Source organism: Gambusia affinis, linkage group LG24 (genome assembly GCF_019740435.1).
Source record: "Gambusia affinis linkage group LG24, SWU_Gaff_1.0, whole genome shotgun sequence".
Classification (NCBI taxonomy): domain Eukaryota; kingdom Metazoa; phylum Chordata; class Actinopteri; order Cyprinodontiformes; family Poeciliidae; genus Gambusia; species Gambusia affinis.
The window spans coordinates 732,153-966,112 of record NC_057891.1 but is presented as its reverse complement, the minus strand read 5'-3'; the positions used below and the strand labels follow the sequence as shown (position 1 = coordinate 966,112).

The following is a 233,960-nucleotide window of genomic DNA, read 5'->3' as shown; positions in this document are numbered from 1 at the left end:
GTAAATTTATAAAGTTAGCATGCAGAAGCTTAAGGTTGCTAATATTAACTCTTTGAGAAGTCTGCTGAAGAAACCAGGTCCATCAGTGGAGTGAGACGTTTAGTAACATGTCAGAATATTCCAGTCACTCATCAATCTGAGATACAAGTTTATGTCGTTTGTGCAGCTCATTGAACGTCTTACTGTAATGTTTCTCTCTCAGTGCGCTAAGATACCAGTCGGCTCAGTGGAAACAGTGGTATGCAAGTCTTTATAAGAGTTTATTTTTATTTTAGGTGTTGTTGTGTATCATGTCTTTGTGGACCATGAGTCTGTTCAATCAATCAATCAATCAATCAATCAATCAATCAATCAATCAATCGATCGATCCTGAAATTGAAAGTTGTCTTTAACTCCCATGTTGAATCAACGTTTCAACCAGAACTGACATTTTATCAATGTTGATTCAACATCATCTGAATGTGGATCTAAATGAACGTTTGGGTTGATTTTATATGGAACAATAAGGAATCAATGCTGGTTCATTTTTTATCTGATAGTTTTAAATCATAACATTAAAGTTTCTTCATTGGTGTTAAACACACAATTTTATTGGCAGATGATGGATATCATGTAATCCATAATTATCTTACATTAATATATTTCCATAAATGTGTAGAAGCTTAAAAATGACAAGATGTCATTAATATAACATTTTATTTAATAAAAGATCTTTAAACCTATTGGATCCTTTTGACAGTCAGATCATCAGTCTGTTGTCCATGAAGATCAGCATCATGAGGTCCAGTCTGGTTCTGTAGGAACCAGGACCAGTTGGGCTGACCCAGGTCCGACTCTGGTTCCTTGATGCCTTCCTCCCGTTGTGGCGCCTAATGAAGCCACTTCCTGACCGTTTCCCTGCAGTCGGTCGGCTCTGGGTGGAAAACAGAGATCAGAGTGAGGAAAGCCCCGGATAGAAAGAGGATAAACTTTAGAAAAGTTCTGAAACATTTAGAAATATGAAGTAGTGAACTGGTTATAGGTCTGACAACAAACACACAGTGTCCGGTTCCCCATGTACATTCACCACTACATTAAAATATTCATGGATATTTATCTTAATGCTAGTTGACACATGCAGTTACATTTAGCCATCAAGCTGCAGCATCGTGTCGCATTTATGATGCTGCAACTTGTGGTAAAATGAGGGAATCAATATTTAAAATAAAGTTCTGTTTATCAGAAAAGCTAAAGATAAAACTCAGGGAGGATCAGGAGGATTTAACTCACCAGAGACAGAAAAATAGAGCAAAAGGTTGATTTGTTCTGTAGTTGGAACAAAGATTTACAATATATACAGGAGTTGGGATCCATCTAATAACTGGTTCAATCTTCCATTAACCACAAAGAAATAACTTCATTCAATTCATTCAAAAATGTCCAGAAGCTGATAGTAGTAATAGTTCAGTTTAACCAGTTACCAGTTTCAACATTGATCAGATATTGATCAGATATTGATCAGACATTGATCAGATATTGATCAGACATTGATCAGAAGTTGATCAGAAGTTTATTAGACGTCGATCAGACATTGATCAGACATTGATCAGATATTGATCAGACATTGATCAGATATTGATCAGACATTGATCAGACGTTGATCAGACATTGATCAGACATTGATCAGACATTGATCAGATATTGATCAGATATTGATCAGACGTTGATCAGAAGTTGATCAGATATTGATCAGATATTGATCAGATATTGATCAGATATTGATCAGACATTGATCAGAAGTTGATCAGATATTGATCAGACATTGATCAGACATTGATCAGAAGTTGATCAGATCTTGATCAGAAGTTGATCAGATGTTGATCAGATATCGATCAGACATCGATCAGACAACGATCAGATATTGATCAGATATTGATCAGATGTTTCTTTCATCAGATTTCAACATCAAATGATTCATTGATACATTTTCAATATTGGTTATTTGACTAGAACTGGATGATTGTTTGCTGGTTGATCAGTTGTCGACCTCAACCAATAATCAATCATTCTGACTATAATCCAACGTTGACGTAGCATCATGTGCTATCAGGGTCGGTCGGCTGACTCCGGGTCAGTTAAGCTAGCAGCTCATCGCCTTGTTCCTTTAATGGTTCCACCTGTAATGTTCTTGTTCTCTGATGGATCAATAAAACAGCAAAGTAGTCAGCCTGGGCCACTGACCATTTCCTGTTGTATCTGATAATCCACATTAATCTTAATCCTGGCAGAAGGAGATTCATACAGACTGAATCAACCTATAATCTGTTATTAAAGCCAAATAAAGATATTAAGGTCATTATTATTTTCTATCTGTTGTATTTGTAGAGATTTTAGTTTTCTAATGAATCTTTTAAACTTTTCTCTCTTTCTTTTTAGAGGCCCAGATAATTAAAGTCTTTGCTTCGTCCCATAAAGTACAGGGAGAAAAATCCTCTGTGTTGTTCTGGTTCATATAATCTCTGAGCTGTTAAATTTAATGTCATTTAATAAACTATTGTTGTTGTTATTGTTGAGCCTCCACAGGGTTTCTTTGGGCTCACGACCCAAATGGAGAGTCAGAAACACTCTGCATGATCAGATGTCTCTCCTCTGTCACGTTTTATTATTCTGAGTTTATCAACATTTCATATAAAGAAATATTCTAATCTGAACTGATGAGAATAAAAAATGTGTATTTCTGTCCTGAGGGTTCGATTCCCTCCTTACATCCACCAACCTGATTCATTAAACTTTAATTTAATGTCAGCTGTTTCTGTCTGAGACGTTTTAATCTGCTGGAGGAAACCAGAACATGATTTTAGTGAATGATCCAGTTTCCTCTTCATATCAACATCTGATACTTTGAGTCCAAAATGTTCCTAATAATCGTTTCTTACTGTCGACATTCAATAAGGAACTTCTCTATGATCCATGCAGCAGATAATGGATCCAGACTCTTCTAGTTACTGGAGAACTTTCACTGCTTCACCATGAGAAATGGACCCAAACGCTCTGGTTCTGGTTCTGGTTCTGGTTCTGGTTCTGTCCACCATGATCCATATCACCACTATAGTAGATCAACTGACTGATGGACTGAGAGTTTATCAGTCTGTCTGATCTGAATGTAAGCAGAGATATTAATGAGGATCATCTGCAGAGATCATGTCTGACCAATCACGGGCCACCTGGACCAGGTTCTGACCCGGTCCAGACGGTTCTGACCTGAAGGAGCAGCAGGACCGGAGACAGAACTGGGAGCATCATGTGTTTGGTTTGTGCTCCCAGTTTCCTCTGTGGCAGCATTTAATAACCTGCTGCTGGGAACTTTGTTTCTATAGAATATCCTACTATTATTAATGATGATGATGATTCTAGATGCTGCAGCAGATATTGGCTAAACAAACCCAGAGAGGCCAGAGGTCCACAGCAGGCTGGACTTCCTGCTCTGCTCACTTCATTTCTAACTCACTTCCTGCCTGGTGGAAGATCTCAAGGAGCCAAAGGGTCTAGTCCAAGTCCGAGCTGTGAGCAGTTCCTCCTCCTCTCCATCATCTCCAGTAGTTTCCTTCATTCAGCTCAGTCAGCCTCTTCATCAGCTGCTGCAGCTCCTTTGAGGCTCTGATGCTGCAGCTCCATCAGATGCTGCAGAGAAAACTGAACTTTCCTTCACAGATGATAGAAGATCTTCAACATCTGACTGCAGCTGAAGGTCTGAGGACATGAAGCCTGGACCAGAACCAGAACCAGAACCTGGACTTTAACCAGGAACTCAACTGATTCTCTGTGGGGTCAAACTCAGTAAATTGAAGATCAGATGTTGATCAGATGATGACATCACTGTTATCATATTTTATTCTGTTATTGATCCAGATTGATTTCATTAGAACTGATTTTATTTCTTCTCTAATCACAGACTTGGTGGCTTGAGGCTCCAAGAGGATGAATGTAAAGTTTTGGCCTCAGCGCTGAAGTCCAACCCACATCTGACTGAACTGGAAATAAATCAGATCGACATACTGGGAGGAAAAGACTCTGATCTGAAGTCTGTGGTTGAGATCCTGGAGAATTCAGTCAGTAAAGTGAAGAAACTGAGGTTTGTTTGAATTATTTATCCAATAAAATCATTCATTGATTCTTTAATCATTAGTTTAATTAATAAGTTAATTTAATATATTTTATTTTAAAACAATGTTTAAAATCTGTAAACATTTTACTTTATCAATGAATTATTTTCATATTTCAGACTTTGAGATTGTTGAAGTTTGTTTTTCAGTTTTTCAGATTTGAAAATGTTTTTGATGAACAAACAGCTGATGATCAGGAAGCAGCAGAAATATCTGAACTCATCCAGGCTGATAGAAACTTTGAGTTTCTGTTTGGATCAAATGTTCTGGTTCTGCTGGTTTGGACTCTTTAAACCAGTTTGACTGGATCAGATGTTGGAATCAGTTCATCAAGTTTATTTTACATTCAGGGAAATTAATTTATACATTTTTATTATTTATTTGTTCATATTTCAGTTTTAACTTTTATCAATACTGTATGCAGTTTGAAACTTTTCCCTCAAATTACCAGCAGAATCACGTCTAACAGCTTCATTAATAGAAAATATATTTACACATTTAATACATAACAATACAATCAGTGGATTATTAGTTATTGATTTCAGTTCTTTCACTGCCACATGAAAGAAAAGAGTAATATAATTTCTAACAGATTAAGGATTAAAGAATCCATAAAATCATTTAAAGATCAATTATCTAAATAAAACTGGGAGTCAGTAATGAAAGAAAATGACATGAATAAATCATATGATAATTTTCTGAATATTTTTAAATCATTATATGATCAAAACTGTCCCAATACAAAGTTTATTCCTAAAAATAAATATTCATAAACTGCATGGATCATTAAGGGACTGAAAATGTTTGTAAAAAATAACAAATTAAACAGAAACTTCATAAAGCAAAGATTAATGGAGGCAGAAAATAAAACTAAGAACAAATTAAATGTAATTTTATGGATACAAAACAAGATTATTATAGCAAACAGTTGGCTAGAAATAAAACTAATATTAAAGTATCTATAAACAGTGTTATTAGGAAAACCTCCATTTACTGGCTTTCATCAACACTTTACAAATATTGATAAAAACCTTAAAGCTCACAAGAGAGAGTTGATCATTTGAATAAATATTTTGGGGCCTAAACTGGAAATCCTGCAGCCAGTTTATGAAACTAAATTAGTTATTAGAAATCCAGATTCCATGTTTGTCACAGCAGAGGAAGGAAAAGAAATGATAGAAATAATAAATAAATGTAGAAATAAAAGGTCAGCTGACTGCCATGGTTTTGACATGATAATAATAATAAAGAAGGTGATTGTGGAAATTATTCAGCCGCTAACAGATTATCTGTAATCTGTCAGTTCAGTTCAATTTATGGAAGTTGAAAAGTGTTTTTATATGAATAAATTATCAGTAAATTTAGATAAAACCAAGTTTATGTTATTTGTGAATTGTAAAAGGCATAGTGATTTATAAATAATAACTGATAATGTGACTGAAATCAGTTTTTTGTATTATTGATTCCTAATAATTTCAGTTAGAAACCTGATTAAATAAATTCAATCTAAAATAACTAGAAGTATTGCAGTTCTCTCTAATGCTAGAACATTTCTAAACTCCTTCTTTTTCTTTACTCTTCACTTATTTTGCCATATCTAAGTTACTGTGAGGGCTGCACAGTGGTGCAGTGGGTAGAGCTGCTGCCTTGCAGCAAGAAGGTCCTGGGTTCGATTCCCGGCCCGGGGTCTTTCTGCATGGAGTTTGCATGTTCTCCCTGTGCATGGTGGGTTCTCTCCGGGTTCTCCGGGTTCCTCCCACAGTCCAAAAACATGACTGTCAGGTTAATTGGTTTCTCTAAATTCTCCCTGTGTGTGTGTGTGTGTGTGTGTGTGTGTGTGTGTGTGTGTGTGTGTGTGTGTGTGTGTGTGTGTGTGTGTGTGTGTGTGTGTGTGTGTGTGTGTGTGTGTGTGTGTGTGTGTGTGTGTGTGTGTGAATAGTTAAATATTATTTAAGTTTATATGCATGTAAATGTATATATGGGTGAACATTACAGATCAGAAGTTTGGACACATTTCTGATCTGAACTGTATGTATTACTTTCATCTGGAATTATTATTATTATTATTATTATTATTATTTGTTATTATTATTATTATTATTATTATTATTATTATTATTATTATTATTATTGTTGGTGAAACGTCTGATAAATATTATTATCATTAACCTGCATCCTGTTGGTTCAGTTCATCTTTTATTCTTTATTCAGATTGTGGAACTGCAGGTGGTCAGAGACCAGCTGGACTTCTCTGTTCTCAACTCTGAAGTCCAACCCGACCGTTCTGACAAAACTGTGGCTGATCGGAACCAACCTGGAAGATTCTGTACTGAAGGATCTCTGTGGTTTTCTACAGACTGAAGGCTGCAGACTGGAGAAATTGATGTATTTTAATAATATAATTATTGATATTTCTGTGAATAATTATATATAATTGATTATAAATCAAAGTTCATTTGATAAAGTTCCCATTTCTCTGATGAAGGATTCAGAACTGGAACTAAATGACCCTCATCAATCTGACAGAGAAAAGATTCAATATTTTCTAGTTGATATTTCAGAAACTGAATCAACACAAAATGAGAAAATGATCAACTTTCAGAATGTGAGCTGTAATGATTTTATAAAACACTGAATTAGACGGATTGAAATCAACAGTTTACATCTGTCATAATTATCAATGAGCTGCAGTTAAAATACAACCAGCAAGAAAACATCATTAATAGATTAATGAACAAAAACTGGAGAGATAAAATATCTGTAGATAAATGATGGAACAGAGCAGTCAGATAATACAGAGTCTGGAAGGAAACATGGAGAGAAAAAACCATCGACTGACTTTAAAATCCTGAGAAACTTTTAGAAAAACTTCCAGTTTCTGTTTTGATCAAATGTTCTGGTTCTGCTGGTTTGGACTCTTTAAACCAGTTTGACTGGATCAGATGTTGGAATCAGTTCATCAAGTTTCTTTTATATTCAGGGAAATTAATTTTCTACATTTTTATTATTTATTTGTTCATATTTCAGTTTTAACCTGCATCCTGTTGGTTCAGTTCATCTTTTATTTTTTATTCAGATTGAGCTGCAGGTTGTCAGAGACCAGATGGACGTCTCTGTTCTCAGCTCTGAAGTCCAAACCGACCCATCTGACAAAACTGGACCTGAGCTTCACCAACCTGGAAGATTCTGGAGTGAAGGATCTCTGTGGTTTTCTACAGACTGAAGGCTGCAGACTGGAGAGATTGAGGTATTTTAATTCTATAATTATTGATATTTCAGTGAATAATTATTTATAATTGATCATAAATCAAAGTTCATTTCTTCTGTTCTAATCAATATTTTCTGAGTTTGTTCCTGGACTTGGATCCAGAGTTTAATTTAGTCCCTCTGTGTAACTGAGTTGGACCCGCTGACCTGAGGTCAGAACAGGACAGCATTCGGACCCCCAGTGTGTAGAAATCCCCCTCATGTGAAGCAGGTCAAAGGTCATTCAACCCAGTCTAGAAAAGTGAATCCTGGAATCTGACAGGAACTAATCAATAATCAATGATTGATGCTTCAACACTTTGATCAGAACCTGGAATGATTTTACTGACTAAAATCCTCCAACACAACACGACCCAGTACCAGGTTCTGGTTCTGGTTCTGGTTCTGGTTCTGGTTCTGAAGTCAGCAGGTCTTTATTGAAGCAGCAGCTTGTTGGCATTAATATTCATGAGAATCTTTAACTGGTTCTGTTGGACTGGTTAACCTGCATCCTGTTGGTTCAGCTCATCTTTTATTCTTTATTCAGATTGTGGAACTGCAGGTTGTCAAAGATCAGTTGTGATTATTTGGCTTCAGCTCTGAAGTCCAACAGACTCCATCTGACAGAACTGAACCTGAGAGGAAACAACCTGAAGGATTCAGATGTTCAGCAGCTGAAGGATCTTGTAGATGATCTAAAGTAAGTAAATGTTTGTAGTGATTTCATCTCCTGTCAGCATGTTGAACTAAACCCAGTTAGCATCAAAGCAAAGATCCAGTGTTCCCAGTAAAGCTGCAGCTTCTCAGTGGGAGGAGAATGGTTCAGGCTTCCTGATTGGACACAGAGACAGCAATCAGCCAATCAGAGGAGCAGCAGCTTGCTGTGTTCCTGTGTTTGTGTGGGTGTGAAGATGAGTGTTGTTGCTGTGTCCATGTCTCCAGGAAGTCCAGCTGGACTCCAGCGTCCAGCCGTCCAACATGTCTAGAGACAGTCAGTGGTCCTCATTCATCAAACTGTGGCAGCAGCAGATCTGATCTCAGATCTGATTGTTCTCTCAGTTCAACAGGAAACAACTGATCAGGTTCATCTTGGTCACAGCTCTGAGATCAGTCTGACTGCAGCCTGGAAACCATCGACTGGATGTGCTGCGTCACTGACTGCTGCTGGAGAGAGTCTGGAAACACTCACTGATCTGATCTCTCCTTCCTTCTTCTCTCTGCAGGTTCTGATCTCTGTAAAGTAGAGAATGATCTCTGTGTCCTGCTGATCCTCAGAGGTTGAAGCTGCAGCAGTTTGAGTCTAAAGAGACTTTGACTGGACCATGATGATGACCTCTGACCTCCAAGATTTTCCTCCTGTTTATTTTCTCTTGTCTGTCATTTAGTGTCTGATATTGTTTGTCTCTTTGGATCAATAAAGATCCAATTCAAACTGGGATCCATTTAGAGGCTTCATGGAGTTTTGATCTGAACTGGATTCAACTGGAAAGTTGATCTTTTTTCTCTCTGGTTCGTTTTCATCCTGGAACCAGAACTGGTCTGAGAATGGAAACATGGGAATCATTTCCAGTTCAGCTTTGAAGCCATGAAAGACACTTCAACCCTCTTTTCTCTGCTGCTTCTTCCTTCTGTTGACATGAAAATGTTCCTCAAAGCTCCTCAGAGAAAAAGATGCTTTACTGGAAACTGCAGAGAAACTTCAGCTTCCATCACAGAAACCAGTTGAACCAGTTTAGAACTGGATGTCCCACAGAATCTGATCTTAGAGCAGTTTTCAGGAACATCTGGAACCTGGAAAAAAAGATTTTATATATTTTTATGTTCGTTCTAAAAAGTAAATCTTGAAGTTTTGCATCATCATTGATTCTCAGTTTGTTTTGGTTTTTACTTTTTTAACTCCATATTTCATGTTTTGAGTTTTCTAGAGAACTTTAGGACTCGATGTGTCACATCAGGCTCTTTACTGTGATTTTACTGATTTATTCAAACCTCAGAGAATCACTGGGATAATGTGGTGATTGGGTCATGATTTATATATATATTTCTGATGCAATGTGGGTCCTTGGGTTTTTAATGATGAGTCAATAAAGTTTTTAATAATGTTCTTTGTGGGTTTCTGATTGTGTACAATTATAGTACATGGCATTTGCCATCCCACTGGAAATGGTCGTTTTAAAATATAATACTTATGAGATCGGCAAAGATTTCCCAGGAAAATTGTAATTTCCGGCTGTCCCTGAAGGCATCCCGATGCAGTAGCAGCTCACTGCCGCTGTTCATTGGTTAAGCTGACATGTGGTGTCCCCCCCCCCCCCCCTTTGTTCTCCCTTTGGTCACCCCTTGAACAAAAGTCTAGCTCCGCCACTGCATGCAACACTGGTTTTCCTCCAAGTTTCTTAGTTTACATAAACTATTATTCTTTGAGCATGTGGACATTAGAGATAATAAATGCAACAAGTTTTTGAATCAGTATTCTATAAATAATATGTACCCAGGAAGAACAAAAGGTTCTCTTACAAAAATGTAAGAAATCTATGATAGTCAAAATTAGGACAAATTATTTGAAATTCCCAATTCCTCCTAAATATAAAGAATTACAATTTAAAATAATAAATAACATATATCCTTCAAATGAGTTCTTAAGAGAGAGATTTAAGTTTAATGTTGAGAATTGTGGCTTTTGTACAACTCAATTGGAAACAATTAAACATTTGTTTTATGAATGTAAAGAAGTATTAAACTTATGGTTTCAACTTCGCAACTTTCTGTTTTATAAAACAATAAATGTGGATTTTATTTCCTTACAAAACATTCAATTCGGTTTATCCATTAAAGAAAATTTTTTTAAATTTTTAGTCAATATTCTAATAATTGTAACAAAGTATTATATCCATAAATGTCGCTATGCAAAATGCTCCCTCTCAATCTCTGCTCTCAAAAATGAACTTTCCCTTTTTAAAAGATGTCTGACAAAGATGCAGAATTTAAATGCAATTAAATTGTTTGAGTTAATTGAAGATTTTCAGTTGGTAGTCCCCGCTGATTATTTTACCTTTTATTTTTTTTTATTTATTTTATTTTTATTTATTTTATACTTTGTTCCAGCCTTTGTATTTAATTGTATTTTTGTACAGCAGGAGTTGTGATATTTCTTCTTGTATTGTAATATTTGTTATTGACTTGTTATTTGAGATTGTTATTGTTTTCTTATATAGTCAATTAAAAAAAACTAAAAAAAAGTTACAACTTTTAGCCACCAGAGGGCATAAATTCGCTGTTCTAAATGGTACCAGTCTGTAGCGCTGTAGCTAACTGGTTTCCAGCTTCAGACCAGCGGGCTAACTGGTTCCCAGTGAAATAAATGAAGGCAGATTCTTCTCCTGGGTTCACTTCAATGTTTTCTCTGTCGGTGTGAACTAGAAGCAGCTACACAGAGATGAAAAAACCCGCAGAGACTCTGAGCGGAGCTAGCGATGCTAACAATGCTAAGAGGCTCCAACCGCAGATTCAGAGGAGCTGTGGCTCTTAAACTGGAGCTTCAGCTCCAACAGAGATGAAACAAAGCTCTACAACTCTGGTTTAGACGATAAGATGCTGAGCTTCTGGTCTGAAGGTAGGAAAATATTTATGAAAAGTTAAATTATCCTGAAAACAGTCAGAATGATGTTGATGTTTTGGCTTCAGAGCCGCGAACTGAACTATTATTGATATCAGAGCAGGACGGTTTCTGCCCTAGTGGACCCAGATCGTATCTACAGCTACTTGATAAAGTTTGAGCGTTTACAAACCACATTCACTTCCGGTGAGTACTTTCACATTAAGACCGATTGAAACGGGTTATTTTACTGTTAGCTTTTATATAAAATAATATATTTAAAGTTTTTTGAAACAAAGAAAGTTTACACAAAATCTGCAAATTAAACTCTGCTGAGGTTTTCCCCACCCACACAATTTTCCTATTTCTTCAATCAATACAGTTTCAAATATTACAAGTGAAGGGATTCAATTAAAAATGTAGTTAGTTGCTGAGTCTGCAATTTATCAAAAACAAACATGAATCAAGTATTTAAATAACATTAACAGCAGCAGCATAACATTAATGTGTGTGTGATACATTTATTCACATTTTGATTAATTTTGGTTTTGATAAATTGCAGACTCAGCAACTAACAACATTTTTAATTGAATCCCTTAACTTGTAATATTTTAAACTGTATTAATTTTCACATTTAATTTTTCTCCATTAGGTGTTTTCATCCTATTAAATTCTCTGATTTCAGCTGTTTGGATTTGAACAAAAATATATTTTTATGATTATATTTTTTCAGTCCTTGATTCTCAAACTTTACGGGAGTTTTTTTTACTGAAGTAAGTTTAGTTTTCTTTTCACTTATAGTGACTCTTATTTAACAACGTTAATGGAAGATAATTTTTTGACCAAAGTGAAAATTCGAACAAAGATAAATCAATTTTCTGATATGAAGGAAATCTGTAGTGACGATAGTTCTCCACCAGGTGGCAGTAAGAACTAACGAAACATTAAACTTCATAGTTTTCTCTAAATAATTTTTTATGAAAATATGTATGAATCTGTGAGTAATGTGTGGAACTAGAATAATAACTGAACCTTCAGGCTTTTCTTCACTTTTCCGTTTTCCTCGCCTCTAAGCAGTGAATTTAAATCAGCTGGAATCTCATTAATCAAACATCACTGGCTGAGCGGCGCAGCTCTGGTTTTCAAAATAAAAGCAATCAAATCAAAGTACCATTAGTCTATTAATTTTCTAAGGAGCTTCTAATGCAGGCTGAATTTAAATACTAGATAAATATGGAAATCATAATTTCTAATTACAAATACACTAAGAATAATTAATATCTACCTATTTTGATGTTTTTTATTCAGTTTTATTTACATATTTGTGGCCATTAATGATGATGTAGTTGCAGATATTGACCACTAGATGTCAGACATAACTCGATTTTATTTTCCTGTTTTTGTTTCTAATGTTAAATTCAAACATAAATAATCAGATGTAATATTTATTCTACAGAATAAAATGTTTATATGAAATTTGTGACCATCAGTTTATACAATAACCTGCTTCCTGTTTTCATTGTTGATTTCACTGCTGAACGAGCTTTTGGTGTGAAGTATCGCGAGATTTCGGAGGTATCGTGAGACCTGACGGGCTTGTGCCTCAGTGTGTGTCGCTGCTGATCTGTTCGTGGGTTTGTTGTGTAAATTTCCTGCGTGATGTTCGGCTGTCCTCCACGGGAGGACCGGGATTAGTCCACACGTCCAGCAGAGGAGAGGACAACATGGCGGCTGCAGAAGGTAAGGCCCGTTGTTATGGCAACACGGTACCGAGCGCAGGTTGCTGATGTCCTCCGTGGACAGGTGTCAGCCTTCCCACTCCCACGGAGGAGATGAACGGGGCCGGGACGCTCATGGACTTCCTGGACGAGCCGTTCCCCGACGTGGGGACCTACGAGGACTTCCACACCATCGACTGGCTGAGGGAGAAGTCCAGGGACACGGACCGGCACCGAAAGGTTCTGGAGGGCTGGGTTCGGTGCGTGGGGGCGATGCTGACCCGCTCACTGTGTGCGTGTTTGTCCCGCAGATCACCAGTAAGAGCAAAGAGTCCATCTGGGAGCTGATCAAGAGCCTCCTGGACGCCTGGTCCGGATGGGTGGTGATGCTGCTCATCGGCCTGCTCTCTGGTACCGACCGACCCGGTTCCGGCTCTGACCCGGTTCTCTCTCTTTAACTCTCTGATCAGTGAGGAGAACCAGGTCCAAAGTTTCTGGTCCCAGCTCATGGCCTGGTTCTGTTGTGGTTCCGGTCCGGTCCGGTTCTAGTTCTGCTCATAATGTGGATTTCTGCAGTCAGATGATTATTTTATTCACACACCTGCTAGAAACTTATTGCATCTCTGACAGTGATGGTTCCATTATTATCCTTTATCACCTGAGAATGTGGACCGGGACCGGTACCGGGTTGGTTCCGAGCCTTAAATGATTTGAACAGAAGTTTCTCAGAACTTCTAAGTTGATGTAAAATAAAGATCAACAACAAACAGCTGCAGCTCCGAGCAGCTCTTGATGTTTTAAAGATGGAAACATTTTGACAAATTCAAACATGAACAAGTTTAAATTATGATTATAAATGTCATTAAAACTCCGTTTGGAAGCCAAAACACAGAAATGATCAAAGGAAACCATGGCAACTCATTTAAAGGTAAAACTCCCCTCAGCCACCAGGGGGAACCCAAGAGCTGCTTTTGTTTTCTTTTAGTCCATAGAAAGAAAAACTTCTACATACATTATCAGATATATTCTAGTAAAAATAAAACTTTACAATGTTTTTGATAATATAATCACATAGAAATTATTACTAAAATAAAACATTCTATGTAGGGCCCCCTAGTGGCTCTGAGGCCCCCTAGTGGCTCTGGGGCCCCCTAGTGGCTCTGGGGCCCTAAGCGACTACCTAGTTTGTTTATGCCGTGGGCTGGTCTTGGTTCCGACTGGCCGGGCCGTCCCCTCTGGTCTTGGTTCTGTTCTGACTGACCGGGCCGTCCCCTCTGGTCCTGGTTCCGACTGACCGGGTCGTCCCCTCTGGTCTTGGTTCTGACTGACCGGGTCGTCCCGTCTGGTCCTGGTTCCGACTGACCGGGTCGTCCCCTCTGGTCTTGGTTCCGACTGGCCGGGCCGTCCCCTCTGGTCTTGGTTCTGTTCTGACTGACCGGGCCGTCCCCTCTGGTCTTGGTTCTGACTGACCGGGTCGTCCCGTCTGGTCTTGGTTCTGACTGACCGGGTCGTCCCGTCTGGTCTTGGTTCCGACTGACCGGGTCGTCCCCTCTGGTCTTGGTTCTGACTGACCGGGTCGTCCCGTCTGGTCTTGGTTCCGACTGACCGGGTCGTCCCCTCTGGTCTTGGTTCTGACATCTTGGTTCTGACTGACCGGGCCGTCCCCTCTGGTCTTGGTTCCGACTGACCGGGTCGTCCCCTCTGGTCTTGGTTCTGACTGACCGGGTCGTCCCGTCTGGTCTTAGTTCCGACTGACCGGGTCGTCCCCTCTGGTCTTGGTTCTGACATCTTGGTTCTGACTGACCGGGTCGTCCCGTCTGGTCTTAGTTCTGACTGACCGGGCCGTCCCCTCTGGTCTTGGTTCTGACATCTTGGTTCTGACTGACTGGGTCGTCCCCTCAGGCTCGCTGGCCGGGGTCATCGACCTGGCGGTGGACTGGATGACGGACCTGAAGGAGGGCGTGTGCCTGTCGGCGTTCTGGTACAGCCATGAGCAGTGCTGCTGGACCTCCAACCAGACCACCTTCGCCGACCGGGACAAGTGTCCGCAGTGGCAGAAGTGGGCCGAGCTGATGACGGGCCACGCCGAGGTGAGACGGGTCCGGGCGGGAGGGAGGTTCTGGCCCGCGGTCCGGTCCTTGACGGCGTGTGTTTCTTCAGGGTGCCGGGGCGTACCTGCTGAACTACTTCCTGTACATCCTGTGGGCCCTGCTGTTCTCCTTCCTGGCCGTGTCGCTGGTCCGAGTCTTCGCCCCGTACGCCTGCGGGTCGGGAATCCCGGAGGTACCGCACGCCCTGAGGTCAGCAGGCGGTTCTGGTCGGCGCTGTAACGTTTTGTTCTGGTCCGCTGCAGATCAAAACCATCCTGAGCGGGTTCATCATCCGGGGCTACCTGGGGAAGTGGACCCTGCTGATAAAGACCGTCACGCTGGTTCTGGCCGTGTCGTCGGGCCTCAGCCTGGGGAAGGAGGGCCCGCTGGTCCATGTGGCCTGTTGCTGTGGAAACCTCTTCTGCAGCCTCTTCTCCAAGTACAGCAAGAACGAGGGCAAGAGGCGCGAGGTGAGCCGCCTGGTTCTGGTGTCCTCGACCCGCCAGAGTCCAAATAACACCAGAAATAATCCAATTTGATTTGATTATATTTTTGATGCCAAAATGGGATAAAAACCTGAACTTCCTGCTGATAAATGATTTTAAAAAATGCATTTCTTGCTGTAAATCAACAGGAAAGTTAACTGCAGAAGATCTGCAGGGATGTAAGAAGCAGCAGAGCAAAACAAAATCCTCCAGAGAAACTGAAAAGGTTCAATAATGCAGAAATCAAAGAGGAATTGGTGTAGAAAAGTGACAACAAAGCTAAACTAAGTTCACAGCAGTTTGTTTGGTAAAATTAGCTAAATGGCTAAAACTGGCTAAAACTAATCATGGGAAGGCAACATGCTAGGCTAGCGCTACCATGTCGTCCAACAATAACATAATCTGTACGATTCAAAAAAACATGTAAAGCAAAAAAAAACCTAAGAATCTAAAACTAGCTATTAAAGTAATGATACCATTTAGGCTAGCACTAGCATGTTGACCTCCAGTAACATTAAAAGTATTAGCTTTTTATCCTGCTAAAGCTAAAACTAGCTAAAGTTCTAATGATAGCATTGATTCAAAACTGTTTTATATATAAATTCTAAATATAAGGTTTCATAAATACTTAGTGGATGAAACGTTTCCTGTTCAGGTGAGAATATACAGCATCTCATGGCAGAAATGAATTCTGATGGTTTGATATGAATAAACCAAGTTTATTGTTTGTGTTAAAGTTATTTCTCATTAAACATGTATAATCTAAAATAGCTAAAAGTCTCTCCATTCTCAGCAAAGCCAGACAAAAGAAGAAACAGGAAGATTATTGATGTGAAGAACCACAGAATGGTAAACAGTAGAGTTATGAAAGGTCTATTTCTTTTCAGACATATTCACTGAACAATGCGGCGTGTTTCATAAAAAGTAGCATCTTTTGGGATCTCACATTAGATCTGCTTTATTCATTATAAATGGTGTTCAGCTGACGGTCCAGTTCACTACGTATCCAAGATGGTTTATTGAGTCTTTGGGTAAAATAACGGCTGCCTCCTGCTGTGGTCAGGTGTTATCGGCGGCGGCAGCAGCTGGAGTGTCGGTGGCCTTTGGAGCCCCGATCGGAGGAGTTCTGTTCAGCCTAGAGGAGGTCAGACATTCACCGTTTTTACCAGATCAGACTCATCTTTGCTTCGTTCTTAGACCTCCCTGTGGTAACCGTCTGCTGTCTCCTGCAGGTGAGTTATTATTTCCCCCTGAAGACTCTGTGGCGTTCCTTCTTTGCCGCTCTGGTCGCCGCCTTTACGCTGCGCTCCATCAACCCGTTTGGAAACAGTCGCCTGGTTCTGTTCTACGTGGAGTACCACACTCCCTGGTACATGGCCGAGCTGGTCCCCTTCATCCTGTTGGGGGTGTTCGGCGGCCTCTGGGGGACGCTCTTCATCCGGGCCAACATCGCCTGGTGCCGGCGCAGGAAGACCACCCAGCTGGGGAAGTATCCGGTCCTGGAGGTGATCATCGTGACAGGAATCACCGCCCTGCTGGCGTACCCCAACCCCTACACCCGCCGCAGCACCAGCGAGCTCATCTCTGAGCTCTTCAACGACTGCGGCGCTCTGGAGTCGTCGCAGCTCTGCGACTACTATAACAACCCCAACATGAGTCGGCCGGTGGACGACATTCCTGACCGTCCGGCGGGACCCGGGGTCTACAACGCCATGTGGCAGCTGACCCTCGCCCTCATCTTCAAGATCGTCATCACCATCTTCACCTTCGGCATGAAGGTATCCTCCTCCTCCTCACACTTGTTCATTGTCCTACCCAGTCGGAGTAGAGACAGAGCTTCCTTTGTCCTTCACAGATCCCGTCGGGACTCTTCATTCCCAGCATGGCGGTGGGAGCCATCGCTGGTCGGATCGTTGGGATCGCCGTGGAGCAGATGGCGTATCACCACCATGACTGGATTATCTTCAAGAACTGGTGCCGGCCCGGCGCTGACTGCGTCACACCGGGACTCTACGCCATGGTGGGGGCTGCTGCCTGTCTGGGTGAGTCACCAAGGACAGAAGACCCACATGTCCAGTTCTCGTCTTACCTGTCTGTTGGTCTGTTCAGGTGGGGTGACCAGAATGACCGTCTCCCTGGTGGTCATCATGTTCGAACTGACCGGTGGGTTGGAGTACATCGTCCCTCTGATGGCTGCCGCCGTCACCAGTAAATGGGTGGCCGACGCCTTTGGGAAGGAGGGCATCTACGAGTCTCACATCCAGCTCAACGGCTACCCCTACCTGGACGTCAGGGACGAGTTTACCCACCGCACCCTGGCCACTGACGTGATGCGACCCCGCCGGAACGACCCTCCGCTGGCCGTCCTCACACAGGACAGCACTACAGTGGAGGACGTGGAGACGCTCATCAAGGATACCGACTACAACGGCTTTCCTGTGGTTGTGTCCAGGGAGTCGGAGAGGCTGATTGGATTCGTCCAACGCAGGGACCTCACCCTGGCCATCAGTGAGTCTCTTACAACAACTGGAGCAGAACTTCTCTTTCTAGATACTGAGATCATGGTTTCTGTCCTCAGAAAACGCCCGTCAGAAGCAGGACGGCGTGGTCAGCAGCTCCGTGGTTTATTTCACAGAGGACGCACCGCAGCTGCCGGCCAGCAACCCTCAGCCGCTGAAGCTGCGACGCATCCTGAACCTTAGTCCCTTCACCGTCACCGACCACACGCCCATGGAGACGGTGGTGGACATCTTCCGCAAACTGGGCCTCCGGCAGTGCCTGGTCACCAGGAGCGGGTCAGTCTGCCTCCAGCTGTTATGTAATGTCCTGCTGTGGCCAGCAGATGGCAGCCTATAGTAATTTTATTAAGCATCTATTAAAAGGTTTTGATTGTTAAAAGGCATAAAAACACAAAATATTTTAAAGAAATGAATTCTGTTTTTCATGGTTTTAGTGGAGATCAATGTATTAATCCTCTAGAATCAGAATTAACTGATCAGTATTTGGGTTTTTGGCTCCCAAGCCTCAAATTGCTGTAAAAGTTTTTTCTTTCTCAAATCCACAAACAGGCAAAAGTATTACCTTATGTTTAAAATCTTTGAAACAGGGAAGTTGACACATAACTGCTCACTTAAAGGTCCCCAAAATGTTTCATATGAAATGTACAGAGATAATAAATGTAAATGAGAGCGTTAGCTAACTTTACCTTGTCTCTGCAGGCGTCTCCTGGGCATCATCACCAAGAAGGACGTCCTTCGCCACATGGCCCAGATGATGAACCAGGATCCAGAGTCCATCATGTTCAACTGACTGCTCACCTGAGCTCTAACCAATCAACTGTTTCACTGGAGTTTAGGAACCAGTTCTGACGTTTTAATTACAGCAGAATGAAACAGGGATGGATTATTTAACATGTGGGATGATTATGGTTGTAATGGGTTTCCGTACACTAACTCTAAGCTGATTTTATTGCACTTTTTGGTGTTGCCATATATAGCTGTGCGTTGCCATGTGTTTTTCTTCCTCTGAAGGATTTATGGGGAGTTCAGACCTCTGTGGATCCTGAAGTGACTCCAAGCTACAATCAGAGACGCTCCTGTTAGCTCCTGTTAGCACCTGTTAGCGTCTGTTAGCGTCTGTTGCACTCCGCCGTCCCTGTGGAGCCCCACCTCCACTCTGACGTATTATTTCTGTATAAAGGTAAAATACTCATCCTCAGTGTTTGTTTTGGTTCTTCTCGTGATTTTTTTGTTTGTATTTTTATTGTAAAGCTGCTGATGCTTCACAGAAACGGTGTGAAATGATGCTAACCTTCAGATCTGGTTCTTTTATCAGAAACTATTCCTTCTGTTGCAGTTTTGTTTTATCAAAGTTGTAAGAATAAATGTTTGAAGAAACTGAAGGGACCACCTGCTGTGGGTTTATTTAGGGGTATCAGAACATTTTCTACCATTTGGTTTTTAATCTTCATACCTCTTAAATTTGCTGTGTTTTCTATAAAACTGTGAAACTCTGTGAACATCCTGGCCTGGAAGGGGTTAAAATATATGACCTATATTCAAAAAACATGAGAGGCTGAAGTAAAAACTAACAAACCTAAATTAGAAACATTATTTTATATTATTTTTATATCAAATGTTAGGAATATAGCATTATTCTTTCTATAGTTCCATCAGTTTTCAATCTGATAATGAAATGAAGTAAAATAATACGTTAAAACAATGTTGCTAGCCATCGACCCATCTCAGGACCTTAATAATAATGTTAATATGTATTTAATAATTATTTTAAACTCCACTAAATATAATTTATATTGTGGAAAATTGACAAATTTGTCTAATTTTACAGCCGTTTTAGGGATTTGGATATTTTTTTCTCATCTGGAAGAGAATGTTTGGACTGTAACGGATCTCAGAAGTTTTACTCTGTCGTTAAAGAAATAATAAAAATTCCACAAGAAATCATAATTACGAGTTTTAAAGTCAGAAATACAATAATAAAACTCATATTAGGACTTTTATTCTCGTAATATAACTTTAAAACTCAAACTTATGACTTAGAATAAATTACGACGAGCAGAAAAGTGACAACAAAGACATAAAAACAGTTTCTGTCTGGGTTTGGTTCCTGTTTTAACAGCTGTTGGGTCAGAATTTGTCCTTTCGAGTGGACTTTTCCACAAATGGATCAGAACTAGCAGTGAAAATATACTATAACATTAAACTACATGTGAGATTTATGAATTTTAGTCGTTTTCATGAGCCATAATTTATGATAACACTGATTAAGTTTAACCGCTTCATTTAGAGTGCAGTGTACCAGTTGAACCACCAGGCGTCGTCGTTCTGCGGCTCCTTTCACTGCAGGCTAAAATGTTTAAAGTTTTATAAAAAATCTCGTTATCCTCCGGGTATTTACCCTAAGCTGACGGTAATGATTAAGTTCAAATTCTTCCGGAGTGAAATAGACAGATTTGTCAGTATTTGGACTTTAACAGGAACTGCTAGTCATAAAGTGAAGTAACGGTAGATTGTGGCCAGAGGCAGCATCGCCTTTCCTGGCTGCTTTTTTCCAGGGAACGGGTCGGTCCATCCGGTGAGACACTCGGGAACCGGTTACCGGGTCAATAACGAAATAACTAACCCACTCAGAGAGGTAGGTACCGCTAACAGAACCGCTGTGGACCCCAGGTGAGGTTCGGTATCCCGGTTAGCTCTGGGTCTTAGCAGCAGTGTTTCATACCGAAGCTGTTAGCCGCTCAGTTAGCAGCCACAGCTAGCTGTTCTGTGGTTAACCTGCTGATTGAGCTGCTAACCAGCGGTTAGTATCAAACCACAGACCGCAGCATATATGTTAGATCCTGCCTGTGAGTCCAGATTCAGGGTAAAACCCGTGAAGCTGCTGGTTAACCTGCTAACCAGTTTAGTTAGTGTTAAACCAGATAAAGATTGTTAGCTAGAACCTGTAAGTCATTACCCAGGGTGAAATGTGTTTACCTGGCAGGTTACTTGGCAACCAGCTGTTAATGAGTGTTTAACTCCAGCCTGTGAGTCCAGATTCAGGGGGAAATGTTTCTGTTTCAGGGTGGAGGGAGAATGAAGAGCACCCTCATCTCACCTTGTTAACCAGAACCAGAACCGGACCAGAACCAGAACCAGAGGAGACAGCCAGACATGGAGGAGGACGAGGAGGAGAAGATGAGCAGCATGGAGGACCTGCTGGACCTGGTTCTGCAGAAAGACTTGGGCCGGCGGCTGCAGGTGGGGCCGGAGATCACTGAACTGCTGCTCCACCCGGACCGCTGTCCCGGGCTGGACCAGGACCAGAACCTGCTGGACAGGATGGTGGACGCCCTGGCCAGCTCCTGGGTCAACTCCAGCAACTACAAGGTGAGTTTGGGACTCGGGTCGAACCGGGTCAGCAGGGAGGAAACGTGCCATCGTCTAGTTAAACACTGAAAAGTGCGGCAGGCCTTTCTTTTCACCCACTTTACTCTGATTGGGTAAAGTGGTTCTGGGAGGTTCTGGGAGGACTGCAGCAGAAACTAAGGAGCTGGATTAGCAGAGGGTTTGATGGATTATTGAATTAAATGAATCAGAATCTGAGGAGCTTCAGGTTAGATTACAGCTGGTTGGAGGATTAATGTAAAGCAGCTCCAGAACCAGTTCAGTGAATCAGAGTCCAGATCTGAACCCAGATCTAACTGTGGGTGAGCAGCTGGGTCAGAACCGGGTCTGATGGGCCGGTAGAACCCAGCGGCTCCCCAGAGCTTATTTTACATCGACCCAGTTTTAGTTTCCTTCCCTCTGATTCACAGGAGGAACCGTCAGAACGGGCTCATCCTCCGGCCTGCAGCGCCACCTACTGACGCCTGTGGTTTATTTAATCATTTTAAATAAATGCTGAATAGATCTAAAAATTAGAAGAAAACATTTAGTTTTCCATTTCTTCTGGGCTCAATCAAACCAATTTATCCTGAGTTGAAAGAGCAGGATTTGGATCAAAGTTCAATAAATTAAATTTAGGTCAATTATTCAGTAAAAGTCTCTGGATAAACATGTTTCTACTGAATATTGAACTGGTTATAAAAAGACAAACACTTTGTGTTGTCAATATTCTCCATTGTAAGAAAATTAAGAAACTTTTCCCTGATTAATAGTAAAAAGTCTCCATCAGCATCATTCTTGGACTCCTGTTGATATCGCTAATATTCACCACTCCGTCAACACGCCTCCTCTAGATGAAAGAAACTCAAATTATTGGTCACTGAGGATTACATTTGTTCCGAAAATATTCAGAAATTCTCAGTTAATTTCACATATTTTCTAGAAAAATACCCTGATGTTCAAAAGTTGTAAATTTACAATTTAAAATAATTAGTTTTCTGAGAATAAAGCCTCGAATTTCTAACAACATTTTACAAATTCATGACTTTGTAGGAAAAAAACTGACTGTAATTTTTCCCACAGCAAATTTACAACATAATAAAATACATGGGGTTTTTAAATTAATTTTAATGTCTGAGATTTTGTGGTGCCACAGGTTGACGGTTCGATTCCCGGCCTTATGCTTTTCTCGTCCTGTCCAGCTTCTGTTGAATGAAATCTTTTTTAGTAACTTCTGGATATTTTGTGAAGAAATGTGCTGAATTTCATTAACAGTACATTGTAGCTGCTCTTTGCACAGCAAACGTCAATTTCTAAATTAATTTCCAGAATTTTATTACAGTTTTATTTCTGAAATCAATATATTGTGGCAAAAATGTAAATTTTTATACAGTATAGATGTGTGATGTAACACCGCTGTTGACCACATGGGGCAGTGTTCACGGCATTGTTCGGTAAAATCTCTTGAATTTTGAGCCATTGCTCCAAAAATTGCACCTTTCCCCGAGCGCATGCGCTCAGGTGATGCGGATGTGTTGATACGGTGTCAGCAGGGAGACTCTCACTAGTCGTTCATTGAGACTCCCGGTCCACCCCAAGACAAGGAAAGCTGGTGGGGCGGTTCCGGTGGCGGTTCTAGTGCGGAGCGAGCTTCCTCCTCAGTCACGGTTCCGACCCAGATCTCCTGTTTCAGCCACAGTCCGCCTCGTCTCTCCTTCTTCTGTTGAATCCGCTGATTTAAAGCAGGTTGTTCGGTTGCGTTTGTAGTTTCTTGCCGTTTCTCCCAGTTAACTGCTGAGTACCCAGGATCCTTAGCGGCTGAGCTGCATTCTGATTGGCTGTGGTGGGATGTGGGTGTTTCCTGCTTTATGTCGGCGTGTTTTCCTCTCAGGTGGTTCTGCTGGGGATGGAGGTTCTGTCGGCTCTGGTGGACCGGCTGCAGGAGAGGTTCAGGACTCAGGTGGGAACAGGTGAGGATAATATTGTCACTGGACCGAAAGTATAAATACAGAGTAGAATTATATTAAAATAAGAAGTAGAAAATAAGAGCTAAGATATGACAGAATATAAGTTAAACTGAAATCAGTTTAGTAAAATAACATTTAGAGTAAAAATGTGAGAATGACGATGTGAATTAAATAAGGTCAATACAATTAATAAAAAAACAATATATTATTGTTGAATAAAATAATATAAATAGCTAGTTTGAAATAATATACAGCAAATAAAAACAGAAAAATAAATTAATTCAATATTTAGCATTAATTATAATCAATAAAAATAATACAGAAATTAGAAAATACAAGGCATGAAATATAATAAAATATATATTTAATAAAGGAAACATGAATAAAATTTTTTTTTTCAATATACACCATTAATTATAATATATATATAAATAAAAAGAAAAGTAATGAATTAAATAAATGTGCCACATAAACAACATATTAAAATGTAATCAATCATTTTTAAAAAGTCAGTAATGCCACATTTAAAACACTGAAACTTAGATTCATGTGGAATTTGGACAAAAATAATCCAAGATAATATTTATCAATAAAAAGCATGAGAAAATATTCCAAATGTTGTCTCTTATCCTTCATACATCTCTCCCAGTCCTGCCCAGCCTGATGGACCGGCTGGGCGACTCGAAGGACCAGGTGCGGGAGCAGGACCAGGCGCTGCTGCTGAAGGTCATGGACCAGTCGGCCAACCCTCAGGTAGCTGCAGCGGCTGGACGCCACTTCCTGTCCAGGTGAGGCTCTGACCCTCTGCTGTGTCTGCAGTACGTCTGGGAGCGCATGATGGGAGGGTTCAAGCACAAGAACACCCGGACCAGAGAGGGACTCTGCCTCTGCCTCATCTCCACCCTCAACGTGTGAGTGTGCGACCCCTGACCTCTGACCTGTAAAGCGGTCTGTGTGTGTTAGAGCCCTGCGCTGTGTCTTCCAGGTTTGGCTCTCAGAGTCTGACGCTGAATAAAATCGTTCCTCACATCTGCAACCTGCTGGGAGACCCGACCAGTCAGGTACGACCCAGTCCTCTGAGGCCACTGGTTCCAGTTCCTCCAGTGCTGAACTGGTTTCATTTGGTCTGGAGCTCCAGTTTAACTCCAGAGGAGCTAATGGGGCTAATTTAAACTGCATGTTTAGAGCTGGGTTCATTTAAAATATCCACATTGTTTTGCTATTTTCCTCTGTGTGTTTCTATTATAATTTTCTATTTTATATTATTATGGTTTGTTTTTGATTTAGCTATTGATTTTATGATTATTATTTAATTTTAAAAAATTGCTTTATATTTTTGACCTCTTTTGATATTTTTTTCAAAAAGTTATTTTTTCTATTCATTAAAAATATATATATTTTACACATTTTATTTTCCTCAGTTTTGTCATATCTATCAGTTCTTATTGTTATGTGTTTTACCAAATATTATTTTTCTGTATGAATTTGTAGAATTTAACATTTAAATTTTATTTTCAAAGGGCTAATATTATTATTTACATATCTTATTTATTTTTCTTTAAAGAATAATAAATCAGGTTTTATTCGTAGTGGAGCGCCCTCTGCTGGTGAAACAAAAACACTGCAGTGATGAAACGTTTGTTTTCCTGCTGGGTCAGGCCCCTGGTGTCCTCTTGGACCGTCAGGTTGGTCTCAGAGTTTCTGCGTCCTGATTGGCTGCAGATATCTGTCATCACCAGAGTCTGACTTCCTGTTCTGGACAGGAAGCCGAGCCCACCCGCCTCACTTCCTGAATCTCTCAGCAACAAAACCCTGAACTTACAGTTCAGAGGCCTCTGAGTTAGACTTTGATTTAGCTGAACCATAAACACTGAAAACACATTTTAGTTTGAATAAATTTCTCCTGTATGGAGTTAAATTCCTGCTGTGTGTCTCCATGTTGGTGTGAAGGTCCGTGATGCTGCCATGTTCTGCCTGGTGGAGATCTACCGCCACGTAGGAGAGCGAGTGAGAATCGACCTGGGGAAGAAAGGGCTGCCTCAATCACGGTGCGTTCAGGGACTCATGGTGCATTCAGGGACTCCTCACCCTGTGGTTTTAGCTGTGCCTCAGTCACGGTGCGTTCAGGGACTGTCAGATTGTTGTTCTCCATCCTCAGATAACGGACCAATTGTCCCGTGTTTCTGTCTCAGGCTCAGATCAGAATCAGTCTTCCTCTTCCTGTCTGACCCTTGACCCCGTGTCTTTTATTGTCTACTGTTTCGTCCGTCTCAGAGTTCCCGCTCCGAGACTTTGACCCGTTTAGATTCTGTCCCAGGTTCTGAGGTCAGCCTGCAGGCCTCAGCGTGTTGCTGCTGATTATTCTGTTTGTGGCTCTGCAGGCTCAACATGATCTTCAGTAAGTTCGATGAGGTCCAGAGGTCAGGGGTCATGGTGCCGTCTCCTCTGTCAGGTAAGAACTGCTGATCAGCCACTGGAGGTTCTGGGTTCTGGGTTCTGGGTCGGCTGCTTGGTGGAACCCAATCTGAGTCAAAGTGTCCCAGGTGTGATCCTCTTCTCTGAAATATGATACGAAATATGAATTTATGTAATATGATTTGTTGCAATATAATACAATATGATACAATATGATACAATATAATACAATATAATACAATATGATACAATATGATACAATATAATACAATGTGATACAATGTGGTAGATACATAATATAATTAGAGATAATTAAAATATGAGCTCTAATACATAGAGAACATGATAGAAAATAAAATGATAAGATGTGATTCTATACAGTAAGATACAGTACGACCTGATAAAATATGATACAACCAGTGTTATAGATTATGATGCTGTGTAATATAATACAGTGTGATTAAATATATAAAGTTACAGTTTGTCTTCCTGGTCTGAATCCTGGAGAACGTCGTCCTTCTTCCTCCAGCTCAATGGGAACAGTCCAAGTTCTTGTCCTGTTGTCTGGGACACACACACACACACACACACACACACACACATCTGCTAACAGGAAGTTCAAACTGGGCCAAGCCCACAGCGCAGCTGAGGCTTTTATTTTGTAGGAGTGGTGTCAGCTGTCGTCCTCACAGTCACAAGACAGGGAGGCAGCAGAGGAGGAAGAGGACGGAGCGAAGAGGAGCTTTCCTCCACAGGTAAATCCTCCTATTCATGTCAAGCCAACTGATCATCAGGATCTCTCCTTTGGACTCCTCGTTCATCCGAGCCGGTCCAGATTCTGACCCGCTTCCTGTGGGATCAGAAGGTTCAGAGGTGAACGAGCTGCTGGTGGAACAGGAAGAGCTTTTGTCTGGTTCCTCCTGGAGGATCTCTGGGAGTCACAAGCCGCCTCTCATCCAGACAGGAACAGAACCTGCAGCTGTTCTCTGTGTGGAGCCGCGGGCCGGTACCGCCTGCTGGATAACGGAGAGATCCAGTTGGTCCTGGTTCTCCTGGTTCTGAGCCTGACCCGGCTGAGTGAATCAGAGGAATGTCTGAGACGGAGGAGGATTAAAGGCAGCTGTCAGGCTCCATCAGAACCGGAGCTGCTGAACGGGACCGCACAGTTCAGCTGGGAACCGGAGTTCTGAAATGACCCGATTGTGTTTGGTTCTGACTGTGCATTCAGAGGGCTGCAGCTGCTGCGCGTCGTCCCGCTGCGCGTCGTCTGTGTTTTTTCTTTTAAACCCAGACATAAAATGTTCTGAATGATAATATTTATATTCTAACTCTGCTCCAGTACAGCTCAATAAAATATATCAATAGCTTCACAAACTTGGCCAAACATGTAAATACAATTTTGATTTTTTTTAATCAGCACAATTAGGAGTTTAATAACCAGCATAAAATAAATAATAAAGAAACCAAAAGTGACCAAAACAACAGGTGAACTGACCTGATCTAACATTTACAAATAAACTGGAACTTTATTATCTTTTTCTAGATTAGAATGTGGCTTCATTTAGTTTTACTTTGTCAGTTGATTAAATGGCAGAATCTCAGTTTTAGTAAAAGCCACAGGATGTTTTTAGTCAATATTACTAATAAATTAAATTAAATTGAAGCTTTGTGTTGCACCTTACATTTACCATGTTAATATTTGTATTATATCTTGTTTTGAACGGCCTGGCATCAGTGAAAACTTCACATTTAGATGATTCTTTAAATGTTCTCAGGGACCGCCCAGAATCATTCTGAGGGCCACAAATGGCCCCGGAGCCACACTTTGAACCCCCCTGATTAATACCAAACATTTAGCTACATTAAAGCACCTGTGTGAATGTTTCCCTTCAAGACTCACTGTGACTCGATTTATGACTGTTTTTATTTAATGTTAGTTTTATTTAACATTTTATTATCTTATTGTGTCATTTATTATATTATAACAATCAATCAACTTTATCTATACTCTTAGGTAGAATTGGTTACAGTGAATCAGCTTTATTGCCAAACTGGAAACTTTACATAGAAACACAATAAATATAAGTATAACATACTTTAAAATATTTAAACTTTTATTATTTTTAGTTTAATTAAATGCTTTTAATAGTTAAAATATTTAAAATCAACTTTTATTTCAGATGTTCTATTTTTAGCCTAGTTAAATATTTTAAGGTCATTAATTTAATTCTTTAATGGCAGTAAATATAATCAGTTGCAAAGAAATATTTTGAATCATTTTTCTGCTGACTCATCACTTTGCTGCTCCGTCCTCTCTGACTCCGCCCCCTCCTCTGATTGGCCCCTCCTCTTCCTGCTCTCCTCCATCCTCCGTCGTCTTCCTCCATCCTGTGTGGAGAGAATCGGAGGACGAGGAGGAAGAGGAGGAAGAGGAGGAGTGTTTGTGGTCTGGTTGGAGCCATCAGGCTGCGGCTCCCTCCTCCGGGTTTCTGTGCTGCAGCGGCCCAGATGTGAGACGGAGCGGACGGCGCCGGCATGCTGAGGAAGCTGGTCTGCAGGAGGATCTGCTCCTGTAAGCTGCTCCTCTTCCTCTGCATCAGAACCAGGCAGGAAGCCGGGCTGAGGGGGCGGAGCCTGATTGTTGGGAGGATGATTCAGGGTGTGAGGAGGAAGCTGCTCCCAGATCAGCTGGAGCCAACAGGATTCTAATGGACCGGACTGGGTCTGGTTCTGGGTCTGCGTCTGGAACTGGTTCTGGTTCTGGGTCTGGTTTTGGGTCTGGTTCTGGTTCTGGGTCTAGTTTTGGATCTGGGTCTGGGTCTGGGTCTGGTTCTGGTTCTGGTTCTGGTTCTGGGTGGTTGGTGAGCTCATCCTGTGTTGACCTGCAGGATCATTTCTCTGTTTTTCGTCTAACAACCTGATCCGTGTTGTCGGTTCTGGTTCTGTAGAACTTCTGTCGGCTTCATGCTGAAAGTTGTGAGCTTTAATCTACAGGAGGAAACTCTAAAATATGGAAACTCAAAGGGGACATTTTTGTGCTTCCATTTGGTTTCCACTGTTTCTAAAAGCAGCTGAAAAACCAACCAGATGTTTTCTGGATGAAGTTCATGGTGTCTGGAAAATGAGCCATTTAAAAAACTCCTGAATGTAAAGCCTCAAATCAGAAGGCACTGCCCGTTACCTAGCAACCCCAGTGAAGCCCAGCTTGCTACCTAGCAACATACAGCTGGCTTCCCAATGTATGCAATGTGCAATGGCTGCTGGAAGAGATTAGAGTTTTGTTGTTGACTGGAAACCACTTCTGATTGGCTGTGCAGGAGGCTCTACTTCTGCTTTTCAAAGATGTCTGGTTGTATAATTGTGGATCTGTTTGCAGCCATTTTCACGTGTGAGTGTAAAGTTGAGTTGGGGGCGTGGCCAGCAGCTGCTTGTTTGGATTTAAAGTGACAGAGGCCCTAAAACAGCTCAGCCTAGTCAGAACTGATCAGACTGAAATGGAGCGGTTCTGGTTTGACAGCAGACTCAGTGGAAGGTTCTGTCTGGACAGAACCGATGTTCTCCTGGTGACGCTCGGTGGCTTTGACCTGCTGATGTGTTGTCTCAGTCTGGCTGTGTGAATAATGGAACAGGATCGATTTCTTGCAGGCAGGTTCTGCTCTGGGCGGTAAAGTGGCTCGTGTTCAGAGCCTGATGTGTTTATGTCCTGATGACCAGAGAACATGCTCTGCTGCCCCCAGCTGACCCTCCATCAGTTCAGGAATCCCATCCTGTCCAGCTTCACTGCATGCATCAGAACCGTCCTGGGCAGTAGTTCTGGTTCTTCAACACTGGACTAATTGTTCTGCAGGAATCTCAGGAATCTGCTGGAGCTCAGCAGAGAGGCCTCGGCCCGCCTGCTGGGACCCACACAGCTACAGGGTTCATTCACACCAGGCCTGTTCAGTTCACTTCAACACAACTCCAGTTCGTTTGAAACCAGTTCAGTTGATGAGGTGTGAATGCTAAGCTAATTCTGGTCCTACAAACCTCAGTCTGGGTCCAGTTGAAGTGAACTCTGGTTTGGTTTGAACACCGAGGCTCCAAAATCAGGATGTGGACTACAGCGCAGGGCATTCTGGGTAAATCCAGCCAAAGCTAACGTGCTAGCCTAGCGCTAGCAGCAGAAATGTCTCCTGGTCTTCAGCCAAAGACTAAAGAGAAATCCTCCAATACTAAAATCTGACGCCTCCATCTTGTTTCCATCTGGTGAAGAAGGAAGTTGCTCTCAGTGTCTTCAGAGGTTTTTGTGTGGTTTCCTTCAGTGGTTGTTGGTGCAGCGCCCCCACAGGCCAGGAGGGGAACAGGCTGGTTTGACTCAGAACCACAGCAGCTGGAGGTGGAGCAGATGTTCTGGTTCCAGTAGAACCGGGTCGACCGGATCATCTGGTGTTAAAACGCTCCTTGTTGTTTGTCTTCCAGATAAAACCTTTGAGGACGATGAGTCGGTGGACGGCGGCCGTTCCTCGTCCAGAGCAGCCTCTGTGTCTGGGAGGAAGGCGGTGAGCATGGGCTCGTTCCGACGGCCATCCTCAGCCTCCAGCAGCAAGTCTGCAGGTCAGAACCGGAACCGGTTCCGCCCCACTTGTTCACGTGTCGGCCGTGTTTTACGAGGCTCTCTGTCCTGCAGGGCGGGACGGGTCGAGTGCAGGAGCTGTGGATGAGGAGGATTTCATCCAAGCCTTTGAGGACGTTCCCACAGTTCAGGTAAGACTTCTTCTGCTCCCTGAAGCCTCGCTCCGTTAAATCTCAGCTGTGGCGTTTCCTCCGCCAGATCCACTCCAACCGGGAGGTGGAGGAGGCCATGACGAAGATCCGGGACGTTTTGTCGGATGATAAGAAGGACTGGGAGCTGAGAGTGGCCGCCGTAAGCCGTCTTCACCTCGTCTCTGTGTGGAGGGTGTGTTGTTCCTCTGACCTCTGACCTCCGCCTCGTCTCTCCTCAGCTGAAGAAGCTTCGCTCGCTGCTGCTGGCTGGAGCGCTGGAGTTCGACTGCTTTCTGCAGCAGCTGCGGCTCCTGGAGGCGTCCTTCAAGCTGTCTGCCAAAGACCTGCGGTCTCAGGTGGTCCGGGAGGCCTGCATCACGCTGGGGTGAGGCCGCGACCTTTCACCTCTAGAGCTCCTCCGTCCCCTGATTAGTAACACCTCCTGTCGCCTGCAGCCACCTGTCGGCGGTGCTGGGCAGCCGCTTCGACCACGCCGCCGAGGCCATCATGCCTCCCCTCCTCAACCTGGTGCCCAACAGTGCCAAAGTCATGGCCACGTCGGGCGTGGCCGCCATCCGCCTCATCCTCAGAGTACGACCCACACTTCCTGTTTCTGGTCATCGCGTCTTAAAGTGGCCTTGCTGCGCAAAATTCACTTTTTACATGTTTCTGTCTCTGACGCTTCTAGAAACAGAACAAGATCTAAAAAACACCAGATGTACTTTGGTAATAAGTTCATGTTTTTTAGTGTCTGGAAAATGAACCACTTCAAAAACCTCCTCAATATTGTCGCGCTGCACCGTTACCTAGCAACCTAAGCTGATCTCCAGCAGGTTTGGTCAGCTGGTTTTTCTGCTGTATTTGCTGTACAATGGCTGCTGGAAAAGACAAGAGTTTTGTTGTTGAATTACCATCCAGAAAGCAGTCTGTGCTTCCTGGTTGGCTATGCAGGAGGCTCCTCTTCTGCTTTTCAAAGCTGTAAAGCAGAACAAAAGTAATTAGGATTTAAAGTGACGGAGACCCTAAAACAGCTCAGAATGGGATGGATCAGCCTGGAATCTTATGATAGTTTAAAGAAGCAGCACCGCTCTCTGTGAGGCTCCAGAACCTTCATGAACAGGAACCTCCTTTCCACTGCAGCCTGGTTCTGATCCATGAAACCTGCTGCAGCTTTTCTTTCTGCTCTGGTCCTGCAGCACACACACTGTCCTCGCCTCGTCCCCATCATCAGCAGCAGCTGCTCCTCCAAGTCTGTGGCTGTCAGAAGGTCAGACTGGATTCCCCTCTACATTTATCTGTTCTTACACAGAAACACTTTGATTTCTGTCTTCAATTATTATATTCCAAGTATTGTTAAATTAATATATATCTGGATTTTTTTGCTGCTTAATTTTCTATCTATATATAAAATGTATTTTATTGAATTACTTATGATTTTGTTTCATGTATAAAAAAATGTACTTTTTTGGTTTAAAATACATTTTAAAACATTTGTTTATGTTTTTAATTCTGTTCATGTACAATATTTAATATTAATTAGTAATATTTGATTGTTACAATAATTTAATAATAATAATTCTCTTACCAATTTTTATCATTTTGTTTTGATAATAATTTGTTTTGAAATGATAAAAATAAATAAATGTCCTATTTATTTTTAGTTTTCTGAAGCTGTTTTCCTTCCACAAACTTTTCCTGTCTTGTTTTCCAGACGCTGCTTTGAGTTTGTGGACCTGATTCTGCAGGAGTGGCAGACCAGCAGCCTGGACAGGTACACACACACACACACACACACATGCGCACACACACACACACACATACACACACACACATCTCCACCTCCCCCTGAGGAAACCTGACACTCGGCCCAGACGGGCTCCACCTCAGCCGTTTCCATGGCGATGGGAACCACCGGGGGAAACCTGAGCTGAACCTGAGCGGCTCTCTGTCGCCATCGACCCGTCAGAGTCCAATCAGAACCAGAGAGTCAAACTCAGAGTCTGGTTGGGTTCATTAGAGATAGATGGTGGTGAAGCTCGGTGGAGGCAGAGTCATGATGTTCGGAGGCCTGAAGGCCTCATCATGTCATTTCACTGGGATTTCACTGTCTGTGAATTCATTTACATATTTTAAAGGAGATTACTTAACATCTGTCATTTCTCTCTCTTTCTCTCTCTCTCTCTCTCTCTCAGACATGGAGCGTTGCTGATGGAGACGATAAAGAAGGGGATCCATGATGCTGATGCTGAAGCTCGATCTGTGGCCAGGAAGTAAGGCAGCTTCCACAAACACAGCAGCTCCAATAAGAACAAGCCTCGCTCTGACCTCTGACCTCTCAGGTGCTACTGGAGCTACCAGGGTCACTTCAGCCGGGAGGCGGAGCTTCTGTTCCAGGGCCTGGAGTCGGCCTATCAGAGAGCTCTGCAGGCCCACCTGCGCAGCGGAGACGCCCTGGTGTCGCTGCCGGCCTCCGACCGTTCCTCGTCCTCGTCTCAGGAGAGCCTGAAGTGAGTTCAAAGGTCACCTGGGGTCTGCATGTTGGAGCCTTCTGCCTCTAACCCTCTGGACTCCTTCCTCCTCAGTCGGCCGCTGGCGATGAAGAGCTCAGCAGGAAGCAGCAGCAGCAGAGGTCAGCACCAAGGTCAGCACCAAGGTCAACACCAAGGTCAACATCATCACACCTCAAACATTTAAACCTGCTTTTTTCATCCTATTTAATTATTTTATTGCATAATACTTCCTATATAATCATAAAATACTTATTTATTTCAGTTTTTATTTTGGTAATATGCATTTTAATTTATCACAATTAAATGTAATATAGTACTATATTGAAGTATAATATAAAATTTTTTAATTCAGAGGAACAAACATTACAGACCAGCATTCAGAAATATTGATCTTTAAATAATCAATTAGAGAAGAAAAGAGAAAAACAACAAAAAGTACAAATTAAAATTATTAAAAATGATTCTTAAGCATCTTTCAGTAGTGATAAAAACTCACTGATCTGATGTTAGAGATAAAGTTAATCAGTTTAACTGCAATAAAAACAAACCAAATCTAAACAAAAATGTAAATAAACTTTGTTGAAATCATGTTATCATATTTAAATAAAGACAGGAATATTGTAAAAGTGCAGAACAGTAACTAACTGGAAGCTGTTGGACCTGCAGGTGGCGCCCCCCACAGGCCGGGAGCCGCCTCGTCTCCAGCCACTCTGCAGCGATCCCGCAGCGACGTCGACGTCAACGCCAGCGCCAGCGCCCGCAGCAGGATGCCCGCCGTCAGCGCCGCCGCCGCCGCTCTTCCTCCTGGATCCTACGCTTCGCTGGGTCAGAACCAGAACGTCCCGCTGGCTCCGCCCACCTCTCAGGGGTCACGGGTCGTCTTTCATCATCTTGTCTTCATCCTCAGGGCGAGTTCGGACCAGGAGGACGAACGGCGGAACCGGTGCCACGGCGACAGACGGCCGGAGCCGAGGGAAGGTCGTCTCTCAGTCCCAGCGTGAGTGAAGAGACCCGACGTCTCGGCTCGTGGTTCCGGTCCACTCTGACCCGGTTCTGTTGGTTTTAGCCGGCAGCCGGTCCGGTTCTCCGGGCCGCCTGCTCAGCTCCACGTACGGCCGGATCCTGAGGCCCGCCGCAGGCGGCAACGGCGCCCCCTGCAGCGTGAGCGACAAGACGCGACACCGAGGTCACCGCAGCCAGGGCTGCAGCCGAGAGACCAGTCCGTCCAGAACCGCAGCCGGTAAGAACCGTTGCTAGGCAACAGGCCCAGAGCTTATAATATTTTATTATTTTTAGATCTATTTCCAGTGATTCTAATATTTTTTAACATTTATGTTTTTATTTAAAATTAAATTTTTAAGTTAAAGAAATAATTTTTAAAAATTTGATTGTATTTTACTTTTATTATTTCTTTTTCTTTTAAGTTTTCTGTCATTGATATTTACATTTTGATTTTGATTTTATTTTTTTATTTATTGTTTTGTTTCATTTTATGTTTGTTCTATTATTTTATTTTTTTTAATTTGTTTTATTAAAATCAAATTCCTTTATTTTACCTTGAATCAGTTTTTTATTTAATCAGATTTTGTTTTTGTTCTTTTACTGTTTAGTTTTATGTTTTTATGCGTTTAATAAAATTCATAAATTCATTAGAACCTTTTCCCCCAAAACATCTAAAAACTAAAACATTCAGGTTGATACAATGAGAAAGTTTTACTTTTTAAACTATCTTGTCTCATTTCAGAAAGTAAAACTTATTTATTTTATAGATCCATCACACAGAGAACGACAGATTCTTTATTTATTATTTTGATCAATTATTTTTAATTTTGGCTGCAGATAATATTCAGAAAGTTTTAATCAATGACACAAATAAAAAAGCATCTTTAATGTCTAGATGTTATATTTCAGTAAATATTTTATGAAAACCAGAATATCATCTGCAAACTGTTGCAGTTTTTTTGTTTTTCTTGGTAAAATGAAGCCAGAAGTGATGAAAGCTGACAGGAAGGAGAACGCAGCCCTGCGGAGCTCCTCCTGACGCTTGGCCATGTTGCCATGTTTCCTGGTTTCTCCACCAGTTTAGAACCAATCCTGCATGCTCCTCCTCCATCTTGTCCTCCTGCTGTCTAACCCAGCCTCTGTAACTCACTGCATGAACGCTGTCCTCTTCTCTTGTTCTCTCCTGTTCTCTCCCTCCTCTTCGTTCTCTCTTGTTCTCTCCGTCCGGACTCTGCAGCCCGGAGTCGGATCCCTCGGCCCAGCATGAGTCAGGGCTGCAGCCGGGAGACCAGTCGCGAGAGCAGCCGCGACACCAGCCCCGCCAGGGGCTTCTCCCCGCTGGGTGAGTACCTGACTGCGGCCCCCCGCCGTGTGGCCCCCCACGGCCCTCTGTCCTGCCAGCTTTAGACGCCTCCTGCCTCAGAGTGAGGGACCTGCTGTGGTTTTTGTTTCCTCCTGCAGCCAGCCGGCCTCATTCCCGTTCCACCAGCGCCCTGTCCTCTGCAGAGGGCTGCTCAGGTGACCTCTGACCTCCTCATTCATTCATGCTCCTTTACCTGCATGGCTGAGTCAACAGCCCCATGCTGTGGGGTCAAAGGTTAAAAGTAGCAGGAGCCATGCCTGGGCTTGTTGCTGGTTTCAGGATGCGTCTCGTGTTGCATCTCTACTGATGGTTGAGTTGCTCCTGGTTCCTGGTTGCTTTGGGTCGAAGGCTGTAAAATCACAAAGTCTCACCAAGTGGTTTGTCTGGTTTCTAGTGCAAAGATCTTAAAAAAATACTTTATTGACCCCAAATGGAAAATAAATAACAATTCAACCCGATTACACATGAAATAAGACAAAACTGATTGTAAAAGTAACTTTCCATCAAGATACAGCAGCTTGTTTTAGGTCAATAATTCCTTAGTGTTGATGAAAATCTTTTACTTTTTCTGGCACTTATAATATTTTTGTTATCAGTATTAAAGCGGCAGTATTTTGTCAAATCAGCTTTTTAAGTTTTCCAACTTGTTTAATTGTTTTTCCTGCATTGTTGCTCTGATTCTTTCTTTATGTTTGAGAAATCCTGTAATCTCCATGGCAACCAATCAGCTGCTAATCACCTGGGTGGACCTAGCCCCGCCTTCAAGGTGTAGCTCCTCCCCCACTGTGCTCCTTCAGACTAGCCAAGTGAATTAGCAAAGAGCTGCTGCTCAGCCACACTGGTAAAGAAAGGGTTAATAGAGGAGCCATGTTGGGATGACTTCCTGGAGGCGGAGCTTTAGAAAGAGCAGGAGCTTCTTAAAGAGACAGAGACCCATTTTAAGAAGTCAAATTTCTTTGAAGTCATATATATTTAGAATTTTGATAAAAACTGGAGGAATCATAGTTACTTACAAACAGAGTTCTGCCTCTTTAAGACATTATTGACTGAAAACAAACTTCTGTGTTTTCCTGTCTTATTTCTAGATGTTTGCAGTAGAAACTAGACAATAATAGTTGGTAAGATTCTGTTTTTGCAGTGATGATGATGATGCTGCTGCTGTCCAGTCTGACCCTGGGGTCTCTTCCTCCTCAGACCGGCTGGCCCATCAGGCCCGGATCTCGGCCTCCGTCAACGCCATGCGGGTCCTGAACACGGGCACCGAGGTGGAGGCGGCCGTGGCCGACGCTCTGGTAGGAAGCAGCTGCAGTTTTCCTCTTCCTGTCTGATCTGAGCTCCTGTGGCGCTGATGTCAGGTTTCTTATGACTTCCAGCTGTTGGGAGACTCCAGGAGTAGTAAGGTAGTAGATCCTGTGTGCCTGCATGCAGCGTGTTTTACAGACCGTTTCATCACATCACCAAACTCTCCGTCCGTCCGTCAGCATGTCCGTCTGTCCGGCCGTCGTCAGGCTTCCTGCTCACTCTGGTTCTCCTCCTGCAGCGGCGGCCCGTCCGGCGGCGCTTCGAGTCTCCCGGTATCTACTCTGACGACGACGCCAACAGCGACGCCTCCAGCGCCTGCTCCGAGCGCTCCTTCAGCTCCAGGAACGGCGCCGGGCCCCACTTCCTGCGGCAGACGGAGGATGTGGCGGAGGTCCTGAACCACTGCGCCAGCTCCAACTGGTCGGAGAGGAAGGAGGGCCTGCTGGGCCTGCAGAACTTGCTGAAGGGCCAGAGGACGCTCAGGTGGGCTCTGCAGCTGGGAGTCAGCAAAGAAAAAGCTTTAACTGCAGACGACCCTAATTTACATTTAAATACTAATTAATACGTAATGTTGCTTTTTAAAAACATGAATATGAAACAATCAGCAACAACAAACATTGTACTGTAAAACAACCTGGAGTGTAGAAAACATTAGTAGAGTCTGAGATGAAGCCTCTGATTGGCAGCTGTGGTGGGCGGGGCCTGGCAGGCCGGCCAATCAGAGAGCTTGTTGTTTCTGTGTGAACCTGAACAGACTCTGTTTGCTTCCAGCCGTGTGGAGCTGAAGAGACTCTGTGAGATCTTCACCAGGATGTTTGCAGACCCTCACAGCAAGGTGAGGACCTCCTGACAGGAAGCAGAACTATGTCACTTCCTGTCGGACTGGAGACAGGAAGCATCTTGAACTAACCCGCTGTTCTCTGTTGCATGTTGCTCTCTGCTGTGGACTCTAACAAACCCAGAGAGTAAGTGGTTCCTCCCTGCAGCTGCTCATGGTCACCTTCATCCCAGGCCTGACCCTCCTCTTCCTCACCTGCCAGGTGTTCAGCATGTTCCTGGAGACGCTGGTGGACTTCATCGTCCTGCACCGGGACGACCTGCAGGACTGGCTCTTCGTCCTGCTCACTCAGCTGCTGAAGAAGATGGGCGCCGACCTGCTGGGCTCGGTCCAGGCCAAGGTCCAGAAGGCTCTGGACGTCACCAGGTCGGAACCAGAACCAGCTTCCTGACGGTGGTTGTGTTATAGCCCAACTGGGGCTTTTATTTTGAAAGAGGCAACCTTCTGCTGATTGCTTGTTTAGACTTTTATTAAAGTAGCATAAATAAATGATGAAAATGAATTTATTCTGAACCAGTCAATATGAAGAACTGAATGTGTGTAAAGTTTTGTTTCTGCTTCAGGGATTCGTTCCCCCTGGAGCTGCAGTTCAACATCCTGATGCGTTTCATCGTGGACCAGACCCAGACGCCCAACCTGAAGGTCAAGGTGGCCATCCTGCGCTACATCGAGGCTCTGGCCCGACAGATGGACCCGGCCGACTTCGTCAACTCCAGCGAGACGCGCCTGGCCGTCTCACGCATCATCACCTGGACCACCGAGCCCAAGAGCGCCGACGTCCGCAAGGTACCGCACTGCATCATGGGAATCCTCCTGGACCGGGCCAGGAGGATTCAGAACCTTACAACTCATTGGGATAAAAATAAAGATTCTGGTAAAAAGACAGAAACAGATTTTATTATTTTATCCAGCAGCAAAAATATTAAAATGTTAAAAACAAAACATGAAGAATTAAGATTAATAAGGAAATGTAGTAAACTAACAGAAACAGTTTATAGAAACAGAAAACAGATTATTTTATCAACAATGTGCATAAAAACTATTGCTGTTGAAAAACATTTTTATTATTTACCTCATTTAATCATTTGATAAATTATGTATTTATTGATCCTCTGGAGAAAACAGCAGCAATAACCATTCAGATAATCAATAACTGATGGTGACAACGAGACGATGAATGTTTCTCCGCCCTCAGACGCTCCACACCTGGGCAGGTGAGGACCGAAGCTCCACCGCCTCTCTGCCCCGGGAGGGGCATCAGGAGGAGAGGTGCAAGCAGGTAGAGCCGGCATGAGCGGGGCAAATGACCCGCTTATGAATGGGGCATTAACCGGGCCTGGACGGGGCAATAACTGGCTCTGGATGGAGCATTAACTGGGGCAAATAACCAGGGCGTTAACCGGGTCAGAACCAGACTCTGCCACTAACCAGGCTCCTGTTTCTCTGCAGCTGCTGCATGCGTCTGAGGAAGCTGCTTTCCTTTCTGGCTGCATGTCTAACTCGCTCTGACCCGTTCTCCAGGCCCGGCCGGCGGCGGCGCCCCCCGGTGGAGGCACAGGGAACCGGTGAAGTCAGCCGGTCCGGTTTGTGTCTTGCAGGCGGCCCAGGTGGTTCTGATCGCCCTGTTTGAGCTCAACACCCCAGAGTTCACCATGCTGCTGGGAGCGCTGCCCAAAACCTTCCAGGACGGAACCACCAAGCTGCTGCACAGCCACCTGAGGAGCGCCAGCGCCGGCATCGCCATGGTAACGGTCTTCACCCCCCACAGGGAGGGCTCCTTCAAATCTAACTAAACCAGGGTCAGTCTGAAGATAGTGCTGGTGACCTCTGAGGACCTCTGATGACCTCTGGAAACGTCTTTATTCAGATCTTTAAAATGAGAGCAGCAGAAAAATTAACTGGATTTGAAGTTAATTAAATTTTGATTAATTAACTAAAGAAACGTCCCTCAGCTGTGATGCAGGTTTCCTCCATAACCTTTGACCTTCTGCTTGCTTCAGGCGGCTCCAGGCGACTCAGCCGGCCGGACGCCTCCCCGCCCCCCCGGCAGCCGCAGCAGCCCTCTGACCTCGCCCACCAACCACGGCGGCCTCTCCCCCAGGTGAGAACGGGACGTCCTGACCGGCCGGCCTCCGGTCAGGACCCAGACGCTAACCTTCCTGGTGTGTCTCCTCCCTCCCCCGCCTGCAGTCGGCTGTGGGGCTGGAGCGCCGACGGCCTCTCCAAATACCCTCCTCTTCCTCCCTTCCCCTCCCCTCTTCCTCCCTCTGCCTCCCTCAAGGCCTTACGGCGAGCGTACTCTCCCAGGTAACCCCGCCCCCTCCAACCATCGTCTGTTTGACTCACCTGTTTGTGTCTCAGGTGTCTGTGACCTCATCATCGTCCATCCAGGTTCCTGGACTTTCCTAGGCATGGACCAACCCAGTGGTGGCGCTAAGCGGCTAATGCGCTAAGAGCAGAGCTCAGTTTTAAGCTAACGTTTTAGAGGTGACCAGGGTTCAACATCTGTTAAGACAAATGTGATCCACTAGAGGGCGACAGATGTTTGACATGGTTTAATTTAGCGCTGTAGCATTAGCATCTGTTACATACTATAATGATTATGACTGATATTATATCTAATATTGATGATTAACCCTTTAGGGTTAGCAATGCTTCTGATTAGCAACTTAGCGTTAGCGCTGCTAGCTTTTCAGTGGTGCCATCACTGTTGGACCTGGAGCAGAATGAAGAGTTGGTGGTCCAGTTTGAATGAAAACAGGTCCAGTGGTTAGGAGGACAGTCCAGCACTGATCCATGTCTAAGAACGTGTCCATGTCCATTCAGTGTCTCCTGCAGTAGCAGCAGCAGCAGCTGCGGCGCCTTCAGCCCGTGTTCCTCTGTTTCAGCATGCTGGAGTACGACAGTGAGAACCTGAACACTGAGGATCTGTACGGATCCCTGCGCGGCGTCTCTGAGGCCATCCAGAACTTCAGCTTCCGCAGCCAGGAGGAGCTGGTGGAGCCGCTGCGGCGGGACGTGAAGCGGGACGGAACGGTCAGTGTGTTGACGCCGCCTCATCCCGTCAGGCTGGATCTAGACGTCACATGTCTGTTCTGATGCAGGTCGGCGTGGCGGCAGCATCGGACCCAGAGCGCCGGTACTGTGGCGACATGACGGAGGGCGGCCGGACGGCTCTGGACAACAAGACGTCCCTGCTGAACATGCCTTCGCCTCGGTCGTTCTCCGGGCCGCGCTTCAGGGACTACAACCCCTACAACTACACAGACGGCTCGCCGGAAAAGCCCGGCCCGGAGGACGGCGCCGAGCCACAGAGAGACGGTGAGCCAGACGTCCTGTAGCGGCTCGCCGGGTCTGTCTCTGTCTCACTCTGGCTCCCTCTGCAGGCCGGCGGCAGGAGAGCGGAGAAAACAAGACACAGAACGCCAAGAGCTTTCCAGGTAACAAACCCAACCCAGAGCTTCAGCACAACCGCCGCTTTCCGTCCTAACGCGGTTCTGTGTGGCCGCAGCCGGGTCGGCGGAGCAGCTGGAGCTGGTGGGGGAGCTGCTGAAGGAGCTGTCCCAGACCGGGGAGCAGGAGGACAGGCGGGGGGCGCTGCTGGAGCTGCTGAAGGTGGCCCGCCAGGACAGCCTGCTGGTGTGGGACGAACACTTCAAGACCCTGCTGCTGCTGCTGCTGGAGACGCTGGGCGACAAAGACGTGAGTCCAACCGGACCGGACCGGTTCCGACTCGCAATGAGCAATTTAATTAACATAAGATTATTAGTATTTATCATAATCTGTTTGATGTTAGGACTTTGGTTGGTGCGTTTTATTTTGTAAACTTAAAATCTTCCACTTCCTGTGTGAAACACAAAATTACAGTTTTTGAGGGTCAAAGTCCAAAATGTCTGGACTGTTTGCCGTAAAGAGATCAGTGATCCGTCAGTTGGTCGTGAACCGCTCCGTCTCTCGCAGCACTCGGTCCGGGCGCTGGCGCTCCGGGTTCTGAAGGAGATCCTGCGGAACCAGCCGGCCCGGTTCAAGAACTACGCAGAGCTGACCATCATGAAGACGCTGGAGGCTCACAAGGACTCTCACAAAGAGGTGAGAAAGAGGTGACTGCAGCAGCTGCTGCAGCTGCTGCAGTTTAAATGATGATGATGTCATCATTTGCTGCTACTCAGACTGCAGAAAAACCTGAAGTTTAAAGTACTTAAGGTCACTTTTGATCAGTTTGTAACGAAGATGCTCCTCCTCGTCCTCCTCTTCCTCCTCCTCCTCGTTCTCCTCCTCCTCCTCCTCCTCCTCCTCCTCCTCCAGGTGGTGCGTGCGGCTGAGGAGGCGGCCTCCGCCCTGGCCGGCTCCATCCACCCGGAGCAGTGCATCAAGGTGCTGTGCCCCATCGTCCAGACCACCGACTACCCCGTCAACCTGGCGGCCATCAAGATGCAGACTCGCGCGGTGGAGCGCGTCTGCAGGGAGCCGCTGCTGCAGCTGCTGCCGGACGTCGTTCCCGGCCTGCTGCAGGGCTACGACAACACGGAGAGCAGCGTCCGCAAGGCCAGCGTCTTCTGCCTGGTGGCCGTCTACGCCGTCATCGGAGAGGAGCTCAAGCCCTACCTGTCCCAGCTGACCGGCAGCAAGGTACGCCGCTACCCACAATGCATCTGTCTACCTGAGGGACAAACCACTGAGCGGTTTCATCAAGAGATACACCGTTACCCACAATCCTCTTGTTTACATTTTAGAGCTGTTATCATTACAGCATGACTCAGCAAATCTATAATATATTATTATTAAAGTTTTGCCGCGTCATCATTTAATTCCATCTTCTGTTCTGCAGATGAAGCTGCTGAATCTTTACATCAAGAGAGCTCAGACCTCCACCAGCAACAGCAGCAGCTCCTCCGACATCTCCTCCTACTGAACCTCCACCTACTAAACCTCCTCCTACTGAACCTCCACCTACTGAACCTCCACCTCCTACTGAACCTCCTCCACCTACTGAACCTCCTCCTCCTACTGAACCTCCTCCTCCTACTGAACCTACTGAACCTCCTCCTACTGAACCTCCTCCTACTGAACCTCCTCCACCTACTGTACCTCCTCCACCTACTGAACCTCCTCCTCCTACTGAACCTACTGAACCTCCTCCTACTGAACCTCCTCCTACTGAACCTCCTCCTACTGAACCTCCACCTACTGAACCTCCTCCACCCACTGAACCTCCACCTACTGAACCTACTGAACCTCCTCCTACTGAACCTACTGAACCTCCTCCTACTGAACCTCCTCCACCCACTGAACCTCCACCTACTGAACCTCCTCCACCTACTGAACCTCCACCTACTGAACCTCCTCCACCTACTGAACCTCCTCCTCCTACTGAACCTCCACCTACTGAACCTCCTCCTACTGAACCTCCTCCTACTGAACCTCCTCCACCCACTGAACCTCCTCCTACTGAACCTCCTCCTACTGAACCTACTGAACCTCCTCCTACTGAACCTCCTCCTACTGAACCTCCTCCTACTGAACCTACTGAACCTCCTCCTACTGAACCTCCTCCTACTGAACCTCCTCCTACTGAACCTCCTCCACCTACTGTACCTCCTCCACCTACTGAACCTCCTCCTCCTACTGAACCTACTGAACCTCCTCCTACTGAACCTACTGAACCTCCTCCTACTGAACCTCCTCCACCTACTGAACCTCCTCCTCCTACTCAACCTCCACCTACTGAACCTCCTCCACCTACTGAACCTCCTCCTCCTACTCAACCTCCACCTACTAAACCTCCTCCTACTGAACCTCCTCCTACTGAACCTACTGAACCTCCTCCTACTGAACCTCCTCCTACTGAACCTCCTCCTACTGAACCTCCTCCTACTGAACCTCCTCCTACTGAACCTCCTCCTACTGAACCTCCTCCTACTGAACCTCCTCCTACTGAACCTCCTCCTCCTCCACCTCCATCAGCCTCCAGCCTGAGGAACAGGAGGAGCTTTAAGGATGAATGTAGAGATCTTCACTGCTGATCATCTGGCTTGCCGATGACGGGAGAAACCTGCAGGATGTCACTTCCTGTGGGACTTTTTTCACTTCCTGTCATTGTTCTGTTCAGAACTTCCTGCTGCAGGTTTTAGGTTTTAGATCAGAATCTGTCGTTGTATTTTAACGATTAAATGTCAGGGTCAGGGGTCATAGACCTTGAAGACTTTAAGTTAGTGGGCGTAGCCAATCACAGCAGGAGGCGGAGTCTCTATGGCAACCAGAAATGCTTCAGTTTTGATCTTTTTAGTGCGATTTTTACCAAATAATTAATGATTAATGATTCCATACCTGTAAATATTGTTTCCATGGAGACGCAGCTGATGGCTGATCCACAGCTGTTCAACTATGCATGAGCTGGATGAAGGTCCTGAGGAAGACTATGCTGGTCCCTCAGCGTAACACTGAACTACAGCTGCCAATAATCAGTATTAGGATTTAAATATTGATCATCAGCAGAGGAGCCGCTTTACAGAATGTGAAGAGTTTGATCAGTTTGATCGATCGACCAGCAGCCAATCAGACTCAGCCTGAGAGATGGACCGACCAATCAGCTGAGCTTCACCCTGATTGGCCAATCGTTGTGAAGTCTGGACTTTAGCAATAATCAGAAACTCTGTGGGTTTCCTCATCAGCACACTGGATGGTTTAACTGCTGCTTCCACCGGGGGGCGCCACTGTTTACCTTAGTATTATTATTATTATTATTATTATTATTGTTTTAACTCTGCTGTTTATTGACGGGACGGCAGCAGCACCACAGTAAATCTGTCACAGAATATAAACAGCTCAGAAGAAAAGGAACTAGTTCACTGATCTGATGTAGTTCATTCATTCGAGTTCAGGGGAAGAACTGAAGTTTTAAATTAATTTTTACATTTCAAAATTCTCAAACTTAAAGTAAGTTTCTTTTTGGGAATATTTCTTGTTTTTCTTCATCACTACATTCAATTATTTAAAGATTTTATTTTTATTTTTGGTTTTCTATATTTTCCAGGTTTTCCACTGACACAGCGCCACCTGCTGGCAGCAAATCATCTTTTAATCTTAAACAAAATAAGTTAGAAAAATGGAGAAGCAGCTCAGTAAGTTAGAAATGTGGAAAAGTTTTCCATGGACTTAATATAAGTTTTTGTTTTTTGATGGTTTATCGTATTTCCAACCGGTGCTGAACTCTGCCGGGGTGGCCTAGTCAAAGTGCAGTCGCTGCAGCTGTTTTTCATTTGTTTCACTCTCAGTTGACTCATAAGGTTTAGTTCTGAATCGGACCTGGATCAGGACGGACTCTAGATGCCGAGCAGCGGGCTGCTTCCTGCTTTCCTTCCAGAACCGTTTGGACCTTTCAGAACCTTCGGTCTGATCTCAGTTCCTGGTTCTCCATCCAGAACCGGGCTGTTGTTGTTAGCGTGTGCCTTTGGGTCGACTCTCCTGAACAGAACAAACATGTCCGAACCGTTGCTAATGCTAACGCTGCGCTGCTGCTTTAAGGTGGACTGAAAGTCAGAGCTGCTGTAAATAAGCTGCAGATGCATGGCGCCCGACGCTTTGGGTTGGATCCACCTTATATTTAAGTTCTGCTGGACATATTTATCCCCAACAATAAACAATCACTCTTCTTCTTCTTCTTCTTCTTCTTCTTCTCCTCTTGTTGCATCTTCATTAAGTCCTGTACTGACCCGGGCTGAAGAGCTGCTCAGACAGGAAGAAGCCATCCGCACACATCAGACTGCTTACATCAGGCTACTGTAGGTTTGCAATGCATGCTGGGAAAAACAGAACATCAAAGGCTGTTCATTATTTGTGAACTACAGCAGAAAATCCGTTTTTTGGTTCAGAAAGGTTTTATAAAAGTGTTAATCTGTAAATAAATGATAAAGTATTTCAGGTTTCTACTCTAAAACAAGCAGCAGCTCTGATTTACAGAACATTAAATGTGTTCATCTGGTCCAGGCGCCATGAAAATAAATTAGATTTATTATTTTCAGTCAACCAGCAGCCGTCCAATCAGATGAAAGCTTGAGTCAAACCCACCAATCAGGGAGAAGCTGCCTAAAGGCTGCAGCTCCATTCAAAACAAAAATATTTTTAAAAGTTTTTTCTAGTAAAAATATCTCAGTAAAGTTTTCTACAACATATAGGAGTTTTTTACCGATCAATAATTAATATTGATGAAAAATCAGTAGTTCGACTTTATTATTTTATTTACATGGGGAAATGTGTGTGTTTTTCCAGTGAACTTTTTAAAAAACTGATATTATCTGAAACATATTTTATCTTTCTATTTTTATTTGTTCTTATCTAGACGTTTTGTTCTGGTTTTAGTCGCTGCTGTTTCTTAAGTTTAACTTTTGCTACTTAAAGATGAGAAATCTGTTTGATCACTATTATAACCACAGACAAACAGCGCCACCTGCTGGCTGACTTTTATCCATCTCTATCACAATTAGAACAAAGAATATAAAGTTCCTATGACCAAAATCACATAAAAACAATAAAGAGTATCGAAATTCACTTAAAAAGATATTCCGCACATAATTTCTTTATTTCGTGATTTTTATATAAATGTATTTATTTACTGACAGATTTATTTTCCATGTGGAAACCTGGACGCCACCAGGGGGCGCTCTAACAGTCCAAATCTTATTGCAGCCTTTTACGAATAATGTTTCCTTCCCACAGACGAAAGTGCTCAATAATAATAATAATAATTAATAATAATAATAACAAACCCAGTTTAAAATGACCAGTCACATCTTCTTCTGCCTATTTCAATAAAACTGGATCAAATTTAAATTTGGTTGAATTTTGTCATATTTTATGAGACAAAATTAACTTTTTAAAATTTCTTCTGTTTTTAAATGCAGCTAAAACATTAATATAAACATTAAAATGAGTCTGAATTCACTGGAAACAGGTGGTGAACAAATCAAAAGGGAAATAAACATTTAATCTGTTTTAAAATCTGAGTTTTTCAGTGAAATGATTCCAGCCGTTCAGTTTTAGTTTCTTGTTTCACGCGCCGGACTGCATTTCCCATGAGGCAGTGGGGCTGGTTAGCTGTCCTGTTGGATCCAGCAGGGGGCGCTCTCATCTCGCTGTTCGCTGCTGCGGCTCAGCTCGGCCTCGTCTTTCCTCACCTGCAGGCAAGCAAACCGAACCGGAACCCGAACCGGAACCAGCGGGATTTAAACTCATTTATTCGTAAAATATTTAAAACCGAAGGAGGTTTGATAAAGAACTGGGATACAAACTTCTGTTTTTAATCGGTTTGATTTGGTTTGGAGGACAGAAAAGTCCTGAATTTAAAGCAAACTTCACATGATCACTGATCATTGATCATTGATCAGTGACCATTGATCACTAATCAGACGTGAAATCAATTAAATCGGTTTAAATTGTTTCATTTAAACCCGGATTGAATGAAATGCTGCTTTAAAATCAGTTTTCTGTTCTGGAGGTTTTCCAGAATAAAAATCTCAGCAGGTTGTGACTGAAATATTTGAAGTTTAACTGCATGCTTATTCTGTAGTGTCTTCCACCCTTTGACTAGGCCGTTCCTGTGCCTCCTGTGCCTGTAGGACTCCTCCGGTCCCAGGGCGGTTCTGAGTGCTAACCGGACCCGGATGGTTCAGCTCCATCAGTATTCTGGCCCCGTGGAGCCCTAATTTCATTAAGGGGCCCCGTTCGCCGCATGATTAGCACCGGCCGGGCTGGCGGGTCGGGAGGTCGCTGCGATGAGAGAGAACAACTTCATCAGGCGCTGACTGGCCCATAAATCATCGGCTGTTTTCTATAAATCACGGCAGATGGCAGGGAGGGGGGCGGAGGGGCTCCTGGGAGCCCGCCGAGCATGATGGGAAGGGGCCGAGGCGGGAGAGGAGCGGGGTCACTTCCAGTTCTGGTGTTGGAGGCGGCTGCCCTCCGTTTAACGCTCTAATGTGGCTGTTTAATATGGAGGACCCCCCCGACCCCCTGATGACGTCATGAGAGGGGGCGATGCCGCACTGCAGCATCTCTCCTCATCGCTTTAATCTTCCTGGTGAACGCCACACTGTCCACCTGCAGGAGCTGCTTCTGTCCACTAGAGGGCGCGCGACCTTTTAACGTCTTTATTTTCCTAAAGGGAACGTAAATTCATTTTGCTCGTTTTTATTCTTCCACAACAGCAGACAGACGGTTTTGGGCGATAAATTAGTGTTTTTTGGTATTTGTATCATTACCTAGCAACCCCAGCAAAGCCCGTTACCTAGCAACCCCAGCTGATCTCCAGCCTGTTTAGTCAGCTGGTCTGTCCGATGTCTGGCCTATACAATGGCTGCTGGAAAACACAAGAGTCTTATTGTTGACTCACCATCCGGAGACCACTTGCTGCATTCTGGTTGGTTGTGCAGGAGCCTCCACTTCTGCTTTTCAAAGATGTACAGTTGTATAATTGCTTGAATGTGATTGTAAATGTTGGGTTATTTGGATTTGAAGTGACAAAGACCCTAAAATTGCTCAGGCTATTTTTATTGTTTTTCTGAGTAATATTTACATGTTAAAGAGTTTTTACCAAAAACAACTAGGTGTTAATAAAATAGACATCACTTAAAACCCAAAGCGCATCTTGACACAAAGAAAAGTCTAATTGTTTCTGTGATGCTGAATGTTATTTATTTATTTGTTTATTTATTTAGAGAAAGCATCTTTGTTTACAAAGAAAAAACAAGAAGCAGGTTTACAAAGGTTTAGGCTTCTAGAATATATACATAGGTATAAAAACAAAAAGCAGAAATTATGACAAATTAAAAATATTCAATGATCTACATTCATTTGTTAAAAGCTTTTTAGTTTGTAGTCTTGAAAATATTACAAACATGTCACCAGGAGTTTTTGTCCAACAGCGATGGCTACTGTATCTGTTAGCTTAGCTACAGACGAATGTTAGCCTCCAACTCACTATCCATTTAATCTCTGAAAACAAATATTTATAAAGATATTCATAACTTTAACTTGTCACTGACTTTAATCACATTTACCAACAGATGGAGTTAACCGTGACGTCAGCCTGTAGTTCGTTTTCAAAAACACTAGATGGCGCCGCTCTTCGCACTGACTTATAGCCAAATAAAAAAATCATGTCGAAGTAGAAAGCGCAGCAGTGTTTCGTGTGCAAATGATTCTTCCGGTTAGAAGTCGCAGCTAATGTTAAAAATTATTTTATAAATTTATTTGGAGAAATACAATAGGAACATAAAGTTGTACAACTGCAAAAATGAACAAAAAATATCCGTGGGCTAGTCTGACCTGTCAGTGATTAAAGCTTTTGTGATTATGTCGACTTGAACATGTTAGCTTAGCTAGGTTAGCCCCGACTCCTCCTGTGAAGCAGGTGAGCAGCACTGTTCAGTGACATGCTAGTTAGCTTAGCTACAGATGAGTGTTAGCGTCCACTTCACCAGTATTTAGCCAGTGAATTAAAAGCTTTATAACGATATTCATATATTTATCTTGTCTCCGTACGTTTGACCACATTTACCAACAGATGAGTCAAAGTCAGCAGCAGCCATGACCTCTGACCCCGCAGACCAGCCTTCCTCCTCCTCGTGAAGCAGGTGAGCAACACTGTTCATCGTTAGCTATGCTAACTAGCATGCTTTTCTAGCATGGCTGCAAGTAATGTGAGGGGATTTCTCTGCTTGTCTGCTGTTTTTACCTTCACACAACGAAAAGAAAGTATTTTTACTGAGAGAAATTCAAAGAATTTTTATAAATTAATGTAATAAATGTATTAAATATAGGCTATTTAATATCACTAATAATGAAGAGACTGGATGGTTGAAGCAGTGAGTATCCTAACTTAGCTGGTTTGGAGAAGCCTCCATTGTTTTAAATATATTTTGAGAAAAAGAATCAGAGCAGCTGAAAATATAACAAATGTTTCAGTTTTGGTCCCAAATCAAAGTGATTCTATCGACTGAAAACAGTTTTGGATTAAAGTGGACTAAACAGTGCTGGTGTGAACACGGCCTCAGCTCTGGACCGGTTCTCCTGAATGCTTCCTCCATGTTGCTACATGTTTAGTCTCAGTGAAACATGGTGGTGGCGGTATGATGGTGTGTCCCTCCTGCCTCATACTGACAGTCTGCTGGATGGGTCCGTTCTGTCCATCATGACGGAGTCAGGCTGGAGATCCGTGGGGGTCCAAGGACGGGCGGAGCAGCTCAAGGTGGAGCCTGTAGCCATCCGATCGGCTGTCAGCCCCCTCCAGCCGCCTCGGCCCATCCTGGTCCCTGCAGCCAGAGTTAATGCAAATTATGCTGTGATAACACCATCCATCATCCTCGCTGCCATTAGCCGCTGACAGGCCGCACCGCCGCCGCCTGCATAATGTGGAGCCTCCTCCTGCTTCCTGTTTGCTCCACGCCGCGCCGGCCGGGCCGGAGGAGAACCGGGCCGCAGCAGAACCTGCTGAATAACGGGCCTGACGCTGCAAAAACTCAAATGTTAGCAAGTCGTTTGGTTCTTATTGCAAATATCTTAATACTTTTAAAATGAGACAATCTAACTTACAGGGAACTTTTCAGCAACACAGAGGAACTTGATTCAGGAAATCTCTTTAATATTTATAAAAAATATAATAAAAATAATCTGCCAGTCACACTTAAATATTTGAAATCAATAAAAATCCTCTAACAAACCGCACTGTAAAAATAATCTAGTTTGTCCAACATAAACATCTCAGTTCAGTTCAGATGAAACTAAAGTAACTTTTCAGCAAAATGTTACAGTTTATGATAATTCCCTAATATTGAAAACGTTGAAGTTCCACCAGGAGTTTATTTCACTTCTAAAATCACATTTTCTGTTACTAGTGAAATAATTTACCAGCCAACTAAATATTTTCATCAATATTAAGGAATTATTGACGTAAAGCTTTTATTTCTCTCTGTCTTATAAAAAGTTATTTTTAATATTTTTTTCTGTAACAGTTTAGCTCTAGAAACTAGATGAAAAATGTTACATAAAGTTTATTAATCTTTGAGATTTCAGCTCTGATTTTAGTTTGTTAGTTTAGTTTCTGATCATCTGGAGAAAATTATGTTGAAATTCTTTCCTTCATTCATTCAGTTGAGTCGCATTTCAGGGGAACCAGACGACTTTCAGTGTTTTTAGTTTCTGATCTGCAGCTGAATCTTCCTGTAACTCCAACCGAACATCAACTTTCCTGGTTCTGACTCCTGATCGGGTCCAGACCCGCTCACACGTGACCAGCTGTTCCATGACACCTGGACGGGTCCAGCATACGTTCAGGCGCCGCCCCGCTCCTCAGAGGGGCCGGGGCCAGAGCGGGGGGAGCTTTAATGAGGACCTCCATCCCGAATCCCTCCAGAGAGCCGGGACCTGCCGGGCCCGGCGAGCGGCGAGGCGCCGGCTCTGACCCCGCTCAGCTGCCGCTGGGATCCACCGCCTCAACCCGACCTGTCCTTAAACCCAGAGAGCAGCGGCTCGGCGCCGCACAGAAACCTAAATTACTGCTAAACCATCAGAACCACCCTGGAAACAGTCAGAACTCTAAAAACCAGGAAATGAAACTAAAATGAGACAAAAACCTAACAAGCAAATCGACACCAGAGAGCAGAGACAAAGATTTAAAGAGGAAAATGTTTTAAAATCCAATAATTAACTGAAATTAATACGACGGAGATGAAAAGAACAAAGACAGCAGGCATGAATATAAAGATTAATATTTCAACTGACATGAGAAGAAAAAGAAACCAAAAGAGATGCAGCAATAAAAATATGAATATAAAGAAAAAACTACTATTATTATTATTATTATCAATAATGTTGATTATTACTGATAATAATGGACACAATTTCTACTATTGTGTTTTCTCTACGTCTCATAATCAGATGTTATTCTTCCTTGTCAATAATAATTATAATAATTAAATTAATTTTTATTAATAATTGTAACAATATTATTTAACAATAATGGAATTTTAAAAAAAAAAAAGCAATAATAAAAGTAAAAAGAAAAACATCAACAATAATAATAATAGTAAAATAACAATCCAGTAAAATAATAATGATAAAAATAGAAATGAAATAAAAATTTAATATTTAGAAATGTTAAAAAGAATCAAATAAAAACACCTGAATGATAAATTAAATCTTAGAAACACAGACAGGATGAAGATGAGGATGATGGTGATGATGATGACGATGATGATGATGATGATGATGACAGTGACGATGATGATGGTGGAACCATTGAATCTCTGGGCAGACTGGCGGTCGTCATGGCGACCAGGTGGAGTGTCTGCAGGTGAACTGGTTGAAGGTTGCTGGTTCCAGTCCAACCAGCAGACCTTCATGTTTCCACTCCGCCCCTGCGGGTCTGGGTCAGAAACCCCTCCAGCAGATGGAGGCTGTTGGAAAACAGATGTTATTCTGCAGCTGGACAAACTATGAATATGGATGATCGATTGGTTCAGGACGCCAAAGGCCTCGCTGCTGATTGGCTCTCTGGTTTCCTGCTGAAGCTCAAATTAAAAACTCAAATATTGCTCTTGATTCTCTGTTCCTATTATTGTGTCAAATATTTCATTGCTGCTTAAATTTACTGCATTAAACTGAACTGGTTAATATTTGATAAACCAGTAACAAACAAGTTTCCCTCCTGTGGCATCACACTTCCTGGAACTTTTTAACTGACGGCCATCTTGGTAGGCAGTTGCTATGACAACAATAAACAAGTCGCGAGCTTAGAACAAGAACAACCAGATGTTTTGAAGGAAAATTTTTGTGTTGCGTGTGTTCAAGTTTGAGTGTTGATGTTTGAATCTGTTGGGTAAATTGTCCGCCGGTGTTCTGGATCTGCTGTTGTTCTGGATCGGCCGTTGTTCTGGATCTGCTGTTGTTCTGGATCGGCCGTTGTTCTGGATCTGCTGTTGTTCTGGATCGGCCGTTGTTCTGGATCTGCTGTTGTTCTGGATCGGTCATGGTTCTGGATTGGCGGTTTGTGGATCGAAGGCGTCTCTCTTTGGTCCAACATTTCTCCTCTGTAGAGCTCCGTTTCCCAGGATTATTCATTCGACCCGAGTTAATACGAAGCAGCCGATGACCCACAGGGCTCCTCTCCGTCTGCAGGAAGGTGGCCGTATTGAGATGAGGAGTCCGGCCTTAATAATGCATTCGTCCCTCAGGGGCCACCCAGGCAAGGAGAAGTCTTCCCTTCTGGAGGAAATCAGAGTTTCACTTTAGTTTGAATCACCTTAAAATGTCTGCAGCCTTTGACTCACTGCTGTTTTCGGTCTGAGATGATGGGATGATGCCGGAGTCGTCAGACGTGTCATGGTTATCGTCTCTGCATCTGGACGGCGTGCTGGGCCTCCTGACAGGCCATCATCCAGCAGCAGACCCAAATGGAGACAGACAGACTCCTCAGCTGCCAGTTTGACCACAGATTCCCAGATTAATGCGTTGGTGCAGCGGTGGGGGAATTTACATACCAGTCTAATAGAAACGAATGAGACATCAGTGAGCGGCCGGCGTTATCCATCATCGGCGCTGACACCGGCTCTCTGCCTTGTTAGACCGTCACATGTGTGATAATAAGGCAATAAGGAGAGCAGAGAGCAGGAAGGAGGAGGTCAGAGGAGGAGGAGAGACTCCTTCAGCTCTGCTGGTCCCATTAGCTTTGCTCCTAATTAGGTCCACTTCAGTCCTCACTGCTTCTCTGATTCAGAGAGTTAGGAGGTTAAATACCAGTAAAGAACCTTGAAACCAGTTCTAAAATAGACTGGGAGCCACTGCAGACACTCTGAAACCAGCTTGTTACTGCAGATGGAACATAAATCTCAGTAGCTGCGTTTCCATTAACCACAGAACAAATTACAATTACAAAAATTAATTTTTTATATGAAAACATGAGTTTTGATAAAGCTCAAGTATTTTGATAAATAGTTTTTAAACTGGGATGTGGTGGTTTTTCAGCCGTATCTAAGTAGATGTACTTTTATTCACATCACACAAACCAACAGCTGGATGTTACTACTGCAGAAACCATGAAGAAGACGACAGGAAGTGGTCTTCTTTGTGGTTTGTTTTTTATGGACGTTCTCACACAGTTCATTATAAGTTTCCAATTGTGTTTTTATTAGAGAATATAGACACAAATTTGTAACAGATAGTGATTTAGTCTGTAAGTTATAAAAGTTTGAACTAAAGGGATTATGGGAGAATTGTTCTGGTTCTCCAGAGGTTTTCTGATCTGATCCGATTCTTTGGTTCCTTGTTTAGAGTTTCTCTCTCTGAGGTTTGTCCTGATTCTGACCCGTTCATCGTTGGCAGACTGGAACATAGAGACACGTGTCATCAGCATAGCGCTGAATATTAATAATGATCTGATTACTATCAGAAATCAAATAGTTTATAGTTTGATTCTGTCATTTCTCTGTGGAAGTTCAGTTTAACGCCAGGGTGGGCAACTCCAGGCCTGGAGGGGCTCACTGCTTCTCTGGAGGGTCCTGGAGGGCCTATGTCCTGGAGGGCCGGTCTATTGGAGGGCCGGTCTAACGGAGGGCCGGTCTAACGGAGGGCCGGTCTAGTGGAGGGCCGGTCTAGTGGAGGGCCGGTCTAATGGAGGGCCGGTCTAATGGAGGGCCGGTCTCCTGTTACTGTTAAATGTTTCTCTACTTCAACACACCAGAGTCCAATAATGAGGTCGTTAGCAGGATTCTGGAGAACCCGACTGCACTGAGGAGGAGGTTCAGCTGTTGGGTTCAGGTTGTTGGACCAGAGAGACTCTAAGAGCTGCAGGACACTGGGATTGACCAGCCCTGGTTTAATGGATCCAATTTATTTTCAGTTATTTTCAGTAGAGACGTGGATCTGCTGCTTCAGATTCACTTTATGCTTTCAGTTTACTGAAGACCAGATCTGCTTCGCTGCTGTTGGAGTTTCTCATTTCCTCACATCCAGAACTTTAAACCTGGTTTACAGTTTGTTTTATGTTGGAGGGATCTAGCAGGATGAGCAGAAACCCTGTAGAGGTGTCGCCCCCTGCTGGCAGGTCAGCTGGAGGTCAAAGCCACTTGATTCCAGCGGTAATGGAAACCTGTGGTACATCTTCCTCAGCCAGTTATCCCCTCCATGAAGCATGGTGCTGCTGATGCATGATCCCTGCTAGCTTCCTGCTCTTGTTGGCTGCTGCAGCCTGAGGCGATCCCCCCTCCTCCACATCTCTGACAGAATAAGGAAATCCAGTGGCAGGAGCAATCACAGCCTGCAGATCAAACGTATCCTCGGCTGAATTAACTGACACAGTGAAATCATTTGTTCCTGTGAGCGCTCGGCGCCTGCTCGCTCCTCTCAGCTGGTTTGTTTTATGTGGTTTCAGCAGCCGAGTCCTCTGGGCCGCTCTGTCAGAGCTAATATCGGACAGCGGTGAGGCGGAGTGCAGCTCTGCACACGTCGAGCCTTTTCCTCTCCGGTTAGCCTCCTTTTTCATCAGCGGAGGAGGCAGCGTTCACATTCTGCCGGCCCAGGGAAGGCGAGGTCAGGGGAAGTTATTTCAAAGAGGTCGCAGACTGATGTTGGACAAGAAAGGAGAGAGGAAAGAGAGGAAAGTGCGTTGTCTGCACAGGCTGCAGGAGCGGCGCTTCAAAGACAAAAGTTTTCGTCCTGAATTATTGAAGCCAGCAACACTTTCTTCTCTGCAGGAAACAATCAGGGGATGAACTGGTGAGGAATATTTAGTCAGAGCCGGAACGGAGCACATGTAGCGTTATCAGAGCCGAGATTCAAGACCAGAACATCTAAACGGGTTGGAAACGCTGCGCCCCGACAGACTCAGAGACGAAGAGGAGAGTTGAGTCAAGTCCAGATGTCCTCAACCAAATGATGCTGCTCAGGAATCTGGAAGGTTTTCCAAGGTCCTTCCACCAGATCCTGGTGTGAAGCCTTTATTCTGGAAGAGGCTGGAGTTCAGTCATTGCTCTGAAGTCGTGGATGTGAAGGAAAGAACCAGGAAGACAGTTTAAAAAATCCATAATTCTTGTTTATTAAAAATGTACAAATTGTATTTACACAGGAAACAGGAAGAATGTACAACAGGAAGAGCTGCAGTCTAATGATAGATTTACGTTCTGGTGAAGTCCTCTGCTGTTCCTGCTTCCAGCTGCAGGTTGGTCACAGTTAATCTGTCATAAAATGATTCGGGAACATAACCGCTGACCTCTGAACCCGTCGTCTTGCAGTCCAGGCTCATTTTTCCACCAGCAGGCACTTCAGTAAGATCACCTCTGTTCAACGGCTAATTTTTACATCATACTCACATCCTAAGGCAAGAACAGAAGTATGGCTTTTGGTGAAAAGTAGAAAATAATTTACAGCTGGATGAACAAGGGAGACGGATGAATACAAAGCAGTTTTTAGCTAATCAGGTTGAGGAACTTGTTCTCCTCAGCCAGGGCGCTCAACAGTGAGCTCATGTCCCCGACGGCCATGTTCCCGGTTCCCATGGGGACTGAGGGCAGCGTCACCGAGCTCCGGGGCGTCGTGAGGCGAGACGAACTGTGGGAAAAACTCTGGAGAAGTCCTGGACTCAGGGTTCCTGACATGAGGCTGGAGTGATCCCCATCGTCCAGCATGCTATCAAAGTCTATCTGAGGGTGCTCAGGTGCAGTCCTGCTCCCCTGGCTGTCGGCTGGAGCAGCTGAAGGAGAGCTCACCAGAAGGGAAACCTGACAGTCCAGGTTCCCGTTGGGCTCCAGGACTCGGATCTGACCCGTGTAGAATAGAGCGCTGTCCTCAGAGATGTAAGAGAGTTCAGAAACTCTGCTAGAGGAGAGCTGGGAATCGTCTGGTGGCGTCAACACCTTCGATATTGAGACATTCGGAGAGTTAGGTTCTGTTGGTGGTCTCTGCTGGGGATGGTTCTGATTCCCAGTCAGGAAACCAGTCATGTTACAGTTCTGCTGGTCTAAAGTCATGGTGGATGAATCACAACTCTCAGTTTTTATCTGTGCAGGCTGGAGTTGACCAAAGTCCATGTCAACTGGCTCCTGCTTACAGTGCAGGATGTTCCCACAGGGTGGATGCGCAGCGTTGCCATTCCTGTCATAGGAACTTTGACTGAACCTGTACTGAGGGCTAGAAGCTTCATTGAGGTTTGAGGACTGCTGGAAGCAGTGCTGTCCAGGTGGCCTGCATCTGTTGTTGAGGTGTTGGACTATCTGCTGGTGGGAGGTCCCACTGAAAGACCCAGAGTTCTGGTTCTGTTGGACAACAATCAGATTCCCACGTGGATCTAGTGTGGAATACTGCTGGGTGGTGTCCATGTTCCACGGTCCACTAGCAGCACCGCCGTGTGGTGAGGATGGACTCATGAGTGGACTCTTGTTCGCCCCATCCATCCGTCTCTGGTGGTACAGCTGCTGCTGGCCGCCGCCAGCTCCGTGGAAATCTCCTTGACCAGAGGGATTTCCATTGCACCTTCTGGTCTGCATGGTGACGTCCTTCGAAATGCTTGCTGGTTGAAGGCTGTGAGGGAATCCACGGGTACCGACGTTCGGTTGTGCACACACTTGCTGGGAAAAACATCTGTGATCTTTTGCAGGAGGGGGATGAGGCTGCAAGGAGACCCTTCGGTTGAGTGAGACCATGCTGTTGAACCGATGTAGAGGAGGCTGGCTGAGAGGAGCTAAAGGTCTCACAGGGTCACTGGCTCGACGGGGAATGTTGGAAGGAACTTCATGGGGCATCAAGCTCCGTTCCTGGCTGACATGCAAGGATTGGAGGCTGTTTTTGGATGAATACTCATTGAAATCCTTCAGACATGATTGATCCGGGTATGGAAGAGGTGTAGGAGGTGCACCACCAGTTGCAGCAGCATACTTTGCCTTCAGTCGGTAGTGCTGGGCTGGGGTCAGGGTGAGAGGACTGGCAAGCCCAGGCCCACTATTATTCCCCCCAAACTGACTGGCCTGACTGGAGCGCCGAGAAATATCAGCAGAGATGGGGTCGTAGGAGTCAGCTGAGCTCATGTTCGTCAGGCGGTTGGCAGCAAACTGGGACGTTTGGCTTGAGCGTCGACTGGAGAAACCAGGGGAGATGCCTGAGGAGCGGCGGCTGAGCGTGTAGACCGAGCTGAAGGTGCTGGAAGTGCTGTCTCGGCGCTCAGAAAGGTTTCCCAGCAGAGTCATTTTGCCAGAGCCGGGGAAAGAGGCTGGGTCTCCACTCAGACTTGAATTTTCCAGGAGGGACCCTGAGAACAAACAGAAATATTACCCATGATGCACAGTGTCAGCACATCTAGAAGGAGGGAAGGAGTCAGAGAGGTTTTGCTCTTTGCATTTTGATTATTTTGGCTTTTATCTTATTTTCTTCGGATCATTCCCAGCGTGATCCAGACTCACCGCTTGTCGGTACAGGCGGCAGCGTGGTGCCTTGATGAGCAGGGGGTGTTGGGTTGTTGGCCCACCGACACGAGTCCCGTACCGCCTTCAGCTTCTCCTTCTTCAGGTTCTCCAGGCACTGGCTGCTGCTCAGCTGCTTTCTGAGATGGAGGCCGACCGCTGCGACCCCGCCGGAGAAATCCACAGAGTCCAGGAACGGCAGGTCGTCCAGCGCGCTGAGGTCCCCCAGGCTCCCCCCGCTGTGCGCCGCTGTTTCTACTCCACTGTCATTGTTGGTGCCAAGTGGTGACGGCTCGCTGCTACATGATGACTGACCGCCAGGACTGGACTGATGCATCTACCAGGAGAGACGGGAGCGACGCATTAGAGAGGCTGGGATAAACAGAAACATCTTGTCCTAAAAACTGTTTTCCTTCTGCAAAACAAAAGTGGAGCAGTGGGGAAACCGGCATGTTGAGCGGCCTTTTATCCTCCCCCGCCTTAATTGTAAATAATGAGTGTTTTCTGGGGGAGGGGAGGTGGGGCTCCACAGATTACAGGCTCTGTGAGTCTGTCTGTGAATTTAAAATGTGCAGGATGAAAGGCTGAGTGGAGCAGCGATCATCATGAGATGGTTCAACCAAACAGTCCACCATGCAGCTGGAGGTTTCACTGCCTCTCCTCCATTTCTCTGGTTTCACCAGAACAGGAAGTGGACCCTGGGTCACATGGGTCCTGATGCAAAACCAAGAGGTTCTAAGGAAGAAGGAACACTAATAAAGCAAAACTAATTAACATATCAAAAATACATAAAGTTAATGCAGTGTTGTGTAAATCAGTGAACATGCCCCCTGCTGCCCTAAAACACTGGAAAAGCTCATTAAAAGAGGAAAAAAGCTTCATTTAAATAGAATTTCTGAGTGAAACAGAAACTCTGATCAGTTCAGATTAAAGGCCTCCAACAAAACAAGCTTTTATTCTTTCATCTATTCGTTCTTTCATTTGTTTTCTACATATTATTTCCTCATTCTGCTATCAAACCTGCAGTTGCTCCTGATTTAACATCCCAAAATGATGGAAAAAGACTTTGCAGAAGTGAAACCTTCTCTTCCAGGCCACCTGGAGCCTTCAGGCCTGGAAACCTGTAAATTCATCTGCAGCGTTTTTCCTCCTCTACATACGATCAGATGATCGACGGTGGCAACGTTTACGTTCTTCTTCTGCGCCTGCGGCTCGTTTTAGGAGCTTTGACTGCGTTCACATCACTCAGCAGGATGAACGATGATTAATAGAGCTGATCATCAACACCTGATGTGTGAAAGTAGCCCAACAGGTTTTTCATGAATGAATGAGGATCTTCTGAGTGAGGAAAGGCTGAACCATTCCTGTCCTGTTGATGAGCGATGGAGAGGCGGTTGGGCCTTTTCTGCAGTAATGCAGCTGGTCCAGGTGGTTAGTTCCTGCTTAGCAATCAGTCAATGTAAAATATTGATTCATCAATGGTTTGCAACAAATTTTTCCAATTGAATATCGATTTGGAAAAGCCTGTGAATCGAATTGAACTCCTGTCCCTGTGTCATATTAAACAGTTCTTCTTCTTCTTGGGTTTATTTGTGGTTAGAGAACAACTGTTGGTGGGTTAAGTTGTACCCATTAATAACCTAAATCAGCCGATCACAAACTAAACCTGCTTTCTGTTTGTCTGGAACTAAAATGGCCGCAGTACACGGCTCTAGATTTAGCAGTTTGTGTCTTTGGGGTGACTGGACCTGACTTTGGTGTAGATCAGCTGCTCCACCTGAAGTGGTTCAGTCACCAAGGAACCGCCTGGTGGAAACTCCAGGAGGAACCCAGAACCTTCTGGAGGATCCTCTTCTGCTTTTTGTTCTAGGAACAGCGTTCCTGCTTTGAGAAGCAGAGAATGTGACTGGAGGAAAGAAACCTCTGGGTTTTCCATCCAGTCTCAGAAAACTACCAGAGCTCCTGGTTATAAATTGTAGATAAAATGCTAGATGTCCTTGAAGAATGGGGTGAAATGGTGATGGTGGCAGTAATCCAAGGTTAGCTCACCTTAGTAAAGTCTGTCCGTTAGGGAAGTAAAAGCAGAAAGACATAGAAAGCATCAAGCGTTTTGGTTTAGTTAACTCCGTGGTTCACTGTGCAGCTCTGGCATCAAGACGACGTTTCATCAGACTGTGTGTCGTTCTCACCACAGGGTTTTCTGTCTTGATGGATTTCATGTGCAGGTACTCCTCCGTGACTCTGGGGGAGCTGTTCTCCAACAGCTTGTCCTCCCCCTGGAGCCTGCCGGCTCTCTCGTTCTCTCCGTTCTCCCTGGGGGGTCTGGGCGGCAGGTCGCTGCGCTGCCTCTTGGTGACGTGGGCCTCCGGGCCGTGAACCGTCTTCACGTGCTTCCTGAGAGAGCTGGGGTCCGTGTAGCGCTTGGTGCAGCCCGGGATTTTACACACGTACGGTTTCTATGGGAACAAATGATATTCAGTTTATTTATACAGCACCAGTTCACAACAAATATTGTCTTGAGGCAATTTTCAAAGAAAATCATTTTAAATTAAATCATATATACATTCCAACTGATCAGTACAGAAAAGTCAGTTAATTATTTAAAGTAGTTAATAAAGGATGAAAACAAGAGACTGTACGTTTTTTAAGAGTCTTAAGGTTGTGTTAAAGCTGCAGTATATAACTTTAGTAAAAAATCATTTTTTTACAGTGAATCTGTGAAATAATCCATTTCCTCTGTCTTCTCCCAGTGCTATTTAGAAACAACCAATCAGAGGCAGGAGGCGGGTCTTAGCGCTGTCAATCACCACTCTGTATGTGCTCTGCTACGCTGCAGCTAGCATAGCCTTTCATGAATGCTAAGGCTAGTTAGCATAGCCACTGAGATGGTGGATAATCGGTTTTCCTGTAACAGTAAATTGCTTCTCTGTCATTAGCACATTTAGCAGCAAGTTCACCTGGATGATTGACAGCACTCTTTTTGTGGGCTCTAGTGTCCCCTATATGACAGCAGGCTTACAGGAAAGGGGGAAGGAGGGGGGAGAAGACATGCGGCAAACGTCGGCCGGGTCTGGGAATCGAACCCGCGACGGCCGCGTGGAGGACTGAAGGCCTTCAAACGTGGGTCGTGCTGTCCCCCACGGCACCACAGCACTTCACTGTACTGTAGGCTACATTCAGGCTGTCATCCTCAGACCAATAATCTGATTTAAAGAAAACCATTCAGTTTCTGGAAACACTTTCTAGTGTTTTCGTTTCCTGACACTCGGCGCCAGCTGCAGCGGTTCTGATCCGATCCTCCAAGTCTTCACAAATGAATTCCTGTCAGTTTTTCAACTACTTCAATGGGTTCACACATCCAGCAGTGAGAGCAGACCCATAATGCATTCTGTGTGAAGTCTCAGCCTTCTGTACCTCGTTGGAGTGCGTCCGGTTCTGGTGCTTGGCCCGGTCCGAGGCGTTGGAGAAGGCCTTGTTGCAGCCTTCGTGCTCGCAGACGTAGGGTTTCTCCCCGGTGTGAGAGCGCAGGTGGGTCTTCAGGTTCTCCAGGCGGGAGTAGGCCTTGGAGCAGCCCTCGAACTGCAGCGGAGGTCGTTAGAGAGAAAATTCATGACAGGAAAATCCTTCGCTTGTCTGATTGTTGTTGACTTTCTCTGTTTTCCTCTGGAAACAACAAGCAGCTGAGATAACCAGAGGAAACATCAAACTGCTCACCAATTTGTTCACCAACATGCTCCCTTTTCATCAGACAACTACCTGTTGAATTATTTAGATTATTTTCCAGCAGAGCTGTTAAATATTCTGTTTTCCAGAATATCTGAGGGAGATTCAGCCTTTATTTACCTCGTTAGGATCCTAAACAATCATTCTGGAGCCCAGATACGTCTCCGCTCATAACTTTCTCTGATTTTCTCCTTTTAAAAGTGGATCAGATTCAGAAAGGCAGGAAATATAAACACCAGATTGTCTCCTGGTCAACATTTCTGAGTAAATCTGCTTCGTTCTTTACTGAACCTGGACTGATGAGGCGTCTTCAGACAGTCTGATCCTTAAAGAAACTCTGGAAAACATTTTACAACTGAAGCAGTTCTGTTGTAAACAGAATTATTTTCTAATGTCAGAATTATTTTCCTCCCTCTGATGAAAAATGTTTGATGTTTCTATAGAAACGACCAAACTAGAAACTGTTCATACTTGTTTTGCTTCTAAAAGATAAAATCCATCTATTTTAAGTTTTATTTAAACAAAGTTTTTGACATATTTGTTGAAACTCTCACTGTGTTATGACGGTTTGTTTGGAGACAGATGATCAATTTCCTTTTCTTTCTCTCAGTGCTAACTAGAAACAACCAATCAGAGCCAGGAGGCGGGGCTTAATGCTGGCAATCACCACTTTGGTCTCTGGTTTGCTGCAGCTAGCAGTCTGTCCTGGATGCTAAGGCTAGTTAGCATAGCCACCGATGATGGTGGATAAACAGTTAAGTTGTTTCTCCACCGTTAAAACATTTAACAGGGAGTGCATGGGGATGATTGGCAGCGCTAAGCCCCGCCTCCTGGCTCTGATTGGCTGCTTTTGGTGCATTTTTTCAGACGCAGTAGTTGCTCAGGGAGGAGGTGGAGGAGATCGATCTGTTCACAGATTATCACAGATTATCACAGATTATCTATCTCAACATGCTGACAGTTTAACAGAAACATTTTTCTAAAAGTTACAAACTGCAGCTTTGTGATTTCATGAGGGAGAGAATAATCCTGACCTTCACACTGCTGGCAGCGTGTTTACAAAGCCTCCATTAAGGACAGACATTAATCTGATGTTAATAATCTGATGTTAGTAATCTCAGTGAGCAGGATCATGGATGATCTCCATCCTGAGCCTCGGTCTGCTCAGCTGCAGCATCAGTTCCCCTGTGAATGTTTGCCGTTGTTTAGGGCGGTGCTGCCCCCCAGGGGCCCGTTGGGGGCTTGTCCGGGAGCCATCCGTTACCCACCGTGCATTTGTGTGGTTTCTCCCCGGTGTGCCGGCGCATGTGAACCACCAGCATGTACTGCGCTTTGAAGGGCTTCTGCTCCCGCGAACAGTCGTCCCAGCGGCACACGAACTCCTTCTTCTCTCCATGGATGTGGTCATTATTGATGTGCTGGGGGACACAGAGCAGGAAGAGATGAGGGCGTTCTGCAGAGGGGGTCCGCTCTGGACCGTCAGCCTGCATGTTTCTGGAGAGATCAATCTTATCAGAGCAAATCCCTCCAGAGCGCTGCGGCACATGCTGCTAATGAGTCCTGACGCTCAAATCTTTGGGAACCAGAGAGCCGATCTGACAGCGTGGAGGAAAATGTGGGGTTTTATTTCTCACTTCAATCAGCGCTGAAGGAATCAGCAGCAATAAGATGCTGCGTTAGAATCCAGGTCAAACGGATCCTAAACCAACTTCCTGCTTCCTTTCAGAAAACAACAAGCTGCTGCTTCACTTTGGACCAATCAGAGCAGGAGGCGGAGCCTAAATGACCTGCAGGTACCAAGAGAATGGATCACCTGAAGCAAGGAGACAAAACTAAAATAAACAGGAAATAGATTATCATCAGAATGCTAATGATAATCTCATAATTCTGACTTTAAGCTCAGAATTATAACGTTAAATCTGAGGTCAGATTAGGAGGTGAAGTGATGAGGAATGCTCTAAACCGGAGCAGATCTTCAATCTTTAATCAGTAACTGATGTTTAAAGCTGGAAGCAGAGAGATGACAGAATAAAGTGGGTTTTTTAGCTGAAACGGTGAAGCTGAAGAGCTTCGTAAAGAAAAGTGTCGCCTGTGGATTCTGCTCTGGTTAGTGAATGACTGCAGCCGTAATCCGTCTCTCTGCCTGACTGGAGGCCAGGAATGCTGCAGAGCGGCTGGCTGCCATGGGAAACTGGACCCAGGAGGGCGTGTCCTGAAGCCCCTCCACCCGATCTGCTGAGACCTGAGCGGTTTGTGTGCTACGTACATGAACCAGCTGCTCCTGCGTGTCGTACTCCTGGCTGCAGCCGTCCCAGTGACAGTTGGTCTCGTAAACGGCCTCGGCCTCCTGCTTGCACTCGTCTCGCTCCAAGTCCTCCTTCAGGTCCTGAGCGCCGCTGAACTGGTTCTGCAGAAAGTCCAGGTTTTAAACATGTTGAGATTTCTCCTGACGTTTCCTGGCGTTTCGTTTAGCATCCAGAGTCGGTTAATTACAGTTTCATCTGGAAACGTCTCCATGATGCTGCAGGAAAGTTAAAGAGGCAGGAATCCCACGTGTTTGGATTTCGTTCACCACAAACTAACACACGAGACGTTTGTTTAGGACTCTTTATAATTTAGCAACATTACAGAGTTTCTGCAAGTCAGCAAGATGGAAACAGGCTGCAGACATTTCAACAACAGAAATGAAGCCGAGACGTTTTAGGTGTGCAGAGGAACCTCAGGTGTTTAGACTAGACCTCATGTTTTCACATATGTAGAAGAAAAATTAGAAAATGGGTTAAAACTCTGAATAAACATCCAGAATAAAACAAATGATTTCATTTCAGGAGTTTCACAATTTCTTTAAATATAAAATTAAAATATTTTAAGGGATTTTTTTCATTATTGTAGAGACATTTCTCATGATTTAAACAGTTTATTTTCTGTTTTTTTTCTTTATTAAAAGTGTCTTAGTGTCATTTTTTGCTGACATCTTTTTGTAGCACAATAATCTCCAAACTATATTAAATAAAATAAATGTTTTCAGTGTTTCTTTAAAATAAGGAGTCTAGAAATGTTTTCTCTCTAAAATGGGCGTCACACATAATTTATTCAATTATTCTTAAATTTCCAACTGAAAAAGTTCTTTTGTTTCTAAATTTTCTCTCCTTGGTTCCTGAGTTCTGGCGGCGCCACGGTGTGTCCCCTTCGGGTTCCCGTACGCCTCCACCGACACAAAGAGCCGTAGCTACACACCAAAACACAATGTGCTGACGGCAGCATGCTTCTGTCTGCGCCCCCCTTACACACACACACACCTGCACACGCACACACACACGCACACACACACACACACACACACACACTCTCTCTCTCTCTCTCTTCATCAATTCTGGTGGCCCCAAGACGACTGCGCTCGGCGCCGTCCCCATGCATCACAACCAAAGCTGCCTCGCGACCGGAGAGCAGCCGCAAATTTGTCAAAAGAAGAAGAAAAAGGCTCCTCACATGACAATAAAGCCGGGCCAATATTTCATGAAAATGAAGTGCTCTGGCACAGTTTACTGTGGCCAGGCGGTGGCGGGGGGGCCAAACAAATGGATGCAAAGCTGTTATCATGTGGAGTTTTTCTTTATCTGGACCGGTTTTACATAGAGGTCACCAGAGGCTGCGGCTCCCGGGGGCCCGGATGCCACAGTTCTGGAGGATCACAGGCCGTCTAAACGGCATCCGCCGCTTATCAAGACGCTCTATATCAAAATAAATGTTCCACAATCAGAAAGTCCTCCTCTCATCCCCTAATTTCTGGTGAAACCCGTCCTATGGACCCCGCTGTGGCCCCAACATACTTCAGACTCAGAGTGGATGTGCGATGAACATTTCCTCACTTGTCGTCGCGCAGCGGAAAGCAGTGATCACATCAAAGTGTTTGCATCATGTGACACCGAGCTGATAAGGTTGAGAGTCGGCGCACCGACTCAAGAGGACTCACAGCAGGACTGAGACTCTCTGCCTCACTCAGTGTAGCAGCTGCACTGAAGAGGAAAACCAAGGCCAGGAACCCAACTAGCTCTAACTCGCTAGTATCCTTTAGAATTGTGGGAAATAAAAAAATATAGGCAGTCTGTACATAGCCTACATTGTACCGACATTGGTAATGGATGTACGCTTTGCTGTAGTAGCAATAGGTAGACTTCACTATGAAGCCATGTGGTTCCCAGAAACACACAGTAAGGCCTGAGTACATGGGAACCTTAAGGCTGCATTCAGTCCAACTCCCCACAGGGCCAATCAGGAAGGGCCGTCGCCCCATCGTACCGCTGACAGAGGAGATCCCGGCTTCATGCCATCCAGCTCCGCCTTCACTTTGGACCGTTTGTTGATGGGATCCACCGAGCTGCTGACAGCAGAGTCTCCTCCGTGGTTCTGAGGACAGAATGAAGGACTGATCAATGACTTGGGATCTGCTGGCAGACGACCACACCAGATTATCGATTTTCAGTTCAACATCGACTAACGTCTCATCATGGGTTGAAAATGGTTGAGATGCTGCTATTCTAGGAGTTTGCTAGAACCGCCTTCACTCATCCAGTGACATAAAGCCTTGAGCCAATGAACGAATCCAATCAAATCGTTTGCATCCAATGCCCGGCTTGTTCCACCCGTGAAGTTTACCAAAAACCAGGAATGATCTGCAAATGGAGAGGCTCTGATGGGGCCAAAGGCAAATGCCTCTGGGTTCCCTCTGTCCAATCAGTCTCAGTGACGTTGGTGTGAGTTTCTGATCATTGTTTTTGTGTTTGGAGCGTTCGGTGGTCTGTAGCCTGACAGGAACATCACCTGGGATGATGTCATTTTTCTGTTTATGTTTGACAAAGAGCAACATAAACTCAAGTCAACAGTGACTCCATTCACATTACGGTGCTTTTACTCTGTAAGATGTTTAGAAAAGAGAAATGATTCTTTTCCACGATGTTCTCCCAGTCAGACCATACAGGATCTCCACACTGATAAATCGGCTATAATCCATAAACTCAGCTGTTCATAGGCTAAAGTGTTGTGTAATCCTCTTTAATCTGCTCCTGAAAGTGACCAGTGATCACAGAATGACCCTTAAACTCCTGATCAAAAGGTTCTTGTTGATTCAATGTTTTTCTGTATCAATATGAGGAACCAGGCATCGGTTTGTACCTGCCAGGGAAACTCTCATCCTCCGACTGATGGAGAGAAAAGCTGCAGTGTTGATCTCCTCCAGCAGGAGGTCACATACGGTCGTTCTGGTTCGGTCACTTTATCATAGCCCAAACATGTTCTATATACTTTTGACCACTTGACGCTTAAAGTCATGAAATCCCAAGTAAAGTTTTACTTCATAGTTTCAGACGACTGGGACGGAGAATGGAAGCAGAGAGGGTCCAGAAGTGACATATTCTGACATTGGCTCTCTGAAAACCTGATTTACCTTCAGTCCCTCCTCCCCTCACATCGTATTGAGACTGAATCAGAGGTTGGAATATGAAAACCAGCCGCGTGGGAGCAGAGGAGTCCTGGGTCTCCCCCACGGAGAGACTGCCTCCGAGGTGGGTGGGTGGGTGATTTTTTTTATTTCTTTAGCCACAAATCAAAACACAGAGACAGAGTGTGGGACGGACATCAAAAGAGACAATGACAAACAGAATCAGCAGAGAGAACAAACATTTGGTAACAGGAGCTGCAAGATTCAAGGCTTGGATAAACGGTTGTTTTAGGAGTTTGTAGCATGACGTTGCTGGAGGACGGGCGGTAATCAGAGAGCTGTATACTAAATTACACCAACATTCCTTCAAGTCCAAACGGAGATCATTTCATGTAAAACGGGCTCTTACCTTGGATGACACGTCGTTGTGGGTGGAGGTGGGCAGGCAGGAGAGGCCGAGGCCCGGCTGGCGACTGGAGAAAGTGGGTGGAGGGTGGATGAGGGGCGGGTTGTGCCCGAAGGCGCTGAGGCCGCGCTGCTGGGACAGGAGCTGCTGGTAGGCCATGGGGTGAGGGAAGGGAAACGACGGGCTGCGGAGGAAACCGTCATATTCATCGGCTTTACAAGGAATTTGAGTCAACAGCAGTACAGAAACATCCTTTCAGTAAGCTGATGGAAATATGAAAGGCCTGAGAAATATTAAAGAAGATAGGTCAGGGGATAAAACAAAGGAATGGTGAAGATAAACACGGAAAAAGGAAGAAGTTCTTGATTTGATCAGAAGAATAATCAAAATATGAAGCTAAGCTACAAGAAACCAACACTGAAACAGATTTCTGTCTCGTCTTTTTCAGGTGACTTGTACCTGAGTCCCCCGACCGACAGGTGTCCGTAGGAGCTGCTGGCGGCTGAACTGGACCGGGAGTTGTTGATGTACGCCACCAAGGAGTTGGGCGAAGTTCTGATCATGGTCTGGAGGTCGATGCTGGCGTCGGACAGTGGCGAGATGGACAGCGCCCTCTTCCTGCTGAGTCTGGGCGTCAGTCTGGGGCTGGAGAACCGGGACACTGGACACACAGGTAGGAGGTTGGAGGTGAGCAAGTGGCCAACTGATGGATCAACAGACTCAGCCATTTGATGAAACCTGTAACCTTTGACATCATTCATGCTACCCAGACTTTTTTCCTTTTGTGGTACTCTGTGATTTCTTCAGGTATAAATGAGGTAAATTTTTAATCAAAGTCCCTGAGGTCGCTCTGGTGCTTCCCTTTGAGTCGTCTCACCATCTCTGCTGCAGTCAGACTTTATTTCAGCTGAAATCTGAAAAGGTTTCTGAAGCAGCTCAGCTTCCCTCTCAGCAGCAGACATGAGTAAATGTTTTCTTTTGTGTAACTTTTTAAGGCGTTGTGTGGAACAGTTAGGTTAGATATTTTAACGTCATTAAAATGTTCTGACATTTTTCCATTACAATAAGAAAAGTGGAAACTTGGTCGCCTGTATGTGTTTTAAACCAAATTGTTAAAATTGTGAACTTTAAATATGTTCATGCTAACATGCTATAGCTAGGTTAGCTTAGCATATTGACATAGAGTACCTGAAGAGTTAAATGTTATTAGACATGATTTGACTTTCAATCTTATTTAAACCAGCCCAGCTTTAAGCAAAACAAATAAAAACATTTTGCTAAACTTAGCTAAGCTCAGTACTTCGACTAGCTTAGGCTAAGCTAATAGAACCTGAGCTAAGTGGCTAGAGAAGCTCATTAATATGCCGGATGTTTGTCTAAAAAGAGAATAATCTTTGGTCCTGCTGGTGGCTTCATGCTGATGATAAGTTGATTTGTTAGTAGACTTTATGTGGTGGTAAAATATACATAAAGGAACCATTTAAGTTTCTAACCAGTGGAAGACGCTGCTGTTTGGTTTTAATAGAAGCCAGTTTGATAAAATAGTATTTATAAATAAACCTTTGATGGAGAAAATCTAGAGAAATTCAACTTTAGTCAAATGAATCATCGTGTGCTGAGCCCATTAAGATTCAGGCATAACTAATCAATCTGTCCACAATAATCCTCCTAATCACCTCAGATAAACATCAACCGGCCTGGTTGGACTTCACCATGTTAAATGAGGGCAATTTACTGAGAATTGATTTGGTTCTGCATGGAGATGTATTCAGAGCAATCTGATCGATTTCAGCTCTAAAATGTTAATTCAGACAAGGACTTTAAACGGAAACACTGAGGAGGCATGGTGGAGTTTATCAGTGCGTTTGGAGGAAAACGCGTCCAAAAACAGCGACTTTCTGGTGACTTTGGAGCTTCAAGGCATCCAGAACTTCATCTGGATTTTACTGGAGAAATGAAGGAGCTGCAATCCTTTGTCTTTAGCTCAGCCACGCTAGAAGATTTTCCTGCATAAAGGAAGAACTTGGGGTGAATCCATCTCCAAACTCTGAAATTATATTCACTTTAATAAGATAATAAAGCGGACAGAAGAGGTCGTGACCTTTCATCCGTCACGCCGGACTGAACGTGAAAAATGGACGTGGCATGCTAATACCACTTAGCATTCGTCAGCAACTCATCGGTGTTGTGCAACACAAATAATCACCCTGCCGGAGCGCGGAGTGCTAACTGGTAAAACTGGGAGGAACTGGAACGATTCCATGAATTCTGGTCCAAAGCCTTTCAGGCGGTTCTGGATCCATCCTGAGACGGTTCCAGCTCTGGTGCTGAGTTTCTTTAGACGGCCTCTGTCAGCCTGCTTCATGCTGTCAGTCAGCTGCTTTCTGGAAATTATGATGCCGTTTGGAGAACATCCTCCTTGTCAGGTGATGATGCTCAGTAACTGGAATTAAGCCCAGTTTGGCTGAACGCCGTCCTGATGATGGATCCTCTGAGGTCGTTTCCATGAAAACCTGCAACATGTCGCCTGTTTGGCAGCGTTGATGAGGAGGAGGGCGTCTTCATCACACACAGTTTAACTGATGATGGAACCAAACGGAGACGAGGACGTGGTCTCCAGGGACTCAGCTTCATTACGGCGGCGCCTCGTCGTGGGACTCTAATGGTTCATTTAGGCGGCGGAGGCCTGGTGCAGGTACACATCAGGTGTTGTCCATCCGCAGCAGGCGGCCGCATTCACTCTCTCACCTCTGGGGAGAAGTTTATTAATGTCCCACTTCCACTGATGAACGGACCAATGGGAGGGCTGGATGCCCCACTCGTCTGCCGTCATTCATCAGCGCCGCCATCGGGACGGTCGGATGGAGAGACTCCGACTCCATGGACGTGTTTTTGTTTTAGTGGAAACAGGAAGTTCAGACATTCCTTCTGTTCCTCGTCTGACTCTCTACCTGAACTTTCTCTGGAGAAACACCTGAACCTCTGCATTTGAAAGAAAGAAAAACACTTGATGTTGGTGGGAAACCAGTAAATATTTATAATTCTTAGATAAATCTAAACTTTTTACCGCCTGACTTTAAAAGGAAATAAAGGAGATTCAATGTTCTGGTTGATTTAATCTCTAAAGGACCGAAGCGTCGTGTTGAACCTGATAACTTCTCATGTCCTCAGTGAATTTAATCTGGAGTTCCTCAGGGAGCCATTTTGGGTCCCCTTCCTAACAAACCTCCAGATGTTTCCTGATGTTGCTGGAAAACCTGACGTTTCTGAAAAGTTCAACTGGGGTTGAGCAACATCTCCATATTTTGAGGTATGGAGAAATAGAAAATGACTATTTCTATCGTTGTGACATCATGACAGCTCTAGAAAACATTCTTATTTCTAATATGCTTCTTTATCGACTGATATGAAACGCCTGTAGCAAGATAAGTTTCTCTACCTATTGGGAAATGGCCTAGTCAAAGGTTAGAGGCACCATGACATGTCAGGACTGTTGCAGATAGAAAAAAAGGAAAATCTCAGAACATTTCCTAGAAAAAGTGAAAATTTCCAAGTTTAACCAGTTAAATTTTAATTTGAAAAGTTTAATTTTTAATTTGAAAAGTTGCTTATTGGAATTTCTTTTTTGAAATTTCTGAGTTTTAAAAGTTCCAAAAAATTTATTTATTCACCAATGACTGTTAGCAAAATAAACATTACAGACAAAAATAAAAAACCCAACAAAGATAAGAGAATAAATATGAATAAAATCAAACGGGTAACTAAAGAAACGTTTTTGACTTTTGAAACTCAAACATTTCTGAGATTTTCTTTTTTAATCAAATTTGCAACATTCCAAACTAGTTTAGATTGAGCAAAAACTTCCTGTTTGCCGTTGTGGATCTGCTCTCAGCAGCCGGTAAACCCGTTCTACTCGTGGCAGCTCTCTGATCTGCAGAGTGCGGCTGGAAGCTGCTCTTTGTCTCAGAGGAAACGGTCTGGAGTTCATCAGCCCCCGACGCATGGCGTGTTTACAGAACAACGCAGAGCGGCGTCCATCAACCCACCGTCAACAGGAGAGAGGTAGTCGGCCAGTGGGGCCCCGGGCCCCGGCAGCAGCAGCTCGCCGTAGGGGCTGCGGTGGCTGGCCATCAGGTGGTAGTACTCCGCCGCGCCGGCCCCCGGGGGGGGAGGAGGAGGAGGAGGAAGGCCAAACAGGCCGCGCTCCTTCAGATGTTCATGAGCCACTGAGAAACAAGACGGGGAGGGGCAACGTCACAGACAGGCAGGGAGCCTGGAAACACCTGGAAAACCTTTTAACAGTCATTAATAACCTGGAGGAGCCTGGAAAAGCCTGGAAAATCCATTTTAATGTGAATTAAAGAATAAAAGTTTTAAAAGTCCAGAAAACTTCAACAGTTTAATTTTCACATTTAAAATGTTGGAGACCTAAAAGCACTCATAGGTTTTAGCGCTAGCACAGGAGCTAACAGTCCTCAGCCAATCAGCTCCTTCGCTTTCTGACTGGTCACCAGTAAGCTGAACTGGGGAACCTGTGTGAGCCCCTACTGGTCTGACTGGTCTGACTCACGGTCTGCCGGGCTGAGGCCTCTGGCGGCTGAGATCATGGACAGGGTGGGGCTGCCGTGCACCTGGCGCAGGTAGTGCTCCATGTGGGGAGAGACGTACGGGTGAGGCGGGCCGAACGGCGACTCGCCGGTCGCCATGGCGCCGGGCGACAGGCGGATCAGGGAGATGTCGGAGATGACGGGGCTGCCGGTCAGACCTGCAGGACTGGAACCAGAACCAGTGAGACTGGAAAGTATCAATGCTTTGAATATCAATACAGATATTAACATCTGATCAGTTCATCTCTACACAGACCTGCAGAGATCTGTCTGCTCTGCTCATTAAAACATAAAACAGTTCTTGTGATTATAATTACAAAACCTTGTAAATATTTTCGTGGCCTGATCCAAACCCACCGGCCTGATTTCATGAACAAATTGTCTTTGAGTTGAACGGATGTCGTCTGTCTTTCATCAGCAGCAGATTAAAAATGAACGTCCTGAATCATGCAGGACGGCGCCTGGATGAGGCAACGTCCTCATCCAGGCGTTGGATGAGGACGTTTGTGGACCTCCAGCAGGTGGAGGTCCACAAACCAAACCAGCCAAACCAGTCAAACCAGTTGAACCAGTCGAACCAGTCGAACCAGTTGAACCAGCCCACCGTCTGCACCGTCTGATGCGCTCGCCATGTGACGGCCTGAAGCCTCTCAGTCCACCAGCTTTGATTTGTTCATGTTTCCTCCATGATGGGATTCAATGGAAACAGCAAAATATAACAAACATTAAAAACATTAAAAAACAAAACATGTTCTGCACTTTTATCTTTTTCTGGTTCTGGTGACCCGTGGAAACCCAGATTGTTTTGTGTGAATCAACTCATGATGGGATGCTGGAGTCTGAAACATTTTAATCCTCATGATTGAGGATTAAATGAGCTCAGTGAGGCACCGCCGGGTCCTACTGGACCGGGTCCCACCGGGTCCAAACGACCCCACAGCAGCCGCTAACGGGAGTTTGGATTTCCTTCAGCAAAGGCTGGAGAGGCTGGTTCTGGTCCTGGTTCTTTCTCTGGTTCTTTCTCTGGTTCTGTTCTCCAGTCTCCATGTTAAATCAAACCGTCCCTGGTGGTACCGGCCCGGCTCACAGTATTTGTGTTTGTTGACACCGGAGATGAATTGCGGGGCGACACCGCCTCCCGTCTCGGCCCGTCTCTGGTGCCGGTCGGGCAGCGCTCTGATTTAGATAAATCACTCGTCCAGGATGCAGCTGAATGAACTCCCAGTGCAGGTTTCCAGGTCTGAAGCAGATCTGAGAAACGACCCAGATACCAACAAACAGAACCAGAACTCTCATCCTCATTCAGCCACACCAAACATTTCACTGGATTCATCCTGTCACAACCTGAAACCTGCACTGAGACTAAAGGTTTTTACTAAAACTGTCACCAAGACTAACCCCATCAAAAACAACCAATCAGAGGCAGGAGGCGGGGCTTAGCGCTATCAATCATCCTCAGGTGAATGTTTGATGCCAAACTGGACTCGTGTGTGTCCAGTCTTCACTACGTTGTTTCTTATTTTTAAGAGTGAGTGTTTATCACCTGTAGTAACAAACACGTGTTAGCTAGCAGGTAAAAGCTACATTAGCTAAGCTAACTTTGCCAGTTTGTTAGTAAATATTACTGATGCTGATCGTAGTATTACAGAGAACTGGAATTGATTAATAGTTGTAATGTTCTTACAGAAACCAGGTGAGCGCTAGCTCTAAGCTGTTTATTGTTGTCATAGCAACTGTCTACCAAGATGGCTGCCAGTTGCAAAGTTCCTCAGAGTGTGACGTCACGAGAACTTTGTATTGAAAACTATCAGCTGTATGATCCATTGATACTGATGAGGTGTCTGTGTGGATGCAGGTATTGATTGATTGATTGATTGATTGATTGATCAGGCCAGTTCCCTCCAGGTTTCTCTGCTTCCTGTCACAGAAACAGAGCGGCGCCCCCTGGCTGCGCGTTCTGACAGGACCTCTCATTACTGTATATGCAAACAGTGACAAAGCGGACGGCGCCGGGGTGTCATGTTAGACAATCAGGGAGCGGACCTCTGACACGCCGCCGCCAGCCCATAATAAAGCGCCGCGCCCGGCGACAAATGACAGCGCACTTAATTTGCTGTGCAATGTTGCTGTAATTAGGTGAATTTGGCAGCAGCAGGGCGAGCGACAGCCAGATCAAGGTCTTGATGAATTAGGGGTCCACTGTCAAGATCAAATCACATTAATCAAGGTGGCCAGGTCCGCAGACAGCCCCCCGCCCTCCTCTTCCTCAGCCGGCGTGATGAATAGCCCTGCTGCCGCCAGGCGCGAAGTATGCATCACCATCAAATCTGTGAATTTAAATGTAAGAGCTCCACTCGCTGCCGTCTATTGACTTTTTTGTCTTGGCGCCAGTTTTTCTGCTGTGATAAAGTAAGAGCTGAAAGTGTGCCGCTGCGCAGAGCCGTTAACGTTGGCTCGTAAAACCAGAGCCAGGGAGGCTGCTGGGAGAATCACTGGATGTGTTGCCTGCAACATGCAGCCTGAGCCGCGACCTCTGACCTCTGGGAGTTTAATTATGGCGTCAGCCTGCGGCTGCCAGGGCCTGCGCCGCGCAGATTAGCTCCAAACGAGCGATTAATGAACATGACGAGGCACGTGGAGTCTGTCCATCGCTGCAGTCGTGAGAGTTTAGTTTGACCTCTGACCTCTGAACCAGCTGCACTGCAGAAACACAACATCCTACAACTAACTTATAGGGAAGTTTCCAACAAAACAGCAGCTTGTTTAGAGTCCATAAATAATTAATATTGATGATAAAAAACTATTTATGCTGGCAGATTATCACTAAACATTTATTAGTGAAATAATCTGCAGTGGAATTATTAATTTATCATGAATATTAAGGAACTATTGACTCTAAAAAAGCTGCTATTTCTCACTGAAAAGGTCCAAATCAATTAGTTTAGTCTTATTTTCAGTGTTTTATGATATTTGCTCTAGAAACTTGAACAAAAATCCTCGGTATCATTTGTGGTTTTGTTGTTTATTAAAGTGTCTTTTTGCTGATTTGACCAAAACAACCAGGAACAGATTAAATCTGAGGGTGTAAATACTTTTCCAGCCATCAGTTCAGAAGAGGAGCAGCGACTCGTTTGTTGTCAGGAAAACTTCCTGCAGCTCCTCCTTCACCAAACCAGGAGCCTTTTCTTAAACTGTGTGTCAGATTTGGATCCCTGCAGCTAAACTCCTCAAAGCGCCGCGGCGTTGGAGCGGCTCTGGTATCAAACCGGAGGAATCCAGAACCGGCATTGCTTATTCACTTTGGAAGTCAGCGTGTGTCGTCAGCTTTTGATAGTGGAGTTGGCAAACGCTCAGCTCCAATCAGCGTCTTCAGAGAGAAAAACAAGCCCTGTGCTGCAGAGCAGAGCGGAGCGGAGGAGAGGCGGGTTACCTGTGCATGGCGTGCAGCGCGTGCGGCTCGTAGTGGTACCGGCCCTCATGGTGGCGGATGTCGATGGGGATCGGCGTGTGGAAGGTGGGGAAGAGGTGCTGCGGCGCTGCAAGGACAAACGGGAGAAGAGGAGCCGAGAACTGAGAGACTTGAAACAAGAAATTTCAAAGCAAAAGGCCTACAATAAAGCAACATGAATTTCAGAGCAAGCTGAGCACTTTCGTGTAAAATATTGGCACTATCACACGAGAGAAGTGGGATAAATAAATAATCAAAGTCGTGCTAAGAAATCCTACATCTTGGACATAAAAGATCTCCAACCGGGCTTTTGACAAAGACCTGCAGCTAGCAGAGCTTTGAACTAGACAGGATGATGGAGCGTGTGAAGCCAGACTCAAACCGACCCTGACAGCTCTGGGAAAAACTTCTCCTGCTGCTGCTGCTCTGCTAACAGACTGAAAACACACAGAGCTGCATGTTTACACACCGAGCGACAAACACTCTGCTGCCGTCAACGTCTTCACGTCCCTCCACAGGCCGGAACCGTCAGCACCATGCCAGAGGTCTGGGTGGGTTAAACCTGGTACCGGGCCGTGGACCAATTGGTACCGGGCCGCGGACTGGTACCGGGCTACAGACTGGTACCGGGCCGCGGACCAATTGGCATTTTTTAAAAGGTTTTATTGGCTCTAGTGGCCTTTATTTGATAGTTAGTTGACAGGAAAGTTGGTAATGAGAGAAGAGGGAAGACATGCGGCAAAGGTCACCAGGCCGGGAATCGAACCTGTGACGGCCACATGGAGGACTGAGGCCTCCTTATGTGGGCTGTGCTGAACCTCTGCACCACCACAGCTCATCCCAATAGTTAACATTTTTAACTGAATAAACATCCATGTTTATTAAGCAGATAATCGTTTCCACATGTCACCTCCTGTGTCCACTGGACTCTCAGTTGCCATGACAACGGTTTGGGACGTCACCTTGTTTTCTGATTGGCTACCTGTCACATTCAGCAGGTTGTGTTCATACTCCCAGTCAGGGAAACCAGGGTAAAAATGTAAATTGTCCCATGTGAGTGAGGCTTTAGTTTACCTTATCTGACGACCCCCGGCGCCCCCCCACACTATCCCCCCCCCCTACCCCCCTACCCCCCCCCTCCCCCCCCACCCCCACCCCGAGGTTTTAGTTTCAGACGTATCAAAGGAGCATGAAGCTCTGGGTGTCATTAAAGGTGCATTCCTGTTTGTGACCCGGCGGGTTTTACGAGCGTTGTGTGGATCTTCCATCAGTGTTTTTATTTTTCCTGAACATCAGAACTAATTATCCTCTCTGCAGCACCGACCGCCGTCTTTCTTTTACCGTCACATAAACGCAGCGTTCGGGGCTCTAATGGACTTTATGGAGTCGTGTTTCTCGTTAGCATTTCTCTCAGGTTTTTAATCTGGAAGCAGTCCAGGGTGTGGCGTCCCGGTCCAGTTAATCAGAACCTGCTGCGTCTCATCTCTGGAGGAGAACCAGCTGATTCCTGGACTGGATTAAAATTCCTCCAGTGTCTCTCACATTCTCTCCTGCGGGAATCTGTCAGGGTGACCTGAGGGGTCAGGGCCACGGATCATTATCCGGCGAGGGGCCCGGGCCCACGGGGGCCCCATAGGGCCCCCCGGGTCACCGCTGGGCCCCGGACCGGAGTGAGTCAGCATTCCAGGCCCGACAGGCTGACGGACAGCAGGAATCCCTCGCTGTGCTTCGGTTCGGCCTGCGGGGACCGACTGGACGTCGTCATGACGACCCGGTGGCGTTTGACGGCTGAGCCACGCGCCGCTCGATGGAGGACAGGAGTCCTGGTGACGTCGCTAGTCGCGTTTACATGAACCACAGAAACACAAGCTGAAACGATGGAAACTAATTCACTAAATGGAGGAATTTAAAAAGTTTTGGGTAAAAGGTTTTTGTTCTGCGGTGAGGTGGATTATAAACACGCCGCATGTTGTTGTTTACATCAGGAACGCTCAACGCTGGAGGCTAAAACACGACTCCTTTCCTTCTCCTGCGTAGCGGCTCTGCTGCGCTGAAACAATCTTTAAATGATTCAAACCTGGACAGGAAGCAAAGGGAGACGAACAGAAAACCCTCAGAATAACTCTAAAACACTCCTGTTTTTCTGTTTTCTTGCTCTGCGTCAGCTACGCTACACAAACCTGTTGCCATAGCAACTCACAACAACGTCAAGATTTAACACCAAAAAACTCCCAAACATTTCCCACACAGAGCAGAACATTCATTTTGTTACAGGTTCATTTTGTGATTATTAATAAGTGATCTATGTGGTAGGTTAGCCACCTCTGCTATTAGCTAGGCTAGGCTAACACAGCCTTGAGGAATCCAGATGGAAAACATCAGACCTTCGTCATTTTCTTTCTTTGGTTTTGTAGTTTGTTTTTTGGGGGGTTTTCCCACCAGGGGGTCTTTTTGTGGCTCTACTGTCCCTTATTCAACAGCAGGCTGACAGGAAAGGGGGAAGGAGACGGGGGGAAGACATGCGGCAAATGTCGTCAGGTCCAGGAATCGAACCCGTGACGGCCGCGTCGAGGACTGAAGGCCTCCAAACGTGGGGCGCACTACCCTCTACTCCACCGGAGCACGCCCCAAAGGTTTTGTAGTTTTTTTTATAGTTTTTCTACTAAATTCCCATCAGAGAACCGGTCCTGGTTCAGTCGGATCCAGATGAAATGTTTAATTCAAATGGACGAGGAAACAGAGCAGAAGCTGTCAGCTCGACCTGAGAGACACACAACCTGCTCCTACAGAGGTCAAAGGTCAGGCTTTACTTCAGCCCCAGGAGTTCAAGGTGTGTTTCTGATGACTGATCAATGTTCTGACCCGGGCTGATCGGGTCAGAGTTCAGGGAAGCTGAATCTTGCGACACTTCTTTGGACCATAGTCACGTTAGCAGTAGCTTGTTAGCTTTGATAATAAACCTCATTGGTTGGAAAGCTGAGGATGACCGAACAGCAATGAGAAACAAACCCGGAGTTGTCCAGTCCATCTCTGGCCGGTTGGTTGGAGTGGAAACACGTTGAGTTCTCATAAAATCCTGCAGAGAACTGCAAGAAACCAGAAGGAAACCAAATGTTTGCACCAAGGATGAACTGGTCCAGTTTGGCTGAAGGATGAAAATGTTCCAAGAATTCTGATTCTTAGAGAGATTCTGAGGTTTGGTTCCTCCAGAACGTCCTCTGTGTCCTCAGTAATCACCCAGCCGGCCACGCCGCGGTTGCAGCAGCATCTGAAGGCCCATTGAAAGCAAAGGGAAGCTTGACTTAATGCTCCATTCATGGCAGTCGGGGCGAAGAGGGTTGAGGGTCAAAGAGGAGCTCATTGTGCTAAATACGCTCTGAGAACAAGAGAGGGAAATAAACACCAGAAGATTCCTTTAAATCATCCAAAGGCTGTTTGTTTTTTAATTAAAGGGCTGGAAGCTGCAGAACAAAATATAGGAGCTTGTTTTAATCCATATTGATGAACGTATACGTGAATGTAGCAGATTATTTGAACTATTTCAAAGTAACCAATGATAAACAACTTAACAGTTTGATTTGTTATCAGTGGCAGGAAGATATTAACCCCAACAGGCAGGGGCCAAAATGTTATTTTTCTCTCTTACTGAAAAACTAAAAGTTTTTTTTGCTCGTGTGACTGAAACCAACTCAGCAAAACGAATATGATTTAGGTCACTATTTATTTATTTAAAGAAGTTTTAATTAGGACTGCATCAACCGCCTGCGCTGTGGAGACAAATCTGTGTCACAAATGGCCCCTGCATGGGGGCCCCCTGCTGGTGGAGGAAACGTTTCTCCAGATTTTTCTCATTCTGCTCTGAAAGAGTTGAGCTGGAAAGTTGAAGTTTTCTGTTGTGAGTTGGAGCTCAGAACTTCAGACTGAAACAAACGAGCTGCAGAGGAGCAGCCGGGTCCGTCCCAGCTGGTCCGGTCCGGTCCGGTCCGGTCCAGTCCGACTTCCTGCTGCCTTATTCCATCATCCAGACAGCTGCATTGTTCTGGCGCCGGGCGAGGAACAAAAGGCGAGCGCTCTGGAGAGTTGGCTCACCTGAGCGCAGCGCGGCGTTGATCTGATGGTCGCCAGCAGCAGGATGTTCTCCCTGAGCCTGTACTGGTGGGACTGGTTCCAGTTTACAGGACTGGAGTTCATCCTGGCAGGCCAGGGCTTTGATCTGGGTCCAAATCTGTCGGCCATTTTGTCCCATCATTTCTTGGGGCAGCACTGCTCTTCCAGTTGGCCGCCGACTGTAACGGCGTGTTCTCACCGCTGATCCGTTCTGTCTGACTCGGACCGGGAGGCCGGAGTCCAGAGATGTTGGCTGGAGAACCTGGCTGTGGCCCTGAACTCTCAAAGTGGCTCCGGGGCCTCCAGCGGGGCTCAGTGGGGCTCTGGGGCCTCCAGCGGGGCCCCTGACAGGTGGATCTGATCCCGCTGGGCTCCATGAACACATTCGTCACATTTTTAACAAACTCATTCCAGACTCTTCAGTCTGATCCGTTCTGAGCTGTTTCAGGGTCTCTGTCACTTTAAATCCAGATCAGCTGCTGCTGGCCACGCCCACAACTCAGCGTTTACACAGAATGTCTGCAAACAGATTAAACAACCAAACATCTGTGAGAAGCAAAAGTAGAGCCTGCTGCACAGCCAACCAGAATGTAACAAGCTGTTTCTGGATAGAAAGTCAACAAGACGCATTTCTTTTCCAGCAGCCATTGTTCTGCTTGGGTTGCTAGGTAACAGGGAGAGTATTCCCATTAACTACTGTTTATGTCAGTATTTATTTAGTTAGTTCAGACGGTTTCTTCAGGTTTTGTCCTGATCAGGTGTTAGCGTAGCGTAGCTCCTTAGCAGACTGGAGGTTAATCCAGCTGATTTATGGTCCGTCTGCTAATCGCCCTGCTTAACACCACGTTTGTCCAGATTAAGTGATTTCCGTAAAGCTGAAGTTTATTATCCTCCCTGTGACAAAGGAGACAGGAGCTGAGCTAATTAACATGCGGTGAATTAAAGCGCCGCTCCCGGCTAACATCCACATCACCCGCCGGCGCCCCCACCAGGAGGGCTTCTGGGACGGCAGGCGGGGAGAAGAGACCCAGTTTCCTCCCAGAACGAAGCCGAGAATAGATCAGGAGACGACTGTTACTGCGTCTTAACGAGGAGGACGAGACCTCCGCACGGCTGGACACACACACACACACACACACACACACACACACACACACACACACCCAGACACACACACACACACACACACACACACACACACACACACACACACACACACACACACACACACACACACACACACACACACAGCGCAGGAAAACACACCAACAGGTTTAAATTAGCTGCACACTAAACAACAGGATTTATTCTTTTAATTCAAATGAGAATCAAACAAAAATCAGTTTTTTTTCTCCACTGACAGAAATGCATCTCATATTAATATATTAATATATTTTAAAACATTCAAACTAAACGACGTTTAAAATAAAACAGAAATCAATTAAAAACTAATTCTGTTTAATCCATAATTATTTTTCATTTTTTTGTTAAAAGTGGGTTTTTATCATATCGTTTATCGTGATACATTTCTCAGTATCAGTATTGATGATTATTGATTAGTTTTTATGTTAATGTTCTTATTTGAAGTCTGTTTGATCTCATAGTTTTGAATATTTTATGGCTGTAATATTTGTGTTTCTATTTGACGGTTAATGTGATTCTTGTTCTGTCAGGCTGAGTGGAATAAATCGAACGCTGCCTCCTGCAGGTGGGAGTTAGCATCATATGAACTTGATGTTTTTGACCGTTTTCCATAAAATTTGCAGCAAACTCACAATTTGTATTTGTGTGAAACAATGTGAGGATTTCTGGATTAATGTAAATTTTCTTGGTCCTTCAGATCCAGACTTCTGACTGAGGTTCTGTTCTGCAGCCGCTCTGATGGGGAAACTCTCCCTTCAGCGTTTATGGGGAGAATATTCCTCCCTGCGCCTCGGACGGCGTCCGGCTGCAGAGTTTAGCCGCTGCTGCTGCGGCGCTGCTGCAGTTTATGAAACGTCTCAGACCGGAGCTCTTAAAACACAGAATGTGACAACCTGGAGCTTTGTTGGGTTTATTACGGCAGACAAACTGCAGACTGTTTATCGTCACGCCTCAGCTTTGATTTCCAGCTAATTAGCTGTTATTGCTAATCTCCAGCTGCTTTCTGCAATACTTACAAGGCAATTAGCGTGCCTCTTCTAATTTCACTGTAACTTTGTCGGGAGGCTCTCAGGCAGCAGCTGTGCAGAGCGTCACCAGGCTGCAGCTTCAGCCAGCAGACGGGACCGACGGGCCCTGAAGGCATCGCCATAGCCTGGGATCTGAACCAAAACTCGTTACGAAGGAATCAGCCGTCCGCCAACCTTTTCCAGCAGGAGGTAGAAACCAAAACTACGGCTGGTTCCCTGCATCGCTTGGCTGGCGAAGAAAAGCCTTTGAGTACACTTAGATTTATAAATGTAGAAAATATGATGAAGGTTTTAAACAACATAAATACACGATGGATCAGTTCAACCCAGACCTACCAGTCTGATCTGCTAGCATCAGCACCGCCCTTCCTGGAGACTAGCTAAATTTCTGAATGTAGCGTAGAGACGGGGAATAAACGACGCTTCACATGTTGACTCTTCTCATGTGAAGCGTCTGGATTGTTTGTTTGGAATCATCTTGGTGCCAAAATTCAGATTATCAGGCACCTAGCGGAGGCTACGTCATGATTAATGACGGACACCGCTAACAGAGCGTACCAGCTAGCGTTAGCTAGAGTACAAGCTAGCGTTAGCTAGAGTACCAGCTAGCGTTAGCTAGAGTACCAGCTAGCGTTAGCTAGAGTATCAGCTAGCGTTAGCTAGAGTACCAGGTAGCGTTAGCTGTGAAGAGGTCAGAAACCGACGATGGTCACACATTGGATTACCTTCTTCCTCTGCTGGTTAGGTTAGCATTGGAGAGGCTAGCTGCTAGTTAACATTGGATATGCTAGCATTAGCATTACATATGCTATAATTAGCATTGTTTAGGCTAGTAATTAGCATACCTAAGTTGGTTTCCCTCTTTATTAGATGTTTTCTATAAAGAAAACTTTACCAAGTAAAAGGTTGATTATTTTTGTTCATATTTATTTGCTCTACTTTAAACCCTACAGACTCTACAGACATGGACCAGATTATTCCACACTAAGATCAGAATATTTAAACCCAGTTTGAGTTTTTGAGCAGATTGTCACCATGGCGATTCATCGCCTCTAACAGCCTGGTGATGATAAAGTTACTGCTAGCAGTGAGTGAAGTGGATTTAAATTAAATCTCAGGATTTTGTAGTATAGTTGTGATAATAGATGTATAACTGACTGAATACTGTTCTAGAAAATCATCCCATTTGACTCGGGATTCTTCTTCATATATTTAACAAAAAGTGATTAATGTCACTAAGCTGCATTTCATCCTATATTTTAATTCACTGATTTTTACTGATTCTCTCCTAAAAGAAACGGTGTAGAAACAAAAATATCATTTCCATCAGATGTTTTTCACTCCGTTCAGCTCGTCTTTGCGGTGAGTTTAGTTGTGAGCGGCGCAGCGTTTACCCAGCAGCTCCTCTGTTTGCTCAGCGGGTCACAAGTTAAACCAACACACACTGCGACACTCGCCTCTGTTTTCCCTCACACTCCGCCGTTTAACCTCCTGATGGACGCCCGTCGCCCCTAGCAACGCCCCGGCGCTCCGGTTCACCTGTGAATGTGGGCGCTTCAATCTGGACCCGGGTTCAGTCCAGTCAGTCCAACAACTGTTGGAGGAAGAGGAAGAGGATGAAGAGGAAGAAGAGGAGGAGAAGGAGGAAGAGGAGGAGGAGGAGGAAGAGGAGGAGGAGTTCTGGTCTAATCCTGAGAATCGTGTTTTTATGGCTCCCCAGAACCGGGCCGTAAATCTCCAGGAATGTTGTTTTGGATGGAGTTCAGGCAACTTTAATGTCATTAAGAGACACTGAAGTTGAGCCAGCGGAGCAACGCTCTGCTGCTGCAACCAGCAACAACAACCAGCAACAACAACAGCAACCAGCAGCAACAACCAGCAACCAGCAGCAACAACCAGCAACCAGCAGCAACAACCAGTAACAGAAACCAGCAACAACAACCAGCAACAGAAACCAGCAACCAGCAACGACAACCAGCAACAACAACCAGCAACAACAACCAGCAACAGAAACCAGCAACAACAACCAGCAACAGAAACCAGCAACAACAACCAGCAACAGAAACCAGCAACAACAACCAGCAACAACAACCAGCAACAACAACCAGCAACAACAACCAGCAACAACAACCAGCAACAACAACCAGCAACAGAAACCAGCAACAACAACCAGCAACAGAAACCAGCAACCAGCAACGACAACCAGCAACAACAACCAGCAACAACAACCAGCAACAACAACCAGCAACCAGCAGCAACAGAAACCAGCAACCAGGGCTAACCTGCACTTTACTAGGTCTAGTTTTTGCTCATTATTGTTTAGTTTTGAACAATAATGTTTCTCATTGCAGAATTCACAAAGTATTGATTATATTTATTGATTTCAACAGAAATATTTATTCAGTTATTTATACATCCATTAATATAAGAACAATTATATCTTTATTTTCAGAATGTTTTAGTTCCAGTTTTCATATTAATTACTGTTTTCATGTGATTCTCTGAAGGAAAATGTTTGAGTTTCTGTTATTTAGTTTTAACTATAATAACCTGAATCTGCTTCCAATCTGCGTTGGACTGGTTTCCAGTTCAGGTTTCATGTTTGTTTGTTGATTCATGTGAAATATGTAGGCCGTGTTTGTGCCGCTGCTCTAATGACTCAGGCCTGAAAACGGCTAACAAGCAGCAGAAAGCGTCTGATCCAGAAATAGAGCAGCCTTCTGGTTTCACTTAGCGCCTGTGATGTGGAGCGCAGCGTCAGATAAACCAGGATGAGGCCATCTTGGAAAGTCATCAAGCTAAATGTTTACAAAGCGCTGCAGAGAGCCCATTATCCGCCGTGATTGGCTCCCATATGGCCGGCTGCAGGGGCCCACAACGGGGCCGCCTCAGAGAGCGCAGGGGGAACCGGCCACCAGCGGACAGGATCAGTTCCCCCAGGGGGCGCTACAACCTCATCACGGGTCCAAACTGGGATCTGAGTTTTCTAACAACAGCAAACACAAAAACCAACTGAAGATCTGAAGTGAGAAAGAAAACGAGCCTGGAGATGAAGCTGTTTTTCATTTACAGCAGTTTCCCAAAGAAAGCAGAAAAATGACAGAAAAACATTGAAGAATATCTAGAAACCAAACTCAGAAACTTCTGTTTTCTGTCTTTCTGTTTCGGCTGCATTATAAACCCAGTGGCTGATGATCTGCTAATTTAAACTCCTGCTCTGCTGATGAGTTGGTGTTCAGTCGCCTTTCTTACTTTTTGCTCACTTTATTCCACAGCACACCTACAAGTCACGGTTGTCAAAGTCAAGCTAGCATAGCTGAGCTACATCCCTAATAAAAAGTTTTCCTGACTGGCTATCTATTTGTCTTAGTGTTGAACTGCATCGCTGCTTCTTTTAAATATCAGGCGTAAATTCAAGATTTAGCGTGTTGTGTTGTTAACATAACGGCTAAAACTAATGCTAGCTATCGTTAGCCAGCAGCTTTTTGTCCTCCTGCAGGAAGCTGGGGGCGGGACGTTGTGAGGTCACACTGAAACGTGTCTGTAGCTCGGATCTGAAACAGTTCAAACTGCTCGTTACCCAGCAGGTCGTTGCTAGGTAACCAGAGACTGAGAGAGCGGTTTGAAGCTAGCTTAGCTAGCTTTGAGAGGTTGAACAGCTAAAGCTTCTCCTAGTTACATTTCCCTGAATGCTCTTCTGCTCCGGGGTTAAGTGAATAATCTATTTATTTAAGGTTCTATCTGATATTGATCACTTATCTATTGTGATACATATTGTTATTGATTTATTGGGATCATTTCAGCATCTAAAAGTTTTTCTCCTCAGTTATTTGTGCTGTTTTTATTCCAACTGTTTTTATCTGAATGAACCAAATGGTTTGTTTTCTGACTGGAGCAAAGCTAAAGCCTGATGCGTTTTGGTTGTATAAAGTGTGTGTGTGTGTTGGTGTGTGTGCGTGGGTGTGTGTTGCCCCTGCGAGGCCTCCTGTGCAGGGCCTCATTTAGAGGCAGGAGCAGAGAAAGGAGCCGCCGCCCCCTCTTCTTCTTCATCCTTTCCTTCTCAGGAAGATTAGTGGTCGTCCTTTTGGAGCGGGGTGGTGGACGGCCGGCCGTTAGCGGCTGCATTTTTCTCTGCCAGCGGGCCCTGACCCCCACGGCGCCCCCCTGCAGCTCACAGAGAGGCCCTTCGCGCCCGGCCGCCATCAATTACTCAGCGTCCACCTGGTGATAAAGAAATCTGTCCTTATCGCTGATCTACCGATGGCGCCTAAAATACCATTTACTCAGCCGCCTGCTCATCCATCTCCTGCACTGGGAGCCTCACACCCAGCCCAGTGCTCCCAGTACGACTCCCAGTTTAAAGCTCAGCAGGTTATCAGGTTTAGACCAAAACCTCTTATTGATTAGCAGCTCATTTATTAATCCTCATAATAAATTTACCAAACCTTTGAATGGAGAAAACATTCTTCTTACACTGCAAAAAACTAAATCCTACCAAGTATTTCTAGAACAAATATCTCAGGATCAGAGCTGGACAATAAATCAATAACAATACATATCAGAACAGATAAATGATCAATATCAATAGAAGATCCATCTGATAGAAAACTCAGTATTCAATAAATAGAATATTCACTGAACTGAACGCAGAGGAAAGAGCTAAGCTAGGCTAGTGGACTCACCTCACTCCTTGGCTACCTAGCAACAGCTCTCTCACTCCTTGGTTACCTAGCAACAGCTTGTTGAGTAACAGGCGCAGCAGCAATTGAACGTTTTGCCACCTTTCATCAAAATAAAGTTTAAAAATAAAACAGAAAGATGGGACTCCTGTTTTGTTTTAAATATCAAATATTTCCAAACAGGAGTCCCATCTGATCAATAATTATAGATACTGACTGATATAAAACATTTATATTGTGATACAGTTTTCATCCTGATAGTCCAACCGTAAATAAAACACTTTAAATACAACAAAACTGATTTACAGGAAACCTTTTATCAGATTTATGAGCTGATATGTCAATAATTCCTTAAGCCCTTAAAACGTATAAATAATGTTAATATTACTGCATTATTTTCTGACAGCATTGATCTGTATCTGGCTGTAAAGTTACTTGTTAGTTAGTTTTTGAAGTGAACCAAGTTATTTGCATTAGAAAGTCGAGCAGAAATTCTCTGAGAGGTTTTGTGTTTTTGCAGTGCAGCAGCTTAAAGCATTTTCCGCTCTCCTTTCTTTGATATATATGGGAATGCTACGCCTGTTTAGGTCTCAACCCCCCACTTATTGTGTCCTGGGACGGCCCAGGAGGTGCTAAGTACTTTGGGTCCTCCCCTGCGAACCAGCCAGACTCAGCAGAAAGGCCCGGGAGGCAGAACGGGAGGAACTGTGGGTCGGGGAGCCGCGCGCTCATCAATCTCCCTCTCCAACGACAAACTCACTCTCAGCAAGATGTATGTCAAGAGCCAGCGAAGCCAGTTAATCAAATCATTAGCTGCAGCCTCCTCTGGCCTAGTTTACAGAGAAACACACAGCGAGACCAAACACAGACACTTCCTGTGAAACATCCAGCACCGAACCAGCTGCATCACAACCAAAACAAGATTCTGATCCAAACTAAACTCCAACATTTACAGCTTTAGATCTGATCAGATAACGTCAAAGAAATGTTAAAATCTCCTTCAAGACATGAATGTAATTCATCTGTATTTAAATTCTGACAGTAAATAAAGTTTTCATGAATTTCACAGAAAGAACTGAAGCTGCTAAAGTTCACCAGCTAACATTTGTTTTCTTTTAATTGTCTTTGGATTTAATATCTGAAATACTCTAATTATTGAATAATCTTTATGTGGATTCATATTTAATTTAGAAAACCATCAACATTAATTTTAAACTATTATATAAAGTATATCAAATGTTCTGGGCTTCATTTTTTACTGGTTTGACTGATTATAAATTATTGATTATTAATAAACGCTGATGAATGAACACAGAGTAACAAAATATATCTAAATACTAAAATTAAAATCATTTTAATTTAAACAACAGTTCAGTGACAACAGGACGGATAAAAACTGTCAATGCTAACTAGTTAGCATTAATATTATCTCTTTTTATCAGTTTATTGAATAAATATTAGAAATCCAGAATAGTTTTTAAATAAACCTTGTACAGAGATTTATATTTAATTATTAAATTGTGAACATTTATTTTAAATTGCAACATTTTAAAAAGTAGCTGCTAAAAATGATTAAAACTTTATTTGACCTTTTTCTCATTTTTCTGCTCTCATCTCCCTTTAAGATCAAAAACTCCAAACAAACCAGAAACGGAGATTTAAGTATTAAAATGATCCAAATTTATTTTAAATAAAAACATAAGTTAACTAGCTTAGCATTCAGTTTTTCATCTGTTTATTAAATAAATGTCAGACATTCAAAGATCTTCCACTCCAAACTGTTTTGTAAATAATATATAATTATTGTTTATCATAATAAACAGCATGAAATTCAGTGATAAATCTCAGCTGTTTATGATAATCTGTTTATTTCTAATATAACTCTAATAATATTTAGCAAAATATGAAAATATTTCTCATAGTAACAGGATGAAAGAAGCAGGTTTGACATTAATCCAGTAAATCAGTGGAGAGATGAAGGCTAGCTTAGCTTTAAGCTAACTGAAACTGAAAACCGATTTGGAGATTAATTAAGTTTATTGATTGATTTAAATTGTGTAACATGAACTAATACAGTAGATGTTTCATAAATTTCAGGTTTGTTGACGTTTGTTTCTGTCAGAAAGTTTGTGTGGCTGCTGTGACGCGTTTCCTGTGTGAACAAAGAGGTTATTTTAAAAAGGCAATAACTCTAAATTTAACTAATCCCAAATAAATCAGATCTGAATCAACCCTCTGAACGCCTATGAATAAAACCTCCGTCCCTTCATTTCTGCGCCCTGACACATCCATCAATAAGCGGCGCTGGATTCGCCGTCATTTTGCTGCTTTTCCCAGTAATGTTTGGTTATGGGTTCTGGGTTATTGCCAACGCGCCGCCGATCCTGAAGGTCCGGGCGCCGCGTTCACACAGATGCGAGCTGTCAGAGGAAATTCAGCCTCTCATTTGAATCTATTAGCGGAGCCGCGGCGGGTCAGGGCGGAGAGAGGACTTCAGCTGCTGCTGATTTCCTGCTGAACGCCGCCGACCCGGAACCGGCGTCCAGAACCGGCGTCCAGAACCGGCCTGACTCCGGGTTGGCCCGGAGCGGGAGGAAGACGTGGTCAGGCCGGCAGACAGGAACACCTGAGGCCCTAATTGACTCGGAGAGCACAGCCATGCTTTAACGCCGTCCCGCTTGAGCTTCATTACATGCAGAGCCCATTTCCATAGGCCTCTGGGACCGGCACCGGCACCGGGCTGCAGGATAAATGACCGCTCCATGATAAATGGTTCTATTAGCGATCCAGATTGTTAAACTGTGATACACCAGACCGGAGCCCATTCATCCCTCCTGCTCTCAGGCTGCTGTAAATAGCTGGTTTTTATGTGTAAATAACATATTAAAACTCCGCATTAGCCATGTCCTCTGATAGAGACCAAACTGTTGTAAATAAATAAAGGCGGACGGGAATATAAAACAGGCGGCTGTTATACGGCTGCTGTCGGCTCAGAGGTGGCAGCAGCCCTGCAGGAAGCTGCAGTATATCAGCCGCTGCCTCCAGGTTCAAGGACCCCGCTCTCTCTGCATGCATGTGGACTTATCAGCAGCTGGCAACTGGAATAATAATGCATATTACTGAGATAAGTAATTGCGTTGTCTCATGGCGGTGGCAGACGCTCGTAGTTTAAGCGCTGGTATCTGATTGGCTGGGACAGCCACGCTGCTTGTTTATTTAAGATGAAAACACGAGGCGCTGATAGGAGGAAGACTTATGGAGAGACTCTTTATTTAGCTGTTAGAAGATTAAAAACCTGCTGCTGATATTGGAAATATAAATATACATCGAGCCGAGAAGTTTAATCCATACAGAGAGAGAGGATGAAATAATGAGGAGGAAAAACTGGAAACTCTTTAAACAAACAGTGATGGTAGAGTAATAATAATAATAATAATAACAATAATAATAATAATAGTTTTGCAAACATGCACAAAACTTTGTCAATGTTCTGCTAATGTTGAAAAAACAATTTCTCAATTCTGTATTTCTACTAAATAATGTAATAGAAACATTTTCTAACCCACCTCATCCTGGTGGCAAAACGTTTTATCAAAAAACAATATTTTTTATTTGTCCTGTTTTTATGAAGCTAATCAATAAATTCAGTGGAGCCACTTCTGTTAATCTGCTAATGGTGATGCTAATGTTTTGCTTAGAGCATTTTCTAACTTTGAGAAACATTTAACTCTGTCAAGATAGTTAAAGTTAGCACTTTAGCATTAGCTTTGGCTAAATACCATGTTGATGTAGCGTTTTAGTGTCTAACTTTGAAAACAGTTAGCGTTAATAACGTAGTTAAACTTTAGCATTTTCTTCCACTAATGGTTGGTTTTGTGTTTTTGTATTTTGCTAACTTTGAAAGCGCTCAGTTCTGCAAACGTAGCTGCTGGTAGCTTCCATTTAGGATGTTGCTAGTGTAGCATTTTTGCTAACTTAGAAAACATTTAACACTGTCAAAATATTTGGCTTTTCCTCTTAAAAAGATTTGGAACCAGAACCAGGAGAAAACCTCCAGTCCTGGTAATGACCCGGTTCCTCCTGACATCTTCTGTCTGGACATGAAAGCATCGGTTGGAGTTGCTCTAGTTTGGTTTCCCTCTGCGGTTGATCAGTTCTGGCTCAGACTACCAGCCTCTGCAGCGTCAGACACAGTAAAACACAGTGAAGTTCCTCCTTTGTCCTGTGAATATTACATGCAGACCAGCTCAGAACATGAGGAACCAGAACCCAACCAGACGGCTGCTCTGACCGCCCAGGCGCTGAGGGATTATCACCCGGCGAGGGAGCCAGGCGGGCTTTGTTCAAATATTGAAGAGGAGAGAAGTGGAGCAACAGCAGCAGCTCCAAATGTAAAGACGTGTCCTACATTGATATTCTCATATGAACAATTAATGCTGGTCTTCTTCATCATGGCAGGCCACCAGGTTCTGATTCTGCTGAGCCTCCGGCTCTATTTACATTTCAAAAGTGTCTTGTCGCTCTGCATCCGGCTCAGCGCTCCGGCCGCCGCCGTTTCTGTCTCCACTGATTCATCCGCTGTGATACGGCCGAGACCCTTTAACCTCGTTAAGCTCAGCTTTCATCACGCAGCCGCTGACGTCTCTGGAACCAGCGGCCTCAACTCGGCTGGTTCGGGCGGGTTCCTGGGAACTGGGCCTGAACCAGCCAACCAGAACACCAGAACTACCAGAACTACCCAAACATCCTCCTGCTCTCCTGGACCCGACTGCATTTAACTCTGATAAAACCTTAAAAAGGTTCCTGGGAACAGGAAGAAATGAGGAAAAAGGAGGGAACAGAAGGAAACAGGAGGGAACAGAAGGCCTGAACTGTAACTGTTTTAATGTAACTGTAATATCTGTTTCATAGATATTAGTGATCGATTTTATCAACATGACCGGCTGTAAGGAGTGTTTTTATGGTCGAGGATTCGGGTCAGGACATTTCAAGGTCATCCAGACGTTTGGTCTGAAAGCTGTTTTAGTTTTGAACAGGTTCAGAAACGCTCCCTGGACTCGTGTAGATGATCTGAACTCGGTTGGAGTTCTTCGTCCCGCTTGGTTCTGTCAGGTTCTGTTTGGGTAAAGTCCGTCTCGCTCCGTCTAGAGGCATCAGAACCGGGCAGATAGAACTCTGGGTTCTGCTGTAGGAAAGGTTTCTGGCTCAGATCGTCTCCTCCATGGTAAACGTGTTCACACAGAGCCGAGCGCTCTGGGCTCGCCGCCTCGTTCCAGACTCTGTTTCCAGCTTTGTCTCCTCTTCATCAATTAATGAGCGTTTCTTTGTAATGGCAGGCCACCAAGTCCTCCATGAATGAGTAAAAATGTCACTAAATCACACGTTTAATTTGCATGTCAAAGGGCCCCATCAGCTTGCATCTCTGTCGGTTTTTGAAGCTGCGTGTCGTCCCCGGCTCCATCAACCCCGGACACTTTCTAAGGTTTTTTCTCCTCTATACTCTGGAGGTAAGAACAAGGTCTTTCGGCCTCATTATGCCCAGCTTTCATCACTCGCTGGCTGGCATCTTTAAACATGTATTCTCTCTTCCTGCCAGCCAGTGAGGATCGCTGCTGCTCTTCATTTAGTTCAACAACACCAGCCTCACCTGCTCCGGCCCCCCAGCTCTCCTGTCACTCCGTGTTTTCTACTCATCCGCGTTTACCGCGCCGCGCCTGCACACGGCGCCCATCTGCATTCATGATTCTTTCATGGGTCACAGTCTATTAAGATTCCTGTCAGACATCCGCAGCGAGTCACCTCTGACTGCTGAGGGTTCCTCATCAGGCCGCAGAGAGCGCCGGCTCCCGGGACGACGCTTCTTCTTTGAAATGTATATTTCATGGCTCCCCTTTGCCCCCTGGCTGAGCACCTGTGAGACCCCGGCTCATTCTCAGCCGCCTCACGGCTCACAGACAACCGGACCCGGCTTTGAAACGGCGCGTTACCTCTGGTCTCCGAGGGCGACGGCTTCTTGGGGAGGTCGCTGAAGCTGCTGCCGTCCATTTTGTCCTTTTTCTGTGCGGCTGGCGGTGACGAGGTCTCCATGGCCGACCGAGGCGCTGTGAGAGAAGGAGAATAAAACAGGCCGTTAACACAAAGCTCTCTGTTTGGGAGGACATGAAGACGCTCTGGAGACAAACTGAGGAAGAACTCGAGTGGCTCACAACAATTAGCCAAGAGCCTCCAAAATGTCCGACTTTAACGAGAACTGATGGAGAAAATAAAGCTGCTAAAGACAATCGGATGGTTGGAAATGTTTCCTGTTTCTAAGAACAGCTGATACGCTAAAGGTTCTGTCACACTAAACCTGTTTCATCCGCTTTAGCCCGACTCCGGTCCGTTTATCTAGAAAGTCTGGTTCGGTTGGTGTGAACGCTAATTGACCTCTGACCTCTGGGCCTCCAAACCTCAATCTGGGTTCGGTTGAAGTGAACTCTGGTTCAGTTTGAATGTATAGTGAACGGCAAGCAGACCAAGGCAGGAACTGGACTACAGCGCAGGGCATTCTGGGTAAATACAACCAAAGCTAACATGCTAGCCTACTGCTAGCAGCAGAAATGGCTCCTGGTCTTTAGCCAAAGACTAAAGAGAAATCCTCCAACACTAAAATCTGACGCCTCCATTTGGTGAAGAAGGAAGTAGCGCTCAGTGTCTTCAGAGGTTTTGGTGCAGCGCCCCCACAGGCGAGGAGGGGAACAGGTTTTTCTTCTAGTTTGGATGGTTTGACTCAGCGCAGTGTGAACAAGAAACACACCGGCTAAAAATGGAACAACTGTTGCAGTTTTGGTCCCTAATCGAACCGAGTCAATCTGATGATCAGGTGAAACAAATTCAGAGAGAGGCGTTACCTGACGTGGCCAAAGGGGGGCAGTGTTTATTGCCTGTGGCCCCAGACATAAACAGAAAACTTCCTGTTATCACAGTTACCAGGATGAAGATTATCATGGAAGCTGTTCAGAATATCACAAATATTTCTGTTCAAAATTATCTGAATTAAACAAAAAGTAAAAAAAAAAATTCAGGATAATTTGAGTATTAAGATTTTGGAAAAAGTCAGATTATCTTGTTTCATGATGTTTCAGGGAGTTTCTGCTGATTTTTCTGCTATTTTTGCTATCTTGAAAATGAACGCCCTTTATTTGGTCGTAATTCCCAACAAATTAATCACTTTTCCTTTTCTTCCCTAGTTTCCAAAGTCTGAATCTGTGAAATCACTGATATTAACAGTTTTATCTGCAGTTGAAGCGTCTCCTCAGCCTGGGAGCCTCTGGTCAGCCTCTGACCAAACCAGCCGCCGACTGGTCAACATCTGTGGTATGTTGTATTTTCATAAACTGGCATGAACCGCAGCGTGAAGCTGGACGGCCCGGTTGGCACCCGGCCTGTTGGCACCCGGCCTGTTGGCACCCTTCCTGTTGGCACCTTCCTGTTGGCACCTTCCTGTTGGCACCCTTCCTGTTGGCACCTTCCTGTTGGCACCTTCCTGTTGGCACCCTTCCTGTTGGCACCCTTCATTCTCCAGGAACCTCAGATTATGTTGGAGGGCTGAACAAACATGTCGGAGGATTTGGGCTTGTTGTGCAGTTTGCTCTCTTCCTGCAGCTCCAGCCTTTCACAGCTCAATCTGCTCTCTGGCAGGGGGCGGGCCAGGGACTCTGGGGTCAAAGGGCACGGAGGATAAGGAGGTGGGGGTCCAGGCCGCATGTCATCAAAGTTTATTTGGCTGTTGACCTTTCCACAGACCCATTCAGAGCCTCAACAGTTAGAACAATACTACTTTATCTTCAAAGCTGGATGGAAATGAAGACAGTGGAGCAGAAAATGGCATCGCCCTCCAGAACCAACTGGTCCAGAACCAACTGGTCCAGAACCAACTGGTCCAAACCAACTGGTCCAGAACCAACTGGTCCAAACCAACTGGTCCAGAACCAACTGGTCCAGAACCAACTGGTCCAGAACCAACTGGTCCAGAACCAACTGGTCCAGAACCCACTGGTCCAGAACCAACTGGTCCAGAACCAACTGGTCCAGAACCAACTGGTCCAAACCAACTGGTCCAGAACCAACTGGTCCAGAACCAACTGGTCCAGAACCAACTGGTCCAGAACCAACTGGTCCAGAACCCTCTGGTCCAGAACTCACTGGTCCAGAACCCTCTGGTCCAATCGGTTTCTCACACGTTCACCAGATTTCAGCAGAACAGGACTTTTCATTTGCTTTGTTCATTTGCTGCCTGGTAACAAAGCAGCGCCTGACGGACAGCTCTGTCTGGCTCGTCTTTATTGCTGCGGATGAATCGGCTAACAGGTGTGGGTGGACGGCAGCGCGGCCTCATGGGAAGCCCTCACCACACACAGCCGTGTTCAAAAGGTGATAGACGAGCCGCCTGACGGGAGTTTTTCACGCCTCCCGTTCTCTGATCTGGCCTCGCAAATCAATATTAGTCAGGCTCAACATTTGCTGCTCTCACATTTAGCAGAACGGCGGCGCAGGAGGAAGTAACAGCTGATCTAAGAGACACTCCGTCTGAAACGTCCAGCAGCGCTCTGAGGGAAACAGAACGATCTGCTGGAGTTGACTTTACATGGATCCAATCTGGAACTAAAACCAGATTCACTCCGTCTGATTTTTACTCATCATCTTGTTTTATGCAGCATCCACTTATAATATTTGTTTCAAATCATGAACCATCACAGAAACATGGTGGCTTGGATAAATAGAGGATTAGCTGTGATGCTAACTATCTGTGTCAGACCCGCTTCTGCTAACCTGCTAATAGCTGAGCTAATTTTTAGCTTAGCACTTTAGTGTGGTTTTGCTAACTTTAAAAATATTTAGCACACTCAGCTTCCTCTAACTGTGTTGAAGTTTTATTTTTACTGTTAAGGATTCTTTAAGTAGTTTATATTTATGCTCTTATTTTGAAGTCTGTTTACCCAGCAGTTCCATTTCCTCTCATCTCGTCTCTTTTTCCAAATAAAATAAAACATAGATGGTAAAAAACAAAATATAAACATAAATATAATATCTAAGGGGATTATGGAACATCTTAGCATTAGCATTAGCTAAATTGATTCTGGGATTATTTACTATGATATGGGATTATTTTTAGAAGATCTATGTGTGTGTTGGTGTGTGTGTTGCTGTGAGTTAAAGTGTTGCTGTTCTACAGAAACACTGATGTGTTTGATTATTGATCAGCTCTAGAGATGCTGGCCGTTACAGGAAGTGACTGTAGAAACGTTGAGCAGCCGCTTGTGTGGCAGAGGCTGGCCGACGAAGCGTGGCCTCCTGCGGCGGACTGGAGGCTCCCGTCACAAAGACACACAGTGATTTATTTAAGAGCAACAGATGACAAAGAGACCCCACAATAAGGTTATTTAAGGGACTAACAGCTTCACAGGGACCCTCCCCCTCTCTGCCGACTCATTGAAGTCAATGACTGTTTGTTCTCCTCTGTGACATTTCTGCTTTTAATCTCTTTTAGAGGAACTCTCACCTGTTCATTAACATTTGTTGAGCTAACATGCTGAACTAGTTATCGAGGCAGAAACGAGACCAAAATGTGTGTCAAGTTGATGAAAACCCACCAAACTCCCGGAGCCGGAGCGAATACGGATCACAGCGACAGACTAACTAATGCCCAGCTGCTCAGGTGAACCAGACTCCACCGCGACTCTTCACCAGTATAACCAGCACCAAGTGTCTCCTGAATTTGTAGAACAGCTCTTGTCAAGCAAACAAATGACTCTGTCTACGCCTGAAAGGTCACTGCATAGCAGAGTAAAATCATGGAGCGTGCAGTCAATTCCTCCCTTACCAAGGACCACTTGCTGGAATTTATGGCTGGGCTTCGCACCTATTCTCCTCTTGAATAATAGCTGGGGTGTAAAAGAAGCCCGGGTCGCTGGCGACTCTAAAATAGAAAGCAGCTTCAAGCCGAGACGGGGTTGTTTATTGTACGAGCCAAGAAAGCACAAATAGAGGCTAACAGTGACATCTGAATTTATACCAACCGGTTCCCCTAAACTTCAAGAGAAGCAAATGAGCCACAGTCCCTGATGTATCGGCTAAAAACAGAACACAGGGGAAACGTATTCCCAGCAGGACGCCTTTGTGTCTTTGGTTTCAACACGTTCAGCAGAGGCTGACTGATTCTCCTCAGAGGAATGAGCCTGGATGTTCAATATCCTGTGGCTGATCTCCTCCCGGCCTCGGCAACAGCAAACAGATGTGGCAGCCGAGTTCAGAGGCGGGTCGGCTCCCCTCCTGACCCGTCCCGGTGAACTGGAGGAGCGCCTCCCACCTGTGTGCCTCCGCAGACCTTGACCTCTCTTTGAGGTAGCTTAGCGCTTCCTAACCCACCAAACTCCCGGAGCCGGAGCGACAGACTCTAACTAATGCCCAGCTGCTCAGGTGAACCAGACTCCACCGCGACTCTTCACCAGTATAACCAGCACCAAGTGTCTCCTGAATTTGTAGAACAGCTCTTGTCAAGCAAACAAATGACTCTGTCTACGCCTGAAAGGTCACTGCATAGCAGAGTAAAATCATGGAGCGTGCAGTCAATTCCTCCCTTACCAAGGACCACTTGCTGGAATTTATGGCTGGGCCTCGCACCTATTCTCCTCTTGAATAATAGCTGTGGTGTAAAAGAAGCCCGGGTCGCTGGCGACTCTAAAATAGAAAGCAGCTTCAAGCCGAGACGGGGTTGTTTATTGTACGAGCCAAGAAAGCACAAATAGAGGCTAACAGTGACATCTGAATTTATACCAACCGGTTCCCCTAAACTTCAAGAGAAGCAAATGAGCCACAGTCCCTGATGTATCGGCTAAAAACAGAACACAGGGGAAACGTATTCCCAGCAGGACGCCTTTGTGTCTTTGGTTTCAACACGTTCAGCAGAGGCTGACTGATTCTCCTCGGAGGAATGAGCCTGGATGTTCAATATCCTGTGGCTGATCTCCTCCCGGCCTCGGCAACAGCAAACAGATGTGGCAGCCGAGTTCAGAGGCGGGTCGGCTCCCCTCCTGACCCGTCCCGGTGAACTGGAGGAGCGCCTCCCACCTGTGTGCCTCCGCAGACCTTGACCTCTCTTTGAGGTAGCTTAGCGCTTCCTGCAAGGCTGCAGGAAGGGATTCCTGGCATTCCTTCGTCATTATGAGAGACCTCCTCACGTGAAAAGAAACACCAGAACTCTGCTCTGCCTCCGGTCACCGCTGCATTCATCATTGTTGTAATTCTGACTACACATTCAGATTCTACTGGAAAGGAAAGATCACTTCACTTTCATTCAGACCTGACTTCTGATAGTCACTCAGTCCGATTAGAGACCAACGTTGAAATATTTCTTACATCTTCAGCTGCTGCAGTAAAAAGCCTGTTCCCCTCCTGGCCTGTGGGGGCGCTGCACCAAGAACCACTGAAGGAAACGACAGAAAAACCAACAAAGATATGAACTCAACTTCCTGCTTCACCAAATGAAAACTAAAATGGAGGCGTCAGATTTTAGTGTTGGAGGATTTCTCTTTAGTCTTTGGCTGAAGACCAGAAGCCATTTCTGCTGCTAGCTTTAGGCTAACACGTTAGCTTTGGTTGGATTTACCCAGAATGCCCTGCGCTGTAGTCCACATGCTGCTTTTGGAGCAGTTTCTGGTTCACATTCAAACCGGACCAGAGTTCACTTCATCCAAAATAAACTGCATTTTTGAACATATTGAGAAAGTTTAGAGCTCATTTGGGATGGAAAAGACGGTTCTGAGGTTTGGGTCGGCGCTGAGGTTTGGGTCGGCGCTGAGGTTTGGGTCGGCGCTGAGGTTTGGATCGGCGCTGCAGTGAGGCGACCGGCAGCTGCTCTGAACCTTCAGCCAAACCGGCCAACAGAACCTCAGCCGGTTGGACCTTTTGCCATCGCTGTAAAGTCCAAACGGATCGGATCATGTTCCACACAGAATGATGGTTCTGGTGGTTCTGATGGTTCTGGTGGTTCTGGTGGTTCTGGTGGTTCTCATGGTTCTGTGGGTCGGTTTTCTTTGCCCCTGTGTTTTCTTGGTTCCTGTTGGTTCCTACCCAGCTGTCCCGGCTTTAGGCCCGTTTGGACCTGCCATCGTCCCTCTCTCCAGGTTGGTGAATACTTTGGCCTGCTGGTTCTTCAGTTTGGGTCTCTTGGTTCTGGATTCTGATCAGTTCTAAAACAGTTCTAGAACATTTTTCCATCATTCTGACCTCAGCAGCCACTGAGTTTTAATCTCATATTTAGTTTAACAAATTAAAATGAGGTTTAATGTAAATGTTGATGAATTTCATCCAATTCAAGGAAACTAGAGTTTAAATTATTTAGTTCATGCCAATTATTCAGAGAATGAACTGTGTGAAGATCTCTGGGTTGTTTCTAAATGTTTCCAATATCAGGAACAGAATCGACTCGTTTGATGGAAGAAATGAAGAAAACGAGGTTCAGGCTGGACCGGAACCTTCTGGACCGGAACCTTCTGGACCGGAACCTTCTGGACCGGAACCTTCTGGACCGGAACCTTCTGGACCGGAACCTTCTGGACCGGAACCTTCTGATGTTTTTCTCATCGGATTCAGGAAGGAGGAGCAGGATCTGGAGATCTGGAGAGCCGGGGCCCCGTCACCAGGCAGTGTGTCCTCCAGGGCCCCTGGGTCCTCTGGGTCCCCGGCGCTGTGGCGTCTCCGTGGCCCCCAGGTCCTCTAACGGGACGTTTCCTTCTGATCCGGTCGCCGTGACGCTCTGACACGGCCCGGTCCTGACGGTGGCCGTCCCTTCAGGAGTTAATTAACAACCCCATCAAAGCCGACCCCAACACGGCTCAGAGGAGGAAGTACAGGCCCCCGGCCTTTGATTGGTCCGTCTGCAGGGGCCTCCAGTTCTGTTTGATGGCGAGTAATTGCTGCTGCCTGATGGAGGATCTTAGAGAAGATCTGCTGGAAGAAGATCTTCAGACGGACTGCAGGAGTAAATGTTTACATACCCAGAGAGAGAGAGAGAGTTGGTGTGTGTTGGTGTGTGTGTGTGTGTTGGTGTGTGTTGATGTGTGTGTGTGTGTGTTGATGTGTGTGTGTGTGTGTTTATGTGTGTGTGTGTGTGTGTGTGTGTGTGTGTGTGTGTGTGTTGGTGTGTGTGTGTGTGTGTGTGTGTGTGTGTGTGTGTGTTGTGTGTGTGTGTTTGTGTGTGTTGATGTGTGTGTGTGTGTGTGTGTTGATGTGTGTGTGTTGGTGTGTGTGTGTGTGTGTGTGTTGATGTGTGTGTGTGTGTTGTGTGTGTGTGTTGGTGTGTGTGTGTGTGTGTGTGTTGTGTGTGTGTGTGTGTGTGTGTGTGTGTTGATGTGTGTGTGTGTGTGTGTGTGTGTGTGTGTGTGTGTGTGTGTGTGTGTGTGTGTGTGTGTTGTGTGTGTGTGTGTTGGTGTGTTTATGTGTGTGTGTTGATATGTGTGTGTGTTGGTGTGTGTTGATGTGTGTGTGTGTGTGTGTGTGTGTGTGTGTGTGTGTGTGTGTGTGTGTGTGTGTGTGTGTGTGTGTGTGTGTGTGTGTGTGTGTGTGTGTGTTGTGTGTGTGTGTGTGTGTGTTTTTGTGTGTGTGTTGTTGTGTGTGTGTGTTGATGTGTATTGTGTGTGTGTGTGTGTGTGTGTGTGTGTGTGTGTGTGTGTGTGTGTTGCAGGACCCTCTGACTCCAGAGAATCAGAGTTTGGTTCCAGCAGCTGGTTCTTCTGGGTGAATCTGTTCCAGTCTGTATCATCTGGACTTTAACCAGGTGAGTTTTTCTTCAACCTAAATCCTAAAATTATTTTCCGCCTGATGAGTCAGGAGCTGCAGAGCGTCGGACCGTCTCCCTGCAGGAATCAAACCGGCAGCGCTCCGGGTCTGGGGCCGCTGCGGACCGCTCCAGGAACCGCGTGTGTTTCCGAATGAAGGCAGGTTTTGGGGGCCTTTCCCAGAGAGGCCCCCTGCGGCCCCGGGGCCACGCTGGGCGGTAATTGCTGCAGTTGTTGTTTTGTGGGATAAGAGACTTTTGAGGCGCCTCAGCGGGGCGGCTCACTCTCTCCACACTCAAACTCCACAGATTCCCAGAAAGTCCCGGCAGGATGTGAGGAAGAGACAGGATGAAGGTGACATCCTCATCCCAGGTTTGGGAATGTCGACCCCACGGCCCCATTCCCTCCTCCTCCTCCTCTTCCTCCTCGCTGACTGCTGGAACTCTTCATCGCTCACAAAAGCAAACGCACTAAAACTTTTCTTCTGATGCAAATGAAGCGGCAGCCATTCAGGATGAGGACGGACAAAAAGACGGCAGTGAGGCCGGAGAGGACAGGAAGCTCCGCTTCAATTATTGATCAGATCTGAGGCCTTTTCTGCTGCTTGTCTCCAAAATAACATCAAATATTAATACCCGATCAGTTCAGCTGCTGCAGAAACATTCAGATAAAGGAGGAAGATTTAAAATGATTCCACTCAACGTAAAATCAGCTAAACTGTTTAAATTTATTTGTATGAAAATTTGGAAATAAGATTAATTTTTTAAAGGTTTTCTGGATTTTGTGGATAAATTAAAATAGGCAAAATGAATATAACAAAAAGGAAAAACAGTTTAAAAAGGCAGGATGGCGTTTTTAATTTTAATAAATGAAGTGAAATAAAAATGAATTCAGCTGAGCACATGGTCAGCGCACTCACCGCTCCGCTCCTCTTCCTCTTCTTCTTCCCTCCAAAGCGCCTCAACTTTGTTTTCGGAGAGGAAAAGCGGCTCCAGACACGTGGATTCCCATCTGCTGCGGGACGCGCGGTGCGTGGCGCGGGGCGGCGGGGAAACTTTCACCTCCACGCAGCGCAGACTAACTGAAAGTGAGGAGAAGTTGAGAGGAGCGTCCAGCTTAGGGAGGAAGAGGAGGAGGAGGAGGGAAAGTTTGAACCCGGAGGAGCGGAGAGGAGGAGAAGTTGAGCAGCAGGAGGAGGAGGAAGAGGAGGAGGAAGTTTTACCGGGATGCTGCGGAGCTTCCAGGATGCGCTCCTCCTCCTGATCCCGCTGATCTCTCACATTCAGGCGTCATTTGAAAACCAAACCAGGCGCTTCACTTCCTGCAGTTCGGATCCATCTGCGGCTAAATGACTCCGCTTTGCGTCAGTGTGAGAGTTTATCCGCAGTTTAACTTGCGCAAAAAGTGGAGCAAATTCCAGAGCTGAAACTCGGATTTCCCGCAGTCCTTTAAAACCCGGAGAACTGGTCCTGGATCAGCAGCAGAACCGCAGAACTCCACTAAACTTCCTCCTGGTTCTGTCCAGGCCTGACCTCTAGCGGCGGCTGGCCGGTACTGCATGCGGCCCCGCTCGCCTCATTTCTGCCGATCAGAGACAGATCTGAGAACAGATCTTCAGTTTTCAATCACAAACACATTTATTATCAATAATATTATTATTTTAGAATCATGTCAGAATGACGTTTCAACCTGCAGAATATAAACAGATCCCTCAGCTCATTTATTCACAGATAAATTCACAAACTGAAGATAAAAATGTATCAGACTAAGAATTACTTATAAATATGCTGTTAATAATATTGGAATAAATTTCAGAAAAAGGCTTAAAATGTGTGGAAATTACTAATATAAATATAGGTCAGGATTTTCACTAATAAACATTAATACAATAAAATTGTTCTCAAACGTTTCTGCTGTAAAACATGTCAATCTTAAAAATCATAGCGACATAATTGTACAATTTTTGCTGCAGAAATGTTTCATAACAATTTTGTTTGATTTGAAGAAAAATACTAATTTGCTAAATTGTCATTGTTTTATTATTTATTATTTGCTCGGTAACTTCTTGATGAATGCAGTTTGTAAAGATTTTATTAAATCGGTTGTGTTTTTTTCCATTTACAGCAATGAATTATGGGTAATGGATTTTACCGAAGTTGGTATGAGAAAAATATTCAAATAGAAAAATACTTTATTGATTCCAAACGGAAATGAAATTAAACATTTAAAATAAATAAGCCATACTAGTATTTAACATACAGGTTTAAATAGTTCTTTGTTTAAAACAGGAAAATATTCCTTTTGTTTTCATGTTTTATTTTTCTGCCTCTAGCAGTTGGCAGAAGGAAACTGGTTCGTAACGTCCAGGAAAACAAATTACAGCTTGATATAGAAAACATTTTAGCTCTGAATATTTTTCTTTTTATTACTTTAAAAAAACAAACTTAATGGAAATATTGTGGTTGTTTTTTAGATAAATTGTTTATAAATCTGTGTAACGTGTATTTCTGAGCCCGATCCACACTCCATTCCAGTAGGTGGCGGTAATGCATACCAAACGTTTCTTGTCAACAGCCACAAAGAAAACTCACGAAGAAGAAGCAGCAGGTACCGCTCACCTTGTGACGTCACCACCCTGCTGTTCCTGTCGAGGATCGTTTCCGTCGTCCTGTTTCATGTAAGACAATTAATTAACTCATTAATTAAGAAATTAATTCTTCGCTTTATAAAATAACATAATTATTGTGATTTTAGGGAGAATGAGGCTGTTTTCTGTGGAATATGTTGGAAATACTTGAGGCGTAGTTTCCCGTTGCGTTTCCGTGATGACGCTGTTCCTCCTTTTTGTTTATGAATGAAGAACCAGGTTCCCTGAAAATCTTTCAATAACCTTCTGTTATTTCCAGGAACCTTTCAAGGAAACAGGTAGAATAAACCAAACAGAATATTTTTTAATTTAAAATGGTTCACTAAATGGAGTAAATGGTTTTTCCCGCTAAAGCGCGCACGGAAGATGACGTAGAAAAAGACTGGAATTAAAACTATGCTGCCCAGAAAAAAAAAAAAAAATAAAATAAGGTAGATAAAAGAGAAAATAAATTTATTTCTAAGTTTTTACTCAGAGATTATTAGACTGTATAGTCTAATACAGTATTACAGTCCAATACTGTTAGCCGTCTGTAGCTAACAGCAAACTAAACTCACCTGTTAGCTACAGACGAGTGTTAGCCTTCGTGTCACCAGCATTTAGTCAGTGAAAGGAAAGATTTATAGAAATATTTATATTTTTAACTTGTTTCTGACATTTTACACCATTTACCAACAGATGCAGCAGCCCTGACCTCTGACCCCTGACCAGCCTGAGTCCTTCTTGTGATGAAGGTGAGCAACACTGTTCAGTTACCTGCTAGTTAGCATCACTGCAGCGGGTCTGAGTGCATTTCTGTTTTTACCTTTACACATTAAAATGTGTATGTTTATTATTGAAACTCTAACAATCTTTATCAAATAATAATAATAATATAATAAACAGCCTGATATAACTGAAATTAAACAGTGAAATATCTTTTATTTATTTATAACACCAGCATGTTGCGTTTAATGAAAAAGAGCCAATTACAGCCAAAAGACTGCAGGAAGACAGAAATAAAAACCTCATAATAGAACATAATACATATGGATTTTGATTAATTATTGGAATAATTGATAGATTACTCTGTTACTAAAATAATTGTTTACTCTGCCTTTTAACTGTTGGGTTGTTATAATTTCTAAATGTATATTTCAGTCTGGTTTTTATCTTTCCAGAATGTTTAGACAGTTTTAAACTTTTGCCATGAAAATAGAGACGTTTGGCGTTTAGCCTCTGATTTTCTGCTCCTGTTGGTCTGCTGCTGAGTTCTCAGGTTCTCCTGTTATCTGGACAGATGGTGAAGCAGCGCCACCTGGTGGACAAACCAAAACATTACTCCAATAATCTGGGGCTCTGTAGAATAAAGTGATGCTGAATGAAGCAGAGACGTTGATGAAGCTCTGAAACTAAAGCATGGCTTTGAGTTTGGAGCAGGAACTGGATGTAGAGTCAGAAGGAACAGCTGGCAGGAAAACAGGAACGCTCTTCAGAGAACCAGAGAAGCTGCAGAGCAAATCTGGTTAGAGAAACGTTTTGAACGTGAGGTTAAGTCATTTTCTAGAAGGTTGTTTGAAAATGTCCCATTCCTCCCAGTGGGAACGCCGTTAGCCTGAAGTCTGTGATTATCTGACAGGTTTTACATCATTGTCCAGTAATGTAAGGTTTTATTGGAGCTAACACGTCTATCTACTGCCCCCTTCTGGAGAAACGTGAGCAGAGCAGCTTCATGTTTCTGAACCAGGCCCCTGATAAATGAGTAAGTTCCTGAGTGAGTTGAGCGTTTCAGGATGAGTTGTTGTTCTGCCATATGGATGTAATCTCAGCCGTCTGCTGGAGGATTATTCAGTTTTTAAAGGATTGCGTGAGAAATCTTCCCCCGGCCGATGCTGATGACTTCCACAGATCTGTGGCTGCTCATTAAACGTTTGTTGAATTTCCGTCTGATTTCCGTCTCTCCCCTCTGGAGGCCGAAGTTCGCAGCTTAAGAGGCGGCTGACGATCCTCCAGTCGGTCCAAACCTGAAGGAAAGGTTTCACCGTTACAGTCTGCTTTATGGACTCTGCTGACAGTTTTCACCATTTCATTGACCTTTGACCTGCTTATGGCTTATGCAAGAGGATTGCTGGAATAATTTTAGATTTTTGTAGATATTTTATTTTTATAACTAAACTAAAAACACATGGTTGGAATTGGGAATGTTCTTTTTTCAATAAATTAACTTTAAACATGAACAGAAATGATACGATACTCTGAATAATTCTGAATTTATGAGTTGCAGCATTTATTTTCCATTTGGGATCAAAGTGTTTTTGAAATTGAATGAGTTCATGACATCACTGAACTCAAAGCAGTTCAGTTTTTAATAAATCTTCATTAAAATAATGACCATAACAGTGTTGGTGCTGCTTTAACGTTCAACTGCTTCACCAGAAATGAACAGAAATTGTTTCATTTTCCTGAAGGAAATTGGATTTGGGAAGCTCCTTTTCTGATTTATTTTAGTTTATCAATCAGACTTGACTGGATGCAGCTATCTAACTCATCCTCTGTTTCTGAATCGTCTTATTTCTACGTTTCCAGTCAACCATGTTCTGATAAAACACACAGAAAATGTTCCTCCTGTTTCTTCAAACTCGCTGGTCCTGAATTCATCATTAAGTTCTTTATTTTTGGGGTTAGGATTCGATATTCCAGTTTGTTTTTGTTGCCAGGTCTGACTGGTTCTTTCTGTCTGTGGTTAAAGATCCAGTAAATGGCGGTACGGGAGTTATAGTGACCAAAACCCAACTGACTACTTCACCTTCCCACTGAAATCAGATAATTAAATTTCACGTTTCATTGTGAATTTCTGTTTTCTGCACCTCCAGATAATTAATTTTGGGATGAAGTTGGAAAAGTTTCCCGACTTCTTGGAGAGGAAAAGGTTCGTTTCTGCTTTCAGCTGCTTTCGTCTGTCTGAGACACACATGTTCCCTGACCTTTGACCTTTAATATCCGCTCGGTTTATTTGCGCCCCCCCTCGCTCTGATGCGTATTAAATCAGATATGCCGACCGTCGCAGCAGCGCCGCCCTGCTTAACCCCCGGTGACCTCAGGTTTTGGCAGTAAATGGATTTGGACCGGGTCTCCTCCGAGGCGGGCTGAGGTTCTGTTGACCCTGATACAGGAGAGCAGATCATTATCCACCCTCAGAGCTTCGCTGTTGTTTTTAACAGAACGGGCGGAGAGCTGCATTCCTCGGGCCGGTTCCGAGGAAAACACGGATCCTTAAGATGGAAAATGTCTGAGGACAATTAGTTTACATCACCAGAGAACAGCGGCCTAGTCAAAGCCCAGGCCTGTTCACAGCTGATCCCTGTCTGATTATTGATCGTTCCTCATGAATCTCGACAGAAGAATCCGACCAAAAAGACGTCGTTTTCCTCTCCCTCCAGGCGCTTTGCTTCTTCTTTGATTAATTATTTAGTTAAATGGATTGAGAAAGTTAATTATTCAATTTTATTAACACATTTTTGTCTGTTTCTTCCACACTGTAATTAAAATTTGATTTAAATATTTTGCGTTGTCATGCAGATTTTGTAACCCAGAAAAAATGTTTTGTATTTAAAGTGTTCTATGACCTTTATTTTGATATTTTTGTGTATTTCTGTCCTGTTCTACCTCATACAGTCCACACTGTTATCTAAGCAGGCATTACCAATTAAATTCAGAAAATGGGCGGAGCTTCAACAGGCCACTGCGTCTGACCAGTCAGATTTAATCCAGGGAAGCTCTGCCATGGAGATAAAGACACAGAAATAAAAACCTCAGTTTTGATTCATATTTCTGTGAATTGGTCTACAGTAGGTTAATGAGAACTGCTGGGATCTTGTGTGTTTTTGTTGATCCTCAGATGATCAACTGTGGAACGGCTGAACTCGCTGCATTCAGGGATAATCCTGCAGACGCTCGGGCGTCCAGTATTTTTCTTGCTCAAGTGTCCTTGAGCAGAACCGGCTCTGTGTGAGAGCATCCAGCACTCAGCGCAGGAAAAATGTTAATTCCTCTGAGAACACCAAGACGTCACTCTGTGCACAAAGCCTCCGTCGGCCTCTAATCTGACTCTCAGATGAGTGTCTTTGTACCATCGGTGGCTGCAGACGGAGCGCCTCTTTCTCATCGTGGATGGGAGCGCTTGTTTCAGGCGACTGGACGCACGTGGCCCTCCAGAACCCGGTGACATGCCAACAATGGCTGTCAGTGCGGTGGGGAGGAAACCCGGGCTCCACGCTGGGCCGAGGCGAGGGAAAGTCACACTCAAGTGATCTGACAGGAGATGAATGTCAAGAGCCTGGTGGGATTCACCGGTGGAGGTCCGGTCACAGCGAGCGACCCTGTGGGCCGGTTCTAGCAGCGAGTTGGAAGGAGGAAGGGTTTAATTGCTGCTTTGTGTTTTAATTAGATCTGTGGTTCAGTCAGGAGCCGTTACGTCCTCCGTAGTTTGATGTGAGGAGTGAGGGAACTGATGCGTTGTGGTAGGCCGCCGCATCGCCGGCTGGCGTATTATCGCGTTACGGCCGGCGTATTATCGCGTTACGGCCGGCGTATTATCGCGTTACGGCCGGCGTATTATCGCGTTACGGCCGGCGCCGCCATGCGATCTGAGCAGGAATGAAGACGCGACGGAAGGGATTGGAGCCCAGGGAGGAATTTCAATGGTTATTCAGGATCTTCGGTGGGTTTGTTACTTCTGTTCTGGTGCTGGATGGAGGAGCATGGTTGTTTACATCTTTTACTTCTGTGGGGTCAAAGGTCAGGCCTTAGCCTTACAACTCCAGTTTTACAATTTATGAAAACTTGAGGAATGAAACCAGTCAAATAAATTTAATGGGCCTCCAGGTAAAGATGCACCAATCAGTTGATCAGAATCTCATTTTTCCTTTTTCCTTATGAAATTTGTTGTTTTCTTGTTTTTGATGAATTTTCTGATGAAGGTTCAGGAAAAAAGTTACATTTTCCAGCTGCTGCAGATGCATGCCCATTTGAATTCATCGTCATAATAAAAAGGTGAAGAAGTTTCCAGTTCCCATCGTTCGGTTCAGTCCAGCTCCCACTGCTTTGTGTTGTACCTGAACCATCGAAGTAAATCCTGAAGTTGTTCTGGAACCCAAAGCCCTCCACCGAGGCCGGGTGCCTTCAGGCCTTCATGGAGCATAAATAATCCTCATCCTGGAACCGTTGAGCAACGCTGCTGCTCTAAATCACCTCCTGAAGTGAGCCCATGAACTCCCTTCAGGCATCTTTGGCATGAGAAGCTTGTCAGCAGAGCTGCTGATTGGAGGCCATGTTGACAGCGGCTGATGAAGGTCGGTGAATCCCTGCATACCGGGATCCCTTCCAGTGCGGTTATCAGAGAAAAACAAGCATCGCTGCTCTTCTTCTGCTGCTTCACGTCTCTGGAGGCCAAGCCTTGTTTCACCTGCAGCCACACTGGAGAAAAACTGCTGTCAGTGCCGGTTCTCTGCCACTAGAGGGCAGTGAGGAGCTGTCGACTCTAGGCGGTGAACTTGAGTCTGACTGCACACAGGAAGCTCCTCTGTCTTCTCATGGAAAAAGTATAATCTGAGTGAGATAATAGAAATATACCCGTTAGGTGTGATGTTATCTGAGATCTGCTCCTGCTTTCTGAAACTCGGACTCGGCATCCTGCACATCCTCTGGTGCTCAGGAGTCTGGAAACTCCCAGACGTTTTACCCCCACTCACTACTCCACCCAGTGGGATCACAGGTGAGCCTAGTGACCTCTAGGAGCTGCTGAGACTCCTGGATACCAAGAGTTGGACGGTGAGTCAGAGGTTGTTGAGAGGATTCCTCTGGAGGAAAAAGCCCCAACCCTACGCCAATGAAAACCATTCTTCACCTTCTCCATAAACCTCGCGGATGTTCTAATCCAAGTGTCGTTCTTTTAGATATTTGGCAGAAAATCGGGACATTAGATGTAAGTGGACTCTCCACCGCAGGACCATGTCTTGTGTACACAGATGCATATTTGAGCCTTTTCATGCTGCTTTTTATACACATGGGAACAGGAATTTGGAGCATGAAGAATGTGAAGAGAGACCAGAGTGTCTCATAGTTGTAAAGCAAACATGAGTGATGGAGCGAGGCCTTTTAGAGCTTTATATACAGTCACCAGGAGGAATGTGCATGAAGGCTTCCCACAGACCTCTGAGGACGGCTTTCACACAACTATGTGCTAAACAACAGGTCGCATCTCATAAGCAAGGCCTCACGTCGCCACACAGCTTGTTGGGAACTTTATGCAACAAAATGCCAAAACACTCGATAGTTGGATAGAAAGTTCAGGGAAAAAAGACCACATTTCCCCTGATTTTAAATTTTTTAGTTGCTATTGAATGTGTGTTAGTTGGAATAAACAGTTGGTCGACTGTCTGCTGTCTGAGTGCGGGTGAGATGGGACGATCCTGAGGTCATACACCAATCAACCCTTCAAGACGTTTGGTGACCCAACAATCTGACCAATAGAAAGATTGTAAGGGATTTGATGATTCCTCCTTCAACAGAGGAAATAAAACCCCTGAAACCTTCGACGCCTCCAACAGCCTGGCATCATCACCATATTTTTTGACGTTGGAAGAAAGAAAACGAACATTTCTGGAGGAAATGTCACTTCTGGGCTGGTAATCCGTCTCCTTCATCTGTCAACAGACGGTGAGGACGGAGGAGTGTGAGAAGACTAAACCGTCTTTTAATTTGTCTGATCCTTGGTTTATTTCCATTCCACAGTTACAAGCGACTAATAGCCCAGAGGTCAGAGGTCAGAAGATGTAACTAAATATCCCTGCGACCCTCCACTGGTCAGTTATGATGCATGAGCGTGAGGACAGAAGAGCAGAAGAAGAGTTTGGTGTTTTCTACCAGAGGGATGATTAATCAGCTCCATGATGCACGTTTAAAGAGTTTCCTGTCAGGTTTTCTAAGCAGCCAGAGCTTATCTGAACTTTGGTTCTCTAGGCTTTCTGGAGACCTTTGACCTCAGATTTCTAGTAGTTGGTCTGTGGACAGCTGACCTGACGAACTGCCAATCCATCAGATCTGAGAGGATCAGAGATGCTTTCTGGTCTCCAGAAGCTTAGATCTGACAGAGTAGTTTTAACAACTCCACCCGTCACTACAGATACAATCCTGAACTTGCTTTCACCCAGAAACTTCACACAACGTCAAGTTTTCAACCAAACTTTGTTGTTTTGGACTTTCAAACAGGCATCAGGACAAAACGTTCTCATTTCCAGGAGGTAACATCTGGTCCAAGCCTCTGAGGTAGGGACAAGTTGTTCTGCTCTGGGACCTGAGAAGAAGCGGCAGCAGAGCAACCGGTAAATGATTCAAACATGTTTATCTGGAATGCCAAGAGATCCTTTATTTACCCATTTTTATTTGATATGCATGGAAATGTTGCTTTCACTGAGGAAACAACAGAAAGGTCAGTTTATATCAACAAGACAAACATGAACGGGCAGATGGAGCAGCCTGAATGTTGTGGAGAAGGTTAAAGGTTGAAGGTTGTGCTTTTCAGCAGCAGAACTGGACCGACAACACTCATCAATGAACCGAGGAACGTGATTGGTCGACTGGCCCTGACCTGAGGACCAATGGGAACGTTTGGATGTCTGCTCTGGGTCTCCTACAGGTTATCCTCTGGACCAGAATCATCTCGGCATCTCATCCCATAAATCCTTCCAGTTTCTCCTGAAATTCATCAACTCTTCCTCCAAGTGCTTCCAGCCAAGCATCTTGGGCGCTGAATCATGTGCTCTCCTGTCCAAATAAAGACGTTTTCTGTATACAGGACTCCGTCTCGGCCTGGACGCTCATAAAAGTCTCCTGGGTTTTATTTGCCTCGGCGTGGATCATTTTATCTGGAGACACTTGACCCTGCAGCTGTCCTGTTAGCAGCTCTCCGTCTGGCTGCAGACCAGCTTCCTCTGCATTCCAGACGCCGGAGCAGAGAGGAATCCGTCTCAGAAAAGTCCTGCAATAAAGCCCAGTGCACATGTTTGTGTAAGGAGAGAGGAGAGCGCACCACCCACCCACCCATCCTTCCATCCAGTCCTTCCCAGCGTCCAGATGTGTCCAAACTGTCCCATAATTCAGCACAGGCCTGGAAGATCAAGGCATTTCCTCTGAACCCCCCTCCTTCGACAACCGTCCCGACTTTCATTAAACCTCATAAAGCTAGTCGGACGTTAGCGCCGCCGGCTGATCTCCATGACGTTTGACGTCTTTCCCATCTGGGATTCCAGAGGAGTTTATTCGGATCGATGCAGCCCACATTCCTGCGTCTCGGACAGAGACGATGAAATCACCTGGATTCAGCTTCACAGTTCAGGACCAAGGTGCAACACAAGACTCAGTGTCTGACATAAACCCTGTTGGTTCAGATGAAATCTGCAGACCCAATGTTTTGGTTCTGAACAGTCGGGTGGCAGACGCCCAGAAATGACCATGAAGACTCGTAGCAGCGGCTGAGTGATGAGAGAGAACAAGTTTTGGTTTTTATGTGTATAAGAAGAAACCTGCAATATTAGCGTAAGAAAAATAATTCAAATAAGTTTGTTACCTAAATTAGAGGATATTAAGTTTCTACTCACTAGAAAATTTGCTTTCGTTGAATGTATTCAGATTACAAATGTCATCACAAAAGGCTGACGATCAATCAGGAGGCTGATTGATCGTCTATAATTAGTCACTGAGTTGAAATCGACGTCCGTTTCTCCCCGGACATCGTGGACCAGAAGGTTTCAGGTCTTACCTGCTGTTTGGACCTCAGTGCTGAAACCAGCAGGAAACATGATGGTCATTTATTCAGGAAAACATTTTGAAGTGAAAAACTTCTTCTGAAACAGACTGGAATCATTTTTAAATGTCAGGATCTAAAGCGAGACGACTGCAGACTTCAGAGCTGAAATTCAATGTTTCTCACATTTACTGTGAAAAGTTGGGACCCAAAATGTCCTGAATTTCCTGAAATACTCAGTGATGCTGTAAAAGGTCCAGAAGATGTTTGTACCTGCAGAACCTGAGATTTTCCAGCTTTAAACTAAAACATCTGACTCGTCTACCGTTCCCAGTATGACCCTCTAAATCCTGCAGGTGAGGGAATACTCTGATTTCCAGATAATCCTGTGGACGCTCGTTAAGCTCTAATCTGTAGATTGTAGCTGAAATGTGCGTAGATAAAAGTGCAACCAGCAGAAACTTGTTCTGTCATTTCTGTGATGATTTCTTCTAGTTTCTGGAGTTTTTGTGCTCTGTAGCAGAGAGATCATCACATTTCTGGACGCTGGATGTCTCCTTTGTGTTTGCCAGTGGGGTGTACTTTCTTCTGTCAAACTGGTGGTTTCCATACTTTCAGGGAACAGATTGGGTTCTCATGAGGCATTGCTGCTATCAAAGAGAGGATCCAAAGTGGTTCTTTGCCAAGTTTCCAGTTTTTGGTAGATTGAACCCAGGTTGAGTCCTGGAGGTGTTTTCATCCTGAATGATTCATAGGTCAGAGTGAAGAGTCAGACCAAACAGAGACGACTTGTCCAGGTCGTGGACCGAGACGGTGGAAAACAACTCATAAGTTTCCAGAAACTTCAGATGTTTGTGGACGGAAGCTGGATGTGTTGGGAGGGAGTTGGAAATGTCAGCAGGTCTCCTTTGTTTCTCCTCTCCCCTCGTGTTCGGCTGCTCTTCCCACGCCGCCGGCGTGATGAATCACATCCAACGCTTTGAAGCTGAGCGCCGTGCGGACGGCCCGCCCGCTCTCTGATCGATGTCTCTGATGACAGCCGGTGCTTCGCCACTCGGACACGTCAACGTCGTCTGGCTGCTCGCTCTGTCATCTAACCTGAGGCAGCGGCTTCCTGATTGGAGGCTTTGTGCCGAGTGGAAAGGTCAGCGGTGAGCTGCTGTTTGACCTTATCGCTGCTGCGGCTTTGACCCAGCTCTGGGAAGTTCAGGGATGAATCCGGGCCACCGGACGACTCGGCCAGCTTAGCTATATCTGAACGGTGACCAAACCATCCGTCTCTGAAAGGTTTCACCTGAACCTGTCCGTGTGAACGAAGAGGAAGGACCTGGAGCTCCTCAGGGAATCATGAGGTTCAATCCTGAAGGACGGACGCAGAAACATTTGGGTCCTGATGGATCTGGGAACTGTTCGAGTCATCTGCAGGTTTCCAGCTCATTTTGAGTTTAACCAACACTTCAACTCGTTCACCGCTTCAAAACACAAACGCTCCATGAAGTTATCAATCAAAACACACAAGTTTGGTTTGGAAACGTTTTGTGTTTTTCACACAAAACAATTCAGCAGGTTTCCAGATTGGTGAAACCAGAAAGCCAGAGTCTGTTTGTCCAGAAGAAATTCTGTTTTATCTCTGATAAAGTAAATGTGATAAACCAGAAACCAGCAGCTTGTTTCCTCCTGACTCAAGTCCACGTCCAAGGCTGTCTGTGTTTATGTTTGGTTGGGGTGTCGGTGTTCAAACAAGCCGAGTAACCTGAGCGCGCTGACCTGGGCGACGCACCGTATCGTAGGACAGATCAGGGCCCTTATCTCTGCTGATCTCTGGACCTTTTACCTGCCCAGTCCACCTCTGCTTGACCCCCGACCTCCCGGAGGCCCTCAGTGTGTCTGATGAGCTCCGGTTAGTCAAAGTATAACTGGACCCATGCATTTCTGTTGGCCATTTTTATTCTATTTTCCAGTTATTTTCCCTTGTTGATGATTTTTTAATGTACTCCTGATATGAGGGGAAGTTTTGATGGACCTGCAGTGTGAGAGGTAAAGCGTTTCTCTCAGGTCCGTGTTTTACAGGATCGTCTCCCTCTGTCGTCGAGTCGTCCAGACGCTGTCAGGATGTTGATGCTACAGGCAGAAGTGTTGCTCCGCCGAGTGGCTCTGAAGGGGAAACATGTTCAGGAGAAAGAGTTGGTGCCGACAGCAGCCTGTAGATGTAAACAGAACTCTGGAAGGACGGGTCGGCGGGGTTAAAAGCGTCCAGGCTGTCCGAGCGAACAACGGTTGACCTTTACCGTTACAGGAGCTTCTTGTGGTTTTCAGATTGTGGTTCAAAAACCTTTTTCTGCTGGAAACACAAATTCAAGGAATTCATGGCTGCTGAGTAATGAGAACAGGACGTTTACTGCCTCAGAGTCAGATCTGACTTATTGGACATGAGGAGCAATCCAGAACCACAATGTGGGAAAATGTTCTTAGTTTTTATGGAGCTGTAATAATGGGCATAGCTGTAGACGGTGCACCGCTTTGACCCAAAATGAGCCGTTTTGGGTCTAATTCGAAACCTCTGCTGTAGTGACGGCTGCCAAGAGGCAGCTTGATTTACAGCTGAACATGAAACAGGAGAATAGTTTGTGATGTTCAGTATGTACAGAGGAAACTGCATAAGTCAATAACTGTTGGTGTTTCCATGTTTGCACGGTGCAGCAGTGATTGGTGGACGATGTTTGCTGTAACGTCGTGCAGAATCCAGTTGAATCATTGAGTCCAGTAGACCTTGGACCAGCACTAATCCTGGTTCACAACCCGGCCCGGTTCAGCCGGCAATCAGCCCCTGAACCTTCAGCCTGTTTCCCAAAAACAGTTTGAGTTCAACAACATGTCAGACTTTAGTCTTCAAAGTGCTCAGATGTCAGGAAAGCCAACAGCAGAGAGCAGAAGAAGAAACATCAGACCGAAAGCTTGGAAACACAGTCCAGCTTTTCTTCCAACAACAGAGGAATTTCCAGGAGAATATCGGATCCTGCAGGTAAATCTGGGGCTGCATGTTGTTAGTTTGGACTCAGGATCCTCCGCCCTGCTGCAGTAGGCGGATTAAATCTGGTAAAACAAAGACGGATGGATGGAAGTGCATTCCAGGGAATAAATCTACCTGGATCAAATTCTTGTTGAGAAACAGGAGATCAGGTTTGTTTGGAGACTTTCAAATATTCAGGTTGTATATTTTTCTTCTAATCCTCCAGTTACTGCTCTGATTATTCATCCACACTGCAAAAACAAAAATCCTACCAACTATTTCTGCATAGTTTCTAGTGCAAGTACACTTTAAACAAGACAAAACTAGATAACAAGTAGATTTCCAGAAACATTTGTTGTAAGTGAATAATCACTTAATGTTGATGAAAAAGTTTCTCAATCAGATTGTTTTACTTCTGAAACTTTCCACCAGTTTGTCCTGGATGGAGAAGGGAATCCAACCCTCATCCTGCCATCTTCCATGAAACTCGTCAGATTAATAATCTGGCCGCTGCAGTGCAGGTTTGCTCGATGCACAGAACGTTTCTTCCAGCGCGTTGGGAGGATTGAGCTGCACACAGGCTTTCAAAGCTCCAACCGAACAAATCAAAGGTTCTCCTCAGAGAAGGTGAAAAGGTTTGGAGCGACTGAGGTCAAGAGCACTTGTCCCACTTCCTGCTGGATCAGGCCGGGATCAGTGTGGAGGTGGACTGAAGAGGGCCGGTCTTCTGCTCCAGGCATTCCTCCTGCTTCAGCCCGTCACCCGGCACCTCCTAAAACCAGACAGGACGATTAAGAGCAGCACGCCTGAACCTCAACCTCCGCTTCCCCCAGTGGGTTTCAGAGCAGGGAAGGTTTTTACCACCAGTCACCCCATGGATCACTTTAACGACGCTGCAGTTGGGCTTCACAGACCGCCGGGATGGATATGAATGAAGGGATTATCTGAGAAACGGCTCTTCTGTCTCCACTTTGGATTCATTTCTCTGTTCCTAGAAGTGTCTCCAGTCAAACCGCTCTCCTTCCTCTTTTTGTTCCCCAGCAGACATGAATTACACTTCCTCTTGAAGTCTGAAGGCCACTTCTTTAGGGAAGTCTTCTGCAGGCAGTAATTTTCCTGCCAGTGTTTGCTTTTTGCTGTTGAGGGCGTTCCAAGCGTAGCGCCCTGAAAATCCCCCAACAAGAGAGGAATTAGAGCAATTTTAAAGAAAGTACCTCACTTAGTTTGCAGTTAGGAAATACCTCAATAAAAGTAATTAGCAGGGAAAGGCTTGTTTGGGAGCTTCAGCAGTTTTATAAAGCAACACAGTAATAAAGCAGGGAGGCTGTAGACGTCCTCAGGTTGAGCAGCTGGAAATGAAACCGAAGCTCCAGTTTGTTCTGCTGCATCACATCCATCCAACCATGACTAGTTAGCCAGACTAATACCAGAATAAAGACCTGACCCCTCCAAAGGTCAGATAAATCACTCCAGGAATTGTAGTTTTACTTTTCCTCATGCAGCTGCTGACTGCAGGGGTTTTCTGCTCTCTACGGTCCAATCGGGATTTTTACTGGATGTTTCCAGATTGAACAGATCTGGTATGACCAGATCAGATTTAATCAGATTAAAATCTGATCAAAACATTTTCTAGTCGAGGCTTTTTTAGCTGCATCCAGTTGGACCGCTGTGGTCCAACTGGATTTATTTCTGATCAATAGATAACCCGTCAATAGAATTTCCATTAATATCACTGAACTCTAATTCAGAACAGCACGGCATCCTGGGAGACGTAGGAAGAGAAAAAGGCTTTAGCTGCTAAGCTAAGTTGGTGGAATCAACTAACTCACTCTGTCTTTGGTTGCCTAGCAACAACATGTTGAGTAACTTCACCTCCGTTCTCATAACCGTATAAAATTTTTCTTAGAAATTTTTGATCTCAGATGTTTGAAGTCAGAATTCAGAGAAAATGTCAGATTTCTTCTTGGCACTAATCCTCTTCCGTAGAACTGAACCTCCTGTCTTTAGCATAAAGCCGCTCGTTTGCTCCTCCTTTCTGATTTTTATCCCGGGCCTCTGCTGTGAAGAACCAAAACATTTTTTCCAGGAATGATTCCAGCTACTCAAAGACAACCTTTAAACTTCCAGCGTCTTTTTCAAAGAAATGCTGCAAACTGTGCATCAGGATTTTTGTTTCTTGGAATAAAAATGGGGTTGTGGAGTTTTCCCTGGGGAGTTGGAAGAGGCTGTGATGGTTTGGACAGACGGCCCAGATGTGAGCCGTTTCCTCTGCGCAGAGCGGGATCACGCCGCTCACTGAGGAGATAACAAACTAACAGCTCCAGACGATTTCACCCGCCTGGAGCTGGTCCAGTTCTGGACCTTCAGGTTCCTCCAGGTTGGGATAAGCCTGACTTCAGGGCGCCGCGACCCAAAAGGACTCCACCAAAATCCCTGAGACTTATCTTCCTCTTCCTCTTCCTGTCCTCCCTGCACCGGTTTTATCCCATCATGCATCAGATAAATCAAGAGGGCGCTGGGTGTTGTCTGGGATGTGGGAGTGGGCGATAGCGTGATGTAAGTGGGTGTGATGGAGGAGGAAGACGGTGCTGGTCACGTGACGCAGCAGCTATCAGGAAGAAACAGCAGCGTGTTGCGTAACCCTGAAGACATGTGGCTGCTGTCGACCGAATCCAGTCGGGTTTAAGAAAACGGGACAGCAGGTGGAACCAGCGTTTGGGTCGATCTCAGCAGAAACGGCACCAAACCTTCAGGAGAACAATTTGGTTCATCAGGACGTCCAGATCAACAAAGAACCCAAACCCAGAAACTCACTCTGAACATTTTATTACGTTCGAGCCACTTTGCTTATGGAAAACCATTCTGGACTTTAACTGGACCACCTCTGGTTGGTCTAGACCCCATTCTGGGTCTGAAGTGTCTGTTCAGAACCTCAGGGAGACGTTTAGGCCTTGTACACACAGAGTGGAATAAAACCATCAAGGCCACAAACCTCATGTTCCTCTTCATGTCGGCCGGTTCTCTGTTCCTCAGAAGTCTTAATAAAACTGAAACATGGGATGTGAATCACTTTAAGTCTTTAACTCTTGAGCTGTTTGTGCTCCAGGCCTCAGCAGAGAGTCTGTAGAGGTTGATGGTTCATGTAACCAGTGTGGTTCCAGTGAATGGTTGGTGATGATGGTTTTCGTCAGGTGAGGTCACAGCCTGGATTTGTGGTGAAGGGAATCCACAGCAGCCTCTTCATTGTCAGCAGTTTCTGGTTCCTGTCGGTGGCGTCACGACTGGCTCATGTTTCCTCTCTGCTGCTTTGTTCTCTGTAGAAATGTTGCAGAAACTTCACTTGGTGGATGAAATCCTTGATCTTTAAATGTTCCCAAACTTCTTCAGCTGCATTTCTCTGGATAGTTTGGATGTAAGTTGACATGATAAAATATTTACCTGACCTATAACACAATAACTGGAAAACCATGATTGTATTCAGAACAAAATACATTTTCTACAGAAATAGATTACTTGCTTTATTAAATTATTGTCTATTTAGCATATTACTGACAGATAAAACAACTGATATGTTAAGAAATGTTTAAATAGAAAATGTGACCCTCCAGTTTTGGCCCTGTTGGTAAAAGGTTTGTGCAGCCAGTAGTGCTGCCCCCTACTGGCTGCACTGTCTGGTTTAGACCATGCAGTCATGAAGCGTCGTGTTCAAGCAGCTCGCTGCGTTTCTGGGATGATTGCTGAGGAGATGGATTAATCCTTTCAGTTTTTGAAAAAGGAGGAGAGTTTTTATTTTAAATAATATTTATTCCAAACATTATTAATGCTCGACTAATGGTCCCTTGTTGGTTGGAGGTCCAGGCGGTTGCCCACTTTAAGTCTGTGTCTGCTGTCATGTTGGCCGTTTCCGTTGTTCCTGTGAATCTGGACGCTAACTCAGAGCTGCCCCCTACTGGCCGCATTGTCTGCCAGCAAACCTACTAGACTCATTGAAAGCGTGGTGGGAGTGACGCTTCACAGCTCCACAAATGGACCTTTTGGGTGGCTCATGATAAATGAATCACCCATCAGTTGAACCAAGATGCTAACTGAAGAACCAGAGCATCAATTATCTCAAACATGTCTTGTTTGCTTGTATTGTTGGTGTTTTGGTTCCTCTTCCTCTTGGCACCTTCATCACTCAGTGGCGGCGTTTCAAACGAGCTGAAAGGCCCAGAAGAGCGATGGCGTCCCTGCCAGAGTGCACATGCTCCTCTTTATGTGTCGTCTTTCATGTGGGAGCAGAAACCCGCTGCTCAGTTTGAGCCGCTAGACGCTAACAGGGTCCAGCTGTGCGGCTCACGCAGAGACAAATTGAATCTCTTTTGTCTCGTATATCACCTGGAGTCTGCGGTCCTCTTACAGTCAGACCTCAGGACATTTTCCACAGCTTTCAAAGAAAGAGGACAGGTTTTTACATCTTCAGGAACGGTTTGGAAAGTGGTCCCTCAGGGTCCGTTTCCCTCAATGTGCAGCTTGGTGAGTTCATCACCAGTGGAAGCCCAATGGAACCGGCTTTAGGCCCTCAGTTCAAATCTCTCTGAGTGATAAAGTTTCTGTGTAGATGAACCCAGGAGGGCTGAGGAGCTCTGGCTCCTCCAGGCACATTATTAGTTTAACAGTCGGGTTTCAGGAGACCTGAGAGGCCAGATCTACTGGAAATACTGGCCTGTCTGTCTGTCCATCCGTCACACAGTCCATCCTGTCCTTAACAATGATCAGCCAACTCTTGACCAGTCTTGATTGTTGAACCCAGCAGTAGATTCAGACGAGGATTTCACTGGAACATGATGAAAACATTTAAACATGGAGAAAACTTTTAGTTTGTGTCAAACCTGCATTTTAATTTGCTAAACTTTTTACCACAGTAAGTTGAAGTTCTTCAGAGGACACCTGTAATTTTACGTCTATAATAAAACAGAATGAAACAACCATTGAGTTGTGGTGTTGATCCCTCCGTCTTCCTCTGGAGCCTCAGACGTCGTCCTGAAGTTCTTGGTCTGATCCAACCTGGGCTGCTGCAAAACTGAACAGTTTTTGTTTTTGGTATTTCTAAGAAGCTCCTCGTGGCCAAAACATTGATTGTAAAAATATCAGTTGATCGTTTACTTAAAAGATGCACCATGGAGATCGTTTGACCTTTGAACCTTAGCTATCCCAGTGGGGTTTTTACAAAGCCTCCATCTTGTTGTCGGTTCCCACTTTGGCCATTTTCAGGTAAAATCCCTGACTGGTGCTGCAGTCTGGTGATCTTTAGCCCCCCACCTGTCAGATGCTGCAGGTACTGCCAGATGGCATGATGCCTGCCCTCCTGATGACCCAACCGCTGCCCTCTGGTGGCTCTTCCTAAGCATTGCAGCTCCTTCACAATAAAATCTCATCTCGTTTCTCTGATCTCAACTCTTCGTTTTACTCCAACTTCAGGCTCTTTTGTCTTCTTTTGAAGTTGAATCCCAGTTTCTGGTCGGTTCTGTTTTAGGGTTAAAACGACGTTAGAAAATCTTCTGATCAGATTTCCTTCAGCTGAAGGTGTTTGGGTACATTTAGTTATTTTATATTCAAACTCTTGACGTTAGGTTTCAGTGCATCCAACAGTTTCCAAAGCGGTTGATGGTTTTATGGTTTCTCGGTGTAGAATAACATCCAACATGCTTCTTTAGCTGCCTTTGAGCCAAAGTGGTGGGCCGTAAAATGACAGAAATGACATTGTTGTAGTTTTGTTTACGCAGAGAAGAAGGACAGATAAGTGAATCCAGGCTGCGTTTATCGAAGACACATGCTGCAGCAACAGGACCTGTGATGAGGAAGTGACGCAGCCGAGAGCGTGCCTGGCTCCAACATGTGGCCGACGCGAGGCGTGAACTCAGCCTGAACCCCTCTCGCCACCGCCGCCCTGCATGGGAGTCATTAGCGCGCGATCAGAGGTGTTTATGTCACCGCCGTGCCGCTCTGCGCCGCCGCGTTGACTGAAGTTGTGTCTGAACGTGGAGAGAACATGAGGGTTTCGGCTACATCAAAGAGACCTGAGCGGTTCCCGCTTCTTGTTGTGTGGATTTGGGGCCGGCGGCCACAAACCTGGGATCCAGTAGCTCCAACTTCAAACGGCCAGACGGAGGAGAAATACTGGGGAACAAAGAATCCCTTCTTGTTTTTCTATTCCTTCAACATAAAACTGGAAAACAGGCCTGAGCCTCGTCTGATTCACCAAAACCTTTTCATTCAGGCTCCCAAAATACGATTCCATGTTTACAGGAACTCGCTGTTATCACAGCTTATGAAGAACGTGAGCGTTAACGGGCGGTACCAACCGGTTCTGTTTGTGTTGCATAAGACAGCTGCAGTATGTTTAACATTAGGGGACAATGTGGTTACAATTACTACTACAGGCCCATTAGAAGCATGTTTCTGATGGGACTGACCTCTGGTTTCCTGCACTAAAGCTGCACAGGCCTCAGCGCTGCTGCGTCACATTTAGAGGAACATCTTACATCCCTAAACTGTAAGGGGTTTAAATGGAGAAATAAATGATCAGATCAGGCTGTAGCTCCAAAACAAACTCCTGCTCAGGTCTGAATCTGTCTGTCACAGTGAAGCTGATGCACCTGCTGACTGACAGTAAATGGGACAAAACAAGGAAACTTTCACCAGCAAAAACAGAAGAAGAAGAAGATGGAACAAATAAAAACAAATCCTTGTTCTGCGTTGGATTCATCCAGACCGTCTGGACTCAGTTATTGAATGAATTGTCGATTACGACTCCTTCTGTTTGCTGATTGGTAGAAAATGTACCAGAAGAATCAAAGTGAATGGGAGAAAACCTGTCCTGAGCTGTGAGTGTGATTAGAAGGCCAGGCTACAGAAACAGCAGGTAGTTTAGTCCTGGGTTGGTGCGTCATTCAGACTGGATGAAGGTTGCAATGGATGACGCTTCGTTGACTCGACTATAACAACAACCAGAGACGTCAGACGGCAGCTTTAATCCCAGCCAAACGCTGACCAAGCAGAATGTGGGTTAAGTTTTGTTTTCTTGCTTTAAGGACGTCCGTTTGTTTTCATTTGTGCTGCTAATTGATTTAGCTAATCAGCTAATGAATGCTTTAAGCCAGCAGCAGCTTAGTGGATCCGGAGCCTCTGTCAGCTCCATCAGAGCCGTTATTCCCTCTGATTCAGACGATCGGGTGACTCTCAGCTCTGCAGGCTCCAACACTCACCTGTGGCTCAGGCTCCTGCAGCTGGAAATGGAGCCAGAGGGAAATATTATGCAGTATATTATCCCAGATCAGGAGATATGAAACTCAGCAACAATCATCCTTATAGTGCAGACAGCTGGCATGTCTGATCCCCTCAAATGGGTTTTAGTGGCACAAATAAAGCTGATTAGCAGCAAGTCTGACCTGTCAGACGCCGCTGCTTCATCATGCATCTCATAAACAAACATCCTCCCTGCTGAAAACCGTCCAGGAGCTGCAGAGGAAATCATGTTTCCAGGCCTGGCAATAAAACCTGACGACTGGTTTTAGTTTGAGCATAAATGTCTGAAATACAACAAAAAACAGAGGGAATGAATTTTAAATTGATCAGAAACAAGCAGAACCAAAATGATCCAACATGTCAGCAGAACCGAAGGGAAATGAACCGGAGAAAACCACAGCTACCAAAAACAAGACAAAGAGCCGCTGGGAGGAACAGATGGACATGAGATGAACCATCTGAGAGTTGAAGGAAAGACGAGGTCCACGTCCACAGAGAAGAAGAAAACAGACGGATGTCTCTAAAACTTTTCTTTAAAAGACAAACGTCTCACACCAAAGCAGAAAGTTTTCAACACCTGTGGTAATCGGCTTACAGCGGCCGGCAGCCGCCCTCTGATTGGTCCAGCTGCTGGACACATCACTGACTCCGAGTTATTGGACCTTCTGGTGCCTTCGGACCGCCGATGGCTCCGATGGCACCGTGCTAATACAAACACCAGCGTGTTTTCTTAAGCTGCTTCGGCGTGAAGCAGAACCGCGCGGCCCGACTGATGTCCTCTGGACTCTGGATTAGGAGGAAGAGGCTGAAGGAAAGTCAAAGAGCTCTTTGAAGACTTTCCTCATGTTTATGGACGCATCACTTCATCATTTTAACTCCCCAGGGAGGACGGAGCAGGAGGTCACGTTGAGAAGAGTTGGAACAGGTAGCTTTGGTTTCCCAACATATTTATGCAAATAATAAGCAGATTAAGACGAGCTGGATGCATCCCGACCACATCAGAACCCGAAGGCTTGCTCTGCATCTCCATGATCAGATTTCATGGCTGAAAACGTTCACAGAGCCCACATCCACAGACTCTAATCCGCCTCAGTAAACGTTCCCAGAGTGAAGGAATATTGCCTGAGAATCCAGATGTATCTGAGCTGCGACCAGAAAACACAGCCTGACCCTGTGTCATGTTTCCTCCCATGCTCGTGTTCAAAAAAGACCTCAAGAAAGAAAGTTTGTCCTCAAACCAAACATGGTGAAAAGGCGGGTATCTGGTGTCTTCACTTAAAAGGTGAAAATCAACCTCAGTGCCTTCAACAGGGCTCTCCATTGTCTGACGGTTTACAAAAGCCACCTTACCTTAGATAGAGTTTAAAGCCGCCAGTTCAGATTGAGTTACGATGTATCTGCTGTTCAGCGGCCAACTTTTTTATTGTGTTTCACGTCGGTTGTAGGAGCAGACAAAAGCCGCCACAGTTGAGCGGAAGGGACAGCGGAGATGTACAGCCTGATATTTTTGTTGTGCATTCTTCAAGAGTATGAAAGTTATCTGTGTTTAAAGCCTCACAAAGTGACAGTAATGGTTGTTTATTGGAGCTGGCGGCCCAGACATCAACACCGCCCACTTACACTCGATGGCTGGCGAGACGGACTCAAGGGTCAACGCTGATGTGAATCCTTCAGACGTGGCACAGAGGGGGAAACGAATAAATGTTGTTTTGGGGGAAGATCCTTTCATTCACTGCAGACGGACCGGTCAGCACCGGAAACCAGAATCCAGGTCCAGTGTGATGCTAAGAGTTGCAGCTCTCCATGCAGCCTGTGACCATCGGCTGAACGTCTGACCATCAGCCGAACGTCTGACCATCTGGGATTAAAACTCGGATATGGCCTTGCTTCCTACGTCAGACGTTATGGAGTCCTTCTGGTCTCCATAACCAGTTCTCTGGTGGTTTGAACTGGGATCAATTCCACCAGTTACATTTTAAAAAAATCTCCTAAAATATTTTCTTAGTAAATGTTTAAAATGATGAAATAAAACATAACAAGAATCCAGCTCTGTGTGTTGTGATGGAGTCTGTGACGCAGGTTGAGCTAAATAAAGTAACGTTGAATAAAAGCATCAGTGAATGAAGCGTCCGTCACACAGCGGATGATTTACTGACAGCTAGCGGTGAAGTGTGAGTTCGGCCCTTTCTAATCCTGTTTGCTCTCAGCAGAGCGATGTGATTGGATCAGACGGATGAATTAACTGCTAATGAGAAAACCAACATGGTCATTTCTGCTTGGATGAAGCTACACAGTGACCTTTATTTTATCATTTATTGTCCTTCACCTTTCATGAATTTGCTCTATTCTGCTCATCTTATGGACTAGTTGTAGTTCATTTTCAGTTTGGTGAATATTGGGCTGCTTAAGGTAAATGTTTCCCCATAAACTTTAGTAAAACCCAGTTTTTCATGCAGCGACAGACTGCAGTCCGGCTGGAGCTAATCAGGACTGATCCTGCAGAGCCGGGAACGAAGCGGTTCCTGGATAGTCTCCTTGGTGGATGATTACTGCGTGATGAGGTTTTAGCTATTAATCTGGTAATCTTTGTGCTGATTCCATCAGCCTCTGGAGCCTGGGATTAATTAATCCGCTGGGCATTGTTGTTCAGTGACAGCATCATGCTAGGATGAGACGTCAGAGTCCGACCCTGACTAAGTCCTGGACCGAGGGAAGCAAACGTCTGGGATGCGACTGTCGTATCGATTATCCATCATTCTGACAGTTAAAATGTTGATCAAATCTAACAGGACTTTCAGTACCGACCCACATTCTCATTGTTTCCTAAATGTCTCATCACCCACAGAAACATCCTGCTGCACGTTGGCAGGAAGCTGGACTTCTGGTTCTTCTGTTAAAGATATATTCATGCTCAGCGTTAGCTCCAGTAGCTCACTGTGTTCAAACGTTGCTCTATCTGTCTGTTCCCCTGAATAACGATGAAAACATGTAGACGTGTCTGGAACAAAATCAGGATGTTTGGTCCACCAACGTTATGCTAATAGCACTTAGCATTGGCCCATAGCACGTTGAGCTGATTAGAAAATAATAACATGTTGAAGCTTCAAGACAGATTATTTACCTCCAGAGATATAAAGAATCATTTGGTGAATCGTTTCAGACCAGGAATGAACCGAGACCAGAACCGAGACCAGAACCGAGACCAGAACCGGTCAAAGAACCGTCTGTTCTGGTCCAGGGTTCTCTGAGGCGTTGCATCGTTTGGACGGCTGGTTCTGTTGAGTGAAATGTTCTGAAGGAGACGGGTCGGTCCTGAACTATGACCTGATGATCTCTGGCTGTAAAAGAGGAACCTGGAAGGACGTTTCATCACGGAGCAGAAAGATACTGACGTTTCCTAAAAAGCACAAAGTAAACTCATTTCATGCTGAACATGTTTTATTGAGCTGCAGTTTTCACACGTTGTGTTTTTCTTAAATCCTGCAGTGTTTCCATTGTTGGTTGTGCTGAACTGAACCATGAAGTTTCAGAACTTTTTGTCCTTGTTGGTGTTCCGTACGTTTGTTTCAGTGGATTTATTCGCTCACATCAGTTTCTCTGCTCTTGCAGAAATTCAGTTTTTGAACAAAACTACTGGAAGTTCAGATCAAGATGTTGAAACCGGTTCGGTTCTGATAATCGGACCGGATCCACTTTGTTTCTTCTCTAACTCCTCAGTTCAACTTGTGAATAAACTCGTATGTTTGCTGTTTTTCAGGCTCATTTTAACTATTCAGCCCGTTCTGCCTTAATGCAGTTATGATATATAATAAATCACAGAGGAACGTTTAGTTTCTCATTAAAGCGCCGCCTGCAGGAAACAAGTCTGATAAACTTTCTTTACATCTTCACCCTGCTGCTCCTAACTTTAAACTTTATGCTTTATTTTTCATATTTTCATATCAAACCAGCTGAGTTTGTACTAATCCGGGTCAATAATCAGGATTATTACAACAGAAAACAATAATCTCCTCTTTCAGTTAGAAATGAGAATCTCTAAATATAATTTAAAACTCATTCAGGTTGTTAAAAGTTAACTTTGATCATAAAGGTTACTGTGATCGGCTCATTTTAAACTCCACTTAAATTAATTTCTCTTTTAGAGCAGCAACAGGTCAAAGGTCAGCCAACATTAAGCAGCAAATTATCTTTGTATTCACATTAAAGATCATAACTTTGATATTTCGTCATTTCATTTCTCATCTGGAGAATCGGTCTAGCAGATCGTCATGGAAACGTGTCTCTGGAGCGTCCGGATGATGGACAGAGACGTGTTAATCTGCAGGACAGCAGGTCGGCACCAGAACTCCTGTTGTGGCTTATGAAGGATCCAAACTGGGTGAAATGACCTGGAAGCATCTAAATCCTCTTAATCACATATGGACCAAATCAGGAAGCTCCTGGAATAATCTCTGTCCAGATCCTCCAGGTCCTGCAGCAACATGAAGCAAACAACAGGAAACAACAAGGAAACAACCAGAAAACTACAAGGAAACTACAGGAAACAACAAGGAAACTACAGGAAACAACAAGGAAACTACAGGAAACACCAAGAAAACTACAGGAAACAACCAGAAAACTACAGGAAACACCAAGGAAATAACCAGAAAACTGCAGGAAACAACAAGAAAACTACAGGAAACAACAAGGAAACTGCAGGAAACAACAAGGAAATAACCAGAAAACTACAGGAAATAACAAGAAAACTGCAGGAAACAACCAGGAAACAACAAGAAAATAACAAGAAAACTACAGGAAACAACAAGGAAACTGCAGGAAACAACCAGGAAACTGCAGGAAACAACAAGGAAACTACAGGAAACATCGCGGCTCTGACTCTGGATGATAAAATCTGCAGAGGATTCATGTTGGTAAAATCAGTGTTTAGCTGAGATCTGTGAGCATCAAACATCTTTAAATCTGTTAATCTGGAATAACTGAAGAGCAGTGAGAGGTCCTCAGTTCTTCTGGTCTCAGACGTTAAAGGAAACCGAAGCGTGCTGCAATCTGGGCCAGCGCATTACATGCAGCCAGGATTATCCGTATGAAGTGATGCTTTCACGTAAAGCAGCAGAGCCAAACAAACAAACACAAACAGTCCAGATTAAGTCTGAGCTGCTGCTGCTGGATCCATTCAGGAATCAAACTGATCCGTCTGCCAACATTAAAAGTTTACAAACTTTGAGAGTGAAACTGAAATGGTGTAGATTCCCTGAAGAATCAGACTTTATTTGGTCACTTCTACGTCTGCTGAAAGTCAGTGTTTGTTTTTATTTGTGGTCCAGATCTGTTAATGAGCGCCACCGGTTCTGGTTCAGGGAACCCGGGTTCAGTTTAGGCTGGAAACGACTTTTAACCTGCTGCGGCTGCAGAGCGGGGCGGCTGCAGAGCGGGGCGGCTGCAGAGCGGGGCGGCTGCAGAGCGGGGCGGCTGCAGAGCGGGGCGGCCCGCTGCGTCCCCTCCTCTCCAGATAAAGACCCTTCGTGCAGAACCACTCGCCTCAGGCCCAACAAAAGCCTCTAATGCAGATTTAGATTTTCAATCCTGCGCCTCAATTCAGCTCGCTTTGACAGGTCAACAGGCATCCGACAATCTGTTCGCCCTCCTTCCACTTAAACCTCCTGCTACCTCTGACTGAGGAGGAGGAGCAGGAGGAAGATGACTTCCAGCAGAAACATGTGGCGGCAGAGGGAGGAGAGGTGAGTAAAATCCTAATTACAGGTTGGAAAGGTCTGGCAGCAGAGAGCTGCTGCTGTTTGCTGTGGTAATTATTACAGCCCACAGACTGTAACTAATCCATGATGCCCCAACAGAGACAAGCTGCTTTCTGGTGGCTCTTTCACCAGAAAGCAGCTTTAATCTGCAGACAGAAGGAGAAACGAACCCGGCAGAACGTAAACAACACGGTCCAATCGGAGCCGAGAAACATCCAGTTTGATTTGATCTAACTTATTACCCGTCACATCAAGAAACCGCAGATCCGTTTAAAATAATATAATCCAATTGAATCATTGGGAAATGATTCATAAATCTCCAGATTAAATGTGATTTTACTAACATTTAGTGTTTGAGCCGTGATTTTGCTGACTGTCGTCATCAAACATGAAGTTTAAAAACGTTTCCAGTGAAAGAGTCAAAGTTTCAAACAGTGGAACCATGAAGGACGATGAGTTATCAGGAGGGCTGCTGACGTTCTCCACCGATCGGCTCCTCAGGGCTCCGTCCTCACAACACTTTCATCTGATATCTGAAACATTTATATTCTGTTTCTCCTGCTGGTGGTCCGGTCGACCCGGTTCTACTGGAACCAGAACTCCACCAGCTGCTGTGGTTCTGACCCAAACCAGCCTCTTCCCCTCCTGGCCTGTGGGGGCGCTGCACCAACAACCACTGAAGGAAACCACACAAAAACCTCTGAGAGCAACTTCCTTCTTCACCAGATGGAAACAAGATGGAGGCGTCAGATTTTAACTCTTTAGTCTTTGGCTGAAGACCAGGAGACATTTCTGCTGCTAGCGCTAGGCTAACATGTTAGCTTTGGTTGTGTTTACCCAGAATGCCCTGCGCTGTAGTCACTTCCTGGTTTTGAAGGGTCTCTGCGGGGGCCATGTTTGGCTCTGAAATGTGAGGCTGGAGTTCAGCCCTGAACTCAACCAGCTGAACATCCAGACGTCTTCATTCCTGTTCCAGTGGAGAGTCGCAGCCTTAAAGTTTCTCTGAGTCTCCTCTTACTCTCCTGCTGTAGGTTCCACATCCACAAACTCGTCATCAACAGAAACTAATTTATTCTCTGAATAAGAATATCCCAGCGGGTGTTTTCCTTGAAAGCCCAGCCCAAGCTACAGAAAACCTTAGAAACCTCAGCATGTTCTGGCTGTACTCCTAGAGACAGTCCACCTTGTCCTGAAGTTCACTTCAAGGACTTGTTTTGCTTCAGACTTGTCGGTTTTACGGCTGTCAGCAGCTCGTAAACGCTGACGTGTTCTGGAAGTATCAGCGGCGCTCCATCTGGGCTGCGGCTGCAGAGATCCCCAGCCCATCCCTGCAGACGCTGATGCATGTTTTCAATGTTTGACTGAACTCCTGTCAGTCGCCTTCCTGTTGTGATTTTCCAGGATCTCTGGAGTTTGTTGCTCCCCCTCTCTAACCTGAAATGCCCGGGCGTTATGAATGAAAATGAGATTATGGCTGCCTAAGCCCCCGTTTCCCTCCCCGTGTTTCTGCCCAGGGCCCCCGCCAGCCCCACCTGGGGAGAACAATATCCTCAGATCATCTTAGTGTGCTTTGGTTAACAGATGGTTCCTCAAATCCCTGGTTTCCTCCCAGCTTGAACATGTGTTGCATGTGATCCTGGCCTAGAAACGCCCGGAGAAGGAGATGTTTTCCCCAACATGGCTGCGTTTGGTGTTCAGCTCCAGACGGTCCCAGAGGTGCAGGAGGAGCAGGCTGTGGTTCTGGGGAACGTTGGGACCGGATCAAACGGGTCTGAGGTGTGAAAGTGGGGCGAGGCGCCCGTCGCTCCTCGTCTCTTCAGATAAGAAGTGGATAACAGAGGAAGCTTCCTGTGGCAGCCATGCTCCATCACTCATCACCTCCATTGTCTGCAGCTCCAGAACATCTCGTTTCCAACCGCCTGCCCCTCCTCCGCTCCAATTAGGATCATTCAGGCTTCCAGCTTGGTGGGATTGGACTTCATCTGCCTGGTTTCCCATAATTCACCTCTGCTTTCGCGTCTCGGTGAGAGCTTGTTCCGTTTACGACCTCTCAAACTGAAGATGAAGCCAACTGGCGAGGTTTAATCAAAAAGCTCCAAACTGGCCTCAAATGAAGAGCAAAGAGGCTGAATGGTGTTAAAATGCTGAACTTTTTCCACTCAAACGATTTTATCTAATCTGGATGAAAAGTAGTAAAAATCTGGTCCCAATTTGGAGGCAGACACCAGAACCAACTCCAAAACAAAAGTTTGTTTTTGTTGGTGGGCAGAAACATTTTGAGCAGATGTTGTCCAGCGGTAACGGCGCTCCTCCTCCCAGCATGGTGGACGGGAGAACAGGTTCTGGATGAGCGACCCGGATCAGAACTATCCACTAATTGTGACGAGTTGTTGTGTGGGCGGCGGCACCTGCTACCCATAGTAACCCTAGCGCCTCCTGCAGCCATGATGCTGCTGTTAGCGGTTAGAGAAGGAACTGGAGTTCAGGACGTCCAGGATCAGAACCAGCACAACCCAAACACTCTGGGTTTCCTGCTGCGTGTCTGGATCCGCTGAGGCCCACTGCGGCGCGTGACGTTCTGGTCGGTTAGAGGAGAGGAGGCTCCTCCTGGAGGCCGAACACAGACCCAGTGGGAACGTTTGGTTCCTCAACCAGAACAGCCGTTTGGTTTCTCTCATTAACTGTCAGACAGTGACCACATTCATTCCTCCACGTCTGTCAAACCGTTTCACTGGCAGAAACCGTTTGACTAAAGTCTGAGTTTCAAAAGGCAAAAATCTGACAGAAAAATATCTGACACTTAAGATTTAATGCAGACATTTCCTAGAAAACTTGAACATTTCTAAGTTTCAAAAGTCGAACATTTTCACGTGAACAAATCGTGAGTTTTTCTAGAAACAGAACTTTTTCCTCCATTTAACATTTTAAAACTTTCTAGATGTTTAGTGACTAGAGATAACGGACATGTTAGACTCATTCTAGAAAAGAGTGAATTTAGCCAAAAAACTACAAATATTTGAGATTAATCTCAAATTTCATAGAAAAACTTTAAAATTTCTGGCTTTCAAAATTTTAAAAAATGTTTCAGTTTTGGAAATTTTTAAAAACTTGTAAATATGTGAAATTCAAAGGTTTGAGCTGTTTGACGTGAGTTTTTTTATTGTAAATGTGAGAACAGGTAGAACAGGATGTGGACCTGGTTGTGTTGTGTTGGTTGTTGGACTCTAAGGTCCGTCGGCCTCCATGATTCGATCCGCTCCGACTTCATCCTTGTTTATTGCAACATTGTTGTTGTTGGTATATTCAGACAGTATCGTCTTATTTTCATGGCTTTATTCTCGTATTATTTGGACTTTATTCTCGTATCGTGACTTTGTTGCGGCTGTTAAACTTTGGTTGTTAGCCTCTGCGTCGTGCTCTGCGTGGCTAACACAGCGTTCCTCCCTGGTTGGTACGTGAGGAGGAAACAGCGGGGATCCACTCTCCAAGCGGGGAAGTTTCCAGACAAACAAGCCTTAAAGACGCATGAATGTATTTAGTGGAAGTTGTTGTGATGTGAAATCAAACGACTGCTGCGATGCGACATAAGGAATGCCCAGAGCCAGACAGCCCAGGACAGCCCTTTGTTCTTCCCTCGTTGTCGCGCTGCATGCAGGCTTGTTCCAGGCTTTGTCCCTCCAATCGCTTATGGAAATTGGCTCATTTTCTCCACACAATGATGAGTGAAAGGAGCACCGAGCGTTCCTCCAGGAGGAAGAGGGAACGCAGTGGCTTCTGAGAGCATCGTCTCCCCGCTGCAGCGCGCCCCAAGCTGCCAACAGGCGTGACTGCTGCCCTTTGTTTTGGCCCGGTAAACACTTTGAGATGAAACGTAGCCGGGCTGGGAATACCATTCATATTATGCCTGTACAGAAGAATCGATATGGGATGATGCCAAAGGAGCAGTCAGGTCCAGACAAAAGCCTGCTCACAATCCGGCAGGCGTTAGATATGCATGCTTTCCAGTTGCCCTGGTTAGGGGCAAGAGGGCAGAAAACATGGAGGAACGTCTGCAGTCTGGGCTGAACTGATGTGGAGGTTTCACATTCTGCTAAGACCACCGAGCCAAAATGTGTGCAGATCTGCTGGTAGCAGAGATAATTGTTTGGTTTGGACATTTCTCTTCCCTGAAGTAATTTTTCTGGAAAAATTAATGTTCTGTTTGTTTGACTTTCATTTAAACCTTACCAAGAAAATGTTTTCATATTAAATCGAAGACGAGATGTGATTGGTCAACTCAACTGTGGTTAGCTAAAGAGATGCTAATAACTTACATGTCATATGACAAGACATGATTGGTCGATTCATCAGTGGGAGGCTGAATGTAGCGTTGTGGAGCTGCCTTCCATTGTTTTCAGCTGTAGCATTAGCTTCTGCTAACTGTCATCTTAGCATAATGCTGTAGCATTAGCTTCTGCTAACTGTCATCTTAGCATAATGCTGTAGCATTAGCTTCTGCTAACTATCATCTTAGTATAATGCTGTAGCATTAGCTTCTGCTAACTGTCATCTTAGCATAATGCTGTAGCATTAGCTTCTGCTAACTATCATCTTAGTATAATGCTGTAGCATTAGCTTCTGATAACTATCATCTTAGCATAATGCTGTAGCATTAGCTTGGATTAAATACTATGTTGGCATAGCGCTCTAGCATTAGCTTTCACTAAATATCATCTTGTTCTAGTGCTGTAGCATTAGCTTGCACTAAATACTATCTTAGCATCGTGATTTAGCATTAGCTTGGACTAAATACCATGTTAGCATAGCGCTACCTTTAGTTAGCTTTGCCAGCTGCATAGTGTGGCGTCTCTTCAAGTCCAAACATACATCCAATAAATATCTTGTAGATTGTTTGTACAGAAAGTGAATAAAATAAATGTCTTCTGTGAAAGAAAAACCTTTAGTTTTTGTTTTCACCAGGAGTTGATATAGAATAAAGAAGTTCCTTCGAGTGTTTTAACTTTTCACACATTTACAACCTGAAAGTTGTGAAACAGGTGACGTTTCGGCCCGTTAGCCGACCCGTCCAGCCTGAGGCTGAGAGAAGTGATGCTGTTGTGTTCAGGGAAGTCAAAACAGCGCAGGAATCCCACGCTTCACTGAGGGAGTTTATAAACCGAGGGAGGTTGTCTGAAGGACAGGAGACGGACTGAGCAGCTGGAGGAGTCAGACGCTCCACCCTGCCAGGTGAGCAGCAGGATGTGAACTGGTGGAGCTCCTCTGATCCGGTCTGGACAACGGCCCAGTTACGTAACAGTCAGTCAGCTAGAGTCTTCACTGCAGAGCAGAAGGAGCAGCGCGGCGTTCCCAAAAACCACCACAGACCTTCTGAAGAGCAGAGGGACCAGCAGATGTTCCTCCAGTCCAACCAGTTCAGCTCCAGCTGCAGCCACTGGTCTGGGAGGAGAACAAGCAGCTGCAGCACAAGCAGCTGCAGCACAATGGAGCGTCACATGATGGCCGCCTTTCATGTGGGCAACATGAAAGAGGCCAATGAAAGCTCTTTAAAGTTTACTGGCTTCCAAAGAGAAGGCCCTCATGACGTTTATGTCCCGGTGTCACCGACCGGACCAACTGGACCGACCGGGACCGGTTGGGAGCCTCATGGTTCTGGTCAGAGTCTGGGCCGATGAAACGAGCCTTTCACTGAGGCCTGCCACTGAAAGGCAACTTGTACCAGTCAGAAAGCAGCAACATGTTGCCCAGTCCAAACAGCAGTTACCTCCAGAACCAGTGTGGTACCACAGGGTCCAAACAGCAGTTACCTCCAGAACCAGTGTGGTACCACAGAGTCCAAACAGCAGTTACCTCCAGAACCAGTGTGGTACCACAGAGTCCAAACAGCAGTTACCTCCAGAACCAGTGTGGTACCACAGGGTCCACATTTCCTCTCAGTTTAAATCCTTCAGAGATCAGATCTCTGAAACTCACCAGTAAAGTTTCTCTTTGTTTTATTCTCTTATTAATTATCCAGGATTTATGTTGTTTTCCCTTTTGTTGCTGCGTTGCTGGTTTTGTTGCTGCGTTGCTGGTTTTGTTGAAAAAAAAAAAACACAAAATAACAAAATGATGATTCATTCATCATTTTGTTATTTTGTGTTTTTTATATTTCTGGTTTTGTTTCTTTCATGTTTTTGCTGCAGTGTTTCTAGTTTAGTTTTGTGTTTCGGGTTGTTTCCTTCTGGCCTCCAACCTGTTGCCCCGTCTTGTTGCCCTGTCTTGTTGCCCCGTCTTGTTGCCCTGTCTTGTTGCCCCGTCTTGTTGCCCCAGCCTGTTGCCCTGTCTTGTTGCCCCAGCCTGTTGCCCCAGCCTGTTGCCCTGTCTTGTTGCCCCGTCTTGTTGCCCCACAGAGGGGCAGGTGGGGTCAGGTAGGACAGGTTGTCTCTTTCTTCCAGGTAGTAAAAGGTGGTAAAAGGAGAAAGGCTATCAGGTAGTCGTGTCCAGCCAGCGTGGCAGCGGCGCCGGCTGAAAGGCTTTTGGGCCGCAGCGTGAGAAGAGCCGGCCGGTTCTGATGGATTCTAAAGGAGCCCAGATTAGAACCGTCTGACGGAGATACGGCCGTCTTCCCTTCCGTCTGTCTGCGCGGCGTTTCCTGCCGCGGCTTGTCGGCGCCTCAATAGCTTTTGTTTGCAGAGAGACGCGGCCTTTGACTCTGACAAATGGAGGGAACGGGCGGCGGGTTCCAGACCCGAATCGGTTCCTCTGGGCTCAGACGGGCCTATTATGAGGTCGGAGCAGCGCTGGGAACAAAAGCTGCCTTTCAGCAGCAGAACCTCCCTGACGACTGGAGAGCCGTCACTTTATTTCACTTCAAACACTTTAATGTTCAAACATCAATAATACACAGAGGACCGGCTGGACCGGGCCGGACAGAACCGGGCCGGACAGAACCGGCTGGACCGGGCCGGACAGAACCGGCTGGACCGGGCCGAACAGAACCGGCTGGACAGAACCGGCTGGACAGAACCGGCTGGACACGGACCGGGCCAAACAGAACTGGCTGGACTGAACCGGCTGGACAGAACCGGCTGGACAGAACCGGCTGGACCGGGCCGAACAGAACCGGGCCGGACAGAACCGGGCCGAACAGAACCGGCTGGACTGAACCGGCTGGACACGGACCGGGCCGGACAGAACCGGCTGGACAGAACCGGCTGGACAGAACCGGCTGGACCGGGCCGAACAGAACCGGGCCGGACAGAACCGGGCCGGACAGAACCGGGCCGGACAGAACCGGGCCGAACAGAACCGGCCGGACTGAACCGGCTGGACACGGACCGGGCTGGACAGAACCGGCTGGACAGAACCGGGCCGGACATGTGTGTTCACCGGACCGGAACCACAGAACCACAGGGTCCGGTCCAACCCGACCGGATCTCGGCTCAGTTTTAAACCAAATCCTGTTGTTGCAAACGCAAAAAGTCAAATTAATAATTTAGTTATAAAAACATTTTAATGTTTAAAACTAAAAATAATAAAATAGAAATGGAAAATAAATACCAAGTCAGGTTTTAATTAATATTTGTGTTTGTTGGAATGTTTTAAATTGTTTTAATTTAAACTTTAAAAAGTACATTTAATGTAATTGGGTCAATAAATTCAATTATAAAAACAAGCAGTTTGAGTTAAAATAAAAAATATTGTCTTTTGTTTTAAATTTGGTTTTAAGTTTTAAATTTAAATTAGTTTCAGGTGGAAATTAATTTAAATTAATCAATAAATTCAGTTATAAAAACATTCTTTGCCAGAGTTAAAAACACAAATTAAATTCAATTAAAATATAAAATAAAAAGGAAAACAAATTACAATAATTTTTAATTAATATTTTTGTTTCTTGATGTTTTTAAATTAAAACAAGTTTCATTTTTTTCCTATAAAATAAAGTTTGAGTATAACTTTAACTTTTATTTTCTGTTTCCTGAAGCCTGTTTTTTATTCCAGAAGATTAACTGGTCAGTTTTCATTTCACACCTGTATTTTTCACTGCTCTCTCTGGGTCGGATCCGGATCCTGGTCGGTACCAAACCCAGCAGAACTCTGGTTGGACCTGAAACCTGAGAGAAATCTGTCCGTCTGAGAGACGCAGCACTAAAATATTAACTTTACTGAAGTGTTTTAGTTTGACGTTGAGTTTCCACCTGAAGTTACATTTATTGAAATCAGACTCATAACTCTATTTTCAAATGTTCTCACCAGCAGGTCAGAATGATGTTTATTTAAATAAACATTTTAAAACTTCTCTGATGAAAACTCAAAGGTTCAGAACCGAACACAGAACCTGGTGGTTCTCCAGAGAACCTTCAGATGAATTTAAACACAAATCAGACGTTTTCCAGTCCTGCTCTGGTTTCTACTGACTGAGGAAAAACATCTTATGCTGCCAGCAGATCTATTTACTCTACATCTATAGCAGAACTACTCCATGTGTCACCAGTTTGCTGTAAAACCACAGCTGTCTGTGGAAACCTGCAGGGGATTCCCATGAAGAAGTGGATGAACTGGACGTGTAACGGGCAGCGTGTAGTTTGAAGTGCGTGTCAAAGGTCAAACGTGGTCAGAGCCAGTGGAGCCGGTCGATGTTTCATTTTAAAAGGTTTCATCTGCAGATTGAACAGATTTAAATATAACCAGGCCTGTCTAACCATCACAGACATGGTGAGTCTGTTGTTCTCCCATTAGAGGTATTTAACTTTGTTATTGTATTTTCCATCCTCATGTTGGAGAAAACAGTTTTTCCAGAAGTCTGAGTTTATATCTTAATTTGTTGAAGTGTTTCTGTGTCCTTTAAATCAGAAACAGTAATGATGTTAAATGAAAAGCAGACACGTCAACAACACGTCCTGACTGAGCCTCAACAACAAAAACACTGGAATAGCTGCAGCCGCTCGGCGTTAGCATCCATGCTAATGACTGTTAGCGTTAGCCTAGCCTGCAGCGAGTCTGCTGATGAAAGCTACGAGGCGTTGCTGTGTTGACTTTAGCTCTGTCCTCGTTAGCACTCTGATTCAGGCGACTTGGGTTAAACCTGAACATGAATCATTTGTTGCTCAGACGGTTCTAAGAACGTGAAGCCGTGGGAACCGGGCTCGGACTATTAATGGAGCATGAAAGTGCTGGGAGTGAAAGCTGAGCCTTAAAGTCTCACATCTGGTCTGGTTTTAGCCAGCGGTACCAAGCGCCTGGAAAACACCTGGAATCCTGCTGGTGGAGGTGTTGACTTGGATTAAGCTGAGATTATCCAGAACGTAGGACTTTACGTTTGTTTTCCTTCGTTACAGTGAGGGGCTGAAGGAGCCTCGTCCTGCTCAGGTTCACCAGGATCAGCAGATGGACAGAGTTATGTGGATGTTCATGGAGTCCACAGACCAGTGGACCCCTGGTGCCACTGGTACCACTGGTACCCGGCTGATGTTTCTCCACAGATTGGTCGTCACCTGCTAGCCGTCGTTGGACCTTAGCTCCATAACCTTTGGTGTTGTCTCCATCTGACTCGTCACAGACGTTCTCTCTGCTTCTACCATGTTGGTGCCGTTCCTGGTCTGATGTCACTGCCACCATCTTGTTTTACACAACGACTGGAGGCCATCTTGGCGGCTCCATGTTGTCCGTCAGAAGACTTTGGTCTCTGCTGATAGTGAATCTTGCGTCCTCTCGTTGGTTGGACTTGACTTGAGCCACGGTTTCAGTCCGTCTGTAGTTTGTTGGTTTTTCGTCCCAGTTTGATCCTGGATGTTGGTTCTGATACTCACCAGTCCTCCCAGTCTACAGTCTGAGGGTTCAGCTCTCCTCCGTTGTTGTGGATGATCTCTTTGCTCACTGCCTGTGAGAAGCACAGGTCTTCAACATCTCCAACGTTGGCTCTGGTTTGTCAACCCTTTGGTAGAAACCACCTTTTCCCAGGTCTGCGTGTCGTTCCAGTGACCTTGGTGCCTCTCTCTCTTTCTGTCCAACCTGCCAGTGTTTGGTCCACCTGATGACCTCCATCCAGCAGCAGTCCTCCTCTCCCTGCCTCACGTCGGCTGAGTTTGATTCAGATTGACGTAATGTGGCCGGATCCCCCAACACCCCTCTGTTGCTCTAATTCAAGGCCCAGTGTTGGGGGGGTTAAGCTGCAGGCTGCGTGGAGGAGAAGGGGAAAAACCCCGAGGGGCTCCGCTCCCTCTCAGCTCCTCCCCCATTAATCCGCCTCCTTCCCTCCAACAACAAACCCCCTCCTGCATTCAGAGCAGGCTGAGGACAGCATCCTCCACACATCGTTCCTCCTCCTAATTTATGAAAATCTCCTTCACACTGAAGTAATTCAGACATGCAGAACATCCATCCTGCTGTGAGGGTCGTGGAGGTCGTATGAACGCAGCGCTGACCTCCGGTCCTTCCTACCCAGCAGAGACGTTTTACCCTGGAGAAACCAGGCCATGTTGGCAGAATCACCAATAATCTGTTGGTTTGTCCAGAAACTACAGATTTCAGGGAACAGCAGCTTTTCTTACAAATTAAACACAAACATTTAACCCCAAACCATGATGCAGCCTCCACCATGCTTTAAAGATGAATACTTTTACTTTAGATTATCTCTAAAATGAACAATAAGGCCACCGCCCAGGAGGACCAATCCCACAGTCTGATGCCGGAACCAGTGAGGGAGATCCGACTGACTGCTGGTCCTGACTGGATCACACCCAAACTGGTTCACAACTGGACCAGTCTCCCTCTGATTGGTCAATGAACGTTGAATGAATCAAACTCTGGTCCTCCAAACGTCGGCCTGGGTCCGGTTGAAGTGGACTCTGGTTTGGTTTCACTGCATATGTGAACATCAAACGGACTACAGACTGCTCCGAAAGCAGGACATGGACTACAGCGCAGGGCATTCTGGGTAAATACAACCAAAACAAATATGCTAGGCCAGAGCTAGCCAAAGACGAGAGAAATCCTCCAACTGCTAAAATCTGACTCCATCTTGTTTCTGTTTGGTGAAGAAGGAAGTTGCTCTCAGTGTCTTCAGAGGTTGTTGGTGCAGCTCCCCCACAGGCGACTGATCCCCAATGGAACCGAGTCTAGAGGGAGATTAGGTGTGAAGTTTCCTCTGAGGTTTTCTGGACGCCGTGCACAGGTGATGTTTTCCTGAAAGGTAAGTAAGTCACGAAGATGTGATGTGGCAGACCAACAGGAAGTTGTTTGGTAGAAGGAAGTTTGAGTTGCATTTGTGTTTAGTGTCTTTTACTTTGAAGACTCCAAATAAAACCAAAGCTGGTCAGAGTTGATGGAGCTCATTCAGGGAACTGTTGGGTTTGTAGACAAGGTCCATTTCTGACCAAATTCAGTTTCAAAATGAAGGAACATTTACACCTCGGCTGGTTTAACTAAATTCATGTTGTGAAGAAAAGCAGCTGATGACCCGGTAAAACCCGTCCCAGCAGCGATCCTCGTCTCCCATCCCAGAGCTCCGGCTCCCAGCCTGCAGAGCTGAATTGACTCGTTCCATCTGCCCCGTAGGAGGGCTCTTCCACCGTCATGGAAGAGCCCTCCTAACGCGGGGGGCGGAGCTCCGGGGCGAGCGGCACTTCATTCATCTGGCTGCAGGCCTGCCTTTGTCTGGATGGCAGGTGCTTCTAATCCCGCTGTCAGAATGAGCCTGGACAAGATGTTTGGACAAGCCTGAGCGCAGAAGCCCCGATTCCACATCATGCAACCCAACCCCCCAGGCCAAGACGTGAGATATGATCCATACGGCATGGTGGAAGCAGGAAGCAGACTGATCACTGGTTTCACCCAGGAAACCAACACATAACTAGTAGAAATGGTAAAATCACTAAACAGTCTGAACTTGGTCAGAGTTCCTCCGTTTACAGCCACAGGTAAAACGAGTCAGTGGGTTTTGTTCATCTGCTGATGAAAACCGATTCCATCCTTTTTCTGTCTTTAATTTAGTCCGAACGGTACAGAACTTTGTAAACATGGAGTAACGATCGCTCCGTCCATCCTGAACGTCCCTCCGGCTCCATCGTCCTGAAGCGACCGTCCCGTTGATGACCGGCGACAGCTGGAGGCAAAAGGCACTTTTACCTCCACTTTCTCTGAAATCTCCCCTGATTGGATGTAATCTCGTTGTTCTTGGCCATGATAATGCCATTGATTTTGCCCCCGGGGGTCAGGCGCTGGCCTCTAAACCGTCCCCTTTGTTCGGCCGGTGCGGTCGGGCGGCTCGCCCCTTAATCTGCGGCCTGATGGGATCCGGAGGTCGGGAGGAGACGGAGAGGACGCGCGCCATGAAAATCCTTGTGAAGTTTTTCCTCGGCATTAACCTGGTTTCCGCCTGCCGATGCTGATCTATTTTTGGTGGGGGCGGGAGAAGGAGATCGCTGCTTCAGTTTGGATTCCTGGTGGCCCGGCTGCGCCGCCCCAGGTCTGCCGTAACCCAATTTGAGTTGACTTTGCCCGTTCAGGGAGAGCCGTGGCCCGGGGCTGTGCGCCGTCATAATTCGAGCAGCACAATGAAGGCCAACCTTTCTGCTGTCGGTGCACGCACATATGCAGACTTCCACACATCATCACACTGCGTGAGCTCAGCTCGTCCTGACTGAGACTCGGGTTCAAGCATTTTAACTCGACGCTTTTCCTCTGACGCTGAATATTCAGACCAATTTACAGGATAAAATCCCAACAGCAGATTATCTTTCATTTCATCGAAACCCAAACGGTTTTATTCAGAGACTGAAGCGATCAGCCGCTGCCAAACGTAAAGTTTAGCTGCTGAGACTGAAGATTTATTTCTTAGATTAACATCAGAACGTGTAAAACTTTAAAAAACTCAGAAACAGAAATGAGAGGATTATTATTATCTGGATCATAAGAAACAAGAACCTGATGAATCTGGTTTCATTGTAATAACACTAAATATTTTTATTAATGAGTAAATACAATGAATTATTGTTAAACATCAAACTGATTATTGAAGCTCTGACCTGAATATTAATAACATTGTTGAAAACTGTTAGGATGGATTTTACAATTTATTAAAGTCAAACATGAAATCATAACAAATTTATAAAAACATATTAATGCACAGAAGTTAAGATATAAGAGATAAATAATTAAACAGTCGTTAATTTGTAATATTTTCCTTCAGCAGGAAGAAATTAATCCAGGAGGTTTATAAAGGTTTTGCGTTCTGTGGATTTTAGCCGCCATTTTAACACCGTAGCCATGGAAACGATGATGAACTCTGCTCAGTTTTTGGCTTTTTGAAGAAAAGAAAAGAAAAAAAGTTTTAAAAAATTATTTTTCAGGTTCAAAATATTTTAGTTTTGAATAATTTTTTTAGTTAAACATTTTTTAATATAAATTTTTTTTGTTTGAAAAATGTCTTTCTGATTTTTAAAAAAATTCAGTTTTAAATCTTTTTTTACCTTAATTTTTTTTTCCAAAATATTTTAGTTTAAAATATTTTTCTTAGTTTCAAAATTAGTTTTTATTATTGAAGCAATTTTTTTTAGTTTCAAAATATATTTTATTTTTAAATTAATTTTTTTGTTTAATTTTTAATTACAAAGTCAAACAGAAAATGAGAAATTATTTTTTCAGTTTTTTGGTTTCAAAAACATTTTGTGACCAAACTTCATGGCTCTAATGTAGCTCCGTAGTTCTAATGATGTTTGATTTGTGGAGGTTTTGGTGAAACTGGAAACGTTTCTTTATTTTTAAACTGTTGGACAGATTAATGACTCTGTCGTCATGAGCCCATCATGCTGCTGGTGGATTCTGGGTAACGGCTGCAGCCAATAAAGTCAGAGCAGGATCTCAGCTGGTTTCATGGTGATCAGGTCCGTTCCGTTTCGCTGTCCATCAGCGCTGTGCTGGCGCTGCCCGGACCGGTCCATACTGTATGTGGGGTGTTTGGGATTCGGGTCGCGGCGCGCTGGGACCTCGCTGCACCGCCCGGGTCCCTCCATGCGATCCGCGGCCCAGTTAGCCATTGTTTGACTTGGCTGGGCTCGGGGCTCCCCGGGGTCTGTGCCATGAAAAGCTTTCTGTTGGACGCCCGATGCTCATTGTAGGAAAAATTGTCCCCCCCAAAATTAGCATAGAAGCATCCAAAATGCATAATGTTGTGCAAATGACAGCTGCTTAGCTGAAACAAAGGGAGCAAAATGGCTTTTGGTTGCGCTGGCCTTGTTATGCTAATAACCCCCCTGCCTGCCATTACGGCCTGGTCCAAACAAATCAGCAATCCCTGCTTCATTTGGCATTGTTGCCCCATGTTCTCCATCAGAGCAGCAGTGTGGTCCGGTCCGCCCCCCGCTGAGGCGCGGCGGGAGCGTTACCTGATATCTGAGCTTGTGACGGGTCCGTGTTTCTGTACTTGGGCCTCCAGAGCAGGACGGGTTCCCAGCTCCTCGTATTTAGTATGCTAATGTATTCTAGCGGCTAATTCAGCAGCAGAAACAAAACGCAGTGAAAGGGATTGGGTTTCAGCGCAGACTAATGACCAGCAGATTAATCACCGGACACGTGGACGGGGACAGCGTCAGCTTGAAACTTTCTGCAGCTCTGGAACCAGGATCAGAACCGATAAACCCAACAGAACCGGACTGGACCAGGATTCACCCAGCAGAGGACATGAACCTCCACCTCCTTCCTCAGAGGGACGGATGGAGAGCCTCTCCTGCCTCTGGGGCAGGTGGTGAATAAAAGGCCAGGACACTGACATGGTCCTTCCTGGCCCTCCAGAACCTCTGGGTCATGGATTCACGGTGAGCAGAGTGTGGGAGGTTCTGGTTGACGGTGGACCTACAGCTGAAGGAACGGTGCGGTACCGGTCAGTTTCTCAGTGGAAACAGAGTGACCCATCCAGCATCAGTAGCTGAAATCAACAGTAATAAAGTGGATTGTTTGGTAAACTGACCATCTGACTGAACTGGGTTGAACTGGAGAACGCTTGGTGTTAACATTTGACTTGATGAGGTGAACCGGACCGGATCGGCCTCATGGATCGGGCCGTGTTGGTGAAAACGGAGGTGAGATCATTCTCCTTCCTTCCTGCTCGTCATCGCGCTTGTCCAGCCGCTTGGAGCCGACCGTTTCCTGGTTGGAGGTGAGGCTCTGTCCTCTTTCAGGCCAGCAGGCTCGTTGCTGAGCGCTGAAAGAGATGGACGGCGTTCGCCTCTCGCTCAGTGGAAATTAAGCTGCCGCAGCACGCCCGCTGCCCCATTGTTGGCCGCCCGGGGAACCGGCCGCTTGGTATTCCAGGCACAGATTGGCTCTGAACTTTGCTGTGTGCAGTAGGAACCCGGCCCACTGCCATTGCAATTCTCCCCCTTGCCTTTCCAACTCAATCTCGCACTGTGCCCTCATCACCCGCTCCCTTCCTTCATGTCTTTGCCTTTCCGCTGGCTCTCACCCCAGAGAACATCTTGTTCTTGTTACTCTGAGATACAGGAACGATCCGGTTTCATGAAACATGTCAACTACTGTGCATGTGAGCCAGAACAACCAGAAAATCTGTCATCTGGAGGCTGCGCTGCTGCTGACGCACACTGCAGCCCCTGGTGGCAGTTCCTTCATGCCACTAGCAGACTGTATATTTGTTTAGTTCCTCTAATCATCAAAGGCAGCCCGGAGCCGTCTCACCTGTTTCCTCATGAAACGCTGCCTTTCATAGGAGCGCTGCAGCTGCTTTCTGTCCCGGCGCTCAGGCCTGATTATACGGCTGTGGAAAGGAGGCCCCGCTCCTGCCACGTGATTGGGAGAGTCACCTCTGATGGTGATTTATTCCCCCGACAGGACGTCCACGCTGCTGCGCTTAGGAAGGTCTTGGCCTTCTTTCCTCCTCCGCCAGGTGGAGAGACACGTCAGCTTTCAGGAGATAAACCAAACACTGCCATAAAAACAGTGTTTTCAGTTAAATGAAAAACAGCATCATTAATGTTTGGACACAAACGTGACTTACATCCCTTATCCATTCCATGACCTCAATCATCTTGGGAGAGATTGGAGACGATGCCTCGGTGCCAGCGGTGACCCAAAGTAAATATCTTGAAGAAATGATCCTTCATGGTTAAAATATGATCTGAAGCTTCTTGTGTTTCATTAGATGTCCTGATTTAAAGCATACATGGAGAAGAAAGGATCACATTCAGGGACTCGGCCTCTTTCTACAGATGTTGGGACTCTAACAGGGTCACACGTTTGTCTGGATCTACGGTTTTGAGAAAAAAGAGACAGTTTAGTCTCCATGCGCTGTGAAGTTGAACAGAAAGTTCTTTGGGACCGATGTTCTCTTCTGTAGTGGTTCTCAAACCGTGGTACATGTTGTACCCCTGACTCCCTTCTGGGGCTCACAAGAAATATTGATGTCAGCTGTTAACAAGTTGCACACAAAGCCAAGTAACGATGGGCAGGGTGGGGAGAGCAAACTGAACAAGGAACATGTGCAACACGGGCCGTCTGTGCAGCGCCGTGCTGGACGGCGGGTTGCTGCGTTCATTTGTGTAGCATCAGGTTTACAATCATGACTTTGTGCTGCCAAACCAGTAAAAATACACGTAGAAACCCTAACGTCAGGTCGCAATAAACCAGGAAACCTTTGGTTCGCATAGGAAGAACCTGAGCAAAATCACATTAAAGTCGTCCAGAAAGATCGGGCCCGACACCACGGAGTCTCCACGGATCGGGTCGAGCCAGAACGCAGTTTATCCAGGACTGTAGAAAAATAAAAAGCTGCTCTAATTTAGGGGAAGTTTCTGGAGCAGGAGTGGTGGCCAGTAAAAGTACCAGGTAGGAACAGGACCTGCCTGGTCCAGAGTCCTGGTGATCCTCCGGTCCAGAGTCCTGGTGATCCTCTGGTCCAGAGTCCTGGTGATCCTCTAGTCCAGAGTCCTGGTGATCCTCTGGTCCAGAGTCCTGGTGATCCTCTGGTCCAGAGTCCTGGTGATCCTCTAGTCCAGAGTCCTGGTGATCCTCCGGTCCAGGTTTTCTCAGATCTGAAATGTTTGTGGGATCAGGTCCGTTTACTTTCTGATCAACCATTTCAGTCCTCAGCCAGTTGAAAGACTGAAGCTTCCCAGATACTCAGCTGTACGGACTGAACTCATTTCATCGTCAACATCTCGTTACAAACTCCTTCATTTCCCTCAGCCTGATGGAGGAGCTAGCTGAGCGGCTAGCCCCGTTTCTCCTGGCAGCGGTAATCACGACCTTATCGACTCGGAGGCGTTCAACACAGTTTGATGTGAACGCTGTTTCACTGAAAACATAAAGCTTCCCCTCTGCATACCTCCGGCAGACGTCAGTCTGGAGTCTTCTCAGAGAGAAATATGTTCTTCTGGAAGGAGACGCCTGGTTTCATAGCAACGTTCTGGAGGTTCTGAGCGGTCTTGGTGGTATGGCCCCTGGACAAACAAGCTAACCATGATGGAGGATCTTTGTAAACTGAAGCAGCGGCCAGTCGTCCAGCAGAGGAGCAGCGTTTAGGACGTCTTTAGTGCAGCTCTGCTGCTCTCAGTTCCTGCAGAGTTTTGGGTTTTTTCAGTCGTTTTTATCCCATTGAATCAAGAGAATCTCTCATCACGTCTGCAGGAGGCGAAGAGCCCAAAGCGTCCTGGTTTTCGGTTTGAGTCTGCTGAACTCCAGGATGAATCCGCCTCCCATTCATTCAGCCGGACTCGGATCGACGGCCTGAGTGATGGACGCGGCCCGAGGCGGAGACACTGCCTCAGTGTTCAGAGCACAGCCGCTCTGTTCAGGCCCCGCGGGGGGCCGCCGCGGCCCCCAGAGCCCCGCAACAAATCTCCCAATTGTGTTCCCAACGCTCTCCAGAAACATGCCACATGATCCTTATCAGGCTGCCTGTAAAGTAAATATACACCCCACCATATATTACCATAAATTACTGCTGCAGCGCGCCTGATGGTGATTGCTGCTAAACGCTTTCTCTGGAGAAACACTCGCTCTGTGTGTGTGTGTGTGTGTGTGTGTGAGGAGCTAACGGGTCGCTGCCAGTGTTTGTTCAACTTGCCTCCAATGAGATCTCGGGGTCCGGGTGGGATTTGTATGAACACAAGCTGTGAGTGATGTCATTCATTCAGCGCCGACTTGGACCTTTAATAGCTGCCGTCTTGAATCGCTGCCATCCCTCCTGGAGAATACTGTGACACTGTGTGTGTGTGTAAGGTCCTCTTTATTTTCACTGATGTTAGCACGTGCTATTACCAGGTCAGCTAGTAATTAAAAAATGCCCAGAAACAAGAGCTTCAATTAGACTGCTGGGTTCTGGCTCAGCTTGGTGTCGGCCGGGACTGGAGTGGAGAGCTGAGGCATTGGGCCGCGATGCAGCTCAACGCGACGCGGCTCAATGCCTCAGCAGTTTTCGAATGTTGAAAACAGACAACATTCGCTCTGCATGATGCATCGACAAATGGAAGAAATCAACTGGTGAAACTTTGAAAGTCCAATGTTGACACATTCAGTTACAGGAGGAAAAGTTTTGACTGGCTTCCATAGCTGAACTCCCATGATGCATTTTTTTAAAGTTTCATATCAGGAAAGTTTCTAGAAATAGTAAAAACAATGATCTTTACTCAGGTTGGTTTCAGGGAGATCAGAACTCATTTACTGAATATGCTTCCAGTGAACTCTCCATGCCTTACCAGAGGCACAAAAAACTACATTTTCATGAGATGTGATCCACTCTGTAGTTTCTATTTCCGTTTTATTATGCACACCAACACAGCCACACATCACTTACGCACATCAGGTGTGTGGTAGAAGAAACTGGAAATGAGAGACAGTGGTCTAGTCAAAGTCTAAGGCTGAGCAGGGTTCTGGTAGAAGCGTTTCCCTCATTTTCTACATTGTCAGTGTTTGAGGATTGTTAAATCTTTTTATCTCCAGAGACTTTGACGTTGATTTCCGAGTAAATATAAAATGTTTTCTAGTTCTTTAAACCCTCCAGCAGCAGCTCAGGTCTGATGACCTCTGACCTGTGAACTCAGAGTGAAGCAGTCAGGTCGGTGTAGTCAGTGACTGAACCTCTGATGGTCATGACTGTGTGAAAACAGCCTCACTCATTGGACAGTTGGGAGCAGTGAGACGTGCGCCGCGCCTCCTGGCCGCTGTCAGCCCATAATGGGCCGAGTGTCGGGTTATGAGGAAACCATTCGGCTCCAAATCCCCGTTAAGACCATAATGAGGCTTTTTACTCCTGCAAAATTCAGCTAAAGCCTCTTAATTATAGCAGCGCCGCATTCTTGGGCCAACCGGCTTCTTAACCGATGAAGTAACTCAAACCAGGAGATTACCGCACCGCCGGGCCTTGACCTCCAGCAGGACGCTTCGCTGGTGACCTCCGGCTGCAGGCGGGACTGACGGCGGCGAGCATCACGCTGTCTGACGGCGGCGAGCATCACGCTGTCTGACGGCGGCGAGCATCACGCTGTCTGACGGCGGCGACAGGAAGCAGTCGCTCTGCTGGGATCTCATCTCTGATTACTGAGCAATGGGTTAAAGCTTTTATTTTGGCAATCAATGCAGGAAGGGCCTGACTTCCACAAAGCGAAATCCAAGTCCAGTCCATGAGGTGTGAACATAAAGTGACCTCTGACCTCGGTGTCAGTTTGAAGTTTAAAAGCATATATGAACATCAAGATGCTCCAAAAACAGGAAGTGACTACAGCGCAGGGCATTCTGGGTAAATCCAACCATAGCTAACATGTTAGCCTAGCGCTAGCAGGAGAAACGTCTCCTGGTCTTCAGCCAAAGACTAAAGAGTTAAAATCTGACGCCTCCATCTTGTTTCCATCTGGTGAAGAAGGAAGTTGCTCTCAGTGTCTTCAGAGGTTTTTGTGTGGTTTCCTTCAGTGGTTGTTGGTGCAGCGCCCCCACAGGCCAGGAGGGGAACAGGTTGCTCAGATTTTCATCCTGGTATTTTTACTTTTCCTGGTAAATCTTTTTGTCTCTGTTTTTGTTTACTGTCCATGAAGAAGGAAACTCTCTGAATGTGTTCCAGGATATTTTTGGCTCCTCTTGATGAGGGAAAGTTGTAGGCGGAGTTTCAGTGGCTGATTTTGACGAGCTGTGATGAGGAGCCCTTCGTCTCTCTGGGAGCCGACCCCCTGCCTCCTCTTCATCAGACCCGGCCCGACTCGGAGCAATCAGGGGCTCGACGGGCTCCCCGAGGGGCCGAGGAGAGAACCGGAGTCAGCAGCTATCGCAGGTGAAAAGCCACTCATGTAACAAAGCTATCAGCCTTCATTCAGAGGGCTTAGCCTGGAAACAAGACCTGACCTGCAGCGCTGCGAACTCCTCATGAGCCTGAAGAGACACGTGGCCTGATTTAGATTATACATCTGCTTAAATTCTGCTCAATTATTCAAACATTTGGAGGGACAACAATGTCTAATTGGGAGTTAACAAGAAAAGCAAACCACCGCGGCCCATTGTGCCTTTTGCAACTTGCTCTGTCCTACTTTCTGAGGCTCCACAGCGAACAAAAAGGCAGAGATAATGGAGCCATGAATGCAGGACAAACAGGTGTGAAAACCTGAGCGGCTGCAGGTCACGCTGCGTTTCTCCACCAAACCTCCAACGCTGCTGCAGCGCCGACCCAGAAACACGGACCAGCACCAGAGCCGGACACCTGCTCTCTGGAAACCTGTGAAAACATGAATAATCATGAGGCGGGACCTTCCTAATGAGGCTGCTGAATATTCATGAGAGCTGCCGGGTCAGCTGGACCTGCTGCGGCCAGGCCGGCCGTCTGGAGCGATCGGGGGTCGATCGCCTCTCGATCGGGGGTCGATCAGGGGTCGCTGCGCGTCGGGAAACGACCTGCAACGGGAAACGCTGCGATGCAAAACGAATACAAGACGGCTGCAAAACACGCTGCCATTTATCTCGTTCATATTTATTTATAATTCTTATTTTATCCGGATAAAAACTCCTTTTCAGAGGAATCCAGGCCAAAAATCAGAATTAAAAACAGAAAAATAAACATTTAAAGTAAAAAGTAAATCCAGAAAACGTGTAGATATCAGAAAATCACCTCAAGAACTTTTAGATTTAAGAAACCAAATGAATTAATTCAGTAAAGGTTTCTGGTAGCAAAGCTCCAATAAGAGGAAGAATAAATAAGTTTTATTTGACTGTATAGTTTTTATTTTATGAATAGGCAGGAACTGTTTGTATACTTTCTGTACTTTATGAACTAATGAGTGAAACGTTTTGTTTTCTTCATATTTAGTTTGAATCCAGACGAGATAATCTGTGTTTTTATTTATTCTGGGTCTTTATTCCTGCTTCTCCGACTGAAACACCTTCAGAACCAGATGCTGCTGCTGCTGCTGCTGCAGGTTTCGCCGCTCCGCCTCCTGAAGGAAACGTCCCAGTGAGTCACCAGCTGGGCTGTTAGGAAACTTTGTTTGGATCTCTGCGGCTGTTTGGACTAATCTGGGAGGAGCTGTTGTGACTGCGGCTTCCTCTGGAAACATTCCCGCCGTGACTCACCTTCCAAACTTAGCTCGGCCGTGAACCGCCGGTCTGGAGGCGCGACGCCACCGATGCCACCGCCGGCTGAGGAATGAGTCAGGAGGAAGCAACGACCAATCAGGAGGAAGCAACGACCAATCAGGAGGAGGCAACGACCAATCAGGAGGAAGCAACGACCAATCAGGAGGAGGCAACGACCAATCAGGAGGAAGCAACGACCAATCAGGAGGAGGCAACGACCAATCAGGAGGAAGCGACCAATCAGGAGGAAGCAACGACCAATCAGGAGGAGGCAACGACCAATCAGGAGGAAGCAACGACCAATCAGGAGGAGGCAACGACCAATCAGGAGGAAGCAACGACCAATCAGGAGGAGGCAACGACCAATCAGGAGGAGGCAACGACCAATCAGGAGGAGGCAACGACCAGTTCATTCATCTGGTCCAGTTCAGTCCAATCGTTCTGTATCGGCTCATTTCTTTGCTCTAATTTAATCCAGTTGATTTTGATAGGCATCGTTGTTCTGATAGTTGCTGGTTAATCCCAACATTTCTTTATAATCCGGTTTAATCCAGTTCATCCAGTAGCAGAACACTCAAACCAACCCAGTGGCGTTTGTTCTCCAGTTTAATCTGAGTTACGTCAGTTTGGTTTAATTCATTCAGTTACAACAAATTCATTTTAACATTTATGACTCCTTGACAAATTTAAATCCTTTTACAGAAAATACAACTAATGAGGAGATTTTATGGGAATATTTTAGAAAACTTTCGGTTGTGTTCACAGAAAATGACAAAACATCTGGAGAAAAAAACGTTTAAATCCGCAAAACTTTAACTAGATTCAAACTTTTCAGTTATTTTCCCGATTTATGAGTTTGAAATTTTAACTCACTGATAAACATTTATCTGGATTAAGGTCATAAAAATCTGATTTAATAACCAAACCTGATCAGTTTGCTCTGTAAAAACACTAAATCCTACCAAGTGTTTCTGTCGCTTTTACAGTGCAAATATACCAGCTCATTTAAATAAAGTTTTTATTGATAAATATCAGATTATTTATAGTCATTATTGGTGAAATAATCTGCCAATGGAGCCAGCAGATTTGAATTAATTCATATTTTCATTAGAAACTAGAAACAAAAACTTTTTTTAGTGTTTCTGCATTGAATAATAAAAAAACTTTTATTTTCCACAAACTCCTCCGTGGCCTCAAAATGTTTTGAAATCTTCCTTCAGCGACTAAAAGCCTCATCAATGTTCCTGCTGCAACTGGAGCCGCTTGGCAGAAACTCAACTGTTCGGTTTCTGAAATGCAGAAATGTGGTTTTGTGAAATTTGTGTCAAATTGTCAGTTTGTTCTCCAACATGGCTGCAGTGAGCAGAGCGGCGTCACCGGCTGGAGGTGACACCAGGCCTTCAGGGCCACCGTAGGCAGAGACATCCAGCAATCTACCACAAAAACTTTCTATAGAAAACCTGGGAAAGTTTGAAATTAATGTCAGTTTGTCAAGAAAAAACTTGGAAATTTCTGAGATTGAAAAGTCAAAAATTAGCAAGAAAAACTCAAATTTTGAACTTAATCTCAGAATTTTGTAGAAAAGAAACTGAAGTTTTGTGAGTTTCAAAGTGGAGCATTGATGTGAAGGTTTCAGATGTTTTTCCAGATTGTGTCTCTTTCTTTCCGGTCCGATCCTCCGTCAGTTGGAGGGTTTCTCTGGTTCCTGTGCAGCTTGTAGTTTTCCTGCTCTCCGTTTCTCCTCCGTCAGGTACCACCTCGTTAGACGCGCGGCTCGTGATTCACTGCCTCTCGCCGCAGTTCTCCGCCTCGGCTGCCGCCGGTCGTAAATCAGCAGAAAGCACATCGAGTCCCGCTCGGCGGCGCGCCAGGCCCCGCGGCGGCCATCATTAACATTCCTGCGCTCTGCCGTGTACCTGCCGCCGTCGAGCAGCAGGACCAAACAGCTCGCGTGTCGCCTGACGTCACCACAGAGCTGCACTTCCAGCAGCTTCCACCAGGTGGTGCAACCAAGAAAACACAGGAGGCCAAACGGAGCAGAAGAAACGTGGAGGAAGGAGCCGATCATCGGTTATTGGTTTTCATTTCTGACCTCATGTTCTGGTTGGGAATCAATGTAGCGTGTTAGCATGGCTAACGTTTAGGTTAGCAGTGCTAACCACAGCACATTAGCATAAATAGCTTTAGTTATTTATGTAAAATCATATTTGACCAGAAACAGTAATGGTTGTACTGCCAGTAGAAAATGAGACACTTTGCTACAAGTAATAAGAAATTTATTTTCCAACAATTACAAAGAACCAGATATCTGAATGTTGATATGTTACATGGTCTGTACAGGAGTCGATGGCGTGCGCTTCAGGCTAAACAACTCAAGCTAACAAAACCAAACTAGGAATATTTAAGTACTCTGATGAAAAAATAGGACATATTTAATGTCTAAGTAAAAAATAGAAACGAGTTTGATCTATGGACTGACTGAACCCTGAACAGTGTTTAGGCCTCTTAACAAAAACATGGCAGCCTCTTTGGTTCCACAGTTACATCTGAACACTTTGCTCCTATAAAAATAGCTTTTCATCGAACCCGGCAGCGTCTGTCTGCTCAGTGCAAATACTAACAACAGGTGGCTGTGAGGGCGAGGCGGGCGGCCGACGATGGAGCTCAGGTGTTCCTGAGCGAGGAAATAACGGCGCTCAAACTGTGTCGTAAAGTGTGTTAGTGTGCTGCGATGGCGCTCCGCCGGGACGCAGCTTTAAAAGCCTCTCCGTCACATCTGGGTCGACGTTAGCCCCAGGTTTTCATCTTCAGATGCTGCCTCCATGTTGCCAGTAAAACTGTATTTATAGCTGGGTCAGTGTTTGAAACGCCTCCATGTGTCGCTGCTGTGATGGCGGTCCAGTAGAGCCCAAACGTGAGCTGCCAGGCCGGAGGACAACCGGCTTTCACCCCAAAATAAACCCTGGAAATCCCTTTGGAGTTCCTCAGGGCCTGGTTTTAATCCCCGTTTGATTTGCTTGGTATCAGCTCTTTTTCTACTAATAACCCAACGACAGCAAAATCTTATTTTACGACGTTTTCCAGAGACTGAATCACAACGTTTAACGTCAGAAAAGAACTTTTTCACATGTTTTACGTCTTTTATTCTTTCCCTGAACTGGTTAGCTTCCAGTTTAGCAGAGTTTGAATAAACTGGTGAAGCTTTCTAAACTCATCTGTACGTAGCATCAGGACAGATAAATAAATCTGCTGGTTAAAGGTTTGGTATAAAGTTGTGTCTGGCAGTGGTTAGCGACGCTAGCTAGACAGTTAGCTGCACTAACCATTAACAGTAGTTAAGCTAATGCTAAAGCGCTACACCAACATAGTGTTCACCTGAAGCTAACACTAATGTGCTAACTTCAGTTGTCTCTGCCTTTAAAGGACAACAACCTTTAAGCACCAATTTAATTTAATCAACATGTTAAATTTCTGGTGTCAATGTTTACATCTTGTTTTCAATTCAGTTGTTGGACGGAACAGAGAGAAAGTCGGGACAGGAACTGTTGATTCCTGGCTAAAATTAGAGCATGAATATAAACGTCTCAATCCTTCAAGAATGATCAGAAATTAAATTGTGTATTTAAAATTTATCCAGAAATAATAACTTATTAATAGCCAAGTGCACTAAACGTTTTCAAAGCTAGCAGAAGCGCTAAGCTCACAGTTAGCTGTACCGTTAGCAGGACGTGAGCGGCCAGATGTCCTCCGGCCCGAACCGCCGGCGTTTCAGCTGGACGCTTGGAGCTGTTGAGCGGTGAGCACCTTCTACATCTTGCATAACTAATGTGGCATTTGAAAGGGCTGGCCGGTGATGAAGCGCCACTCCGCGATCATTAAAGGCAAATGGATCTGCAGGAGTTTTAAAACGTGTGCGTTGGGGCGTGCAGAGCTGCATTGAACTGAATATGGCAACAACTAACGAGGCTCAGAGTTCCCTCGGCTCTAAGTGCTGGAGATGAAGCGTGAAACAGCAAAGTTTGGCCTCAGCCGTCTGGTTTGTGTTGCTAAGTGCAAAGAAAAGATGATTTTTACAGGTTCTGAGTGTCTTTAACTTCCACAGAGTGGTTTCCTCCAAGAACACCTGACTCAAAGCCAGCAGAGAGGAACTGGAGCTGTTCAGTCACATGTCAACGCCAACAGGTCGGTTGACGCCAATGTTGATGGGACTCGAAGGCTTCAGGCAACTTTTAGCTGCTTACAAGCCTCTGGATTGTCAAATATTAGCAAATAATGGTTGAAGCATAGGTTGGGTGTACCGTCGGACTCCTGCTGGTCTTTGGAGGATGATTCTGTGGGTCGGTGCCCAGACGTCCAGGTCCTAGTTGAATAACTTAAGGCCAGAAGTGCTGTCGGTTGGCAGTCGTACCTTCAGTGCTTTCAGGTAAAAACAAACATTTGATAAGGCTCAAATAAGTGGATTATACTGCTGTAAGTCAGAGACCAGGGGCGTCCTCACAGTCTTGGAGATTTCTACTGAGGAGCTGATTGTTTGCCGAGTCGATCAGATTTGGAAGATTGGACAGAATACATAGCAACAGACATAAATATATGTACAAGGTTTTGTGCAGGCATACATGCGAGTTTGTGGATTTGTGTGGATGAGGACGTTCATAAATATTTAGTTTTATATTTATTTTGCGGTAAAGTCGTCAGTCTGCCGCATCGTGGCGTTAAATAAACAGGAAGTAGAGTCAGGCGCAGCCGCATTCGTCCACGATCATGTTGGGAACGTCCCGCTTCACGATGTTGTACTCGTCGTCGAAGTAGAGCATGGACATGGTGCTGAGCTTGGTGGGGATGCAGCAGGAGTTCATGGAGCCGGGGCTCATGCCCCTCATGCGGTACTGGTTCACCACGGCCGTGTGGAAGGACGAGGCCGAGCCGGGGACGCCCGCCATGTAGGCGGGGCAGTTCCCCTCGCAGTAGTTCCCAAAGTACCCCGAGGGCGCGATGATCCAGTCGTTCCAGCCGATGAGCCGGAAGTCGATGTAGAACTGCTGGCGGCAGCACAGGCTGCTGCTGCCGTCGCACTCCAGGCCGCGCTTCCGGATGCGGTGCTTCCCGTCGGCCTGCCGCGCCCGCACCACCAGGAAGGGCCGGTGGGCTTCGTCCTTCGGGTTCATCAGCGCCGGCGCCACGCCCTCCGCCTCGCAGCCTTCGCAGCGGACGTCCAGGTTCTGCCGCCGGTCGCCGCTCCGATCGAACGCCAGCCGCAAGGCGTCCGTCAGCGAGAAGGTGTGCCAGCCGCTGCGCCTCAGCTCCACCCGCTTCTCCACCAGGTCCCACCGGCTGCCCAGGCCCGGCTCCTGGTAGTACACCTTCACCGTCACCTTCCGCTTCCCGCGCAGCTCGGCGCCGGCGGCCGGCGGCAGCAGCTTGAAGTACAGCCAGAGGGTGGCCTGGGTCACATGGAGGTTCTGGTTCCCCTCGTTGGAGATCAGGAAGAACAGGCTGGACTTGGAGGTGACCAGGTCATCTGAGGAGAGAAAGATACGGATCAGAACCGAGGAGCGAAACAAGAACACGAACCGGTGACAGATTAAACATGGTGATTACTGGCTGCACTGATGCATGATGGGAAGCTAAAGGCTTTACTGGATCCCAGCAGCAGACAAATGGTGGGAACTGATGGCTACAAAGCTAGCTGCACTGTAAAACAGTAGTCAGAAATGTAACGCTAAAGCTCTGTACCGACATGTTATTTAGCTGAAGCTAAAGCGCTAACTACGAGTCAGACTAAATCTGGCAGCAGCCTGAGCACCAGTTTAATATTTTGATATAATTTCCATGTTCTTTGAAATATTTATTTATGTTTATATTTTGTTCCTTTAACTTTCTTGGATATAAAAGATGATTAACGGCTAACTTAGTTCTGAAGTTTTAAAACTGAAGTTCACGACATCTTTGCTTTACAGATTATTTACAGTGCGCTAATTCTCAAAGCTAGCTAAAATGGTAAACAGTTTGGTTTTCTCTGGTAAACTTCAGGTTTAGTTTGGATTCAACTGAAACATCCTGAACAGGGCGGCACATGGTGGTGGCAGCATCATGCTGCGGGGCCAGGGAACCTTCCAACAGAACAGCCCTACAGATCCAGAACCCCAGTAAGATCAACTGGTTTACACTGTAAAAACACTAAATCTGACCAACTGTTGTCTAGTTTCTACTGCAGTTTGTTTGATTTCAGGACAGAAAACTGAAAACTTTTACAGCAAAATAGTTGATTTAACTCTAATGACTTAATAACGATAAAAAGTTTTAGTTCCACTGGAAGATTGTTTCTCAAAATGTTGGAAAAAATAAAAAATAAAAAATAATAATAACAATAATAACCTGCCAGTGGAACTGAAACTTTAAAACCAACGTTAAGAAAGTATTTTTTATCTTGCTGAAAAGTTCTTTATTTAAAGTGCACAAAGATTTTCAGTAGAATCAAAATACTTGTTAATATTTGGTGTTTTTACAGTGCATATCTCTGCCTGAGGAGGTCAAAGGTCATGTAGGGTCGACGTTTCACAGTGAAACTTCATAAATAAATCCAGGAAAACGTCAACTGATTCCTACCAGACTCTGTAAACCAAACATTCATTCATTCATTCATTTGGACCAGAACCGCTCCATCTGCAGCAGAACCGGGCTGAACCTCCTCAGGTTGACAACCTTCCAGAAACGTCCCTCTGTCTCGGCAACATGTTGCTGCAACCTGCCTGCAGCAACAGCAGCACGGGTTGTCCAACATGGGGCGCGGGGGCCAAGAGTGGCCCGGTGAAGAGCCTCTGGGGGCCACAAGGTTCATATTTGTCCTTTTGATTAGAATTTCTAAAACTGTTATTTATTTTATTTTTACCTGATGAATAATTCAACTAAACACAATTTAAAAAGATTTATTTTGTTTATAACTGCATCATTATTTTTATTTTTATTGGTTAAGTAAACAAACAACATCTGAGCTGAAAAAAACTGTTTTCTGCTAAAACTTTAATATTTTACAGAACTAACTCAAAACACAGTTTTTAGTATTTTGTATAATTGTAAACTTTTATTCTTTCCAATCTGTGCAATAATTTACTCATCTAGAAATTTTTTTTTTTGTATTTTTTGTTTTTTGGTGTAACAAAAACTTTTATTTAACTCAATTATAAAGTATTTTTCTATTTAAATATAATTGAAAAAACTTTTTTTTTTACTTTTCCCTTTTAAATAAAGAAATCAACTAAAATATATTTTTAGTATTTATTTTTTTCTGCCTAATAAACAACAAACTGAACTCAATGTTTTAATAACATAATAAATCAGGTTTCTGTAAATGTTTACATTAAATATGTAAAAAGGATTTTTTAGTTTTACCTAATTAAAAACAAAAATCTTTTTTTTTTTTTCAGATTTTCTAGATTGTATTTTTGTCAGCTTTGATAAAATTTGATAAAAATGAGTTTTAGTAAAAACTTCTGGATGTTTTTGGTCTTTATTTCTATTAAATTACATTTAAATTTGTTTTGCATTTCCCATGTTCAGATTTTAATTTAATATTTTTAACATCAGTCAAAACCTCACATTCAGTCTTTTGTAATAACTAATAACTGTAATAACTAATAACTGTAATAACTGGCCGCTAAAGGTCATTCTGAGGGCCACAAACGGCCCCTGAGCCTCAGTTTGGAAATAGAAAAGTTTCCTCTGTTTCATTAACAGATTTATGACTTTTTAACAACTTTATCCTTAAAAATAATCCGGCTAAATCCAGTCATTGGCATCTAAAACTGGCATTTAAAAGGTCAAAGGTCAGAAAATGATGTGTTGGTTATTTTTGTTCTAAAAAATTAATTTCTGTAACTTTCAAACCTGAATCTGCTGAATATGAAATCAGAGGAAATTTCTGACAAACCCAGAAGTTTCTCCAATTGATGGGTCTCCATGGCAACGGACTGGAAGTAATGTTTTCCCGCCAACTTCTTTCAGTAAATCAGATAAAAATAAAAAAAACTTGTGGAAGCTGCGACCCCTCAGCATGATGCTGCCGCTCGGACCCTCAGCATCATGCTGCCGCCGCCTCGGTCCTGCTGACCTTTCTCTGCGAAGCTGATGATCTCGGAGCTCTCCTCCAGCACCTCGTTGCTCATCGGGTGCCCGTCCAGGCTCGGGATCTCCACCCGGCCGTCCTCGCGCAGTTTGCCCGCGTGCAGCTTACGCAGCGCCGTCACCATGGCAGCCCGCGGCACCGGGTGCGTGATGTTGGGCCGCTCCCGCAGCTGCAGCCGGCTCAGGATGTGCCTCTTCACCGCCTCCAGGAAGTCCCCGTCCACGCGGCCGGGCTCCGGCTCCTCCAGCCGGGCGGAGGCGGCGCAGGATGCGCAGGACTCGGGGTGCGCCCCGGTCCCGGCCACCGCCTCGGCGTCGGGCGCGGTGGCTCCGCGGGCGGAGAGAAGGACGCACGCCGCGAGCAGAGCCAGTCGGAGGAGACAGCGCGTCATTTTGTGAGTGAGTGGAACCGGAAAGAGTCCTCAGCTTCAGTTACATCCTCTGCGATCCTCCGGAGCCGGACGGAAACTGGAGCCGCTCTGCGTCTGGCTCTGGACTCAGCCCGAACCCGACTCCAGCTGGTTCCTGTCAGGGAGCGGAGCCGCGTCCCGCCGCAGCATCCTTCCAGTCCACAACTAGAACCAGAACCGGGGAGCCGCCTCTAGCGGGGGAGCTGCAGTCTGCCGCTGCGGAGAGGAGCACCAACGGGAGCAGCTGGAACAGCGGGGAGCAGCGCGCACAGGAGCGTTTCCATCCTGGCGTGCGTAAAACTGGAGAGTCCAGGAGCCGCCAAGTTTTATATACAGCAGGGAGGAGGGGGCGGGGGGCCAGGGGGGCGGGGCCGATCAGGAGGGCGAGAGAGAGAGAGAGAGAGAGAGAGAAAAAAAGAGGGAGGGAGAGGAAAACCCCGCTGGTTTCAAAGCGGTGGATCAAAGTTTTCAGTTTTGAATCACAAACTGCCTGGATGTTGGTGGTGGCAGCATCATGCTGGGAGTCAGATACCACGTGCTTTAACAACTAATTACAGAAATACAGTCTGGAAAGTGTGGAGTGCATATTTTCTTTTTCTACTTCCCCTGGACTTTGACTAGGCCCCTCTAGTTAGTCTGAACCATCCCACTGCATGATGCTGCCACTACCGTGTCTCATGGTCGTTAACCTTCAGCTTCAGACTAAAGTGACTAAAATCATTAAAATGTTTTTTATTCTTTAATTATCCAGTAAAATGAGATGGGAGCTCTGATTGGCTGCTGACCAGCAGAACCGGTCCAGGCCCGGTTCTTCTGCTGTCTCTGCAGTAGAAGCAGAAACGCAGCCTAGTTCTGCTGGACCCAAATATCCAAACGACCCAGCAGCTTCAACCAATGGGAGCGCAGGACTCAGCCCGATATTTGGTAGTAAAACCTGTCAACCAAATGAAGCCGCGTTGACCTCTGACCTCCCACATGCGGCTGTTACAACCCAGAGCCGCATGCAAACACCTCTGGGATTGTCGGAGCCACTGGGCATGCGCAGCAGCAGCTGACCGAAGGGACCGCGGAGGAAAGTGAGTTAATTGAAGCTGCGCTCAGAATCCACAGGGAAGGATATGGCGCCATCTTCTGTCCGTCACCTGGAACTGCACACCGGAAGCTGGAAATATCAGCTGGACCCATTTTTAAGTTTTGGTTCAATAATTATAATAAAAACCTTTTAAAAAACATCTGAATGTATTTTATTAGAGATTCCCAGTTTAATTGTGCTAACTAAAATCGAACCATTTACAGTTTCAGGGATTACCGTGTTAGATAACGGACAGATGGATATGATTGTTCCAGTTTACCTTAAATTTAATATTTAGAAAATACAACGAAAAGTTTTAGGAATATATCTTAATATATCTAATTTCATTTAATTTGACCAAGTAATTCAATTTAGGTTTGTCTGGAAACATTTTTATTTTCCTCCCAATTTTTGTTTTACATTCTTTATATTGTTCTTGTTTTTAAGATTTTTTTTAATGTAACATCATGTTAATTTAACTATATTTTACATTCAAATTTATTTTATTTCACATGTACGTTTTGTATTTTCTTTCTTTTTCCTTGAAAGTTCATTCGTGCTTTTTAAAATGGAAACAGAATAAAATTTGAAGTTTATATTTGATTAATCTGAATTAATTCGTTTTTTATTAAATACGTTTTTGCTTTCCTTTATTGCGTTTTAATTTACTTTTCGTAGATTTATTATACTTTATTGTGATTTTTTTTCGTAGTTTTATTTGGTTTAACTATTTTAGAAAAGGGAACTCTGTGACATCACTTCCTGTTAATGATATCTGTGCCTATCAGAGAAAGTAAGATGCCTCACTACAGTTTTAATTTTGTTGTAAGTCATATAACTAAGCTACCTTCGCGTGTCTCTGTGGTTTAAGCAACAATAAGAACAATATTTGTTTAACTAGGGTCTATTAGACTTGTTGTTTGTTCCTACAGTAACCAGAGGCGATCAGAATCCCCGTCTTCGACAGGTTCTTGGTCAGAGGACCCATCTTCGCGGATATAAACGATCTGTGTAGGTCCGGGTAAAGGTGGGGCGCTCAGTCTGATGATCAACTTGTAAAAGTTTTCTGAGACGGATTTCTGGGAGGACGACTGGGAAACACGGCAGCGGGTGAGTTACTGGAGTTTCTCCAGATTGTTTCGGTCACTGTGGGACTCTCCGTTCCGCTGAAAGAAGCGTTTACCGGTCTATTTTAACTCAAGTACCCTGAGCAGAGAAGCGTTATCTGTTGCTGCCTAACTGCCTAGCAAACACAGGGCTCAGAGTGACGGGGGAAGTAGCCAATAGGAGCCTTCAGAGGGGAGTTCCGCTGGCTTCCTGAGCCAATCAGAGGCGCCGCTGCCGCTGAAGGCGGGAATGTGTAGCAGAATGTTTAGAAACTGGTTTCCAGCTGCTGGTTCAGAGGAAGCTGAGTAACGACGCCGACAGTTCCTGATTCTGATCACTGGACCGTTCCGGGTCACATCTGAGCCGGTTCTGGTTGGACTGGTTCTGGTCTGGCTGCTCATGCTGGTTTGGGTCGCCCCTCACTGAGCCCCATTGACATCACTGATAAGGTCAAGTGGGTCATTCCACAGCAGCTCTGAGGCCCAGACTGAGTCTGAATCAGAACCACGGCTCCAGAACCTCGACTGGGAAACACGTTTCTACTGCAGGAAGTCCAGCCAGGAGCAGGCAACTGTTGGACAGGTTCTGTCAGGACCCGGTTCTGATGACACCAGGATAAAGTAAAGTGAGAAGATCCACTCTGGCTGTTTTCAATTATCATTCAGAGACAGTCTGGATCAGAACCGGTTCTGAAGACACCAGAACAGAGAAACGTGTTGCCCGGCGCTCTGACTGGAGGCAGTACCCGGTGAACTTTGACCTGGGAAGTTCTGATGGACCTCTTCCTGTTCCAGGGTCCAGTAGAACCTCCTCGACCCGGCCCGGTGCTGTTGGTGTCTGACTGCTTGTGTTTCTGTGCAGGAAGTGTCGTTTGGTTTGAGCCAGTCAGCTTTAGAGGAGCTGAGTCCTGGTTTGGTGTCAGGACCGGTTCTGATTCTGTCCCAACTGGACCAACCGGACCGGAACCATGTCCTCCGGTAAGAATAAGGGCCAGAACTCGCTGACCCTCCACAAGGTCATCATGGTGGGCAGCGGCGGCGTGGGGAAGTCGGCGCTGACGCTGCAGTTCATGTACGACGAGGTGAGCCTCTCACTACGTTTCCCATCATGCCCCTGGCTTCTGTGAGCTATCTGTCCGCTCTGTCGCAGTTCGTGGAGGACTACGAGCCCACCAAGGCAGACAGCTACAGGAAGAAGGTGGTTCTGGACGGGGAGGAGGTCCAGATCGACATCCTGGACACGGCGGGGCAGGAGGACTACGCCGCCATCAGGGACAACTACTTCCGCTGCGGCGAGGGCTTCCTGCTCGTCTTCTCCATCACTGAGCAGGAGTCCTTCACCGCCATAACCGAGTTCAGGTCTGACCGTCACCGTGGTAACGCAGGGGTCTGGGTCTGGTACCAGAACCAGAGCGGATAGGAGCGTCTCACTCGGCTCCGTTTAACCCCGACGGATCGATTCAAATTGTTTTCCTGAAGTCGTTTGTCTAAAAGTTTGAAGTTTGAGGTGAATTTACGATAAAACGACGTTTTAATCACTTCAGACTTAAACTGAACCTGAAAGTCCAGTTTTCACATCCAGGAAGGAACCGTCTGAGACGCTCCGACACGTTGCCATGTCTGTCATCCCTCTTCTGGTTCTACGGAACACTAATCCTGCCCAGATTCTCCAGCTGATTTACTGTTTATGATTGAATCAGCTAACTGTTAAAAAGTGACAGTTACTTTTCTCCGTTTGGTTCATAACTTCCTCGTTTTCAGGCATCGTCATCATGACTTTAAGATCTGATTTTTAAATGTAGAAACAGACACATTTACACCTCAGTGCTCCTTCGGAGGAGAAAATATCTAATATTTCATATTAATCCAGTCTTTTTCTGGTCAGATGTTTTTATTTCCAGATTAACAAACAAATCAGATTAATAAATTTAACTGGCAGCCAATCAGAAACATGAATATATAAAAAACATTTTCCTGAATTTCCCGACTGAACAATAAAGGATATTTTTATTTCCATCTTCAGGAAGTTATTATAGTAATAGAAATAGGACAAAGTAAATCTTCACCAATTAACATTAACACCAACATTAATCTCAGAAATTTTCTACAAACATTTTATCTCATTTCTGAGATTTCAATTTTTTTATTTATTTTTCTTTCAATTTTTTGACTTTTTTGAGTTTGTTTTTTGTTTTTCTTTAGTGTCTCTAGTTTCCCTCATATGAACGCAGGAAAGTGTGGAAGACATGCGACATGCGGGTCCGGGAATCGAACCTGCGTCGAGGACTCAGGGCCTCCAAACCCGGGTCACGCTGTCGCCTACGCCAGTTTTTGACTTTTGAAACATTTAAATTTACAGATTTTCAATCTAGTCTGGTCCTGTAAAAAATAAGATTGCATTTTTGAAAAAAATAAATCTATTCGTTAAAAATCTAAATAAATTTTTCTGTAATTTTCTAGTTAATCTGCCGTGAAAATGGACGGCGGTGATGATTTGGGATGATTTGGGGAGGAGCCGTCAGGGGAGCTGAGTAGCCAATCAGAAGCAGCCCTGTGCTCTGACAGAAACCAGGTTCTTCTCCCTGTTTGCGGGCTTTAACTAGGCCGTGTGTCCCCGCTGGCTGCAGGGAGCAGATCGTCCGGGTGAAGGAGGAGGAGGCGATCCCGCTGCTGGTGGTCGGGAACAAGTCGGACCTGGAGGACCGGCGCCAGGTGAGCGTGGACGACGCCACGGCCAAGGCGTCCGCCTGGGGCGTCCCGTACGTCGAGACGTCGGCCAAGACCAGAGCCAACGTGGACAAGGTGAGCGTCGTGGCGGAGGACGACCTCTGACCTCTGCCCCTCCACCTGCCTGACCTTTGCCCTCCCTCTGTAGGTGTTCTTCGACCTCATGAGGGAAGTCCGTAAGAAGAAAATGGCGGAAAGCAAAGAGAACGGGCCGAGCGGCGGCAGGAAGAAGCGGCGCTGCTGCGTGCTGTAGGTGGAACTGAGCGCGCTCAGACCGCGGCGCTCGGCTCTTATTTATCTCTGCTCACATTCCTGAAACACTCGTCTGCAGCCTGGTGACCTCTGACCCCGACTCCAATCAAGCTTGGTGTTAAACTCTGTAATCATGCCACAGAATCGGACTCTAAGGGAACTCGGCTTCCAGCTCCTCTGGGAAATAGGAATATTATTATTATTATTATGAATATTGTTGTTATTCTGCACCAACACTCATTATTATTGTTTATATCTGATTAAATCAAGTTCTGTTAGAAAAACACTTTTCTCCTGAATTTCACTTCATTTACTGTAAAATACTAAAATAAACTTTAATCACCAGCAGGAACATCAAATATAAAAATAGACTTTATATAAAAAAACTATTTCAAATATATATATTAAATTATATAAAGTAAATTATTAAAAACCTTAAGATCCAAATTTGAAAATAATCTAGTAGTTCAGCAACTTTTTATAAATAATCAGAAACGTGAAAATGATTATAAAAGGGGAAGAAATTGAAAAACAAATATTTAAATATATTTTATTTTTGGTAGAAGAAAAATATTTATTAAATCCTTGATTATTTTCAAATGATAAATATGTTTTTAAAATAGTCTGTTATTTGTCAGAATATTTATTCATGTTGAAGATCTGTGGTCTCCAGTTGAATTAATTATATTTACAGTATTTAGTTTTAAATCTTTTAAATCTTTAAGGTGAAATGTTAAAATGTCAGCAGCAGGTTTCCCTCTGGCCACCAGGTGGCGCTGTGTCCTGTGAATGGTTCCGGTTCTGACACCCGCAGCTCGTCCTCCTCTAAGCCTCTTACTGTAATCACGCTCCTGCTGAGGCGGCAGGACCCGGTTCCTCCGCCTCGCGGCTGCTCAGAACCGCTCCGGTTCGGCCCAGGAGTCCAGGATGCCGTGTGGAGACGCGGTGGCCGTGTGGGACGTGGCTCTGAGCGACGGCGTCTATCGGGTCGAGTTCGATCACGGCACCACCTCAGGGAAACGGGTCGTCTACGTCAACGGGACGGTGAGGTCTGAGAGCTGGTTCCGATTTCACAGAACCAGAACTAGGACCAGATAGGGCTCAGTGTGACGTCAGGGCAAACTGAAGCCATCAGAACTGGGTTTCTGGGTCTTCAGTGAGGTTCTGGTGACGGTTTAATGATGGAAACATCCAAACCCAACAGGACTGGGTTACTACCAACCACCGAGGTTCTGGTCACTGAATCAGTCCATGTTGGATCACCAGATCACCTCCAGGAGAACTTCGCTCGTCTTCTCAGGACTACTGATTGGACCGTCTGGGCTTCCTGTGTAGATGTAGCTTCCAGATGTGATGGCGGCAGACAGAAGGTCCAGTAGAGACCAGCGGTGATAGAATCTGTAACCTGGAGAACCGAGCCTTTGGGTCTTAGAGTAGGAAACCAGTAAACAGGTACTGGAGCAGTGGAAGTCCTAGAAAACCGGACACATTGAAGATCTGGTCTCAGGGTAATGCTGGATGGTTGAAGGAACACTTTGAGGATCTGTTTAATCTAGTTCTATGTGGAGGAGACGGAGCTAAAATAGCTGGAAAATCTAGCAGGCGGGACTGAGGTTGGACCCGAGGAGCTAAAGGTTCTGGACGTTGTTGGGTTGTTCAGTTGACGTGTCTTGAATGGAGGACTGGACCTGGTCCTCTGGTGTGGCCGGTCTGGCTGGTGGTCTTTGGGGGCCATGGAGGATCCTCAGGTGACTCCAGTCCAGGACGTTGGAGTGGAAACTCACTGGCTGGTGAACCTCCAGTGTGGAGTTTGTCCTGGTGTGGGACAGCGGACACTTCGGTTGTCTGGTCTGCGTTTGTCTTGGCTTGTAGTTTCCATACCGTCCATTTAACTGTACCGTCCCTTTAAGCAGACTGCAGTCAGGTTCACTCCAGTTTCCTTGGTGGTGGTGAGTGGGTGAATGAAGCGGTTTGCTGTGCAGGAGGTGATGAGGAAGGACTGGATGTTCAAGCTGGTTGGGAAGGAGTCGTTCTCGCTGGGCGGCGCCGACACCAAGGCCACCATCAACATCGAGGCCGTCGGCGGCTTCGCCTACCAATACTCGCTGACCGTCGGCGGGAAGAGCCTGCAGAAGTTCATCGACCACAGAGCCAAGACCACCAAGACCTGGGTGGTCCGGGTGGACGGGACGGACTGCAGGGTCGTCCTGGGTGAGTCCAGAGAGAGGTCAGAGGTCAACCTGAACACTGACCCGTCCTGACTGACTGTGTTGTGTCCCACAGAGAAGGACACCATGGACGTTTGGTGCAACGGGCAGAAAGTGGAGACAACGGTGAGAATCAACCCACCAGAACCAGAACCAGAACCAGAGCCAGAGCGCCACCATGAGGCCACAGCAGAAACTACCACTGAATTACTTTTTTATTTATTTAAGGAGGCTTTTTAAAATAACTGATTTAATTAAAGTTGAGAAACTTTAATTCAATTAAAAATTAAAGTTTAGTTTAGAGAAATTAAACTCATTAAATCTTCAGTTATTGTAGAAACTGCTGGCAGCAAAGAGTAATATTAACATTTAATTTATTTATTTAATGTGGGTTTTGATTTTCTGAAGCTAAACTTATTTAACTAATTTATTTTAATTTTCTCTAGTTTTTTAAATTATTTTTCTGTACATACATATTTAATATTCTTATTTAATTTTACTTGTACTTTTTAATTTAGTTGTTTTAAATTTAATGTTGAATGAATATTTTTCTCATGATTTTTTTATTTGAGGGTTATTTATTTTATTAAAATATTTATTTTTATTTTAAGCAATTTTCCTTTGGGGATCAATAAAGTATATTCTATTCTATTTTAGATGTAATTTTGTCCTATTAAATTATAAGGATTTTTCCTGCTGTCCTCAGGGAGAGTTTGTGGACGACGGCACAGAGACCCACTTCACCCTGGGTGAACACTCCTGCTGCATCAAGGCCACCAGTGGAGGCAAGAAGAAGAACGGCATCGACCACAGCCTGCTGCTGGACGGGCTCAAGGTTCCTGCTTCCTCCCAGTAGAGCCGGACCAGAACCAGTAGAGCCGGACCAGAGGTTCAGACAGACCCAGCAGGGGGCGCTGTTGATGGCCTCGCAGATGTGGGACTTCTTCTTCTTCTTGTTTTTTTTCTCTGACTAACAAATAAAGCTGTATCTCATCTGCTGGGATTTTATTCTGAAAGGTCGTTAATGGCTGGTTGCTATGGCAGAGGTCATCTTTGCGCAGTCTCCATCTCTGAATTGCAGCTGTTCAGCAGAACGGCGGGAAAACCGGAACACGGCTGGCCGGACCTTCAAAATAAAAGCTCGATACCGATTTAGTTTTTTTAAATTTCTGACCAAGTAAAAACAGATGTTGCTTCACTCTTTGCCTGTTGGATGAAAATAATAACTCATCAATAAAGTAACTAACGTTAATGTTAGTTTATATGGAAATTACAGAATGTAAAATTTGACTTCAATAAACTAAAATTAAACAAACTGAACACATTAATGGAAATTTTGGATATTTTGGTTTCAAACTTACTCGAATCCATCCATCCATTTTCTGGTCACCCTTGTCCCTAATGGGGTCGGGAGGGTTGCTGGTTCCACTCCACCTACGACAGGCGGGGTCATCTGGACAGGTCACCAGTCTGTCGCTGGGCAAACTGACTCGAAATAAACTGAAAATAAAATGTGTTAAAGTTAAGGTGATGCAACATAAACTGGTTTAACTGGAACTAATTCAAACAAACTGAGTTCATTTCAGCTGAACAGAAATATTACGAATTTAATCTGAGTTAAACTGAAGGGATTAAACCGTTTGTGTTGAGTTAAACTGTCTGCTCTGTTTAATTTCAGTTGGATTACTGAGATAAAGTTGATTACATTTATTTAGCACAAAGTAAAGCTTGTAGCTGAAAGAAACTGTTGATTCAAGTTTAATGGGACTAAAATTAAATTTAATTCCAATATATTGATTTAATTAGAAGAAACTAAATTAAGAAAACAACTTGATTTTCGCTGAAATTACCAGAAATTAATGAGGATAAACAAGTCAGTGAAGCTGGAAATTAAACTAAGTTGTTTTATTTTGAAAGGTTAAACCGGATGTCTTTATTTGGTCGTGTGTGATTGATGGTCCTGGAGGAAATCCCGGCTGGGATCTTCGGTGTATCCTGGACTGAGCTCACCGCGCTGAAGGAGCCGGACAAGAGCGGTGTTTGGGTTCTGGTCGCGGGACATACCTGACGCTTTGACCCGGTTCGGTAGTCCTGGGTCACACGGTACCTCCTGTTGGTTCTTTCCGCTAAGTTTCCAGCCGAACCGGGAAGGTTATCCGGAGCTTTTTAACAGCAGGGAGACAAAACAAGGAGCAGGGATCCAAACTAGCCCCGCAGACTGATTACCGAGCCCCGACCCGCGACTCTTTTCCCGCATGTTGTTTGCGGTTAAACCCCGCTCTCTGGCCTGATGTGACGCCGACTCTCACCCCTGGAATTCGGCGACTTTTCCCAGTTTTCCTCCCGGCTGCTGGGAGCTACAGCTAGTTAGCTTTAGCCAGCTAGCATCCACCAGGCCGTTTGTCATCCTCCTCCTCCGGTCAGTTATGACTCAAAGTTCCGCTGGAAGCTCCGTTTAATCCGGCTGCAGGACTCCCAGCGGCCCGGTTATCCAGCCCGGCCTGGAAGGATATGGGGCAGCGGAGCTCCGCCGCCTGCCGCACATCTGTCACCGCAGCGGAGCAGGGAAGCGGGAAGCCCCGGGGACAAGCAGCCTTCCCCGGACTGTAGCTGCCATCTGGCCGCCGCCGCTGGAGGGATCCCGGATCTCCTCCCCGGGATGTAGAGCAGAGTCCGGGATTATTGTTACAGTTGTTCCCAGAAAACCCGAAGCCGTTCCTGGAGCCGCGTCTCCCCCGTCAGGATGAACTACCAGCTGCATCTGGCCAACTCGGCCGCCATCCGATCCGAGATCCAGAGGTTCGAGTCGGTGCACCCGAACATCTACTCCATCTACGAGCTGCTGGAGCGGGTGGAGGAGCCGCTGCTGCAGAACCAGATCCGGGAGCACGTCATCGCCATCGAAGGTAGGACCGAGGGAGAGATGCAGGTTCTGCAGGCCCGCCGGGCTGCTGCACATCCTGCTGCTGAGAGCCGCGCAGGTGTGTGTGTGTGTGTGTGTGTGTGTGTGTGTGTGTGTGTGTGTGTGTGTTAGTGCTCTAGGTTGGTTCTGAACATGCTTGACCCGGCCCAGGTCACTGAGGCTGTCCGTTCTGGTCTGAATAGTTATCGTATCGTTTATCGTGATTTATCGTTATTTTAAAACCTCCGGTATTGTTGGAATTGTGAGTTTTGTTATTGTTTTCCATTGATTTTTTTAAATTTTATTTTAATGTATTGATACAAATCTGTAAGTTTGAATATCTGACTGACTGCAGTTCAGTTATGTAACTGCTGTCCTGCATGATCAGGTTGCTATGGTTACTGCGTCTTTCACCTAGAGAGAAATAATTCATGTTTTATCGTTATCACCTATAGTTCCATCAAATATCCAGATATTTTGCTTTTACTCGCAGTCGGGCAAACAGTGATGCTGTGGGCCAGAACATAATGACCACTTCAATTTGAGCTGAGGTCCGGTTGGTTCTTCAGGTCCGGTTGGTTCTGCAGGTCCGGTTGGTTCTGCAGGTCCGGTTGGTTCTGCAGGTCTGGCTGGTTCTGCAGGCCCGGTCCAGGCAGAAGCCCGGCTGCAGCTGCAGTTTCCTCCAGAACCTCACAGGAACCTTCATTGTTGTTTGCTGGTCCATCCATCCTGAAGCGGGCCCTTCCTGTTCAGTACTGGCTCCAGAGAGGACGCAGCAGCTGAGCGGACCTTTGTTCTGCTGGGCCGTGTGACCCAGTTGGCCCGGCTGCTGTTTGTTCACCGTCAGCCTTTGTTTCCTCTGTCAGCCTGGATCTCAGGTTTCTGTTTCTGAAGCAACGTAAAGAACCAGAACCTGGCTGAGGTTCTGCTTAAACACACATGGCAGTGCTACCTGGTTCTGCTGGAAACCACCAGAACCGGTTCTGTATGTAACTATGACGACTAAAATCAGTCCTAACATAAATGCAGCTTCAGGTTTAAACCCAGAATGTTGGTGTTAAACCAACAGTGCTTAGCATTAGCATAGCATGCATGATTAGCAGAATGTTAACTTTAGCATTGTCAGAGTGCTTAGCATTAGCATGGCATGTATTATTAACAGAATGTTAACTTTAGCTTTGTGAGTGTTTAGCATTAGCATAGCATGTATTATTAGCAGAACGTTAACTTTAGCATTGTCAGAGTGCTTAGCATTAGCATTAGACGGACCTGAACCCATCAGCTGAGCAGTTCTCTAGCAGCTGGACCTGAAGGTTCTGGTCAGAACTCTCTCTGGACCCAGATAAATGTCTGTGAGTTTGACCTTTGGCCCTAGAAAAGGAGGGAATCACCATGGCAACCAGGGGCTCCAGAGCAAAGCTGCCTAATTCATTGTGATGGTTTGAGTTTTTTCATTTCATTGCCAGTTCTGCAGTCTGATCCGGTTCTGGTTCTGGTTCTGGTTGTGTAACCTGAGCGGCTGTAAAGCTGCTTCAGGCCGTTATGTAACATCAGAGCGTCTGTCCTCCAGAGGAAGATGCTGATGATGCTGATGATGATGAGGATGAGTCACCGTCAGGCCGGAGTGTACTGAGCGCGCTCAGTGGATCCTGATGTGATTATAGCGGCAGATGTTGGATCCAGCAGGAACATCTGGACTGATGTGCAGGCAGGAGCCACAGCTGGATCCCAGTTCAACCAGTCAGAGCTGAACTGGGATTAGTTTGTGTTAATCTGCAGCAGCCCAGATTATCGGCCGTGTTGATGTTCCAGATGTTGATGTTCCAGATGTTTCATCCTGGAAAGCATCAGAGCAGCACGGAGCCGCCTGATTGGTCGACTCAGGCACCTCTTTGAGGCCGGTTGCTGTTGGAAACCTGATGAACCTGAGAGGAAACAGCTGCAGATGACTCATTATTTAATCCCACTTCAGGTTTTTTAAGCTAGCCCGTCTCCATGGCAACGGCATTTTGATCTGAACAAAAGCTGCTGCTGTGAGGCTGGAAAATACGAATGTTTCTACCGTCCTTAAACGCATCAGCCAACAGGAAGTAGTTTGTTTCAGAGTTCTGGTTCTGGATGTTTGGGCTCACCAGACCGGTTCTTCAGCCCAAACAAAGGTCAGAGGTCACAGAGAATAAACTGCAGAAAGTCCTGGGAGAAAACGGTGTAAAAATAAAAGAATTTAGTGGAAAAAAGTGATTAGAAAAAGAAACAAAGAGAAAAAAGATAATAAAATGTTGAAATACAAAACAGAAGATTTATAAAAAAAATATTTAAAGAGTTAAATGTTGAAAATATTAATACATTTAAAATTAAGTAAAATCCTAACAATGTAAAAGTAAGAAAGATAATTATAGTACATTTATTAGTGTTAGTATTAAAAAATAGAAAAAACATATTAAAATAAAAATAATAAAAAATTTAAATGTAAAAGGAAGAAAATAAATGAAAATGTTAAATACTAAACTGTAGATTAATAATAATAATAATAATTGTAATAGTTGTAAAAATAGATTCTTTAAGATGTAGAAAATATTAGATGAAAATTAATAAACTTAAATGTTTGACTTTAGCAAAATGTCTTTCAGGATTTTTGTATTAAAAATTAGATGAAAATATCAAGTATGATAAAATATTGTTAGATTTAATCTGTAAATAAAATGTTAAAATAAGCAGAAGTTTAATAAAAGAGAAAATAAATAAAAGTTTAAAGAAGTTTGAAGTGAAACCAGGAAGAATGAGAAAAGAAAATAGTACAGATAGTATTAATATTACTGCTGATAATAGTAATATTAATAACATTAATATTAAGAAGAACAACAGAGAAGAGTAAAACTGGTCCAGTCGAATCCCTGGTTCTGGTTCTGGTTCTGGTTTCTACCAGCCAGAGGAGGAAGTGTCACTTCTCTATCAGACGGTGAACTGCTGGCCCGTTACCATGGAAACTGGACCCAGGTCAGGCCTCTGTCTGGAAACCTGCAGTAAACGTTTCTGTTCCCGGTTCGGTTCTGCTCCTGAGCCCGGCCCATGGCAGGAAGTGACATCATCAGCCTCTCCTGGGAGCCGCTGTAAGCTAACGAGCCGCATTGTGTTAGCGGGACAGGAAGTCTATTTATGCTGCTGGATGCAGCGCGGCTGTTGTTGATGCTTCCTGTCGAGGAGACGCAGCCGAGACCCGTCCAGCTGTCCACGCGTCCAGCTGTCCACGCGTCCAGCTGTCCACGCGTCCAGCTGTCCATGCGTCCAGCTGTCCAGGTGCTTGGTCCATCTACCTGTTGGGACACCTGGATGTGTGTTAGCGCCTCCTACTGGCTGTGCTGTTGTTGCTCCAGCTGGCAGCAGAGAAATCCTGAGGCTGCTGCAGGATACGGAGGACTGGTGCTGCCAAAACTTTATTCATAGTTGCTTTTAACCATAACTAACTATATTATTTAATTTTCCATTTCTTTTCATTTCCAATCAAATTTGTTTAATAATTACTTTTCTTTGCCTAATTATTTTGTTCAGATTCTATATTTATTGAATTTTTTTTCAATTTCATTTTTAGACTTTTGGATGTAATATTTTCCACATTAATCATTTTCTCAAGTCATTTGTTTATTTCAGTATTTGTGGTTGTTTATTGGCAGTAGCAGTCCTCCATAGTAATGAAGCAGCTGCTGATTCATAGTAGAAACCACAAAGACCATAAGCTTTAGTTTAAAAAATGTGTAGTCATTTTAAAAAAACTAAAATTTACATTTTTAAAAATTATTTTGATTTTTTGTCTTGTAGTTTTTAATTTTTTTAAATTTTGTAATTCATTTTTATAATATTTTGCTGTTGATGTAAAATCTGGTCAGTTTCTTCCTGCTTGTATTAAAGCAGTTTTTCTGCATTAATTATCAGATTAATATGACATAAAGATGAAAACTGGATCTGGACGCTGTAGAAACAGGAAGTGATGTGGCATCATTTCCTGCAGGACTCAGAGTCATCTTCACAGGAAACCAGCCAAAAATAAACCTGGCTGGTTTTGTTTGAGGAAGTGATGCTCGTTACCGTGGCAACGTGTTCCACAGGCAGGCCTGCAGCCGCGTTGCCGTGGCAACCAGCGGGGCAGCGGGACAGCAGAGTGTCATGCTGGCTGTGGATCGCAGCGCTATGTGGTGAGCAGCAGGGGGCAGCAGAGAGCTACTGTTCATAAAGGTTCAGTCAGGCTCTGATATGAACAGAGGTCAAAGGTCAGCAGTCAGACACCAAACAAACAGCCCTTCATGTTTCCACTGATCGCTGGTGGAGATTAAATCCACTTCCTGTTGGGTTTCAGCTGAAACTGGCCAATCAGAGCTCATGTTGACCGAATTGTATGGAAAGCAGATTTACCTGAAAATCAGATAGGAAAAGTTCATCTGAGCTGGTTGACTTTCTTTCTTTCTTTTTCTCTTTTTTTCTTTCTTCCTTTTCTTCTTCCTTTTCTTCTTTCTTTTCTTCTTTCTCTCTCCCTCCCTCATGTTTTGGTGGAAAGCAAACAGAGAGTTTTATGTTTGATCAAATGAAGGTTGTGCAGTGTCTGAGAGTTGCAGGTTGAATTCCCTGCTGGGTTTGTATTGTTAGTCTCTCCTGGGAGTTGAACCGTCGGCCTGTCCCTCCTCCTCCTCTCCTCCAGGATTAAAGGTTTGTATTATAACTTCATGAATGTGTGATGAGCTGCTCTCCATCTGTGCTGCAGCTGCCTCTCTGTCAGCTCCTGCTGCAGCTTTGGGCTTCAGATGGATCTACGGTGTCCCTGAAGGCCCAGAAAGTCAAAGCACAGCCATCAGGAGAACATCCAGGTCTGATCCTGGTTGGCACAGGATCCCCCCGACCTGTGGTCTCCATGGCAACAGAGCAGCATATGCTTGGTGGAGCAGGAGCTTCCTGTCCGGGTTCACATGGATCGGATCCTGACCCAACAGAACCTCCTTGCTGCCCCTCCTGGTCACTGCTGGTCACTGCTGGTCACTGCTTCCTGCTTTTCTTTGCTGTTTTTGAGTTTTTTTCTGCTGGAAACTGAAACCTGCGTGTGCACAGTGATGATGCTGTCAGCAGGGGTCCTGCTGCTGCCCCTCCCCCACCCGCTGCTGGTTGACCCAGTTTCCAGGCTGCAGGGTGAGGCAGAGTGTGGGAGGAAGATGCTGCAGCTGCTCAGGTTGTTGGTTCGGTTCCACCTGCAGTCACACCTGCATCTGAATAAATCCGGACTTTAGTTTCCGGATCACGGGGGATAAAATCGGCTGCCAACGCCTGGTTCTGTTTGGGCCGGGTCGGCGCCGTTCTCCTCACAGTGACCGCTCCGGCAGCCGCTGCAGCGCCGCATGCATATTTCATAGCATAGAGAGACGCAGCAGCAACACGCAGCCAGTCTGCTGGTTTCCAGGACTTTACCGCTCTGAGGTCCTGGTGCTGACCCGGTTCAGGTTCTGGCCGCTCTGACCTCAGCTGGTCTGTCATCCTTCATGTTTCCGTCTGTCCTTTTGGTTTTGTGAATCAGAAGGAGACGAGAGCAGCTCAGTATTTCATAGAACTATTTACAGAGGAACAGTTCAGTTTTCTGATCAACTATCCAATAGATCAATAATTATCTGATGTGTAAATATATCAAAATAAACTTTTATCATTCAGGAAACCAAACAGTTGCTTCCTGGTTCTGATCCGGTTCCACTGGGTTCAGTTCAAACTGGTGGAACCGTTACTGATTATTGACGACCAGGAAATCTAAACAGAATCCACCAATCAGTCGCCTCTCACCTTTAATCAACTACTAGGGCTAAAGGTCAGTCCTGTGGGGGTCAGAGGTCAGCAGATAAACCTTAGGGGAGAATCTGCTGAGGTTCTGACCCGTTTAACCTCCAACAGAACTCTGGAAGGAGGGAATGTTTTCAGTGTGACACATGAAAATCACAGAGTGAGGAAGAAGAGGAGGAAACATGATGAAGGTCTGAGGTGAGGATGAAGGATTAGGCTCCACAAACTCATGCTTAGCTCCTCCCACTTCTCCAGACGACCTCTGACCTCTACAACTGGTTCAAGGGATCCAGACCCTAAAAGGTCAAAGTTGAAAGTTGTTTTCCTGTCAACAGTCTGACCAAGTTACTACTGCAGGAAACACAGAAAAAGAAAACAGGAAGTGGAACCCAGGTAGGCGGGGCTTCTTGCTCCAAGGCCTGAATGAGACGCTGACGTCTCCTCTGATTGGCTGACAGATGAGCGCTAGCGCCACCATGGTTCTGAGTTCTGAATGAATGAACTGTAACTGTTTCATCCACCATCGTTATCATGTGAACACATGAATTCACATTTGATTGAAGCAACGCCTCCAGGTTGAGTTTTTGTTACATCAGAATAAACAAACATCTGTGATGTGACCAGCTGGACAGGTTGGACGTCTGAGAACCGGGTCAGAACCCAGACTGGAGGTTCTGCTGGGAACACTGGGAGACCCGGAGAGGCTGAGGGATTTTCCCACAGCTTCACTGGAACCACAGCATCGTCTGCAAACAGCTGGACCAACATGGCAGCTCTACTGGGCTCTATGGAGGGAACGTGTTGGGTTCTACTCTGGTTCTGGTTCTGGTCAGAGGAACCGGCCCAAACTGGGAGACGGAACCAGCTGGGACTGGGAGTCTGTTGTTGGAGCTGCAGATCTGCCTGAGCCTGCATGGCTGCAGGGAGGAAGAGGAGGAGGAAGAACCAGCGCTGTGGGGAGAGAGAGAGAGAGAGAGAGAGAGCCGGCTGGAAAACCTGGACTGGAGACCGGAATGAGGACTGGAACCTGATCTGTTTGGTTTGTGAAGGAAGAGATCAAAAATAAATGTTTCAGTCAAAATGGTCCTGCAAGTTTGGACACCTTCAGTTGATCTAAACTTTTAACTCTGGAGCCAGAATTAAAAATTAATTTATTATTTTAGCTTTACCTGTTTAACAATAAACCAGTTTGTATGAAAATAAAAACATAATTTGACTGTCGGCTTATCAAGAAAAAGATCATTTGTTGGTTATTAATTATTTTCTATTTTTTCTTGACTTGTAGTCGGGCCGAACAAACTCATTTGAAGGGCCACAAATGGCCCCGGGCCACAATTTGGCCACCCAGGAGTTATTGTTTGGTTTATTAGTCGTTACATTTAAATAAACTCAGAGCTCAGAGTAGAGGCAGGTTTTCCCTCCGTCAAACTTTCTCAGGAATGTTTGTCAGATGGATGTGATGTGAGTGTAGCTCCGCCCCAGTCCGCCTCTGGCGCTCCGCTCCAGGTTTCCTCCCCTCCCAGCTCCTCCTCCTGCCGCTCCGCTCCAGGTTTCCTCCCCTCCCAGCTCCTCCTCCTGCCGCTCCGCTCCAGGTTTCCTCCCCTCCCTCTGTGTGGGTGTCAGTGATCAGTGGAGCGGCTCAGACAGCAGCAGCACTCTGGATCTCCTCGTTGCTCAGCGGCAGCTGAAAACATTGAGGCGGCGGCGTTCTGGTCCCAGGTGAAGCAGGGGGGAGGAGGAGCGGCAGACCGGAGGGGGAGGGACGCCATGGCGGCCGGAGAGGAGCCGGGTCAGTGAGAAACATCTGGAACATCAGGATGCTGATGGAGAGGGGAGAGCCTCAGAGGAGGACCGTGTACCGGATCTCCCTGACGCTGGTGAAGAGGGAGAACCTGGGGGGCTCAGAGGAGGAGGCGGGGCGGGGGAGTGGCGGGCTGGAGGAGGAGGAGCCAGAGCCGGCAGCGGCTCAGGGCGGCATCATGAGGAGGTTCAGGACGTTCAGCATGGGTCAGCTGGAGCTGAGCCGGCTCAGGGCGTCCCGCAGGGCGCAGCGCGACGAACCGCGGCACGAAACCGCCGCCGCCAAGGTGAGGAGGCTCCTGAAGGCCCACAGCATGGAGGACCGGGGCCCCCCACTGCCCGGGGCCCTCCCGAAGCCCGGCCTGCTGCAGCGCAGCTTCAGCTTCAGCGTCAGGACCCGGATGAGCGGAGAGCTGCTGCGGCTCCGCGCCGCATCCAAAAACGGATCGCCACAGACCCCGCCCCCTGATCAGGCCCCGCCCCCCAGGACCCGGGAGAAGAGCCGCACCCTGGAGGTGGGGGCCGTCCTCAACAGGGCCGACTCGCTGACCCAGCTGAGCCGCCAGAGGGCCGGCGCCGCCAAGAACCGCACGCTGGACAACAGTGACCTGCAGCGGCGGGACGCTCAGGGTGACGGCGCCACGCCGCGGGGGGGCGACCGGCGACTGGGGCGCTTCTTCAGCGGGTTCTTCTCCAGGCCCGGCCCGACCCGGAGCCCCGGGGTCGGCAGGTCGCTGCGGCACGGCGCACCACCGTCCAGCACGGAGAGCGTAGATGGGGGCGGAGCCAATGGCAACCACGGTAACCACACCCCTGGCTACGTGCCGGAGGCAGCTGCACACCCGGTCCAAACGGGTCGGATAATCCTCAATTCAGATTATTTTAATCTAAACCGTCGAGATTATGACACAAATCTAAACTATCGATCAGTAATATTTTATATTACTATATTATATACAGTATATAAATAATCTGAATTATATATTTACTCTGGATTATGAGACGTTTACCCAGAATCATAATTCTGGGTAAATATCTCCAGGCAGAAGCTGGACCGACGGCTCAGAGGGAGGAAACATTTCTGGGATTCTTCACACACCTGAGTGTGTGTGTGTGTGTGTGTGTGTGTGTGTGTGTGTGACCTACATCCTCGGCCAAGCAGAAGTAACGTCCTCCTGACAGGAGAACTGAGCGCGCTCAGTAGCAGCTTCAGTGACAGGAAATGAGGTCAGCAGTGTTGCTCTCAGCCCTCAGGGTTTATTGAACTGGTTCTGGTTCTGGTCCCGCAGCATCACACATCGTCCACTGTGCTCTGTGATTCACTTCCTGAGGTTCCAGCCAATCAGGCGGGTCGTCCTCACAGGCCCCGCCCCCTGCTACTGACCCGCTGACCCGACCCGCTCTGGAACCAGCGTCTGACCCGGTCAGACTGGGACGCCGAGCTGATCCAGTTATCCTGAAGCTCAGCCAGCTGGAGGCTCCTTCACAATAAGAGCCCAGAGTACTGGGTCAGAACCAGGAAGTAAAACTTCTGACAAACATCTAAAAATAAAGAGTCTGAGGCTGAGTCAGGACGGGCCAGACAGCCGGCCCGGTCCAGCAGGACCCGGGTCTCAGGACTGGATCTGTTACTAGTCCTGGTTCTGGTTCTGGTCCTTCTTCTGGTTCTGGTTCTGGTTCTGGTTCTGTTTGTGGTTCTTATTGAGCTGAATCAGTTTAAAATTTTAATTGTGGTCAGATTTCAAACTGAATTAAATTAAAATAATTATTACCTAAAATAAAGTCATGATAGTTAAAACTTCACTAAATCTTCTCAAAGTTAAATTGTTTGTTGTCTAAAATGTTTTTTGCTGTTTTGTTGCAGCAGTTAGAGTTGCTGGCTGTGATTGGTTCCTTAGCCAGTATTTATAAGGAGAGCTCTGATTGGACGAGAAAATCCCAGCCTGTGATTGGCTGTTGGTACAGACGGTCCTGAGCATGTGCAGATCTCCTGATTTGTAGCTCAGCCGGAGGTGTTAGCATGACGGTAGAAACAGGACAGTTAGCTCAAGCTAACGCTAAAGGAGGAAAACTGAAACTCATGAAAAGTGAAACATATAAACTGTAACTAATGGAAAAACTATGAACCATATTGTGCTTTTATCAAACTAAATTCTATAAATAATATCTTTTGTTCTACTGTTTTATTTATTAGCATTTCAGTTTGATGATGGGAAAATACGGAGCTACAAATTGAGAAAAGTTTAGAAAGTCCAGGCAGCTGGTTGATCAATAATGAATGAATATATTTATTATGGAAACATAATCACAACACTTACAAAAAACTAAACAATGTTTAACTAATAAACCTGGTACATAAACTGTAAAACTAATTAAAACTCAAAGTCCAGGAGGAATAAAACTGAAGAGTAATGGACCAGAACCTCTCTGACCCGGCTCGGTCCCATCAGGACCCGTTGCTCCTGTTTCCTGGAGGAGTCAGAACCTGCTGGTACTGCTGCCTGCAGGATGATGGTCCAAAGTCCAACAGAACCAAGGCCGGCCCGGCTCATCTCAGCCGGACGCCCCCAGCCTCCAGGCCGCCCTGAGAGGAGGGCCAGAACCCGGCTGGAGTGGAGCGTCAGGAGCAGGAAGAGGAGCAGCCAGGCGGCATGCTGCCAGCAGCAGGCGGGGGAGGGGGGATGGTCGGCTGATTTCAGGCTCAGATATAGGTCACACTGTGTGTGTGTGTGTGTGTGTGTGTGTGTGTGTGTGTGTGTGTGTGTGTGTGTGTGTGTGATAGCCTGTCAGTGTTTCCTGCTCTTCACGCTGATCGTTTGTTCTGCTCTGAATCTGATGGGATCATGGCTCCTCTGCTGGTTCTGTTTGGACCTGTTCTGGTTCTGCTGCTCAGACACCAGATCAGGGCAGGTCTGGTTCTGATACTCTGGTTCTGGTTCTGGGTCCAGAGACCTGCCTCTGGGTCAGCAGTCCTCTAGTTTGGTGTCCAAACCTTTTCCATGTAAATTATGGCGTTGCCATGGAGATCTGAGTTTAGGCAGTGATTCTGCCTCAGGGCCTCAGTTTCTCAATCAGGGGCCACACATGGCCCCCGGGCCGCATGTTGGACCCCCTACCTGTAGTGTCATCAGGAGGACGAATCGCAGACAGAGCAGCTGATGATGAAGAACCGCTCCTCTTCCTCCAGGTGTGTTACCTGTCAGACAGGTTGACCTGCAAACAGACGGCCTTTGTTCTGCTGAACCAGCCGGGTCCAGAGGGGAACCCCAGCAGAACTCATCTACCAGAACGGATCAGAACCAGTTCTGGTTCTGTTTGTCCCTCTGCTGCTGCTGGGATGGTAAAGGGGCGTGGCCTACTGGACTGAAGGCAGGGCCTGTTGGTCAATAGTCAGGGCGTGGCTTATTGTCTGGGGGCGTGGCCTGTTGACTGGGGGCGTGGCCTGCTCATTGTTTACTTTGTCAGCTGTTTGTGAGCCGTTCACACGTCAGCAGCAGATTCATGTCGCTCTTTAAGCTGCTGATTGACGTCATCCAGGAGACATTCATCCGTTCATCCATGCAGACTTTAGTAACGTTGTAGAAAACTACCAAATGTAGCGTTAACATGCTAATCTATGAAAATAAATCATGAAAAACAACTGAAGACGGACAAACATTTCATTTAGATAATAAAATAATAAATAAACATTTAAAAAGGGTTAAAATAAATACAAATATTTAATAAATAAGAATATTAATAATACACTTTTAATCAAAACAATAAAAAATAAACTAAACTAAAATAAACATTTAAAAAATGTAAAGAATGAAATTATTTGTAAAAGAAACAAAATAACCATCAAAAACATTTAAGAAAGTAAAGAAGCAATTTAAATATTTGAAATAAAGCATATATTTAAAGTAATAAAAAAAACGACATTATAAAAGTTAAATGTTAAAGAAATAAATATTTGAATAAATGATTAAGTTAATATATTATAATGATATATGTTTCATATTAATAAAATAAACTGAGCAATTTAAATTCAAATCAAATAAATAATTAGAAGAATTTGATCATGATTATTCATTTAGGAAGTAATGAAGCCTCTGAATATCTGGTCCATGTTAAACTGTTTTATTTATTAATTATTGGTAATAATCTCTGTTTAAGTTCAGACGGGTTCAGGTTCTGACGTGTTCTGGATGATCTTCATACCATGAATACCTGCAGTCTGACCAGCAGAACCGACCCGACCCCGCGGCGCCGATCTTATCTAATATGATCCGCCTGCCGCTAGCCACGCCCACTTCTGGCCACGCCCACACTGAAGCTGACAGCTTCAACTGGTTTCCTTCCAGTTGAAGCTGCTGGTCCGTCACCTGGTGCAGCAGAGGAAAACAGGAAGCAGCTGGATCAACATCCTGCCTGGCATTACATGACGTATCAGCCTTCCATACAGGCCCAACAATGCCCGCCTCTGTGATGCCGCCGGCCAATCAGGACGCTCCGCTCTGGATTTTTTCTTTGCGGATGGATCACCCTGACCCGGTTCTGTGGACAAACATCTGGACAGGTCCAAACTAAAATAAACTTTGTCCCAAAGTCCAGGGCTGGTTTAAACCGGTTTAAACCGGTTTAAGCTACTTTTCATGACTGGACATGGAAACGGGTTGATGTGTGACCCGGTTCTTTGTCTTGTAATAAAAAAGAAAATCTAAAATAATATTTTAATGTAAGAAGAATCTTCAGATTTGTTAAATTACAGAATAAATGTTTAATTGTTGAAATGAATCACTTCATTCTAACCAAATGTTTAGATTCCAGTTTTACAGTGAATGTTTTGAATTTAATGATAAATTCGGATGTTTTCTGGTTTCCGGGCCTTTGCAGAATCAGAACCAACTTGGGTTTTGTGGTGCTGCAGTATGAATAGTTGTGAGTCATGGTTCTGGACCGACCCGACCCGACCCGACTAACTGCTGCTTTCTCCTCAGACGCCTTCGTCAACAGCCAGGAGTGGACCCTCAGCCGGACCGTACCAGAACTCAAAGTGGTGAGTCCCGGTAACGTGTGACAGACGGCCCGGTTCGGTCCAGTCTGGTCCGATCAGAATTAACCGCCTGGTTCTGTCTCCTTGCAGGGCATTGTGGGTAATCTGGCCAGCGGGAAGTCGGCGCTGGTCCACCGGTACCTGACAGGAACCTACGTCCAGGAAGAGTCTCCTGAAGGTGAGGGGTTCTGGTGTCAGTCCGACCCGATTCTGATCAGAAATTAACTAGAATAATGAGCAGAACCGGGTCAGAGGGTCTCCTCTAACCGGACCCAGCTTCACTGGGTCCATCAGAACCAGACAGAACCAACTCTTCTCCCATTATTTATATTCATTTTTTACTGATTCATTTCTTTATTTTTATTTACATTAGTACATAACTTGTTCTTCTTTTGCTCCATATTTGGGGTTTGGTTCTGGTCCAGTTCTGGTCCGGTTCAGCAGTAGCTAGAGGTTCCAGCAGGAAGCGCATTCCTCCACTCTAAAAATACGCAGGGCCCAGGTTACCGTGGCAACGCAGCCGGACCACAGACCAGAACTATTCTGGTTCTGGAGCAGCGGGCCGGCCGGTGGGTCGTCCCGCTCTGCGGTGCGTTTAGGGCCGCTCTGACAGACCAGCGCTGCCATTAGCAGAGGAAGGAAACCTGCCTGACCTCCGACCTCTGACCCACAAACCAGGAGGAAACGGATCCAGAACAGGAGCAAGATGATTTAGCCTGCTGTCCTGTCTCTGTGACCTCTCTGTGACCTCTGCATGTCCTTCAGCCTCTGACCTTGCTCTGCTTTGTGTTTCCTCTCTTGCTGCTTTCTGGGACGCTCTGATAATCTAGCTGACGTGGATGCAGGTAAATACTCGTTCTGGTGGTCCGTCCATCTGTCCATCCCTCCGTCCGTCCGTCCGTCAGACCGCTGTTGGTTCTAGCAGCAGCTCTTTGGCAGCAGCTCGGTTCTTGTCTCATATTGACAAAACAACAAAGTTTCTCTAAACCTTCAGCTGTTTATTTATAATACTTTAGTTTATTCACTGTTTTGATTTTATATTTTTGATTTATTTCAGATATTTTATTTATTTAGATTTTATATATTCATTTATTTAATTATGTAGAGATTAAACATGCACAGGAAGGTCAGATTATTTTATTAAGTAATGAAGTAAAACCAGATAAAAAGTCAAACTTCCTCCTCGGTGTTTCAAATATTTCCTCCTAACTCCGTTTTGACGGTAGATGTTTCTGTTTAACTCAGAGGCAGAAATGATCTGAAATGTTTCAAGAAGAAAGACTTCAGGAACCCGATCGGTTCAGCAGAACCTAAAGCTGACTCCAACCAGCTGCTGTTAGCCGACTGTTAGCCTAGCTAGCTGTTAGCTCCGCCTCTCCTTCGCTCTTTGCCGTTTTCCAGCTCTTCGTCCTCTTCATCCTCAGTAGCTAGAAGAAATAAAGCCTCATTCTGATCCATAAGAGAAAAGTTTCCAGTTCAGGTCTGACTGGAAGGTGGTTTGAGTCCAGAAGGATTTCGGGTCGGGTCAGACGGAACATCGAGTTCACTGGGTCAGGAAACGGCAGCATTTAATCCGGCTGACCTGCGCCCCTACAGGCCGGAGGTTAAACTGGTGGTCCGTCCATCTGGTCCTCCTGTTGGAAAAATTGGTTGCAAATGATTTTTGTTCTGTTGTCGCGCTCGTCTGTTTTTGCTCGTTTTGTATTGCTTTATTACTCTTTAAAAGTTCCCCCAGAGGCGGAACTTTTTAATGAAACAAATCCTAAACCTCTGAACTTTATGACTTAATAACTACAAGTAAAAGTTGCAAAAGAACCATATAATGTTGTTACATAAATATTTAATAAATTCAGGTTTTAGAAGGTTTTTCAAACATTTTCTTTCTGCATAATCTTTGCAGAATTGTCCACAAATCTCAATGTCTCATACAAATAAAAAATCCATCCTGTTTTTAAAAAGTTTTATACATAAACAGGTAAAATTTCCTTTTGAACATTTTGTCTAAATTTCTAAGTCATCTTTTTCTAAACGGTCATGGAACATTTGTCGCTCCAGAGTTTGGTTTTAGCACCAAGCTAACGGAGACCCAGCTGATACAATAATGATCCTGTTCGCCAGGGGGCGCAAGTTTAAGCATGTGTGACCCCAGCAGCTGAACCAATCAGCTGTGCTCTCCTCTCTGCCGCAGGAGGGCGCTTTAAGAAGGAGATCGTGGTGGACGGACAGAGTCACCTGCTGCTCATCAGGGATGAAGGAGGCCCCCCAGAGGCGCAGGTGGGTACTGCAGCTCTTACCGGGGGAAAGACTGGATTTTAAACCATTCATATGATTATAAATCAGCTTTTAATTCAGTTTCAGCTTAAAATTAATTACGTTCACATCTCGGTGTTTGTACTCTGCAATTTATTTGCTAAAAATATTTATTAAGAGACAGCTTTAAGATAAAAAAGTATGAAAATAAAATATAATATTCTGTCAAGGAATAATGAAGAATATATGCTGTATCATTACAAACAATATATATTCTATAGTTATACATAGACTGCCTGTTTTGAGTTAAATGTGTGTCTATATTAGGGATTATTTAACTATCGATTAAATAATCATTCTGACAGTAAATTGGATAAAAACTGACATTCAGCAGATTTTATTTAAACTTTTTTAATATAATACAAATATATTAAAAGTTGTAAAGAACTAATTAAATTCCTTTTTTTTAAAAGACATAAACATTTGAATCCATAAATTTAATGACAAATTTTAATTTAAAACTTCTGTTGATAATTTCATAGATTAACTGATCAATAACTGATAGCAAACTGTGCCAATAGATTTTTATTGATTGTTCTATTAAAACATTTACAGAAAGTTCTTCATATATTAAATGTGTGTGTGTGTGCGTGCAGTTCGCTCTGTGGGTGGACGCCGTGGTGTTTGTGTTCAGCCTGGAGGATGAGATCAGCTTCCAGACCGTTTATCACTACTACAGCCGCCTGGCGTCCTACAGGAACACCACCGACCTGCCGCTGGTGCTGGTGGGAACCCAAGGTGCTCTCTCTCACACACACACACACACACACACACACTGACATCCCGGTCCACACACTCTTCCTGTCTGAGCCTCTGCTGCCATCTGGTGGCGGTAGGCGGCGTTACATCTGAGCGTCTCATTTCTCTCACCACATCATGATGCAGCCACTGCCGTGCTTTCCTCTCTGTGGTTCTGTTTGGAGGTTAAAGTTCACTTCTGGAGGTCTCTTCCTGTTTCACCTGCTTCAGATCAAACTGGGCCCTCAGCATAATGCTGCCGCTGGGTTCTGATCCAACCAGAACCAGAACGGTCTGAGAGTCCATCAGAAACAAATCAGCTCATCTACCTGATTACTGAGTTATTTTAATTAATTTTATTTAATCATTCAATCATTTATTTATTTTTATTAATTTTATTTATGTAATAATTTATTCACTACTTTATTTTAATTAAGTTAATTTATTTACTTACCGTAAATATTTATTAGTTTATTTCTTTAAGAAAGAAAGACTGGCTTTCATTTGTTCTGAATCAGCTGATTCTTTTATTAGACTTTTTCTTTTTGGTTTTATTTATTTTATAATTCATTTATTTAATCTATTAATTTATTAAGTTTTATTTATTTATTAATTTATTTAAATTATGTATTTTATCCATTTAATTTAATAATGTACATATTTTATTTTATTATTTAACCATTCATTTTTGTGTATTTATTTGATCTAAATTTTAGTCATTTTTACTTACATTTTCATTCTACTTAGTCATTTATTTATTTTATTTAAATGTATTTAGTAATTTATTTTTAATTTCTTTTAATTGATTTATTTAGTCATTCATTTATTTGTGCTCATTTATTAAAATTTTAGTCATTTTATATGCATTTATAATTATTATTATTATTATTTTATTTAATAGTTTATTTGTATTGGTTCTATTTAATCATTTATTTTTATGTATATTATTATTGTATCGGTGTGGAAGCCCTTCCACCAGCAGAGGGCGCCAGAGCCCCTCCTCCTGACCGTCTCTTCCGGTCCTTTCCCTCCAGACGCCATCAGCTCGTCCAACCCGCGGGTGATCGACGACAGCCGCGCCAGGAAGCTTTCCAACGAGCTGAAGCGCTGCACCTACTATGAGACGTGCGCCACCTACGGGCTGAACGTGGAGCGCGTCTTCCAGGACGGTAAGCCGCTCCTGGGGGAAGGTGACTTTCCTCCATCGGCTCTTAATCGCTCCGCAATTAGGAGCGAAATGGCGCCGCTCGGCTATTCAGCTCCGACCAGCCGCAATTAACTTTTATAATGAGGAGGAGGGGAGATGAAGGGCCGGACATTACGGCTGAAAGTGACCGCAGCCATCAGAGTCCTCACTGACCCGGCCGCCTGGGTCCGGTTCGGATCCGGTTTCACTTCACCTCAGTAATAGAACAACACCACATTCATCCGCAGCAACTTTAAATGTCAAATTTACTACTTTAAATGAGTCCATGAAGGCACCATTAACCGGCTGGTCCAGCGGTTTTCAACCTGCGGCCCGTCATGAAGAGCAGCGCTGCTGTTGCTCCGCTGGTCCAGCAGGGGGCAGCCTTTCCTCTCTGAGCGGCGCTGCAGACCCGAGCCTCAGGAGGAAAGACTGCAGACTAAACGCTGCCTGATTATCCTCTTAATTATTCCACTGAGTGGGTGCGTGTGTGTGTGTGAGTGTGTGTGAGTGTGTGTGTTTGCCTCCTTGTATTTGTCTCATCATTATCTCAGATTAATCAGTTTTCTAATCATCCAGCAGAACCAAGAGTTTAATGTTTCTGTGGACAGCAGCAGCCTGCAGCGCTCTGTGTGTGTGTGTGTGTGTGTGTGTGTGTGTGTGTGTGTGTGTGTGTGTGTGTGTGTGTGTTTCAGTGTTTCACCACAGCAGTCTGCCTCTGTTTCCACACTTCCAATGAATTTTCTGCATCTATGCAGCTTTTTCTAGGTTTTTGCAGCCATAATTTCTCGTGGATTAAAATGTTTAATCTAATTAATCAAATATTATATCAATTAAATAATCAACATTTCAATTAAAAAGCATTTTGGATGCTAAACTATTGGACAAACAGACGTATGAGCGCAGACTGAGATATATATTCAACCATCAGATTGATCAAAGTGTTTTTATTTCCCATCAGCTTCAGAAAGATTTGAAAAAAAATTAATTGTTTTAAAATTAATGTAAATAATTAATCAAAATGAAGGCGTTTACGTCCCACCTCCAATAATTTAATGCAACTCATTATGTAAAAAAGTGTTGAAAAAAATTAAAGCTGGACATAATTAATGTCTCCCAACAGGAACGAGGTTAGCGATGACGCTAATGATACAAACAAGATGGCTGATTGAAAAAGATAACAGAAATGATTCTAGACTGTAGTTACTCTTTTGTGTCTGATTGTGTCTGGTGATAATCTGATGCTGTTTGGGTCTAAATGTGTTTATCTCTTGGTTCTGTTGGGATGTTAACATTCAGGAAGAGTCGTGTTGAGATAATCATGAGCTGCATCAGGCAGGAATGGATGAATCTTCATCGGCGCAGACTGAGGGTTTGATGAAATTATTGCTACAGGGAGAGGTGATTATAGAGATTTATTACTAGAGCCTAGATACATTCTAGAGCATCAAAACACAAAGCTAACAGTTTCAAGGTCAAGGTCACAGACAGCTGCTCCATGATGGACTAGCAAGATAGCCAGCAAACAAGCTAGCAAGTCATTATGGTAGGAAGCTAGTAAACTAGCTATCAAGCTAATACGTTAGCAGTATTGAGGTTGAGAGGTTATTTGATGCAAATCCGTCTGTGTTGTCGTAAAGAGACGCTGCTCTGTGTGAAGATTGCAGACATTTATCCTGAGGATGTTTGGCTGCAGTTCTGGTTTATGTTATTTCTATATTAGATGTGTATATTAGATTATTCCTGCTCCTCCAGTTTCTCTCCGTCTGTTTCTGCTGCCTGCAGATCAGACGTGGATTCCAGGTCGTTTCTCCAGCTGGTTTTGTGTTTTGGTGATGAAACGACGAGTCGGATTGATTGAGTTTCTGTTGAGTCGTGAGCTGCTGCAGGACGCTGCGGTTCTGGTTCTGATTGGTTTCCATTGATATTAATGATTAATGGAGGATTCATGCAGAGACAGATTCGTCCTGAACCTCCTGATTTAAACTGCATTTAGTAAATGTGAGTCGATAGGGAATGAAATCCCAATTTATGAGCGCGTATCGATGCTGTTTACATATTTCTGTGACCTTCAGCGATCGATCAGTCGGCTGAGGGGGCGGGGCTTCAGGCCCGGCTGGATAATGATGGCAGGAAGCAGAACTGCTGATTCTGTTACCTTCACACCGCCAGGTCCAGAGTCCTGGTTACCACGGAAACCTTAATGACAGCTGAATTATGTAACTGAGAGGCTGTTTAACACAAAGATTAAATCTGACCAGAGTTCTGGTGGAACCGACGGCTGCTGGGTTTTACTGTTAGCACCTGTCCTCACAGTGTCAGTCTGTCCTCAGTCTGTCCTCAGTCTGTCCTCATCGTCTCTCTCTGTCTCTCTGTGTCTTTATGTGTGTCTGATTTCCTGTAATGTGAAGTGAAGCCGGTCGGTTGGGGGAGGAGCGGAGCGTGACCTCCATGTGAGGGACTCAGGGGGTGACAACGACGTGCTTTCTCGTCCATCAGCGCACTAATTTAATTAGCTTAATTACACCGACATGAACCCCTTCTCTCATACACACACTCATGAACTGTGTGTGTGTGTGTGTGAGGGACTCTTCTTTATAATCCGTGTCGGAGTGCAGACTCTGGACGCTTCGTTAGCGCTCATTAATGAGCTATAATGACCACACATGCATAAATACAGCCCAGAAATCACCAGGAGATCGAATCCAGTGTGTCAATACACACACACACACACACACACACACACACAACTGACAATACATAGACAGCATGTATATTAGTCATATGGATGTAGAGACTAGAGGATCAGCTTCAGAAAGATGTGGAGGGCTAATAATGTGGAGGGCTAATAATGTGGAGGGCTAATAATGTGGAGGGCTAACTATCTAGTAAGAAATCAGACAAGGTAACAAGCTAGTAGGATATCAAGTTTGTAACATATCAAGCCAGTAAACTGACAAAGTAGCAAGCTAGTAGCCAAGCAAGCTAGCAAGCAAGCTAGCACATGGCATGAACATGAAACAGTAAGAAACCCTGAACTAGAACCAGCAGAGTTTAATGTTTTTATTGCGTCTTTTTTAATTAAACTCCTATTCTTTTCCAAATCTGGATCCATTTTTAAAGCTGTCAGCCATTTTCCTCCCACCCAGATGTTTGGGAGCCGACCAACTCATCCTGGTCAGTTTGATTCCTGAACTGTGAAATAAATCAGATCTGCTGAAGCAGCTCGTCGGTGTGAAGTGAGAAGAGTGAGACGCCGCAGTGTCCGCCTCACCCCTCCGCCCCGCTCTGCCTCACCCGCCATAAATCTGATCAGAGGGGAGACGTGTCCATTAGCAGGAATGGCAGCTTCTCACCGCAGAGCTGAGATTGATGGATAGAGTTAAATTGTACTAACCATGTAGTTTAAATATTTAGCACAACCTTATCATAACTGTTAAGGCCCCTCAGAGTAAAATACAGCCTGCCAGCTGCGGCGGCAGGAGCGGCGTCTGATCCGCGCACGCCGCCGCCGCCGCGCTCGCCCTGATCGCTCGCCCTGATCGCTCGCCTCCTTTCATTGCCTGTTTTTGTTCTGAACAGCCTCTCTGCGCCGCAGCGGCCGCTTTAAAGACCGCCGAGGTCGCTCTCTCTTCTCGCTGCCCTTGGCTCGGCCCGAGTCACCTGGAGGTAAATGTTTACGAGCGGCTCCTCGTTAACGAAGCCCAGGGCTTTAACGAGCCCAATTAAAACAATGGCTTCATCTGGGGGAGAACGAAGCTGGCCAGAGTTTATTGGAACGGAGATAATGGAGTCTCTAAAGTCTGAACTCTCTGCTGCCTCAGAATCACAGCCAGGGTTCAACCGCAGAAAATTAACGCTTCTTAGGGCCTGAAACGCCTGAACCTCCACAGACACATAGAGACGTTACAAAGACGGCCTTCTGTCACCTGAGCAACATCTCAGGACTCAGCCATATTTTAGTCACATGGATTAGCCCGACGCGGGCTAATCCAGAACGCTGCTGCTGGAGTTCTGACTAGAACCAGGAAGAGAGAGAAACCTCCCAGTTCTACAGGCCTTCACTGAGAGAAGAGACTTTAAATACTGACGGTAGTTTAGGAATCACTGAGTGGATTAGAGATCGCTATCTCTGCCTGGTGCTAACCTTAGCGGTTTGTTTCTGGTGATTGGTTGGGTCCAGACCTGTGTCTCCTCCTGGTCTTTAACCTTGCCGTTGTGTTGCCGTTGCCCTACAGTTGCCCAGAAGGTTGTTGCCGTCAGGAAGAAGCAGCAGCTCTCCATCGGACCCTGCAAGTCTCTCCCCAACTCTCCGAGTCACACGTCCGTCTGCGCTGCTCAGGTCTCGGCCGTCCACGTCAGCCAGGTCCGCCGCCGCTCGGCTTCCTGTGTCTATCCTGTTTCACGTGATGAGCGTTGACCCGGCCTCTCGTTGCTCCGGTTCTAGTTGCAGACCAGTAACGGCGGCGGCAGTCTGAGCGACTACTCTTCGTCGGTTCCTTCCACGCCGAGCACCAGCCAGAAGGAGCTGCGCATCGACGCGCCGCAGGCCACCAACACACCCACGCCCGTCAGGAAGCAGTCCAAACGCCGCTCCAACCTCTTCACCGTGAGTCTCCGATCTCAGCTTTGGGTCGGACAGAACCACAGGAACAAGTCGGGTTCTGCCAGTGGTTCTGGACCGGTACTAGAGGATCCAACATGGCGGGTTTATTTTAAAACTGTTCAGTTTTCATAAAGTGCTCCAGAAAGTAGCTGGCAGTGGTGGCTATACGTCGGCTAATCTGCTAATAGCACAGCTACATTTGTTGAGCGCTAACCTTTAGCTTGGTCTTTGTACAAAACCCTGGAAGGATTAGAGCTTTAGCTGTAGCATTAGCTGTAGCATTAGCTGTAGCATTAGCTGTAGCATTAGCTGTAGCATTAGCTGTAGCATTAGCTTTAACATTAGCTGTAACATTAGCTGTAACATTAGCTGTAGCATTAGCTTTAACATTAGCTGTAGCATTAGCTGTAGCTTCAGGAGGAGCCATCTTCATGTCTCTGGTTGTTGTGAGTTGGTCACCAGTGTTTTAGCGTCAGCGCTGCTAGCATTGCAGTTAGCGGTAACCCATGGTAACCAGTCGGTGGAGCTAATTTAAACATTTCATCTGAGCCTGATGCTCTGACCCGGTTCTACAGGTCGATGTTGTGTTTGAAGGTGTTAATGAATCTGTAGATGAATGAGGTTCTGCTGCGGTCAGACCGGCCTGATGATGATGATGATGATGATGATGATGATGATGATGATGATGATGATGATGGTGTGTTGTGGCTCCACAGTCGAGGAAGGCCAGCGATCCGGACAAAGAGAAGAAAGGTCTGGAGAATCGGGCCGACAGCATCGGCAGCGGGCGCGCCATCCCCATCAAACAGGTGAGGCGCTTTGATTGCTCCGCCTTCATCACAATCACACACTTGACATGAATTAGAGCGCCGGCTCTCCCGGGTCCGGGTCCGGATCATTAGGAGGAGCCGCCGCCCCTCTGCGCCGTCTGAAGGAAGAAAGGAGCGTCTGCGCCACCGGCGGCGAGCTGGACCGGCGAATCAGGCAATTACGGCTCAGCGGCGGCGGCCTCTCGAGTCCGCGCCGCGGCCTCGTTTGTAATCTGAGCGGGGGGTCATGTTCTGAAGAGGAGACGAGGTAATAACCGGCGAAAAGCTCCTTCAGCGCCCGTGGCTTCAAACGAGCCCTCCTCCTCCTCCTCCTCTTCTTCTGTGGTGCTGCTGCTGGCGTGGAGAGCCTGAGAGACTCATTATGGAGTTAATCATTTCACATGAAACACGTCAGCTTTCATTTCCAACAACAGCACAGCGTCTTGTTTTCACTCCCTCTACCCTTATTTATTCAGTTTGCTGCTACGGAGCAACAACAGGGCCAAAAAACACAACGACATGACCATGAATAAACTGTCTGATTCCCACCTTAAACATGTTTTATATGTTTAGATTTATTTACAGACCAATTCTACGGAGCAACAACACGGCCAAAACAGAAGTAGATAATCTATTCTAAAATATTCAACCTTATTTTCGGTTTTATTTCCACTCTTTTTATGCTTTATATGTTTAACAAATAAACCAGTTTTTTTCAGAATTCCATAATTGTAAATTATGGAATAATAATAAACATCCTATCTGGAAATCCTTGATTGCAGCTGAAAATTATGCAGAAACTGTCATAAAATAAATCAAAACACTGATCTGGTGGCAAAACTTTCTAAACAGCTGAAATGTGTTTAGAAACATCGTCTCCATCCTGCTGATCCGCCATGTTCTGGACCAAAACCGGGCCACCGGCGCCGGCTGCTTCCACAGGAAGGGTGTGTTCATTGGTTGATGATCCTGACAGACGCCACGCCATAATTACACTCAGAGTGGTTTATTTACCCCGGCTGTAAATTAAAGGTGCAGAAATTAGCGCTGCTCTGTCCTCCATTAGCAGCTCACCTTGACCTCCAGATAGCCTTGACCTCCAGCTCACCTTGACTCTTAGGGTCTGTTTATGATCACATCAGAATATTTCTTTTTTAGAATTAAAACAATCAAAACCCTTTCTCTCTGCTCTGAACCCACTAAATAACCGATCAGGAAAATGCTGAGTCACTGGTTGCTATGGTGATTCCCGCCTTTTCTGGGAACCAAACCGGACTGACCATGCCAAATTATTTCACTTTACTAAAAATGTATTTGCTAAAAATGATTTGTTTAGTGTTTAAAATGTTTTATTTAGCCCAACATATTTTATGAAACTTTGTTTTCCAAGCAGGAATGAACTAAACTAATGAATCATTTAAATAAATGAACTAAAGGAACTAACCGTTTAGTGACTCACTTCAACTCACTCTCGGTCTTTGGTTGCCTAGCAACAGCAGTTTCAAGCTCCCCCAAACTTTGGTTGCCTAGCAACGACCTGTTGAGCAGCAGCTGGTTTAAGATGAAGTTCAAGAGAAAAGTGGATGAAACAGAAACGATGATGATCAATAGTTCAGATATTGAACTGATAAAATGTTTTCAGCCATGTTGTCTGGTTCAGGTTGGTCCAGTGACTGGAGATGGTTCAAGTTACTGGTTTGACTGGACTGGTTAACTGGTCCTGATTGGTTTCATTTGCTGCTGAGTGTCAGTGGAAACGCTGTCAGCTCTCCTCTCCTCCAGGCCGTGTGTCCGCCACCGCCGCGGTGCGTGTGTCCGGCCGCCGGCTCATTAGCGCTGCTCTCCAACAACTCGAGGTGTCGGCGCCTGGCTTCGCCTTTTGTTACCGCGGGAACGCCCTCGTTAGGAGAGCGGCGCTCATTAAAAGCACTCACACACACTCTGGGCTGAGAGCGGCGCTCTGATCCTCCACTCTGACTCAATTAGAGCCACAAATGAAGACAAACACACCCGGCGCCGGCCGCACGCCGCCGCCACGACCTGCACACACTCCACTGATAAAACACCCAATTACAGCCCCACTCAGGGAGCCTCAGCTGGGCTTGGACTAGGACCTGGAGACCTGCGGCTCAGAGTTCAGATTCTGCTGAACTGTTCAGGAATCACCCAAAGTCTGATTCACTGGCTTAAACCAGTCATTACCCAGAATTCCACCTGTCTGAAGGAAAACTTTGACATTCTGGACCCAGAGCTGGACACTTGGAGAGGCGTTTAGGGGAAGCCAAGACGCAGGAAAAATGTCCGTTTTCCTGCCTGGTTTTGATCTCTGAGCCTCCCTGCAGCGCCGAGCCTCAGAGGAGCGCCGGCTGCTCCGTCCTCCTCCTCCTCTTCATCCTCCTCTTCTTCTTCTCCTCCTGTGCTGCGTTTGTTTACGGCGCGGGGATCCTCCGACATCTGCTCTGCGCCGCTAATTAACCGATAATTACCGGAGAGAGGCTGACCAGGGAGCTTTGAACAGCAACAGTCTGACAAATTAATTTGCTGTAAAAACAGCAGCTGAGCCGCCGGGTTGTTGGTTCTACTCCCTCCCTGAGCCGGACCCGGACCCTCCAAACGGGTCCCAGTGGACCCCTGACCCCCGTCCCTGAACGCATCGCTGGTTTCTGCTCTCATCAGGGTCCAACTGCTCCGTCTTAAAGGCGACAAACAGAAGAACGTTTCAGTTCTGGAAACAAACCGAAAAAATAAATGAGTTTTTAAATAAGATCAAGTTTTCAGAAACCTCCAGAATGTCACAGATCATAATCCCAGCCCGTTACCTAGCAACCGCAGCGGAACTCCACCTGTTACCTAGCAACCGCAGCGGAACTCCACCTGTTACCTGCCAAGCTGGTCTCCAGTGTTCTGTCAGTTTGTTTTCCGGCTGTACAATGGCTGCTGGAAAAGACAGTTTTGTTGTTGACTCTCTGTCCAGAAACCTGTTGCTGCTTTGTGGTTGGTTGTGCAGGAGGCTCCACTTGGGCTTTTCAGAGATATCTGTTTGCAGCCATTTTTTCTGTAAACATTGAGTTGGGGGCGTGGCCAGCAGCAGCTTATCTGGATTTAAAGTGACAGAGACCCTGAAACATCAGGAAGGACCAATCACAAAATGTGATGAGCAGGTTTTGTTTAGGCCACAGATCCTAATCTGTCCAAAGAAACAAAACACCTTGAACTGGTGGAACTGGCTCTGGATATTTGTTATAGATTGGTGATTGTTTAGCTGATCTGACTTTTCTAATTGATTGGATGAAAATCTGTCAGTTTGTTCAAACATCTGGTCCAGGTGAGCCTTTCCCCCGGTTCTGATTGGTTCTGGTTGGTCCCGGTCCGCAGCCTGTATGGGCCGGACCCCCTCAGCCCCCACCGCCCGTCTCTTTTTAAATTGGGGGCTGATTTCGGCGTTATTTACCCTGTAATTCATTAGCGGCGCCACTGGCAGCGGCAGGCTGTAATTTCACGCTTCGCAATAAAAGATGTCTCATAATCTGCTTCATTTAGCAGCCAAAGAATTTAATGAAATTAACTGCAGCCCTAATTAAGACGGTGAATATTAAAGACCTGCTATCAGGCTTTAACGAGGCCCAGCGACCCGCCCTCCGCCGGATCCGAAGAATATCATTTCCCTGAGAAAGGCTGTCAGCGCTGGGAGCCATTTTGGCCCTGATGACATTTCTGTCATGCACACCAACCCGGCAAATGAGCTTCCAGGAGCGGGGGGGCCGCTCTGGTCCGAGGAATAATTAAAACCAGGAACTCAGGCGTCAATCAGGCAGCAGCCAGCGCCTCCTGCTCGTTACCAGGCCAACATGGCGGCGGCGCTCGGAGCGCAGCGGTCCGGCCGCTGGCCGCCGCCACCGTCCAGGAAGAGGAGCTGCTCCTTCCTCTAATGAAGGAAGGTTTGGATAATTGAGTTTCTAATTAATGACCCAGAACTCTGATCCGATAAATCAGCTCCTCTTCCTCTCTGCTGTTGTTTGATCCGTTCGCGGGGCGCCGCTCCCCTGGGCTCGCCCCGCGCCGCCGTCCTCGCCTCATCAGCGCCGACCTTGGTGGAGACGGATGCTGCGCCGCGGCGCCGCCTGCTCGCTGCAGGTGAAGCAGCAGCTTTCATCCGTTCATCATCAGGAAGGAGAGCGGATAAACCCGACCTGCTCAGGGAGGTTCCACAGAACCAGAACCGGTCCAAACAGTTTCAGCATCTCTGGAGGAAGGACAGCTTATCTGTCAGTGGGTACCGGGTCCAAGAGCTCACCTGGACACCTGGACTGATGTTGGTTAGGATTGGTCAAGCATGTAAACTGTCCAACCAATCAGAAGAGAGCTCTGTCCAGTCATCATCCTCCATGTTGGCGCTTGGCCTCACCTGACAGCTTCCTGCCCTCTGATTGGTCCAAACTCTGAATCATTATCAGCAGTTTGTTGCTTTGAAGTAAATTGATTGAAGATTTCTCTGTTTCTGATCACATTTGGTCATTTAATGATTTTAGTCAATTTGATCTAAATTGATGAACTTCTAGTCTTTGGTGAAAGTCGGGTTCATGAATCACATCCAATCAGATTGGTTCTGGTTTGGCTGGAGGAACTCTTTGTATTTGGACCGGAACCGGAGGACACTTTGATGCAGAACCACCGGACCGTTGTGTTGGTTCTGGTAGTTTAAGTAAATGTTACTGATTCTGTTACTGTTACTGGTTCTGTTGGTGTGACTGGTTCTGTTGGTGTGACTGGTTCTGTTACTGGTTCTGTTGGTGTGACTGGTTCTGTTACTGGTTCTGTTGGTGTGACTGGTTCTGTGACTCTGACTGGCTCCAGTCACACCAACTGGTTCCGTCAATAGCCCTCACCCTGTGGGTCGGTCTGGGTTCGGACCGGGTCGGACGGCGCCGCCTCCTGCCTCCGTCCAGCTCTTTGTCTGCTGGACGTCTGTAATCAGCGGCTCACACTCCGGGCCTGTCTGAGGGGATGATGGATGACCCGGGTCGGAGTCCGGCCCGGATCAGATGCAGGAAGGTTCTGATTGAGCGTCCAGATTGTCCCGAGGTTCCTGGGTATCGGAGCTGTCAGGCGGCCATTGTGTGAGCAGAATGGGCCGATTGAGCGATTAGAGGCAGATTATTGGACGGTTCTTTATCTGGTTCTGCTCAGCAGGTTTAATGGGTTTGATGTTCCTCTGCTGCCGGGACAGAAACTGTCCCGTCGTCTTTGTTCCTCCGTCTTCTGGACGGATCGGACTCCTGACAGCGCGGCTCTTTAATCAGAGGCCCGGTCCGACTCCGCCGGCGTTTCTCCTAACGAATGACTCCGTCTCCCGGCTTCCCCCGAGCCGCCGACCTTTTCCTGTCATCCCTCACAGCGTCGCAGCGTTTTCAGGGATCCGCCGCTCAACACGACCCCAACCACGAACGGCGGCGGCGCCCTGGGACGTTTGGGATGCCTAACAAATGACTTCATCTGCCGCCCCGAGCCGGCGACCTTTTCCTAAGCACTGCCTCGCCATACCTCAGCGGGCGCAGAGAGTCCGTCTCAGGAAGTATTTATCTTACATCCTTCGTCCCAGCAGGGACCTTGTGGGCCGTCATGGCCGCCGCGGCCCCGCCGCCTCCCGAAGGTAAAACAAGTGTGTCACAGAGGTGAATAATGGAGGATATTACCCATCAGGAGGGTTTCAATTAGCCTTCCTCCCATGCTAACTGATGGCTTGTCATCCTCAGGAGGGATGCTGGGAATTACTCTGCTGCTGGAGGAAGTGATGCGTTATTTCCTGTCCACTTGGGAACCTCAGTGAAACAAAACCAAACATTTTCTGATCCGTTCTCCTGGAAAATCTGTTTACTCAGTTTGACGGGAAAGTTTCAGTTTTCAGTTGGTGACATGTTTAGCTTTAGGTCTAGAGTTCAAAGGTCAACACCTATTTGACCTGTTGGGAAACCAACAGCGTCAGTATCCCTGAATATTCCTGACCCGCCTGTGGTTCTGGTCCTGCTGTGACTTGGTCTAGGCCGTTTTAGGGAATCTCCTCTGAGCTGAGATGATCCCAGGCGGCGGCGCTGACCCGGCAAGCCGCTAGCTAGCAGGCGCTAACGGACGCTCAGCCGGCCTGACAGCTCTCGGCTGCCGGCGGCCTTCGCTTGGCCGCGGCGGGAAGCTCGTCACGTCGCGTTTAGCGCGCCGGGGGGAAGCCATGTTGTTCCCGTGGCGCACCGAGACGTCGCCGCTTCCTGACAGCAGCTGGGATGAGTTTGAACATGGCCGCCGCTGCCTGAGATCAGAGCCGTGTCCGTCTCCGTCTCCGCGCCTCGCTGTCACTCTGAAGCGTTTTGTCGCTGCTAATTACAGCGAGCCGGCGGGGGTCATGCCGGCCGCCGCAGCGCCCCCCCGCCACCCACCGCCTTAATGAGAGCTGAGCGGAGACCAGGCTTCTGTCCATCATCCGGCCTGGCCGTCCTCCTCCTCCTCCCGCTCTTCCTCCCTTCACGGCGGACTCTATTAATACTCTGTGTCGGAGTGTTAATGTTGTAGAGGTCCAGTGAAGTGACACGCGTGGCAGCGCGGCTGTAATTGCTAATCAGCGGACGGTTTTATCCCCCGCCGCCGCCTCCCTCTCGCCTCCTTTTTGACCTTCCTGCTCTCCCCTCGTACCTAATGAATGCTGCTCAAATGAAGTGTGGGCGGCCGAGGAGCGGAGAGCGAGCGGCGGCCTAAACGCTCACTGGGCCGCGGCTGATGTGCGTAGGAGAGAGAAATAAAGATCCAGACAATTAAATAAGTGCTGATTTCCCCACATTTGGTCCCATTGAGCTGCTGTGACTGGATGTTTGGATTCCTGACGTCTTCTGGCTGTGAGCTCGTTATCTCCACTCCACAGGCCCTGGTGGTCGTTTAGCTGGAGCGCCACCGATCCACGTGTCGGCTAAATGCACAATTAGGACGCTGTGAGTCAGAGCAAGCTGACAGCGTGTCCTCATGTCGGCCAACCAGAACTCACAGCACAGTTTGGGTAGTTTGACCCGCTTTTGGTCCAAACCTCGTTACAATCACCTGAAAGAACCCCATCAGAACCAGAGCAGGACTTCAGTCCATGGAGCCTCCTGATCAGCTGAAGGTTGTTTTAGGCTCATTAGCTACAGTTGGGGCTACTTTTTTAAATTTGGGCTGGTTCTGACTAGCCCACAGACTCTTGGTCTCCGGTCCGGTTCTGGTGGGTTCTTCACCTTCGGCATATAAAATCCCCAGGAGGTCAAACAGACCCAGGAAGGATTTTGTATGGAAGCAACCAGAGCCTGAGCTGCTGCTGATGTTTCTTCTTGTTTCCAGTGAATGAAGGTTTTTATTTCCAGCCCGTATCAAAATGGTGACTAACCCACTGCTGCTTCCTGCAGGGCATGCTGATGAAGAGGAGCGGCAAATCCCTCAACAAGGAGTGGAAGAAGAAGTACGTGACGCTGTGCGATAACGGACTGCTCACCTACCACCCCAGCCTCCATGTAAGCTGATGGCCACCATTCCCCTCCTGTTTGGCCATAACACCGTGTATCAATTAGCCCTCGTCATCTGTTTGCCCACCGTGATGAGGACATCAGGCTAATGTGGCTGCTAATTACCTGCTGGCTCAGAGCCGCTTATGGCAGCAGCACGAGACCTGCTGCTTCCTCCCAGGGAGCAGGAGAACCGGGTCAGGGGGAACCGGGTCGGGGGGAACCGGGTCGGGGGAACCGGTCAGGGAACGGGTCGGGGGAAGGTCAGGAAGAACGGTCGGGGAACCAGGTCGGGGAACTGGTCGGGGAACGGGTCGGGGAACGGTCAGGAAGAACCGGGTCGGGGGGAACCGGGTCGGGGGGAACCGGGTCGGGAAGAACCGGGTCGGGGGAACCGGGTCGGGGAACAGGTCGGGAAGAACCGGTCAGGGGAACTGGTCGGGGAACCGGGTCAGGGGAACTGGTCGAGGAACCGGTCGGGGAACGGGTCGGGGGAACAGGTCAGAAAGAACTGGTCGGGGAACCGGGGTCGGGGAACCGGTCGGGGAATCGGGTTAGGGGGAACCGGGTTAGGGGGAACCGGGTCGGGGGAACCGTTGTAGGGGGAACTGGGTCGGGGGGAACCGGGTCGGGGGAACCGGGTAAGGGTGAACCGGGTCGGGAGGAACCGGGTCGGGGAACCGGTCAGGAAGAACCGGTCGGGGAACCGGTCGGGGAACCGGGTCGGGGAACTGGTCAGGGAACCGGTCGGGGAACAGGTCAGGAAGAACTGGTCGGGGAACCGGTCGGGGAACGGTCGGGGAACCGGTCGGGGAACCGGGTCAGGAAGAACCGGGTCGGGAGGAACCGGGTCGGGGGGAACCAACTGGAATCGGGGGGAACCGGGTCGGGGGGAACCGGGTCGGGGGGAACCGGGTCGGGGGGAACCGGGTCGGGGGGAACCGGGTCAGGAAGAACCGGGTCGGGGGAACCGGGTCAGGAAGAACCGGGTCGGGGGGAACCGGGTCAGGAAGAACCGGGTCGGGGGAACCCCTGCAGGTCGGCCTGTTGCTGCTTTGCTCCATTTGCTGCGTTTCTGTCACAAATGTTGATATTCTGCTAACGACCCAAAACTGCAGTTTCCATCACCATAGAAACAAAATGAAAACATTAAAATCCGGCGGCGCCTCGTCCTCCCACCACTTCCTGTCGCCTTCGTCGTTTCACCTGACCACTAGATGAACTCACGTTGACCCAGGATTCACAATTTGTTATATTTAGTTTTTATTGCTATTTAGCACGTATTAGCTTTAGCTCATTTTTATTAGTATTTTGTTTGTTTTCTGTAGAATTTATCAATTTTTAGTATTTAGCTAACTGTCATTAGCACCTAGCTAGTTTTTTTATGCCGGTTTTGAATCGTTGAGTTTATTCTTTGCTGAACTTGTTTTAATTTTCTTCCTGGGTTTTTAAAGTTTCTGTTTTCCAGATGAATTCTTCTCTGACTGGTTGTTGATGCTTTGTTTATCAATCTCGTCTTGGGACTGGCGATTATTCATAGCCTAGTTTTATGCCTCCATGTTGTTGCCGTCCAACTAAAAGTCAGAACTAAATTTGTCCCTTTCAGGCTCCCGTCGTTCCAACATGAAACATTTCATGACCTAATGTATCTGATAATCACCTAAATGTCAGCAAACTGTTTCCTGTCTTCAGCCTGAACCTTCCCGACCCGGAGTAGTGAAATACAGTTCAGCAGCAGCGGGGAGTTGCTGGTTTGATTCCCTGCAGAGCCGTCGCCACACTTCGCCTCCCTGCACCCGTCAGTCAGCCGTCAGAGGAGCTGAAGCAGCAAATTAGAGTTAAACTCATCATTAACACATCAGCGCCGCATAAACAGGCCGACGCCTGCAGCGCCGCAGACCCACCCGGATCAGCTGGATCAGTTAGCAACGCCGCGGCGCCGCTAACCCGCTGCATCCAATCACAGGCGCTACGGAACCACAGCAACGCCGCTAATGAGAGAACCAATCAGGAACAGACTAGACTCACTGACTGGTTCTGGTTCTGGTTCTGGTCCATTCGGGTCGCTACGCACAGAAGAACTGGTGAAAACTGAATCATCTTCTACAAACCAGAACTGACCTGAGTCATGTGTGAACCGGTTCTGGTTCTGGACCCATACTTAGGTTTTCATTGGGTTCTGCAGCCTCCATCAGAACCAACTAGTTGTCAGGCCCCCAGTAGATCTGCTGATTCTGCTCCGTCGATCGGACCGGCGCCGAGCGAACCCGTCCTCTCTGTCTCTCCATGCTGCAGCTTTCCCTCCGTCCGTTCAGCTGTTGCCGTAGCGACCGGGGCCGATGAAAGCACCGGATGCAGATGGAGAGTCATTAGGGCGTCAATCTGTCGGAGCGTTTACCCAGCATCCCCGGCGAGGCCCTGGAGAGCACTAGGCTTTGAATAGGCCCTTTGTCAGGAGAGCTGCCAGCAGGAGGCGGGACGATCAGAGAAAGAGAGAGAGAGAGAGTGTGTGTGTGTGTGTGAGTGTGTGTGTGTGTGTGTCTTGTTAATAATCTAGTTTATGATTATTATTTACGGCACGGCGGTGGCAGCAGTTACTGCGGGTCGTTATTCTCAGCCTCTTCATCAGACATGTCGGGTCGCTTGGCGCCGGTCCAAACCCATCAGAACCACACAGGATGTAAACAACCACAGGTCTTGTTCTGGACCTGTTCATCCCTTTTGGGCCGGTTTTGACTGGTTCTGTTGACCGGGTCGGGTTTGGACCGGTTCTGGTTCTGGTTTCCTTCAGATATTGATTCAGAACCATTTTGGTCCTTTTTCTGGACGGGTTTGGGCTCCATCTGGTGCCGGGTCTGGCTCGGTTCTGAATAGAACTCCTGGTCTGGTTTGGACCCATTTCAGCTGGTTCAGTTCAGTCTTAGTTTCTGGTCCAGCTTAGGCCTCGTGTGGATCGGTTCTGGTTCTGATCCGGCCCGCGGGTCGCTGCAGCTTTCTGTGCCTGATCGCCGCTGGGCCCCGCCCCTCCCAGGTCAGGCCCCGCCCCTCCCAGGTTAGGCCCCGCCCCCACAGTTGCTGCAGCCAATCAGCAGGATTACTCTATTTTCTCTGTGGTGTCAGGCTGCAGGTCCAAAAGAACAGAACCAGAACTGATGAACAGGCTGATCAAACATATAAAGTTTCTGTTTCTGTTTGTTAAGATTAGTAAATAAAATGTTTTCTTCCAGCTGGAATCGTTTAAATCTCTTCTTCTTTTCTTCCATCTGAGTTTCTGTCACTTCAGCAAAGAACTAAAAAACATCCAGACCTTAAAATGTTTTACAGTTTGGAAAACAAAACCCATTAGCAGGCACTGTTACCTAGCAACCCAGGAGAGTTCCAGAACATTTGGTCAGCTGAAGAAAGCATAACAAGTTATTTCAAAACGAGTTATTGTTTGGTTATTTCTGTCTTTATGAGATCAGAAAGTCACTGAGGCTGAAACACAGTGATGTTCTCAAACGTAAAATAAAACTTTATTTAGCTTATTGTTATCCTCTCTCTCTCTCAGGACTACATGCAGAACGTTCACGGTAAAGAGATCGATCTTCTGCGAACCACCGTTAAGGTTCCAGGGAAGAGGCCGCCGCGGGCCGTCTCCGCCTGCGGCGCCGGGTCCAACCAGAACGCCAACGGCCTGGTGAAGGACATGAGCAACGTCCAGCTGGGACCGGCCTCAGGTCAGTGTCAGGGCCAAGCTGAGGTTTTGGTTCAGTAGACTGTATTTTTAATCCAGGCTGAAAGGGTCGATCAGATTAATTGTGATTATCAATTAATCGTTAGGTGGAATATTTGGTGGAAAAGCATCATATTCAGAGCAGCAATTCATCCAGAACTCCACAGAAACATAAAGGCAGATCACCGCTGCCTGAATGTTTGATGATCTGAGCCGACTGCAGGCCAGCAGCTCCTGTTTATCATCTGGATCCTTCAGAACCGGGCCGGCCTTGGCAGAACAGGCACCGCGCTTCACCTGAAGGAGGCGTCGTAAAACAAAAGCCGGGGGGCGCCGCCGCGTGTCGCGCTCTGCTACATAAAAGCAGCTCTGAGGCTTAAATCAAGCAGGAGAACTGCTGAGAGCATGAATATTCAGGATCATCACTAATTACTGCCATGAATATTAATGCAGTCAGAGAGCAGGTTGCATGAGACTGGAGGGGGGGGGGACGGCACCAACAGGAAGAGGAAACACTGGCAAAGGAAACGCAGGAGAAAATGGTGAAAGAGTTAAAGTGATGCTACCTCCCACCTGCAGGTGGCAGTGTTTCTCTGACTTTATGTCAGGTTAGAGTTCATTATTGATACGATTACACACAAAAAGTCACATTTACCAAATTTAAAAATCACTAATATTCTTGTAAATCTTCTAAATCGGCTCCACAAAATCTTAGATTTTTTTTTCTTTTTTCAAAAAAAATCTGATGCTCTGAATGTGTCGTTTTTCCAGCAATTAATTGATTGTTAAATCAGTCAATCCATCACAATTAATCAGATTATTGGGTTAGTCCTGTAGTTCCCTCTGCTGCCTGCAGAGGGCAGCCTGTGTGCTGTAGTTCATTGTGCTGCCTGCAGAGGGCAGTCTGCTGACCTGCTGCCCCCCATCAGGCTCGGTGTCCAGCAGCGTGTCGGCGTCCCAGATGGCCAGCGGCGTCAGCCTGGTGTCCTTCAACAGCCGCGGCCTGGACGGCCTCCACCAGCGCTCCTACTCCGTCTCCAGCGCCGACCAGTGGGCCGACGCCACCGTCATCGCCAACTCTGGAGTCAGCACAGGTAAGAAGCTCTGGAGGCCAGACGTGCAGCTGCACCAGGGGGCGCTGTGGGCCTCACGGTGCAGCTGCATGGTGGGGCTCTGTGGCTGCTGGGCTGTGTGCTTGACTTGAAGTGGCAGCATTATGTCCTCAGGACCAAACACACACACACACACACACACACCCAAACACACAGACTGACAGCTGTCAGGCCGTGTGTCGTCATGACGATAAGCCTGACTGGCAGCCCCCCCGCCGGCCGTCCTTAAGCAGCGTTTAAAGCTGTGAAGCTGGTGGAGAGGAGAAGTGTTGCTGCTGGTGCTCAACTCCTCCACACTGACCATTAACAAACACATGGAACTGGTTTCAAACCAGTTTAATAGAAACTGAAAACTCTTTAAAATGAACCTCACAACATTATACTAAACCATTTCCACAAGACCAACACCTGACTTTCATCCAGTTCAAACCATCCAAGAACCAGTTCAAACCAGTTCAAACCAGTTTGTAGAGCTTAATGAAGTTGAATCCTGATGAATTTGACCCAGTTTAAAACCTTTGAGTTTCCTTCAGTTTATTTCTATAAAATAAATATTTTCTCCAGACATTTTGCCAATAAATCAGAACACTGCTACCGAAGATAAAGTCCAAACAATTAAATAAAAACACATTAGGAACACAAATGAGTTTTAACATAGGAAGTTATTAGAAAGTTATTAGAATGGACCCAGAGGTCCGGTTGGTTCCTAAGAGGTTCTGAAGAAAACCATCCGGTTTTATTTACTCTTGTTAAGTTTACCTGAAGTAAAGCTCATATTTACAGTGTAGCTGAAGCATTCAGTTATTAAATGAATATAAAACCTTTCCCAGCTGCAGTTCTGCGGCGGCAGAGTGATGCTGCGGGAGGCGCTGCGGAGCAGAGCGGGTCTGCAGATGGCGGCCGTTAATTGCCGCTCGGGGACGGCGTCTTGTCAGCAGAGATAAGTTGTCACATTTTCCACTTGAGCTGAGACTAAACGATTGTAAAGTAAGTTATGGCCGTCCTTGGGGCGCCGCGCGGGTCGGGGTTCCGTTCAGACGCACGGAGCCGCTGTCAGCGCGCCGCCGCGCCGGCCGATTGATGGGAGCTGAATGTTATTTTATTCTGCCGCTGGTCACAGCTGCCAGCCTGCAGAGGGAGGCCAGAGAGACGAGGCGGCGCGGCGGAGAGGCTCAGCTCTACCGCTGCAGACGACTGCTTCAGCTAACAGACAAATCACAGCAGGTCGCGACCTTACAGACACCAAAACCAACAAACATCCACACAGAGCCATGAACCAGGACACTGAAATAAAACTTTCCTCAAACCAGGTTTAGTGAAAATCAAAACCACGTCTGAACACAGAGTTAATCCTGGTTCTGAACCAACATCAAGACATTTCAGAACCAGATTCACTGGTTTGTCTTTGTCCAGTAACAATAAAGTCTAAGAGACCAAATCAAAACCAGTTCAAGACTAATTCACCACCATCACTAAAACCAGTATAACACCAGTCCTACACCAGTTAGGAATGGTTCCAGTCTAAAACCAGTCCTGCTAGGGAACCCGTCTAAAATCAGAGCAGCACTAAGTCCAGTACCAGTCTACCAATATGTAGAAGAACCAGTTCTAACCAGCCTAATCTGGTTAGAACCAGTCTAAAACCAGTTTAATAAACCCGAGGCCTGAACCACTGGATCAACCAAAACCAGTCCAGTAGAAAGTCCAGTCTGCCTGGTGAACTGGAGGGTTGGTCAGTACCAGTATCAAACCCAAATAGGACCCTATACTGGTCTGGTTCCAGTCTAGACTGGTCTGGTTCCAGTTTAGACTGGTCTGGTTCCAGTCTATACTGGTCTGGTTCCAGTTTAGACTGGTCTGGTTCCAGTCTATACTGGCCTGGTTCCAGTCTATACTGGTCTGGTTCCAGTCTATACTGGTCTGGTTCCAGTCTATACTGGCCTGGTTCCAGTCTATACTGGTCTGGTTCCAGTGTATACAGGCCTGGTTCCAGTTTAGACTGGTCTGGTTCCAGTTTAGACTGGTCTGGTTCCAGTCTATACTGGCCTGGTTCCAGTCTATACTGGCCTGGTTCCAGTCTATACTGGCCTGGTTCCAGTCTATACTGGCCTGGTTCCAGTCTATACTGGCCTGGTTCCAGTCTATACTGGTCTGGTTCCAGTCTATACTGGTCTGGTTCCAGTCTATACTGGTCTGGTTCCAGTTTAGACTGGTCTGGTTCCAGTCTAGACTGGCCTGGTTCCAGTCTATACTGGTCTGGTTCCAGTTTAGACTGGCCTGGTTCCAGTCTATACTGGTCTGGACCCAATAAGCAGAACCCTGACCTGAACACAGGCTCATGTCCACCTTGTGTCTTCTGTCTTATTGCTGCTCTACGTTGCAGACACTGGCTTGGGCGACTCGGTCTGCTCCAGTCCCAGTATCTCCAGTACCACCAGTCCAAAGATGGAGCCGCCCCCATCGCCACACGCCAACCGCAAGAAGCACCGGCGGAAGAAGAGCACCAGCAACTTCAAGGCGGACGGCCTCTCTGGTACTGCAGAAGGTAACTCCATCCCCCCTCCCCTCGCCTCACTTTCCTCACCCGGGTCTGGTCCCCGGACCGGTTCTGGTCCGGCCCGCGGACACGCTAGCGTGAACGAGTTCCGAGACCCGGGTTTGGAAACGCCGCCATGTGATCGTCTGAGACTCCTGACCTCTAGAGGGAGCGAGGGATCTCTCCATCCTCATTCCTCAGCCCTTCATCTCGTCCTCCATCTTTGATTTGTTTCAAAAGTTTAAACAAAATGTCTGTTTGCTACGATTCACCGAGTCCGACTGGAGAACGACTAGAGTCCAGTCAAAGTCCAGTCAGGATCTGGTCAGAATCCGGTCAGAGTCCGGTTCGGTCAGAATCTGTTAGAGTTCAGGTCTGATCTCATCAGATCCATTTTGACTCGTCGGGTTGTTGCCCACCAATCAGGGCCTCCATCATCACTCACTGACTTCCTGGAACAAAGGTTCTATTAGCAGCAGCAGTGTCCTGATTGGCCGGTGCCAGCGTAGCCCCGCCCCTCGTGGATCCAGGGCCAGCGGTTGGTTGTCTCTCTCTGACTCGGCGTTGCTAATGGAGGCAGTCTGTGCATGGCTGAGCAGATGTGGCGGCTGCAGCAGATGTGTAATGTTGGTCTCTCCATCACCGTGGCAACAAGCAGCAGACATGACAAGTGGCTGCCTGAGTGACGGATGGGCGCTGCATCCTGCGCTCTGAGTAAATGTGATTTTCTCTCTTTATTCTGTCTTTATTCCTTTAATCCTGCGCCGCCATCGCTCCTCTCACCGTCCTCGCCTCCTCCGCCCGTCAGCAGCAGACTCGCCCCCCGATTAGTCAGCTAAAGTGAAATATTATAAATAATCCAGCGTATTGAAATCTTTTATCAGCTGTGTCACTTTCATTATTCAATAAGCGATTAGTAACAGTCTTCCCAATTTAGCCATTAAGCACTGAGCGCGCTCAGTCGGCCGCTGGCCTGTCACGCCGGGCGGCTGGTGAAGTATCTAGGTGTCAGATCGAGGCCCGGGTAATTTACGACGGGGGACCGCCCTCTGCGGCCGACCACACACACACACACACACACACACACACACACAGGTGAGATCACCTGCATAGTTCACAGCTTCACACATACATTACAATAAAGCTTTAAATTCAAACTGTCGTTTTAGCTGAAAAATACTGAAACAGACCCAGTTCAACAGGAAATGACATCAGAGCTTCAACCACAGCTTCTGCTCCTGTCTGGGTTTATTTCCATTCATTCAACATGTTTACGCTGTAAGATGTTTTTTATGAATTACATCTGTTAGTGAGAGACACACACCTGGATCTGACCAAGAATAAAGCTGTTCAAAGCCAAAAACACATTCTGACAACGATCAGAACCGGTTTGAACCAGACAGAACCGGTTTGAAGCAGACTGAACCGGTTTGAAGCAGACTGAACCGGTTTGAACCAGACTGAACCGGTTTGAACCAGACAGAACCGGTTTGAAGCAGACTGAACCGGTTTGAAGCAGACTGAACCGGTTTGAACCAGACTGAACCGGTTTGAACCAGACTGGTTTGAACCAGACTGAACCGGTTTGAACTGGTTTGAACCGGTTTGAACCAGACTGAACCGGTTTGAACCAGACTGAACCGGTTTGAACCAGACTGAACCGGTTTGAAGCAGACTGAACCGGTTTGAACCAGACTGAACCGGTTTGAACCAGACTGAACCGGTTTGAACCGGTTTGAACCAGACTGAACCGGTTTGAACCAGACTGAACCGGTTTGAACCAGACTGAACCGGTTTGAACCAGACTGAACCGGTTTGAACCAGACTGAACCGGTTTGAACCAGACTGAACCGGTTTGAACCAGACTGAACCGGTTTGAAGCAGAACTGGCTCTAAACCAAGGAACTGAAGAGAAATAATCCAAAGCCAAACCTAGTGTAGTCAGAAGTGACTGACTGGTCTGGGTTCTGTTTGGATAGTAAACCCAGACAACCAAACCAAACCAGTCATGAACCAGGCCCAGTCCAGATGGAAACCCTTCTGTGTCTTAAACCAGTTTGGAGCCAAACCCAGTATAAAGCTGCATATCTACCCAGCATATCTGCCGTGTAGCTTTCAAAGCCGACCTCTGACCCCCAGAGTCTGAAGTTTCCTCTTTGACTGGTGACCCCGTGACCTCAGCCCAGAGCTGATTGGGCGTTCCCCTGGCAGGTGTTCAGTGGATCCACCAGGTGAGCCGCAGAAGGAATTCCTTTAAAGTCAGTTAAAGAGGGGGGAAGCCGGCGGGTCGGACCGGGTTCTGACTGGTCTGGGTTCTGTTTGGGTCAGAACCGGACCCCTGAAGTCCATCCCTCCCTCCTTCCTCCTGTGGAGCCTCCTCCGCCTCAGAGGGAGAACAATCGTCTGCAATATTTTCCAGGTTATTAATGCTGTAAAATGCTGCGAATAATGTGCGGAGTAATGACCTGTGTCGCAGAGCAATAGTGTGTGCGCTGACATTTAAGGCTTTTAATTTGTGTTTCCTCAGGCCGCCGCCTGTCTGCCGGCCGGCCCGCCTGACGGCCCGCCGCGCGTCCCGCTGCAAGCGTCGGCTGTTTGGGTTGTTCTGTTTGTGCTGCTAAAGGTTGCCGGTGTCAGAGTTCACAAATTGCCTCGGCGCCACCTCCTTCTGCGCGAATGTCAGCCACAGTAGCCGAGAGCGCCGGCAGTAATTACCAGCACCGCCGCGTGTGTGTTCTGGTGTGTGCATACGTTTAGTCGACCCGCAACGTTTAAACCCGCCGCTGACACAAACACTCTGGGAAAACGAGCAAGGCATCAGAAATAACCTTCATGTACCGCTGGAGGTGCCACGCCGCTGCTGCCATGGCAACGCCCATTTTAACCCGATCCAGAACCAACACCAGTATGTAGTTTAAGGCCAAAACCTTCACACTGGTTTTAAACCAAAGTCTGAATCTCTAAAAACTTTGAACCATTTTAAGCCAAAACCAGTTTGAAACCGAAGCCGCAGTCAGACTCAACCTTAGGCCAAGACCAGCACAAAACCAAACTAAAACCAGTTTCAAGTGTTGTTCAGAACCAGTTCAGAAGTTTGGAGCAGAAACTGGTTCTGGTGAATACCAGTACTGAACTGGGCCAGATCAGCACCAGTCACTGGACAGGACCAGTGTGAACCAGAAAACTGGTTTAAACTGAAACCAGTGGGGAAATGGACCTGATTGGCTCAAAGACTGGAACCAGTCTAAACCAGTCTAAACCAGTTTAAACCAGTTTAGATGCCAGGTTTGGTGCAGTCACCTGTAGTGGCCACTTGGGGGCAGCAGTCTGCGTTGAATGAGCTGAGCCACGTTTCCTGTATTTTCTGGACAGAACCAGGATTCTGGACCTGGCGGCTCCAGGTGTTTGTTGACCTTTAGAGCTGTAAATGTCAGGCCGGTTCTGGTCCAATCCGAAACCTCCTGGTTCTATTCATGAGCTGCTGCGGCCCGCCGGGTCGACGTTTAATCTGTGGCTCTGGGGGCGCATGCTCTTTGTTGGTGCCCCCTCCCTCTGGAAGCAGAGCATCATGGGAATTTAATTACGGCTGGTCCCTGCAGGGCGATCGGTGGAAAAACAAGAAATTCATCTTGGTCCAACAACCAAAATGAATTTCACAAACTCCTGTTGGTTTGATGGCTGGATGATGGGATTGTGGAGAAAACATCAATAAAAGTTTAGAGTTTCTGGTCTGAGAGCAGGAGGAACCAGACTGGGTTCTGTTGGGTCAGGAGGAACCAGACTGGGTTCTGTTGGGTCAGGAGGAACCAGACTGGGTTCTGTTGGGTCAGGAGGAACCAGACTGGGTTCTGTTGGGTCAATCAGTTATTCAGTTTTATGATGTTTTTGCTAATCTTGCCTGTTGGTCCTTTCAGAGTAAAAGCACAGAATAAAACCGGGCCGGTTCTCTGACCCATTATGTCCTCCACCAGAACAAGAGGAGAACTTTGAGTTCACCATCGTGTCGCTGACGGGTCAGACGTGGAACTTCGAGGCCACGTCGTACGAAGAGCGGGACGCCTGGGTCCAGGTCATCGAGAGCCAGATCCTGGCCAGCCTGCAGTCCTGCGAGAGCAGCAAGAACAAGGTGACCCGCCTGGTTCTGTTGGTTCTGTTGGAGGTTTGAAGCGAATCCTCAGCCTCAAATCTCCTCTCAAACCCAATCTTTTCCATTTCCACTCTCATAATTACAGAATAGCAATTACTGTCGGGTCGGCCCGGTTCTCCGTCTCGGCCGTGTTTACGCCTCAGGCGCTCAGACTCTCAGAGGCCCCTCCCCCACCCGTTTCATTTGTTTGCCATGTTTTCCCTTCACGCGTGAAACATGTGTGTCTGTGATGATGTGTGTTGATCTAACCGGGCCGCTCTCTGGACCCGACCTTTTCTCCTCCAGTCTCGCCTGACCAGCCAGTCGGAGGCGATGGCGCTGCAGTCCATCCGGAGCATCCGGGGCAACGGGCGCTGCGCCGACTGCGACGTACCGAGTGAGTGAACCGTCTGCACTAACGCTTTTAGCACCACAGAAGAAGAAAGGGGGTCCTGGTTGGCTACAGGAACCGTTTTCCTGGTTCTTCAGTTTCTACCACCCTGAAGGGAAACTTTGAGTTTACAGATAGAAGGAGCCATCGGTGGGGTTGGTACAGGAAGTGCAGTTAAAACAGGAAGTGCAGTTAAAACAGGAAGTGCAGTTAGAACAGGAAGTGCAGTTAAAACAGGAAGTGCAGTTAGAACAGGAAGTGCAGTTAGAACAGGAAGTGCAGTTAGAACAGGAAGTGCAGTTAAAACAGGAAGTGCAGTTAAAACAGGAAGTGGAGTTACAACAGGAAGTGCAGTTACAACAGAAAGTCTGTTTCCATTGGAAGCCAAATTAATTAAATCAGTTACTTCAGGATCAAAAATATTTTCACAGGCTTTTCATAAACGACCAAACTCCTCTGTGGTACAATGGCTGCTGGAAGTGGTAATGAAACAAAACAAATAAAGTTACCAACCCAGCTCTGTGGCCACAGCGTCCTGGTGGCTGGATGAATAAACTGGTTGTAGGTAGTTACTGTGTTTGTTTGGACTAGGCCATTCAGGGGAAGGTTCCCAGTTTGAATGTTTTGCCGTCCTCTGACACCCAGCTGGTTCTGGTTTTGCCCCATAGACCCGGACTGGGCCAGCCTCAACCTGGGCGCTCTGATCTGCATCGAGTGCTCCGGGATCCACCGGAACCTGGGGACCCATCTGTCTCGGGTCCGGTCCCTGGACCTGGACGAGTGGCCGCTGGAGCTCATCAAGGTGATGTCGGCCATCGGCAACGAGCTGGCCAACAGCGTGTGGGAGGCCAACGCCCAGGGCCGCCTCAAACCGGGGGCGGACGCCAGCAGGTAGGAGACGACTCCAGAACCGGGCCGCGGTCCGTTCACACGATCAGAACCAGATTAACATGACCCAGTGTGCTGGGGGTACTTCCTGTGTCTCCATGTTGGGATCAGAATATGGAAAGTGGTTTAATCATCCACCCATCCATCCATCCTTTCATCAATCTGCTCTTGTTGCCCCCATGTTGCCATTTATTTCCTCTTGTTGCCCCCATGTTGCCATGTATTTCCTCTTGTTGCCCCATGTTGCCATGTATTTGTGGACCTCCTCCCCTGCAGAGCCCTCAGCAGGAGGTCAATATTCTCTCTATGAAGCTCCTCCTCTCTGCTGTCGATAGTCTTTATCAGTCCATTTCTTTAGTGGCTCGCTGTTTGTCCTCCATAAATCCCTCGTTCTCCTTCTCATCCTTCTGTCGTTTCTCCTCTCGGACGGCAGATTCTGCTGATGCTTCGCTGCCGGTTTAACGTCTCAAATTATAAGTTATTAGCGTCAAACGCTGCTGTAATCTCTGCATTTCTCTTCTTCTGTCATCAAACTCATGGCCAGAGGATTCATTCCTCCCGTCTAACTGGTGGAAACATTTCCTCCAGCCACCAGCAGGTGGCACTGTGTCGTATCTGACTCCATGTCTCACTAACTGAACAAAACAGAAATAAAACCAGTTAAAGATGGCTTCCATCCTGTAATGAGGACCCAGAGAATGTCTGGTGGTGAAGCTGCAGGTGAAGCTGACAGAATAAACTCAGCAGTATTGATAAATATGTATTGATAAATATGTATTGATAAATATGGAAATAAAATCATCCCAGACTAGAAAACATCGACATAAAGAAAACTGTCATCATTTAATATGAGATCAGTTTTTAGAGTGTTTCTTAAAATGACTTTTGATCATTTAGAATCAATTTTTGATTGTTTTAATACATTTCTGATCGATTAGAATCAATTTCTGATCACTATGATCATGATTCCCAGGAGTTGCGATTCTGTGTGAATCATTTTATTGTGTTTAAATCCTGGCGTGTTAAAGAGAAGAGGAGCTGAAAGTGCAGGTGGAGGGTTGAGTGTGGATGTGGGGGTAATGGATGGAGAACTGCCCCCCCCCTGACCCCCCCCCCCCCCCGTGGTCTGTGGAGTGAGTAATAGAGGCCGAAATTTCATTTTGCAAGTGGCTGATTTAATGATCCAAAGGGTAATTAATGGCCTGATTATCTTAATGTTAAATATGGCCAGCAGCAATTACACTGACCTCCTGTCTGTCATTGCTGCCCCCCCTTACTGCCCCCTGCTGCCCCCCACCCTCCCCCGCCCCCCAATTAGGAGGAGGAGACGGATGGAGAGACCAACACCTTTATTTGTGAAGGAATCGTCTGGGCTGAGCTGGAGGGAAGCGAGCAGCTCGGTGTGGACCGACACCAGCCGCGCCAGCTCCGCCGCGCCGCGGGGGGCTCTGGGGGCGGGGCTTATGGAGGGTGGGGGGGTTCCTGTTGGGCTCCAGCCTCCAAAAGACCGAGCCGTCCTCTAAACGCTGCCATTAACCCCCAGCAGCCCGCGGTCAGCCGTCATCGCCTCGGCTGGCTCGCCGCCCGCCGCGCCGCCGCTGATGGCAACTGATGGCGGCGCTCTGGGGGCTGCTAAGTTTGGGCCCTGACCCGGTGGGGGGGCAGCGCCTCCCTCAGCTGCTGCTCATCGGTTTAATGAGGTGTCCAGCACCAGCTCCGCGGGCCTGGACAGTTGACACCATGTTAGCGGGCCGAGCCGACCGGCACCGACAGAACCCCCTGGACACACCCTCTGCTGCGACCTCTGACCTGTGGAGAGGGGCGACAACCTCTGGTTCAGGCTGGTCCGTTTTTCAGCCGCTGGAGAAAAATCCAGTTAATTTTGGAAACTGGAAGATGAATGTTGAAGCTTCCTGCAGTTCTGGTTCTGATGGTTCTGACCCGGTTTTGACCCGGTTCTGATGGTTCTGACCCGGTTCTGATGGTTCTGACCCGGTTCTGATGGTTCTGACCCGGTTCTGATGGTTCTGACCTGGTTCTGATGGTTCTGACCTGGTTCTGATGGTTCTGACCCGGTTCTGATGGTTCTGACCCGGTTCTACAGTCTTGGTATTTGCTGGCTTCTGGTCCGCCTTTAAAGCTGAAGCACAATCTGATTGATTTGATTTCATTAAAGTTTTTTAGTTGATCTGTTTCTGATGGGCTAACAGGAGTTTATGCTAGGCTACAATGGCATCTCAGTGATAGCAGCTAATGCTAATGCTAATGTTAGCGTCAGTAAAGAAGCTCCTGAAACTGCAGAGTTGAGGATTAAAAACTGAAATATCTCCATCATATCGATTTATTCTGTAATTCAGCAGCAGAAAAACTGTAAAAGTTTCCCGTTGAGCCGATTGATAGTTTCCGATTGATTGTGATAAATTGATCTCAGACGCTGTTAGACGTTTTCTTCTCTGTGTCCTGATGACCCGGTCTGTGTCGGTGCGGTGGTTTGGACCGCTGGTTCTGGTCTCATTGATTATTGGCTGCTATTATCAGCAGGCAGCAGGTCCTGAAGCGATCGATCGCTGCAGTCAGAACCAATCAATCATCGGACGGTGTCTCTGGTTCCCATCTGAACCGCCAGCGGTCCAGCTCGGTTCTGCTCGCTCAGCCTCTGTTTGGGTCGGCTGCGGGGCGTTCAGGTGCCGCTCCGACAGCAGAGAAACGAGCAGCCGGCTGAAGGATGGCGGCGCGGAGCGATGCTCCACCGTTTAACGGCGCGCGGCGCATGACGAATGCCCGGCCACTAATAATTCAGCAGCAGGTCTGCGGCGCCGGGCCCGGGGGGCCCAGGGGGGCCGGGGCCCGTTATGGGAGCAGATCCGTCTTGTTCCTCTGCTCCGTCTGAAAAGGCTAACAGATTTAAAATTAGACCGGAGGCTTTTCATCTGAGCCGGGGGGCAGCTGCGGCCGACACGGCGGCACGATTGGGCCCAGGGGACCAGATGGGGCAGGGGGCCCCACATCACTGAATAATTGCCCCCCAGGGTCAGGGGGAATAGTGTCTGGGGGCAGATCCCACTCAGATCCTCATAAAACCAACTCAGATCAGCTGGGAAGGACAAGATGGGACACGAGTCACATGACCCGGAACCAGAACCTCCTGCAGGGTCCAGATGGACCAAAGATGCCACTCAGGCAGATGGACTTCCTGTTCAGACGGATGGACTTCCTGTTCAGACGAATGGACTTCCTGTTCAGACGGATGGACTTCCTGCTACATGAAGCTGATTTTTCCGTGGTAAATCCTCCTAACATGGATTTATCAGGATCTGATCGGCCTGAGTCCAGTCAGCTTCTGGCGGTCGCGTCTCGGCCCGCGCTCTGCGGTATAAAGCTGACGCAGATCCAGACTGGGCTCTTGGTGGCCTCGCTGGCCCCGCCGGTCGCTCTGCGGCCCCCGCTGGCCGGTCGCTCTGCGGCCCCCGCTCCTGCTCCGCCTGGCTGCAGCGCTGAGGAATAATTGGCTCCTTGGTTCTAATTCAACTGTAAAGGAGGCTTGATTAGATTAGTCCTAATGGACGTTATTTTGTACATGGCTGCCCCCCACTGCCCCGCCGCCCCCCCACCCCGCTCTCCTAACAAGCCCTCCAATTTACTGTTGACATTAAGCCTCTGACTGGAGCCAATCAGCAGCTCATTCATCGCCTGTCATGGCGGCCAGGTTATGCTAATGTGGACTAAAAGCACAAACTAAAAGCGCGTTCTTTATGCCTGAGTCATCAGATTACCCCCCCCAGCCTTCCTCTAATAATGAAGGAATAAATAACCCCTCCCCCCCGGCTCAGAGCAGCAGGACGGCCGCCGTCCCGCCGTGGGCGCTGATGTGTTTGGACTGAATGGGTTCACGGCGAGCCGCTGGTGAACACTCAGCTGATCCCACCGCCACGGAAAAGATGGCCGACTGCAGGACGGAGGCCTGGAGGAGACAAAACCAGCAGCTGGTTGGAAGTCCAGATTCTCTGTTTCCTGCAGTCGGAATAAATGAAAAGCTGGAAACGTTGTGATGGTTTGATACCTGAAAGGTGTGAAAATAATAATTATAATATCTACTGCAGTCCAGACAGCAGTCATTTTAATTTGTTATAATAATAAACTCTTTGCTTTTGTTCTGTAATAATAATTTATTGATATTCAAACTAGACCTGACTTTATATTTTTCCAATATATTTATTAAAACCTTCAGTTTCCTGATGAATAAATATATTTTTATCAAATAGAAAACCTGAAACCTCAGCGCTCTGGTAGCGGATCGTCTAGCGTCGCCTCTGAGGAACGTTTCTGGGTTCCCCTGTGCTTGGGATCATTGAGGACATGTTCCTGGTCTTCCAGGTCCCTCCAGGTTCCCCCCAGTCTCTTCAGGTCCCCCCAGTCCCTCCAGGTTCCTCTCGGTCCCTCCAGGTCCCTCCAGGTTCCTCCAGTTCCCCCAGTCCCCCCCAGTCCCTCCAGGTTCCCCCCAGTCCCTCCAGGTTCCCCCCAGTCCCTCCAGGTTCCCCCCAGTCCCTCCAGGTTCCCCCCAGTCCCTCCAGGTCCCCCCCAGTCCCTCCAGGTCCCCCCCTGGTCCCTCCAGGTTCCCCCCTGTCCCTCCCGGTCCCCCCAGTCCCCCCAGATTCCCCCCAGTCCCCCAGGTCCCTCCAGGTTCCCCCAGTCCCCCCAGTCGTTCCAGGTTCCCCCAGTCCCTCCAAGTCCCCCAGGTTCCCCCAGTCCATCCAGGTCCCTCCAGGTTCCCCCCAGTCCCTCCAGGTTCCCCCAGGTTCCTCTCGGATCCCCCCAGTCCCTCCAGGTTCCCCCCAGTCCCCCCCAGTCGTTCCAGGTTCCCCCCAGTCCCTCCAGGTTCCCCCAGTCCCTCCAAGTCCCCCAGGTTCCCCCAGTCCATCCAGGTCCCTCCAGGTTCCCCCCAGTCCCTCCAGGTTCCCCCAGGTTCCTCTCGGTTCCCCCCAGTCCCTCCAGGTCCCCCAGGTCCCTCTGTGACATGTAGTTAATTACCAGAGGAGGTGTCTCCTACATCCTGCCCCCCTGCTGCTCGGCTCCTCTTTAGTATCCGTGCAGCATCAGTGGAGCGTCTCGTTTCAGCCCAGGGATCGGCTTCCCGTCGCTCCGGCCCTCTTCCTCCTCCTCCTCCTCCTCCTCCTCCTCCTCCTCCTCCTCCTCGCCTCATCTGCATGGTGGCAGCTCCGTTAACCCCTGGTCTCCTGCGCCGGCCTCTTTTTAATTATCTGAGCCCATCCGAGGGCGGCTAACGACCCGCTAATTGATTTCAGCCTCTCTCTCCCGGCTCCTGGTGAAGGTGGAGCCGAGTCGGCGGCCCTCACCTCTTCTGGCGGGGATTCATCAGGTCAGGCAGTTAGCTGATGCTCCATCTATCCGCCTATTAATCTATTAATTAGAGGGCTAATTAGGCCAGAAGAGCAGCCTGACACCGTGTCACTCTGGACCCGGTGTCAGGCTCATTACCTCCACCAGGGAGCTGATGGAGCCTCATCCGTCTGCCTCAGACCCAGCTGCTGGGAACCGGAACCAGAACCCAAAATCAAAACGCTGTGAATGAAATGATCAGTTAATTCACTGTACAATCAATCCAGCATCAATGATTAGTCATTGATTAGGGAACTATAAAACAGGAAAGTTTTATATATATAGAAAAATATCATAAAACAATAAAACATCACCGCACAAACCTCCAGGAAACTACTGGTTCTGGTTCTGGTTCTGGTCCATAATGTCACATCTGGTTCAGGTTTTCTATTTTCGGACATTTCCAGTTTTTATTGCTCAGATTTAATTTGCAGCTGATCTTTAATTTTTTCATTTCTAATAAATTATTTTTAATTTTCAGTTTTATCTCCTGTTGTTGATTCTTCATCTCTAGTTTTAGTGGATCTGTCTATTCTGACCAATCTGGGTTTAATCCATTTGTCCTAGTCAAAGTATTTTCTCTGAAGCATCATTAGTGAATAAATGATTCTCTGGATTTGTTTCTGTCGCTGCATAGGCCTGTCTGATAATCGATAAATCAATCAATCGTACGATAAATTAAAACTATCGAGGTCATTTTATTTATCGTCTCTTCCAGCCTTTTTCTCTTTCTGTTGATGACACTGAATGAAAAAAGGTTCAACTCCGCTGCTCTCCACTGACCCTCCCTTCCTCATTTCCTCAGTGTAATGTCCAGTTCACACTACACCATCTTAGAGCTGTCGGCCGATTGTCGGCCCATTTTCAAAACCTGAGAGATCACACATTAGCCCACAGAAATCCTAGGTAGAACGGTTCCATCGGGTTCCATCGGGTTCCATCGGGTTCCATCGGGTTCCATCGGGCCGTGTGGTGTCCAACAATGGGCACAAAATAATGGCTCCAAGTCCAGTGAAGTCATTTTAAAACCAGGCATTAATCAATGCTTTACTACAATCTCCCTGCAGTGCATGTGTCTCTAGTGTCAGCGTAACGTCCTGACTGAATGAAAATCATTAGAACCTTTTTATGTCACGTTAACGAAGAACAGCTGAAAAGTTACCGGGTTCATCAACTGGTACCAATTTGGCTCCAACTCCTCCCCTCATCATTTCTATATTCTTTACACCAAATGTTTTATAAACATTAATGTTGTTTCCACATATCATCTCCAATGTCCGCTGGACTTCGGGTTGCTCCGTGTCAGCTGTTTGGGATTCCCCTCTGTAATTTCCCCTCAGAAAGCAGGAGGAGAATCCGGCTTTCTGATTGGCTACCTGTCACATTCAACAGGCTGCGTTAAGCTCCCAGTGGGGAAAACCCCTGATTTAGATCGGAGCGCCACAACGATCTACCGTAACACACCACACACTACAGGATGATCGGTTATGAAACCACAAGAGACAATCTGAGAACATCAACGTTCTCAGATTGTCTTAAGGGGAAAATGTAGGAGTGAACTAACGTGTAGTGTGAACTATTGCATCAGGTAGTCGATGTTCCATCTTCTCTATTTAAATCTAATGATTACTGAAGGACAATATGGTTTACAGACTTCATAATCTGAACTCTTTTGGTTGAATCCAGTATTTATTTACACTTTGGTGTTTTTATTCATTTTTGTTAATGGAGACTGAGAATCCATTTTATTTTAGTTTTTGGTTGTTTTGTTTATTTTATCAGTTCCAGTGTTAAATGTTCTTTTCAAAATAAAGTGTATCTATCTTTGGCAGGAAATCACATGAATTATTATGTCATTTCCATTAAATCAGTGTAAAAAGATCTTCAAACAATATTATCGTTTATCACAATAGTTTTAGAGACAATTAATCACTCAGCTAAATTTCTTATAGTGACAGGCCTATCTGTGTGACTCGGTGAGTTTGGCTCTGGTTGTCGGTTCAACGCCCTCAGGAAGCGCCATGTGTCCAAACGGGCAGAGAAAGCAGTTGCTGGGGGGAACACACACACACACACACACACACAGTGAGAACCGTTGGAGCTCAAACAGGCAGGAAGTCAGAGATGCTCAGTGGACCCAGTGCGGCGCCCTGAGGAACGCCAAACAGAACCAGAGCTGATGATGCTGTCAGTCAGCAGGTCAAAGGTCAAAGGCTTCAGAGACTGGAGAATCCAGGACAGATCCCAATTTAATCCCAGATTAGCAGCTCCCCAGTTCTTGAATTAATCAGCCAGTCTCGACGGGTGAATTTCTTCTTTTTATTTCCTTTATGCAGGTGATTCAGATCCAAGTATAACCACAGTCTTTAATTATCACAGTCACCGTGAAAACTAAACATATACAAATATTAGAATACAAACATAAACATCTAATACAAACAACAAAACAAAACGTACCTCGCTGCTTTCACTGGGGAACAACAAGTGTTGATTCCATTATACAAACAATTTGACCATTCAAGTCCTTCATTGACAGAATGATTGGATCAGCTTTATAAGGCCCTCATTGACTACGGCAGCCTGTGAGGTACATACAAAAAAAAACCAAACATTACAAAGTGTAAATACCATCAAAACAGACAAACATCCATAAACAATCTGCAATAAATTTTAATATAAAAAATTCACTGAATAATTTACAATAAATAGTTTACAAGATCTAATTATTTGGACAATTTATTTTAAAGAGTTCACTATCTGTTACACCCAGTTTAATCTGGAACTTTCTTTTCTCTGTTGTGGCTCTTGTTGCTTTGTGGAAACTGTTTCAGGAACATTTAGTTTTTAGTTTTTAGATTTTTACTGTTTCTGTTGATTTGGATCATTTTATTGAATCGTTCAGATGAATCTGATCTGTAACAGGAACAGAACCAGCAGCAGCCGTCCTGCTACAGATCCACTGCAGCTCACACACACACACACACACACACACACATTATCACCCCTCTGGGCTGCGCTTGACATATTTGCATTCTTTGTGTGTGTGTGTGTGTGTGTGTGTGTGTGTGTGTGTGTGTGTGTGTGTGTTTTCCTGTCACAAGCGATCTCTCCGGGGCTCGTGTTTAATTATCTACCCAGCATGCCTTGGTGCTGAAAACACAGCACTTCCTCTAATGGGATGTGAAAAGGGACACACACACAGATTAACACACAGCCTGAGTGTGTGTGCTGCAGACACGTTAACACACACACACACACTCAGCGTGGTTAATTAGTGCAATTAGCCTCTCCAGTGTCCAGAGCTGTGTTTTCAGGAGTCGTTAACTCGAGACGGAGACTCGCTGTTTACTAAATACACGCCTGGAAGTTCACACACACACACACACACACACACACACACACACACACACAGAGCGACACACACAGAGCGACACACACACACTCAGGCAGATTACATCACAGTGATGCTAATTTACATTAAAATGTGTTAGAAATATTCTGTAACCCTCAGAGCAAAACGAGGTTCCACTTCAAGATGGCTGAAAACCCATCATGATATTAACTGATCAGATTATCAATATCCATGATTATTGATCAGATTAATGTTAAACATCTGAACCGCCGTCAGTCTGCTGATGTTTCCTGTTTTTTCTAGTTTCTTAATTTTTAATGTTTCCAAACCTGAAACTGCTGCTGCACAACTTAGCCAGAAGGCTGTTGCTAGGCAACCACAGAGCGAGTGAGTTAGTTGATTCCACAGCTAGCTCTGTTAGCCCTGAGCTGTTGAGCGGCTACAGTCTGTCCTCTGCCTACATCCCCCAGAATGCCGTGCGGTTCTGTTATTGTTAGACGTCGACTCAGACGGCTTGCCTGTTGATCACGTTTCCATGGCGACCTGTAGGGTTGCTGGTGTTCCTGGACGCCTGCCGGCTCTTAGCAACTCCAGAGGAGGAAGGCATGCGTCTCCTGGTCCCACGGCCTCACACTTCCTCCCAGAGTCCCGCTGGGCGCTCACACACACACACACACAGTTACTCGCTCTCTCTCTCTCTCTCTCTCTCCGGGACTCCTCCAGGCTTTGTCTGCGGGCTTTGGGCCGTGGTCGGAGCCGGCCTCTCTGGTCTCTGGGTCGGGGCAGGAAGGAGGAACCTGGGGACATTCCGCCATGCTAGGCGCCTCCTTGCCCCCCAGTTCCCCCACCTACCCCTCCTGCCCCAGTGTTGCCCCCCAGCAGGCGCTGGTATCCAGGAAGAGAGCTAATGAGATTCGGAGCCGTTCCCACAGCGATCCATCGGGTCTGAGGAACAGTTCAGAGAAACCAGTTCAGGATGAGAGAACGTTCCCATCCTTCAGTCTGCAGCAGGAAACGGATCGGTACCAGGTCCAGGTCCGGTCCGGTCCGGTCCAGGTCCGGTCCGGTCCAGGTCCAGGTCCAGGTCCAGGTCCAGGTCCGGTCCGGTCCGGTCCAGGTCCGGTCCGGTCCAGGTCCAGGTCCAGGTCCGGTCCAGGTCAGTCCGTCCAGGTCAGTCGGTCCAGGTCAGTCCAGGTCCAGGTCAGGTCCAGGTCAGTCGGTCAGGTCCAGTCCAGGTCCAGGTCAGTCCAGGTCAGGTCCAGGTCAAGTCCAGGTCAGTCCGGTCAAGTCCAGGTCGGTCGGTCCAGGTCAGTCCAGGTCCAGGTCCAGGTCCGGTCCGGTCCGGTCAGGTCCAGGTCCGGTCCGGTCCAGGTCCAGGTCCGGTCCGGTCCAGGTCCAGGTCCAGGTCCAGGTCCAGGTCCGGTCCGGTCCAGGTCCGGTCCAGGTCCAGGTCCAGGTCCGGTCCGGTCCGGTCCAGGTCCAGGTCCGGTCCGGTCCGGTCCGGTCCGGTCCAGGTCCAGGTCCAGGTCCAGGTCCCTGGGGCTGAGCCTCTGTGTACAGGAGGGATTAGACGTCAGATTAGAGTCTCTGCTGTGGATTAGACGGGATGAGATTGAGTCGTTTCCTCGTCTCCGTCTAACTGGACCTGTCGACCCTGTACAGAAACACCCTCACCTAAACAGTGCAGAGGGGATGACCTTTGACCTGAGCCGCAACATAGAGACGGCAGCATTCAGCGTCTATGCTCCATAGATCTGGAACAAACTTCCATAAAACTGTGGACCAGCTGGAACCCTGACTTCCTGTTTGGTGTTTTTATCAACACTTTGATCTGTTTCTCTTGTTTCTCTTGTGGCGTTCTGATGGTCTGTGATGTCATATCCTGTCTGCAGGGAGGAGCGTGAGCGTTGGATCCGGGCCAAGTATGAGCAGCGTCTGTTTGTGGCGGCGCTGCCCGCCGCCGACGCGCCTCTGGGCCAGCAGCTGCTCCGCGCGGCGGCCGAGGAGGACCTGCGCGGCGTGGTGCTGCTGCTGGCCCACGCCTCCCGCCAGCAGGTCAACGACACGTTCGGCGACGGCTGCTCGCCGCTGCACCTGGCTGCGCACAAGGGCAACGTGGTTCTGCTGCAGCTGCTGGTCTGGGTGAGCCTCCTCCGGGTCGGCCGGGCCGGACCGCGGCCGGACCCGGTCTGACCCGGTTCCGCTGTCTCCACAGTACGGCGCAGACCTGACGGCGAGGGACGCCCACGGGAACAGCGCCATGGCGTACGCGCGGCAGTCCGGCAGCCAGGAGTGCGTGGAGGTTCTGGCCCAGTACGGTGGCGCCGACGAGCGCTACGCCCTGATGACCACGCCCAACCTGCCGCGCCGCAACGCCAATCGCAACAACAGCTGCAGCAGCCTGGGCAGCGCCGCGCTCATCTGACCGCCGCCACCACGGACCCAGAGCATGATGGGAGACGAGTCTCTTACCTCATCGGCCAATCAGAATCCAGGAACACATCCCACAACTCCCATCTCCATGGCGACGACAGGAGACCCAACCAGAACCAGGCCTGGTGGGACAGGAGCTGAGACTCTGTTTTATTTAAGGAGTTTCCCTCGCTGTGTGTGTGTGTCAGAGTGTGTGTGTGTGTGTGTGTGTGTGTGTGTCTGGGTGTGTGTTGTGTGTGTGTTGTGGACCAATGGGAGAGCGTTCCTGGGAGCTCAGGACCTTCGGTGTTTCTGATTGGTTCATTTTGGGAACGTCGTCTGACTAAGGGCTGTTTCTTCTTCTTCTTCTGTAAATACTGCGCCTCTGTCCTCAGTTCCTGTCACGGTCGCCGTGACAACGAGCACAAACAGGAAGTAGTTGAGTCTGTCGGTCTGGTTTGGTTTGATACTCAAGCAGGACGTTCTGGACGATCTGATTGGCCAAGTCAGCAAGAGGTCAAAGTGCAGCGGCGTATTGGAGCCATTAGAGATGAAGAATACGGAGTACATCTCTGCCAACAAACTGATCTAAAAACTCGTCTTCTCAGCTCACCATGTTCTCCTTTACAAGCTCAGCTCCAAAAGTCAAAAATCTGCAAGAAAAGAACTTTAGAAATGCTTCATTTTCTTTCAAGATTGATTTCAAACTTTGAGAGATTTTTGGCAGAAATGTACTCCATAGGAGAGCCCAGTGGTTGATCCAAACCTGGAGTTGATCCAGACAGTTCTGGATCCTGAACGCCGTTAGCTTCCTCTGTTGACGTTTATTTAGCTAGCAGAAGTTTAACTTCAAACGTCTTTAAACCTGTTTGGTTCGACAGCCATTTTGCTGGTATCCATGGTAACCTTAAGAGGCTGACGTTTCTCCTGTTGGCGTCAGGCCTAGTCAAATCCCTCCTGGTGTTTGTAGAAAGTGTCGACTGAACCGAAGGGAGCCTCAGGAAGAACGCTCTGTCTAGAAATCCTAACCTAGACGTTGCTGCAGCAGGTGAGTCGTTCTCAGATGAATTATCTGATTTCACGGCTCTGAAATCAAACTTTCTCCTTTTGCCTTTTTTATTTTGCCTTTATGATCCCAGAATTACACCAACGGCTCCTCCAGGCATTCTGTGTGAACAATTTCTGTTTTTACTTTCAGTCCAACCAGAACCAGAACTACAGTGGAGCATTTGGACCATTATAGATTATAAAAATAGATAGTGAGAGAAAAAACTTTTAAGATTACAGATTAATATCAGAAATTTTATGGAAGAAAATTTGGAAATCTGAGTTCAGAAAGTGAAAATATTTTTGAGGAAAGATTCAGAAGTTTTGAGAAAAATTTCACAAATTTATTTTAGAAAAAGGAAACATGTTCTGAGCTTGTAAAGGTGAACATTTTGAATTTTAGTTAAGATCAATCTCAAAGTTTTTTTTCTCACTAATGTGACTTGAGCTCAGAAAATATTCTATTTTCTAGAAATGTTCTAATCTCAAAATGTCTGAGTTTTTTATGTAAATTGTGTTGTTTTGGCCCAGATCAGGAGGATTCAGAAATCCACTAAACTGAGCTGGATTTATGTTTATTGAAACTCACAGCTTATATCCGTCATCACAGCACAGCTTGGTTTAAAGGGAAATTTCCAATAGATTTATAAGTAAAAGTTGTTTATATTCTGACTTCATAAGTAATAAAGCAACCAGCCCAGAATGTGTTTTAAGGTTATATGAGAAAATATGATTCAACAAAAATCTGTCCAGGAAGTTGGATATCATTATTTAGTTTACATAATATAAGATACATTTTGTGATTCAACTTCAAAAATGGTGACAGTTGTGAAATACAATAATAGGAATTATTTTAGCAGAAAAAAGTTTACAGGCCAAGAAAGACTGCTAACATCAATTTTACTGCGTTAAAAAGGGAAGCTAATGCTAACTGTGCTCTGAATTACCTGGACAATAAACAGAAAAGCTGCTGAGTTATTGTCCCTGTTGATAAGATTTATATTTTATTGTTTACAATCTGAATACAAAATGTTGTAAATTGGAGAATAAAGCACAGTGTGACGATGTAGCTACTGATTAGCCTGTTAGCTTAACATCGCTAACTGATAAAAGCTGCTGGCTAGCTTACTGTTTCGACATTAAATTAATTCCGTTTATCTCTAATTCATCTTTGCATATTTTTGGACATTTAAAGCCATATTGAACATTTGGCTATATTTATAGAGTAAATCATAAACATCTTAATTTAGTTATTACTGTCAAAACAGCTGAGTCACCTGGCGCCCACTGCTTAGCTAGCAGTGGAAAGTACTTTATTAATTCAACAGTCTGGTTTTAGCTGGTTAGGAAACGATTAACAGTCTAACACCATTAAAGAGTCATTTTCCTTCTGGCTAAATTTTAAGTTTTAAAATTAAATTCCCAAATGGAAGGAGGAGCAACCAGTGGGTGAGTGAGACAAAGCTAACAGGAAGGAGCTGCGTTTGTTTTCCTCTAAAAACCACGTCGTCATTCTGGTGAGTTTCTGTTTACAACATTAGCAGGTCAGTTTCTTCACATTTAATAAGCTTTTGCCATATCGGCGAAAAATCAGCGTCGACTCATTTTAATTGTAAAACTGCCGAGTCATTTCCCAGCTAGCTCCGACTGAACAAATTAGCTTCATTAGCAGACTTTACCGGTTGTGTGAAAGTGTCATTTTTTTTATTCAACTAGAATTTTTTCTTTAATGCTAAATATAAAAAGTTTTAACAGTTTGGGACTAAATGCCAGCATAAAGCAACAGCCAGTAATTTATTAGTATAATTATGCATGTTTGTTAGCATAATCCTGCTAACAGGCAACGTCTGTAAAATTGATTTCTTTTGGTTTCTGGGTCATACAGTTAAACAAAGCAAAATAATAAATGTAATAATTGAGAAGGAAGTAAAAAACATTTGACTTTTTATTTTAAGTTATCGTATTGGAGCCTCTCAGTTTTCAGACGGTTCTGTTAGAATCTGCTGAACTGCAGATAAAACCTGTAGAAATGATTGTTTTGCTTCTGGAAAGCAGCGGCGGCAGTGTAGATAATAAAACCTGTTAAATGATGAACTGTAGAAATGTTTCTGTGCTAGACTTTAATAGTGACTTTAATAATGACTTTAATAACTTCCCTCAAACCTCCATCTTATTTAAACTCCCACAGAAAAACCTTTTTGTACATTTCCTCCTGAAGTCCATCCACTTTTTATCCTGTTTTATCATCCAGACCGTCATTGTTCTTGTTGTCACTGTTATTCTAATTATTATTATTATTATTATTATTATTATTATTATTATTATTATAATTAAATTTTGTTGTACAGTACCAATGTTGAAAAGTTCTACCTAATGCAGAATCTTCTACTGTAATTTGTCTCTTTTCAATAAAGACAGGAAAATGCTTCTTATAAACTGAATATGTGAGACTTTATTAATTAATTCAGGAATATTTCCTGTTTTTAGAAACATGAATATTAGACATAAATCTTTCCTGTGAGGTTAAAATGATCCTGACAAACTTCACAGCATTTCTTAAATCTACATTTGGATTTTTTTTTTATTATAATTTTTATTATTAAATTGTGCAGATTTGCCAATAAAAAGAATTTAACAATAAGTGAGGTTTTATTTTATTTGTTTTAACTTTAATTCAGTTTAAAATGTTTCAGCTGAAAAGTGAAGCTTTAATTCATTTAATTTAGATTTTTTTAAAACCGAGTTTTATTTTCCTGCTCATCTGTTCAGAGAAATGAGTTTTATATTTATTGTAGGAAAAAACACTTAAACATTTTATATCGGTAAATTATGAATAGAAATTAAAACAATATTTGGTTCTATTATTAAATATTTATCTTGAGTTAATGTTGAAACAGGAAATAATATTTAGATTTTCCAGCTGCGGTTCATCAGCAGATGGTTGATGAAGATGATGAAGGTCTCATTTATCGGCCTCCCGGGGCCGCCATGTTGGATTCCGCAGGCCGTGGTTCGGATCCAGGAGGCCGAACCTCGACCGGATCTTTGCTTCCATAAATACACAAAATTAAAGTAATTTAGTCCAAAAATAAACAATAAATAGTTTCAATTTATTGTCAATAAATCGTTTTTAAAATTATTTTTAGAATGTTTAACTTTGTTTAAAACATGTGGGGCTAATTATTAAATTTATTAGAATTTTTTTTCTTTTCATAAACTGTAGAATAATTAAAAATGAATATAAACTGAAGGATGTTAGTAAGTTCACATTTTTATAGAGGAAGTTAATCGGGGGATTCTTTTGCACATGGCAACCCGCCTCATTACGCACAGGTGCGTCAGTCCTTCGCCTGGAGCCGCCGCTCGGTTCCCAGAAATTATCTACAATTTATTGATCAACCTGATTGATAAACGACAGAATATTCCCTCTGGAGGAAGGTAAATGATTCCAACTTCTTCTAAATTATTGTTGGATTAACTAGTTCGGATTCAACTCGCCGCCATGTCGCCTTCCGCTTTTCTTCATTTTGATCTTCACTTTATTTCGTTTTTGTTTTTTTCATTTTTAAACCGAATTTTGTTTAATTTTTACGAAGTTTTTCTTCCTCGTTAAAGACTGAAGGCCTTAAAGATGAAACTAAACGTAAATAATCAGTGAAGTTTTGGATTTTAATAATCCAGGTGGAGGTGTGTGTGTGTGTGTGTGTGTGTGTGTGTGTGTGTGTGTGTGTGGGTGTGTGTGTGTGTGAGAAGGAGTCAGACTGAATGCATCGGCTCACTTTGCGTCCTTTAATCGCAGGTTTTCACATCAGTGTATAAATAAGTTAGCAGCTTCATTCAGTCCTGCGCGCGCAGCTTCCGGTCTGTATTTACATCGTCAGCTGCTCCACGCGCACTTTGCGGTGAAAAACTGCGGCTCTTTCAGCAGGTTGAACGTTCTCGGGCTCAGACGTTAAAAAGAACCGAACAGAACCGCGAACGGTTCCGTGAGATCCGTCTCAGCAGAGTCACGGCGTTTAGAGGAAACATTTAAATTTAACGAGTCAAAAACAAATGAAGTCAGAGGAGTCTGGTTGTTCCGGTTCGGCTCAGAACACACCCGAACCTGTCCGAACCGTCCTACGGCCGGGCCTGCTCCATCTGCTGGTGCTGACTCCTGATGGCGAAGCGGCTGACGTGCACCGGGATCGGAACCACGATCTTGGGGTTCCGGCTCGGCTCCCCGGACTTGTTGTTGACGTTTCCGGCCTTGACCCGTTTCCACTTGGCGCGCCGGTTCTGGAACCAGATCTTCACCTGCACCTCGCTCAGCTTCAGCGCATGCGCGATCTGGGAGCGCTCGGTGAGCGACAGGTACTTCTTGCAGTGGAACTCCTTCTCCAGCTCCAGCAGCTGCTCGCTGGTGAACGCGGTGCGCCGCCGCCGGTTCTTGCCGCTGCCGCCGCCCGCCGCGCCGCCGCCCGCCGCGCAGCCGCCGCCGGACGTCGCGCCGTGCAGGTGCGGCGCGTCGTCCAGGCCTCCGCCGCCGTCCGCGTCCTCTTTGTGACAGAGGGACGTGAGGTTGTCGTCGGAGCTGTAGTCCAGGTCGCTGTCCATGGAGAAGCTCTCGTCCTTCCGGCCGCCGTCCTCCTCCTTGGACTCGTCCTTGGACAGAGCTCTGGCTGCGGGATTAACAATAATCTGATTATCCGGAAATTACATATCAATTACCAGAGGAAAGAACTTTAACCTGCTTTCTGTTCCCAATCAAAAGATTCAAAACATTTAATTCCCATTTTAAATATTTAATATGCTGATTGGTCGGAGCCGCTGTTGGATGTTAAGGTGAGGAAGAGGAGGAGGAGATGAAGGTGTCGGTATCCATCAACGGCCTGGATCGGAATCAGGACGCGCCGCGGGACGTTCCGCTTTCACGCGTAATTACGCACCGATGTCTCCACGCGGCCTTCTGTGTGTGTGTGTGTGTGTGTGTGTGTGTGTGTGTGTGTGTGATGTCAGAGGTGATGACAAATAAAAAACAAATCTGTCACGAGCCAGTAAACCTGAAGCTCGCGCAGCTTTCAGGTTTTCAGCAGCAAAATTCCGGATTTTGTGAATTTTTAATTAATTTCTTATTATTTAAAACTAAATAGTAGATTCAACAAATAAATAAAATAAATGTTTAAAATATGACTTTAATGATATTTGTCAGTAGATCGTTTTAACTGAGGCCTGCGGCAGAAACATAATGAATGACTCGTTAATAATAATAATAATTATAATAATAATCATCATCATCATCTGCAGGAGTTAATCTAAACACGTTCTTTATTTACCTTTATTAAAGTAGATTCAAATGTTTTAGTCACAATTTAGTTCATTTTACTTTCAGGTTTTAAATATTTATTTTTTTAAAGTGAAACAAAATGATGTGATTAAATTAAACTAATATTACTAAATTAACTTTAGAAACCAGTAGTTGAAACTAATCAAAGTGTTTTAGATTATTTGATCCCGCTTTGACCCACGCGTGGACCAACCTGTGGAAGTCTGCAGCGGCGCGTCCGCGTCGTGGAAGGCCGGCAGCGCGGACTCTTTCCCGGCCAGGAAGCTCTTCCCGTCCTCCGCCTCCAGCCGCAGCGCCTGCGAGCCGAACTTCCTGGCGGCCTCCTGGTGCTGCTGGGACGGGGAGAAGCCGCCGGGCAGCGAGGCCATGAGGGTGGAGGTGAGCGCCATGCCCTGCGTCAAACCTTGCGTCAAACCCTGCGTCAAACCCTGCGCCAGGCTGGAGCAGAAGCCGCTCTGCAGCCCGGGGATCTGCGGGTGGTGTCCGCCGGGCAGCGCCTGCTGCAGGGCCGGCGGCGGCGGCGGGGGCGGCGGCTGCAGCACCACGGAGCGGTAGGGCATGAACATCGGGTACCCGGTGTAGACGAAGTGTCCCGGGCTGGGCTGCGGGGGCCCGCCGATCAGGGAGTCTATGCTGAAGGCGGTGGTGCTTCCGAGTGGCCGCTGCATCACCATGAAGGACGGACTGAACGCCGCGCTCATAAGACCGGCCGCTGGAGCCGAGAGAGGCCGGGGAAGAGCCGCGGAGGGCGGCCGCGGAGGGCGCGGAGCCCCGCCGGGAGTCACCGGGAGCTGAGGGCAGCGGCGATCCGCTCACAGATCAGCATTCCTCCCTCAAGTCCGCAGGAGATGCGCCGCTTCCAGGAAAAAAAGCGCAAACTGGGAGGACGCGGCTCCGCTCCGAGATGACCCGGACCTGAGGTTCCGGACCCGAGGTTCCGGATTGGCTCCTCTCTGACCCGCTACGGCAGCCGGAGTGTGTCGGTGTGAGTTTCCTGCCGCTGCGCGCCTCCGCAACTGTTTTGGATTTAAATTGCGCTCCCCTCTGGTTAATTGCGCTGCCTTTAGCGCCAGGACGCCGCCTCCCTCGGCCTCTGATTGGCGGATGTCAGGTGACGAGCCGAAGCTCGTGGACGATCCGGATCCACTCAGCGGGGGGCCGCAGGAGTGAAAGTGAAACACTTTAACTTCATCTTCTGAGAACACTCCGAGTTTCATCCTGGTTTCCCGAACCTTTGGTTCCGATGGACAGAAACTGGAGTACGGAGGAAGATTAGGGCCAACAATAAAATATTCCGTTTTTTTAGAATATTTTCGTGTTAATTTTTTTTCTGACTTTATAAACAGTAAACTTCACAGAAAACTTTAGTTTAATTTCTCTGAGCGTTTTTATTTCATCATGCTGTTAATCTGATAAATCAAATGAAAGTTTGAGTTTCAAACCCAGAGGTTCACTGATAAATACTTTCTGTTTTCAGCAGAAACACAAAGAAACATTTGGACCCGTCAGAAACCAGCAGATCATCACCCATCGGTTCTGAGGTAACGGCTCACGTTTAGCACGAGTCTGTTCTGATTTTAAAACCAGTTAAAAACATAAAGATGAATATTTGATTCCTCACAGCAGGAACAATTCCTCCAAAATAAAATCTGTTTTACATCCAAACTTCAGCTGTTAAAGTTTTCAGATCATTTAAAACTGAAATCTTCTTGCACTGTTTTTAGTTTGACTTTTAATTGATTGAATGAAATTTTGAGATTCCATATTTTATAATGTTTTCATGAAAAACCAGGTAGTTTGGTGTCCTGGGGAGTTTTCTAGGAGTTTGATTTAAAATTTTAGAAGCTGTTGAAACAGAAATCTTTAATTCAAATAGTTATTTTGGACAGATAAACATGATGAATGTTTTCTTCCAGAATCCATTAACAAACTGTTGAAATATGAATAAATATCTGAACATTTTGATGAGTTCATCCAGGATTTTAATGATTCTATTTTTTGTAATAAAAATCACTGATTTTGTATATATAATTTAGAAATATTTGCAATGAATTTTGCAGTATTTGTGCTCATGAATTATAATTATTCATACTGAGGCAGCTGAAGAGACGCTGCCCCCTGGAGGTGGGAGGCAGCGTCTCTTTAACTGGATGTGATTTAAAATGTCATTTAGAAACATCTTTGATTTGATGACATAATATTTAAAACAACAAGAAGTTTCTATTTGTCTCTCCAGAGATGTGAAGATTGATTCTGAAATATTAATTCTTCTAATAATCAATTCTCAGATAAACACATTGGTGATGAATATTTGAGATCATTTCTACCATTAATGAAAAGAAACTAAACTATCAGACGCCCCGTTTCTCACGGCGCCTGCAGGTTCTGCTCCCTGCTGGGTTTGTGTTTGGAGATGGAGTCGGACCGGACCGGACCGGACCGGACTGGACCGGACCGGACCGGACCGGACCGCTGATGGACTCTGGAGAGGACGGTGATTATTTGGCGATCCGTCTCCCGTTGCCGTGGCGCCGTACATCCCAGTGTTTGCTCTCCTCCAGGCTGCGTGCTGATGGACGGAGGAACGACCTCCTCATCAATTCAGCAGCAGCTCATCACTGCCAGCGGCGTGGAAACGCATCAGAGGGGACACATGTGACCTCTGACCCCGACCCCCCCCCCTCTGAGTCAAGGACATGCATGAGCGGGCCGCCCACCCCCCCGGGGTCACCGGGACGCCGTGTCATTACGGAGCCTGATCAGTGCAGACATTAAATAGCAGTATTTTTCAATTAGCGCCGACAAATTCAATCAAAATTCCATAGATTAGGATGAAACGAGGCGCGGGTCATTTACAAGGCCTTTAATTGCACCGCCATTAGACAAATAGAGCAGCGCTCGCCGTCTCATTATCAATCACGCCGAGGCATCAATAGTAAAAGGTTGGAGGCAGCGGCTGTGTGCGTGGGGCGCCGTGCACGAGGCGCCGCGCACGGCGCCGCGCTGCCACCAGCAGCTAATAAATACCCTCTTTTGTACTTATAAATTATCCAGTTTAATTAACAACATGGATTATGATTGGACTGTGATTTAATTAAACCTTTCCTCACGCAGGGCGAGCGGCGCTGCCATCCATTATGGCTGATGAAGGCGATGGTGAGGATGAAGGCTCCGACAGGAGCTGCTCACCTGGGACATCAGCAGGCGGCCATGATGGGGAGATTCAGGCTAATCTGCCCAGGAAATCCAGATTTTAATCTGCAGGTTAATTTTAATCCGTTTCATGTTTTTGAGTTTAGATCAGAATAAAGCAGCAGATTTAAAATGTAACAATTTAACTTTGATGAACTGATTTAATTTGAACATAATCAGTTTTTAGAGTGGAACCTTTGTGTTCACACGTTTCTGGTGGGACCATAAATCTGATGCACAGCTACATGTGCTAGCAGCAGCGAAGAAGCGGCTTCGCCTTCTTCATTTCTGCTTCTTGAATTGACCAAGTTTAGCTAAAAGCAGTTAGCATATCAGAGAAGCTATGCTAAGCTAAAATAGGATCTAAATGCTAACATGTAGCAGCTAATGCTAACATTACATAGCCCTTTGCTCCAGTTAATAATAGATTAAAAACTATAAATAATTTTCTGTTAAAAATTTGGCAACAAAAAACCTTTTTGGACTGAAAATGTTTCAGATTTTTATTTTTATGGTTTTTAATTCAAATTCTTTACGGCTCCAGCAATTAATTAATCCAACATTTCAGCCCAAAGCTTCTCAGAACCAGAACCGGCCCGATCGGGTCGGCATGAAGCTAACCAAGCTAACTAGTGCTTTGTCTGTTAGCTTAACTAAAAACATTAAATCCTACTGAGTTGTTCTGTTTGGTTTTACAGTGTAAATGTGTCGGTTCAGCTCAAGTAAAATGAAACTAAAATTTCATCAAAATATAGAAAAATACAGAAGCTTATTTAAATCAATCTGATGATGGAGTTGTGAGGTTTTTATCAATATTGATGAATTATTGGCTCTAATGAAGCTCCTATTATCTGATATTGATCGATATGAGAGTTTTGTTTCATTTCAGGTTTATTCATATATTTTCCTTCTGAACTAAACAAACTGATTTGTTAGATTTTGTGTTTTTCAGTGATCTGAGTTATCGTCTTGAATCTGAATCAGAGAGAATAATCCAGATTATCTGAACTGGCTGGATGGATTTGGGATGTTCTGATCAACCAGCAGTTTGTTATTTTGACAGAAATGTTTTAAATTCCATGTATTTTTAATCAAAAAGCTTCTGAAAATCTTTTTCTATTTTTACGGGAACAGCAGGTTATCATCTGCAAACAACTTGATCCAGAACTGGAAGTGAAACGGTTCGATTCCTGAACTGTTCAGGTTCAAACTGCAGTTCCCCCGTTCGGCCTGTAGGGGCAGCACTAATGAAACAAATTTTATATGAAAATGTCTCGATTTCCACAGAAACAGAAATATAAAGACAGACTCTTAGGGACCAGTTGAGTCAGATTATCTGTAGTAAAACGTTGATTTGGGATTAGTGACACTAAAACGGGAAGAATCACTGGAAAAACGGTAAATAAATAAATTAAAAGATATATTTTGTATTATTTGTTCTTGAATTTCCTGAGAAAAGTCAGAATACATTTTTCCAGTGAGCATCAGGCTGGATGTTAAACTTCAGTCGTGTGTGAATAAAACCCAGAGGTTTGTGTCTTTGTGAGGACGCGGCTTTACGAGCCCAGATTAACTTTTAATTTGAACCCTTCAGAATAAAAGCTGGTAATGAGCAGCTGGATTTACAGCGTCGTTAAAGTCATCAGATCCCGTCATAAACCGCCTCAACACGGAGGCAGCAGCACCAGGACGGCATGCTGCTGCTGCGCCCCCTACAGGCCGCGGCGGGAACTGCAGCTTTACACCAAACTGAACACTTTTTAGTTCACGTGTTCAAAGAAACAAATGAAAGTATAAATGTATTAATATTCCTTACATAAATAAACTAAGGCCATGTTTAGTAGTTAGCTCTTCAATATAGCATTTAAATGTAATTATCTTGTTGATAAATAATCTTTATTTCCTTCAATTTTACAAAAATAAAACCAGCATCAACATAAAAACCAGCAATAATTCAGTAATAAAATGATACATTAGATCCATCAATAATCAGATGTTTACATGATAATTTGAAGAGTTCAATATTTAAATTATTTGAATGTTTGGTTTATTTTTGACTTGGTAAATAATTGGATCTTTATGCAGATTAACTGTCAACTCATTTGAATAATGTAGATTTTACAAACATAATCTTATGTATTATTGTTATGAAATTATTATTAGCGCTGTCTTTCATGTGGAGCCGTTGTTTTGTGTCACTGCAGCTGATTAGTGATGGAATGAATCCGGGCGGCGGTGGCGGCTCGGCGGTGGATCAGGACTTCCTGTTTGGGCCCAGCTGCAGCTCAGCGCCTCGTTTCCACTGGTTAGCAGAACCCAGATGGAGGGGAAAGGAGTCCTGAGGGAACCGGAGCCGGAATCAGGTCAGAGTTCATTTGTGAAATCAGAAAAACCTGCGATGGTCAGAGGAGACGCTTCTGCAGCGAGGCCACGTTCCCACGGCGACGCATGACATCATAGAAAACTTTCCCATGTTCAGATTACATTTCTGAGCTACAGAAGAGAGAAACGAATCGTTTCCTCAAAGAACTGGATCTGCTGTGAATCAGGTGCCGTCACCCCGTGACCTCTGACCTGGGCCTGCAGCAGCAGTGAGAACAGACGGCTTCTGCTGCGTTCACAGATGAGGAAGACGAGGAAGACGAGGGAGACGAGGCGCTAATTACATCAGGCCGTTTTTACCTCAAAGCCTCCAGAATGC

At 45.9% G+C, this 233,960-nt stretch overlaps 9 protein-coding genes, 3 long non-coding RNA genes and 1 other non-coding gene across 33 annotated transcripts in view; 9 read left to right on the top strand and 4 right to left on the bottom strand.

The window, feature by feature from the left end:
• LOC122826979 (NLR family CARD domain-containing protein 3-like) overlaps positions 1-9,492 on the top strand; it is a 216,293-nt gene extending 206,801 nt beyond the window's left edge. The window contains exons 3-7 of the mRNA XM_044109421.1: positions 3,932-4,111; positions 6,354-6,527; positions 7,219-7,389; positions 7,936-8,088; positions 8,612-9,492. Coding sequence (XP_043965356.1) covers positions 3,932-4,111; positions 6,354-6,527; positions 7,219-7,389; positions 7,936-8,088; positions 8,612-8,618 — 685 coding nt within the window. The 3' untranslated portion in view covers positions 8,619-9,492. The remainder of the gene's footprint in view (positions 1-3,931; positions 4,112-6,353; positions 6,528-7,218; positions 7,390-7,935; positions 8,089-8,611) is intronic.
• A 1,174-nt stretch (positions 9,493-10,666) lies between these two features.
• LOC122826978 lies at positions 10,667-11,365 on the top strand. The gene is made up of 2 exons (XR_006369908.1): positions 10,667-11,001; positions 11,103-11,365. It is a non-coding gene; the product is annotated as an uncharacterized LOC122826978 (long non-coding RNA).
• Positions 11,366-11,751: 386 nt separating this feature from the next.
• clcn4 (chloride channel, voltage-sensitive 4) lies at positions 11,752-19,177 on the top strand. The gene is made up of 12 exons (XM_044109420.1): positions 11,752-12,723; positions 12,787-12,941; positions 13,013-13,112; positions 14,604-14,791; positions 14,862-14,984; positions 15,055-15,261; positions 16,340-16,420; positions 16,509-17,054; positions 17,132-17,318; positions 17,386-17,784; positions 17,855-18,071; positions 18,495-19,177. The coding sequence occupies exons 1-12, from the start codon at positions 12,708-12,710 to the stop codon at positions 18,583-18,585; spliced, it is 2,310 nt and encodes a 769-aa protein (XP_043965355.1). The 5' UTR covers positions 11,752-12,707; the 3' UTR covers positions 18,586-19,177.
• A 975-nt stretch (positions 19,178-20,152) lies between these two features.
• On the top strand, positions 20,153-42,301 carry LOC122826975 (CLIP-associating protein 1-A-like). 13 transcript variants are annotated; one of them, XM_044109408.1, is made up of 42 exons: positions 20,153-20,430; positions 20,859-21,164; positions 23,053-23,131; positions 23,778-23,881; positions 23,948-24,039; positions 24,114-24,189; positions 25,079-25,176; positions 25,510-25,580; positions 26,209-26,298; positions 30,002-30,136; positions 30,210-30,286; positions 30,354-30,446; positions 30,526-30,671; positions 30,742-30,877; positions 31,483-31,553; positions 31,998-32,057; positions 32,479-32,556; positions 32,626-32,793; positions 32,869-32,915; positions 33,463-33,621; positions 33,704-33,793; positions 33,863-34,036; positions 35,036-35,140; positions 35,260-35,316; positions 36,356-36,453; positions 36,535-36,561; positions 36,702-36,946; positions 37,235-37,298; positions 37,426-37,428; positions 37,504-37,667; positions 37,865-38,087; positions 38,497-38,580; positions 38,900-39,046; positions 39,302-39,402; positions 39,492-39,608; positions 40,190-40,337; positions 40,406-40,622; positions 40,688-40,741; positions 40,813-41,003; positions 41,262-41,390; positions 41,607-41,930; positions 42,130-42,301. In XM_044109408.1, exons 2-42 carry the CDS (start codon positions 20,949-20,951, stop codon positions 42,211-42,213), a joined length of 4,842 nt encoding a protein of 1,613 aa, XP_043965343.1. In that variant the 5' UTR covers positions 20,153-20,430; positions 20,859-20,948; the 3' UTR covers positions 42,214-42,301. The 13 variants fall into 13 exon arrangements, with proteins under 13 accessions (XP_043965343.1, XP_043965341.1, XP_043965342.1 ...); XM_044109406.1 differs by having other exon boundaries at positions 32,869-32,939; XM_044109407.1 differs by having other exon boundaries at positions 20,154-20,430; positions 32,869-32,927.
• On the bottom strand, positions 22,642-22,771 carry LOC122827504. Its single transcript, XR_006370086.1, has one exon. It is a non-coding gene; the product is annotated as a U4atac minor spliceosomal RNA (small nuclear RNA).
• Positions 42,302-48,041: 5,740 nt separating the features above from the next.
• LOC122826974 lies at positions 48,042-67,888 on the top strand. Its single transcript, XR_006369907.1, has 3 exons — positions 48,042-48,708; positions 48,862-48,931; positions 67,757-67,888. It is a non-coding gene; the product is annotated as an uncharacterized LOC122826974 (long non-coding RNA).
• On the bottom strand, positions 55,362-101,614 carry LOC122826970 (zinc finger protein GLI2-like). Of its 2 annotated transcripts, XM_044109401.1 has the most exons (14): positions 101,057-101,614; positions 92,308-92,421; positions 75,346-75,451; positions 71,879-72,081; positions 71,355-71,534; positions 67,768-67,969; positions 67,312-67,492; positions 65,765-65,872; positions 63,732-63,872; positions 62,734-62,883; positions 61,157-61,321; positions 59,932-60,198; positions 57,743-58,079; positions 55,362-57,591 (listed from the first exon to the last, which is right to left on the bottom strand). In XM_044109401.1, exons 2-14 carry the CDS (start codon positions 92,405-92,407, stop codon positions 55,757-55,759), a joined length of 3,975 nt encoding a protein of 1,324 aa, XP_043965336.1. In that variant the 5' UTR covers positions 92,408-92,421; positions 101,057-101,614; the 3' UTR covers positions 55,362-55,756. The 2 variants fall into 2 exon arrangements, with proteins under 2 accessions (XP_043965336.1, XP_043965337.1); XM_044109402.1 differs by lacking the exon at positions 62,734-62,883.
• Positions 98,879-149,388, top strand: LOC122826973. The gene is made up of 7 exons (XR_006369906.1): positions 98,879-99,341; positions 100,044-100,136; positions 102,712-102,814; positions 103,463-103,518; positions 127,476-127,601; positions 147,661-147,867; positions 148,973-149,388. It is a non-coding gene; the product is annotated as an uncharacterized LOC122826973 (long non-coding RNA).
• A 4,424-nt stretch (positions 149,389-153,812) lies between these two features.
• Positions 153,813-159,157, bottom strand: LOC122826971 (inhibin beta B chain-like). Its single transcript, XM_044109403.1, has 2 exons — positions 157,267-159,157; positions 153,813-154,677 (listed from the first exon to the last, which is right to left on the bottom strand). The coding sequence occupies exons 1-2, from the start codon at positions 157,670-157,672 to the stop codon at positions 153,893-153,895; spliced, it is 1,191 nt and encodes a 396-aa protein (XP_043965338.1). The 5' UTR covers positions 157,673-159,157; the 3' UTR covers positions 153,813-153,892.
• A 531-nt stretch (positions 159,158-159,688) lies between these two features.
• On the top strand, positions 159,689-163,133 carry LOC122826972 (ras-related protein O-RAL-like). Its single transcript, XM_044109405.1, has 5 exons — positions 159,689-159,872; positions 160,731-160,950; positions 161,019-161,227; positions 162,496-162,670; positions 162,744-163,133. Exons 2-5 carry the CDS (start codon positions 160,837-160,839, stop codon positions 162,846-162,848), a joined length of 603 nt encoding a protein of 200 aa, XP_043965340.1. The 5' UTR covers positions 159,689-159,872; positions 160,731-160,836; the 3' UTR covers positions 162,849-163,133.
• Positions 163,134-163,528: 395 nt separating this feature from the next.
• On the top strand, positions 163,529-166,070 carry LOC122826969 (fas apoptotic inhibitory molecule 1-like). 3 transcript variants are annotated; one of them, XM_044109398.1, is made up of 4 exons: positions 163,529-163,891; positions 164,830-165,058; positions 165,131-165,180; positions 165,761-166,070. In XM_044109398.1, exons 1-4 carry the CDS (start codon positions 163,775-163,777, stop codon positions 165,908-165,910), a joined length of 546 nt encoding a protein of 181 aa, XP_043965333.1. In that variant the 5' UTR covers positions 163,529-163,774; the 3' UTR covers positions 165,911-166,070. The 3 variants fall into 3 exon arrangements, with proteins under 3 accessions (XP_043965333.1, XP_043965334.1, XP_043965335.1); XM_044109399.1 differs by having other exon boundaries at positions 163,789-163,891; positions 164,761-165,058; XM_044109400.1 differs by lacking the exon at positions 163,529-163,891 and adding an exon at positions 163,906-164,595.
• Positions 166,071-166,991: 921 nt separating this feature from the next.
• agap1 (ArfGAP with GTPase domain, ankyrin repeat and PH domain 1) lies at positions 166,992-223,719 on the top strand. Of its 6 annotated transcripts, XM_044109389.1 has the most exons (20): positions 171,532-175,270; positions 175,314-176,365; positions 180,544-180,602; positions 180,690-180,777; positions 181,430-181,444; positions 182,788-182,873; positions 183,506-183,647; positions 184,682-184,816; positions 189,072-189,199; positions 189,281-189,442; positions 190,156-190,248; positions 197,670-197,774; positions 201,316-201,484; positions 202,410-202,574; positions 204,976-205,137; positions 209,100-209,254; positions 209,561-209,651; positions 210,314-210,536; positions 221,175-221,424; positions 221,498-223,719. In XM_044109389.1, exons 2-20 carry the CDS (start codon positions 175,582-175,584, stop codon positions 221,705-221,707), a joined length of 3,222 nt encoding a protein of 1,073 aa, XP_043965324.1. In that variant the 5' UTR covers positions 171,532-175,270; positions 175,314-175,581; the 3' UTR covers positions 221,708-223,719. The 6 variants fall into 6 exon arrangements, with proteins under 6 accessions (XP_043965327.1, XP_043965328.1, XP_043965325.1 ...); XM_044109392.1 differs by lacking the exons at positions 171,532-175,270; positions 175,314-176,365 and adding an exon at positions 166,992-167,960; XM_044109390.1 differs by having other exon boundaries at positions 170,495-176,365; positions 204,976-205,125.
• Positions 223,720-226,525: 2,806 nt separating this feature from the next.
• gbx2 (gastrulation brain homeobox 2) lies at positions 226,526-229,051 on the bottom strand. Its single transcript, XM_044109394.1, has 2 exons — positions 228,261-229,051; positions 226,526-227,402 (listed from the first exon to the last, which is right to left on the bottom strand). Exons 1-2 carry the CDS (start codon positions 228,766-228,768, stop codon positions 226,861-226,863), a joined length of 1,050 nt encoding a protein of 349 aa, XP_043965329.1. The 5' UTR covers positions 228,769-229,051; the 3' UTR covers positions 226,526-226,860.
• Between the last annotated feature and the right edge of the window lie 4,909 nt (positions 229,052-233,960).

Bases quoted from the DNA above. Each gene is read 5' to 3' on its own strand.
- LOC122826970 (XM_044109401.1), bottom strand. From the start codon at position 92,407: ATGGAGACCTCGTCACCGCCAGCCGCACAGAAAAAGGACAAAATGGAC. The intron at 67,970-71,354 runs GTGGGTTGATGG...CTGTGTGTCCAG, and splicing joins CTACCTCTCTCCTGTTGACG to TGTCCCGGTTCTCCAGCCCC. The intron at 62,884-63,731 runs GTACGTAGCACA...TGTGTCCCCCAG, and splicing joins CGCAGGAGCAGCTGGTTCAT to CACATCAATAATGACCACAT.
- clcn4 (XM_044109420.1), top strand. The intron at 13,113-14,603 runs GTACCGACCGAC...TCGTCCCCTCAG, and splicing joins GCTCATCGGCCTGCTCTCTG to GCTCGCTGGCCGGGGTCATC. The intron at 15,262-16,339 runs GTGAGCCGCCTG...TGCTGTGGTCAG, and splicing joins ACGAGGGCAAGAGGCGCGAG to GTGTTATCGGCGGCGGCAGC.
- LOC122826969 (XM_044109398.1), top strand. From the start codon at position 163,775: ATGCCGTGTGGAGACGCGGTGGCCGTGTGGGACGTGGCTCTGAGCGAC. The intron at 163,892-164,829 runs GTGAGGTCTGAG...TTTGCTGTGCAG, and splicing joins TCGTCTACGTCAACGGGACG to GAGGTGATGAGGAAGGACTG. The intron at 165,059-165,130 runs GTGAGTCCAGAG...TGTGTCCCACAG, and splicing joins GGACTGCAGGGTCGTCCTGG to AGAAGGACACCATGGACGTT.
- agap1 (XM_044109389.1), top strand. From the start codon at position 175,582: ATGCTGATGGAGAGGGGAGAGCCTCAGAGGAGGACCGTGTACCGGATC. The intron at 209,255-209,560 runs GTGACCCGCCTG...TTTCTCCTCCAG, and splicing joins GCGAGAGCAGCAAGAACAAG to TCTCGCCTGACCAGCCAGTC. The intron at 221,425-221,497 runs GTGAGCCTCCTC...CTGTCTCCACAG, and splicing joins TGCTGCAGCTGCTGGTCTGG to TACGGCGCAGACCTGACGGC.
- LOC122826975 (XM_044109406.1), top strand. From the start codon at position 20,949: ATGGAGGAGGACGAGGAGGAGAAGATGAGCAGCATGGAGGACCTGCTG. The intron at 26,299-30,001 runs GTAAATCCTCCT...TTTGTCTTCCAG, and splicing joins AGAGGAGCTTTCCTCCACAG to ATAAAACCTTTGAGGACGAT. The intron at 39,609-40,189 runs GTAACCCCGCCC...CCTCTGTTTCAG, and splicing joins CGGCGAGCGTACTCTCCCAG to CATGCTGGAGTACGACAGTG.
- LOC122826971 (XM_044109403.1), bottom strand. From the start codon at position 157,672: ATGACGCGCTGTCTCCTCCGACTGGCTCTGCTCGCGGCGTGCGTCCTT. The intron at 154,678-157,266 runs GTCAGCAGGACC...TTCTCTCCTCAG, and splicing joins CATCAGCTTCGCAGAGAAAG to ATGACCTGGTCACCTCCAAG.
- gbx2 (XM_044109394.1), bottom strand. From the start codon at position 228,768: ATGAGCGCGGCGTTCAGTCCGTCCTTCATGGTGATGCAGCGGCCACTC. The intron at 227,403-228,260 runs GTTGGTCCACGC...TTAATCCCGCAG, and splicing joins GCCGCTGCAGACTTCCACAG to CCAGAGCTCTGTCCAAGGAC.
- LOC122826972 (XM_044109405.1), top strand. From the start codon at position 160,837: ATGTCCTCCGGTAAGAATAAGGGCCAGAACTCGCTGACCCTCCACAAG. The intron at 161,228-162,495 runs GTCTGACCGTCA...CGCTGGCTGCAG, and splicing joins ACCGCCATAACCGAGTTCAG to GGAGCAGATCGTCCGGGTGA. The intron at 162,671-162,743 runs GTGAGCGTCGTG...CTCCCTCTGTAG, and splicing joins CCAGAGCCAACGTGGACAAG to GTGTTCTTCGACCTCATGAG.